At 36.3% G+C, this 204148-nt stretch overlaps 2 protein-coding genes and 1 non-coding gene across 12 annotated transcripts; 1 reads left to right on the top strand and 2 right to left on the bottom strand.

Annotated features, from left to right (window-relative positions):
* Positions 1 to 891: 891 nt before the first annotated feature.
* Positions 892 to 60528, bottom strand: KCNMB4 (potassium calcium-activated channel subfamily M regulatory beta subunit 4). The gene is made up of 3 exons (XM_032420447.1): positions 60032 to 60528; positions 32430 to 32557; positions 892 to 1419 (listed from the first exon to the last, which is right to left on the bottom strand). Exons 1-3 carry the CDS (start codon positions 60365 to 60367, stop codon positions 1251 to 1253), a joined length of 633 nt encoding a protein of 210 aa, XP_032276338.1. The 5' UTR covers positions 60368 to 60528; the 3' UTR covers positions 892 to 1250.
* Positions 60529 to 71143: 10615 nt separating this feature from the next.
* CNOT2 (CCR4-NOT transcription complex subunit 2) lies at positions 71144 to 191963 on the bottom strand. 10 transcript variants are annotated; one of them, XM_032420421.1, is made up of 18 exons: positions 191869 to 191963; positions 145293 to 145435; positions 129240 to 129297; positions 122860 to 122960; positions 118654 to 118776; positions 107399 to 107465; positions 97026 to 97173; positions 96108 to 96290; positions 93710 to 93789; positions 90725 to 90850; positions 88806 to 88930; positions 87723 to 87843; positions 87475 to 87631; positions 84447 to 84508; positions 84309 to 84358; positions 82315 to 82415; positions 80359 to 80503; positions 71144 to 74117 (listed from the first exon to the last, which is right to left on the bottom strand). In XM_032420421.1, the coding sequence occupies exons 5-18, from the start codon at positions 118762 to 118764 to the stop codon at positions 74031 to 74033; spliced, it is 1563 nt and encodes a 520-aa protein (XP_032276312.1). In that variant the 5' UTR covers positions 118765 to 118776; positions 122860 to 122960; positions 129240 to 129297; positions 145293 to 145435; positions 191869 to 191963; the 3' UTR covers positions 71144 to 74030. The 10 variants fall into 10 exon arrangements, with proteins under 10 accessions (XP_032276312.1, XP_032276313.1, XP_032276310.1 ...); XM_032420422.1 differs by lacking the exon at positions 129240 to 129297; XM_032420419.1 differs by lacking the exon at positions 122860 to 122960.
* Positions 135497 to 135629, top strand: LOC116642691. The gene has a single exon (XR_004301377.1). It is a non-coding gene; the product is annotated as a small nucleolar RNA SNORA18 (small nucleolar RNA).
* Positions 191964 to 204148: the final 12185 nt, after the last annotated feature.

A 204148-nucleotide genomic window follows, 5' to 3' on the forward strand; every position in this document is an offset into this window, starting at 1 on the left:
TTCAAATAGAAGCATGTTTGAAGACTAAGAGAAAGAAAGCAAAAAGAAATCAGATTGTCAGTCGTTCCTTCACTAAAAGCGTACATCTCATCTAAACAGAGGTTTGATTCTACCTGGTAAAGACCTGGGTAAGTGTGATATTCATGGAGACCTGTGACTGATATTTGGAATTTGAGTTTATGAACAGATGCACAGCAGTACGGTCTCCTCCATAAACTTCTGAGAAAGGCACAGGAAGCTCAGCGGCGGCAGTGACGTGCGCTGGGGTGTATCTCCAGGTCTGTCCAAGCGAACTGACCTACTGCAGCAACGTTCTTGTTTTAACACTGACAACATCAAGGCAAGAACAAAGAAAATAAAAACAAAATACTTGAACTGATTTTGAACATTTTTTTCTGGCCTAAAAGAAGAAAGGAACAAAAACAACAGCTGGAAAGTGTCCTTCACATCATGTACATTCTACTGCGCAGAGAAAAACCCGTCAAACATAACATAACATGGACATGGGAATAAAGGAGCACAAAGCTCTCAGAGCTAGGACAGATCTGGTTCAGAATCACTTCCCTCTCTTAAGAAATAATCTGGTGACAAATAATAGAGAGGCAAGGCAAGTGTTGGAGGATATGTTTTTCCAATCTTTGAGATCCCTTGATGAAGAGTCACAGCAATGACTGAAGACTGAGTTAACAGTGTACTTTTCATTTTTCAAGCAGAAGTCAAAAGGTAGTCTTTAACAATGGAAAGTGGGGATCATATTGTGACGTTAAGACTTGTGCAGGGGTCCTTATCTCTAAGTACAAGTTTAATCTAGCAGAATCAAATGAAACCCACGAGACCCTTTTTTAAAACCCTGGTGTTCTAAGCATAAAAAAGGAAATAGAAAAAAAAAAACACGGACCACTCTATTTTAATATTTTTAAGTAGCATAAATCATAATGGTTTGTATACTACACTGTACAATTATATACTGTTACTTTCCAAAGAAAATTAACTTCTTATAGGGTTTTCTGAAATGGTTACTCCATAAGGTTAAGAGCTTGACCCCTTAGCCATCGCTACGACACATGGCATACTATCTTTGAGGTTCCGAGTCTTCCAGTTGTGCCTGTTTCTGCTGCCATTGAGGCAGGAGCCTCTCGGAGACCTCGCATAGCCCCTTCCATCTCCTGTGCCAGGAAATGGGCTCTGCAGGGAGATGTGTGCCGTTGGGTGCAGCTTCTGTGCTTTGCTTTCCATGAGCCTTCTCCCCTTTAAGAGAACTTGCGCTTCTTCATGGCTTCTGCTTTGACTGCCAGGCTCTTGGCACAGATGGTCAGGACCACAATGAGAACGCCCACCACAAATGTCACCAGGGGCCAGAGGAAGCAATGCAGGAGGACAATCTCATCATGCGTGCGATGCAGGAGCACATCGTCTGGTCTGCAAGACAGTGGAGAACAGGAAAGAAAGAAAGAGGAGTCAACTGCCTTGGCATGGCATAACTGCAACCTGGAGCCCAACTTGCTTTCTAGCCCAAAGGGGATAATCATCACTGAAAGTGAAGACTTCACTCTGGCTATAAATACTGTATTTTGAGGTTCAAATCGTGACAAAAAGTCATGAATCAAGCAATGGGTGCAAATTCGCATGTTATTTATAAGATAATTTACACGTTGCGAAATGTCAAAAGTGTAGCAATCTTTTACATTATTATTTTCCTCCATTCTAAGTTGTTGAACATATTCCATTTTCTCACTCACCCTTTAATGTCTGCTGGTCAAGTGGCATGAATCAGTTACTCGTGGGCTGATATTCTCAAACCCAAACCAGACCTTAGTATTTAGGTGGAACCCAAATGAGCTTAATTCACTAAAGTAGTCAGTTTAAGTCACTGTTTGAATTTAATCAGAAAGATCTATGGTGTAGCCTTCAGGTCAATTCAGCTCCATTATGTGAAGGTTTTTATTAATGAACAGACAAATGAATGATTAGATTTAATGCATTTTTTTCTATGCTTCTGGGGGGAGGATTAGCCCTCATTTTAAACCACTGACCACTTTCTTGATAAATTTTGCAAAGTCTTAGCAATATATTTCTATCTTATCAATGCAGGGCTCTATTTTCAATTCCAGCACTGGTCTCATTCTCAAGAGGTGAAGATGAGATGCGTTCCCCAAGCCATGATCTCTCATCTTGGGCCATTAGAGAGAGAGCCTGGGAATTCAGCCTTCACACAAGAGGTTTACATTTTGCAAGATATTTCCATTTCATCCCCAGGAAGGTTTGTTCTATTATACTAGAGTGGCAGTGCTTCCTCCAGGCAAGGAAGAAGATGATGTAGAATAATTAGTCCAATTGCCCTCGAGAACATCAGAAGCTTTAGAATACAAGGGCAGTGCATTTAACAAAGAAATGCATTCCCGAGGAGGTCTCACTATTCATCACTGTCATAATGCAAGACTTATTCTTCCAGAAGACTGACAAAGAATGTTGGGTATTTCTCTTCTACCTATAATGCAGCCATCATGCGAACTAACAAAAACAGTTTTGCAGATTAGCTTTGAAATTACAAAATCCTTGCCTTTGTGTGTGCATCATTTCAGATTTTGCACGTATTTTATTGATATTTTATTTCATATTATTTCAATTAAAATTTGTAAAATGAATGCAGAGCTATTGCAACAATTAAGCAAAAAGCATTCCAGCTTGCAGAAGTTAGTCTTTTTTCTGAATTCCTGTAGCAACACATTGTCTTCAAGACTTGTGCTATCATTCGTGATATATATTAATGCGATATCATTTTCTCCTGTAAGGTCCTTGACTTTGTCATTGCGTATTATTCTATACATAGATGATGCTAAATAACCACTTGCTCTTGATGATGGGAAGCTGTCTCTATTGCAGCATGTTATCCACGAAAAATTTCAAGAAACTTCAAGCCTTGATTTTAAGAAAGTAGAGCCTCTGGGTGTTACATGCAAACAATGAATCATGGAACACTACATCAAAAACTAATGATGTAATGTATGGTGACTAACATAACATAATAAAATTAAATAAAAAAAAAAAAGAAAGCAAGTACAGGCCTAGGTCCAAATATAGTCAGGGCACAATACAGCTGAAGTCATATTTTACAGTCTTTGAAATCCCAACCTCCAGCACTGCCACAGTTCTTTCTCCAGCTAGGAGAACTCACAACCGTCAGCCTCTACCCAAGTGTGCAAAGGAAAGTAAAAGCTTTCTTGGTTTCAGATCTCACGTTTAGGTCTTTAATCCATTTTGAGTTTATTTTTGTGTATGGTGTAAGAAACTGGTCCAGTTTCATTCTTTTGCATGTAGTGTCCAGGTTTCCCAGCACCATTTAGTGAAGAGACTTTTTCTCATTGTATATTCTTGCCTCCTTTGTCATAGATTAATTGACCATATAATCATGGGCTTATTTCTGGGTTCTCTATTCTCTTCCATTGACCTGCATGGCTATTTTTGTGCCAGTACCATACTGTTTTGATTGGTATAGCTTTGTAGTATAGTACATCTTGAAATCTAGAATTGTGATACTTTCAGCTTTATTCTGGATTTCTCAAGATTGCTTTGACTACATCAAAATAAAAAGCTTTTGTAAAGTGAAGGAAGCCATCAACAAATCAAAAAAGCAAAATACTGAATGGGAGAAGATATTTTCAAATGACATATCCAATAGGGGATTAATATCCAAAATATATAAAGAACTTATACAACTCAACACCTAAATAAATAAATAAATAAATAACCTAATTAAAAAATGGGCAGAAGATCCAAACAGACATTTTTCTAAAAAAGAAATATACATGGCCAACAGACACATGAACAGATGCTCAATGTTACTAATCAACAGGGAAATGCAATCAAAACCACAGTGAGATATCACCTTATGCCTGTCAGAATAGCTAAAATCAAAGACAAGGAATAACAAGCATTGGCAAGGATGTGGAGAAAAAGGAACCCTTGTTCACTGTTGGTAGGAATGTAAATTGGTGCAGCCATTGCAGAAAATAGTATGGAGGTTACTCAAAAAATTAAAAATAGAAATATCATATGATCCAATATGTGTATTTACCCAATGAAAAAGAAAACACTAATTCAAAAAGATATATACACCTCTATGTTTATTGCAGCATTATTTATAATAGCCAAGATATGGAAGCAACCTAAGTGTCCATCAATAGACAAATGGATAAGGAAGATATGGTATAGATATATACTATTATACAGCCATAAAAAATATGAGATCTTACCACTTGCAACAACGTGGATGGGTTTTATGCTAAGTGAAATAAGTGAGACAAAGACAAATACTATACGATTTCACTTATATGTGGAATCTATAAAACAAAACAAAAGTGTAAACAAAAAGCAAAATCAGGCCTATAAACACAGAAAACAAACTGATGCTTGCCAGAGGGGAAGGGTGGGGGAGGATGAGCAAAATGGGGAAAGGGGAGTAGGAGGAACAGGCTTCCAGTTAGGGAATGATAGGGCACGGGAATGAACGGCACAGCACAGGGAATATGGTCAATGGTATTGTAATAGCGCTCTGGGGACAGACGGGAGCCGCACTTGTGGGGAGTAGAGCATCATGTATAGAGTGTTGAATCACTATGCTGTACACCTGAAACTAATTTAACAGCGTGTGTCAGCTATATTCAAATAAAAAATTTTTAAAAAACGGTAGTATTACTGATTTTTTTTTAAAAGTTGTCTTGGGATGGCCTCCCTTCCTTCCAACCCTCCCCTCTTCTCCCCTTCTTTCTTAAGGGTGAGGGTGCACAATAATGTGAATGTACTTAATACCACAGAACTGGACACTTACAAACGGTTAAAATGGTAAAAAAAAAAAGGGGGGGGACAACTTCTATTTTTAACACTATTTTAATTAATTTGCATGTAATTTCCATAAGTGTTCTGCAGTTAATTTTCTAGTAAAATGCTTCAGTGAGTATCCTCTTTTGTGTTCCTTCTCTAGTGTTGATATTGAATCCTTTACCACAATATCATACAATTGAGTCAGGAAAATAGCCATGGATGAGGGCGGTTGGAACCAGTACACATATTCTCTGAAACATTTAATTAAAAAAGGAAAGAAGTGAAAATGACTGAAAATGCTGGACCCAGGTATTTGTTTTATTTAGAAACTTCTTGGCATTCCACCTGCTTTAAGAGCCCTTGAGGCAAAATTTTATTTTAATATTTCAAATGACAAAACATGATTCACTTGAGATAGCTATGTTGAATTTGCAATAGCTTCAAAAGCATTTTTTGAGGCAGAAATATTATATAAAAATGTTCACATTTCTTTCAAAATAATTAATGTCCGTTTCCAATTCATACAGTTCTAAGATGCCCCACTATATCTTTCAACGGGAAGGAAGGGTAGCAGAATATGCCCCTTTGGCATAAGGATTATTTTGAGCTGAAGGCAACTGAGAAGAAGCAGATATAAGAAAGCTCTTTGGGGCGCCTGGGAGGCTCAGTCAGTTAAGCGGCTGACTCTTGCTTTGGGCTCAGGTCATGATCTCAGGGTCCTAAAATAGAGCCCTGCATTGGGCTCCATGCTCAGCGGGGAGTCTGCTTGTCACCCTCTCTCTGCCCCTCCCCCCACTGGCACTCTCTCTCTCCAATAAATAAATTTTTAAAAAAAGGAAGAAAAGCTCTCTGCCCTCCTATTTGCCTAAAAGTGGAACATAAATTTTTTAAGGTGTCCCTCTTCCTCTCTCTTTCAGGAAGGACAAAAATTAATCATTGGAGACAATTCTGGACCTTTATCAGTCCAGAAATGGCATAAGATAAACTATATAACAAACTTTCCTAACTAGCCCTTACCTTCAGTTAGTTCCCACCATATGTTTACCTTCCTACAAGTTGCTGCCCTAGAAACTCAAAGTCCTTTTCCTTTGTCTTGTCATTTCTCTAGAAATGTATTGCTTTTCCTTAAAGATGCTATGTAAGCTCAGTTCTAACCACCTCTCTGAGTTTCGCATCACTGAGAGCTTCCACATGGACACAAGATGCACTTGCTAATAAACGTCTCTGTTTTTCTCCTGTTAATCTGTCTTGTCAGTCTAATTTACAGAGCCCCAGCCTATGAATTAGCCCCAGCCTAGGAAGGTTTTTCCTCCCCTATAGGATTTCTCTGCACAGGAATGCTTCAGTTCATTATTCAGTTAATAGGATTTACTGAGATTTTCTCTAAATTGATCCTTGTGACACAAAGTCTGGTTCATTCAAATTGGGACTTTAGTGTCTTAATTTAAAGCACTCCCCTACCTCAGTTTCCTCCAATTTGATCAGGCAGCTCTGTGTTTAGAATTCACTTTTCCATAATTCTATAATGGTAGGACTAAAGGGGAACTTCAAAAAAAAAATCACTATTTTCAGCGTGCTTGGATGGCTCAGTTGGTTAAGCATCTGACTCTTGATTTCAGCTCAGGTCTTGATCTCAGGGACATGAGATCAAGCCCTGTGTTGGGCTCCACACTGAGCATGAAGGTTGCTTAAGATTCTCTCTCCCTCTCCCTTTGCCCCTCCCCCCACCACTCTCTAAAAAAATTACTATTTTCAGTATTTGGCAAACTGGATAAATGGCCTGATGAGATCTGAATATGATGTAGTATAATCAGGATGGTGATGAGGATGTAGGCAATATACAAAAAAGAGGGTGATTACTCTATATCTGAGGACTTCAAAAAAGTAAGCAAGGGATTTATTTTGGGATATGTAGAAACACTAATGGAAAGCACTTTTAAATCCTGAGAGGGGGTGGGTACAAGTATCATAGAACAAGAGAAAGTGCTACGAGTACCCTTAGAAATACTTTCCTAAGGGTTGGCCCTACCCTGAGTCGAGCCTTGAAAGTATATTATAGGTATATTATTAAATAGTTAGCATTTATTAAGTCCTTACTACCCTCCAGGTGCTCTGGTAGGGCATTTAATCTCACTTGATCCTTAAAATAACCCTATGATGGAAAGATTTTTAATTGCCATTTTACAATCAAAGAAATACGAGTTTACTCAAGATTACACAACATAAAATAGTAACACAGTGTCTCGAAACCCTATGTATACGACTTTTAAACCTGTACTATTTGCCCCCTCGGCCAGCTTTTCTCAAATCTGAACCACCTCTGGTGTTTGCCAAAATGCAACTTCCTGAATTTCAAGTCCTGGTTGATTGCATCAGAATATGAGGTTGTGGGATCCAGACATCTGCATTTTTGAGAAGCTCCTGGGTGATTCCAATACATAATCAAGTTTAGGAAGCACTGTGTAAAGCTCTAATAGTTAAAAAAAAATTAGAGTGAAACATAAAAAGCTACTTAGCTGGCTATTTCTAAAACTGTCTAATTAAGTCTTATGTCCAGGTTATTTTCTTGGCCTCCACATACGTTTGGGCAGCAGGTGCAGTGCATGAAAGTGTCCTGGGATAAGACAGGAGGAGAGAAGGAGACCTAGTTGTATCAGATAAAAAAAGATAAAGATTTGGTGTATATCATCCTAAATATAAAAAATACATTCCCTTTGACTTTGTCTCACCAAATGAGATTTCTTCCATCTCTCAATACCTGTTCTGTTGGCTGACAGGGAGAGAAAATGGTGACCTCTTTTTTTAAAGGGCTGGAAAATTTTTTAAACTTACCTCAAAGTTCATGTAAAAATCTGAACTGCATAATAAATTACTGGTATCCCGTGACGGTAACTGTAGCAATGAAGAGAAAAGATGACCTACTTCCAAGTACTTTCTCCATGAGATCCTATAGAAAGTAGAAATCTTTTTTTTTTTAAGATTTATTTATTTTAGAGAGAGAGAGCACGCACGCAAGAGTGTGTGCACGAGTGGGGGGAAGGGCAAAGGGGGAGGAAGAGAAGCAGACTCCCCACTGAGCATGGAGCCCCACGCAGGGCTGGATCTCACAACCCTGAGACCATGACCTGAGCCAAAATCAAGAGTCAGCCACTTAACCGGCTGAGCCACCCATGTGCCCCAAAAGTAGAAATCTTTTTAGATTTATTATCACAAGAACTTTTTGCTTATCTGAGCAGAGAACTTTCTTTTTCATATACGCTGCTAGAAAGTTCAAATTTTGGCTTGCCATAACAAGATTATGCAACTTTTTTGTGCCAGCCAGACCCCTCATGCTTTGTCTTATTTTCTGCATGTTTTTAATTTAATTTATCTTGCTAAATTCTATTAATCTTTAGAGCACTCCTTAAACCCTTCTTAGAGTAGGTACATATCAATTACCTACTTTTATATATCAGGTATTCAATAAACCTTGGAAACTTTTTTAGTTGTCAGCTTTATCCATATTTCTATGAGAAAGAATATACTACATCATTACAGGACTTTGCACATGTGTATTTTGTGGAAATCTTAAAGTCTACAAATGCTCCATCATATCTCAATCATAACACAGTTCTGCAGGCATAACGTCAGTCCAACATGCCAGGCCTTTGGTAGAGTAGCATAGTCCAATGACATTAAAAAATGTAATGATTTCATCCTCCAAATCTTTTGAATAGGTCCTCTCTATTCCTGCTCTAAACCTTTTTTATTATTTATAACATGACCTACTTTTAAAAAGAATCTTAAATAGATAACAATAAAAACAAAAGACTTAAGTAAAATAAGACTCTTAAACTGACAGTAAAGAGTAAATACAGTGTAATTAGGATGAGAAAAAAAAAAAAATAGAAGTCCAAGACTAAGAAGAGCTCCTGCCTTAAGCATAAGTGGAACTTACCTCTGAGCGTCCTAGTGCCCAAGGGAAAAAGGACAGATATGAGTTATACAGCTGCCATTATATAAAAAAGAGAAGCATGCCAATTCATCAGAACAAACTTTTTGCTAGGGCTATACTTAATAAATGAGATGGTGTGTACTTTTACATAAAGTAATTTGTGTAACACATTTGAAAGGCTAAGAGCAGCTTTACAAAGCTGGCTAATGAAATCATGTGAGGAGTTTTTATAATACTAATTGAAAGTCTCAGATCTACTGAATCAGACTGAGGTGGGTTTTTTTTTTAAGATTTTTAAGATATATATTCTCAAATATATATATATATTTGAGAGAGAGAGAAAAAACAAGTGGGGGTGGGTGAGGGGGGAGGAGCAGAGGTAAAGGGACAAGCTGACTCCCCGCTGAGCGAGAAGCCCGACCTGGAGCTGGACTCCAGGACCCTGAGATCATGACCTGCGCCAAAATCAAAAGTCGGCTGCTTAACCAACTGAGCCACCGAGGTGCCCCCAGACTGAGGTTTTAAACAGCTTTCCAGGTGATGCCAATAATTACTCACATCTGGGAATTACTGACCTTAATGCTTCTTAAAATATCAAATGTATCAGCTTGGATTTTAATAATAAGTGAAGAGCCAATCGTTCAAGACTGAAATCACTGACAAGCAAGCATTCTATGTTACTCGTTGAAAGGAGAGTCTATGGTCAGGTTAGATTCCTGACACAGAAGTGACAAAATGATATTTTATAATGAAAACCAAAAACCTGACATGTATTCATTCCCAGATAATTTTGTCTACTTGGAGCCAGGTTTCAGACAGCCTGTGAAGGTTTTCTCTGAAGTATCAAATGTATCAACAGATATTTAATTGAAGCACCACACGTAAGATGAGACTACGTCATAGAAGGTTTTCAGGCAGGAACTGCTGACCACTGACTTCTAAACTAGGAAAACTTTGATGTGGGTATCATTAAATGTTTTAATTTTTAGCAAGACTCTGTGCTACGTGCTTTCTAGAAGGGGACTGAATTATGACTTGATCTATTGATTGATGATTTTTTAAAAGATTTCAAAAGATTTTTTTTTTCTACCAAAAGACACTGAAGATTAGCTATTAAAAACACTGAATTTGGTTTTGGCATAAAGCTGTCCTTATTGAGAGTAATTAGCCAATGTGTTTAGTTGCTGTTTGAAGCACTTTTAAAACCCTGGCAAGAGAAAAGTATGCTTGTCTTCTTGTATGACCAAAGGAAGGCACTCGAACAGCTAATCTGAAAGCTGTATCCAGTTATGCTATAAATTACAGTGGGAATGCAGAGACCAGAACATAAAAGAGATCCTTTGCAGTATTCTTTGTGATGATTTGTTCTATCATGAGACCATTTTTGCCCACTCAATTTCAGCAATGATATTGTGATAAGGGCTTTTAAAAGCTTGCGAAGTATTCTATCAACACCATAACTTTGCTTCAAGATGGTTCCCAACTATGGGTGAAAGGCTGCTTACAGATCTATAAATGTTATACCCTTACATTTTCTTAACTATTTTCTCCAATTAGGTGAACTTAGAGTCGTAATATTTAATTGTATAAGAGTTGTTCCTCAAGCTTGCCTATTCTTCCTGGAGGAAATTAAATCAAGGCTCAGACCTACAGTTTCTAGAGAGAAAAATTTGCATTTGGCTTTGGCTTTGACAGCAAATTGGCAGGTGTGTTATTTTGGAGCAATTAAGGGTTGAATTAATTATAAATATGAAGTCCACCCTGATGGTAAGCCCTAAGTAGCCTTGCAAGTGTAGGGCAGTGATTCAGAACATGACCTTGAGTTAGACAAACCTGGGTTTAAATGTGGGATTTACAACTTGCTAACTGCATGATTTTAGGAAAAATACTTCATCCAAAAAGAAAAAAAAAAAAGAATAATACTTAATCCCTTCAGCTCTTAATTTTTTCATCTATAAAGTGGTGATAATAATATCTACCTGACAGGGCGTCCCCGAGGAGTCAATGAGATAACGTATGTGGAGGGTTTAGGCAGACGACTGCTTAATAGTGAGTATTTAATAATTCAGTAAGGGGTGGTAATAATGATTATCATTACAAATTTGGGGCTCACAACTCAGAAGATGATTTTAAAATGTTGGCAGTGACGTATCATTTGTAAATAGCTTCTACCATCTAAGACTGTCTGGCTGGAGTCACAAGAAATCCCTTTGATCAAATTATAATTTCTTTTGGTACAGATGTCTTCATTCCCCCTCAGCTGCCTGTACCCTGTGTAGTCAGCCTTCCAGTCCTATAATGGTAGGCTTAAAGGTGGCAACGTTATGAAACAGAATAGGTTTAATAAGCAAATGATTCCTTTCAATTCTAATATGTGCATCAAGAAAAAAATTCAGTAATAATCAATCTCTTGATTAGCAATACAAATAGAAGTTACCCCCTAAATCTATCCCCCAAGCCATCATTTAACAACATTAAATTACTCTGGTGGTTGGGGTTGGCAAATGTTTGCTGGCTGATTAAGATGTTTGTCTTTAACAGGTGCAGCCCAGACAAGGAATTGTCTCAATCCAGGTATCGTAAAGCAGAGGCTCTGGGAAACCACTGTGGCCCTGAGCTCCCAGAGGAACAACTTCCTTTAGTTTTGGTTACACTGTGCAGTAATTATGTTTTATATATGTCTTTTTCCCAACCTGACTCTAAGAACCCTGAGGTCAGGAATGTATTATGGATAATCCCTGCCTGAGAGGGTATCTCCTGAGTTCTCAGAAAGAAAGAGGGGTTATTGTCAAGACCTGCAAACCAAGAAAATGCTTATGACTTTTTGTCTTAAAAGAAAAAAAAAGGGACTGCCTGGGTGGCTCAGTCAGTTAAGCGTCTGCCTTCAGCTCAGGTCATGATCGCAGGGTCCTGGGATTGAGTCCCACATTGAGCTCCTTGCTCAGCAGGGAGCCTGCTTCTATCACTCCATGCTTGTGCACCTGCTTGCTCCCTCCATCCCTCTCTCCACGCCCCTCACAAATAAAAAAATTAAAAAAAAAAAAGCAAACCAATGAATCCATCTTATTCTGAAGGAGCTTGGTACAAAAAGGTTTTATTAATTATAAATCCTCTGTTTTTCTCCCATTGGAAAAAAAAATGGGAAGAAAATTTTTAAGCTATATAGATATTCTTTGAGATTAGATCTAAGAAACAGCATTAAATTTATATTAAATCCCTTTCCTCCTCTACCAGCCTCTGCAGCCTGCGTCAGTGACAGAGAATGCTGGAGAGCATGATTTTGGTTGGCTGATTTCATCAGAGAAGTGAAGGATTTTGTAAACTAGATGACAGTTTTGGTCCAGCAATTCCTATGAGCTTTTCTTAAGAAAAGTATTACTGTTCTTCAGGGTGGTCTGGTCTGCGGTGTCTCTGAGTTACCAGGTAGGTTATATTTTTCACATAGGGCTACAAGTTTTTTCCGGCCAAACTGCATCTTTTCATAGGAATTAGCTATTTGTTTTTATTTTTGCCTATGGGTCTTTGTGGAGTTTTTTTTGACTCCCCGCTCAGTGGGAGCAATTATCTTTCCGTGAATGTACTCTCCTTCTTTTTGGATGATTATTCACTAGTATCTATTAAAATTTTAGATATGTATGACTTTTGACTCAGCAATTATACTTTGTCCTACTTGAAAATTTCACCTCTACCTCTTGTTTTCATTTTTCAGTTATCCTGCCAATAGATGTGGATGGACTACTATGGGAGCTGTTGTGAATATGTTTACTTGAACATGATCTTCACATGATAAATAACAGAAATCTGTGGTCCCCATGTCTTTGAGTATAAGCCCATATTGTGATCCGACATTTTACGTGAAGGTTCTCTTTATAATAGGAGTTTTCCAAGAAATCTTCACCAGCTAAACAACTGCCATTATCTCAAGGAGAGAGAGAAGAGCCACCTAAAGAACAGAGCAAGGCTGGACTGGGAGTTCTTCAAGGAGATGAGGTTTTAAAGGGCATATAAAAGAGGCGGGAGGGAGGGTGCAGAACCAAGGATGAAGAAACAACAGTGACATGAACCCACAAGCACACAGCCAGGAAGGCAAAATCAGAACAAGGAGGCCGGGGAGAAATGCTGCAGACAACGGAAGGGTGATGAAAGCTGTGTTTAAAGAAAGAATCAGAACAAAAACACAGGCTCCACTCTGAGGACAAATGACACGAGTTTTAACAGAGAGAACCTAGAACTAATCAAATCTCATTTTTCTCCTCTACTCCATGGAGCAAAAATACTACTATATATGATTATGTATTTAAAATATTATTAATTAATTTTATTTTAATAATACATTTATTATTTAATAATTAAATTTAGTATTATTAAAATAAATTCTGACCCAAACCAGGACAGCTGAAACCCAGGACAGCAAGGAGACGGTAAGAGGTGACACTTCTGGGGCTCCTGGTGGCTCAGTCCGTTAAGCATCAGACTCTTGATTTCGGCTCAGGTCAGGATGTTGGGATCCTGAGATGGAGCCCCACGTTGGACTCTGTCCTCAGCAGGGAGTCTGCTTGAGATTCTCTTTCTCCCTCCCCTGTTGCCCCTCCTCCCACTCACTCATGTGTGCTCTCTCTTTCTCTCTAAAAATTAATAAGTAAATCTTTAAAAAAAAGAGAGAGAGAGAGAGATGACACTTCTAAGAAACTTCCTCTGCTGGCTACAGGGAAGCTCCAGGCAAGAGTGTTCCTACTTCAGGAGTGATTTTCCACCTTTCCTTTTCTCAGGAAAGAATATAGCTCTATGAAATTTTCATCACATCATCATTGCTTTCTCAATACAATGAGGTCCCCAGACAGAGACTCACACGTCCAACAGGGAGCTGTGGGTCCCCAGAGAGAACACTGGCTTTGGATTTTCATAAGACAGGCAGTGGGAGTTCTGACTTTCCACTGACTTTGGGCCAGTGACTTATCTCACCAAGCCTCAACTTCCTCATTTGTAAAATGTGAAATAAAACCCTTATTAGAGGTGGCGCCTGGGTGGCTCAGGCGTTAAGCATCTGCCTTCAGCTCAGGTCATGATCCCAGGATCCTGGGATCAAGCCCCCCATCGGGCTCCCTGCTCAGCGGGAAGCCTGCTTCTCCCTCTCCCACTCCCCCTGCTTGTGTTCCCTCTCTTGCTGTGTCTCTCTCTGTCAAATAAATAAATAAAGTCTTTAAAAAAAACAAAAAACAAAAGTGGTTTTTTGGGGACCTACGACTTGCAACTGGCATCTGAAGTAGGGGACAGTTTTGTGGGACTGAGCCCCTGACCTGTGGGATCTGGCACTATCTACCAGTGGATAGCATCAGAATTGAATTACATTATAGGACACCCAGCTGGTATTGTGGAGAATCGCTTAGTGTAGGGGAAAAAAACCCCACACAATCGGTGATGAGAAACGTCAGAAGTGAAAGTGTTCTATATGAGGGATAAAGAAGCACAGCAGGAGACTGAACTGAGTTTTTTCATTACAGCCTCAAATCAAGTCCATACCCAAGTTTCCTAACTTTGGAAACTGAAACGAATTTGTCAACCCACAGAGCATAACAACACAGAGCCAGAATTTTTGGAAAATTTGTGGCATTTTCAAAGCTTAGAGTTGAAGGAAAGCTCACAGACATTCACTGTACAAGTCAGTTACACTTAGACCTATCTATAAATTACTACCTGTATGTTTTCACTGCTGCTATAACAAATTTAGTGGCTTAAATCAATGTAAATTTCTCCTCTTACAGTGCTGGAGGTCGGAAGTCTGAAATCTGATTCACTGGGCTAAAATGAAGGTGTTGGCACGGCTGTTCCTTCTGGATGCTCTAGGGGAGAATCTGTTTCCTTGCCTTTTCCAGCTTCCAGAAGTTTCCCACAGTCTTTGGTTCATGACCCCTTCTCTGCATCACTCGCACCTCTTGCTTCCATAGCCACATCCACTACTGCTCCTGTGACCTCCTACCTCCCTCTTACAGAGACCCTGTGATTACAGTTAGGTGTAACTTTCCATATCAAGATCCTTTACTTAATCCCATCTGCAAAGTCCCTTTTACCATATATGGTAACGTAAGGTAACAAGGTAAGGTGACACAAATCCATGGGGATTAGGATGCAGATACCTCTGGGAGCTAGTACTTAGACAACCACACTACCATAAACGGCTATCCTATATTATAAATAGTTCTTTACTAACACAGGTTTTCTACCCCTTGCCCTAATTAGTCATTGAGAATTAAAGCATCAACAGAAGCATCCAAAACAAAGCATAAGATGATAAAACTCCTGCCTATTATCCCAACCTGAGTTATAAAAAATACCAAGAGGTACAAACTTGCAGTTAGAAAATAAATAAGTCACTGGGATACAAAGCATAGCACAAGAAATATAGTCAATAATATTGTAATAGCAACAAATAGTAACCGTACTTACTGTGGTGAGCATTTCATACTCTATATAATTGTTGAATCACTATGTTAGACACTGAAACTAATATTATATGACAACTACACTTCGATTAAAAATAAAAATAAATGCTAAAAAAATATTTACTTTTTTCATTCTTTGCCCATTTGCCCTTTTATTATGACAAAGGCATTTACATACAAAACACACCTGCCCAAAGATATTAACAGCACTTCTCTTTCCTTCTTCATCCAACCATTTTCCTTCCATTGTGCCTTTGCCTACTTAGAGCTCCACTATTTCCCTCACCACCTGCTGTTCCTAACCACACCACCGATGGAACTTTGAAAATTTTAATACAATACTTCACTGAAATCCTCAGTAAGGAATTGACACCTTATTTTCTAAAGATTTTTATTTATTTGAGAGAGAGAATGAGAGAGAGAGAGCACACGACGGGGGGGGGGGGTCAGAGGGAGAAGCAGACTCCCTGCTGAGCAGGGAGCCCGCTGCAGGACTCGATCCCGAGACCATGACCTGAGCCGAAGGCAGTCGCTTAACCAACTGAGCCACCCAGGGGCCCCGACACCCTACTTTTTATTGGATTTCCTTGTTGTCTTAGTAGCATATCTTTGCTATTTCCTTTTCAATTTTATTCCTTAGCCAGTATCCAAAGATTCTTGATTCTTCTTTATTCAGATCTTTCCGGAAACAATAAGTTACTAGTAATTCTCCGTATTAATTTTAACCACAATCCTAGGCTACATCATAAGTTTGACCTTCCTAAATTTTCTCTCCATTGACCATCCTTCAGAGCTTTTTTTAAATTCTGAATTTAAAAACTGAGGTAGAATTTCCACATGTGGAAATAGAGGTAGTGAGTGTATAGTTTGATCATATCTTCATGTCATTTTAATACCATTGATTTCTGATCCTTGTACTTCTATTTTATAAAAACAGTTTTACAATTTCTATTCAATCCATTTTACTATTTAAAAACTCACACTGTGCCATACAATTATTTTTCTCATATTTGAAGGTCAATAATGTATTATTAAATCAGATTTTATCAAGAAGTGGGGAAGTATAAGGGTGGGCCATTGTGTTCCCAAAGGAAGTTTTTCAGAGCCCATTTTCCATCTCAAAAATACCTATTCCTGGAGAAACATCCTCAGAAAATGGAAATGTTGATTTATGATGTTAATGCTCAAAACACCCTTCTGTTTTTCAATTCCTTATTCAGAGGAACTATTTCTTAAATATCAATGATACACATTGTAACCCAGCATGTATGAGAATACGGTGATACAGAAGGGACTTCCTAAACAAACTAGGGCTGGAAGAGCCTAGAAACAACAGCACTAATTAAACCAGGACATCCCAATATTCCCCTCACTGATCAAAACAAAACAACAGGGCCTCTTATTCACTTTGTGAAGCCAATCCCAAAGTAGAGTGAGAAGCTCTCGTTATAGAAAAGGCTATACACACCAAAAGGATAATCAGTGAGCAAAGTAATTATGTGCTTTTTTTCTCAAAATCCTCAAAAAAAAGGTAGAGGTTCCCCTTCGAAATGAAATTAGATGATACCTAAGGGCTTAAAAAGTTGAGCCAGTGTCTTGTACGTCTGTCTAATACCATGATCGGGAGATCCTAGTGCTCAAACCTACTCCAGTGTTTTGGAAAAAGGAAGTCATGAGTTGCATTTAGCATAGTCACTACCCATAGAAAAAGACTTCTGAAAGATCACTTTAACAACCACATTTTCTATCATTTCCCTAAGCTAAATCATGTTCTCAGCCCTTGCTCCATGCACAGAGGACACTGAAAAACTAGCAGAGGATATAATCACAGATCACACACTTGCAACGTGGGTGTGAGAAACCGTTTCCAGGGAGAAATGACAAACATACTGATGACCCAAAATATGCATATGAGCAGGGATTCCATTGGGTGTTTATAAGGTTGGCAAGAGCTTCAGAGTTTGGTTCTCAAGGAAATAAGGCGGGTAAGGAATCCCCCCAAATGTCAACGTGTCTTCTTACCATCTGAACAATACTGGCACATTGTGTGCAGTTGAAATGTGGCATTTAAAAGGAGGTTGAGAAACATTTTCCCCATGATTTTTGACATAAAATCAAGATGGTGGGGCGTTCCTTAACTAGTAAAATATCAGTAAGGACAGAGCAATGAGGGCTCATTCACCTACCCATGACTCAAATGCAAATACCCTCACAAAGAAGAGTGGTCTCAGTGGGTCTGCCTAATCCATAAAGCCTGGATATTTTTTTCCAATGGTTCTAACACCTAGAAGAGCATCACACTGTGCTAAGCTCAAAGTGAGACCTCAGTAAATGTTAGTGTAATAAGAAGGGAATGAAAATCCAATGCCATGGAGTTTCAGTTAAGCAAATGTGGGGGCGGGGCAGCTGGTAGGAAGCAAGATCTTAGACTTCATAGGAATTCTCTCAAAGGCCCGCATGGATTTGTTTGAGGTCATAAATACCATAAATATATTTGCATAAACAGTCTTGTGTATCTGCTTGTATTTTTACCGACTGTGCCAACTATTTTCAGAAAATTTCTAAGAGAAAGTGATCATGTTTACTATTCTTTTTGTCATTACAAAATTTCTTTTCTTCCTGCTTATTTTAAAATCTATCTCTAGCCCATCCAACCAACCCCCGTGCACATAACTACTGTCACTGGTGGGTCTTTCTCCTTCAACTCACCTGCCCCACTCCCACTCAGATGCTTTACCACGCTTGAGAAGACTTCCTCACTGCTCCTGCCCCACACAGCACTGTCCCAGACCCAGCACACTAGGAAAGAAGCCAGTGCTGAGTGAAGCTATACCAAATAGCCCAAGCGGGTGAAAAGACATTCTATTCTCCCCAAACCTCTGAAAAAGATCCTGTATCCCATTCCACAACTTACTCCTAGGAATCATTAATGTCTGATTCAGTGAAGTCCCATTCCCTGTAATTAGATCCTCAATGAAGAAAAATTCGCCAGTCACCACAATTGATTTTCTTTTATATACCTCTCCCATCAGCATGACTTCATTATTTTGGCAGCTCTAAAGAGAGGATCTGAAAAATGTATCCTGGGTAAACTGCTTATCTTCTTTATTATTGTAAAAGTTCAAAGGAAACAGGGCTATCTCCTATTACAATATTGTCATTCTAGAAGCTTCCCAATTGTTAAGTACTCATTTTATTAACATTATGCACCAAATTGTTGGTTTTTTTAATTAGGTAATTAGCAGAGTAGATATACTTTGTTGCTGCATGTAGGAAGATAGAAATAAGTTAGCATTTCTATTGAGGCTAGCAATGAATCCTTCATCCTAACCGCTAAAATATATAGTAAAGAGTACATGAATAATAGCTTTATATTCATTTTTGTTATAATCTGTTAAGCAGTTATTTCTCTTGGAAAAGTGCACTGAACATACACTGAAATACTTCTATACAGTAAAATGAGCTATATTAATTGCAAAGCTCTTTTCCTAATGGATAAATTGCTATTTGGAAAACAGAAGTTGTATAGAGAAATATGCATAGTAAAGGGATGACTTATGGTACAACAGAATTAAAAAATCCTATCAGTCAATCTTTAAGTTTTTCTTAGATGTGTCAGTAACCTGACTTTACCCTGGTAACGTGTGATGTTCAAAACTCAAGAAAATACATGTAAATAGCCCTCAGATCGTTGGGACTAAACACGATAAACAGTCTGAAAATCACTAAAAATTATAGGCATGGGCATCCCTGGGGAAATCTGTTTTCTTTTCCTCTGTATGAGACTGGTATTAATGTCCCAGATGGGGGCCACTCCTTCAGCCGGGGTCTAGAAGTGATAACGCATGGAGCAAAGCTGCTTATAACTCAAGAGAGACAGGTACTGTAAACAGGAAATAAATTCTCATTGTTAGGAGCTACCCAGGTTTTCAGGTTGTTAGCACAGCACAATTTAGCCTAAGCTGACCAAAACACCCAGATAAAGGCTGGGGACCCTACAATTCGGCTAAGTAAACAGCCATGGTGGTCGAAATTAGTCCTCTCTTAATTTCAAGCACAAAAACAGTTTGCAGATGCACACTTGAGCATCTTCAAAGACCTTCTTGGTACTTAATTCTCTTCCAATTAGCCATTCCACAGCACTTGCAGAACACTGACAATGGGGCAGACCCCAGGGCTGTACTCGTGTGTTGGCTCTCCCTGGCCAGCAGGAGGCCCGAGGGCAGGAGCGTCGTGTCTATTCCCACTACCCAGTGCAACTCCAGCTGCGCACCCCAGGGGCTCCGTAAATGTTTGTTATTTGTTTATTGTGGAAATACAGTTCAAAAAGGAACGAACATTTGTACAAAGTGCTGAGGTAATAAAAGAGGAAGACTAAAGTGTGCCTGGGGAAGTAAAAAAGAAATATCTTTTGAGCAGACATGAAAGGAGAACAGGAGTTTAGAATCTAAGTTTCTTGGGAGAAGAGAGAGCACACACAAAACACAAGTCCTTTGGTCTGGCATTTCATATTATTTTGCCACCAATGGAACATTTAAAGAATGTTATAGTAGCAGTCTCTTTGATCAGATTTCACCGAGTCCCTTATGTTACCCTATCCCAATACGGGCTGGAATCCTGGCCGTATCAGTGGCAGGACAGCCCAGTGTTTCCGAACATGGACTCCGGAAGCTGAGGGCATAGGTTTGAATCTTGCTTCTGCCACTTGGCGGCTGTGTGACTCGGGCAAGCTGTTTAACCTCTCTGTGTTTCATTCCCTCATGCATAAAGTGATGAGTGTGACAATAACACCCTTGCTGGGGTGTTCCACAGACTCAATGAGATTCAATGTATGGAGCACTTAAACAGTTTCTGGAACGGAATAAGTCTATATGAAGGTGCTGGTCATTCCCGGGTAAGGCCAGGGGAAGACCACCAGCTAAACAGTCAGGTGTCTGTCTGTGACCCAGTCCTTTCTGGCATTTTTATCAATAACTCGAATAAGGGGATCGAAGTCATTTTGATTTACAATTTGGATTAACATTTTATGATGAAAGAAGTAACAAATATGATGTGTGCTAGAATCAAGATTCAAAATAATCGGAAGAGAGTGGAAGAATCAGAAAAAGCAACGGTATGTGTTTAAATAGGGATACATTTTAAATCCTTGCATTTAAATCCAGAACGCCATCCTCCCAGTTTAGAAGTGGGAGGGGGGGCTGTTTGGAGAGTAGTATGTATAAAGCAGATTTGGGAGGACTCAGTTTGATTAACTATAAATAAGCTCTGTAGGAATTAACAGTGCGTTGCGGCTGCCCAAATAGTGCTTTGTCAGGCCCCATTAACTGAGTTGTAGTCTCTGGATTGAACGATGGTGGTGGAAATGTTCTGGCCTCCCCGATTCAGGCCGGCTCCAAGCACAGAAGAACATCACAAACATTGACAACAGTGTGGATCGTAGGACCCCTATGGACTGAGGGTCAGGGTCTCGGGTTCAGATCCTTAGCCTGCTCCTCCCTGGCCTGTGACCTTAAAGACCATTTCATCTGCTGTAAAACTCAATACACTCTACCTTCCGACTAACACCACAGCGCTCACCAAGATGAAATTGCTTTTAAAGTGGTAAAGTGTATATAATATGAAAGTGGACATCTCAAGTATACAATTTAGTAGCGTTAATTACATTTGTGATGTCGTGCCACCATCACCATTATCTGTTTCCAAAACTTTTTCATCACCCCAAAAGGACACTCTGGAGCTGTTAGGCAGTAACTCCCATTTCCCTCCTTCCTCAGTCTCTGCCGACCTCTAATCCACTTTCTGTCGCTATGGAGGGGCCTATGCTAGATATTTCCCAAATGAGTCACTGACAACTAAAAATGTTTGGAAACAGAATGGGCTTCTTCAGGGAGAGGTGATGTGTCCATGGTCACCAGAGTTGTTCAAATAGAGAATGGAAAATACTTTGGAAAAAAAAAAAAAATGTTGTGGCAGGGATTCGCTTGTGGAGTGAATGACTAGATGTCTCCCGGGTTGGGATACCCTCTCCCTGTGCTACAGGCTAGATCTGGCCCTATCTTATCTGAGACGAAACTGAGGCACAAGCTCCCCGGTAAGTAGCCCAAGGTCACACACCCGGTCACGGTGTGAGCTATGGTTAGAACTGAAGTCTCCTGACGCACAGCCCTGCCCCGCATTCCGCCCTCTGACGATGCTGCACTCTGTGACCTACTTGTCCTACGGTTCTTGTAGTTTTCCCACAAATTCCCCCAGAGCTTTGTTTGATGGCTGCATCCAGATCTTAAATGAAAAGCGATTTAATAACACCCAATTCTTAGCTTTATTGCCACAGGATAAAAGCTGTTAGGAGATTAATCTACAAGTGTAAAAACACTTTGAATAACCATCAGAAAACAAGCCCTCAGGTTGATATCGTAAGTAAGTAACATACAGCCTACAGCGGTTTGGATGTCAGACTTTGGAAAAACACTGCAGTGAATTCCACACATAGTCCGGGGCATACTTGGAGAAGCCATGGCAGTCACCACTTTTTTTTTAAAAGTACAAATTGTGAGACTAGAGAGAGCTTTCGGTTCTGATGTAATCTCCCTTAATATGTATCAGACACAAATGTATATGGAAAAGATTCAATTTGGTTAAGATTCCAGATTCACTGTTTTATCCTTTAAGACTCAAGATATATCATTGGATTCGATGCCTAAAGAGAAAGCCAATATGTTCTTTTAAAATTTCACTACAGAACAAGTCTCTTCTTTAACGACACATTATAAGAAATATTTTTCAGAGTAAATAGCAACCAAAAGTAAAAAGCTCTATTAAAAATTGCATTTTTATCAAAGATCAAGGCTAGTATTTAGTAATTCATTCAAAACTCAATAAAATTTCCCTATGGAATTTGTTCAGAATATCAGTTCCTATCTTTATATACACAGTTTTTTCCCCCATCTGTATCCCAAGAGGTCTGCCAGCAAAGACAAGGCTTTTTCTTTAGTAATTTGTCCCATAAAAAAACAAAGGAAAACTTAGAAGGCAATGAAACAATTAAATTCACCATATACATATATTAAAAGAAATCTGGTTTTAGGGCTTCATAAGACAACAACAAATGCAAAGACATTGTGAAATTCATCTACAATTGACCAACTGTTCTTTACCATATTGGTTATAAATGTATGCAGAGGTATGTATGTAAGCATGTAAGTGGTGTTTGTCTCACATAACGAGACATCCAGAGGTCGGCAGGCCAGACAAGGGGCAGCCACTCAATGATGGTGCTGGGAGGCTGGCTCTTTCTATCTTTTTGCTCTACTCTTTTCAATATATAGATGTCCTTCCTCATGCATGTCTCCTCAAAGCTGCCCCAGTGGCTTCTGCATTCCTGGTCTCAAGCCACATCTCTCCACTTTTCTGCCAGAACAAGGGGGTGGAAACAGGAAGCAGAGGTACTTACATCAGGAAAGCAGAAGCTTCCCTAGAACCACCCCCAGCAGATGTTGCATCCAATACACTCACCCAGGACAGAGAGCTAAAATCATCTAATTCCATCCTCTTCTTAACCTGCCCCATCATGCATCACGTGCATCTGTAAGTTGGTGGGTTCCACTTCCTTAAAGCCTCATGTCCATCCCCTCCCTTTGTTCCTCCACTAAGTCTGCCTCTGCCCAAGCTCTTTTCAGCCCTTGCCCAGGCTGGTGCAAAAGTCTATCCTCCACACAGCCACCAGACTGGTCTTTCTAGAACACGAACATGACTGTCACTCCTCCACCGCACATAAAGTCTAAAACACTTAGCAAAGCATAAGAGCACAGTACTGTTATCTGATTCAATCTCTTCAGGTTCATCTACACTTTTCCCCTAAAGGCACTTTCCAAGCATATGAAGCTCCTTACATTTCTTCCAGTTGCCCATGATACTACAAATCATAATGCTTTTGAACATGCTATTGTTTTCCCTGAAATCCCTTTCCCTGGCCTTCATTTGTCTGGAAGAGTCTTACTCACTCTAAAATTCAACCCAAACTTTCCCTATATATCTATATCTACATCTATATCTATACCTATATTCTGTATCTATTGCTATCATTATAGAACTTACTATACTGCATTCCAATTATTTATTTACATAAATATATTTCATACTAGTCAAAGAGTCCCTTGAACATAGAGACAAAGTCTTATTGTCTTACTATCTTTGACCACCGCTGCCTGGTACATAGCAGGTGATTAACAAGAGCCTATGGAATAAATGAAAGAATAAGCGACCGAAATGGTGGTGATTTTATGGATGAAATCAAGGACACAGAAAAGGGGAAGACCATGAGAGAAGACTGTTGAGCACTTTGTAGCAGGCAGACCTTTGTGGCCCCTAAAATGAGAAGACAAAGTAAATATTCACATAAGTGAATTTTCCAAATAACTGAAGTTTAACCTTTTAAGTTGAATAAAAACTAACAAAAATGCTAAAATATTATTGGTAAAAATATTTCCAAAAATGTGTTACACATTCCCTTACCTTTTAAGGAGAGTGCACTGAAGCAAATTTAACCTTTTTGGATGACTCAGTGTCATCATTATGAAACTCAATTATTGTTGAGGTAGGAAGACTGTCTGCTCCCCCATTAAATAGCTCCAGACTGTTAACCACTTAGTTCTTTGCTGATTTTCTTTCTCTTTTCACCATTTGGATTTTATCTAGCATCTTAAGCTGTTGTGATTGTGTGTACAAGCCTTTAGAATCAGAGAATCACAAAACTGTAAAATGCAAGAGCTTGAGGGAATCTTAGAGATCATTTAATCTATTAGTCTATCAAATTTTATAGATAAGAAAACTAAGCCCCAAGTGAGTGAGCAGTCCTTTTCTAATCCGTTGCTTTTAATCTTCTATTTTAATGGCTTTCAAATTGTGTTTAAAGGGCACTCTACTCAATTTCAGGTCAGGCCATAATGTTCATCTTCCTCTAAAATGCTATGGGTAAATTAAACTTAAAAAGATCTACTATAGGACAAACATACTTTGAATGAACTTAAAAATTAGGCTGTATCCGTGCAGTATCAGAAGTACAAGATAATCATTTTATTTAACAATAGAATCTCTTCTTTTTAGTTATTTTGGGCTTGTGTTCTATTTTGCTTTACTCATTTATAAAACCCTTACTCCTTATTCATTTGACACCTCACTCAGCCTCGTCACTGAGTAACCAGACTATTCACTGAATAGTTGTTTCTACTCTATGTGTTAGAAATTTGCAGGGCAAGGGAAGAGAAACACATACATTTACTAAGCACTCACCGTTGTGCAGCTATGATCCTTACCAAAAAAAACCCCTTAAGATGGATAATGTTATCCTCACTTTATAGATGAGGAAACCAAGATCAAAAAGTTGCACAATCTACCCAAGGTCACAGAGTTAATAACTGGTAGAGGAGAAATGTAAACACAGTTGCCTGATGCTAGCTACTTCATTGCTGCTCTTATGGAATTCATAATCTATAAAGAAAGAAGGGTACATATTCAACTAACTCTATGATAGGGTGACAAAAGCAACCACAGCAGCATGGAAGCACAGAAAGAGGAAGTAAGTAATTGTACCAGAAAAGGTAAGAGAAGGTTACACACTGACATTTGAGGAAAACCTTATTTATAGCAGTAAAATAATGAAGCAAACATTTTTATAGGAAATACTATGGGTTAAGCCCATGGCATCTCCTTGATAACCTCACAATAACTTTATTATTTCCCCCTTCTACAAAGGAAATTGAGGCACAGATAGGTTAAAGGAACACAGCCAAGGCCACACACACTAGAAAGTGGCTAGTTCCAGGGCGCCTTCCATAACCACTGTGCTATGCTAATTCCTAGAGGTGGAAAAAGATGAAGGTGTCCCCAGGTGAGGGAAGAGGAAAGGGACCAGGGCATAGGCATCAATATGCAAGGGAAACAAAGAGGACTCTGAGGTAACTGGAACAGCTCAACACAAGTGGAAACCTTTAAGTCAGATCATGTCACCACTCCCCTAAAAACCCAGCCCTGGCTGCTCACTGCATTTAAGAGAAACCTGCATATACCCTATCTACTTTCTCTCTAGTGTCAACGCTCGCCATGCACCCCCGCACTCATAGCCTCCCTGCCATGATGACCTTTCAGGTCCTAAAACTCACCAACCTCGCTCTTGCCTCAGAACCTTTACACATGGTGGTGTCTCCTTCTGAAATATTGTTCCCCTCACTTTTTCCTAGCTAATGCTTAAACACCCTCTGGTCTCCACCCAGTCATGATTTACTCACACAGGCCTTTGAAACTCCGCACCTTGTTACAATATCTCGTAGCAGTACCCTCACTTTTCCTTCACAGCATTCACCCCACTTTATAATTATCTATCTGACGGTGTGGCCACAGACTCTAAGCTCCATGAAGGCATGGGGCATGGCTGGCTTTTTCTCCGCCCCCCCCCCCCAAATTGCTCTTTTTTTGTTTCCGCATGACTAGCACATAATTAAATAGCCGAAGTTGGAGCTGGAACTGGAAGGCATGGTCTTTATCCTATGGACAATTAGAAGGCAGAAAAATCTAATCGAGAATTGTGACAAGATTGAATAGAGGTTTAAATAAAACAAAACACAACCGTATAGTGCGGGCGAGGATGAAAGGCCAAGGCTGAAAGGCTAGTCGACGATCATTTCAATAATGAGAAATAGTGAGGGCCTGGACCAAGGGAATGAATTTAAGACTGCAGGTGGCATGGCTGGACTTGTTGGTTGGACAGGTGTGTGTGTGTGTGTGTGTTTTTGTGTGTGTGTACCTACTATGTGCACTCTGTGAACTACTATCCACTTAGGAGGACAAAATATTAAAAAGTAGACCTGCATGAAAACAAACAAAAAAACCACTATGCTCTCCATAAAAGAAAAAGTTCAAAAAATAAAGACCCACCGCTCCTCCCAGCCCTTTGATCCGGAGGGAATTGAGGAATGAGTAACCATTTGCCAAGGACATGTTCTCTTCAAGGCGAAGCCAGTCAGGCAAAGGTGAAGTAGGAGAATTATATGACAAGCCTGGGACTGCAAAGAAGTTTTCAGTCAATGGAATGAGGATCTCAAAGCATACTCAGTAAAAGGGCGTAAGGTGAGTTTCACGGAGAAAGGATAAGCCAGGGAAAGGCTAAGAGAAAACAAAATGGTATAAGCAGGGTAAATGTGATTTACCTATATATAAAAAAAAAAAAAATGTAAGAAGGAAAACCACACATTGGAAGGAGATTGTGAACCCCAACGCTGAGGGAAGCAAAGAGCTGAAAGATTATCTGGGAAGATCACAAATGGAAGTAGCCAGCATCAGCCACCAAGCATGGCTTCCTCCCTGTGGGTGGTAAGAAGGGTGAGCGCTGGGGCCTGGCCTCCCATGGCGGGCATGGCTATTGGTAGCTGCTCTGGCCGCTGCAGATTCTACTCTTCAGTAAAGCTCTCCTACATAAGACTTAAAGAGTGAAAGCTGATATTCCAATAATCCCTGTCTTAGATTTTTAAAATACTGTAACATCCTTTCTTGAAAATGGAAACTTCCTGGTAACTATTCTCCCCAATTTCCTACAGCTGAGTGAAATCTAAAGGTTACTTTAAATATAAAGTTCATCTTATCGAGAGCATCTGGGTGTCTCTACAGTAAGTCTATTTTTATTTCATGTTTAGCAGTAGTAAGACATGTACTGAGAGCTGCCATTTTCACACCTCCAACCAGTGCTCGTTTCCTCTTACATATGTCGTGGTACAGGAGCCAGACTCCAAACTTCTGGTTTCCCAGAGTCGTTTAAAATCATGTTTTGAGTGCTTCTGGGTGGTGACAGACTGCCCCCACTTCTGTCTACACCCCCGACAGTTTGGGAATGGGACAGGGAGACAATGGTAGGGAATGGGTATCGTTCCGAAGGAGGTACGAAGGGCTGACATTCCCTGTTGCTCAAGTGCACACAAGTAGCATGGAATGCAGGGCTAGGTCCTTCAGAGTTCTCACCACTCTGGAGGAACAGTCCTTCTTACTGGGGACTTGAGGAGATTCAGAATTCATGCCCACAGGAGGCAGCTGTGTTTGGGGGAGGCAGCCTTCAGAGATACCTGAGCGGGGAGTGAGGGGAAGTTTGTTAAGATGACCACTAGCTGGTCAGGAAGCCCGTGGGAGGGGGGAGCCCCTGCCTGCTTCCAGCTGCAGGTGTCAGCTCGGAGACCAGCTCCTAGTCCAGGGCAGGAAGCGTAAAGGATCACTCGATTCGTTCGGTAGTGGGTTCAGAATCAAACTGTCTTGACCTCTGGTGCCCCTTCCCTGTTACGGGGCTCCCACCTCACAGAAAGAAGACCACTACTCCTTTTGTTTCATCTGGTCTCATTTTCCTCAGGGTGTGTTCATTTCACTCCGCCTCATTTACTATCTATGCTCAACAAGAGAGCTTCTCTCTTCCTCAGCAGTTTTAGTCTGTAGCGGGCTCATTTCTCTGAACCCATTCCTGCTTTCCTTGAACTACCTCCTCCCCAAACTCTTTTTCCAGATATGGCAAATTTCTTGAAAGGGTAGTCTGCACTTACTAGTGCCTTCACATTCTCCCCTCAGGCTAATATAAAATGACTTCTAACCCCGTTGCTCTAAGATGGCACCTACACCGTTTTCACAAAAACCGCCAACAGACCTCTGATTGCCAAAACCAATGACTTCTCAATAGTCCCTTTTTGATTGCCCTTTTCTCCTTAAAACACTCCCCTTCCAAGACACTATGCTCTTTTGACTCGCCTCTCACCATCTGGCCACTTCCTCCACCTTCCTTCTCCCTGTACCTTCAGTATAGATGATCCCGAAACTGTCAGCATTTCTCCTCTCTATGGATCCCTGGTATGCATTCCCTCTTTGATTCCTCTATCGCTCCCAGACCTGTCTAACACTGGCCCGGACCGCCTGCTCCTGAACTAAAAGTCTGCATTTCTAGGGGAGCTGGGTGGCTCAGTTGGTTGAGCGCCTGACTCGATTTTGGCTCAGGTCTGGATCTCAGGGTCATGAGATCGAGCCCCACATCAGCCTCCAGGCTCAGTGGGGAGTCTGCTTGGGATTCTCTCTCTCCCTGCCCCTCACCACCCAGAATAAATAAAAATCTTTAATAAAAATAAAACTCTGCATTTCTAACTCTTTCAAGCATCTTCTGGATTTCTTATGAGTCCCTCGAATTCAGCACAGTCAGAGCTGGCCTGTCCTTTCTCTCACCCATGCAAATGTGACACCTTCCTCTTCCTCAGCACTTACACTGTCATTAAGTTCTGTTGATTGTAACTCTCACACATCTTCCTGACCTGCCCCTCTATTGGCTGCTTCTACTTCTGCTCTCATCTGGGCCCTCTAAAATCTTCATGAGGACCAGCAGGCAGTTAATAGAAGGAGCTTCAGAAATCAGACTAACTGGATTCCAGTTTTTCTCACTGAATAGCTGTGGACATTGGGTGAGTTATTTAACTCCTTTAAGACTCAGTTTCTTCATATGTTACATGCAGCTGGCACTTAGAACTACTATAAGAAATTTGGTGAGCTAAACACAATGTTATTCACAATGGTTGGCACATGGTAGCCACTCAAAGAAGTTATTTTTTTCACTCAGTACTCTCCTTACTTTCTCCCCATCACTGAGCTAGAGCACTCTGCCCTTAACTCTCCATTGTTCTCCTCCAATACACATTCAACACTCGAAACGGTTACTTTCTTTTTTTTTTTTAGATTATTTATTTGGGAGGGGTTAGAGGGAGAGGGAGAGAGAGGACCCCAAGGAGGCCCCATGCCCAGCATGGAGCCCAACGTGGGGCTGATCCCACCACCCTGAGATCGTGACTGAAGCTAAAATCAAGAGTCAGAAGTTCAACTGACTGAGCCACCCAGGGGCCCTAAACTGGTTACTTTCTAAATCAGAGATCCACTCAAGTCCGTCTTTGGTTAAAAACAAAACAAAACTTGTCACAAATTGTCATTGCCCATATGGCAGACAATCTCCTTAGTACGGCATTTATGACCCTTTAGAAATCTAACCTCAAACTACCTCTCCACCTTACAAATTCACCACTCCTTATCAAATAACCTGAACACCTGATGTATCTTACACTGTCAAGCCTTTGTTTCTTTATTGCAGCCATCCTGTCTTCAAGGTCTTCTCCCCTTTCATTTCTACCTGATGAAGTCATATTTCTATTTGCATAAGCACCTGTTCCTCCCAATAAATTCTAATTCCTTGGAAGCAAAGAACCTTCCTTATTAATCTGGCACATTGCATTCATTTCATTCATTCACCAAGCTTTTATTGGCTGAGAAACAGGCATTGTGCTAAGTCCCAGGGATATAAAGCCAAAGAAAATAGGTCCTACACCATTAACCCCTATATAGTCTCATGAGGAAGATGGGTCCACAAATTATTCCAGTAGAGTGATAAGTGAGAGGATAAAGCAGTGGTTCTCAATCTGGTGGCATATTAGAACCCCCTAAAATCAATTCTTAAAAATGATAATGCCTAGGTTCAACCACCAGAAATTCTAATTTAATAGGTCTGTGGTGCATTTTTTTTTAAGCTCCTACGGCATAGTTATGTGAAGTGAGGGTTGCAGACCTCTGGGATAGAGCTGCATAAACAGAACAGGGAAGACACACCTTGAAGCTGGCACTTCTGACTGTTCCACAACATCTTAGCCCCTTTCTTCTTCCTTCCTTTCTACTCAGGTGTGCACCCTTTCTCCATCCAACTTAGGAGATATTGCCCTATCCCCAACTCAGTGGTATACTTGTGACTGGTTTAGGTGTAGGCAAAAGAACTCATTCTAAACAAGGATACCTAAGGGGAGGTCAGTTATGGGAAGTTGAGAAAAGGTTTCCTAATTCTAACAAAAACATACCAAGAAAGATAATTTTATTTTTTGTAAAGATTTTATTTATTTGAGAGAGAGAGAGAAAACATGAGCGGGGGAGGGGCAGAGAGAGAGAGAGAGAGAGAGAGAGAGAGGCATCCCCACTGAGCAGGAAGCCTGACGTAGGGCTGGATCCCAGGACCCTGAGATCATGACCTGAGCTGAAGATAGACGTTTAACCAACAAAGCCACCCAGGCACCCTGAGAGATAGTTTTCTTTTTGCCTTTGGACACTGCAATGCCTGGCTGTGACATCTGGAACTGCAGCAACTATATTGTAACCATGAGGGGATCTGAGGCAGACCTGAGATCCAGAAAGGGCCTGGCTTCTTGATGACCCTGTTAGGTTACTGCATCAAACAACCCTAATGTTGGTCTACCTGTGCATTTCTTAATGTATGCAATAATAAATTTCCTAATTCCTTATGATACTTTGAGTCAGTTTTCTGTTTACACGCAACAGATGGCATCCTAACTAATATACAACTAAACCAAACTTGGAGATCAAGGAAAACAGTCCAGAAAAGGTGATATCTATGAAGAGTCTTCATCAAGGCAATCAAGAAGCAGGAGAAGCAAATAAAGAGGCATGGATATAAAAGTATAAGATATTATGGAACTGCACATAGTTCAGAGTGGCTATTGCAAAGAGTATGGGCATAAAGATGAAGCTGGAAAGATGGGAGTTTGGAGCAAGAACTCGAGGAGGCTTGTATGCTGTGGCAGGTTAAATATGGCCACAAAACCTCTGCAGCTTCTTCTATTAAGAAGCAAAGTTGAGGGGCACCTGGGTGGCTCAGTTGGTTAAGTGTCTGCTTTCGGCTCAGGTCATGATCCCAGGGTCCTGGGATCGAGCCCCACGTCGGGCTCCCTGCTCCACAGAGAGCCTGCTTCTCCCTCTCCCGCTGCTTGCCGCTCTGCCTACTGTGCTCTCTCTCTTTCTGCCAAATAAATAAATAAAATCTTAAAAAAAAAAAAAAAGAAGCAAAGTTGATTTTCACACCCCATGAATATGGCTGGCTTCATGACTTGCTTTGACCAATGGAATGTACCAAAAGTGATGTTATGTTAATTCCAGAACCAAGGCCTGGCTCTCTTGAGATGCTGCCCTGAGGCTACCATATTGTAAAGAAGGCGATCTAGCGTAATGAAGGATGAGAGGCCAGTGGAAAAGAACTGAGGCACTTTGGCCACACTGGTACCAAGTGCTGAGCATGAGAGGCCATCTTGCCCCACACAGCTATTCCAGCCATCATCTGACTGCATGTAAAACTCAGAGCCAACCCACAGAATTATAAGAAATAATAAATCATTATTGTAGTAAGCCACTAGATTTGGGGCGGTTTGTTATGCAACAATAGCCACCTGATGGTTAAGCCATGCCAAGATGTGCTGACTTTACTCTGAAAACCATGAGGAGTAACCTGATTAAATTCATGTTTAGAAAGATCACCTCGGTGGCAGCATGAACAATGGGCTTGGCCTGGGGGCAGGTTGGAGGTAGAAGGACTGGTTGGAAGAACTGTTGTATTAATAGAGCTGAGAAATCATGTGGATCTGACCTAACACAGTGGCAGAAGGAAGGCAGAGAAGAGTCATTACGGAGGTAAAATCAGCATGATGGCAAATATAAGCTACAGTGCGTAAAGGAGAAACGTGAATTAGGAATTACAGTTCTCTGGACTAGGTAAATGAGTGGATGGTAGTGCCTTCACTAAGAGGGACTAGGGGAGGAAGAGAAGGTTTACTGGAACTGGAATATCTAAGTGGAGAATACGGCAAGGAGTTGTGAATACTCAATAAATGCTTAATGAAGAAATTAGTATGATGAACCTGGGTAGGTACTGTAGTGTTCTAGTCCAGTGAGCTGTGGTTATATGGCATAACCTGAGTTCTCTCTAAGTCAGGGAAGTTTAAATGATGTGAACTCATTTTCTTGATACTTCATCGGAATAGAAAGGAAAAGGAAAGATAAGTTTTGATGCAGTCCAAAATGCTCACAAATCCACATATTGTTCAGTTTATGTGCATCGATCTGTAATTCTCAGGGAGCACTACTAGTATCTGATGTTCCTATCTGAAAGTACTTTCTTAATCTATCCAGAAGGTAGTGCCATGATATAGGTTCTCTTTTTGTCCTCCATATTCTTCACTTGCCTCCCAACCTGTAAAGTCGCTTCCCTAACTCCACGCAAAGAAAGAGTTGAGACTATCCCCATGTCAGATACTTTGTCAAGTGAGCACAATCTATGATTTATTTTGTAATAAGCTACAAAGGCTACAAACAACTTTAATATGCACATGTAAATACTGGCTTACCTTTGAAATTGATTAAAATAGCAAGTAAATGGCTGGGAACCGATCTCATCTTTCCAGTACTGTTGCCAATTCATGACGCTTTCCAAGTTCTTCTGATTTTCTCTTTTACAGGGAGGAATATAGGAGCACTAGCAAAACAGAACACAGAAAATAAACTTATTATTCTACAGAATATTGAAATATGGTCCTTTTTTAATAGAGAGATGGTATTGTGCACATAGTAAATCTAATTCTGACCTACCTAATCTTTAATAGAACCAAACTGAAATCGTTGAATTACATTTCAAATTTCCAATTTGGAACAATTACAGAAAATATCCCAATTAAATGCAGCAAAAAATAATCTTCAGTCATTACAGTATGAGGATAGATTATAAATAAATAGTTACAGTCTAATAGCAAATTAAAATCATGATATACTCTCTTTATTGTGGGCCTGAAAATCAGTAGAGGGAAGCAAAAAAGAAAGTTAATTTTTATCCCCAGTTGCTAACTATAGACCTTGATATTTTCCTCTTCCACCTCTAACTACCAAGCACACAGCTCTCTTCAGATACTGCTCTCAACCATTGAAACTCAAGTTTTCTTTTCTTACATTCTCTTGGACAATAAAATCAGCAGAAAACTTCCTCACAAGTACATAGTCAATGCATTTTGCTAACCGATGTCTTTTCCTGGCTCTGTCACTAGCAAAGTATTTCTCTCTGAAGGGACCTAATTACCCTAAGCAATACAGAATCAGCAGATTTGGAAAATTATTCTTAACTCTAGATGTTAAAATTAACCCTTAGCATTCGAATCCATTTTCTCAGATTCAGTTTTTCTTTTTTTTAAAGTAGTCTCCTCACCCAGCGTGGGGCTCGAACTCATGACCCTGAGATCAACAGTCAGATGCTCCACCAACTGAGCCAGCCAGGCTCCCCTCTGATTCAGTTTTTTATAATGATGATGATCACAATAAAGATGGTGCCAATTTACTGTTACTGAATGTTTACAATACGCCCGGCACTGCAATAAATGTTTAACAGGCTTTAATGTGTTTCTTACAACAACCCTAAAATGATCTCCATTTTACAGATGAGGAAACAGATTTCTGTCAGCTCTACAACTGGATGCTGGTGATTTTATCACATTCGACTCCCAGATGTTCTAGGAAAATTTCCGATGTTAAAGAGTAGGGGAAACAAACAAACAAACCATTAGCTTCATAGTATAATTTTTTTAAAGATTTTATTTATTTATTTGACAGAGAGAGAGCACAAACAGAGGGAGTGGCAGGCAGAGGGAGAGGGAGAAGCAGGCTCCCCGCTAAGAAGGGAGCCCAATGTGGGGCTCGATCCCAGGACCCTGGCACCAACTGAGCCACCCCAGGGGCCCCTTCATAGTATAATTTGATTTGCATTATTTTAGAGCATATAGTTTGTCAACACCTTCCCACTATTTTCTGGTAAAATACAAACTTTTTAGTATGATGCACAGTCCTCTTCAGGATCTGCCCTCCCCTGCCTGGGACTCCGCCATTTAGAAGCACATAGTCCCAGGACATGTGGGTGGCTCAGTCGGTTAAGCGTCTGCCTTCGGCTCAGGTCATGATCCCAGGGTCCGCACTTTGAGTCCCGCATCGGGCTCCTTGGTCATCAGGGAGCCTGCTTGTCCCTCTGCCATTCCCTCTGCTTGTGCTCTCTCTGATCAATCAATCAATCAATCAATAAATAAAACCTTCCAAAAAAAAGAGGAAAAGCAAAAACAAAAAGAAGAAGAAGGAGAAGCACATAGACCCCAGATCTGCCATGTGCTGTCACACCTACTGGCTGGTGTATGCTGCTCTTTCTTCTTTTAATGCCCTTTTTCTTTTACTTCCCTTCTTTCCAGATGCAGCTCTGGTGCATCTGTTTGGGGGAACCTTCTCTTTCTTAGTCCACAGTTAAGCCCCCCTCCGCTGTCCTACCATAGGCATCACGCCCTGAGCACCCGCAGCTGTAATCCCAGGATCGCACTGGTCGGTCTGTTTTACATCACCCTCCTCAATTCACTGGCAAGTTGGAACAGGGCTCTTTTTTCTTTTTTCCCTGCATCTTCACACTTAGGACTATGCCTGGTAATAGTGAAATTTCAAAAATGTTGGTAGAATTAATAACAACACTCTTATATACATTTTTTATTCAAGATGATGAAGCTATTTTCACAGTAGTTAAACATTTCTCTTAACACAAAAATATTTTAAATTTTAGTAAATTTGGTTGTTTTCTATTATACATAACAAATTTACAACATCTTACACAAATCTTATTTTAATGATTGGATCACTATATATTTACCCTCTGCACATACGGTTAATGTTCTATTAATAACAGTATAACATATATAAAGCTAAAAATTTCTGTGAAATTCTGAATTCTGAGATCTTCCAAAGCAGCAGTTGGGTTTAGAAGCAATATAGGCCATTAGATAAGTCTCTAGTCCTACTATTTGTTGGGTGTTTGGACTTGAGTAAATTACTTCCTTTTTCTGGATTTCATTTCTTCTAATCTGTAAACTCTCCAAAATAATTTCTAGCTCTACATTTCTATGATTCTCTTCTTGGAGGCACACCAAGAAAGGACCCAGCAGAAGGCAGGACTACAAACACTTTTGCAATATTTTTCCCAGAAAAGATCCTGCCCACTGGGGAAGTGGCTGGGCAGCCTGACTAAGTCACCATTCCAGCCAGCAAAAAGGACAAGTGTGGTAGGTCCTTTCTTGAGGACCTATACTTCGCCTTAGCTTAGTGTTCATAAGGGGCCTCTGATTTTTTTTTTTTTATTGTTTATGTCCTATAATGTGCTGGACATTTCCTTGCCTTCTATTAAAACATTTTGCTTTCTATACCGTGGTCAATTAGTTTATAAAGTGAGAGTAGGTACCACCTGATTGTGTTCTTCGAAGGATATGTGAAACCTTAAAAATCCATCAGAGCCTTTTTTGCAATGGCTATACTCGACCCAAGAGGTACACTAAACATTTTAGGGAATAACAACTAGCAACCAAATGGAACTAAGGCAGATTTTTAAATTTTGCAAGTTAGTTCAGTTTGAACTCTTTGCTATTTAGTTTTTATCGCGGGGAAATGGGTTTAAAAGAAATATCTCCACCAAATGACAACTCTATGATTTGACCAGGAGAGTCACGTCCACGTGTTTCTGAAAAGGTCAGACAAAAACTTTCACTGAGTGAGTAAAGTCTGTAGTAGTTATGTTGTGGTTTCACGTGGGAAAAAAAGAAATGTTCCTCGCCTTTAGAATACTTTGAGGTAGTGTGGGTGAAGTTTTAGAAGCAAAGTCTTTTTTCACATGAGGAAAAATAGCCTGTGATGAAAATTCAAGTATTTTTTTCATGGACTGCATTCTTTCCCAGAGTATCATAGATTAAATAATGAGCTTATAATACTCTAGTAACTTTTAAATCTCACATCACCTTAAAAGGAAAAAATTTTAAAGGCTAACCGTATGTTCTTAAAAATCATTGTTTATTTTCTTATATCTTGATTCTCCAATTAGTTTGTCTTTAAAATTTCTGTGAAGCCTAAGTTGGATTCTCCCAAGATTCCTTCTCAACTCTAGCAGATCAATTTTAAAATAAGTAATAAATACCAATTCAAAGCAGTATTCTAGGAAAAAAAAAATTTGGGAATTCAGTCAGAGACTCCTTTCCTCTCTAGGCTGTTCAAACCTGATGGGTTTCCAGGCGCTACCATAACTCCACCACGACTATCTCACCTTTGGGGGAGGGGCACAAACGATAATATTCACTGTTTCAGCAGCATCACTATTGTTGTCGTGGTTAACATTTATTGATTATAGGTGAAGCATGTCATGAATCCAAATCTCAATTAATCCAAATCAGCAAATGGTATAATCGCCTATGTTTTACAAATGAGGAAATCGAGGGGCAGAGGTTTAAGAAAACTTTCCCTCGGTTACAGTGGCAAATGGAAAAGTTGAGATTCAGACTGCAGAGGGTTCTTAACCAGTGTACCACCCGGCCCCACATCTCTATCTTTAGGGCTTCCCAGTTTTCTCTCTCTGAAGCTCCCTGCTTTGGGGGTAAGGGAGATGCCCTGACTTCTGCATCCCTCTCTTGGAGAACCAGTGTCATGATACTTTGAGAATGGAGTTGGTGTAGCCCTCCCAGACGAAGGGGCTGAGGCAGTCTGTGGCAAAGTTTTGTTTTCCTGGTACACTCTCCGAGAACTGCATTGTTTTGTTTTGTTTTGTTTTATTATTATGTTAATCACCATACATTACATCGTTAGTTTTTTTTTTTCTTTTTTTTTTTTTAATTTTTTTATTGTTATGTTAATCCCCATACATTACATCATTAGTTTTTGATGTAGTGTTCCATGACTCATTGTTTGCGTATAACACCCAGTGCTCCATGCAGAACGTGCCCTCTTTAATACCCATCACCAGGCTAACCCATCCCCCTGCCCCCTCCCCTCTAGAACCCTCAGTTTGTTTCTCATAGTCCATAGTCTCTCACGGTTCGTCCGAGAACTGCATTGTAAGTCTTCGCTTGTTCCCTCCTGTCTCAATTTGGCTCCAGGGTTGGTTTTTGGTGCCATGGATGTAATTTCACTTAGGTGAATTTATAGACACAATGTCTTTGATCATAGAGGACAATGAGCGTTCCCTTGGAGAAACTTCTTCATACAATTCTGATCTTTTTTGTTTTTCACTTGCAAAGGCAGCATTTCCCAATTTCTAATATCATTATCACCCAAATAACCTTCACTATTGTCTGTGTCACTTGCTGCCTAAACTTGCATGAAATCATTTTCTTTAAAAAGTCAAGAGAAAAAGAGGAATGTGATAAAAATATTTGTTTAACGCTTACCTGGTAGAAAAAATTTTTTTGACTTTTGAATTCACGAACCAAGTTGACAGAATCAAGTGGGCTAAGCCTTCAGTGAGTTTTTAAGGGAAGACACTATCACCATTTGACGTGGAATATTTGATTATGTACTTATTATGACTTATTTTTCCATTATCTTATTTTAGGGTTTATCAAGATTTATAATAGCATTCTTTCCAGCCTATCACAATGGATTTACATTTTAATAGTACCCTCTTGAGTGTGTTCTTTTGTGTCTTGAGGATTGCATTTCAGTCATGTGGGCAGAGTAGGCAGAATTCACTTTCTTCCTTTACTGAGTCATTTAAAAAACAATTGTACAAAACACGTGGTCCATTTAAAATATCAGGGAGCGAGTTCTATGTTAGGCATTATCTAAAAAACGGAAATGGAGAAACTGGTTTTCTTCTCCAGTTTCTTTATTGACTTCATTTGGTTAGGGAGGATAGTATTGAAAGACTTAACACTAGAATCGGTTTAGCTGATTAAATAATTTCCAAAGTAAACTTGGTTAGAAAATGAATTCTTGGGGTGCCTGGCTGGTTCAGTCAGTAGAGCATGCGACTCTTGATTTTGGGGTGGTAAGTTTGAGCCCCACATTGGGTGGAGAGATTATTTAAAAGAATTTTTTTAAACCAGAAAATAAATTATTAACACATTATTTATTGGAACATAGGTCTAATTATATTTTATACTATGATCCCCCATTTTCTGAAATCCTATAAGATATTTGTGTCAGTTATGATTTATAACTTTAATGACATTTTTGACAGTATAAACATATAATTAGGAAAACACAATGGCATAAAAACTGTAACTTCCTTAATGTTTCATATGCCTCAACTTCATTAATTGTATACACACACACCTTATGAATGTAGGTTAATTTAACACATATAAAATTATATGTCAGCTAAAAAAAAATTAAATTCTAGGGCAGGTGGTTCCAGAATGTGTATCCATATCTGAAAGCTAAATGAAAATAATCTTGTGGAAGAACTTGAAGTTCAAACAAATGGCTTAGAAAACATAAAAAGCGAGGCTAACTAAGAACAGGAGGAGCTAAAATAAGCTCTTCAGACAGAATAGGCTGGGCAGTTACAGTGTGGTGTCCAGCCTAGAACAGGGTTCATCAAAGTCTGTTCCGTGGACCACTTGGGTCGCTCATCAAAAAGATCCACCCTCCTGAGGGTCTGATTCAGTAAGACCAGGAATCTGTACTTTTAACAGCTCTCCTTTCCCTTGGAATGACAACTTTTTAGAACTGATAATTTATGCAACAAACCATTCTTGATTGCTGAGTACTGGACAGAGTACAAAGATTAGATATTACTCACCCTTTACTTGTCTCTCCCCTCCCTTCCCAGGAGCACACAATGTAGTAGTAGTAGCTTATTCACAAAGTGCTTTGTGATTACAGAAGAGAAGTGAAGATTTTGGCTTTGGGGGTATGAGAGAAGCTTCACAGAAGAGATGATTTTGATTTGTGTCTTTAAGTTTGAACAGGAATTTGCTTCTCAGAGAATGGCTTGAGAAGGTGACATTCCAAGAAGAAGAAATGGAATGTGCAATGACTTTGTGTATAAATGTTCCAGAAAGACTGAGTCATCTAATGTGCTTGGAGAATAGGGGGCATGGGGGATGGTGTTGAAAAATGCCCAATTATCTGAACTACTACTCACTGAAGAATTGTTCCTCTCTCCTTAAATGCTTCAATGAAAAATTGCTCACTACCTTCTGCATAGTATTTCCACCCACCCACCAATGCTCTTTTAGTTAGAATTTATTGTCATGTGTTGATACTATCTGCATTCTGTAATTTAGTAATATTCATTTAACTTCTGGATTCAAGCAGACTGTTCAGGTTGGTGATTCTATTAAAACTGAGAAAAGTTTCAAATGACATTCCAATTTCAAGAGAAAATAGTTCATTCAACATTAGAGTTAGAAAATAAAAATACAGTGTCTTTACTACAAATAGAGATCGAATCTCAATAGAAAAAGTCAAATCAAAACAAGGAGTTTTAATCTGGAAAAAGCTCGATAGTTATTATTTGTAACAAGCATGACAGTAGTTGTAAAAATTGGTTCCATGGCATATGATCCTAATTTAAAATCTCTGAGGAGGTGGCCAATCCTCATGACCATACAGAACACTGAAATAAAAGTTTCTTAAATGTTCATGCATGCATTCAGATATGCCGCATTGATGGCATTATTCGTGCACTGTATTGTATACTGTACACAAATTTCAGTGTGTGTATGCATATTTAATGAAATATTACAGCCATCATTTCTGCATGCAGGAGACCAACAAGCCCTATCCATGCTAAGTCCCCGAGGACCAGGATTGATAGATGATGGTGATAAAAACTTGATGTTTCCTACTTGTGGTAGAGTGTGCTTTCCAAAGATGGCCACACCAATATTTATCCCATTTCACAAGCTTTTACGATGTGACATTGACACTCTTCTATTCAGGGGTGCAGCTTTATCTTTCCTTCCCTAGAACATGGATGAGCCTGTGATCCTGTATGACTTCCAAGGCTAAATCAGAAAAGGTGACATAGCTTCTGCCTGCAACTCTCTCTTGGGAATGCCTGCCCCTGGAATCCAGACACTTTTCCATGAGGAAGCCAAAACTGCCCATGCAGAGAGATCACACAGAAAGGCCCATGTGGAGAGGAACTGAGAGCCCCCCAGCCAGTAGGCAGCATCAACTACCTGATAGGTGAGTAAGTGAGCCTTCAGATGATTCCAGCCTCCAGCCCTTGAGTATTCCACTGGGACCAGAAAACAAGGAGCAGAGATAAGCTGTCCCCTTTATGCCCTGTCTGAATTTCTGGCCCACAGAATTTGTGAGCATAATAAAAATAATTTAATCCACAGGGATCTTTGACAGTGGCTAACAGATCATAGGGTCCCTAGGACTAAAAATATGAACACCCTTTAAGGTTCTTCTTGAACTATATAGCTGAAAAAACCTGAGGTTTGATGAAATGTAGTCCAGTGAGCCACTCTGACATAAGAGAGGGCTCCTCATCCAATCCCCAGGCCAAAAACTCCTTGAATAAAGAGGAGGCTGGTCATCCTTGGGGACAGACCCCTTGGTAGTATCTGAAGTAGCACCTATGAAAATCTTCTAACCTTTCCCCAGAGAACATGCAGACATTTACCAGAGCAGCTGTGCAAGGGGGAAAGGGCAAACATTTATTTTATTTTTTTAAATTTTAATTCCAATATAGCTAACATACAGTGTTATATTAGTGTCAGGTGTACAATATGGTGATTCAACAATTCTATACGTTACCTGTACTCTTAATTTCCTTCACCTATTTCACCCATCCCCTTACTCACCTCTCCTCTGGCAACCATCATTTGTCCTCTATAGTTAACAGTCTGGGTTTTGGCATGTCTAGAAAGGGCAGACATTTAAAGTATTATTGGACACTGGTTCTGTGCTAACCTTTATCCCTGAGGACCCTAAGTATGACTGTGCTCACAATGTGGGCTCATAGCATCAGGAGAAAATGGAGTGTGGGCCCAAGTTGGTATCATGATGGGTCCAGAGAGTCCATGTGGTTGTTCCTATAGATACTGAAAGTATAGATGCAATACACGTACTTAACATTAGTCCACAATTCCTCCCCTGACCCCCTTACTCATAGACAGAAGCTATTTTGGTGGATGAGTCTGAAACTGCCTGCTCTTTCCCCAAATAGTAAACCAATAAACCAGTATTGCCACCCTAGGAAGTCACAGAGATTACAGGAGTGGGATTCCTATCATGTCGCCATTTAACTTGCCTATTTGGCTCCTGAAGAGGGCAGAAAAGTCTTGGAGAATGGCTATATTGTTAAATGAATTAGTGGTGGCCATTTCAGATAGTCTATTTATTGGAGCAAATAAACTTACCTCTGGAAACTATTCTATGGCAATTGATTTGGCAAATGCTATTCTCTCCATCTTTGTGGACAAACAATATCAGAGACAGCTGTTTTTACCTGACCGAGAGGGTGCAGACTCTCCAGTCTTACTCAGGACTGTCTTACTCAGCACTGCCTCAACTCTCTCTGGCTGTTATGCTGTACTCCGCAGGAAACTTGACCCCCCTCTCTCCCACAGAACATTACAGCGTACATTGATGATAACATGCTGATTATTGCACCTGGAAGCAGGGAGCACAAAGTGCCCTAGATTCTTTGGTAAATCACAGGTGTGCCAGTGAGTGGGAAATTCGGGGGGGGGGCGGGGGCTGCCACCTCACTGAGGCTTCCGGGAGTCTAGTGGTCTAGGGAATTTCTGAATATCCCTTCCAAAGTGAAAGACAGATTGCTGCATCTTTCACTCCTTAAAAATAAGAAAGAGTCACAATGCTTGGTGGACTCCCTTATATTTTGGCGGAAACATATACCCACTTTTGAGATTGCTACTCTGACCCCTTTACTGAGTAACCCATAATGCCACCAACTTTCAGTGGCAGCTAGAGCAGGAGAACCTGCTCCAGCTGCTCCAGGCTCCAGCCCTCTCAATTCACCTTTTTGGCCCAGTGCCTCCAACAGTATATGAGGTCTGTGCCAGATTGGGGGGATACATGGAGCCCACCAAGAGCCCTGATAACATAGAGCAAACCCATGCTTTCTTTGGCAAATATTCTCCTTCTAAGAAACCACTGATTTGTTACTGAGTGTCAGTAGGGTCAGAATGTCTAAACATGGAACATCAAGTTACCATGCTACCCTTTGTACACTGGGCATTTTGACCCACGAAAACACAGGGGTGCCATTTACAGGGCTGAAGAAGGTCATGGTGGGAAATAAGTGTCATAAGCAAACGGCTCACACTGCCAGCGCATTTTCTCTTTTGATACTATCGCCTTTCACAACCTGTCCTAATAAATAGTTGTTAATCTAGGCCTGTGTTTCTAATACTGGGATACACATACCCCCAGGAGTACTCTGTGGTATGCTAGTGGGTACTTGACCAGTTTGGGTGGATGAAAAGAATCTGAGCTCAGTGAGCATCACTTTGAGCAGAGCTTCTGATTGTTTCTCTTGTAAGGAATGATGTTGAAGGTACAGATCTACACTGATTTATGGACACTACCTAACAAAATTGCATTTTGATTAAAGGGATGAGACTGTGTTAAATTCTCAGAAACAGAACTCTGATCAAAACATAAAATCTAAAAGTCGTATTTCCCATGTATCCTTTCTCAGGAAGCTACTTGAGGATGTACTCCACTGAAACAAAGGTATAAACCAAGAAAAAGGAAGGCACTGGATCAAGGAAACAGAGTACTCAATGTGAGGGAGACACAGCAAGCCTAACGTGTAACCAGTTCAATTGGGGGCAGTAGTAGGCTGAAGGAATCCAGAAAGGGCATCCCAGGAGATCTCCTTAAAAAGAAAAAAGTGGAGCTAAATGGAATAACCTTATGAAAAATAGTGTACAAAGTAGTTTTATGATTCTGTGGGAAAATTTTGGAAAAGGAAGAGAAAGGTGCATAGGAAAGTAAGAATATATGAGAAGGGGATGACTATCAGCTCAAGGAAAATAAACATTTAGAGAAATGAACAATAATTTACATAGTTAAAATAAGTTAATGCTCAATATTTGTTTAGCCAAAAATTATGATAGAACCATATTTAAAGGATGAAGGGCAGAAAAATGGGGTGGAATGGGATGGTGTAAGGAAGCTAATTCCTCATATTCCCTCATAGGTGGTCAATAGTATCTTAAACATACACATCAGAGAGTCTACTATTTGGAAACATGGAGATAAATATTAGAGAAAAATAAACTAAAAATATTTACATTAACAATAAAATATTGTCTCTGGGTTGCAAAAGGGATGGAGACAGAAGAATCTCAATAAAGAAGTACCCCCTTCCAATAAAGTTATAGCACTATTTGATTTTTTAAACTATGTTCATAATAATAATAGTAAATATTCATCAAAGGTTTACCATGTGCGAGGCCATTATTCTAGGTGTTTCACACATATTAACTCATTTAATCCTGATAACCCAATGAGATAGATACTATTACAGTTCATTTTACAGATGAAAAAAACTGAGGCAGAGAGGCTAAGTAACTTCCAAGGTCATACTACTATTTTGATTAAAAAATAAAGTAGGGGCACCTGGGTGGCTCAGTTGGTTAAGCGTCTGCCTTCATCTCAGGTCATGATCTTGGGATCCTGAGATCAAGTTGACCACCCCCCCGCTCAGGTTCCCTGCTCAGCAGGGAATCTGCTTCTCCTTCTCCATGGTCCCTCCCCTCTGCTTGTGTGTACTCTCTCTAATTAATAAAATCTTTTTTAAAAAATTAATAAAATAAAGCATAATAGATACACAAGACAAAACCCCCAGGCAAACATGCTTAACAGTTGTACATTCTTCCAGATGTTTTCTACATTTTAACATGAATATGAGTACACTCTTCTCTGTCTTAATCTTTTTCTTTCATTTAACAATATATCTTGTGCTTTCATATCTGCATAGAGAGATCTATCTCATTCTTTTTTAAATTCTACTATATGGATGTGCAAGAATTGTTAATTTGTCCTCTACTGAAAAATATTAAAGGTGTTTCCAGTCTTTTGCAATTCCAAAGGAGCAACAAACTTCCTTTTACAAGCATCTATACATACATATGTGAGAACAGGAAAAATAAAAGTGTGTATGCATTCAAAACTTATGACTGTTGTGTTCCAAAGAGATTGTACAAACTGCATTTCAGCTAGCAGTTTACGAAGAGTGGACTATCCTTATATTCTTAAAAAAATAAAAAGTAATCTGGTATTATTAAACTTTCTGATAGGATATGGGACTTCTTGTTTTAATTTGCATTTTTTTAAAGATTTTTATATACTTGAGAGAGAGAGAGCGCTCACACACAAGAGAGAGCATGAGGGCATGGGAGGGGCTGAGAGAGAGGGAGAAGCAGACTCCCCGATGAGCAAGGAGCCCAACTCGGGGCTCCATCCCAGGACCCTGGGATCATGACCTGAGCCAAAGATAGATGCTTAACCGACTGAGCCACCCAGGTGCCCCAATTTGCATTCTTAAATAGAGGCAATATTTTTTTTGTATTTTAAAAACTATTTGTATTTCTTTTCTGCAAACTGACTATCCATGACCTCTGCCCATTTTGGTCATTTTCTTAAGAGTCCTTACATAGCAAAAAATTCATCTTTATCACATATTGACAATTTCCCTCGTTTTGTCTCTTTTGACTTAATTTGTGGTATGTTTGCGATATAGACACACGTAATTTGTATTAACTCAATCTGTGAAAATTTATGTAATTAGACGCACATCAATGACAGACCCATTATCTATAAAGACAATATAACCACTGAAACAAGACCTCATCACTTTTGTGTTGTCTTGGGCTTACAAAAGAGGGTATGTGACATTGTTCAGAAAAATATTTTAGAAAATATAAATAAACAAAAATAAAAATTTAAACCTCCAGTGCTTCCATCATTGCGATTACCATTGTTATCTAACTTAGGATTTTGTGCAAATATTCTTTTTTTTAACATTTTTTTATTTTGTTATGTTAATCACCATACATTACATCGTTAGTTTTTGATGTAGTGTTCCATGACTCATTGTTTGCGTATAACACCCAGTGCTCCATGCAGTACGTGCCCTCTTTAATACCCATCACCAGGCTAACCCATGTTCCTACCCCCCTTCCCTCTAGAACCCTCAGTTTGTTTCTCAGAGTCCATAGTCTCTCATGGTTCGTCTCCCCCTCTGATCCCCCCCTTCATTTTTCCCTTCCTACTATCTTCTTTTTTTTTTAACATATAATGTATTATTTGTTTCAGAGGTACAGGTCTGTGATTCAACAGTCTTACACAATTCACAGTGCTCACCATAGCACATACCCTCCCCAATGTCTATCACCCAGCCACCCCATCCCTCCCACCCCCCACCACTCCAGCAACCCTCAGTTTGTTTCCTGAGATTAAGAATTCCTCATATCAGTGAGGTCATATGATACATGTCTTTCTCTGACTGACTTATTTTGCTCAGCATAATACCCTCCAGTTCCATCCACGTCATTGCAAATGGCAAGATTTCATTCCTTTTGATGGCTGCATAATATATTCTTAAGTGTAGTTGTCCCATAATTTTCATCTGAACATGTATGCTATCATAGGTGTTTGTTTCAATGTACTCTTAAAATCATAAAAAAATTTCAGAAGTGTTCGCTGTTTCCCGTGTGCTCTGGCATACTTTAAAATAGGATTAAAGGGGAGGAGGGTGGGAGGATGGGGTTACTGGGTGACGGGCATTAAGCAGGGCACGTGATGTAATGAGCACTGGGTGTTACCTACAACTGATGAAATCACAGAACTCTACCTCTGAAACCAATAATCCACTATATGTTAATTAATTTAATTTAAATAAAATAAAATTAAAATTAAAAAATAAGATAGGATTCAAGTTATCTGTTTTCATAGAATTAACCTGGAAACATTTATAATTGGAGTATCTTTGAATATTAGTGAGATTACACACATTTTCCATGTGTCTGCTTAGTTGAAATTCTTCACCAACTGACTGTTCACTCTCTGGCCTTGTGTATTAGTCAGGATTCTCCAGAAAAACAGAACCAACAGTATATATGTAGACACATAAGAGATTTACCATGAGGAATTGGCTCATATAAGGGAAACTGAGAAGTCCCACAGTCGGCTGCTCACCAGATGGAGACCCAGGAAAGCGGGTGCTGTAATTCAGTTCAAGTCTAAAGGCCCCCGGTCAGAGGGACACCAATGACATGTTGCAGCTCAAGCAGAGAGCAAATCTGCCCTTTCTCTGCTTTTTTGTTCTATTTAAGCCTTTGACAGTTCGGATAATGTCCACTGGCATTGGTGAAGATGGATCTTCCTTACTGAGACTACCAATTCAAATGCTCATCTCTTCCAGAAACACCCTCACAGATGCACCTAGAAATCATATTTTACTAGTTCTGTGGGCATTTGTTAGCCCAGGCAAGTTGGCATATAAAATTAATCATCAAGCCTAGTGTGCTACTGAAGAGATGGTCATCTATTGCTAACAGTTCTTCATATGTTGGGTTTTGAATCATTTCTCTACCACAGTGCAAATATTCTCCCCAGTGTGTCATTTTTCTTTAAATTTTAATGTTCTTTTAAAAACATATATAAGCTTTTCTTATTATGTCATTAAAGAAATCAGTGCATTCTTTTATGATTTCTGCCCTTGATGTCATGTTTAGAAAGGCTTGTACAGCCCTAAAAATTATGCAAATATTTACCTATATTTTATCTATTACTTTCCCTGTTTATTTTTATGCATCAAAATTTTTATTCCATCAAAATTATAATTTTATTTTAATTAAATCTGTATCTTATTTTTATCAAACTTTTTTCCCAATAATTTCTGAGTATTTTCCAAATAAATTTTATTTGGAAAATTAGTATTTTAAAATATATATTTTTCCAAATAATAGGGAAGTTTTAACATCATTTACTGAATAAGACACCTCTTTATGAGTTACTTGAAATGCCAAAATTTGCAAAGCAAATCTCCTTTCAGCATTTTTTTCTGATAACAGCTTTATTGAAATATAATTCACATACCATTTCATTCACCCATTTAAAATGTACAATTCAGGGGCGCCTGAGTGGCTCAGTCGGTTAAGCATCTGCCTTTGGCTCGGGTCAGGATCCCAGGGTCCTGGGATTGAGTCCCATGTTGGGCTTCCCACTCAGCAGGGAGTCTGCTTCTTCCTCTCCCTCTACTCCTCCCTCCCAACTCATGCTCTCTTTCTCTCGCTCTTGCTCACTTTCTCTCTCTCAAATAAATACATAAAACCTTTAAAAATTTAAATTTTACAATTAAAAAATGTAAAAAAAATAGAATGTACAATTTAATGGTTTTTAGTAGATTCACAGAAGTATGCAATCACTGCCACAAAAGTTTTAGAACGTTTTCATCATCCCAAGAAGACACCCTGTACACATTTGAACATATTTTTATGTGCTTACTGGCTATTTGTATACCTTCTTTGGAAAAATATCTATTCACATCTTTTGCCTATCTTTCAGTTGGCTTATCTGCCTTTTTTTTTTTAGAAGATTTTATTTATTTATTTGATGGAGAGAGACACAACGATAGAGGGAACACAAGCAGGGGGAGTGGGAGAGGGAGAAGCAGACTTCCCACGGAGCAGGGAGCCCGACGTGTGGCTTGATCCCAGGACCCTGGGATCATGACCTGAGCCGAAGGCAGAAGCTTAACAACTAAGCCACCCAGGCACCCCACCTATCTGCCTTTTTAATTGTTGTTGAGTTGTAAAAGTTCTTTATTTATTCTGGATATTCAATCTTTATCAGATATATGATTTGCAAATGTTTTTCCTCATTCTGTGGCTGTCTTTTCACTTTTTTGATGGTGTCCTCTGAAACACAAGTTTTTAATTGTGTTTAAGTCCAATCATCAATTTTTCCTTTGGTTGCTTGTGCTTTTCATGTCATATTTAAGAAACTTTGCCTAATTCAAAGTCATAAAGATTTACACTTACGTTTTCCTCTAAGAGCTTTATAGTTTAAGCTCTTACATTTAGGTTTATGATCCATTTTAAGTTAATTTTTGTATATGGTGTGAGGTAGGAGTCCAACTTCATTCTTTTGCATGCATACAGTTGTTCCAGCACCACTGGTTGAAAAGACTGTTCTTTCCCTGTTGAATGCTCTTGACAGAACTGCCAAAAATCAATTACCCATAAAGGTGCTCATTTACTCTGGACTCTCAATTCTATTCCATAGATTGGTATGTCTTGTACCACACAGTGTTGATTTCTGTAGCTTTCCAGTAAGTTTTAAAACTGTAATGTGTGAGTCTTCCACCATTGTTCTCTTTTTTCAAGATCATTTTGGCTATCCTCATGTCCTTTAAATTTCCATATGAATTTTAGGATCAGTTTGTCAATTTCTGCAAACAGTCCAACTGATAGGGATATCAATGGTTCTGTAGACCAATTTGGGAAGTGTGCCATCTTTACAATATTAAGTCTTCCAATTCACAAACAAAGAATATCTTTTCATTTATTTAGGTCTTCTTTAATTTCTCTTGATAGTGTTTTGTAGTTTTCAGGGTACAAGTCTTTTGTTAAAAATACTCTTTTGTGAAATACATTCCTAAGTATTTTATTATTTTGATAATAGTGTAAATAGAATTGTGTTTTTAATTTCATTTTTTGATTGTTCATTGTTAGTATATAAAAATACAATTGACTTTTTTTTTTTTTTTTTTTGTGCTTTGTTTTTTTTTTTTTTTTTTTTTATTTAAGTATTTTTTTTTATTGTTATGTTAATCCCCATACATTACATCATTAGTTTTAGATATAGTGTTCCATGATTCATTGTTTGTGCATAACACCCAGTGCTCCATGCAGAACGTGCCCTCCTCAATACCCATCACCAGGCTAACCCATCCTCCCAACCCCCTCCCCTCTAGAACCCTCAGTTTGTTTTTCAGAGTCCATCGTCTCTCATGGTTCTTCTCCGACAATTGACTTTTGTATATTGACCTTGTATTCTGTAACCTTGCTGAATTTATTATGTCTAATAGATGAATTTTTCGTTTGTTTTGTTTTTGGTAGATTCTTTAGGAGTTTCTTTATGCAAAATCAAGTGATTTGTAAATAGAGGTAGTTTTAGTTCTTCCTTTCCAATCCGGCTGTCTTTTTATTTCTTGCTTAACTGTCCTGGGTAGAAGCTCCAACATACAGGAGTGGCAAGAGTAGACATCCTTATTTCTGATCTTAGGGGAAAGTTTTCAGCCTTTCATCATTAAGCATATTAGCTATTAGTAGTTGCTCTTTGAGGAAGTTCTCTCTTATTCCTAGTTTACTGATTTTTTTTTTTAATCATAAGATGATTTTGTGAAATGTTTTTTCTGCATATACTGAGATAATTATGTGATTTTTGTCCTTTATTTTATTAATATGGTGTATTACATTGATTGATCTTAGCACATTGAACCAACATTGCATTCCTGGAATAAATCCCACTTGATCATGGTGTATGATCACAAACTCTTCCAAACAATAGAAGAGGAAACACTTCCCAACTAATTCTATTACCATGATACCAAAATCAGACAAGGACATCACAAGAAAACTACAGACCAATATACCTGATAAATATAGATGTAAAAATCCTCAACAAAATGCTAGCAAACCAAATCTAGGAACATATAAAAATGATTATATACCATGACCAAGTTAGGAGAATGGGGAATGAGTACTAGTGTGTATGGGATTCCTTTGGGGATTGATGACAATATTTTGAAATTAGAAAGTGACAATGATTGCATAATTGTGTGACTATACTAAAAATTGTACCTATTAAAAGGGCAAATATCATTTTATGTAAATTACATGTCATTTTTTTTTTTAAAGAAAGCTGCCTGCCCTCTATTTTCACTTTTCCCCTGTCCTACTGCCCGAAAGGCAGACATGATCAAGTTAGTAAAAAACATGTTAGGGGATGGTAGAGCAACAAGATGGTAGGAACCTGGGTCTTTGGGTAACCTTCCACATCAGACAGGCACAGCCCCATGGATTGCCTACAGGCTCAGACATTTACAAAAAACAAACAAACAAACAAACAAACAAAAACAACAACAAAGCCAGTACCTGCTTTGTTTAGATCACTGTGATTAGGTTCCTGTTAAAGTATCCCATCCAATATCCTAATTAATTCAATTAGGTTGTTTCGATTTTTCAGGACTACACACAATTCTGCAATGAAATTCCTCACATATATATATATATTTCCCTGGACATGTGTTAGAGTTTTTTTTAGAGTAAATACCTTGAAGTGAAATTGCTGGGTTGTTGGGTATGCACAGCTTCAGTTACACTTAATATGTCTAATTATTTTCCTAAGTGGTTGAACCAATTTTCTAGCAATGGGTAAAACTACCATTTTCTTGAATCCTCACCAACACTTGGTCATATTAAGTTTTGCCAAATTGATAAGTGTGAAATGGTGATCCATTACTGTTGTCATTTGGATTTCCATGAGATTAGTGGAATTGAACATCTTTTCACATTTATTGATCATTTGAGTTTTTTTCATGAATCACTTGTACATATCCTTTGCTCATTTTCCCATTGTCTATACCATTGTCTTAATGATTTGTAGACATTTTCATTTTTGCTTATTATTTGTTACTTGTTTGCCATTATTTTCTACTAGAGTTTGGCTTATACTTCCACTTTGTTCATAATAATTTTAGTCATACAGAAATTGTTATTTTAATGTGTTCAAACGTATCAGTTTTTTCCTCTTATGATTTGTTCTTTTAGCCTCATTTCAGAAAATATTTCTTAAACATATGTCATAAAGATATTTTCCCATGCCACCTCCTGAAAGTTTTATAGTTTTCTTTTCATATTTAGTTTTTCTTCCATTTGGAACTGGTTTTTATGAATGTGAATTATGTGTCAAATTTTCCTTTTTATGTAGAGTTAATTGTTCAAGCACCATTTATTCATAATTTCATTCTTTCCCTGATGAACTTCTCATATTTTCTATGTCTTTCAGTAAAACTTAACAATTGTTAGTTTAATTTCACTGAGGATATAATCTTTATTATTTCACTCCTCTAAAATTTGTTGAGGCTTACTTTATGACCCAGGGTATAATCAGTTTTTGTAAATGTTATAGGAGCACTTAAAATAATGTGCACCTTGCTACTACTGGATACACTATTCTATATGTCAGCTGTGTCTGTTGTTAAACATGTTAATCTATTATATATGTATTGATATTATTTTGTCGGACTGTTTATTAGTCACAAACAGAGGTGTGTTAAAATCTCTATCATGATAGACTCGTGTATTTCTCCTTTGAGTTGTTTTATTTTTTTTAAGTATTTTGAGGCTATATTTTTAGGTATATTCCAATATTATTAAATTATGTTGAATTAAAATTTTTTATAATTACAAAATGTCCCTTTTTATCTAGTAACAAATTTTTGCCTCAAAGTCTACTCTATATAATGCAGACCCCAGCTTTTCTTTTCTTTTCTTTCTTTTTGACTGACGTTTACATGCATATTTCCCCATCTTTTAACTTTCAACTGTTCTGTGTCCTTATATTTTATGTATGATTCTTAAAAACAGCATATATTTGAGTTTGTTTGGTTTTTTTTCCAGTCTATAATCTCTGTCTTTTTTTTTTTTTTTTTAAGATTTTATTTGACAGAGAGAGACACAGCGAGAGAGGGAACACAAGCAGGGGCAGTGAGAGAGGGAGAAGTAGGCTTCCTGCCAAGCAGGGATCCCGATGTGGGCTCGATCCCAGGATCCGGGGATCATGACCTGAGCCAAAGGCAGATGCTTAATGACTGAGCCACCCAGGCACCTCTACAATCTCTGTCTTTTAAATGGAAGTTAGTCCACTTATATTTAATATAATCACTTATAAATTGAGGTTTAAATGTGCTATCTTATTTTCTGTTGTTGTTGGTATTCCACCTGTACATTTCTTTTTCTCTTTTTCCTTGCCTTCTTTTGGACCGTTTGCTTTATATCATTTCATTTCCCCCACGTATTTATATACTTTTTACTGTACAAATTCTTGAACTTCAACATAGAACTACTAAGTCAGAAACTGGAGTGGAGTTTCTGATTCAGTGGACCTATGATGAAACTTGAGAATGTGAATTAATAGCAAATTCACAGATGATACTGATGTTACTGGTCCACTGACCACACTTTGAGAACCCTTGGCTTGCAGGATAAAATGGACTAGATATAAGGAGATCAGCAAAAAGATATTGAAATAATCAAAGCAAATGATAATGGTTTTGACTAGGACACTGGCAGTGAAAATTTTTACAAGTATTAATAGCAGAGAATAATGGTACCATTGAAAGAAACAAAAGGTTCCAGAATAGAAGCAGGTAAGAGAGATAAAGATGAATTTTGTTGCTATTTTTATCCTTGAAATAGAGAAAACAGAAAGTAATTATAATCATCAGAATTGAGGATTTAGCTTTCACTAATCAATATTATTTTCTGGTTTTCTGTTCTTTAGAACTTTTTTTTTTTTTTAAATTCTCCTGATAAAAACAATTCTGTAAATGTATTTATTACAAAGGAAACATTGGATTAAACTTATAGGATTTAAGATTTAAGTTTCTAGGATTTAATTTTCTCTAATGAGATGCATCATCAATACATGCTACTGCAATATAGTTAGATTACAACTAGTAAACTGGACATTGGATAAGGTTTCAAAGTCCATTTAGTCAGCTGTATCAACCAGATGAGTGATAAAGAAAAATTAGATGAATGGATATTCCTTCACATGTGCTTCAGTATACAGACAGGCCTTCTAGTGACCCAATCTGCTGGATTCTGCTACCAAACAAAGCAAATGCATGAAATAAATTTATTTAAATTCGTTTATTTACAAAAATAGTCACCAATTAAATAATTTATATAACACATGAATTTCAATTTATACACTGGTTATTTTAAAATAAAAGAAGAAGTTATGGGGCGCCTGGGTGGCTCAGTCGTTAAGCGTCTGCCTTTGGCTCAGGTCATGATCCCAGGGTACTGGGATTGAGCCCCGCATCGGACTCCCTGCTCAGCGGGAAGCCTGCTTCTCCCTCTCCCACTCCCCCTGCTTGTGTTCCCTCTCTTGCTGTGTCTCTCTCTGTCAAATAAATAAATAAAATCTTAAAAAAAAAAAAAAAGAAGTTATGACTACAACTCAAAAGTACACATTTTTATACATTTATGTGTCCTGGAGAGTACCTAAGTCATAGCATGAGGAACAGTGAGAAACATATGTAATATTAAGAACTCTTTTGTTCAGTATTTTACTTGAGTAACTGTAATATAAATGTATATACTATTTATCTAGGAACTCAACTGAATATGAAACTCTGCTAGAGACTGAAAAAAAATTGAACCCAAGGTAAATAAAACATGACATCTTCATTCATAAATGAGTGCCAAAAAATGATTTAAATAAACAAAATGTGTCAACAACCTATAGAAAGCTTTATAACTGAGGTAGTTTGTGATAAAATAAATGCATTTTTCTCAAAATGTAACCAAAATATATTGTAACATAACAAGTCTCTTTTGTAAAAGTAAAAAGACTCTGATTATTGTTTTAGATACATAATTTTGGGGGATCCTAAAAATAATTGAAATCTTCCTAAACAACAAATGGATTTCAGAGATGGATCATGATAAGTAATCTCAGACAGAAAGATCCTAGTAGTCTGCAGATTAGCTTTTTTCTAAAGAGCTATAATATAGGTGGATTTTTAATGTTCTGACCATAGCTTTAAATATCAGATATTATTACTCACCTACTCAAAAACCTTCCTTGGCTTCTGTATTAGATTCCTATTGTTGCTGTAACATAAATTTAGTGGCTTCAACAACACAAATTTATTATCTTAAAATTCTAATGGTCAGAATTCTCAAATGGGTTTCCCTGAACTCAAATCAAGACACCAGCAGGGGCTGTATTCCTTTCTGGATCCTCTAAGGGAGAATCTATTTTCTTGCCTTTTCCTGCTTCCTTGGAAAGGGAGGCTGCCTGCATTCCTGGCTCATGGCACCCTTCTGTATTCAAAGCTAGCAATGGCTGGTTAAGTCTTTCTCATATTGCATCACTCTGACCTCCTCTTTCTGCATTAAAGGCCCGTTATGACTACCCTATGCCCTCCAGGATAATCTCCCTTATTTTAGTATCAACTGATTAGCCACCTTAACTTCATCTGTAACTTTAATTCCCCGTTGCCATGGAACATAAGATATTTGCAGGTTCTGGGGATTAGGATGTGGACATCTTGGTAGGGGGGAGCATTACTCTTCCTATCAGGGTTTCCCAGTGTCACCAAACCCATGCTGGCTATCAATGACATTATTGATCCCAATTTACTCTCCTGCCTTAGCCATAAATCTCCATTCTTTGTACCCGGTGTTCCAACCACATGGTCTATCTGATGATTCCTCCAAACAGCCTATACTCACACAGCTCTACAGCTTTACTCTTGGCATTTTCTCTTCCTTGATGTTCTCTTCATTCCTCCCTACTTTTCCTCCCCAGATGAAAATCCTATTCCTTCTCAAAATTTCATAGCAAATGTTTCATTCCCCATGAAGCTTTTCTCCTAATCTTTCCTCTCTAGACGTTCCTATCATGGTATTTGTACTTCCGTACAGAAGTTAACAATGCATTTCCTTTGATAGTTATTCATGTTCTTTGCTAGAGAATGCTCTTGTTAAGGGCAGAAACACATGGATTAATCCTCACTTGTGTGTCTGTTAGACATATCTAAGACTAACTCCTTGCTTTTCATTCACAGTCCTCCAAAACTACTCTTCTCTGGATTACCATCTAGTAAAATCACCTCCCTTCACCCGGTTGTGCTCCACAAACTGAGGAGTCATCTTTGACCAGGCCATCAGTGAACTTCACCAGTGCTCCCTCCTGATCTAAGTTACCTTCATCATTTGCCTTCCCTACTGTACTCCTTGTTTTCAGTCTTGTCCCCGTATCTCTCACCTTGCACATGCAAGCATGTGCATATGCATGGACACACAAAAACACATACAAATTCTATTCTCAACTCAGCATCCAGAGGGATCATTTACATTGTGTAGAAGTCAAAGTCTGATTATAACTCAGTCCTGCTTAATGTCAGACAGCTTACCATCACACGTAGAATAGAATCCAAAGTCCGTATCATGATCTGTAAGGCGTAACCTCACCTCCCGCTGTTTTCTATCTTGCTTGCTATAGTCCTGTCTCACTGTCATCCTCCCTGTTCCTCCCATTAGCCTGGCAGCCACTTGCCCCAAGGCCTGTGCACCTGCTGTGCCCTCAGCCTGTGAAACACTTTCTCCAGATAGCCACATGATTGACCCTTTTATGTCCTTTATGCCTCTACTCATGCCCTCATGTTCTTTGGGTCTCCATACAAATGTCACTTAATTGACCATCCTATGCAAAAGGGTAGCCCTTCATTTCTTCCACCACTGTCTGTACTCTTATGCTGCTTGAATTATCTTTACACACCTATCATTACATGACATCACATGATAAATCTATTTCTTGTCTGTCACCATCCACCAAAACACAAACTTCAGGAGGGCAGAGACTTTATTTTGATCTCTCTTCTAGTCTCAGAACCTGCAAGCATGCATAGCACAGAGGAGACATTTAACAAAGTTAAATGAATAAACTTTTCTTTGTATGTCCTCCTGTTTCTTGCTCCGTTCTTTGATCACAGATGTTAAGCAAGCATTGGCAGAATGGAATTTTACCTACTTACTAAAAGTTATTTAATATAACCACCAGAGGAAAAACCACAGCAAGCCACTTTTATCATAGAGAAATAAAGATAGTAGAGAAATTGTCACAATTCAGCTTAGCCTTTTATTCCTTAGTTTTCATATGATGGACCTCTCTAGGTCACAAAGTATATCACACTGAATATTTATTTCAAGGATGGAGTTCAGAAATTAACCCCAGCAGACCACCCTGCCTACACAGGATGTGTGGCTAGGGGGTAGGGGGTGGGGGGTGGGGGGGTTGGGACACGCTAGTAAGTATGTGAAGGATACCAAGAAGGTGACTGTAAGCTGCAAGGGTGCAGTTAGGGACATCCAGTTTGGGGGGATACACTCAAAGTCTAAAGTGTTTCTTCTCTTCAGTAAATTTCTCTTTCACAATACTGATTTCTTAGAAACAGACTTTTTTCCTTTGTGTCTAGGTTTTTCAGACCAGATAAAGAAATGAAAAAAAAAAAAAAACTCAGAGAAAAATAAAACATATAGCCTCTAATCACCCACTCTCTTGATGTACATACAAGAGGCAGTTTTAAAAATTCATCTTTTCTTTGCCACCCAATGTATATATTGATGCAAAATCAAATGTCTGGAACTATGTAAGTTCATTCCATTTATATTATACCTAATTTATTTCATTTTAAAGATTTTATTTATTTATGTGAGAGAGAGAGAAAGCAGGAGAGCACAGAGGGAGAGTGAGAGGGAGAAGCAGACTCTCAGCTGAGCAGAGAACCCTGTATGGGGCTCGGTCCCAGGACCTGAGATCATGACCTGAGCATGAGGCAGACACTTAACCGACTAAACCACCCAGGCACCCCTATACTAAACCAATTTTAAATGATCATTTCTACACGAATGTTAAATGATTCTCTTCCTTCAGAATTTCCTTGAGTCCCTCCTTTTATACCAGCTCCCTATACTCAGTAGCATCAGTAACATCTTTTAACCTAAAAACACAAATATTAATCACAATGAATCTTTTTGGTTCTTATTTTACTTTTCTTGCACAATTGATGAGTATGTTTTCTAAGCCAGTGGTTCTTGACTCTGTCTACAGATTAGAATCACTTGCAGAACTTTTTTAAAAACACCAAGACTCAGACTCTCCCAAGACCTGAAGGCGGGACCCAAGCATCAGAATCTTTTTCAAGTTCCCCCAGTGATTCTAATGTGCAGCCATGGTTAAGAACCAAAGCTCTTAGCCCACACAACTGTAAGCCACTCAGAAATAATGCAGTGATGGGAACAGTAGCAAGAGGAAGCTGATCCCACATTTAGATTTCACTATGGTTAAATCCCAGAGCAGGCGATTGCCCTATGTATAACTAGTTGACTTAAATACTATATTACGTGACTGGATAGATACAGTGATTATCCTTGACAATATGGATATGATTCAAAACATAAATAAGCTGAATAGCACTTAAAGATATTTTAAAGAGAATATTAGTCAAAGGTCACATTTATTCACACTATCTTCCTTAGTAGTCTGTGGCTTAAGAAATTATACATTTGCAATATTCTTTCCCTTACCCTGCTTTTTACTATAATTAATCCAGCAAACTCAAGGGAGGGGTGGGGGAAAGTCCTTGTTCTTTTTTTTTTTTTTTTCCTGAGAAGTGATTCCTAAATGGTTTCTTGTGTAGTGGGTCACAAAGAAGAAAAGGTTGAAGGTGATTAGAACACATGGCACTGAAGGGAATCCAGACATTCTACAAAGAGTCTTTGATAAATAGGCAATGTAACGCAAAGAAAAGATGTAGGCACCCAAGAAGCAAGAGAAGAGGACAATGGGTATTGCCTAATTACAAGAGCACTGTGGACACATTCTGCTTTTGTACCAGACTCTGGCACAATATTTTGGTTATGTTGAATTTTTCATCACTAATTGCTTACAAGAATTTCCAAATTGAGCATTTAATTGTCCAAAAGTAGGAAGGTGACTGCAAAAGAACAAACTTAGGCTCTATAAATGCTATAATGTAATCATAATTTGTATAAAGATATATATATATACTGACTGGTTTGGCTGAGGAAACCTTGACTAAATTGACTGGGATGTTGTTCATCACTTTTTGGTAGCATAAATATCTTTCTCCAGCTCTGTCATTTCTTGAATACTTAACTTTATAAAATGTCATTTTGTTCAGATGCTTTTTCAAAACATTTGTTGCCAGGATCTGAACTGGCACTGGAAGAAAACAGGTTATTTGCAACAAAAAGAGAGAGATAAAATTGTAGTATTACATAAAGCATTATGACTGCTTCCAAGTGATTTAAAAATCTATGTCCTAATGATCTCAATTTACTTTTTCTGCCATATCCTTCAAAATTGCCTGGAAATTACAAAGCAGGCTTTTTTGCAGTAAATTCTAACTTCTCAATGTCTTGATTAGATATTAGCCATTTACTGGTATATGTGTATGTAATATATTATTAGTGCCTGAACCACTATCTTAAACTAATTAGCAGTGTTTCACTAATTATAACAATGCCTCCTAAATGATGAACTACCATATAATTTCTAAATCACTACTACTGCTTGGCACCTTCTTTTATATTATTGGTTTAATTCTGAAAAAAATGTGATGTTTCTAAAACCCTAAGATTTCTTTTGAAATTTCTGAGTTTTAGCAGATTAACTTACAACATTTGTTTTTGAGACATGGCTTCTTCAAGACATTGAACATTATACCTTATCTAAATCTGTATTTTTATATTTACTTCTTATATATTATCTTCATTTTTAAGGTAAATGAATATACATTCGTCAGCAGGAGCACATCTTTTTTAAAGAGGAGTCATATTTTTAAAAAGGAATTCCTTTTTTAAAATTTCCCAAATTCGGGGCGCCTGGGTGGCTCAGTCGTTAAGCATCTGCCTTCAGCTCAGGTCATGATCCCAGTGTCCTGGGATCGAGCCCCGCATCGGGCTCCCTGCTCCGCAGGAAGCCTGCTTCTCCCTCTCCCACTGCCCCTGCTTGTGTTCCCTCTCCCGCTGTCTCTGTCAAAAAATAAATAAAATCTTTAAAAAAATAAAAATAAAAATAAAAAAATAAAATTTCCCAAATTCAAGAATTCCTAAACTATTTGTTTAGGAAACAAGACCCGGAGTTTTACTGCAGAGAAGTAGTAAGTTTAAGTTCTCTTAAAATGCTAATATAGAAATGTTTTCTTTTGTATTAATACATCTTGTCACATTTAACAAAGTTTTCCTGTGTACACAAGATTCATTCCCTTTTGGATTGTTTTTCTGGTTGATCTTTGAGCAGAGCCCTCACAAAGAGGGAAAATGACAGTAACTTTAAAGAAGAAACACACCTTTACTCGATAGTTAAGCGACTAGAACAGTAAGAACAGATCAACAGAAGATAAAAAACAAAGAAAAGCCTTCTTGCAGAAGCAGGTGTACTACAAAGCTCAATTAGTTCACAGACTGAGGACACTGCTTTTTATAAGTTTTTTTTCTCCGCTGGGAACAGTTTTCTGAGTCTCCCTCTCTCCGCTCTCCATCCCTCGAGTCCTAACCAGGTTTTTTCTTTTTTGCTTGAGAAAATGAAAAAAGTTGACGGGGAAGGAATATTCGGTACATTTCACGAAGGGGTTTCTATTTTCAGTAAGTTTTACCGTTCTCCAGATGGCTCCCGAAGAGTCCCTAGACACAGAGTCACCAGGCTTCCTCGCGACCCTTTTGAGAATCTATTTCATGAAAACCAGGAACTCTCGGTACCCCCCAGAACAGACCTACCCAGAATTTCGCATGTGATTTCCACGTCGTTTGTGGAAATCACCCTCATCTTTGCATTCCAAGTTAAAAACGTCTGTTTAGAGTTAAAAGGCAAGGAACCCTCTAACATCTTCCAAGGGCCCTTAAAGACCCCCTCGACCTCCCTAAGCGAGTGCTTGACGCGGCCAGTGGGAGCTCAGACCTCGACCGTGCGTCCGAGTAGGTGGATCCCTGCTACCCACTGGCTTTAACGAGAGGAAAAGTTAACTTTCGGCTCCTTTCAGGTCTCCAAAGACCGTATTGCAGGCGCCGGACTGAGCTGGGCCAAGGTCTCAAAATATGAGACCAGACAAGAGAGATGTGTAAAGAAAGCCTCAGGGCACCACAGGTCGCCTCACACAAACCCACCTCAAGGACCGGGCCCCGGGGCTCCCGGCGGTGCCCACTGCGGGTTTGAGTACAGCCTCCAACGCCGGCCCCGTCTCCTCCTAGGAACGAGAGCATACCTCGAGCCCACCCGGCGCGGCGTCTGACACTGAGGCTCCCCCAAACCTCAAGACCTCGGCAGGAGCCAGGCATCGCTCGCGGGGCGTCCTTACCTTGGGGTTGGTCAGGAGCTGGTGCTCGTCGCTGTGCAGCAGCGCTCTGGAGTTGGACTCGGAGTTGTTCACGTAGACCTGGACGCAGGGGTACTGCGAGGTGCCCCTGCAGTCGGCGCCACAGGTGAAGGTGCACTCAAAGACCTCGCCGATCTGCTGCACCGACAGCACCGTGCAGTTGGCCGCCGTGGCTTGCAGATCCTGCAGCGCGGGACTGAGCCAGCAGAAGCCGAAGATAAAGAGCGACACGACGCCGGAGATGATGAGAAACAAGCCGAGCCGGATGCTCTTGTCCTCGGCTTCCGTGTACTCGTAAGCCACCCGGAGCTTCGCCATCGCCCCCCACTCCGGGCGGCTGGCGCGCTCCCCCCGCCCCCTCCCGCCCCCGGCGCCGAGCCCGACTGCCTCGGGCGGGAGGAGCCGCCGCCGCCGCCGCGCGACAGCAGGGGAGTGGGCGGCGAGGGGGAGCGCGCGAGAACAAAGGGGCCGAGGCCGGCGACGCCCCCGGCGGCGGCAGCGCCCCCCGCCCCACCCCCACCCCCCTCCAGCCCCGCCGCCAGCCGGGCCCCGGAGGCTCGCGGTGCGACCGCTGCTTCAGAACCTCCTGCACCCTCGGGCGCGAGGAGCGCACGGGCGGCTCCTGCCTCCAGCGCCCCCTGCCAGCCTCCGCCCCCGCGCTCTCCCCGCCTCCCCCACCCCGCCTCCTCTCGCCCGGTGTCTCCCCGTCTCCATCGCCCGCCAGCCGCTCCTCCGCGGGCTCTCCGGGCAGCTGCCCAGAGGGCAGGCGCGGCTGGGCTGGGCCGAGCCCGGGGGCTCCCCCGTGCGGGAGGAGGCTCCACCCGGCCCCACCCGCCGCCAACCGGGGCCTTCCCGCCCCTCCCGCCCCGGGGACGTCTCCCGTGGGCGAGGGGCGGGCGAGCACCAGCGAGAGCGGCGACTGGCGCTTGAGATCCTCCTTAAATCCCCCTTGGAGAAACGTCTGAGATGAAAGCTTAGGATCGGTAGAGCTTAACCCGAGTGAAAGTTAAAACAAAAACAGAAAACAGGCAGAGGGCGTAGTGCAAGTGGAGCGGCGGGAATCTTGAACTCCAAACCGGGATTGGTCAGCCAGCCGGGAGAGCGAGCCAGCGGCGGCCAGGCAGCGGGCGCTCGGGGGAAACGGGCCGCCGGGCCAGGCGGGTGGGGAGGAAGTTCCCGGGCGAGCGGCGTGCGCTGGGCGCGCCCGGGGGAGACCCCGCCACGCGTTCTCAGGCCTGGGCGGGCGCGCGGACCGGCACGCGGCGGGGCGGGAGGCGTGACCCACCGCGCGGCCCCCTTCCCCCCGCCGCCCTTCCACGCCCAGCGAGCGAGGTAACGGTCCGGCCGCGGGGTCCTAGCCCTCCCAACCGCCTCGGCGCGGGCCCGCGCTCCCCGGCCCCCGGCCCGTCCCGAGGGCGCCGGGATAGGAGTGAAACAGGCTGATTCAGGCGGAGTTTGCTGTGGAGACATCGCGCGTGGGGCAGGAGCCTGCGACTGGCGAGACCAAGGAAACTCGCTGCCTGGGTGCTGGCTGGACCTATCGGAAACTTAGGTCTCCCGCAGCCGGGTGGACCCCAACTCGATTTGCCCCAAGGCTGGGACCGAATGAATAGGGACCGAAGGAAACAGGTGGAGAGGTTTGCAGCCCTGGAAAGAGACACCACTTTCCTGATCAGGATGGTCCCCCTGGCTCCCGGACTCCCGAGAACAGAATCATTTCTGTTCTCTTTCCTTCCTTAGGAACCTTGCCACCCTTGGCCCACCCCGGAATTTGTAGATGAGCTTTCCAGGAGCGCTTTGCAAGGCGACAGCGGCGTGCAGACCCGCTTTGGGACAGGTACCGTTTCTAGAGCTGCGTCCTGCTCTCTTAATTCTTCCAGTTGCTTCCTCCACCCCCGCCTCCTCTGTGCATACACCTTCAGCCTCTGTTCTTTTCATGACCTTTTTTTTTTTAAGTTTATCTTTTTCCAAGCCACACTTCTAATATCAAAGTTGAGAACTATTTCGACCTACATTTTGAAGAATCAGAATGTTCACTTCTTTGCAAAATATGTAAACATATCTTTTTCTTGACTTGCAAGTCCCAAATGGATATACTCATTTAAGAGTATTTATGAATATGTAAACACAATGTCATGGAATTCTTGACTTCTCTTTATTGGATTTCAAATGTTACTTAACTGGTACTGAGTATCTTTCAACTGCAGTTCTGATATTTTACTTTGAAGTACTCCATTCCTTTATGTGGTAGGTAACAGTATTTCCAAGCACGCGGCAAAGCAAGTTTAATTACAGGAAGACCCTAAGTGTTTTTCTGAAAAAATTAAGATACAGGGTTTGGAAAACTTCCAAATCAGGGAGACACTTTGTACTTTAATACTTCTCAAGCTTTGAGGGAGTAGATTTCCTTCTTTCTTTACCTAAGAATTATTTTTCCCCTTTCTGTTGGCATAAAGACAATTGTTAGTGATTACGTTACCTAAAAGGGAAATGAGTTTAATAGTTGAAACAGCTTAACCTGAGATCACAGGTCTTCAGCCTGAATCTTTTTCCTACTGCAGATTATAATCATCTTCCTTTTCAAGAAGGCTCAAGCCAGCCTAAGATCTGAGGCAGTGGTGAGCAGATAACAAGACCCAATTATTCCTCCTTGGTGTGCTGAGCAACTTAATCTTGAGGCAGAACTAACTCCTATGTTAGTGCTCAAAAAACACAGGGTTGGGATGCCTAAAGATAATTTAATAAATATGATTAATGATTCCAGAGCTCCAAGAGTTCTGTGAACGAACCCTCTGCCTCAAAACTGAAGCAAGATGGTCTTCAAGTTTCAGAAAAGTCTGTCTTAATTTAACCTAAATTCTTAAGGGCTTTTAAATCCATTTTTCCCTGGAGTTCTGCATTTAGTCACTCTCCTTCCTTATAATTAAAATATTTGAAGAAACTGTTACCATCTAGCCTTCTGTTCTTTAAATATTTACTTTTCTCCCTTATTTCCTATTTTTAAATTAGCTTTGCTTCTCTTCTGAACCCTTTCATTATCTTCATGTCTTTTTTATTGAAAGTCAAACCTATCAAAAGACTTCCCACATTAAATAAATTTCTGTTTTATCCTTAATGGAACACTGTGTTTGTTATTAGTTTCATTTACTTGAGGTGGAGCTGCCATATCCCATTTCTAACATTTAGTAAGCCCCTCAGTTTCTGAAAACCAGTCACCATGGACTCTCTAAGTTAGGATAGTGGTAGGAACCTTTGGGAATCTCAGAGATAACTAAGCTCTGAAGTCACTTAGCATCTTGTTTCCTGTGGAGGACAGAGGCAGTACAGAAATAAAAGCTAGTTCTTTCTTTGCATGTTTGCCACCAATTAGAATTAAGATTAAAAATGTGATACACAGAACCAGACCAACGTATTTGGTGTACATCATTATCTGCAGCAATGTTTTCAGGAGAATCATTGCCAAGCCCTGATATTCTTTTTAAAAGAAAAATAAAACCTATCTAAGCAAGAACATTAAAACCATTGTTACTTATAATTTTTCTCATGATCAATATTCTTCAAGAAGCCCTGTGACTGTTAAAGTTGCAATATACAATTTCATATGTATATATACTTCTATTAAAAGATTCCAAAAAGAATTATCATAAGGAGAGCTTAGGTATCCTAGGAATAGAGAGGAGTTTAGAGCATGTTGGGAAAATGTTTATACACTGTTTTAAAAATTGGCACATTGTGAAGTTTTTCAATAACAAACTGCTACTATACATTTGAATAAAATACATAGGAGAGAAAATTAATATTGTATCACCACCTTTTCTCATTAAAATTCACCTTCTGGATACATTTTAGACATTTGTAACCAGAATAGATAGGAATAAACATGAATGAAAGCATGAATGATCCAACAAAGAAAACTATAGAAAATTTTATCTTTTCATTCAGCTTAGGCAATTGACAATTTTGTTGTCATAGAAAACTGTTTCCACTTTAATCTTGACTTAAAAGTGTTTACAGTTGAACTAAATCATTTCCAGCTTGAGGATATCAAAAAACTAACTTTCTTGCCATGCTTCATGGTGAATGTTACATAGTAGTCTCGGAATTTTAAATTCGAAAAAAATTTCCTGGGTAGCCATTATTTTTGTTTTTTTTTCCTGCATAAACTTTACCTATGCATATAATAGTGAGCATATAATTATTATTGAGAACACTACTTACTACTTTCTATACTTAGCATCTTGTTTCCTGTGGAGGGCAGAGGCAGTACAGAAATAAAAGCTAGTTCTTTCTTTGCATGTTTGCCACCAATTAGAATTAAGATTAAAAATGTGATACACAGAACCAGACCAACGTATTTGGTGTACATCATTATCTGCAGCAATGTTTTCAGGAGAATCATTGCCAAGCCCTGATGTTCTTTTTAAAAGAAAAATAAAACCTATCTAAGCAAGAACATTAAAACCATTATTATTTATAATTTGTTCTCATGATCAGTATTCTTCAAGAAGCCCTGTGACTGTTAAAGTTGCAATATACAATTTCATATGTATATATACTTCTATTAAAAAATATACTTTCTATACTTCTATTAAAACAGTAAGGGCTCTTAAATATCACCTAATTTAACATTAAGCAGGAAAGGAAGCTCTCAAAGACTGCATTTTGTTTGAAATAGTAAAGAATATTAAAAATATTTTTTATTAACATAAAATGTATTATTTGTTTCAAGGGTACAGGTCTGTGATTCATCAGTCTTACACAATTCACATAGCACATAAAAATATTTTTTTAAGTTCAGATTTGTTTGCATATAGCCTCTATGTTTGCAATTGAGAAAGGGAAGCAAAAAGCACAATCACTTCATATTAGTAATTTCATAATATGGTAGTGGAAGTATGGCTGGAGTTCCTAAATTCTTACCACCTGTTATCGTTCATGTTAATGGAAGTGATCTTCTATGGGAGATAATATATACACATAAGTAGTAAAAGGGAAATCAGCTTTGGAATTAGAAAGCAAGAAGCTAAAAGGTTTTAGTCCCAACATTTAATACTAAATAATTTGACATAAATAATTGATGTTCTTACATTGTTTCCTCCTCCTCATATGAAAGGGTTGGACTAGATTTTTTTTTTAAGATTTATTTATTTTAGAGAGAGCCAGAGCATGGAGGGGCAAAGGGAGAGAGGGGCCTGATACAGGGCTTGATCTCATGACCCTGAGCCGAAACCAAAAGTTGGATGTTTAACCGACTGCCACCCAGGCGTCCCTGGACTAGAAGATTCTTGATTCTATGATTTTTATTCCAAGTTGACTTGGTTCTTGCCCTGTTCTTCAGAAACTTAGCTACTACTATCTACCAGTAGTCAAGTCAAAAGTTTTTTTTAATAATTCCAAAATATGGAGAGTACCTCCTAGCCCAGTGGCTAAGACAGTATATATGTCTTTAGAAAAATGGGCTTACATCTATTGAGCACCTAATATAAACCAATGCCCTAATTTAATCTTCCCATGAGATGAAGAGGGAACAATAGATTAAGTAAAGCTACACACATACTGACAGTGCCAAATTTCAAGGCCCATTTTCTGCTATACTGTACCATCTCTAAGAAATTTCTGTAGTTAGTAAAAAAGTATAGGTAATACAAATGTATTTAAAATGTGCATACTTAAATTCAAGTAGAGTTAGGCTTGATCAAAATCCCTACTGTTAAATCTGTGAAGGGGGACGTGGGTAGAGGATGAGGATCTAGTGATTTAACCAGTTCCTCCAGTTTAATTTTACTCTGAATCACTTGTGTTGAAAATAGCTCTTTTTTAGATGCATAGCAAATATAAGTAGTACGGTTTTATGTGGAAGAGAAAGACTAAGTGTAATATTTAGGTTTCAGATAAGCTTGTTAGAAATTCAAGCTAGATTCAAAGTAGAAGTAAACACGGGGAACAACTGGATGTTAAAACAATAGTTCTAGGGTAGAAGAGCCTATCCTCCTCTTAATGGAGGAAATTGCACAATATTTCTAATAGTTTTCTTGCCTTCGCTTGGACATTTCCAGTGATGAAAAATTCATTAACTCCTAAGACTGGACATTTGATCTTTGGATCTTTAAAAAAATTATGAAGTAGTACTTTCTTGTGAATTGAAATCTACCTTGCCATAATGTCCATGTAAAGGTTTTTAATTTGCCCTCTGGTGTTTATGTAGGATAACCTGCTTTACAAAAAATTCCACTTCAGGGGCACCTGGCTGGCTCAGTCGACAGAGCCTATGACTCCTTATCTCAGGGTCCTGAATTCAGGCCCCACGTTGGATGTAGAGCGTACTTAAAAAAACAAAAAAACACAAGTGATTCTACTTCAGATGTGGGAAGAATACTCTCCTATTCCTTCTAGACTAATCTTGTTTCTTCAGTATTCCCTTTTGATAATGGTTTAGAAAACTAAGATCATATTCTTATCCCAAAATGCTAAAAAAAAAAGTAGTAATTCAAAGTTGCTAAGGATACCCAGTTTTAATATTCTCTGAAACAAGAGTCTACACCTTTCTTTTCCATGCTATCCAACGTACATACACTTCTAGGATGATGGATTTTGTTGTTCATTAATTAACGATGTCATTGCCAATGCAGAGAGAAGCTGGGAAAATGATTTTGGCTCAAGGAGACAGAATTTGGATTCCAAACAGTGATGTGCAAGTCAACTAGTTTAATATTCAAATATTAAATCATTTAGAATGAAATGAAAAAAATACATGGAACTTTAGATTAAAAAAGGAAATCTGGAAATGACTTTTTGAGCAGAGTAGTAACATATGACTTGCATTTTAAAAACAGGTATATTTTCATTCAACTTGTTTTATATTTGAAGGATATTAAGAGGGAAAATATTTAACAGCTCACATTTTCTTTTAAGACAGCCCAGTTTTGGGGTGCCTGGCTGGCTTAGTTAGTACAGCATGTAACTCTTGATCTTGGGGTTGTGAGTTTGAGCCCCACATTGGTGTAGAGATTACTTAAAAATAAAATTTTTAAAAAAGACAGCCCAGTTTTCATGCAACTGCTACATATGATAATTAAAACTACATCTTAAAATAAATGTTCAGTATGTAACAGATTTAAAGGTAGCTTTCAAACATTCTGGCTGCCCCAAATCTTTATTTTTATACAAAAGATGAAACTATTTATGGCATTCCCACATGTAATTTCTTCTCATTGAGCTGTATATTTTTGAAGGATAATCAGCATTTACTCTTTAAAATATTTTTTTTTTCCATTATAAATGAGTATCAGTAGGGCTGATCCTAAGAAGAATCAAGCAGAATCAGCTATTTGTTGACATCATACCACCCTTGAAATTTGTACATTTCTTCCAAAATGTTTAAAGGAACCTCATGTGTTATAACAAATTACTTTCAGTATATACTGGAGAATTGGTTGGCTTGGAAGAAAAACATCTTCAAGGTTTTAAAAATTATGTAGTCAAAATATTACTTAGGCAAATAAAAATGCAAATTCCTGGAATACTACTTTTCATCAGGACATGCTTATGAAAATTAAGAGTGAAAAATTCTGTTTTCTTTACCTGGTATTCTCTACTGTTGTTTGAAGGAACTACCACTTTTGGCATAAATAGGGCCAGTTTTATTTCACCTTCCCTAAGAAAATGTCAAAACATATTTATAGTGTGGTAGATGCCTATCAGGCCTTGGAAATGAAAACAAAGATAAATCATATGATGAATGAAAAACTAGTTTTGCTACATAGAAGTAGTCTTAGGGATGCCTGGCTAGCTCAGTCCATATAGCATGTGACTCCTGATCTTGGGTTCGTGAGTTCAAACCCTTCATTAAACATAAAGATTACTTAAAAATAAAAAAATTTTTTTTAAAAGTAATCGTATTAGCTAAACTATTTTGGCATGTGTCAGTTGGTGAGCATAAGCTATGAGACGTGCAATTTGGGTTTTCAACAGAGATAGGAAATTATTACAACAAAGAAGACTTACTGTGAATTTTATGACATTTTCAAGAAGTCGTTTAAGTGATTGAGGGAAAACTGTATGGCAAACATCTGGAAATGATCAGCTTTTTAAACTGAATACTGAATTCTTACGATAAAGAAATAGATCATTAAATTTTTGTCAGGTCATAGTATTTATACAACAGGATGACTGGACTAAAGAAAAACTTTCAGTTGATGGACATAGAATTGATAATGCATATAGTTGCCCTTAGCAGTTTTTGTGCAAACTGAAGCAGAAACCTAATGTCTGGCAAAATGTCCCCTGGAAATAGCAAAGGTTTAAAAGGAAAAAAAAAAAAAAAAAATCCTTGCTTTTTTATACTCAGGAATGGATTTAGCTCTCCTTGTATTCTGCTCTAATAAGTACTACTGTAATAATGTGGTTTCTGCACTAGAACATTGGATGATACAGGAAAAAGTAAATGAATGCCCCCGATACATAGGAATACATTATCCTCATATTAGCTTAGTTGGACTTCACCGGAACTTTAATAAGATTTTATTCTAGTTAGTACTTGCACAGTAGGCAAAGTATAGTTTAAGTGTAAATTGTAGTTCACTAACTTCAGAAATGACCCGTATTTACTAGAGAACAATGACCCGTATTTACTAGAGAACAATGTATTCCTGGTCTCATTTGAGTCATAAAATCTAAATATGAGGCCTGAAATTGACATTTTAACGTGCTTCTCAGGTGATTCTTATGCACATTAAGTTTGAGAATTACCTAACTAGAGGGTTAACTTTGCCTCTGGTGAGCTCTCCACAGCTATCTCAACCCAAACAGAGATTTTTATACATCAAATTAAATTATCCGTTTTCTTTCTACAGAAGAAATCAGATTACTGCTTAATTTTTGTGATCACTACTGTAGCAGAAAACGAGACTGAACACTAATGCAATGTGTAATTTCAGGCTAAACATTTACCTTGAAACTTATCAGAAACGGTCTCTTCCCTCCTTTTAATGTAGCACTAGAATACATAAATAAATCTGGTGAATATACACACATGATTTACTATTTGTTGTGCTTTCTTAGTAAGTTTCATATTCTTACTCCTAAAGTTAAAAAAAGGTTGAATAAAGTTGCCTTTTGTAATTCTTTTTTGATTATTTAAATCTCTCCAAAGATATAGCAGTAATTATAAGTAAACACCTTATCCATGACTCACAGAAGAGTACATTTTAGAAGGGTCAATGTTTTAAGTATTTAGCATTTATACTGAGCATTTATAACTTTCAGCCCTGAGGACATCATATTCCTCAACTTCAGACCAAAAAAGGGTATCAACATCTTAAAAAGCTGAAAAGAGGCCTAGAAGTTATCAAATCCAACTTTTTACTCGAAAAGGCAGTCCTCTCAATAGCCCCTTGATAGTCATCCAGTTTCTGCTTGAACATTTTTGATGGAATCCTTACTTCATTTAACAGTACAGTGGGACTGCACCTGGATATACAGAACCACAATATGTCTCATCCAACTTGCACCTGCTGGTTTGAGACTTGCCCTCTTCATTTAAGTCCTTCCTATATTTGAAGACAGCTTGTCATGTCTCCCCTTAGTTGTCCACTGTCTCTTCTCCAAGGTCTACAATATCAACTCTAAGATGCACATTCCTTCCACGCATGACATCTTTGAAATTGGTATGCATTTTTGTAATTCATGGTTCATCATAGTTTAATCGAGCTCTTTTCTTCCTTAGTGGTACAATTAGGTTGTACCTAATGGTTCACAACTAGATTTGCTAAAATACAGTAATTACCCCACTTTAACACTTTTTCCATGAACAGAAACATTCACGGTCATCCAGTTCAACTCCTTACCTTGTACACAGAACACTGCCCAGTTTCTCCTTAGTTATGTTCTGAGGTTGAATCTAATGCCTTACAAACCAACTCATTCCAAAATCTGAATTACCTCAGTTTTAATACTGCACTGAAATCTTTTTCTCTTTTTGGTCCTAGTTCTGTTCTTCAGACCCGCAAATGAATGACAACTCTTGAATTTGATACCTGAAGACAGATACCATGTTTCTAGAGTTTATTCTCTAATGCTAAAGTTTCCTACTTCCTGGGTTTTTTTTTTTTTTTTTTTTTTGTATATTTAAAATGTAATGTAAAATGGGGATACTAAAACCTACCTTATGACACTATGCTAAAGACAGCATACAATAATGCATGTAAAACACTTAGTATATTGCTTGGCAGCTAGAAGGCATGCCACATCCTTTTCTCCTTCTGCCTTCCCCAGTCACAGCAGTTCCTAAAATACAGCGACTTCCCACCTTGTTCTGAGCACTATACTTTCAATATAGCTGAAAATCACATCAGTATTTTTGGCAACAGTTACAATTTACATTGATCTACATATGAACCACTCTCTTAGACATGTTACATTCCACCATCCTTTATTCTTTTAGCAACCAAAGTGGGAAAGTAATTATCTTGACTCAGTGTATCCTATTTGAGGCAACTCAACACACAAAATTGGGTTAGATTTAGATCCCGATTTTGATGTGCACTGTTTATTTGCTTCATCTCCTAGATCTGTCATGTATTTATGATATGATCTAATTCACTGGCAATGCTACTGGCAAGGAAAGAGCTTTCTGACATGCTGTTAGGACCTAGCTTTTAAAAAGGCACAGAGATAAGTCTGGCTTATTATCCACAGACTGTCTTAATGGAACCAATTAGTAGGTATTCCTAGGTGGTTGTTTTTTCTTAACTACACAAACTATGGTTAAGAGAACATTAAAGATGGACATCCCTTTAATGCACGTGCACATTTAGGTTTTTAGTAACTTTCTGCAAAACTGATGCTAGTAAGCAAATCTAAGTTAAATAAATGTGCCCCTCCTTGCAGGGATGCTCAGATGCCCCATATTTTAAAAGCACTGGGTGTAACAGAATGGAAGATCTGTTTTTGAATGAAGGATTCAGAGGAAGAATCAACTAGAAAGGGTAGAGCGGGAAAAATCTGAAAGTTTCAAAAGTTAATTGAAAATGCTTTAAAAAAGAATTTTGAAAATGAAATTACAGCAAAAAATTGTAAATTATTTCAAAGCCCAATGCTTTAATTTGTACATTTTATTTTCAAATTGAAATATCAATTTATACCATTCAATCAACATGTATTTATCAAGCACCTATGGTGTACCAAGTTCAGTGGCAAAAAGGAAAAGACCAGTTAAGTGGTTGGCTTTATATTATACTGTAAGAATTCAAATAAACTTTTCAGTTCTTAAAAATTTTTTATCTAAGGAAAACTTTGTGCAGTGAAAAAAAAATCCCTGAAAATGGAGTTTTATCATATAAATTATAGTATCACCACAAGAAGCATAGAATATATATTTGAAACTAAAAAGGTGAAAGGATTTTCTTTTGCAACTAAATAGCTTTTTACCCCTAGAGCCAATTATAGTATAATCACAAAGTTATTTAACAATGTACACATCTATGTCACTAGTTATATAGGGAAAATTTAACAGAATTAAACCTAAGAAAGAAAACGTGAAATATTAGTTCAGGTCAACTTCTGTACATGTATAACCACAAGTTATAAAACCAAAGAATATAACAGTGTGTTATATTAAAAAGAGTTTAATATAGTACTTTAAAGATTTCAAATAGACTTTTTAAACTTGGATCTGAAGTCAAGAGCATGGTAATTTCGGATAACAAGTTATAAAAAATTGGTTTACATGCAAGAGTTTTCTCATTTTGATGATTCAGGGTAAAAAGAACTTAGAAACTGGAAAAGTGTGCACTTAAAATTTTCTAAATGGCCATTAAAACAAACAAGAGTCAAGACAACAAACCACTTGATGTGAGCTATCTTGCTTTTCTGAGTCATTCACAAAAGTACCAATCATGATCATGGTGACACTTTATACTGTTACGTTTGTACTCATAAAAATAAAGATCGCCTTCCCTTTTCTTTCTTTTTAACTGTTTCTCATGGTTACGTAGGAAAAGTTATGCTTTACAAAGTCAATTGTGAAAAAATGTAATTTTTTTTTTTTAAAGAAATCTAGGATTTGATTCTGGTTTATGTCAAATATGTGAGACGGTTTTGTGCACAACAGTTAAAACTACAATTATATAAGTGCCATCTTTCCTGCAGAGGAGATGCTTTGGTTTAAATCTGAAAGGTTAAAAAATCCTGATATTTTTATGTCAGTTTCTCCATATCTCAAAATACATAGAAAAAGGTAAATCTTAAGTCATTTCATATTCCTGATACACAAACACAGCAATGTCGTAAATGTTTCATTTTTAAACATGATTTGGTAAATGTCAACAAACTTTCACTCTTCATAGAAAAATAGGTTAAAAATGAAAATTTAGAAAATCGAAACTCACTGCCTTTTTTACTCTCTATCTCTAGTGTTTGTAGCTTGAGTCTTCAACATTTTTAAATACAGTATTTGCGCCTTTAGATGGAAAAAAATCCATCAACTTGTAAATGTGAAATATCCAGGCCAGCAAACTGAAGGTAAAGTCTACCTCACCCCTGCTTTTGGCTTACCTTAATTTACGTATTACTTCTTAAAGATAAATCTCAAAGGTCTATCAAGAAATGTCTCATGAATTTCTCACAAAAGTATCTTGATTGGGTCCCATGAGTGTTCAGGAAGTTTTATTTCTAATGCAGCCATAATTACTTTAAAAAATAGTTTCTGTTTTGACTTAGTTAATAACTAAAAATGCATCTGCATTTTTAACCTACAAGTAAAATGGTGTATGGTTCCATCAAATTACTTGTCAAAAGCTGAAAAAAAAGACTACATTTTAAATTGATTAGTCACACCATTTGTAAACCTTGAGGGTTTCGGGGGGTCTACTTTTCATGTTGAAGAAATAATTTCACAATTTCAAATCAAAGTCAACACTGCAGTGAGGAGAGCTTTTCTACTTTATTACAAAGAGAAGAAGCCTTTATGTGGTCAGAAAATACAAGATTGATCTTTTTTTCTCTTCCTATGAAACGCTGCTGTTCAAACAGCCAGAGTGAATTGTCTCAGTTCACTTCTTTAAGTCCCATCACATTCACTTGGGTATGGATGTCCTTGGCTGCTGAAAATCTGGCCCTTTAGTGCACAGGGCGACAAAGTCCCCTGACCAGCAGTTCCAGAATGTCCCATTTTCATATATTGCATCCATGCACACCTCCTAAAAATGAGGTACAGCAGGGCAAACATTTTCCAAAATAGATGTCATATATATAATATATACACATTCGTACATACATACCTTTATTCATGTGATGTCCAAAAATTTAAAAAAAATGTACACATTTATTACAAAATCGTAACAAAGACTGGACAGTGTTTTGCTCATTCTGGAAAGATGAAGCTCAGTAATAACACAACCCTGGAAACCATCCAGAGATTGTGGCAATATCTTTCTTCTAAACAGTCAGATATTCTTGCATTAAGCTTGGCGAAACTGCCTTTCAAAAACAGAAGGGGAAGTAAAATGAAGGAAGCAGACCTTGCTCATCTTTCCAAATGAAATACGAGAAGGATCTTCACATAAAAATGCACAAACATTTGTTATTTTATTACCAATAGTGCTACAATGAACAATGCAAATTTTGTGGTCTAATTCTGTTGAGTCTTTTGTGGGTTTTCTTTTTTACATTTTAGAAACTAAATGGTAAACTTCTGTCAGTGTACTTGCCTGTCTTTACAGACTCAAGTCTGTCTGCTGGCAAAAAAAGAAAATAAATGAAAAAAAATACAGACCCTGCTCGAACTAGAGAAAAACAAATTACAAATTTAGTTGTTGGGCAGCACATAATTAGTAAGGCAGGACCTCAAATGGTGACCCTTTGCATAAGCCAATTGCCAGATCCTCAAGGAATTAAAACCAGGGTGCCTGAGCCACATCAGTTCTGCAGTTATGTTGAGTATTGTGCTGAGACAGCCATACCCCAAGAAAAGGGAAGTCTTTTTTTAGAAGGCTTGCTGAGCAGGGTTGTAGTTGAAGGTGGATGGCAGGTGAGGCCGTTCTTCTAATTTGTCATATTCCAGATGAAATTCCTATAAAACCAAATTTAAGAATTTAGATGATTTCCTCTCCCTCTGATCTCAGATTTTTGTCAAAATATATTTTACTAGGTGAACAAAATACCTACATGTATGAGAATGAACACAGACACAGATGTACCAACTCTTTTTTTCCCTCTAAAATACAGCTTGAAGAAAAGTAATGTGCTGCAATTTCTGATAAGTGCAAAAATACAGCCTTTGTGTAAAAGTCAGAGACTACTCATGAACATCTATTTTATAACACTGAAACTGCATTTTTTTTTGCTCAAAAGTAGAAGTTTGAGCAGCTATTACTATATCGTCAATAAAAAGCACTGCAAATTGCAGGATATTTAAAATAAAGCCAACCTTCAATGACGTAAAAAAATTCACTTTTTCCTCGAAAAAAATAATTTTCCAATTTGTAATTATTACACCTACTTTTTTTTTTTAAAGCAAACACATCAAGTTATTCTAACCTTACAACTCACACATCTCCCGACTTCCCACTTCAAACCCAAATACTGAAAAGATGTAAATGCCACTCAAAACTAGATAGTGGTTTTCCCTAAGCACATCTGAACGCAAACTATTTAGCTCATTTTAATTAAACTTTCAAAATACATTAACTTCATGAGAGTTTTAAAATTTGAGAATGGTGAAGTGAATTTCTTCATGACACTTCCTAAGATCAAGAGAGATGCAGAAGATAATTTTGTATATTAAAAAAACAAAAAACATAACTTTGCAAATCCAAACAGCAAGAGGTTCTAAAATTACTAATTCTACAATTTGAATTCAATAATAGCACAAACTAAATCAATTCCATTTAAAACATTATGAACCTTAATTTATACTATGTATTAAAGAAAGCCAACAAGTAATTATTAGCACTATGGGTTAACATACCTTACCATACCTATCTTGTTTCAAATTGATTCTAAAAATGGATATTCCCATTATTAAATTAAAATGAAAACCTAGGTCATAATGATTCAATTTTGAGATATAAAACCAAGTATTTAAAATGTAAGGATATTACATTAACTGAAAATCTAGTCTGTGCCAAAACTAGAGATACAGCTAATTTTAATCTTTCTGATTATATCTTTCTGTATGTATCATTATCTTCATCTTGCACCTGAAGAAATGACGTTTACAAGTAACCTGCCCAAATCATACCTTAAGTGGCAGAGCTAGGATTAGGATTCAGACCTATGGAGCACCAAAGCCCGTGACCTTCTAGTGTTAACACGTTATTTTTAATAGTTTTAGTGCAAGATCCAAATAAATTTACTTCATTACACCCCTGACGCAGAAATGTTGAAAAAATTCAGTTCAGTGACAAATGTTCTTAAAGAAGAGACACTGTAATGACTTTAATTTAAAAAGGTTCACTTTATAGGACAGAGTAACTAAGGCACGTAGGTCATTTGCTTTTCATTAAAACTAGCAAACTCCAGAATCACCATCGTCCCCCTTATGCACTGTGTAGGCACCGCTCTCTCCCTTCCTACCCCTAAATTTTAAAAGCAATTTATTGCCTGGCTTAAGAAGCATATCAAAATGAGTGAAGAAAATATCTTCTTGTTATATCACTCTTTAGAAATTAAAATTGGCAATTTAGTTCCAAAGTATGTGTAGTTGCAGGGTAAAAAGTCTATTTGTAACTAACAAATCACAGGCCCCACTAAGTTACATAAATTAAATTTTGTTCAGTTATCCTGTCCTTGTCATTGTACATTGGTGAACTACACAGTATTATTAGAATTTAAACTGGAGTAACTTCATCAGTGCACATATTTTCCCCCTACATATTAAAAGAAAAAGATCAGTTTAAACCTAGGGAGCATAATAAATATTTTAATATAATTTAAAAACTCATATATCAGAGATTCAGAAATTAAAGTCAAATTTTGTCTTCCTTTTTCTTACATCATTGTTTTGGTCTTCTATGTATTTTTATTCTTCTTAAAATATGTAAATCTTACAATATATTCTGGTATCTCTTTGTTCCCTTTGTTGGTACCATCTCTTTTACACATTTGTTATATGTACACACACGTCACACATGCACACCTCTTTATAACCAGTAGGGACAAAAATAGTAGGTCTGTTTTGTAAACCACTACATACTGCCTAGAATATAGTGCCATGCCCCTAGCAGGTATGTAATTAATGGCTGATGAATTAATAAACACAAGTTTTTTTCATTTGTTTTAGGAACAAAACATTACAGTTTTATGATTTAAAAGGCTATAAAATGTTTTAGATACTTTTTAAAAACAACTGTTAAAGTTATTTTTCTATTAATCAAATTAGGCAACATATTCTCAAGAGGTCACTGTAAGCAGAACTGAAATACATGTACTGGATTCAGATAATCAAATGAAATTATTACAAAAGCATTCATGTAATCACTGATCGAATTACACAGAGAAACATACACTGCAGGAATATTTTCTCAAATTCTCAAAAATATCAGCTTTCTCTTACCTAAGATAAATCCTCCAATTTTAGGAAGCTGCCAACTATCTTAAATATACTTATTAGAAATAATTTTTTTACTACTTTGAAGAAAAGTACATATTACTGATTAAAATATAAAGATATACTAATACTAATGTGTACCAGTGAAATTAATGAAAAAAAATCACATTTATATCAGGCTATGATATTATAAAAAATTCTAAGCATTAGAAATACTATTCAGTGTTGGATCCACAAGGTGAAGTCAGGCTGAAAGAATTCTTCAATTTTTAAGTCTTTAGTTTGAGAAAGCTATTGATCATACAGCAGCCTACATCACCTGAAAATTCTGTTGATGAAATTATTTAAAAAATTCTACTCATTAAGAATATATATAATCCAGGGGTGCCTGGGTGGCTCAGTTGGTTAAGCGGCTGCCTTCGGCTCAGGTCATGATCCCAGGGTCCTGGGATCGAGCCCCACGTCGGGCTCCCTGCTCAGTGGAGAGCCTGCTTCTTCCTCTCCCTCTCCCTGCTGTTCTGCCTACTTGTGCTCTCTCTCTCTCTGTCAAATAAATAAAATCTTTAAAAAAAAAAAAAAAAAAGAATATATATAATCTGAATGACCACTATTTTTAAATTAGTGAGATACTGAGTAATTCTAGCTAAATTACAAAAGATAGACCACATAGCCTGCTGACAAGTCAAGATTATTTAAAAGGGGAGAATAAACACAGTGTCAAAATTTTTATGTATACATTATTAACATACAAAAAATACTTTAATGGGCTGGATCCTAGAACTCAGAGTTACGGAATTTTCACGGGTAAAAAATACTTCCGATTTAAATCATCAAATTTCTTATTAACAATTCTTCAAATCTCTGAAAATACTAAGTAATCTGCAAAACAGAAAGAAAGAACCTCATACAAGACATTGTGAGATGGAGACCTGACGACAGTCTAGATCAGGTCAATACTTTTCAAAGACAACATGATAACATCAAGCTATTACTTATAATACTAATTCAGACTGTAGGCTTCTTACAATGAGCTGAAGTTATTTAATAATGCATGTTCTTTACCTGTGAGTAGTAAACCACATCCACTTTACAGGTGGGGACTTTGAGGTTTACTTGGGACATGGCATTTTAAAGGCTTTTCTGTAGTCTGATAAATTGTTAATACATTATAAATGGAACTAAATGTCTTAATTCCTAAACAATTTGAGAAAACACTGAAAACATCTTTAAAACAAACAAAAAACCAGGAGCCATTGTGAAAAGTTTATTCTGTGAATACAACTTAAGTTTTAAAGTTCATGAATCTGTATTTTAATATAACAAGAGTAAGCTATATATAATACTTAATAGAAACAAATAATTCTGCTTGCTTTCATCATTGTGAAAATAATTTTGATGAAAAGTGTCAGTGCCAGTGGCCAGCAATTACCTCAAAAGAGATTTCTTAAACAGTTTAATGATATATCTCAAATTTTATTTTCCAACTTCAGAGCTAAAAATTATAAAGGTAAAGGTTAAGACAAAGCTCAACTGTACAGGAGATCAGATAAAGTTGGGGAAAATTATATATGCACACTACATATTTACACACACACACACACACACACTTTTCTTTAAAATGACATGTATCTGACTGGGGAATTGATTTTTATAGGAAAGTAAAAGGGCCTATTAATGTTTAAGTTGCTTCTGAATATTTTGTGGAGAGAAAGTAGTACTGGAAACCTTTTTCACATAAGAAAATCTGTCCTATATATTGAACTAAAACTTAACTAAAATGATACATCAATCTACTACAAACATCCATCCTTTTTGCATATAGAAGTTTGGAATAACTTACAATGATATTGAGCAAAAAGCTTCAAATTGAATGGAGAAAACTTCAGTTATTACTAACAGACTCTTTTCCCCCTCCAAAGACACATTCTTCTCTCCTGTACAATCAACTGACTGAGAAGTTCTCAAAGTATGGCTCCAGACAAAGATCAGCAAAATCATTGGCATCACTTAGGAAATTGTTAGAAATGCAAATCCTCAGGCCCCATCCATAGACATTATTAAATCAGAAACAATGGAGGTATGGCTCAGCAACTTGTGTTTTTAATAAGTCTGCCAGGTAATTCTGATGCAAGCTCAAGTTTGAGAACCACTGACCTGACCTAACAACAGTTACAATTTTTCCATCTTTGAAGAAGAGTAACAAGCTGTAAGAACACAGATGATAAAAACAGCAACAAACTACAACTACTCCCATGTATCAAATACCCAACATATACGAAGCACTGTACTCAGCGTGTGTGTGTGTGTGTGTGTGTGTGTGTGTGTGTGTAAAATCTCATTTAATCCTCATGACAATCTAGAAGCAAATATGATTTCGATTTAAAAGATAAGGAAGCACGCATGGAAAAGAAACTTGCAAATGGTCAAAGCATAAACAGCTGAAACAGGAGTTAAATTCAAATCTACAATACAAAGGCTTTCTACCACACTATATTTCTTAACAGGTAACATACATAATGTCTCCTGTACTATTTGTAATGAATGTAATTATTTCTACTTAAAAGGTCAGATCATGGATCTACCTTTTAAAATCAAGATATGCATATTAATTATCATTGTTAAAATAACTCAAATACAGTATGGTGGTCTATGGACTCGGTCTGAGAAGTAATGACATTTACCACTGACAAACACCCAAAAGTAATAATAAAAAAAGATTTAACCTCTTCTATGTGTCTTGTCTGGTGTTTTTACTTGGGCACATCTTTTCCTATTTCTTTTTTCAAGTTTTATATGAAATCTTGTGATGTAAAACATTTTTGTGATAAAGATCTGGTAAGCATTTTACATTGTCATGTTAAAATGTTTTAACTTCTTATTTAGTAAAGTTGACTCAAAAGACAAAAAAGCCCAAACCAACAACTAAAGAATCATCCAATGGACTAGTTGTCAAGAAATATTTTTCTTCCGTTTAAATTTATTGAGAATAAACAAAACTAACTCTTTAGTTTTTAATCCTAAGAATCTTCAATGGAAAAGGCATTCAGAGCAATCTTGGAGTTATGAAATCAGATGCTGGTTAGACTCTCTACTAGGGAGCACTAAATGCATACATTCAAGATACTACATAAAACGTGAAATATGCTATGAGACTAATGAAAATTTTGCACATCAGACAGTTAAATAGGTGTTTTTGTGAGGAGAAGTTGCAAAACAAAACATAACAACCAACTTTTTCCACAGTCCTCTTCCCTCCAATATTCAGCATACTAGTCATAGGAACAATCAAGGTTAATGCTTACAATTTTCTTTCTTTGTATCACTTGCAAATAAAAATCAAGTATCTTTCCTGCAATGAGTGCAAGTGTTTTAAAAAGCCTATTATCTGTTTATATAACAGTTTTAGGAAAATCTCCTACTTGCTTAAAGTAATAAGAATACATGACTGGGATTGCAAGAAGGTGATCTTTATTTTACAACTGAGTAGACACAAAAATGTTTCAAATGTTACCAAGGCTTGTGAAAAATTACAAAATTTCTTACCAAGTTCATTTTCCTAACTATGGGTGAAATGAGTTGTTTCCAGATACTCTCCTAAAGTTTAAATCAAGCCAAGGAGGTGAGGACAAAAAAACTTATTTAGCAAGTATCTGGCACATTATTGGAATGGATGTATTGGTACATATAAACAGATAAAAGAGGATACTTCTTTTTAAAATCTAGATTTATACATTTACATATTTGCACATGGAAAAAAATATACCTTAGCTACTTTCCTCCAGTTAAGACAGTCAAAGAAGTAATATGTTCCCCTCTCATATGTATTGGTTTTCATTGTTGGCTCCATGCCTGGTGCCCTGGTAATCCATACTCGTTCTTCTTTGTGGTATCTCCAATCACGGTTAAAACTTCAATTTTTAAGAGAAAAAGACAATTAATTTTTCCTGTGGCTCACACATCAAACATTTTCTACATTTTGTAAAATTCTTCTCAGAAAATACATAAATATGGATGCTTCTTTACCCTGACTTTGTTATTAAACACAACCTGAGTGAAATAAATATAGGAAAAGAATCCCTTAATTTGTCCAGAAACCACACTCGTTAATTAATATACACATCTTTATTTAACTGAAGAGACTTTTTATGCAAACATAGTAATAGATCTTAAAAGCTCTATGAGCAATGTAATAAAAACTTAGGCAGACCAAATAAAGATACATTGTGTTCCAGAAACTTCACTCCTTTTTCGTTCTTCTTAACATTCAATAGAAATTGAGATATCTATTAAAACGAACAAAAAACCCAACTATTTGTATTATTTTATAAGGAACAAAATACAGTCTTTTTATCTATTTAAATTCACACAGTTTTATAACTATGTTGAAAATAGAATATCCATATTAAAAATTCTTAATGAACGTATTACTTTTTTTAATTCAAATCTCATTGATCCTAAATTTTCAAAAGCCAAAAGGATATCCATTAGAATTCATGCAAGAATCAATGAGGATTTACTATCACTTGTAAACTGGAGAAGTAACATCCAAAGGAGGTAAAAGTACCAGAAAAAACATGTCTGGTAGAACAAACCTCCATGTAAACAAATACCTTCCTACTAATACAGTGAGATAATTTTTAGACATAAATAAGATGTGAGACAGAACTGCCAATAATGGATAGATGAATAACTAAATGAATTTATTTACTTATGAATAAATTAAAAGGAACAGGTAACAATTGCTATGTTACAAAGAATGAGGGCACATGGGAGAAAACAAATTCTCAATAGAGAAATAAAAAAACAATTTATTATCAACACAGTGAATTTTACATTTTTATGTATCTGATCCAAGGCCATTTATAGAAATGTTATAAAGAATATTATAAAATACTTAAATCTGTAAAAACTAGGTCTCTCAATCATAATATCCTAATTTTCTTTTTGTAAGCTCTACGCCCAACGTGGGGCTTGAACTCACGACCCCAAGATCAAGAGTCACATGCTCTACCAACTGAGCCAGACAGGAGCCCCATAACATCATAAATTTTTAATAACAATTTACTCTAGTAAACATGATTATTAGAATAGTCTATTGGTAACAAAATATATTACCAATTGGATATATGAGAAATGACACAAAATTTTTATTCTTAGAGCATCAGGTAAAAACAGAAATGCTCAGGAAAAAACATCCAATGGACCAACTTCTTAACACTAATTTATTTAAGTTGGCCAACAGGCTTCTGATAACGAATGTGGACTTCATCAACACTTCAAAACACACAAGATGTATGCAGTGCCTTGCCCATATAATACTTAATAGATGTGCATTAATGATGAAATTCACTATCATTAACATACGTGGTTCCACAAGAAGATGAGCCACAGTTATGAACCATATCTTATACTTCACATATTTATAAAAATTAGATTCACCAAATTCATGAGTCAATTCTGTCTTCTTACAAATTTAGGATTATTTAAATCTGAAATAATTCTTTTTATGTATACAGTGACCACTAACCATGATAACATAAACTTTCAATCTAAATTAACTTTATTTTACTAAATGTAAAAACAAACAACTTATTTCTTGATGGAAATATTTCCACTTTAAGAACAAAAGAGAAACCACAGCTATCATGTAAAAGAAAACCTTTCAGAATAAACAAGATCCACTATAATACAAAAGTGTTTAAAAATACTTTGAACATACAGCTCTACTGCAGCTAAAAGTTGTAATACGTCTCCTCCATTCATGTAATAGAGATAGAAGAGCAGGTCTTCTCCATATCGGCCAAGTTTTATTGCAGCCAGCTGGAAAAGAGAAATCAATGATTCTGAAGTGTAAAATAAGTTTGAAAACCCTAACATAATGCTACCACTGAAGTAAAAATAAAAAGATAAACAGAAACTCTTTTCTTTGTAGCAGATAACCGTTATTACATGATTTCGCAGGTAGTTATGATTTTAAGGGAGAGTTTTACCATTTAAATAACTGAAGTCACTTAACAATTATTTCTGGTACATCTATTTTATGTACTAATAGGATAAAAAGCTATATAAAAACTTCTAACCAAAACCAAATGCTGTTTTACTTGAGGGCTTATTAATACCCAACATGGTAATAATAGTTGAACCAGTGTTCAGAGATGCAGGACTTATATTCAAGAACCGGTTCCATTATTTACAAATATGACCATGTCGAAGTTATTTAATGCCTATGAACTTCCATATAAGATGCAGAAATGAGACCTACAAGGTTACTAAGAACGTAAATGAAATTGATAAAGTGTCTGTATATGAATGTACCTTAAAGAATGCCTGATACATAGGAAACTTGTAAGAAATGTTAGCTGAATCTACATCGAACAGTGATTCACAAATCAGTTGGTTATATATTTTTAGCAAATCACAGACGGTAAATACAAAAATCATAAAAGGATAGCTCTTTATTTTGTTTAAATGGATGACTAAAAGATGATTGCCTTACATGCTTCCATAAAGCAGAAACATTAACTACCAACCAAACTATAAAACACTGAGTTTAATAGTCTTGAAATCTTGTATTAGGATAAACCTTTATTTAAAAGCTCATCAAAATGAAAACACTTTTATCTCTTCACCCAATTCTGTACTGAAATGTCTATTTAACTGTTACACAATCTCGGAATATAATTTTTCTCTCCATTCATATTATCCCCATTCAAGCAGCAGTTTTGAAGGTAACAAATTCTCCTAAATCAGTATTTCTTAAATTGTCCTAAGAAAAGGTTCTGGAACCCTTAGGTAATTGGAGCAAAAAAGCTCTATCTACGGTGGAGGTGGCAGAAAATCACACAGTCCACAAACAGAAAAAATTAGTTCTATCTCATACATCTTGTCTTCCATTTACTCAAGTATTAAAAGACATATTGAGACATATCTCTATACTTGTCTGTCCACAAAATCAACATCCACTTGACCATGCAACTGCATCCATCATTTTAATCTATGTTTTATATATTTATGAAATTATTTTATATTTATATATAAATATATAAGACATTAGATACATATGTATAACATAATTTTTAATAAATGATATCCTTCCTCAAGGCCAAAATCTAGGGACACAATTTCTAACAGAAATGAACACCTAATTAGTTCTTTCTCCTAAACGAAGTATTTACCATTTTCTTTTTTAGAGTAAAACAAAAGATTAAAACTGTAATCTGTTAATAGTTACTTTACAACTAGAATTTTGGGTAATTTAAACATTTTAAAAAGCCAAATGTCATAGTTTTTAAATACGTATTTATATACTGTTCCATTGAAAACACTATCTACGGCATTTGTAAAAAAAAATATTTTATTGATAAGGGCATAAAATGAGAATATCAGAAGGAAATTTATCATATTTTCCCAACACAGTTTATTCTCATCAATCATAGTTATGCTGTTATTAATAACTCCTAGAAAAATTTTAACCAGCCCTACCATTGTTTTGTTTTTAAAACATATTCTTTAAATATAACCCAGGATCTCATCAAAACATTAAGATAAACAAAAATAGAAATAAAATTGTTTTATGTAACTGATGGACACATGAAAGCATACCCCTGAAACCACTAATTATTTCAAAAAATTTTACACCATCTGAACTGAAAAACAGTGCCTGAAAAATAGATACATTCATGCTGACTGAGGAGAATAATAAACTACACTCACCTTATCCCTAATGTGAATGTTCGTTAAGTACTCAGATGGAACATGGAAGTCTGGATAATAAAATGAAAAAAGCCTTATTAACTGATTCTCAGTTAAAAAATATTTTTAAACGGTCTGAACACAAATAAATTCTCCTACCTATGTCTTGAGGTCGACAAGGTGAAGATGCCCAGGGTGACGCAAATTTGGGGTAGAGATTTCTGAATATGAGGGGAAAAAAAAAAAACAAACACTCTCAAGTCCGAAGTATAAAAAAAGATTTCAATTTTTATTTCAGGAAATCAGGAAAAACAATGACTTCGAAAGTAAAATGAGCACCTTTACTTCTAATTTCTTTTCATGTGCTTACTATGACTTACACAGCAGAAAAATGAAACAAGGTTAACTAGGTGTATATATATGTGTGTATATACCAAGTATATATATTAAGTTATAAATATATATTCACATATATGTAACTTCAACTCAGAATGCTTTAAATTCATTAATAGCATGCCCCCAAGTAAAATTACTTTCCCATTTATATGGCCAGAAAAAAATCAGTAATTATTAAAAGCAAATACTGAGTGCCTATTATATGCCTGGCACTGTTCTAGGTGTTTTGGCTACATTAGCGAACAGAACAAAGGTAACGGACAACATGAAACTTATTTTTTTTTTTTTTTAAAGATTTTATTTATTTATTTGACAGAGAGAGACACAGCGGAAGAGGGAACACAAGCAGAAGGAGTGGGAGAGGGAGAAGCAGGTTTCCCGCGGAGGAGGGAGCCCGATGCGGGGCTCGATCCCAGGACCCTGGGATCATGACCTGAGCCGAAGGCAGACGCGTAACGACTGAGCCACTCAGGCGCCCCTGAAACTTATTTTCTGATTGAGGATGACAGATTAGAAGGAGGCAGACAAAAATAATTTGCATAATAAATAATATTCCATGTTCATGGAGGGGTAGAGATGGGAGATTAGTTGCATTAAATAAAGTAGTCAGGTTAGGTCTCATTTAGAAGATCAGATTTGAACAAAGATTTGAAAAACATGAGGGAGTGAGCCATATTAACTATCTGGCAAAACACTATTCTAGTCAGAGGGAATTGCTAGAGTAACTAAGGCTGGGATATGACTGATATGTCTGAGGTACAGCAAGAAGGCCAGTGAAGCTGGAACAGAGTGAACAAAGGGAAAAGCCATGGGGGGGGGGGGGAACGAGAACATGCCTGTAGAGATAAACAGGCCTATAAAGATTTTAGTTTAGTTTTTTTTTTTAAGATTTATTTATTTATTTGTCAGAGAGAGAGAGAGAGAGAGAGCGAGCGTGCAAGCACGAACAGGGGGAGCAGGCTCCCTGCTCAGCAGGGAGCCTGATGAGGGACTCGATCCCAGCACCCTGGGATCACAACCTGAGCCAAAGGCAGACGCTTAACTGACTGAGCCACCCAGACATCCCAAGATTTTAGGTTTTTAATCGTAATGAAACCACAAACCCTCATTGAGCACTGCACAAAAGATTAACCTATTCAGAAAGGATGGTCCTGGCTCCTATATAAAGAAGAGACTGTGAGGGACACCGAGAGAATCAGGGACACCCAGTGATTGGCTAATGGAATAATCTAGGCAATGATTCAAACCAGAGTGGCAGCAGTTAAAAGCAGTAAGAAGCATGCAGCAACAAATCTACTACGTCAAACATTGCTGACAGGTCAAGGAGGATAAGTTCCTACAAGCAACCACTGAATTTAATAACATAGAGATCATTTGATGACCTCGATGAGAGTAGTTTTAGTGAAGTGGTGAGGCAAAATCCTAACTGAAATGGATTTAACGGAGAATGGGAGAAGACAAGTGGGAGATGTAAAGATGGCTTTTTTGAAGAGTTTTGCTCTCCAAGAAATAAGAATAAAGAAATAAGGGCAGTTAACTCATTGAAGTTAGATAAGGAGAAGGCATTTTATTAACTTTATAAAGGAAGTAATAAAATATTTGTATGCTGATGGAAATGACCCAACAAAAGTGCAAAAATTGTTAGAGCCATGTCCTTGAGTTTTCAAGAGACATTTTAAGTAGAAAGCATGGATCAACTATAGCAACAGGGTGGAAGACAAGAATAAGGTGGGTACAGATAGTAGTAGATAGACAGATTTGGTGGTAGGACTATGCTGACATTCTCTTCTGATTATTTCCATCTTTCTTAGCAAACTAGAAATAAAAACGCAAGGTCTTAATTCTACACCTGAAACTAGTATTAAACTGTTAACTAACTGGAATTTAAATAAAAACTTGGGGGGGAGAAAAAAGCAGCAAGGTCTTCATCTGAGAGTAAGGACAAGGAAAAAGGTAATGAGGTGTTTCAAGAGACTGTGTGAAATAGCTGCATAGGAGAATAAAAGAATGAATGGACAAGGCAAGCCAGTTATGAGTGGCAGAATTAAGGGCCCACTTCTGAAGTTCCTGGCCATGAATGTGAAATGAGACCAGGCAGTGAAGCTGTGTGGTTTTCTCTAGCCGGGTTCAGTAGCAGAGGTCAAGAATGGAAGTCAGAGTATAACCAGGGTTGTAGTTTCTGCCATGCAATCATGACAAAGAGCAAAAGAGGGGCAAAGTAGCCAAGAGTATATATAAATAAACAATTATGAGTGACCACAGAATTTAACTGGATAAGAAGGAAGTGAGTTCTTCTCAAGGGAAGAGAAGGATGCTGAAGAACAGTGAAAAGATAGAAGAATCAATGGATTGAAGATCCCAAGGAGTCAAATGATTATAGGAGCCAGAACTAGAGGGAGAAAGATGGAAAACAGGAAGTGGCATGGGAGCACAGATAAAATTATAGAGAAACTGAAGTTATTGATAATGGCAAAGTCAAAAGGATGATTAAATATGTAAGTAGCTGAGACATGGTGGAGAGTAAGATTTTTGGAGGTGAAAAACTCAACAGCCCAAGATTTCAGGAATCGGGAAGGATTATACATGTGTATTCTGAAACTGCCAAAGAGGAATGATATTGTCAAGTGACAGTGATCCAGGAGCTAACATGAGAGGATATGACCCAAAGAGTCAAGACATAACAGCAACAATGAGTGGCTGTAGGTGATACAATCTGATTACATGAATTAAAAACTAGAAATCTGCAAGTAGGTATTATACACAAATGTGGAAAAAAAGAAAAAAAACTTACTCAGGAGAGTTCAGATTGAGGCCTAATGTTGTTAAGTCACTTCCTAATGCAAGATGTACCATTCCTGGGTCCGTCTCTGCTGCCCTGATAAATGTTAACAGGCCAATCATTCCAAATTGGTCCGTCACCATCCCTTGAGGAATGTTAGTAACCCGACCTGGATAAGAAGAACACAGTAATTTTATCTTTAAGGAAAAAGCAAAGAAATGAATTCTATAATATCTCTGACATATTTTATAGAGTCCCACCATCAGGTAACACCTGGATCCCTTTTTTCTGCTGGTTATTATTTTGTGTTGTTGAACTTTTATCTCCAGGGAATTTGGGTCCATCTGTACTTGAAGCTGTCTTGCCAGATGTATTCAAATTCTAACATGAAAAAAATAAATGTGACATTAAAATTTGTTAAGTGTAAAAATTTCAAGTTCACATATTAGTTACCATTCTATTCATTCTTTATTATATTTAAACTGGTAGTAAATTATTACCTGTTTTTCAAGTTCTACATGAAATTTTTTGTTTCCACAACTGTCCCATGGTTTAAGAATAAATCCTGTATTTTACACATTTGAGTATTTAAAGGACAAGAAATATATGGAAAATATTCTTATTTATCTCAGATCTTCGGTCATAGAAAAAACATATCTCAGAACTTTATGCTTCAAGTTTCACTCTTCAGTACTTTATTTTTTTTATTTTTATTTTTTTTTTAAAGTACTTTAATTTAGAAGAGAAAATAATATAGTATGTTGCCTATAATATCAGCATAAAAACCTCGAGGATAAATTAGAATAAACTTTTAAAATTCATATTTAATTCTTACCCAATAATCTTCTTTATCAATTATTTTAACAATATATACAAACTCCCATCACACAAAAAAAGCTATTTTCAGTGAAATGTGGAAGAAATAAACACATTTGTTAAGTCAGAAAGAGGAAGCTGAGTTGGCTGAATCAACACAGGAATAAAAATGTGTATAAAGATTCTTCAAGGAGAAAACTTACTCAAGAAAAACACAGCTCCTTAGAAGGCTATAATATCAAACTTCATGGGATCCAGCTGACAGGGACTACAATAAAAGTCTAAATTAACTCTGAGAAGTTCAACAGAAATTTGCAAACCTATATGAAATAGGAAAAAAATAGGCTATCTTCTAAGTTATAAAGGTTTTCCACATTCTTCAGAAGTTAGATTATTACAGATATTCAAGATAAACAATTTTGTAATAGTTTAGTAAGTCCTTAATACAGTCTATAAAACTGTTAATACAAGAGAAATCTGAAGGGAAAAAACTACATCATTCACATACGTAATTCTCAATTACTTACAGATTTACTGTCATCATTACTTGATGTTGGATCTTTATAGCTGGAACCAGGTAATGCTGGAAAATCTTCGTTGTGTATTGAGAAGTCCTGGGATTGCTCATTTGCTGGTTTTGTTACCATTCCAACTATGTAATAAAAATAATCCAGAGAATTGCAATTCATATTTATGGTATTTTTCTACAAATTATAAAAAATTAACTTTCCTCATGATAATGTACCAAAAGGATTTTTTTAAATTACACTATGAAAGCACACTTCAAAAAATTAGTATTCAGGATAACAATGAAGAACTAAACTTTTATATACTGATTAATAATTCAATATACAAAATAATACAAGGGAAGTTAAGTGGTAATCCTATAATTCTAAATCTAATGTCATTTATAGATGCTTAAAAACATAATTTGGTATTGGTAATAGTTATCAAAATTTTTGGTTTAAAGCTTGATTTAAATATTTGACTATTATAAACACCAGTTAATTGTCAAATACAAATGAACAAAATAAATTTTAAAAGAACATGTCAGTATTCTACTTGAAAGTGACTTACAGAGTGAGCAAATTGCAATCAATTATAAAACAACTCCATATTATTTCAGATTTTCTTGGACTCCATGTAATAGATGTAAAACATGCAAGAACTGGGAAGTAATCCTCCCACTATACTTGGCATTAGTCAGGCCCTTATTGGAGAACAATATCCAGTTTGGGGCTCCACAATTCAAGAACGATATGGAGAAACTAGAGTTGGTCCAAGGAGAGCAACGGGAATGATTAAAGGGATGAAAAAATGGACCTATGAGGAAAGGTTAAAAACATTAGAGTCTGAACTGAGAATCAAGTAGCTAGGTACTCAACTTCCAGGGCAGATCATTCTTTTGTTATTTTTGGAAGACTAATTTGGAAGCTTTAGAATATTAACAATATATTTTTCCCTTCTTCACATATTGTTTTCTGTATTAATATTCTGAAAGGCAAAGAAATCCTTCTTGGATGAAAACAGGAAAAAACAGTTATCTTCGAAAAGTTATGAACTGATCCCTCTACACTGTTTCTACTACTGTTATCTACCAGATTCTCCCAAAAGGGAACAACTATGTGCAATGGATGAAAAGAATATGGCTGCATTGCTGTTATATATAATTTTCATGTCTAAATTGTTATTGCACACATTTCATGCCCCCCCCTTCACTTAGCCAAATCCATTAGAGACAGTGACAAAAGGTTTTAATTGTGACCAAGAGTCTACATAAACTATCCATGACCCATTAGCCAGTGGTTTTCGACAGAAGGCAATTTTTTCTCCCATGGGACATTTGTCACTGTCTGGAGACACCTATGATTGTCACAATGATGGGGAGGGGGGTATTGTTGGCACCAAGTAGGCAGAAGCCAGGGATATTGCTAAACATTCTATAATGCACAAAACAGCCCCCTATTTACAAGGAACTATCTGACCCAAATGTCAGCAGTGCGGAGGTTAAGAAACTGGCTTAGAAAAAATCTTCCAACGTGTGGTCAGTCATTATTAATCACTAAGAATGTAGAACTGTGTGATTTAAAAAGTGTGTGATGAATTAAGAGAAAAGACAGACCACAAATAATCATTAAGGTGTACTAAGACAAATGCCACAAGAAAATAACCTCTGAATACCAATGAGGATTTCCTTTTGGGGTTTTGGTACAAACTGTTTTCCCCTTTAACTTTGCTACCATGGTATTCTGGGAGGAAAACGCACTTTGCATATAACAGCTCTGAGAAAACTATACTACTCTGATTAGAAAACATATATGTGTATGTACACACACACACGCACATGCATATAAATGGGTATGTATGTGTGTGTGTGTGTGTGTGCACGCGCGCACGTGTGTGCAATGGAAAGTTTCCATTTGCCATCATTAAAAAGCTTAATTACCATAAGGAGCTCTTCCAGCCAAGGGGTTTATTAATGGAGTTGGGTTACCACTTCCTTCCCTTCTGTTTCGGTCTGCTAATGCTGGAAAATCTGAAAGGTCCAATCCTGTCACATTTTCGCTTCCATCTAAATAATGAGAAAGAACATTAGTTATTGATTCTACAAACATTTTATTTCAAATAAGCTCTATGCCCAATATGGGGCTTGAACTCACGACCCAGAGACCAAGAGTCACATGCTCTACTGACTGAGCCAGCCAGGCACCCAGATTCTACAAACATTTTAAGGAGAGTATCAAAGACCAACCATAAAATAATTTGAAATGACAGTACCTTCTTCCTAAATAATGTACAGCACTGTACTAGGTATGTGTAGTTGTACAATAAACACGTGAACTGATTTCACGCAAAAGAATTTCATGAGTAATTCAGCAAAGCAGTATGTAGCTAGCATAATAAAAATCTCAAATCCTAGAGACCTATGTATGACAGACAATAAGGAGTAAGGTAGTACATTATGTCCCCTGTGAAGGGTGGCACTCTAAAGTTATAGCTTGTTAGCTAACAAGAGAGAGATTGTTGTGATAGTTGTGATGTAACGGCTCTTTTCATTATATCCAGAAGCGGAGGTAGTATCTGGATGCTTGAGCTTTAGTTATACACAGGTATGGTAATGACAGTGCCTCTTGCAAATGACCAGAATCATATCTGAAACACAGGCAGTGGAAGCAGAAACTCTAAGGACTTCTGTCCTGTGACCTACTTGTCCCATTACACAAATGTGTGTGAGCGTGTGTGTGTTTTGCAGTTAGGGAGTATAAGCAGGGTGGTATAGACAGGGTATAAGCAGGATTCCCACATCTGGCAAGAGTCTGGGACGCATGGGAATGTGATGCAAAGTCCAGAAGTTTATATTACTTATTACATAGTAGGCGCTCAATAAATATGTATTAAATGAATAAAATTAATTATTGTTCATTTTAAATGAAACAAATCAGCTCGCTTCCATTTAAAAATTAAAATTTAACCCAACATTTCTACTTTACCTATTTTATTTCTTAAAGATTTCATTTTTTAGTAATCTCTACACCCAACGTGGGGCTCAAACTCACAACTCGAAGATCAAGAGTCACATGCTCTACCAATGGAGCCAGCCAGGCGCCCCTCTACTTTGCCTATTTTAATTATCTCCTTCATTTCTTCTCAATTTTTATTATTCTATTCTTACAATCTTATATTCTTAATTTTTAAGAATTTAATTTTCTACCTTAGTTTTAGCCTGCATTATAGCTTTTCTTTAATCTTTGTTTTGTCTAATGTTTTAATGTTTTATACCATTTTCAATTTATTTGGCCTTTCTGTTAAGTTTTAATTTTTCTCTAAGTTCCATAATCAGAAGAATCTCAGAAACTAATTATCTCAAGATTACTTTGTTGATAGAAAAACAATACACTCTATTAACATTCCAAGTCAGGTTACAATTTAAAATTATGAAAACTAAAAGATAAAATCATGCCCATTATTTCTAAACCAATTGTAGTTTATGACCTTTTAATTTTAAAAAGATACTACTACATAAAAAGACAACAGAAATTTATAGTGTTTCAAGTTATAAAAGTAATCTTTCTTGAGTTATTTAATTATAGTTATATAGTTATAAATTAACTATAAGCTCTGAATATATATTAACTTTTAACACACATCTTCAGGTCCTGTAAGATGGAATTTAAAATGGCCATGTTATCTGAGAATAATTGTAACCTAAAAATTAGTTAATAAACCCCCAAGTTATATTTTTAGGTAAAGACTTGGAAACAATTTCCCTAAAATTAGTTAAAATTTAGTTAAAACTGAATTTTAAAAATAATTAAAAAATTTATGGAAGTGTATGAAACCATAATTCAGAATATAAGATGGCATTGTCAGACACATTGTTACTTTATGGTCCATTTAGGGAAAAAAAGTAACTTGCCAATTAAACTATGATACATAGCCTGAATTCAGAGATAATATGAAAAAAGTGTGCATTTCAGAAACAATGGGAATATGGTACTTATAGCATTTTAACACCCTCAACATAAAACTATAATTTTTAAATGCTAAAATTTGGAATTTTAAAGTAATTTGATCAATCTATGCTGCTAAACATATAATAACACTTAAAAATTAAAAGCTCATGGTCACAAATGACATTTCATTACTAAATCCTGTCTCCTGCTTCCACATATGCTCCATTTCACTGATCATTCTTTCCATTTCCTTTATATATAGTTCTCTCTGAATGATCATATTCATTTTTGCTCCTATGGCCATACAACATCTTTTATTTTTCTCAGGAAAGGGTCTGGAGGCAAGGGTGGAAGAGGGTGAAACCTGAAGCAGAAAAGAAACAAAGCCTCTTGTTCTCTTCTCTCTGAAGCAGTTGATAAAAGAAATAAACCAACAGACTGCAGGAATTCAAAATCAGAACTCTATGTAATTAAAATTTACACATAAAACTGGATAAAAAAATCCAAGGGTTAAATGCCAAATTAGTATTATTAAAATTATTAAGAAAAAATTGTTAAGTGCTCCAATATAATTTTAAAGGTTTCTTCAATCTGGGTCTCTATAGCCAGAATACCATACCACTCAACCTAATTTAGACTGTAGTGACGGGACTGAGGCTAGGAAAAGCTCTTGAAGCAAAAGAGATTCTGAGGCATAAGTATAGACTAAGTTAATGTTTAGGCTTTCTCTAGGTGTTAAGGAAATAGTCCTAAAGTTATAACACTATGCTATTACCATGTCAAGTGAAAAAATATATTTATATATCTCTCAACTGTTCACTGAATTAAACCCTAATTCCTGTCAAATTCTCACTAATTAAATTCTACCAATTTAACACAAAAATCCTATAATATTTTAAGACCTGTATGTTGAATTGCTTTATATTTCAAGATCTATCATATTTTTTTATAGGGTACTACCTCCAGAATAAGCTTACCTGTTCCATTAAAAATGTTACTTGATAAGGAGTTATTCATTCCAAATGCCTGATTCCTGTTCATTCCAAATCCAGACATACTGGGTACATAGAAAATAATTTTAGATATACAGTAAGAACACTAACTTTCAGATGAAGAAAAACAAAAGTGTATACTTTTGATCTCCTCATATAAAACAACAGTATGTTTAAAAACAAATACTAATTTTATTTTTCTGAGTTTAACATTTATTTAAAAACTCCCCTGAAGTCCTTCCATGAATAACTGAGAACCAAAATATCTTAAACAGATGATTTAAAAAACAAAAAGCAAAGAATTTACACATAAGCCTTGAGGAAAACAGAGATTAATGGCACTATTTTAGGTACTTGGAGAACCAACTTACTGGATACACTGGCAGAAGTAACTAATCTTAAAAACATGCAGTTTAGGGCATAACTAGTGTTCCTGAATACTTGTTTTCCTTCCACTACTGGGAAAGTGTGCCATTATCACTTTCCATATAAGATCTTCTTTCATACAGAGTCTTCCCCATCTAGAATCAACTCCTCATGGACAGGGCCTATGTCATGGTCATCTCAGCAACCTCTGCCTTTAGCGTTCAGGAGGATAAAACAGGCACTCAATAAATGTTTCGTTTACCTGAATCAAATGGTGATTTTCTTTAACTGAATTTAGTGTTCTAAAAAAACACGTCATTCTAATCTAAATATAGTTTATCTTTCAGCTACTTAAAAGAAAAAGCAAATCTCTCCATAGTACCCTCCATTCTAAATTAATGCACAACTGGTACTTGGTGAACAGTTACAAATGCCTCCCTTTTCTGCACAAGGCTAAACATGAGAGAACAGAAACAAGTCTGAACTTAAAGCAAAGCCAGAAGTAATTAAGAATGTCAGAAAGAGCTGTTAATGCAAATTTTACAGTGAAAGTATGCATCTTTAACATCAAATAATCTGATAAAAGACTGTATCAGTGTTTATGAGTAGGGTTAAACTGTTTGAAGATGACAGGGTTTTTTTGGGGTTTTTTTTGCCTAACTTTGTAAAACTAACTATGGCCAAACAATATTTTCACAAAATATTATGAGCTGGTGAGACAACAAAACTCTAGAGAAGAGTAAGAAAGCCATTAGAAATACTTATTTAATAGCATGTTAGAATTGTTGATATAGGTACCTTCAAACACTGAATAAGTACTAAGGGATAAAAACATTCTATAACAAATACAACTTATCAGTACTAATAAGCAGGGCTATAGAGACCCATGTTTCATTGACAATTTATAAACAATGTATTTTTTAGAAACAATTAAAATGTGAAAAAATATGGAAAGGCAAAATTTAAATATATATTCAATGAACAGCACTATAAGAAAAGATGTGACAAAGTCCAAGAAGTATATGATTAGGAAGCTATCAAGTAGATAAGAATTTTGATGACTCTTTATAAATAATATTTATTTTTAAAATTAAGAGCAGTAAAATTATTAACAGAAATACTCATAAATCTAAATGTAAGAACTAGAACTTATGGGATGAAGATCAAACAGGAAATGTGCTAATAACCTATTTTTAATCCAGATTTTTGCAAGTAGTAGATAAAAGAAAGTGAATTAAATGGGTAAGATGACAGCAAATAGATCAAGATCCTTTTTCCTCATACAGTTCCCCATTTTTAAAAAATTGGCGAAATTAAACACGACTTTTTCAAGATACAAAGCCTTATACTGTAGTCATCATTCTCATATAAATTATCTGAACAGCTTCAAAATCCTAATAAAATAGACAACTGGTCTTCATATTGTCATTATCACTTGCACAGTAAACATATGCAAATAGACAGTGCAAAAAGGAGTGAAAAAGCACAACAGCTCATCTGCTTGTTTTAAATCCCAGAACGTTGACACTATTTTTGAATATTGTAGATGTAGTGTTAAAAAGTCTTTGGTCAAGAAGTCTCCAAAGCACAAAACTGAATTTCAGTTGAAATGGTACTAAACCAAAGCATAAGTGAAGCAAGGCAGTAATAGTCAAACATATCCCTGGTACTGTTCATAAGTCTGGAACTCTTACACATAAGTGGCCAGCCTCATTTAACAGACGAAGCACATATCCACAAAAATCTGCCTGGTGGCAACTTAACAATTCTTTTCTAACAACAACAAAAACCTTTAATGTGCTTTCCAAAATCAAACTGATTTTCAAAAGAACATGTCTTTAAGTCTGGGGAGATTAAAGCTGTAACACGTAACAGAAAGAGAATCTTTGGTCATAAAAATATGATGAAACAAACTTATGACAGAAGCCAAGACTCAAGAACAGAACGCTGAATATGAAAAGGCAAATTTGAAAATACCCAGAAAGACAATTATACACAGTATCAATAAACATCTTACCTGTTCACAGTAAAAGGCTGTCGAGAAGGCTGCTGCTTTGGCATACATATTATGCTTGGCGAGCTTCTGTTGGGGCTACCTAACCCTGAACTGCTCATGCTATTTGTCCTGCTAGGAATTCCAATGCCCTGACCAACCTGGGAGTGGTTCATCATATTCCTAGGATTCATAGGCAAAATACCCCTGAAAAAGAAGTCCATTATACTAAATAAGCTCTCTACAATCACTCATTAAAATTCTCTGTAAATAATCAATTGGCCTAACCCCAGAACCTCAAATATACTTTCAAATTACACTGCTAATTTTCATTAATTTAATTCTTTTGTCTGGTCATTCTAGCTCTTTGAAAAGTCAAACAAACCAACAAGAAATTGGGTAAATTATAGCAGAACTAATATAAGGTGGTATTTAAGATGAGAAAACTACTGGTGTGACTAGGATATAAAATAATACAAATGTATTTCACACATATATTTAAAGTAAGCTCATTCCAAATGTATGTCATTCTACTTCTTCATACTAATATGCATCATCTATGTAATCAATCTTGTTTTATTTTACTCACTAGAGCAATGAATGTGTGTTTAGGGAGCAATAATCATAATTATCTGAGGAATGATTTTAAATTGCACATCCTCTTTTGAGGAAGAGTTGGCTTCTGAAAAAGCTCCCCAGGTGGTGATTAACCCTTGATACCCACCCAGCTGACAACCAGTATGTCAGATGCATGATAAAAACATCTTACACTATACTTATCAATTTGCAATGAAATAAAATGAGCATAGGGTATTAACTTTCTTTTCCTCAGTGAAAGGCACTGAAGCAGAAAAATGAAATAATTAGTTATTAAAAAACTAAAACGCTTGCTTACTCTACAAAGATACATCTTGAGAAATATTCTGGTCCATCAATAAATACCTGCTTGGAGATGGAGGCGTGTGAAGTGACATTGTTGGTACCCCTGTTGTTGGCGTGACGTGGCTCGGTAACTGAGTGCCTTGTGATAAGCTGCGATTTAACTGAGGGGTATTGTTGCTCATCCCCCTCATTGGAAGGCCTAGTGCACCTATTAAAAAAATTCAGAAGAAGGAAATTCATTGCCATCAGGAATGAAATTGTTATCCATCTTCTGGAGTTGGCAATTTAAAACATTTTTAAATGACCTAACATGTAATATAATATGCAAATTTTAAATGGATATATTCAATTCACTCCAAATGGACTCTGATTTTAACAAAAATGTTCTAATCTGAAATTTAATATTATGAATGGACATTGCGTTCATATTTCTATCCTCTGTTCATATTTCTATTTTATAATAAACTATGTCTGCCAATGGTTTTAACAAATTAGATGATTTATGTTTCAATGAAAACATTTTGTACAAATATGGCTTTAAGAAATTTGCAATCTTGTGTTTTTATGTTTTAAATCATAACTGAGGTAAACAGACATTTAACCCCACTTTGCTGAAGCAGCTTTAATTTTTATATGATGCTTTTAAAATGCATTTAAGAAATTTCTACTATTTATACATACATATTTCTCAACATTACAATTTTTACAAACCCAACATAAAATGTCAGCAACTGTTAAAAAACTCAAGCTGATATAACTGTAAGAGACAAGAATTTAAAACATTTAAGTTTTCAAAGTACAGTGACCTTCTATATATCTAGTACTCCTGGGGATAGATGCAAAAGGGTGGATGTGTTCCAACAGGTATATTTTACAGACTACTTAAGTTTCACCACTCAGATACAAACCATAAAAAAAAAAAATTGGGATAAACATTTCAAAAATGTATGACATATTTCCTAACTTCTATTAATATGAAATATAAATTAATTTCTTAATGATTCAGAAATATCATGGATATCGAATATTCTATATGTTTAGATATCCCCCTAGTCCTTTCATCCCTCAGAGTAAGGATGTCCAGCTGTCACCAGTTATCATATCTGCCTATGGATGCCTCCATTTCCTGACCCACACTTTTTGGTGCTGTTTCTAGTCAGCTGTGAAATAGCCTATCAGTCAACTAAACTTATTCTGAACTGGAAGTTAAATAAAAGTGATAAAGATATAGAGCTAATGAATACATAGATTACTTAAGTGCTAGGGATTTAAAGTGACTTTTTTCTTCCGTTTTTGGTCTAATTCCAGAAGCAAGAATTTCAAGGACATGAATATTTTGAAACTATGACCTCCAAAAAATTGGAGTATATATATATATGTTCTGAATGTTTTACTTCAAGTACCTTTGCAACATTTCCCTTTGGCATAACAATGTCATACCTAAGGACAGCAGTGGACCACAAAGATTCCACTGGAATCTGCCAGCCACAGTACTCAGCTTATAGCCTAACTTTGCTTCTCAACTGAATGAAGCCGAGAAATCCAACTCAATGTAGCTACTATATTGTGTACTATGTGTACTCTGTTTCAGTCAGGTTCCACGAGGACCAGAGGTTAGTTCTACATTTCTCTCACTGACATGAAGGGAACGAACTGGCCTAGATCATATGCTGGTTTAGTTCACTGTATGTATGTCTGGTCCCTACACATTTTGTGACCGTGAATATACCACTGGCTGCAAATGCTTTCTCTGAATTGGGACAAAATAAGGAAAAATAAGATTAAAAATTAGCCATATAAGATTTCTTCAGAATAAATCAGTCTTTTCTTTCTCTTAAGCTACTCTAGTTTTCTTGAAGGCCCTCTAGATGCTCCCAGAGTGAACCACCAAAGTGATACTTTTCATATCAAGCATTCAATAAACATTTAGTGAGTGCCTACTATGTGCCAAGCACTGTGCTAGCTGCTGGGGATACAGCAGTGAACAAGACAGAAAAGGCTCCTACCCCCTCAGGGAGTTTCCATCCTTCTCCCCGAAGAATGCTGTCCTAAAGTCAGCTAGAGCTGCGAATTAACCACAGGAATGTGCTTCACACAATTACTGACCACCAAGAAATATACAACTTTAGAGCCAGAAGGGACCTTAAAGATCACCTAGTCCAATGTTCGCACTTTACAGATGAGGAATCTGAGCCTCAGATGAATTAACTGACTTCTCCAAGGTGACACAAAGAACCAAGACTAGAATTTAGATCTCTTAACTCCTAGTGTTCTTCACGGCAGCCCTATGGGAGCCCAATATAACGCTAAGCGAACACCCCTTGTGAGTGTCTACCAATTCGTAACACCTCTTTACCTATTTTATGTTTTCTCTTGCTTTTTTTTTTTTTTTAATATTTACTTCTCTTCAAATTTTACTAAATCTCCATCTCTTGGTCTCTTCTCTCCATTTTCTTTCTCCCTCTCTTGTCTATACCTGTTCAAGTTTTCTTTCTTCTAATTTTACTTTCCCCTTCCTTTTCACACTCTCTTATACCTTTATCATTATAAATAAACATACACTTCACAAAAATCTAGTACCCTCTGTTTTCTAATAATCAATATGCCTTACAAAACTCACTGAGATCTGTTTACTTTAATCCTTCATATATATATTTTTCTATGCTGTATTATGAAAATCTATAACTTCAGAAATATCTTAGAAACTGGAGATTATTTGAACACTAGCAAAAAACTTTTGGAGATGAAAGTAAGAATGGGTATGGTTATTTATTTAGTCAATTAGGGATTGGAAGGCACATGAGTTAATTTATAGTGCTGAGAATGGAAGAAGACGTATGAAATAAACTCAAAGATTAGTGTTTATTTTTCCTTCAACACTCTTGATTTCATAAAACAGCTAATATATTCAGTCTGAGTTGCATTTTGTTGAACTAGGTAGTTATGAAAAAAAAGGAGAGAGGAGTACATCAATTTCAAATGGGATCATCAAGCTTTGAATACCTTAATAATCAAGCTATTTCACATTCAATTAAAAACTGAATTCTTTTAAAACATAAAGAGTATCACTGATAGGAACATACAAAGATTTATTTTTAGGAAACAAAATACACTAAATCATTAAATTTGAGTTACTTGAGTCAAACAATTATAACTGGGTAAGGTCAAAGAGAGAACTTTACTCTTTTAGTAATATATTTAGAAACAATCACAGAAAATCTCCAAAATATTATACCAAGAAGAAGACATGCAAGCCAAAAGAAAAAAAAAAAACAGGAAAAAAAAACCTCATAAAAAAATTTGGCATAAAATAACTACAACAGGTAAAAAATATTGTAAATGAGGAAAAATGAACAAAAAAGCTAAAAAGTAGCTAAAAAGGTTATAGTTCTGAATCAAATTTTTCTTTCAATTTGACAAATGGCTAATAAAGAATAATATAATATTAGGAGAAATACATGAACATACTCCAAGTAGATTCCTACCTCTAATTTGGCAGGGTGCTAAACATAGAATGAACTGAATTAACTGATCATTTTTCAGAAATCCAAAGGAACATGATCTAAGAAATGTTTCCATGAATTATTTCCACTGCACAAACTGATTAACAGCACATCCCTTAAATATCTTATGCCTCCTTTATTCAATCTTTTGCTAAAAACAAACAATATTAATAATACAAGTTATAAGAAAAAAATCCAATCATAGCAACCAACTCCTTGAATACTCACACTTAAATGAAGTCTCCTGAAATCTTTATTAAGGAAAGGGTAGAACATCCCTAATTGCTGCAAAGGGGCTTAAAGCATCCCCACCTTCCATTTAATTCCAAAGCAACTAGCTCTTCCTAGGAACTCACTGTCCTACCCACACTGACAAAGAATAACCACCTTCTAACCTCCAACCTGTCCTCACATCTTCTTACCTCCAATCTGCCCCGCACTTAGGCGCTTAATCTTCTATATAACATTATGTTGTTAAGTATTTTCCTTCATTAAAATCAAAGGATTTTAGAGATAGAAAAGTCTCCAGAGATCTTCCAGCTAAGTTACAGATAAAGAACATCAGGAATGAAGTTACTTGCCAAAAATCACAATGAGGAATAAAAATAACAATCCAATTTCTTAACCTTTTTTTCAACCAATCACTTTCTACTTCTTATAGTAGTTGCTAACTTTTACATCACCTGTGGAACTCTAATGTCTGGGTCCCATGCCCAGAAATTGTCACTCAGTCTGAATGCTGGCAATTCATGGCTAGTGAGATTTAAAAAACTCTCCAGGTGTTTTTAGGGGTACAGCCAGAGTTGAGAACCATTGCCCATTAGTATTATATCCAATCACAGTTTAGCCTTTTCAAATTCTCTGTCAGGACTGAAAAGATTCTTCTAATCTCTGTTTTTTTAGTCCCCAGCTTTACTGAGATATAACTGACACATAACTCTTCCTAATTAATATTTTTCGCCCCAATATAAACTCTTTTTACAAACCACATATTTTACTTACAATCTTCCTTCTTTTCCCGGTCCTCTCTCCAAATCTGTCCCTGCACTTTTATTCATCTCTCTCTCCCCACCCAGAATACATTCCCTTCTCTCATCCTACAGAAGTACAGAAGAATATCTTTTTTTAAAAAGGTCATGATGCGGGTGTTTATACGCAGCATATGTACAGTGTGCTTTGATGTATATGGGAGAGACCACTAACTCAGATGTGAAAGTAAAATGGATTTGGAATCAGAAAATGTTTCCTGGAGGAGACAGTAAATGAATTAAGTAACGAAAGAGACCTAGTCAGGTATTTGGTGGTGGTGATGAGGAGTCAGGAAGGTAAAGAGTTTCACACAGTTTACTCTGAAAACAGCGAGATGTATAAAAATGAGGACAAGTGATATGCCTGGAGGAGGAGTAGGTTTGCTTTTGGGTATTAAGGACATATGAGACAAGAAAGAAACATGGATGGAGCTAACTGGCTTCAATATCCTCAACTAGGAAAAGCTGATGTTATGTTAGAACTAGCAGAGAGCAATTGCCAACGTTTTGCTGGATCTTTACAGCAGCGGGCACTCTACCTATGGAACATCCACATGAAGCTCCTAAGTATACTTTGTACTCCTTTGCAACCTAAGTTCCCATTACAGATTCATGGCACCCATTTATAACGTAATGCAGGTCTCAAACCTTAGAAATCCTGGGTCTCTCTCTTTTACATCCTGTATCACCAAATCATATTAGCTCTACCTCCAAAATATCCCAAATCTGACCACTTCTTAACACCTCCACCCTCAGTCCAAGTCATCTTATTTTCTTGCCTGGACTACTGCAGCAGTAGCCTGGTCTCTCTCTTTCTTATCATTTGTCCCTCCCCACCCAGTCCATTTGCTACAGAGCAAAGTGATCTTTTAAAAATGAAACTGTATCTTAAAATCCTTCCCATTAAACTTAGAATAAATCCAAATTCTTTAACAAATCGTTACAAGACTCCATGATCTGACACCTGGTACTCCACTAATCTTCTACTTTCTTTGTTCACTACACTAGCCCTCTCACTCTTCCTTTAACACATTAAGTTCTTTCTTATGTTCTCATGAGTAAGTACTTTTGCATTTGCTCTAAAAAGCTCTCCCTCAGATCTTTCCAAAGATTTCCATTCCTCAACATTGAAGTTTCCATTCAAATATCACCTCCTCAGAGATAGACTCTTTGCTCCATGTGAAATAGTAATCCCATCTACTCATCCCTTAATCTGACTTAATTTTTATAATGCTTACTAGAATTATATTATTTACTTAGTTGTCTGCATGATTATTCTTTCTTCATTAAAATGTAAGCTCCATGAAAACAAGATCTTTGCTATTTGCCATTCTCTTAGCTCTTGGAATAATATTTCACTCATGGTAGAGGTAGCTAACTAAATATCACCATAATACCCTGGTTAGTAGACCCTTGAAATCTGTGGATTTAAACATTTGTTGTTTCTACTATGTGCTAATGGCCCTCTAGGGTAATGACATTCAGTAAGTAATACATAGCTTCCAGGTTTCAAAGAAACTTCTGTTCTCATGTTAACATAGTTACACTTACTAGGTAACATAATCTTGGCTAGACTACTTACTGCCTGTGAAAGAAACCTTGGGCAAATCCCCTAACCTCTCTTGGGGTAAATGTGAAGATTAAATGAGTTGATTCATATAAAATATTTAAAATAGCATCTGACACACGTAACAATTATTAGCTTTTGGGGAGTGAGTGGGTGGGGACATGCCTATGCAAAAAAAAAAAAAAAAGTCAAGTAAGTAAGTCCTAAAGGTGAAGGTGAACATTACAGTCTAATGAAGTAATGGTTTTCACCAGAAAAATCATTGTTTTCTGTGGGAAAACTGTATGCTATAGTTCTGTTCTTGACCTTGGAAAGTGGTAAAGATCTTGAGATAGATCCCACAGAATTGTAGAGACTGTACTTCTTGAATGAAACCAATGTAACAGCCTAATAAGTTTCCCTTGCCTTGATAAACTAGACCACTCCCAAATCTACCCCATGCTGTGGGTGTTGCTCCCACTACTAGAACCATCTTATCCATAGTCTCTTCAAGGCCAATGACAGACATGACTTCATCTGTAAATCCTTTCCTGATCATTCTCCCAAGATAGGTGATTACTCCCATCTCTGAAATATCCAGAAAACTCTGTACTTCTTCCTCTGCTCTGTAGGAAAATAACTTGTGTACTTATCTACTACATTCTATGTAGGAACCGTATCTTGCTCACCATGCATTCAATAAACATTTCTGAGTGCCTGTCATGTACAGAATACTAAAGATACAAAGGCAAATGAAGACATGCAATAAATAAATGTGGCAACATCACAGCATATGTATACTGTACAGGGATGGCAGAAAAGAGCCTCTACCACACATCTGCACTATGCAGCATAATGCCATTATATGGTGGGCACTCAGTAAGTATCTATTAAACTCAATTCCTATCTCCTTTTTGAAGCTTTTCCTTACCACTGTAGCTTACTGTGCTTTTCTCTCCTAAACCCTAAGTCTGTCCATACCATTCAAATGATACCTTTTTACCTATGTATCAATACTGCAGGCTGTTATTTAACATTTTATATATAAATGTCTTGACCTCCCCAACTATACCATGTGCTTCTTGAGAGCAAGAACTCCCAAAATACTAATTCAAGTACCTGTTACATGTTCCTATAATTTCTTGAAGCTACTAAAATGTCACTGGCCTAACCATACTATCAGAAGCATCACTTCTGAATCACCCCACCTGTGCTCTGGTTCTCCACAAAACAAGTAGCCTTCACCTCAGTGTTCTTAAAACAGGAGGCCAAAGGAATGATGCTGAAAGCATGAGAATATGCCACTGCTCTCAAGCCAGGAGTCCAGATCCCAGAAAGACAAGTTTATTTCTTTTCCCAGCTAGATGCCTGGGTCCTCTGAGAATTCAGATACAAGTATGTATCATGGATTCATCCGGACAGCTAGTTAACCTATGTGCCTATAAGATAGGCATATAAGAAGCACTCAGTAAATAGTAGTTTCCTTTTTCTCCAATTCTCTAAGGCTCTAAATGCTATTGGTAAGAAAGTAAAAGTCACTCCAACTTTATTATCACTTAATTTCAATGCACTGAATATCCAGGAGAGATTAATTCCTGGTTCCCTGTTAATTCCGATCTAGCAGACAGCCTTGGGGAGCCGAGGGGGTCTTTAAACCTTATAAGGTATACCTAAAATCTTATGCACACTTGCAAAGAAGACAAGTAGAAAACATCATGCAACTTGAATATAAGATTTCGTTCAATGGCTTCTCTAGTTATCATTTGGTGCACTGTATTCACATGAACTTCTAGATGAAAAGTTAGTTACATATTTGGATACAATCAGACTATATTGGGACCTGTAATCATACAAGCCCCTAGAGTCCAGCATTTTCTAGGTACCCTTATATGCTACACAATTACTTCCACCCAAATCTGGCAAAATGTAGGTTTCAGCAGCCCTGTATCCATTCCAAGAGGAATGTCCTCCCTTGTTTAATCTCAGTGAGATTACCCTCAGTTTTGGAGGGTACTCTTCCTTCTCCACCTCTAACCTCTGTAATCATCAAGAGCACAAAACAGATGGTAGACCTCCATTTTAATGGTACAAATTCCTGCTGAACTTTGCCAATCTGAATACAGAGTTAATAGTAGTATTCAATACACTCATGAAGCAAAAGAACAGTTAGTTATATCAAGCCTAATGCACAATTACAATCTGTTGCCATAACATCACTAACCTATCCCACCTGCTATTCCTTCTAGCTCTCTATCCTTTATGACGGTTAGCTCCTCAAGTTTTATCATTCTGACGAATTTATACCACTGAAACCTGGACCCTCAAGTCCCACAGGGTAGCTGGTGTTCTCTCTGATGGCTATATGGCCCTAAGGTCTGTCCTAACAGATAGAGACCGGCAATCCAGCCTCTGTCTTTTTTCACTAGTTGTAGTTTTCTAGATCTGTATCCTGGAAAGCAACACCTATACCCTGACTTGAGACATTTCAGTTCCAGTTGACCTAAGGTTCAATTTTTCTGTAGACTAATACCTACACTGTCAGTTAAAAGACTGAGCCATGCATTGAAAATGCTGACTCACTACTGCTACAGGAATACAGCCATTTAATATACTAAATTCCAACAGGAAATATCTGTCATATGTGATTTCTTTTTAAGCTGAGTATCTTAAAATACTTTTTCTAATGAAAATAACTTTTCTCATTTGTTAATCTTTGTATATCCCTAATAATCAGCATAATCATTTTACTCAAATTAAGAAGGTAATAAATATCTGATATCAATAAAATAACTATTTCAAACTTAACCCATTCCATATCTTAGCCCAATTACAGTTTCACATTTGCAGGTTAAAAAATTACATCAGATTTTAGAAGTCCGTGTAGCCAATTATATTGTAAAATAGTTGCCATTCTCCTCCATAAAATAACCTTAGCTTCTCAAATATAATTTTTCTCCATTCCATATCTATTTTCTGCGGTGATAAATTGTGGGCTTTAAAAAGAAAACAAAGTTCTTTGCAGTTACTCTATAGAAATAAAGGGTAGCTTTAAAATAACTAGGTATTTTCATGATAAGGGTTGCCAGAAAGGTGAAAGTAGTAGGTTTCATACTAAAACACAGGCTAAATGAAGCAAATAACCAGCTAATGATATCCCCTCAACAATTAGAATGAACATTTGTGAATAAATAAGCAACACCTCTTTAATGCAATAAAAAGGTTTTTTAAAAATGTTTTCCACCAAACTAGAGGGAAACTGCTAATATCTGTAAGCAATTAATAATTTTATTTACTAATTCTATATTAACAAAATTGCATGCCACAGCAAAAGAGGAAGGAAGAAAAAAGTAGATGGAAGCTATATTTGTCTAACAAAATAAGTTCCTTCCCCCTACTAAACTTCAAAATAAATTTGAAGAATAAAGTGGTCTGACAAACTATTCTGATACCTATCAAAACTTTGCTTTTTTATTATACCAGAAAAGGGTTCCAAACCAAATAACTGATTTTTATTTGAAGCTGGTTAAGATACTCAGTTGTCAGATTGTTTTCACCAGTTACTCTATGTCCTGTAATCTTTGATGGGAATTTATATCCCTTTTAACACTCCCCTTTTGTTAACAGAGATAGATCAGCAGTCTCTGACATTAACAGAGATAATAAAATCTTATTAATATTTAACAGTTTGGAAAATTAATGGAAAAAATAGGAAGATTTTATAACTTAGTTTATAAAAATTTTATGTGATAATAATAGCAAACATTTATTGAGCGCTTACTATGCGCCAGGCACTGTGCTAAGCGCTATAAAAGCATTACAGTACTTAAAAAGAAATAAAATCTTGTATGTGGAAAAAGTCTTGAACTGTGAGTCAAAAACTATATCCAGATGAGCTAAAGTAAAAGAAGAAATATTTGCTAAACAAAGAGCATTTCACAGACTGTTAAGTAATGGTTCTTCATTAATAAAAAGGCCAAAACCCACAAACAAAACCACCCATTCAACTGACCAAACAAAAAAAGTTTAACTTCCTCTAATTGAAAACATAAAGGATATCTAATTTTTTTGTTTGGCAAATTCTTCTTCAAAAATACTGTACTGCAAAGAACATAGATACAAAAGATGTAAAATTAACTTTCAATCTATCCTATATCCAAATAATAATAAATTTTGAATTAGAAAAGGTCTGAAATAATGAGGTTTTCCTATGTATGCAAAATAAGAAAACTGAAAATTAAAAATCTTTCCTTTTAAATCCTAGAATTGACCCACAAGGGCAGCATTGGTTGTTCTTTATTTCGTAGCTATTTTTTTTTCCTTAAATAAAGCATCCCAGAATAAATACAAAATTCTTACTTTGTTGCCCGTATAAACTTGCCCCAAACTGAGACAGCTGACCTGATGTAGATGGTGATGCCAGCATCTAGAAACAAATTAATTATATTAGAGCATAAAGAAAGTACACAAAGCAATGCATTTACACTTTATGAATCTGTACAACATATAATATGTGAGAGCCAAACCACATTTCCCATTCTTCAGAAAAACATAAAGCAAACATTACATAATAAATGCCATTGTTTCTTAAGAAAATGTCACAACTGGATGAAATCAAAATGTACAAATAAAACTAATTTCTGATTACAAGGTGTTTTTTTTTTTTCAAGCTCTAAATGAAACTACAGCAGCATCATTACTTCACTTAAAAAACAAAATTTTAAGTAGGCTAACAAAAACATGAAGACAGTATCTCAAAAAGTCAGCCTCTATAAATTTATAAGTCAAATTATTTGATCCTTAGATAATATATTAAGCTAAATTCTAAATTCAGTTTATTAAAAGTTGAAAATAAAATTACCTAAATAGACAAGTTCTGTATTTTGTAAGAATATTTCCTAACATTTATATATGCAAATAGTTTATGTATAAAAAGGGTAGAGGGCGCCTGGGTGGCTCAGTTGGTTAAGCGACTGCCTTCGGCTCAGGTCATGATCCTGGAGTCCCTGGATCAAGTCCCGCATCGGGCTCCCTGCTCGGCAGGGAGTCTGCTTCTCCCTCTGGCCCTAACCCCTCTCATGTGCTCTCTCTCATTCTCTCTCTCAAATAAATAAATAAAATCTTTAAAAAAAATAAAATAAAATAATAAAAAGGGTAGAAAAATCTAACAAACATACAATCATATAATAAATGGAGAGATGACACAAAACCAAAGGAAAAGTCAAAATTACTTACAAAAATATACAGACATGGTATATAATGTATACTATTAGTGAGTGATGTGACTTTCATGGCACTTGTTAACAGTGCCCTTCAATTTATTGCATCAGCATCTTTTTTTCCTAGTAGAATAGACATTTTTTGAGGGCATGTTATATTCATGGAACAGTTATTTATATTCATTTTTTATTTCCTCATAGAGACTGGCACTGCATGTGGCAGTTCTATACACAAACTAGATACTTAAACTGAGTAAATAAAAACGTGTACACGTAAGTGCATGTTCGAGTATTCGCTTATATTAAGCAACCACCAAAATAATTTAACTAAATAAGACTTGAGCCATGTCATCAAAAGGGTTATAATCTAGTTGAAGAGAATGAATTATGCACCTAATTATACTCTCAGGCACAATGTGGTAAATCGTCTGAAGTATCACAAGAGGAAAATAATTTTAAACAAGGGTGAGGTAACAGAAATATTTTATAGAGCAGTAACATCTGATGAGGGATCTTCCAGGCTGAGAATATGCAGTCAGTGTTAAGTATGATAGAAGTTAGTGACATAATTAGAATACAAACAAAATAAAAAACATTAGTGATTTCATTAGAGGTAATTAGTGAAAGGAGATGAGGCATACAGCCCTATGCACATCTGGGCATATACAGAAGAATGGGAAATAAAAGAGTATTGCTGGGGCCAGATGTAAAGGGCAGATGACTACCAACTATGGCAATAAAGAGAAAAAAATAATACTAAGGGAAGAAGCGACCTGAGCAGGCTGTGCTTTTGGGGGAGAATTCCAACTGGATGGAAATGGTAAGATACTGAACCAGAACAGCAGAGGTGGGACTACAAAAGAGAGGCCTTCTGGGGGTAGAAGCAACATTATTTCATGACTTGCTGAAATGGCTGAAGTTTAGGGAGAAGGAGGAGGGTGAAGAATCACCAGACAGGGAACTATCGGAGGCCACTTTGGTTTCAGTGAAGAACTGGGCTGACACTGACCAGGAGGAAAACCAGGAGAAATATTTAAACAAGAGAGTTTTTACAATACATATTTCATGCTATTTTCATGTCAAACTTCTGAGTTGTTCTAATTACTTAAAAATTCACAAAAACTTTTATATAACAGTATAAACTAATGATACACATCACTCTTCTGAGGTAGGGCTGAGTAACACACTACTCTAAAACCAGCAGTATTTATTTATTTATTTTTTACGATTTTATTTATTTATTTGACAGAGAGAGAGACAGTGAGAGAGGGAACACAAGCAGGGGGAGTGGGAGAGGGAGAAGCAGGCTTCCCGCTGAGTAGGGAGCCCGATGTGGGGCTCGATCCCGGGACCCTGGGATCATGACCTGAGCCGAAGGCAGACGCTTAACGACTGAGTCACCCAGGCGCCCCAACCAGCAGTATTTAAATAAAGTAACAAACTTTCTAAAAAATCATCAAACCTTATAAATATTCCTTCTCAAATCCAGAGGGGACACAATCTAAACAATTAAACTGAAAGAATATGCATTTTATGCCTGATCAAGTTCTTTTGTTAGGTACAATCATCATTACTGTTAACCACATAACTGGAAATATTTCAAGCACCTTAAAGGCTCATTTCCAAATTGCAAAAACAAGATAAAGAAAATGTGTAATATATAATAAAGCTTTAGCTGGTGACAGAAGGTAGAAGGTTTATATATAATACTGAGAATCATGATATTCTGTTATCATTGTTACGTCACAAATGAAAGTAAAAGAGTAGTTTCCAAAAGCTTCAAATATAAGAGACTGGCAAATATGACTGCATGTCTTAGAATTATCCTCAATGTGAACACTTTAGAATGGACCACTTAAAATTTTACTTTTCCCAGAAATTTATGTTTACTGAATATATAACTCCAAAGAACAGACATTTTTAGTCCACTTTCTCACAAAGGTTATATATATCCACAAGGAGTTACAGGTGTGCCAAAATATCAACCCTCTCAGCACTAGGAAGCTAAGAGAGGGAGGCACAACATGAAGGTAGAGAGGGCATGGCTCCCTGGGCGAAGTACTGGAGATCAAGAGCAGAAGGGTGACCCATTTACCAGTGTGACATAATAACTATTATCATTTTCTCTATGTGTGAGGGTACATGAAGAAGGTTAGTAAACAATACTTTACAGGAATATGAAAGTAGTTTGTTAAACCTAAGAGTTTATAGCCTTCAAAGCATCCATGTAAAATAAGCATTAATCAGTCATGCAAACAGATGTTAAAATGACTGCCTCAAAACATGTCAAAAATGCAAATATATCATTTCTTATAAAACCAGTCCCCAATGGTATGTATTTTTAAACACTGAAAGCATGCTTCATGAAATATGTCAGTGCTAAAAATGTATTTAACACACAATGAAGGAACGTGAATGGGATATAAATGCTATTTCTGAGGGCAAAGAAAATGCACAAGATATGTACCATGGCACAACAGTAACTACAATTAACAGACAACAGAAAACTTATATATATATAAATGCTGAAAGTTAATAATATAAAGATAAATTTCTTAGAGAAATGTAAAAGCTTTAGATCAAGAAACACATTACAGTAGGGAGTATAACGTAAGCCCAGCTTTGGAGTCAGAAAAAAAAAATCTAGGTTTGAATCCTGGTTCTGACACTTACCTACGGGAGAGCCGGGCCTCTGTTTCTTTCCTGTAAGATGGAAATAACACTACCTACCTCACAGAGTTGAAGTGAAGATTAAATGAGATAAGATAGGGCACACAGTATGTGCTCACTAAATGGTAGCAGCTGTTGCTAATAATCTATTTTCCTCCCAATGCAGGACTCCCTTTAACAGCAGTCAGAGGGTCATTCAACCTTTAGGGAATTTACTGCATAATACCCTACATTTATATTAATTTTTGTCTAAGAAGCTAAAGAAGTAAGTTCATCATCACAAATTTCAGGTAAACTAAGTAGAGCTTGTGTTAGTAGATGGGGGAAATGGCAGGAAAGTATTAAATGTTACACAACTGGTAGAATGCTGAAACCAACAAAAAGGTTACTATGTTCCCAGTCTAAAACCATCATTACAATTATACTCTTTCTCATTTCTCAGTCTATGATATAAACTGCAGTCAAACAACAACAAAAACCAGGAAGCAACTAGAAGAAATAGTAATGTGATTCAAGTTATTTCCGTGACCCAACAAAAAGCCCATTTATCCTTGGTTTATTATATAGAATGTTAAGAAAATCAGTAAGTTAGAAACTGTATTTAAAAAATTATTTCCACTGTTACTAGATACAACTCTGAAATCTATGACCAAAAAAAGTTTAAAAATTTTTTGTTTTAAAAATATATATATTTGAAAACTTAATAAGCAAATCTGGGTCCTGCCCTCAATCCATAACAACACAAAGGTGTTAATTATTCTGTGCTTTCCAATAGTGACCAATTCTCAATTTTTCCCTCCAATAAATGTACCTTCAATCACAAAACAATTTTGGAAACATTAAAATCAGTTTATTTATTTATTTATTTTTTTTTTAAAGATTTTATTTATTTATTTGACAGAGAGAGACATAGCGAGAGCAGGAACACAAGCAGGGGGAGTGGGAGAGGGAGAAGCAGGCTTCCTGCCGAGCAGGGAGCCCGATGTGGGACTCGATCCCAGGATCCTGGGATCATGACCTGAGCCGAAGGCAGACGCTTAACGACTGAGCCACCCAGGCGCCCAACATTAAAATCAGTTTAGTCAAGAAAGTATTTTCTCAGTAACAAATGACTTCAAAACGCAAGAAAGTTTGGTTAAATAAAAATTCCCTGACCACAAAAGCAATTAAAAAATGAAATAAGTTTTTAAATATCCTTTAAAAAATTCATTGTATGATATTAATTAAAGGTGTGGTAATAACATAATTCCCAACATTCTGTTATTAATCCAGGACAAAAAATAACAAAGTATAACTTTGACTATATCATATCTACAAACAGAAAAAAAAAAAAAAAAAAAAAAAAAACCCACAAAGGAGAAGTTCTAAACCTAGGACGGAATCTGAAGAACATTTTAGAATTAAAAACAGGATGGTTTAAAAAATGAAACCACTTGTCACAATGAAATCTAACAGACACAAAAAGAAAGACTATAAGAAGACAATACATTTTTGAAAAGACCGAAAGAAGAAAGGAGAAAAGAAGGGAGGGAACAGTCAGAAAAACAAAAGAGTCAGTAAGTCATAGGACCTTGTACCTTATGAATCAGATAAAAATAAATTATGGGTTTACTAGGTATTACCCAATAATTCTGATTAAAACATTAAGTTTTAAAAAGAACATTTTTAGAAAGTGTAATACATGCTGAAACAGTCAATGTAATTAATTCCTATTGGGCATTTAACATTCAAATTCAAAGTATGGCAATGAACATCTTTATATTATATTATCTAAATTTTAGGTTAGAGCCAAATATATAGGGAGGCATATGACTGACTGAAGAAATGTTCACATTTTTAAAAGGCTTTCAATATCCGTTTCTAAACTGTTTTCAAAGTCTGCATTAATTATAGTTCCCCAGCAAGTACTTCAATGCTCCCTCAGACAGTGGCTATTCTTCCATGAAAAAAAGTACCTCCTTACTAGTATAACAGAAATAAAGTTTCATTTTCAAACTATGAATTCTTATTATTATTGAGATGAAACATTTTGTGATTCTTTTTGTACATATATCACAATTTGATAGATCTTGTGAGTATATCATTTTAACGCCCCTGTATAAATAGGCTTTTGTCTTTAAAATACTGAGCTTGAAGATTATGTGAATGTCAATGAATTTCAGAGGTTTGATTTGACATTTAATTCCAGTTTCTTTAGAGCATAGTCTGATTTATTTACATTTAACTCTATCAGGTCATAAAAATTTCCACATTTATATACATTCATATTTTCTTTTTTTTTTTTAAAGATTTTATTTATTTATTTGACAAAGAGAGAGAGCACAAACAGGGGGAGTGGCAGGCAGATGGAGAAGAAGGGAGCCTGATGAGGGACTCGATCCCAGGACCCTGGTATCATGACCTGAGTTGAAGGCAGACGCTTAACGACTGAGCCACCCAGGTGCCCCCATATTTTCTATTTTTAAAGGTGATTTTTGAGTTTTTTAGGTAAATAATATCATCTGCAAATAATCTTAACTGTTATATTTCAGTATCAACTCCTTTCCCTCCCTTTCTTTAACAGACTCCCTGACAGCTTACTATCTCCTGCGTATTATTATATATAGGTTCTAAGAACTTATCAGTAAACTAGATAGGTAAAGTCCTTGCCCTTGTTAAACTTAATTCTAATGGAGTAGAGAGGATAATAAACAATTGATGAATATGTACTTTTAGGTAAAGAAGCGTTATGACTGTGAAAATGCAAGAAAGAATTTAGAAGGATACAGTGGAAGTAGTACTGATGGTATATACAAGGCTACTTAGGAAAAGAGAGGCGGCTTCTCAGGGAAGGTATTTTAGCAGATACGTGGATACAGTGAGAGAGAGAACCCTGTGAAGATCTGAAAAACAAAACAGAAACAGTACCAAGGTCTTCAGGTAGAAAGGAATGTGATTGCAATGAGCTGGAGTCAGCCAAGCATGACTCCAAAATGTAGTTAAACACTAATCACGACAATGACAACAATAATGGTGAAAGAAGGTATCCTTATTTTATAACAGATTTTCATGGAATACTGGTTATTAATTGGCCTGAAAGAAATCCTAGTAGTCATAATTGTTGTAGACTAACAAGTACAAAAGCTAGGTATGAGTTCAGAATGGTTGCTGTTTGTCAAACCAAGGAAATGGTCTACTCTTACCAGTTTTAAGAGTTTTTTTAAACAAAAGGAAATGCTTAAGAATCATCAAGTGAGTGCACAGACTCCTAGGACTAGAAAATGTTAACAATTAAAATACAAATATATTTAAATAACAAATCTAAGCTGCTTATATTATATAGTCCCCAAAGCGCTATTAACATCTTTAATTTTCTATCATGTCCCCCAAAAGAAAATAATTATGATAAAAAGAAAATCAAGTCCGTATCTGCCTATGATTTATTTAATCTTCGAAAACATTTAAATAACATATCTGTAGTATTTATTAAAACTAACTGTATACTTCAAATAGCAAATTCAGCATTCTACAGAAAGATACATACATATACAGGCATCTCTTGATATAAAAGGCCTTGGAAAGTAAGACGTAGTCCTAAAGAACTACTTAACAATTTAATTAGTACAGTCACATAAAGAACAGCTTCCCAAATACTTCTACAACCATGCATATGGTAAAGAGTTACATTTCATACTTTATGGATAGGGTAAATCAGGATTTGGTTTATAAGTGGCTTAAAGACTGACTCAATCACTGGCCAGTTTTTCTTTATCATAAATTGTAATTTGAAATTATTTTCTCACTGTTCCAGAGAGAAAAAAATTACAAAATTATCACAGTCATTTATGTTTAAAAACTTTCTCTTCAATTGTTTTTATAATAAAATAATTGTTATTTGCAGATGATATACATAACTACGTAAAAAAAACTCAACAGAATCAAATGGAATAATTTATTATTGTTCATATTAGTAGCAAAATTTACTTAATATTTACTATCTGGTCTTCTAAAAGTTTTGCATACAGTGATTTATTCAATCCTTATAACCACCCATGAGTCATGTACTATTATTCCTATTTTATAGATGAAAAAAACTGAAACACACTGAGTAACTTGCCCAAGGACAACTAGCTAGTAAATCATGTGAATGAGATATAAAACCAAATAGCAGGACCTGCAGAGCCCATGCTCCTGTTCCCATTCAACAAAAACTAGTTAAGAGTTTTGTTAGGTAGTTGGTTACAAAATAAACACACACACAAACTAGTCTATATATCAATAAAAAACCAATCAGAAAAATGTAACAAATATGGCAACCATAAAACCCTACTTATTAAAAAAGCATAAAGAACAACAGAAATAAGAGACATAGACTTCTGAAAAAAGGTAATCATCAGTATAAATGTGCAATAGTCGAAAATATTTTTATAAAGGATGTGAAAGACCTTACCTGACTAAGATGTGAAAATTGTCTATAAAGTTACAGCAATTCAACTATGTTGTAGTTCTGCCATAGAATCAGTATGAGAAATAGAACAAAAGAGTTTAGAAACAGGCCCAAGAATACATCAGACATTAAAATATATTAAGGGAGGATTTCAATTAGCCTTAAATGAATGCTCTAACTCACGGGTGAGCAAATTACTGCCCATAGGCCAAATCTAGCACATTGCTTTGTATTTGTAGAGTACATGAACTAAGAATGTTTTTTTACTTTTTAAATGGTTCTATAAATACCCACATAATACACTTTACTTAGCCTCTTGGCCCAAAAGCCTAAAATATTATTATCTGGTCCTTTATGGAAAAGTTTTCTAATCTGTGATCTAAATTATAACTGGTGTTGGGACAACTAGATACTGGACCACCTCACTGAGAGGGTGGGGGAAGAGTACAAGGGTGGAGATCCAGGCACCGTAATATTCACACCTTAAACCAAAATACTTTTTTTTTGAGAGAGAGAGAGAGAGAGAGCGTGAGGGGGGGGGGGGGCAGTGCAGAGGGAGAGAGAAAACCTTAAGCAGGCTCCACACCCAATACATAGCCCCACGCAGGGCTCAATTTCACGACCCTGAGATCATGACCTAAGCCAAAACCAAGAGTCAGATGTTTAACCAACTGAATGAACCACCCAGGCACCCCAACCAAAATACATTTCTAAGGCAGCTAAGTTATATGTGAAGAATGAAGCACAAAAATGCTAGAAAAAAGTAGATGGAAAAAGTCTAAGTATGATCTCAAAAACAGAAGCCACAAAAATAAGATTGATGAGTCAAATTCAGTAAGAATGATAAATATTTTTAAAGAACCACTCACTAAACTGTAAGCAAAAAAAACTGGGAAAATATTTGTAACAAAGCACAAGAGACCATTAATTTATGGAAAACACTAACAAATAAACAAGACTTACCATCTCAATAGAGAAATAGAAAACGGCACAAAAATAGGTAATCCACAAAGGAAGAAATACAAATGGCCAGTAACTACATGGAAAAGATATGTTACTGAGTGTGTGTAAATTTAACAATGTCTTAATATATTTTTTAAAGGGGGGGGCAGAGGGAAAGGGAGAGTGAGAATCTCAAGCAGGTTCCACGCCCAGCATGGAACCCCATGCAGGGCTCGATCTCCTGACCCCGAGATCACAATCTGAGCCAAAATCAAGTTAGATGCTTAACCCACTGACCATCCAGGGACCCTTGTCTTAACGTATTTTAAAACAGTAAGCTTCTTTTGTTAAGAAAAGACTTAAAGACTTAAAGGTAATAGCTGATGAGAGTAAAAACTGGTACAAACTTTCTAGCGGAAAATATGTGGACATGTCCCAGAGATTTGCATAATAACATTTTTAAAATAAAAATATTTAAAGTATTAAGTCAAAATTTTAGCAGTAAATTATTTCTGACCAGCAAAATTATGGGTAATTTTTCTTCTCCCTTCTCATGCATGTTTTCTAATATCCGCAGTAATGCCCCTCTACTATTTTGTTATGAAAAAGGTGTCAGCAATAGCAGAGATTTATAAGTAGCTATTATATTATTATTTCCAGTTTAAAGAAGAAAAGGCTAAGGCTTGGAGAAGTTCTTGCTAACAGGCAGAACCAAGGTCCAAACACACAAGGGTAAGGCTTTAGAGCCTAAATTCTTAATCTCTATGTCTTATTACCTTCTTAATTTAAAAAGTTTTATAAAGCAAATCATTGTGTTATTTGTGACAAACAACTAAACAGAAATGGTAACCAACATATGTTAAGTGTATCATTCTGACTAAAAACCTCTGATATATAGTATTTCTGCTCTCTAGAAGACAGACCTCTTATCTTTGTCATTCTCTGTGCACACTTTATTCCAGATTTCAGTTTGAAAGCTTCGTATCTTCCTAATCAGAATGAGTGCTTTTCATCAATAAGTAATATCCCACTACCATTTTTTCCACCAAACTTGCACTATACAATCACAGTAATACACACATGGATTAGTTTTTGCAAGCAACACTACCAGAAGATATCCCAAATTCTTTAACTACAAGATCAACACATAAACATAGAAACTTACATAAAAACAAATTCAATTATAATTTACATCCAAGAGCAAATAGCTAAATGGTCAGTAAAGTAACAGAAAATTAATGAGATGACATTATTCAATGAGCTATTAAACTGCACACTAATTATAAAGAAAGTCACCACATATTTTGAAGAGTCCTAATAACACAATGGATACATTGTTGCCAATATGACACAATTTTCAAATAAATATAAAGGGTAGTAACACCTCAATAGGAGGGAAAAAAAATTCACCCAAATCCTAAATCTAAATTAAGCCAATTTGTGAAATTCTAAGACACAGGAAGTGATTTACTAATGATCAATTTTAATGAAAAATGAGAGCATTTGTTACATATCTTAGAATGTTCTAAATGCTTTAAACATCAATAAGAATCTCATTAGGTTAATAACTAGAATAGATTGTTATATAGGTAGGGACACTAGGAATAGCAAGTTTATAAAAAGGGTTGAAAGGAGAAAAAAGGTGGGTGGGTACAAAGTACAAAAATGCAACTGGTTTGACTACTACAGTAGTGTATAATTTAAAGAGGCTTACCAGAATTTGAAAATAACAATTAATTTATTTAAAAATATTTTATCAATTTGCTAATTATGACTTGGCTGTGTTAAATCTTTTCATTCCAAATGGGATTACTGAATTACTAGCCCTCCAAAGTACTTAATCCACACCTTTATAATAGATCATCTTCCATGTTTTGAATATAGTTCTTCAAAAATGTTTCTATACTTGCATTCCTACAGCTGAATAGAGGAGATGCTCTTACTAACTAAAGCTTAGGATTACAGCCTGAAGATTCCATAGCAAAGGTAAAGTTTCATTTAATTTTGCCATTATATCTTTAAATCTTGCAAATCTGCTTTCTACTCTATATGCATATTTTAATATAAAAATAACAAGTTAAAAAAAACAACTGATGATCTAGACGTAAGACCATGTTTACCTCTTGTCTTTGAGTACTTCCACAGTATTACCATATCCCAACTTCAGAATCACAGGACATTTTATCTCCCATTAAAATGTAAGCTCATCATTTTTGTATCCCCAGGCCCTAGCATTGTGCCTAAAACATAGTCACTCGACCAAACATGGTATTCTGCAATTCATATACTGCTTTTCAGGAACCAGAAAGAAACAGACATACACTGCTGAGTAAACACAATATAACTGATTAACTTACATCCTTTTCTGACCGATGTGGAAACATAGAAGACTGGCTGTAGTACATGTTTTCGTCATGGTAGTCACTGTCGACCCCCTCTACAAACTTCTTTCTTGAAGCACCAAACATGCTGTTTGTCACCTAAACAAAAATATTGCTTTTATCAAGAGTAATATTTTGGAAAATGTCAAGCTTTACCAAACTCCTAAGTGGAAAACAGAAAATGACGAAAACAATGCTAAGATAAAGAAACAGATCAACTAAAGGCTAATGGGGCATGTGAAAAAGTCATAAATCTAACTGTAAGAATATAGCATTAAATTTTTGCTTCCAGGCTCTAAAAGCAAGAGAAACTTAATAAAGCCTATCATGCAATAATTCTACTTACTTTAAAGAAATAAATATCACTTATTCTTGAGAATTTGCAACCCCAAATATAATTTTCCCATAGCAAGATTTTTTAAAAATTAACTTTGGGTTTAATTATTCAAAATCTTCACACGTATCTTCAATATTAGTATCTTTGTCATCACGGTCTACTTTGTAAATGATCTGTTTTTCAGAGCATATCATCTTCACTTACAATCTATGTTTATTGAGATACACCACTTTTTGAGTCAGCTTATAATGGCAAACTAGAAACTTTATCTCAAGTCACAAGTACCCACTCATAACAGTGATGTTTCATTTATCATCCTGGTGTAAATTTATGATTTCTGTTATGTAACCTGCTTATTACTCTTTTGTTTTTTAAGTCTTTCCCACATCCAACACTAGTAATTTTGAGCCCACACCAATACAAATAATTACTAACTCTATGTTAATTTTTTTTTTTTTTTAAGGCAATGCTAGAAAATGGTCTTCACGCTTCTTTTATTTAGGTAATCTCTCCACCCAATGTGAGGCTCGAACTCACGACCCCAAGATCAAGAGTCACATGCTCTACCAACTGAGCCAGGCAGGCACCCCCGTGCTAATTTCTTTCCCTAAGGATGACCTCTTTATAAAGTTTCCAAAACTATCAACTGACTACGTTATTTATGGTCAATGTGTCTCCCAACAATGGTACTTTGTAGTCCAAAGTAAAGTGAAATGTCATGATGGAAGACACCTGTAAAAGACTTGAATACATGGTGACTACATCTTATCACAAAAATTTTGGTGAAAAACATCAAATTTGACATCTGTCTTGTATACTCATTATGAATAAGGGTATTTTCTTCAATTATAAATAATAAACGAACAGCTTTTATTTCTCATTTCAAAATAAGACAGTGTAGTTACTACTGTTTATCAGCAGACATGGTGAACTGATAAGCTGCAAGTCTTTTTTTTTTTTTTTTTTAAAGATTTTATTTATTTATTTGACAGAGAGAGAGAGACAGCTAGAGAGGGAACACAAGCAAGGGGAGAGGCACAGGGAGAGGCAGGAAAGCCTGATGCGGGGCTCGATCTCAGGACCCTGGGATCATGACCCGAGCCGAAGGCAGACGCCCAACGACTGAGCCACCCAGGCGCCCCTAAGCTACAGTCTCTAATGACCAAATTTGACATGCTTTGGGGCTATTAATCTCCTTAGGTGTGAAATACAGAAAGTTATTTTTAAAGGTTTTATTATTTTGTTAGAATATACTGAATCTTTTTTAGTAGGAGACTCCCTGGTAAATCTCATAAAAGCTCTTCAGAATCAGGGAGTAGAATCCCACATGCCTATCCACCAACCCCCTAAGTAGTCCTTAACAGGAAAAAGAAGTGTTTTTTAGGGAGTTTTATTACAGAAAAGTAACAGTGGAAAAAACTTTAGTCTGCAAATTAAGACTCTTTACAGATGACATTTTAAAAGTTTTTTTTGAAAAAGTTAAGGATACATTTAGTTCTCTTTAAAGGACCATTACTACTGAATTCTAAGTAAGGATAAGCATGGGGAAATGGCATGATACCTAGAGAATTCAGTAAAATTTCAGAATATCAGGGTTACCTCTCATCAAATCATATACACATAAATCAACTCAATGGATACATAGCAAAATCTTCGTTTGACAATTTTTGTATAACATTTATCATCAAAACCAATTATAGACTCCTAAAATTCCAAAATTGAAATTAACTATATAGAATAAAAAACTTCATTTACTGTTTGAAAGCAAAACTAAACATATGAAATGTCTCAGACAAAGGAAACAGAAATGTTTCTCATTTATTAACACAGATTTTCCCACACTCACTGCTGTGTGTGTGTGTGTGTGTGTGAGAGAGAGACAGCGAGCGAGCAAGAGAGCAAGAGAGACAGGGAGGGAGGGAGAGAAGGAGAAAACACAAATATACAGAATTTCATTTTTGTTTTGTGTGCTTCAACACAGAAATTACTATCAGTGAAAATACTAAATATTCTTACATGACTTCAGTAAAAAAAGAAAGGTAAGAATGTAAACACTCTCCTCTCCAAATGCAACACCAGTCCAGGAATGGCTACTAAGATGAAACAAAGAATTATCTGATCCAAGGCAAAAACAGGAAAAAAGGAAAGGAAAGGAAAGGGAAAAGGAAAGAAAAAGACAGAACAACATTGTAAGTTTCTTATAAAAGCTAGTTTATTTTATTTTTAAGGGCCTGTGCTTTATTCCACATAGAATGACGCAATGGGGTAAGAAAAGTATTTTAAATAGCCATGAACGATGAAACTAAGAAGATAACAATCAAGCAGAGAAGGGAACTAACTAGGCAAAGACCTGTAGGAAGAGCATTCAACAGACAGGGAACATCAAGATCCTCAGTGGTGTGACTCAAGCAGTAGGAACTTACAGGAGAATGGGAGAAAATGAAGTCAGAGATACTGGTGGTCCCAAATCATGCTGTGCCTTGCAGGCCCTAAGGAACTTTGGATTTTATTCTATGTGAGACAGAAGTCAAAAGGGCTTGGGGATAGCTTCAGTAACATAATTTGGCATATGTATATATATTTAATGATTGCAGTTATTCTGTAAGGAAATGGGCAAAAGAGGAAGCAAGAGTGAAGAAGGGAAGCAGGCAGTGAGAAAAGACCGTAGCTTAGACTACAGTGGTAGTGGCAGAAGTGGTGAGACACGGTTAGAAAAAGGATCTATTTTGAGAGAGACCTGACACTAATGGATGGATGAATGGATGATACCAAAGGGTAAGGTGTTCACGTTATCTCCTGGAAAAGAATAAGTAAGAATCAAAGGAATCTAGAAATCAATTTTTATCAATTTCAAAGAGGATATGTCAACACTATATTGAAATTACTGGTAATGCCAAATATAGTAAAGTCAATTTGGTAAATGAAAATTTAAAAAAATAATTTAAAATAAAATCATACTACATTTTACATTATATATACCATAGAATCTTTGGTATATACAATTTGTCAGCTTTTTTCAAGCAAATATATCAAGGGCTTACACCTACTTTGTTAACTGACCACCTTCTCTCTTGACTTTCAAACCAGATGTTACAAAAACTAAGTAAAAAGTGAGATGTTACCAAGAAAGAATATGATATGACATATGTAAACACCAAAAGCAGTTTCTTAAGCCTTTTTTGAACACAGATCTAAAACATTTAATAGACATTTTATCCTCTGATTCCACAAACTCTAATCAGAAAGTATATACATAGGTTAGCTTACACTACTCCTTTCTATCAGCCTAAGCCCCCCAAACCCCACCCCCCCCAACCCCCCAAAAAGCCGGGCTCAAAATGAAGTAGTAGAGAGAGGGGGATTAAAGTGATAGGCAGAATGGAAGCACCGAGTTGGCTGGATTTTCCCAGTATATGTCATAATTTAATTTGGACTAGTTATGAATTCCTAAGGTATGACACTCTCAACATTTAAATACAGTATTTCAAACTCAAATGCAGTAAATCAGAATAATCACAAAAAAAGAGTTTGCAGAACCCCAAACTTAAGATGATCTAAACCAGTAATTTCAAAGACTAGTAAAGTGGCCCCAGGTCAGATGGATGACAATTAAAGAACAGGAGTAAGAAGCAAGGCCTGGAGCTTTATAAAAAGTCAGTAAAACAAAACTAGGACACTTTATAAATGAAAACTTGAAAATATATATGTGTATATATGTGTATATACATATACAGAAAAAAACACATAGGAAAGGGTGAAAAATAGAATCAGATCATATCCAAGGCAGAATGATATTTAATCTTACACATTATTTCCTTCACCAAGGCCTCTGGAGAGGAACTTACTCTGAAATCATTTATTGTCTATAATGCTGGCAAATGCTGGCCCAGGCATGGAATCCTATTCCCAGGGACAGAAACACATCCATGGCAGAGTGGTCCTTTTCCTGATAGCAAACAAATGCAGGTTGATTTCAAAATCTATCTCCAGGCTTAACTCAAGGTTCTAGCAGCAAATTTTAAAGTACTCCTAAACATTTCTACCTGAGAAGTACAATTAATAAACTAAATCAGTTAATATTTAAAACTGATTTTCTAAGTTACTTTCTCTTGCTTTGTTCTATACATCCAAGTTCTATCCTTTCTTCAAAGTGGCTTTCACATCTGTTTTTGCCATTCTTCCTACCATCACCTTAGTTTAAGCTCTGAACTAGTTTGTTTTAGCCTCCTGACTGATCTGCTTTCACATTTCAACGAACATGCTGAGGGAATATTATATGAATTATGCCAAAAACTATGGTAACGTGGGGCGCCTGGGTGGCTCAGTCAGTTAAGCATCTGCCTTTGGCTCAGGTCATGGTCGCTGGGTCCTGGGATAGAGCCCCGCACTGGGGTGGGGGGGGTCCCCTGCTCAGCAGGGAGCCTGCTTCTCCTCCCTCTACCCCCCCATGCTCTCTCTCTCTCTCAAATAAATAAATAAAATCTTTTTAAAAAAAATTATGGTAGTGAACACAAAAGCTGAATAAGTAACAGCTCCAAGTCTTGAACAAGCTCATACTCTAGCTAGGAAACATATCTGTAAATAAACAATTACAATATGAAAACCTGCACAGGTACTTTGGGAACACAAATGAAGGAATATCTGTGTCTGAGGGAAACTGACTATAAGATTTTATTGTAAAAGAACTAATGTTTGAACAAAGACTTGATTAAAAAAGATTTAAAAATTTTTAAAGTTCAAGTGTGTGGGGTGGGAGGTGGAAGCAAACTTGTGGCATAAGAGACAGCATGCACAAGTGCTCAGAAGTGAGAGAAAGCCCAAGAAACAAGACTTTCAATATAACTAAAAAAGAGGAAGTCTGGAAGAATGGTGATAGGTGGTAAGGAAAAGTAGGCCTGGACTTCAACGCCAGGTTAAGAGGGAAACAGCATAGGCAGGAAAACCAGGCACAAAAATCTAGGTGATGAACTAAGTCAGACTTCCCTTAACCTTAACAGTTTATTATGGTGCCATACTAATAACCACTACACTGACTCATTCTCTTGTTCTCATCTCTTGTTAATTTCTCCTATCTAGAGCATACAGACCAAGATTCCTGAGATCATGACTTTAACGTAACTGTGTAGCAGTAATTATCTCAAAACCCCAAACAAAACTTATGCCTCAGCTTAATTTGAGTTATTCACAGTTGTTCCTATTCATGTTAATCTCTGCAAAATGCCATCTGTAACGTCTATGTTCTTCAACAATTGAAACTCAAGCTGACTAGACTAACTTTAAATACTGACATTATCCATATCTTTCCTAGCACAAGCATCTCCAATATCCTCCAAACAGATCTTTATTAACCCATTCTTATTCTCCTCAAATCTACTCTCCCACATTAGCCAAAGTGAACTTTTAAAATAAAAATGTAATTGTTGTAGCCCTAACTGATTGAAATGCCTCAACAGCTTCCTAAAACAATTTTAAGGCTTATGAGGTCCTAGGTAAACTCTCTAACCTTAACTCTCTCCACAGGTCCCCTGCCACCACTAAACTGCTGCCACACCAACACAAGATCTTTCCCACCTCAGGGCCTTTGTATATGCTGATATCTCTATTTAGAATGTTCTTTCTCCCACTGGAAACTTTCACACTAAGTTAGGGTTCCTGATTTACAGTCACTGAAAATACTTTACTGAAACTACAATCATACAATAATAAAAAATAACTTTCATTGACCACTTACTATGTGCCAGGCAATATACTCTAAATGCTTTAAAATGTATTGATTTATGTAATCGATTCTCAAGTATTTACTTGTGTAGTCCTCATTTTTAGATGAGAAATGGAGAAGTTGGATAACATGCCCAAGGTCATATATCTGATGTGCCCAAGGTTCCGTTATCTGGTAAGTGACAGAGACGGGATATGAATCCAGGCAATCTGCTAGAGCTCCCCCCCTTTGTAACCACTATAGTACACTGACTCTCACACATACAACTAATAGTTTAATGTGTGTATTCTCCCCAAACTGTAAGCTTCATGATGGGAAAAGGAGTAAGGGGCAAAAAGGGAAGGGGACTTATTTTGCAGTGAACAACGTAAATAGAGGATGTTACAATCAAGTATTTGTGCATGTCAAAAAGATCTCTTTAGCAGAAAAATGAGAATGAACTGACTAGAAGTACATGAAACAAAAGCCACTCACTACCAAACTGATCGTACCTATTTTAGACAAAGTTCCATCAATTTTAGGATAAAATTATGCTTAAAAGAACACTATTACACCAATTAAAATTACTGTTTCCATATTCCAAATCAACTAATATTTTTAAGTACTTTCTAAATACAGTGAACATAATTTAATCCTTCAAGGAATTAATAAAATCTCTAAATTTCATTATAAACCACTAAAATAGACATTGTAGCGTTGAATGTGTAGAATACATCTATTAAACGGGTTCAAGTAAGAACAAATCCCTAATGGCAACTTCTTGTGGATTCTAGTAGCCAGGAGTTTTACTGCTAACACGCTGATACATGTGCCCCACCATAAAGTCAACTATTTCACAACTTTAAAGTATGAAGACTTTTCGATAGTCGTGAATTTTTTTTCATCTCTGGCAACAGAATTTGCTCCTACCTTGTATTATAAAGGATAAAATGCACCAAATATAAGTCATATGGTGCCTTGGAGGGGAGGTGAACAGACTGTTCCTTTCTTTACAGTTTCCCTAATGAAGATTTTACTAATTCACTCTGATTGCTGAATAAAGAATTTGACTTCTTCCTTTTGTGTCCCTCCCAATTCCACATTCACTCTCAACAAACACTTCACATACATATGCACACAAGTTCTCTGTTGTCTACAAAGTAAACAGACACTCATAAAAAAATCACAATTACCATTAATATTTACCAGCTTTATCAAGATGTAGTCAATCAACATTTGAAACCAATCATGAGAAGCCATAGTATCTGAAGATAATCTGGTATTTTTATTATTACCCATACAGAGAAAAGTGACAGGTCAAATCTCACTGAGATACTGCCCAAACTCTGTGAAACCAGAAGAACATTCCTATATCAAATATTATATATGACAACCTAGAAATATTTATAACCGAAGGAATTTTTGTTTTAGGAGTATTTTTCAGTAACGGGATTCTGAGCTACCAATCCCGTTTCACATCTATTATAAATAATTTTATTTCATTCCTAAAAAAACAATAAAAAAAAGAAATGGGCTTAAGTAAAGGAGAAAAGGATACATACACTGGAAAAAAATAAAAATCTAGCTTCTGAAAAAACAAAGAACTCAATATCTGAATATCTTTAGAAAAAGAACAATTGATCTTTCTCTTCTCATATAAGAAACGTATTTCTTGGGGCGCCTGGGTGGCTCAGTCGTTGAGCATCTGCCTTCGTCTCAGGTCATGATCCCAGGTCCTGGGATCAAGCCCCGCATTGGGCTCGCTGCTCGGCGGGAAGCCTGCTTCTCCCTCTGCCTCTGCCCCTGCTTGTGTTCCCTCTCTCGCTGTCTTTCTCTGTCAAATAAATAAATAAAATCTTTAAAAAAAAAAAAAAAAAAAGAAACGTATTTCTTATGAAGTCCTACCAGTTCCAGAATACTGTGGCTTGATATTTACAATATGACAAATACATAATGAATAGTTTAAGAATCTGCTTACGATGGATCTAAGAAAAATGAAGGTTTAAATAAATTTTAGAGGCAGAATTTCTAAACTCATCAAGTTGAACCAACAGCATAGAAATAAATAAAAGCAATTCACTTCACTTTTAGCAAATGCAGAATGCCCAACAAATGAACAATTAAAAGCCTTAATGAATACTGAAAAGGCAGTTAAAAGGTAGACGCACAGGGAACATATGACTCTGGCTGGAAAAGTGACTCAGCAAAAAACTGGGGGCCTATATGAACGTATCCATAATCATTATTTTGGAGAGCAGGTAAATATTCTGGCACAGCGTCCTTTCCAGGGGTTACAGAGCTATTTTGTAAGAGGTCTTATCCAACAATGACAACAACAACAAAAACAAAACCAGGGTAGCACATATCCAAGAAAAAAATGGAGAGTTCAAGCAAAGAGACAGAAAATAACAGATCACTCTTCCTAATCCAAAACCATCTACTAAAATCTATTGTCTGAAGCTGCTTTACTCAGATGATATTCCCCAAAATCATGTACACCATTTCTTAAAGTGCACCCCAAAAATCTACAAATGCTCTAAAAAGTGTTACTAAGTCTATAAATGCCCCTATCTGTTTGACTTTGATCTAGGGAGAATATGTTGTGTATGCTTCAACTTGAAGAAACAGATTTTGTGATTTTCCAGAATCTTAAAATCACCTGTATCAATATGCCTTATAACAGATTCAAAACTGAACCACCAATATGTAAGCTTTAAAAAGTACATCATCCTAAAACAAAACTCTAATAAATGTGCTAATCCACAAAAGAAAGCACACGATCGTATACCAACTAAAGAACCAACTGTAATTGGTATGCCTTATGAGCAATAAGTTATTAGAGTTGAGAAATCACATTAACAGGTCCTAAAATTAAACAGTACTTCATCCTTAAATATTCAGATATAAATCTATCATGTACAAGTGAAAGGATACACAACAGAAAATCTTTATGTTTAGGATACGAAACAAATCCTGTAAGCGTAAGGCAAACTTTTGAATGAGAATGAATATAATATCTTAAACCAATTTTAAACCTTAAGAGGAAGGATCAGTCTATTTTTTTTTTTAAAGATTTTATTTATTTATTTGAGAGAGAGAGAATGAGAGACAGAGAACATGAGAGGGAAGAGGGTCAGAGGGAGAAGCAGACCCCCCGCTGAGCAGGGAGCCCGATGTGGGACTCAATCCCGGGACTTCAGGATCATGACCTGAGCCGAAGGCAGTCACTTAAACAACTGAGCCACCCAGGCGCCCAGGAAGGATCAGTCTAATAAAGAGGAAGGGAGGAAGGGAAATCCAGAAGAAACTGGATGTATGGTCCGCTTTGTCAAGGGACTATGTATTTCTACAAGGTTCCTAGTAAATTTAAAACAAAAACAACAAAACAAAACAAGAAACTCCAGAATTTAAAGGAAGAAAAGGGGGGATAAATTGCTGAGGATTCTATACTTTGAGGACCTAAAGTGCCAAACAGTCAGTGTCCCAAACTCTCTGAGTGTGACACACTTTCTCTGAAGAAATGTTAGCAATCATAGGCCATATTAAGTCTCCTTTCCCTGGATATAATTTTGAAGGTCTTGTTATGTGCAAAAGAATGTAGAAATCACTTGAATAAGAATTATACAGGATCAATCTGGGAGAATGAAAGAAACAATTTTTGAAGGCTTTCTGAGAAGCAAGAGCCCAAAAGGGCAGTATTAGTAAGCAAAGTAGTGTGGACCTAGGGCTACATTGCTAGAAAATTATTTCTAATAACCATACATTAAGGGGAAAAAATCTATAATGTTAGATCATGATTTCCAGTACAATGCAGAGAAAGAGAAAATGCCCCGAGTGTTAGAATTTCACACACACACAATCTGGTGACCTTATTCATTCAACAAATCTTAGCTGAACTTTTGTAGCAGACATTATGCCTTCACTGCTCCTACACTCATTTTTGTTAATCTCAAACCCCAAGATGGTAGAAATGTTCCAGTCTTCCTGTCTAGACCTCAGAGAAAAAGACACTTGAAGTTTCTATTCCTGCAGGTATTAAAAGTACAGCCACTTGCCTAAAATCTAGAGAAACAGAAGAACAGCATGTCTAAAGCTAGTGGAAGGAAACTAAAACTTGCCCCATTCTGAGACCAAGTTACACGTAGCAAAATTATAAGTCTATGAATTTACACCTTCCCCAACTTTGTTTCTTAGCTTCTTTTCTGAAAACAAACTTTCTGGTCCTGCCATACTGTGGAAAAATATGAAGTTGCTAAAAAAAATCTAATAACCTTCCTTTGTATTATACTAATGGTTTATTCAGTTTAAGGTTTTCTGTTTCATATCTTAACAAAAAAGTAAAATTATTTCTTAGGACACTAGACTCTTCTATTTAATAATTTCTGATGGTTTTATGAGAAAACTGATTTACAAAACATCGTATTTTTAAGCTAACAAAATGACTCACTGGTAAATGGCCCAACATCCACCTTCAAAATACTGACGACAGTACCATTTTTCCCCCAGACTTTCCCATCACATACTTACCTGTGCAACTTCTTTCAACATTTGCTACTCTGGGGATTGGAAAGCTCAGAGCTGGAGGCTGAAGTGAAGAAGGAAAGGTTGGAGGGTGAGCCATGACACCAGCCCCACACTAGGAGCTCCCCTGAGATACTACAGCAGGGTTGACACCATAGCTCTGAAGTTCAAACTCCAGCAAACGATAAGAAAGGAGTCCAACCAGAACATGATATACGATGGGATTCTTCTGCTCTTTGAAAAATAAGGAAATCATGCTATAAAGATCTGAACGTCCAGTTTCAACATTATGACTCCCTGTTCACATCTTCATTATTCCCAACCCCAGAATCATCTCTCAGACTGATTGAAAGTATAAGTCAAAAAAAGGACAGGGGGCAAAGCTTTCTACAAACATGCACACTTTTGCAGAAAATGAAAGGATAGGGCTTACCTGGCGATCACGAAACCATCTAAGACAGTATGTTAAAATACTTTGCCTATCCACTCCTTGTATACTTTTTCTTGTTCTCCTAAGCACTCAACATTAAATCTTAGACTCTCATATATATTAACACCATCAACCAGCAGAATGACAGCTAGACTACATGGAGGCATTAAATTTCTAAAAGTGGACCAGTGAACTTTTTGAAAACCAGGGATACTTTTTGGTATAAATATATTCCTTGGGAGGAAATTACTGAGAACATTCCATCCTATAACAGCAGAATACACATTCTTTTCAAGTGCACATGGAACATTCTCCAGAATAGATCATATACATTAGGCCACAAAACGAGTCTCAATAAATTCAAAAAAATAGAATTTGTAAAACGTGTTCCACTCTGATAAAAACAAATAAGGACCCCTCAATTAAAATAACTTGAAACAAACTAAATAATAAAGAGAAAAATGTAAAGACTTTTAAAGAAATCAATCTAAATATAGGACTTAAAAGAAATGTGATTTATTCACTTTTATAAAAATGTGTGAATCTTTGTTTTATAATATAAGTAAATTACTGATTCAGAGAAAACTAGATTCTATTATGAATACTAGGGCTAATAAAAATAGATGCTTATGTTATTTAAAGATAACATCTATTCAATAACAAATATTACTGAAGGTGGCAAATACTCTGAAATTGTAAACTAAATATAGAGGAGTATCAGAAAAATTGTATTATATGAAGCAGTTAAAAATGAAAAGTATTCCTTCAGCAAGGGAACACAGGATCTTTAAAATACCTTTAAACACCTTGCCATATAAATTAATTCAATAAACATTCAGTAGGCATCTACTATGTGCTAGATACCACTTTTCTACTCTTACATACTTTATCCACTTGATGCACAGAAATAAAGGAACATTAACAAATAAAAGGTAACAGAGAAACACATTTACAATGGCTTCCAAAGCATTAGTTAAGTTACCCTTACCTCTAAGTCTCCTATCATTTCCCTTTCTCTTATTGTCTTCCTGCCACACTACTTTCCCATTCCTATCTCCAGGCCTTTGCACTTCTATCCTTCAGGAATGCTCTTCCCCTAGATATGTATCTATATGGCTTCTTACCCCACCCAACTTCAGGTACTCAGTCATCTTAGTGAGGACTCCTCTGTTTATTGAAAATTACACTACCCTTTTCCCCAACCCCTTAGTCTCTCTCTACCTCCTTTCTTATTTTAATTTTCTCCACAACATTATCAACATATAATTTATAGTATATTTTATTTATTTTGTTTAATGTCTTCCTATGCTCTAAAACGTCAGCTCCATAAGAACAGAAATTTTTGTCTTTTACTTGTCTCCTTAGCATCTGGAACACTCACTGCCTTACAGAGCAGACCCATAACATGAATGAGTCCTCATCTTACTGCCATTACCTGAGTGTTATTTGACACTAATTGACCAATGATTTGCTTACAGCACAGGTTAAAAATTTTATGACACAACATTTATTTTTAAAACTAATGGAATTATGTTGAAAATTAATGTTAAACTTTACATTTCTGAAACATATATGAATAAAATTGTTTTATGCCTTTTCCCATTGAAATTAGACAACCACTTCCAAAATACCTAATAGACTGCCAGAAACCTCCAGTGGTTCGAGTGCTATGAGAAGCACCAGATAAGAACTGTGATATTAAAAAAACTTTTTTTCCATTTCCTTAATTTTTTTTTCTCAAGTTAGACTGCCTTTTTTAAAAAGCTGTTTTGAGAGCATTTCAGACTTACGGTTTAATATTAAGAGACAAGACATGTCTCTTTTGTATCACAAAATCCCACTAGAAGAATTATACTACTTAGAGCCACTGGGTTGCACTGTAGTCCATGGGAATATGCACTCCTTGGAGTTAGCCAAACAGTGCACTGCCTGGACAGTCTAATACAGTGCGCCTACTACAAATTAAGCACTAATAAGTACTGAATGTTTACCGAACGATAAATGCTGCTCAAAGCACTGTGTATGTATGTGTATATATGTATGTATACCTGTTACACAGGTACATATACACATATGCACATAAATATAAAACCTCACTTATCACAACAAAGCCTCTATAAGATGATTAATTTTACCTCAAATTGAGGCATGGAAGGGTAGAGTCTAGGCTCTAGATAGATCAAAGATGTTTCCCTATCACAGTTATCATGGAGAATACCCAGCCCTTATGTCTCCAGTAAGATACCAAGGTTTGTTCTCCAGAAAAAAACCCAAGTGGATAGGCTCTAAATCTTCTTACTCAGCCAAAGTGCAGGTGAAGAGTGAGGCATGGACCTGAAAACTGAAGGATGAAGACTTATATTTGTAACTGTAAGTTCAATCCTCCTTTCTTTCCTTAACCAGCTTACAGAATGCTACCAATGAAAATGTAAGAACCCCCCCCCTCTCTCCCTTGAAACTATGTATTTTCTGTGGAAAATTGAAATTGCTCAAGAGAAATTGCTCAAGAGAAATGTACACTATCAAAATGAGGTACTTACCCAACAAAAAGACTAATTTAACTACATGGTAATAAGCTCTGTCCACAAACACTGTCACCATGTTTTAAAAACTTGTTATGTGGAAATAATTTTGTGCGAAAATAGTAAAAATGTGGAAATGTGGAAAAAACTATGTGCAAAAATAGTACCAAGTTCCCATATGCCCCACACTTTCCCCTAGTGGCAACATGTTATATGACCATAGTACAAGTACCAAAACTAAGAAATTAGCTATTAACTAAACAACTTCATATAGATTTCACCAGTTTTTCCACCAATGTCTTCTTTTTTTTATTCCAGGATCCACATTACATTTAGTTTTATGTTTCCGCGGTTTTCTCCAACCTTGGACTTCACCTGTTTTTCCTTGAATTTCACAACACTGATGTCATTAGTTATACTGATGTAACTACACCACAGAATGTCCTGCAATGTGAGTGGGTCTTATGTTTTCTCATGACTAGATAGAGGTTATGTACTTTTAAAGCCACCTCACTGAAGAGGTAGTATGTCCTTCTCAAGTGCATCCTACATGAAGGACATATACAGGAGTGCATATGATGATAATATATCTTATTACAGGTGCTATTAACCTTGATCTTGATTAAGCTAGTACATCCACCAGTTTTCTCAACTATAAATTCCTATTTTCCCATTAAAACAATGAATGTTTTGAAATAAGTTCTTTGAGAATATCCAAATATCTGACCTTAAATTTCTGCCTACTAATTACAGCAGTCATCCATGGATATTGCTTGCAGCATCTACGATGCTCTAATGGTGATGTGCTATTTTCATCCTTCTATACTGTATTTGTTAACTGAAATGCTTCTACAAGGAAACCAATCATCTTTTAAAGATCTCACTCTTAAATATGAAGAGTGTCAAAGACTTTACCTAACTGGTCCAAAGTAATATAGGCAGAAAGTGGAGTATAATATCTCAAAATTGTTACTCTAACAATCACATTCTTTCAGCTTCATTACATTGCCTTTACCCCCCACTAAAGAAGAGTAGGTTTAAAATTTCATATACCTCAAGCAGTCTCTCTTGACATTTCTGGCCCCCAAAAAGAAAGATCTTCAATTTCTTTTTTTTCTTGAAAAAGCATCTTCCTATTTTTTTATTAGCATATGTACTATGGTGTCTTTAATTTACTGAGCCAGGTTAAACATCAAAGAGATGATTTACTATTCTATGCTACAGAACACATATTTTACTAGGAATACTAGTACAATTATTACTTCAGCTGAGAAGATACATGGCTACTGTATTTACAGGTCTATTAGATTCTAGGAAATCTTGAGGAAGGGAATTCAAGGGAAATCATGTAATTATTTGCTTTAGGTTAAAGGGAATCACAGCTATGAAGACTCCATATATGAAATGTAATATATTTGTTGACCTGTACTCTTTTATGTGTCTTTCCAAATGACCTTAAGTGCTGAGAAGGGGTCTAATAATATTTCTGTGTATTACACACCACATAGTGTCTTACACAACAGAAAGTATTCAAGCCTTAACTGAATATTGACACAAAAGCTTGTTCTCTTTATCAGAAATGATTTCTCATCTATCTTCTCAGCCAAAATGTAATTTTAAAAAAATGAAATCTTATGATTTGTACTTCTAACCAAGATGGAGTAGTAGGAACAACCTCCCCTCCTGCCTCACCTGAAACAACTTTAAAAAAAAGACAAAATACATGAAGCAATGGTTTTCAAACTTAGGACATAAGGCAGTTCAAGACAGTAACCCCTGAGAGAGAAAGAATTGATGAGAGCCCTACAAGTGCCCTGGCTTACACACTAGAGGAGTTTCTGGGCTGCAGTGCAGGGAGAGGGAGCCCTGGTAGAACTCAGAAATCTCTGCGAATTGAGGAAGTGTAGCTCAGAACTAGGTAGGCCAAGGCAGCTAGAGTAAAAAGTCTAGAGTACCATACAGAAGAGAGCTGCAAAGAAAAAGAGTTATAGAGATCTGAACAAGGTTCCTCTTGAGTTTTCAGCTAAGTATTGATCCACATATGCACAAAGCAAACTACCAGAGGCTGGCAAAAGAGACAGTGGAAACAATCTCCAGGACTCACACAGGGCAGTTCCCACAAGTCAGAGTATTAAAATATAGTTCACTACGTAGGGTAGTCAGAAGAGTATAGACTCAGTAGTTGGGAAAAACTAGGCCTAGGTTAAAGGCTACTGGGGTTCTGTGTAAAAAACACTTGAAAGAAAAAAAAAGAAGTCTCAAAGGGCTCAAACAGCTTTTAAGTAACTAAATTTTGTCCCCAAGGAAACTCAAGGATATTAACCAAAAAACAAATACATAGCACTGAAAAGGTAAAATTTCCAAGGACTGGCATCCAAACAAAAATTACTAGGCATACAAAGAAGCAGTAAAATAAAACATATAATGGGGAAGAAAAAAACCCAACAATCAACATAAACAAACCAGAAAGGACACAGATGATAGAACAGGCAGTAACACTAAAACAGTTATTATAACTACATTTCGTCTGTAAAAGTTAGAATAACTGCCAAGATAAAGAAAAAATAAGTGAACTTGAAAACAGCAATAAAAACTATCCAAAATAAAACATAGAGGAAAGAAAAGAATTTAAAACATCAGTAAGCTGTGGGACAACCTCAAGTGAATCCCCAAAGAAGAACAGGGATAGAATAAATATTTAAAGAAATAATGGATAAAAAAATTCCCAAATTTGATAGAAACTCTGAGCACAAATTCAAGAGACTCAATAAATCTCAAACACAAGAGTCATGAAGAAAACTATACCAAGATACATCATTATCAAGATGTGTAAAACCAGGGGTGCTTGAGTGGCTCAGCAGGTTAAACGTCTGCCTTCAGCTCAGGTCAAGATCTCAGGGTCTTGGGATCAAGCCCTGCGTAGGGCTCCCTGCTCAGCAGGGAGTCTGCTTCTCTTTCCCCTCTTTGCCCCTCTCTGCCACTCCTGCTCTTGCTCTCAAATAAATAAAATCTTAAAGAAAAAAAAAAAAAAGATGTGTAAAACCGATGATAAAAAAAAATCTTAATAGTAGCCAGAGAGAAAAAGTTACATTATGTAAAGATAAGAATGACAGATTTTTGTCAGAAATTATCTAAGTTGGAAGACAGTAAAGCAAAACCTTTAAAACACTAAAAACAAAAAACCCTGTCAATCTTGAATTCCACACCAAGCAAAAAAACATCTTTCAAAAATGAAGATGAAATAAAGACTTTTTCAGACATATATAAAAGAATTCATCACCATCAGAAATGCAACACAAAAATGTTTTTTAGTTAAGGTCTATCCTGATGGGTCTTTATCCTGTAGACCCACATTCTGGGAAATGATTCATGGAGTAAATATGTGGTTTGCTTTAAGCATATAACTATTTTGTTAGATCTGTAGGAAAGAACTACTTGACAGAGATACTATACAAGATCTAATATTCGTTTTTTTTAATCTTAGGAATTGGTCTATCCCAAAGATTTGTACTATTGTTCTAGGGTGTGAAATAGTTTAGGAGTGAATACAATTGGAACTGACTCATATATATAAGGTGTCTGAAATTAACAACCAGGCAGATCCAGCTACTCTGACCCTAAAAGTGGCCCTAAAATAAACTGCTTGATGAAACTGGGTCCCAAAGATTACAGGTTGGAGATTTTTGAAGTATGTCATCAGTATGTCCATATTCAAGTAGAAATCAAAGAAGCCCAACTAAAAGAACTGTGGACAAATGGACATGACAATTGTGAGTTAAACATAAGTTCTTTTTAAAAGGCCTATATTGAAGATTATGACTCAAACTTTGGGGGAACCAAGGTAATAGGCTGTGCTGTGGAAGGAACCACAAAATGTGAAATTCCTTAAATAAAAATTTAATGACTTTAAATAATTCTGCCTAGATTACACATAATAAAAAACTTAAAAAGCTCTTCAAGTAGAAAAAAAATGACACTATGAAGGGAAGGAAGGGAAAGGAAAGGGAAGTGAAGGAGGCAGGAAAGAAAGGGAGGGGAATAAAAACAGAGGTTAAAGAAGAGAAGAAAAGGAAGGGAAGAGAAGGGATGGAAAAAACGGTCAAATTTTTTCAATTATGGAGATGATAAAAAGCAGAAATAACACTAGTCACCCCCCCCGCAACCCGGAAATTACAACGAACAATAAGAATATATAACAGAAGCAGGAAATGCTTCCCTAAGAAGTGAAATTTCAGCTGAGACCTACAAAAACGATCAAGATACAGGTTTCTGGTACAAAGGTATACTATAAACAAAAAACAAAATGTTCCACTCAAAACCAACTAAAAAATGCTCCATGAAATACTGATTCAGCCAATCAACAAATATCTACTGAGCATATGCCAGGCATTATTCTCAAATTCAGATACAGTGTGAACAAAATATCACTGAAAACTAACTCAGTGATTACATTTTTATTTTTAAATGAATTGTTGAGCCTGGGAGGTTGGAAAGGAGGGAGAGAAGGAAATTCAGCACCCCCAAAGTAAAAGCTGGTGTACAGAGAAGCCACAAGTTTATATGCCCAAAGGGGAATTTGTCTAAGGTAGAAAAGCTGTTAAAAGACCTTCTCATAAACCAGCACCTTTTAAAAGGGTACATCATAATTGTTAATAACCCCTTAGTAAAGAAGGCACTTGAATGTCATGGTTTTGATGTTAGGCAGAAAGAGGTACAGGAAAGCTCTTCTGAGAATCTATAGCCATAAACCAGCCTGAATTCATAATACCTATGTGGGCCGCAACCTAAGCTAACGTTTTATTTTTAATTGGTCCTGGATTGGTAGTCCCTTAGGCATCAGCAAAAGCAAATGCAAATCAACTACCCTTGGGAAAAATATCCTTCCACCTAGTCTTCAACAAATTCCCACAGAGTTCTAAGAAACATAAAATGGTAATTTAACACACACACGGAAACAAGGTACCATAAGGGACAATCAGCAGAAACAAAAGACATGAGAATGATTTGTAGCAACTTCCAATTGTTTGATTTATCACACATTAAACATAAGAATGTATAAAATAATTAAAGAAATAGAAGAGGATATGATGGAATACAGATCTAAAGAAAGAAATAAATAATGTTAATATGTGAATAATAACGGGTAAATATGTAGGTAAAGAAGATAACAGACACCAAGATTAACAAATATGATCTAATGAAGAGAAATACAGCCAATACACCCGCCAATTGGTCAATATGCATTCTGTTCAAGCTAGTAAACAAGCGGTGTCCTACTAATCATATTCTCTAGCTACAGTGGAATTATATGAGAAATCAGCAACAGAAAGATAACTAGAAAAATCTCAAAGGTTTGAAAAATTATAAACACTTAGGATTAAAGAACATCACAATAAACCCTAGGAAGTAAAATAAAGACTGATGAACAAATATAAAATGATGAATATGAAACAAAAAATAAAATGAAAATAACTAAAGCTAAAAATTCCTAGTAAAACTGACAAATCTCTAGCAAGACTGACAAATAAGGAGAAAAGGGACACAGACAACAACCTTAAAAACAAAAAGAGTGCTACAGAGGAAAAAAATATTTCTTTATCCTGATAAAGTATATGTATAAAAAAGATACTGCATCAAATATCATATTTACTGGTGACAACTTAAAGCTTTTAGGACAAGTAACAAAGATTTCTACTATTAACACTTCTATTCGACAATGTATGAGAAGTATTAGTGAGTTCAGAAAAGAAATTCAAGTTGTAAAAATTATAAAGGAAGTATCAAAACTGTAATTTCCAGATGTTTATTTATATGAAAACCCCCAAAGAACTTACAGATAAATTATAAGATTTTAAAAATTTAGCAACATTGATACAATAATCAATTTAAAAAGTTGCCTGTATGTCAATATAACAGTAACACCTATAAAATATAATTTTTAAAATACCATTTACCAAAAAAACAATAAAACTGTATGCATAAATCTGGGTCTATTATTAAAAATATAACAAAACTTTACTGAGAGAAAATACAGAAGACCTGAATATATGAATTCAGGAAAGGAAGACTATCATAAACATATCAATTCTTCCCCCAAATAAAAATGAAGTCAATGAAATTCCACTTATAAACTCAATACTTTTTATATATGTGGTAAATTTGTCATTGAACAAAAGGCCAAGAAAGTCAAGACACTCAGGAAGACTAAGGTAAAAAGAAAGACGGACATGAGGATTTAACACAAGGGTATAGTAATTAAAATTCAGTAATGGAGCAAGTGTAGGCAAACACATCAAAGTAATAGAGATTTTAAAAACAGACCCATGAATATAAAGTAACGTGATTTATAATAGAGCAGTCCTATTAATTAGCTGAGGAAGGCAGAAAAAATCATTACATGACACTAATATAATCATCTATATGCCGAGGAATGGAAATTGGACTCCTAACACTGTATACAAAAATCAATTTCAGATAGATGAAATTTAAATATGAAAGATAAAATAAAAAATCTTTTCAAAGATATAGAATATTTTCACTTACTTGATTTCAATAGAGAAATGTTTCACACAACCTCCATAAATTCTTTAAAAAATTAAAACTTTGACATCAAATGTCAGATCAATATGAACACTGATGAAGGAACTCAAATTAGTAAAAACACTCCTAAAAATATTCCTGAAAGACCTTTTGTGAATTTAATTTTCCTGAATTTTGAGAGTACGGCTTGGTTCAAAAAACTTTTCTAACTTCATAAAGTTCCCTCTTCTGTTGTTTTCATGTAATGTTTAAAAATACAATGACTTGTTTTCTGAAATTATCTGGCTCTGTTCTCCTCTATCATTTTTATCTGGAAGTTCTCTTTCCTCCAACTCCATTGCCTCTATCCTGCTCAATTGTGATTCCATTCCCAGAAACTTCTCAGCAGGGTTTCTGTAGGCCTGATAGGGAGGACTGGTAGGCCCGTCTTGAGAGTTCATAGAGCAAGGCTGCTCAAGCTACTTTAGGCCACAGGTCCTCTACAAAGATCTAATATAGTGGGCAAAATTTCTCCCAGTTTCAAACTGGATAATCACATTTAAGCACTTTCAAATTGGTTGTTCACCACCTTTGAGGTACTTCTATTCTCAGGCCAGACATCCTAATGCTTCTTTCTACTTTCTTATACACTGAAAGTGGTATATGTAGGTTTTTTGGTTAGTTCTCATCTGTTTATATTTGGGGATTCGTGGAGATACCTCATGACCAAGTTTTGTTACAAATGTTTTCATGGGTTGGGTTTTGCTACCTGGTTGTTGTATTTTTATGTGGAAATTCAGAAAGATTTAAAAAACTAAGCTGCCACCACTGATGCAATCATCCCAGAATCTAAGCAGGGCCTAAGAGTACATTTTAAAAAATAACTTTGCTTACGTCTATATTTTTTCTGATTCACAGAAATATCTGCACTAATGTTTTAACTTTGTTTAATGATGAACACATTCGATATTTATGATTGAGGCAAACTACTTAAATGAAAATATTTTTCTGAAAGAGTATTTCACAGTATTTCATGTGTAAAACCTATGGCCTAAATTCCCAAAAGGAGTACCACAGTGAATACAGGAATGCTGCCAGATATTTTAAATCTTGAGGAAACACAGCATTATCTGTCAGATACCATGCTAACTACTACTATAAGTGGCTTAGAACAGACCTTTCAGTTACTTCTTTTGGCCTAGGGGCACTGTGAAAAAGTTAACCAAGACACTAAGCACATCATATACCATGTATCTTGGTGAAACTTGCTTTTTGGAAAAAAATCATCTCATTCGATGATTTCAGAAGATGAGGAAAAGAAGTATCAGAAAATATAATGCAATCAACGAAAGCCTATCCTGTAGTAATGAGCCAACCAATGAGTACCGTGGGAATTCATTTAACTTTATGTTCTTGGTTGGCCAGAGGAAGAAAAAAAGAGGCGCCAAAAATAACAAATAAATGCCAATTTATTAAGAAAATATTGGGCGCCTGGGTGGCTCAGTTGGTTAAGCGACTGCCTTCGGCTCAGGTCATGATCCTGGAGTCCCTGGATCGAGTCCCGCATCGGGCTCCCTGCTCGGCAGGGTGTCTGCTTCTCCCTCTGACCCTACCCCCTCTCATGTGCTCTCTCTCTCTCATTCTCTCTGTCTCAAATAAATAAATAAAATCTTTAAAGAAAAAAAAAAAGAAAAGAAAATATTGAGGTCATGGAGTCAAAAGGACTTCTGTTGTTGATAACGAGATTGTGACATAAGCAGAAGCATCACATTCAAAAGTATAATTGTAAGAGCAACCTCATTGTGTAACTGCAAGTGAACAGTCATCCATTTTGAGTTTTTTCTATCCCCTTGCTTCATCTCTGGCTACAGACAATAGGTTACAGCCATTTGTAGGAGTTTCAAGAGAAGAGAAGAGTAAGTTGTGAGCCAGTTCATTGGTTTCAGACATATTTTTGAACTAATTCCTTCCTCAGCTAACCTCTTCATCTTAACCCAATGCCAAAGAGCAACAATGATGAAAGCCTCCATCTTTCTGCTCTGGGTATCAGATCTACTCTGACAACTCTTGAATTGCTAAGTACCCATTTTTAAAAAATTCTTGTTCATTTTATTAAGTATTCTTTATATTATGTATCTTTAACACCTTTAACCTATTACAGATTCTAAGATGCTTTGATGTTGGTGCTGTTTTCAGTCATACCAGAAGGTAACCATTCATTAATGGTTATAAGCTATTATATTACAACTATGACTCTAAGCTACCATGGTGTAAGATGTATCCGGACAGCAGAAAGACATAAATTTTCAATAAATTGTAACTTAGAATTAAAAAAACTGGCATTTCATTCCTTATTTACATTACATTTTTACTGCAGTACAAAAGATAAAAATGTAATTTGTATATAGTACTGTCTAACTGTCTTGCAAACCGAATGGAAACACATCTACTGATGCATTTGTATGTGTTAAGATAATTAGGCAACTTGTTTTTTAAATGCTTTATATTATGCAAAAATACTTGGGTGAATAGTCAGATAGGTACTGAGTTTTTTAGCAATATCTGGGAAATCGTTCTGGGTGGGCTGGAAATTCATTGTTTTTTTTTTCCTATATGAAATAACGAAATATACAGTACCACTTTCCCCAAAATCACCACACAACACATAAAGGAAAGATGCACCTCTATATACTGAAACACACACATATAACAAAACTACAAAAATAAAAAGAATGAAACACAAAATTCAAGCTAGTGATTACTTCTGGGAAGGAGGCAGAGGAAGAATGATGGCACATGGAAACTTCCCCATTAAGTACAATATGCAAGCTGCAGAAAAATGCATATTTGTTAAAAACAAAGACAACAAATTACATTTGCACCTATATAGTCACTTAAAAAGATCTGAAAAGATACACTAACAGTTACAGTAAACTTTCACATTCTATTTTATATTTCGGTTATTCTTCAAAGCTTTTGCAATGCGCCTCTATAACTTCTGTGATTTAAAAAATTAATAAAAAGGAAATAAAGTATTTAATGGCAGGGGGAAGGAGGAGGAAATGGCAATACAATCACTGCCATAGTAATGTGACATGTTATATTCCACAAAGTTAATGCAGCATTTTAGACTGTGAGGTATTTCTTCAGGAACATATGGACTGGGATGCATTAGATCCACATAGGTAACACTGAACCAACATGACATGATCAATGACCTCATATTATAAAAAGTTCCATTTGGAATAACATCTAAAAATCTTGGAAGTATCAGTAGTATGTTACCCAGCACACACTACACTTCTTCCTTTCACTAATTTCCTTATTTTAATTTTATTGAAACAACATGCATTAAACACCTATTATACACCCAAAATCATGGTAGGTATTGGCAGTACTAAAATAAAAAAGACATGGCTCCAGTTTTCAAGAAGCTTATAACCTACAGTAACACTGCAATGACAGAAAGTTCTACATCTGCATTGTCTGATATGGTAGCCATTAACAGCAGGCAGCTGTTAGGCATGTGAAATATGGCTAATGCAACTGAGAAACTAAGTTTTTAAATTTTAAGTTAAATGAATTTAAATTTAAATAGCCACTATGGCTAGTGCATACAGTATTAGACAGCACAGGTCTACAGAAAGACAAGGACAAATAAACAGATAACTACAATGTATTATAATCAGCACTAAACTAGAAGTAGTACAAAGGCGATGAGAGCAAGGAAAAGGAGCACTGAACTCATCAGAGAAGGATTTCTGGGAGTACTGATACCTAATTCTTGAATCATGTAAACAAAGTTGAGGCATTACATGAAGAGGAACTAAAACAAAGGCTTAAAAGTGTAAAAGTGTATGGGAGGGGGATTAAAATCAGCTTTATATTCCTAATTGAAAAAAATTCATACTAGGGAGTCAGAGGAGAAACACTGGAACTTGTGGAAATACTGTATAGGTTTAGGAGCTTGATTTTATTATATAAAAGAGGGAAAGCCACTGATGAGTTAAATTAGTAATTAACGTAATTAACATGGTTAGATCTGTACATACTTATAGCTGAAGTAAATTAGTGTAAATTAAAGGAAGATAAGAAAATACTAGCAAAAAACATTCCCTGGAAAAAGCTTGACAATCCTTCCAAAAAAAGAATGAGCTATGAATCACTTAAATAATTAAATTCTCAGCTGACCTAATATAGCAGTCTAAGCAAATAAAACTCAACTACTCTATTCAAACTCCAAAAACTTAACTGGGCCTAAATTTATAGAAAGAAATGAAACAAAGTAAATACCAGTATAAAAATCAATACTTCAACCAACACCCATTTGGAAAGTCAGAAGTTTTTAGCACAAAGGTGAGGGAATGCATATTCTTAAACTAAGTTCCTAAGGCTTCAATCAGGTCTATAAGGAAATGAAAATTAGAGAAATATTATCCTTCTTGTTAAACTCTGGAATATTAGCCTATTATTAGGATGTCTAAATATCACTGTAAGACATCAAGTACCCTTCAAAAACATAAGCCCTCAAAGCTAAATTGAGTGCAAACATCGGTACAAAGAAATCCTACTTTACCCATGAAAAACAACAAAATTCCTCAAAATGGAATTTTTAAAAATCTAAACCCTTTCATCTCAGCATATACAAACTTTTAGTGCTACCCATGAAAATACAAGTGATTTATTTAATATTCCTTTGAATTTCCCATATGCTTTTAATATATGCATCAACATCAGATGGGAAATTATATTTCTATACATGTACTTTTCAGGAGATGTTTCAAAAATAAAATAATTTTACAATGGAAATTTAAACAGTTGTTTCCAAGGATATTTCAACATGCATTAAGTATCACTAAGTAACAACAAAAGAAAAAGGGGAAAATATTTTCAGCCAGAAAAACACTAACCAAGAATTTTTTCAGGTAAGTTAAAGAACCTGGATTAGTTATAAATAATATAACTGGAACAACAGAGTATTTTTAGAGTAGAATGAGCAGGAATTAGGAAATCTCTTCATGTGTAAAATATAATTTCATTTTATTATTTTCTTAAATATAAATTTTGGAATTCTGTATTAAGATGATTCCATGAAGTAAATTAACCACACTGTGTAATCATACAAAAAGTTCTATACTTACACTTTACAAACTTGATTATGAGTACTGAAAAGCCACATAGCCTAGAATCACAATATTCTTAAAATAAATATTATTTAATTAAATAAATAATTTTTAAAACCTATCAAAAGATGCAACAGCCCAAGCAGTGTGACCAATTAAAATCTTATGAGTCAAGGTAGTTGGAAGTGGTTGTGAGGAAGGAAGAGCTATAGCAAGTATGAAAATTAGCAAAGGCCATGTTGGTCAAGTCTATGAGAACTCTGAATAGAAAGATTACAGGGAGAACTGATTCTGCATAGCCACAGCTGTGGCTTATTAAAATCATAACACTGGCAAGAAACTTCAGACATGAAGTTAAGTGAAAGGAAGGATAATTTGACACTATTTTTATTAGGCACAGTGCCCAAACCAGAACCTAAATCTCATAATCAAAGGCTCTTTGCTATTAACACCATGAAAACCCATTCACAACTTTTTCCACTATTTACCTTTACAATTTGAGGGAAGAAAAGATTAACCAGGCTAAAATAAGTAATTAGCAGATAAATGGTTAGGAATCTGTTATTCCTAGCTGTTATCACACTAGTTGCCTTCAATAGTCTAGAGGGAATGAAACTAGTAGGTGACAGGGTCTGAGGGAAGTTGAGTATGTATCCGTGCAGAAAGCCTAAAGCTTATTCCTACTTGAGCTTTGAACTATTCTGTATTCTGAATCGCTGTGTAATTTGGTGATAAGTTATTATCAAATAAAGGAGATTCTCTTTGAAAAAATTAAATTTAAAAAATGTTTTTTAAATCACTGCTTCATACCACTATCTTTCACCTTCTTTTAAAACCTAAGAAAGAAAGAGGAGTGTTACACTTCAACCATCCTTTCAGCATCCTTACATGCTACATAGGGAATGGATATTATTAACCAACTTAATAAATGACAAAACAAGAATCTAGCATTATAAGGCTAGCAAGCTAATGAGAAATTCAATAGAATTTGGGTCTCTCAGCGCCCTGGGATTTGCACTTCTATTTCTTTTATATTCTAACCAATTGTATCTACATTTCTGTGATGCCCTATTACCCTGAATATAGCCTAAGAGTTCAGGTTTAGTCTTCCAGATAATTCATATAAAAGTAATCAGCACTTTGTTTTACCGTATACTAGCTTGGAACCCAGCATGGAGTCATAAATTGTGTATCAGATAATCTAAGTTTTGACATATACATGAAGCACCAGAAAAATGTTTTGACATTAAAAGAATATACATTTATCGTAGCATGATTTATTTTGAAAAATGTTCCCAACTATTTCAACTGTCAAAGCCAACACATGTATTTTAAATTATAAGCCAAATTTTTCAAATTGAAGTGTATCTAATCTGCTGGTGTCTGTTAAATAGAACACATTAAACAGTTCAATGCAGCTATATGAACAACAGAGAAAAAGGAAAAAAAAAAAAACTGATCTTACCTGGTAGTTTCTTTTCTCAGATAATGTATGTCCATCAGTCCTCACCATAGAGTCGTGTCCTTTCCTCACAGTACTGGAGGCAATCAAATACAACTGTCACTCAAGGGTCGTGTCACAGGAAGGACCGCCCACCAGTTCTCCCTCTAGAGTGGAATTATCCAAAAGCCGTCAAAATTACTAACATGTAAATATATGAACAGTAGCAAAAATATCCAATATGATACATAGAAAACAAAAACAAAAAGTAATTTTTATATATCATAACTGATCTTCCTCTTAACCATCTAAGGAGGGCTACAGTGGCAGATACTTTGAGAAATTATTAAATATAAAAAACTCTTCCCCCTCCTACTTCTACTCTCCCCCATTAAAACTGTCCACCAGACCTCACACACTAGGAAGACACTTCACGGTGAATAAAAAAATGGACAGAAAAATTCAGCCCTCAACGGACGTATTTTTTGTTTTAAATATTCTCCTCTTAGTCTCAGAAATATCCAATTAATTTAGATTCAGTCATGTAATTTCAAATCATTCTCCTCCAAGTGCTTGTTTATACAGCTGTTATTCATTCAGTTTATGAGGTTTATTCCTATGCCATAAGACTGGAATACATCATATATTCTCAGGATGGTAAGTAGATGTGAACTTAATTCAATTTTCTATTAAAATTTACTCCAAGGAAGAGGAGCAACACATGCCTTCTGGATGCCTTTGTCCTTCAATCTGCCAATTTTGTACATGCTCTAATAGAATTTATTTTTTCACATTAAAGCAGAAAAATAATGGAGCTCATTTCTTAACCTGGACAGATAAATAAATCCAAAATGATGAGGCACTGTGCACTTCAGGTACAAAAAAAAAAAATCACTGAAGCAGAGGTGATAGTCCCTAGAGATGCTAATTCATAAATATAAACTGAAAACAAAAGACCAAAAATGGTATCTACAAGGAATTTGTAAACACTCTTTTCAAGACCAATGTCCCTCATCTAAGTTTTAGTAGAATGTTTACCCTAGTGAAGTAGTAAGTATTATTCAACTAATAATAGTTGCTAATCACTAGAAATTATATTCAAATTTACAGCAATTATTTAACATCATGCGAAATTTACTCTGGGAGAGGATAATAAAAACCTCTAATTTAAATTCATAATAAGTATGTATCTATTTTATTAAAACCAACCAACACACACACACATACACATGGACTACCTCTAAATGTTTTCAAGGAAAATAAATCATTGAAAATTAATATTATTACATTTAAATTTTAAAAAGAATCCACATAATGAAAACCTGTACTGAAAACCTATATTCCATCTCTGGTTTTATATTTGATCACAAACACAAATTTAGTGGGTGCTATATTTTTACTTAATTTTGACCATCTTACAGTGTATGTTTGGCTGAAATACTTTAAGATGCCTGGCTCTAAGCCAAAAATGTTAATTATTCATTACCAATTTATATGTACCACTGATATTAAGTATGTCTCTCTCAAAAATAACAGAGAAAGACTTTTTAAATCATAAGTATACTTAGTGCCATAAATGTAAGCTTTATCATCTCTCAAGGAATTAGGTTATTCATAAAATAAAATTATCAAGTGAACTGATGTCCAAGAATAGTTAAGTGACACACATTCAGCTCCAACTTAAATTTTAATGACTGTTACAAAATGAGAGCAAAACTATTTTATTATGCATCCCATAAAAAACATTAGCCCCATTTTAATGTTAATGTTTTATAAAATTAATAATTTAAAACACCACTTGCCTTAACTATTAATCTACTCATGGAAACTCTGAATTCAGTGGATAATAATGTAGAGTTTCAGTTTTTTCTTATAGAGTAAAAATGTTTCCCTTATTAAATTAGTTATGCTTAAATTAAAATGCATGCTTTACCTTCACATTATGCTAGTTTCATCAAAAGATGTTAGAAATCTAAAATCAGGCAAGGTAATTTTCAATGTAATTTAATGTATGTTAGCATAAACTATATAGGTTATAAAAAGACAATTAGGACTTTATATGCTAAATAATACCTTAATTAAAAGTAAAAGTTATTATTTAATCTGTAAGCTTACCAGCTAAAAGAAAAGTATTAACTTTGGAACACTATGAATTTTAGTACAAAGGAAAAACTTGTTTTTGTTCATTTGTTTCTCCCTCTTGGGATAACTTCAAGTATTTCATGGCTTAGGGTTTCAGTCAGCAGCCACTATATGCTCTAAGGATTAGATGAATCAATATTCTATATTGATCAATAACTAAGACTCATCATCTCCTTTTGATAAACAAAGGGAAAAATGAATGAAGGTACTTTGTTTTCTTCTAGGTAACATAAACAGCTAACATTTGTCACCATTATCTTGTATTAAATAAAAATGTTCAGTAATAGATGGCGTTGATACTCACTAGGAATAAAAGGATGCACAATAGATGAAAGAGAATGTAAGTATATATGTAAGAGTATGTGAAAAGGAACAAGTATGAGAAAACATGCCCTCTAGCTGCCTACATTCACTGAACTTTATACATTGGTTTTCCTACAAAGTCCTAAATATTCAAAAGTCAGAAAAGACAAGTATTTATAAAACTACAGTGAAATTTTCTATAAAGCAGACGCCTTCCAAGATGGAAAAACAGAGACTATATTTATCCTCCTGTGTTAAGTAACTAGAAAATTAAATAAAATATATAAAACAGTGATTTTCAGACAACGGATATCATCTCAGGATCTGTGTCCTGAGACAGAACAGAAAAAAGAACAAATGAAGTAATAAACCCTACTGCTTGTGGAAGTATGAGGCTAAAACACAGGAGGGAGAAGGCAGAACCCAATCAAAGCCTAATGGTTTCAATGAGTTAAAGGAAAAGAATCCAGAGCTAGGGGAGACACCAAGATAGCTAGAATTTGCAGAGCAAATGAAGAGAAGGAAGCTGCAGAGAAAGAGCTTTAAAGATCTGAAGACAACCAGATTGCCCTCAAGGTTTTAGCTGAGTAATTACCTGCGTACACATGTGAAAAAACTATTGAGTCTGGAGAAAAAGCCTCTGAAAAAGTAGTCAGAATTCATGTTCCCATCAACTGGAGTAGGACAGTTTTAAGACATGAAGTACTGAATAGAGTTCAGAAGCTAATAAATGCATGAACAATGAAACCAAATAAGCTTTAGACTAAGGATGCTCTGGACCAGCAGTAACAAAGTTAAAACAAGCCTCAAGAGGATGAAGCTACTTCTCTCTCTTTTTTTTTTTTAAGATTTATTTATCTGAGATAGAGGGAGAGAGTGAGCACAAGGGGGGGGGGGGGGGGCAGAAGAAGAGGGAGAAACAGACTCCCCGCTGAGCAGAGAACCTGATGCAGGACTCGATCCCAGGACCCTGGGATCATGACCTGAGCTGAAGGCAGACGCTTAACTGAGCCACCCAGGTGCCCCGGATGAAGCAACTTCTAAGTGCCATAACTGTAACCCAAAACAAAAGCCAACAATACTTAAAATAATACAACACCCTCCCAGCATTAAATAATATAAAATTAAATGTCTGGCATCCAATCAAAAATTACTAGTCATGATAGAAGCAGGAAATACACCCCTAAACAAGGTGAATTATAATAAGCGGAAAGACCAGCAATGATACAGGCGATAGAATTAGTAGACAAAGAGATTAAAACAGATACTGTAAATATATCCCATACATTCAAGAAGATAAAGAAAACTATGAATATGGTAACAGAAATGCAAGGGCATGGAAAAGACCTAAGTTAGCAACACAGAGGAATTTATGGTGACCGAAAGTTCTGTATCTTGCTTGTGGTGGTGGTTATAGGACTCTACATGTTTGCTAAAATACCACCAGAATGATAAAGACATACCAAAAAAAGTAAGAGCTTGCAAAAAGTGGTGAAATCTAAGTTTGACTTGTAATCTAGTTATACTGTGTCAATTTCTGGTTTCGATAATGCACTATATAGTTATGTAAGATGACATCATTGGAGGAAGATAGGTGATGGGCATATGGAACTTCTCTGTGCTATTTTTGCATCTTCTTATGAGTTTATAATTACTTGAAAGTTAAAAAGATTTTTTTAAAAGGCTCAAACTGATCTTCTAGAAATAAAAATTCAATATCTGTAATTAAACATGCACTGGATAAGATTAACAGCAGTCTTTTCTAAACTTTAAAGAAAAGTTTAATGAACTGAAAACACAGCTAGCAATAAAAAAAAAAAAAAATCCAAAATTAAACACAGTGAGAATAAAAGGAACTGTGGGACAATGAAATGAGGGACAATAGCAAGTGAGACAGTGAACTACTGGGCAATATTAAGTAGCCTAATATTAACGTAACTAGTGCCCCAGAACGAAAGAGCAGGAAGGATAGAAAACAATGGCCATATTTTTCCTAAATCTGATGAAAACTATACTCATAAAGAACTTCAACAACCTCCAGAGAGAACACCACCACCAAAACCCTCATAATTTTAAAGTCAAGTTGCTGAAAAACAGTTAAAGAGAAGTCTTAAAGCAGACAGAAGAGAGAAAGAAAGTATATACACAGAGAAAAACAACACAGAAATGACAGCAGACTTCTCATCAGAAACAACGCAAAGCAGGGGAGAGTGGATCAACATTTTTAAACTACAGAAAGAAAAATATCTATCAACTAAGAATTCTAAATCCAGGGGTGTCTAGGTGGCTCAGTAGGTTAAGCATCTACCTTCAGCCTTCATCTGCCTTAACCATCCTGGGATCCCAAGGTCCTGGGATCGAGCCGCGTGTCGGGATCCCTGCTCAGCAGGGAATCTGCTTCTCCCCCTGGCTTGTGCTCTCTCTCAAATTAACAGACTCTTTAAAAAAAAAAAAAAAAAAGAATTCTAAATCCAGCTAAAATACTTTAAAAAATGAAGACAAATACAGCCACTTTGGAAGGGTTTGGCAGTTTCTTATAAAGTTAAACATAAGACTTACCACACAACCCAGCAACTGTGCCCCTGGATATTTACCAAACTGAACTAAAAACTTAACGTTCATATGAAAACCTGTTCATGAATGTTTGTACCAATGGAGATGTCCTTTCAACAGATGAACAAAATGGTATATCTATACAATAAAATTCCACTCAACAATAAAAAAGAACAAGCTATTAATTCATGCAACACAAATTTTAAATGTATTTTGCTAAAAAAAAGGCTGTATATTACTTTTTCAATTCATATGACATTCTGGAAAGGCAAAACTACAGGGACAGAAAATGTATCAGTGGTTGGCAGCAGATTGGAAAGGGGTGGGAGAAGCGACTGACTACAAAGGCAGACACACAGGGAAACTTCTAAATAGAAGGAACTATTCCATATAGTACTGACGTGGTAGATAGTTAACGCTATCCAAGTGTTAAAATCCACAGAACTTCACAACATAAAGAATGAACTTGAATGTGTGCAAATTTTAAAAATCAACCAGGAGGTTAGAAATGCAGACCTCAAAAAAGATTAATGGTATCATAAATATATGATACAGCCACACTGAAGGGTACGGTATGGGAAATGTGTTAACCTAAGTAACTTTAGAGAATGATGTTTTGACCACTAACTGTAAGAGGGAAAAAGAAAACTCTACATAGTGTATTCTAGTTGGTAAAGTGATTCATCATACAGTTAATAATTTTGAAACTGCTATGCATGTACACTGGAGATAAACAGGAAGTAAAATAGTGGTTGGTGGGAACCAGATTTCTCACTATCAGAATAAACTATGCAGCACTGGATTAGAGTCAGAAACATCTCTATTGGTATCAGTCTGTTCTCAATTATAAAACACTTTAAATAAAGTAATTGTTCAGAACATTACAGAATAGATCATCTCGCTGGTATATGTCACTTGAAAATAGATTAAAAACTGATAAAATGCTAGGTGATTAACAAGTATGTCAAAATTATATTTTAAAAGATAAGCTTGATAAAAGGGTTTTTAAAAGATTTTTTAACAATGTAAACAAAACTTATTTTTTTAAAAGGCTCCAAATTTTATTGAATATTTGCAACTAAGTTATTTATGTCTAATCTTTTTAACAGACTGGTCATAGAATTAAATGTCAGGAATGCACAATACTCTGTGTAACACATGTATCACTAATGTCTACTCATGTGCAAAAATTTCTCTCAAACTCAAGATACTTTTAGAATAAATTATTGAATACACCAGTATAAATGGAAAAGGATAAAAATTTTACACCTCCCTTCTCTGTGCTCTAAACCCTTAAAATAGATTTAGTCATGCTATCAGCTTAAAATCTGACAAGAAAATATAAATCAAATCTTAATATGAGAAAAAAAACAAACAAGTAGGCTATTCATTCTAGGTGTTTCCCTAAATCAGAGCCCAATAAAAATAAAGCATGTAATATCTAGAATAAATGATAACTGAACCCCAATTTTTCTTTCTGAAAAAAATTTCTCAAAACAAGAAATCAGTGATCATGAGTAAAATCCCTAGAATATACTTGAAGACTGAAAATAGTTATTAGCTTTATTCTCTGTGTTCCATTAAATTTTAGATGTGACATCATCACATAAAAATGTGTACCTTGAATGGAGCAAGAAACAGAAAATCTGAATTCTAGGATTAGCTTATCAATTTCTCCTCTCTGGCTGCAGTTTCCTAAGGAGTTCGGGAACTGTATCTAAAACATCTGTAACTTGGCAGTCTTAACCAACTCAACTTTTAAACTACAATGTGAATTTGGTCAGGTTAAGACGGTTGAACCAGTTGGACAGGCTTTATTATTTTTTTTTAAAGGGGACACTATATTCCAAGTTGACAATTAAAACAGACTACCAGATGGGACCAATTTCACTGGAGTTCAATAAAAGCTGAAGTAAGCGCACTTAGCCATTATCTTGAAAATATTAGGGTTTCTCAAATTCCAGAATTACGTAAAGAAACTTCTTGTAAATAGGAAGACTGTAGTTATGTTATGAATTTATTTTCTGAACTAATTTTTGGTTCACTCACATGGATAAATGTTTTTAATATTCTGAGTTGATGATTTGTGGTACATACAAGAAACGTGGACAGATGAAACAGAAATAAGTAAAACTCAAGAATTGCAGTTTCATACCAAACTAAGTCTGGGAAAATTGCCACATTAAAAATAGTTTATCTGAATGTTTTAATAATACAGGTTTCATGGGTTTATAATTATCACGTAAAATGAAAAGTTGCCTATATTTACAAAGAAAAATAAAAGTAAACTGACAGTATTCTCTTGAAATCAATTTACTCTCTGGTTGTCATAATTTCATATTTTGTAACTTAATTTGGTGTGTCTTCTATTTTCTGTAGTGGTAGCCTTCCTGATGCACTACTTCTAAAATTCTGTGTAGGAGGACACCTGGGTGGCTCAGATGGTTAAGCGTCTGCCTTCGGCTCAGGTCACGATCCCAGCGTCCTAGGATCGAGTCCCGCATCGGGCTCCCTGCTAGGCGGGGAGCCTGCTTCTCCCTCTGCCGCTGCCTCTCTCTATCTCTCTCTCTGACTCTCATGAATAAAAAAAATACATAAATAAAATAAAATAAAATAAAATTCTGTGTAGGTCTCTTACATATATGCCAAGGAGGATTCTGGCCACCAGATACATAGAATTTACTATGAGTAGAAAAATCAGTAAATCATCTAAAACATCCAGCATCTCAAAACAGAAATTTTCTACTACCAAGTCTTAAAAGTCCCAAATAAAATGAAATACAATAAAGACAGTCCCATTGAATTTAAATGACAAAAGTTCTTAATTTTTGAACCACAAGCTTGGGAATCAAAAGCTCCCAATTTATTTTAGGCTTAAATGAAATTAAAGTTCAAACTTAAGACAATCAAGGGCCTTCTAATCTTCCTGCTACCTGAAAACTTACATATGTTTACACAAGTTGTTTAACCTCTGAGTGATTTCATTTCTTCACAGGAAGATAAGATCTACACAATCTAGCTCATGACTATGATCAAATTTGTAAACCAGATTTATGATACATAAAACTTCATTTAAGTAACTGCTGTTTGAATTAACTGACCAATCAAATGTGTAAATGGCCAAATTATTAGTACTTACTAATTTTCTGCCAGTTTAGAGCTAAAGAAAGTATTAAAATTAATGAATGTTTTAAATCTTTCATTACAATTAGCTAAAAATCCACAAAGGTTTCCAAGGATTGAAGTAGCTATTGCCAAAGCAGTGCCTTTAAAATAAGACCCAAGTCATATCAGCTTCACAATCTACTGTGTTGAATTAACAGAACTATAGTGGTGTCCATTCCAAAGGAACTTGCTAAAGTTACAATCTATAATTAAAACTCCTTAAAATATATAACAAGTCCCTTGTTACTCTGCCTCGTAGAATGGTTGTAAGGTCATTAAGTATTGTTATTTCATATCAGCAATTAAAAATGCCAAATGTGAACTAGAAATCTGAAAACTGCAACTCTACTATATGAAAAATTTGTATAGGTAATACTTATTTTTTCTCATAATAATTTATACAAGCTGTTGATTCTAGTGATAACATGATTATCAAAACTGACTAGTTCATATCCACTGCTCAGACCTCCCAAACTCATAGTAACTGATTAGGCTTACCAAATTATCTCTGAAAAAAATGATAATGAAGTGATAAAGGAAAACCATGCGGCTTCTTATAAAAAGTAATTAAAAAGTTGCTCTTCAGGGGCACTTGGGTGGTGAAGTCGGTTGAACAGCCAGCTCTTGATTTCAGCTCAGGTCATGATCTCAGCATCCTAGGATACAGCCCCACGTTGGGCTTGTCACTCAGCTCCGAGTCGGCTTGAGATTCTCTCTCCCTCTGCCCTCTGCCCCTCCGCCCCTGAGCATGCACACGTGCAGTCTCTCTAATATTATTTTTTAAAAAGTTGTTCTTGAATAGATCTAACAAATCAATTATATATTTTTAACTCTCAAAACTATTTTTCCAGTTTTCGTAACAGAGAAGTAAAGCTTAAGTAAAAGAGCAGAAAATAATTGTAACTGCCCATTTACAGAACAGTCGGTGAACACTAACTACATGAACACTTCCCAAACCTCTCAAAGTTTAGTTTTTATACAAGAGGCAAATTGTACACAGTTTTTTGTTTGACGGGCAAGGGAATGGCCAAGGTACTCTGCAGAGACCTGGTACATGACTATCTAGGGCACTAACAGAGAGGAAGAGAAATGGGCATATTTATAGAGAAAGAAATAGGCTAAAGGATTTATACTGTTTTTTACCACAGGATGCAAATAAAATCACCTAGAGATTTTTTAAAAAAATACTGATGTCTCCCCTTGCCCCTACTTTCATTAATTGGACAAGGATGGAACCTGGTCATTAGGTGCTTTTTGAAGTACTCCAGATGATTCTAATGTACAGCCAGGGTTAAGGCTATTAGGGGTAAGACTGTACAGCAAAGTGAAATTCAAAAGTTTTCATCTCAGTTTAAGTACTGACCAAAAACAAACACTATAAATTAAAGGTAGTTTAAGAGCATTGTTCATTTCCTTTGCATGCCAATGTGCCCTTTCCTTGCCTCTTATTCCTACCTCTGAGAAATAATGGTAAGCCTTAAACATTAATTTTTTAAATGTTTTTAAAAGATTTCTTTGGCTGAAATACACTCATTATTAAGTTCAGAAGTGGCTAATACAGGAAAGTATATGCAAACATTACAATAAAACTTGTTAGAAGAAATTTCTAACACAGTATAGGTTTCCCTCCTCACTATCTGAAAGTTTGCATTATGCCACTTCTCTTTTACAAAAGACCTATAGCAGTATCTGCTTTTGCTAACTGAAAGAAATCCAAAGAGGATTTTCATTCCTAGGAAAAGGTAATTGTTTCTTTGCTTTATGTTGTCTCGCTTAGGTAAGGTTTCGTAGGAATGCTCTACTTTCAGATAGCATGGGAAACCGGTACCGAGGCTTTATTTTTATTTGTTTTTTTAGATTTTATCTATTTATTTGAGAGACAGAGAGAGCACAAGTGGGGGGAGGGGCAAAGGAACAAGAGGAACTGCTGAGCAGGAGGCTGGACTCGGAGCTCCATCCCAAGACCCTGAGATCATGACCTGAGCCGAAGTCAGACGCTTAACCAACTGAGCCACCCAGGCACCCCTGTACTTAGGTTTTAAAAATATGTCCACAATCTTAACATTCCTTCCTAGAAATGTAATATTACCTATCACTTGCCAAGTATTAGGCACTGCGCACTAAATACCTTATCTGTGTAATTTCCTTCAATCCTCAGAATAATTCAGTAAGGTAAACATTACCATCCCTTTTGTACAGATGAGAAAACAAACAGAATAAGATCAAGAACTAGTAGTAAGTTGGGCGCCTGGGTGGCTCAGTCGTTAAGCGTCTGCCTTCGGCTCAGGTCATGATCCCAGGGTCCTGGGATCGAGTCCCACATCGGGCTCCCTGCTCGGCGGGAAGCCTGCTTCTCCCTCTCCCACTCCCCCTGCTTGTGTTCCTGCTCTCGCTATCTCTCTCTCTGTCAAATAAATAAGTAAAATCTTTAAAAAAAAAAAAAAAAAAAAAGAACTAGTAGTAAGTTAACTAGAAGTAACAAGGCCAGAATTTGAGTTCATACCCACTTGACTTGAATCCAAGTCTTAACCACTATGCTTTACTACTTCTCATATGTATTTTTTCATGGAAAATTATTCTGCATGAAACCATTTCAAGAAATTCTAGCTGTCAAATAATACTTCTCCTCAAAAGTCTCATTCTCCTGCTACAATGAAGAAATTAGCAATGGGGAGGAAAAGTAACAGACATTACTCAGCTGGAAATCCAAAGTTCAGAAAGACCATGATCACGAAGTACCCATAATACCATTTCAGACACAACTTCAGAAGCTAAGCAGAGAAAAAACAGGCACTAACAGCTAAACTCTTTTGTTTAATTTTAAGGCTGGCAGATTATTCTCGTCAACCGAGGTCTTGCTGTCTGTCTCAGCCATAGAAATGAATAAATTCAACGTATCTTTTATCTTTACACAATTCTTCATGAAGAATTCATAAATTCCTTTAGAAATCCACTTTCTACATCTCTATCACCACCACCATAGTTCAAGCCACAATTATTTCTTGCCTAACTGGTCTCCCTCTATTGTTTCCTCTAAGAACCATCTACCAACCAATATGGTCTAGGTATCAGCACATTTTGCTATCTAGGAGTCAGATGAGACAAAACAAGCAAAGGAAATGGAGGCGCAGCAGTGAGGGAGATGAAAACCAAGGAGGGTATGTAAATATGTTCAAAGTCTACTGGGAAAAGTGGTCCAAGGAAGAGCATAACAAATTGTTTCAAACACTGTTGATTAAATGTGTGTGTGTGTGTGTATACATATATATATATATATATATATACATATATAGATGGAAATTAACCTTTGGATTTAACAGCATGAAAGTCAATGGGTAATCCTCACAAGAATAATTTTGTTGGAATGGTGGAAATAAAAGCACTGAATGGATTGGATTCATAAAAGAATAGAAAGAAAAAAAACTGGAAACAAAATCTAGACATCCTTTTCAAGGAATTTTGCCATAAAAGTGAGGAGGAAATGGAAAATAGCTGAAGGAAAATGTGGAGGCGAGAGAATCCTTTTATATGATAGGAAAACTTACAGTATAAAGGACAAAGCTGATGACACAAGATAGAGGGAGTAGTAGAATGAAGAGCAGGTATGGAGGGAATCTGTAAGAGATACTGGCCTTAGGCAAAAGCACATATCATGAGCATCATCAGAGTGAAGATAGTAAATGGGTACAGATTCAGGTATGTGGACAGAGCTTTCACTAAGTACAGCATTTCTCATCTGGTTGCTTCTGTTTTCCATTTTCTTTTTTTTTTTTTTTTAAGATTTTATTTATTTATTTGACAGAGAGAGGCACAGCGAGAGAGGGAACACAAGCAGGGGGAGTGTGAGAGGGAGAAGCAGGCTCCCCGTCGAGCAGGGAGCCCGATGCGGGGCTTGATCCCAGGACCCTGAGATCATGACCTGAGCCGAAGGCAGACGCTTAACAACTGAGCCACCCAGGCGCCCCCCATTTTCTTAATATGAGAAATAAATGAGAAATTAAGTCATCAACTCAGAGTGAGGATATAAAAAGTATTAGATATTTAAGGAGGGAGAAAAAGTGTGAAGAGTTCTAAGTGTTCTAAGAAAGTAGGAGAGTGAAGAGATCAGAGGAAATACTGCCACATAGAACTGCCAAGGAGCCCACTTACAGTTGGTATTCATCATTTTGCTCTTCTCCAGCCACATGCAGCAGGGAGCGCAGAATTGGTAGTTGGCAGAAGTTGACTTAACCAAAGCTAGTGAGTACAATGAAGCATGAGAAAGAAAGGAGATTAAGGGGATAGGGCAAAAGAGTAATCATAATGATCGGTAAGAAAAGAAGTGAGGATATATCTTACCATTTGCCTACATTCTAGCCATACTGGCTTTCTTTGTGACTCTCAAACACACCAATTCAGTTCTCATCTTAGGGCCTTTACTTTTGTTGCTCCTTTTCAATGATCTTCCCGCAAATTTTCACATGCCAGTTTCTTGACACTCACATCTCTGCTTAACTGTATCTTTCATAAGAGAGTCCTTCCCTGAACATTCACTATCTGAATTTTGTTCTCATGTGTTTACTATGTCCACCCCTTTAGAATATAAGCTCCTTAAACAGAGAAACCCTATTTTGCTTACCATTTAAATACCTAAAATGGTGTCACATAATAGATACACTTTATTGAATGAGCCACAAAAATATGCCAAATCCTGGGGCACCTGGGTGGCTCAGTCGTTAAGCGTCTGCCTTCAGCTCGGGTCATGATCCCAGAGTCCTGGGATCGAGCCCCACGTCGGGCTCCCTGCTCCGCGGGAAGCCTGCTTCTCCCTCTCCCACTCCCCTGCTTGTATTCCCTCTCTCGCTGTCTCTCTCTGTCAAATAAATAAATAAAAATCTTTAAAAAAAAAAAAATATGCCAAATCCTTTACTAAGTTTAATATCTAATGGTATTAAAAACACCATTTTCCTTAAAAGGACTGCAGTAAAAGCATCTTGTCTGATAAGAACAAGATCAGTAATCACAGGTTAATTTTAAAGTTGGCTGCCACAAATATCACCCCAAAAAATACATACTTTGCAAATATAATGCACATTTATTCCCCTTGATATTTTAACGCAGGACTAGGCCTTTTCTTTAAGTTTAGGATTACTAATTAAGTTATCACATGATCTTTTTGTATAAACCACATCTATAATGCATGTCTTAAGATTTCCAGTTTTGGGGCTCCTGGGTGGCTCAGTCGTTAAGCGTCTGCCTTCAGCTCAGGTCATGATCCCAGGGTCCTGGGATCGAGCCCCACATCGGGCTCTCTGCTCAGTGGGAAGCCTGCTTCTCCCTCTCCCACTCCCCTCTGCTTGTGTTCCCTCTCTCTTCAAATAAATAAAATCTTAAAAAAAAAAAAATTCCAGTTTTAATCTAGTTTGAAGTTGAACAAGATCTTAGAGATACTTAAGTAACAATCTTTCTGAATTTTTATAAATATTTTCTATTTTTGTTGGTAATTGTCTCACTATATAGCACTACTAGTTGACTGCATTAACAGTCCTTCTCGCTTGTGAATGCTACAGTTGTTCACATGTTCAACCTTTTCCATGTGTGTTGGGTAAAAATACTGATTAGGCTAAGCCAATATGATAATGCTACCCACTTCTCAGTAAATGATTTATGGAAGGGTATTTGAACCAATTCTGGCCATTGAAACATCTGAAGGGAAATCTAATGGTAGGATGTTAAGAAAGGGGGAGAAAACAGTCTTTCCCCCTGAATGTTGTCACATCAGAATACCCCACCTAGAACTACTTACTGAAGTTATCTTGTAACCATGATGAGAGTTAGCTTAGCTCAAGGAGAGTAAGATATTCTAACTGGAAACAGAAAGAAAGAAATTGGCCCTGGTGTTAATCATGTAGCTGCTGCATTAACCAATAAAAAACTAACATTCCTCCAAATATCTGAAAAAATTAATTTTCTTTACTGCTTTAGTTGAACCAAAAGCTTCCTAAACCTTTAGGCTTATCTAAACCTAATCCATTAGTAATTTTTAAAGCACTTTTTGTAAAGTCTTTCCAAAGCATCCACCTTGTTTTTTATTAAAACAATTCTTTCTACACTTCTATTTCAGTAGCTTAGGTCATATTTAGACTACAAATTATATTAACACAGCCATAAAAACTGATTCTTAGGCATATAACTAACCTGACAGGAGATAGATACAAGAGTAAGCTAGAGTAGTTCACTAGCTGTTAAGTACTCAGAATACTATGGACTATAGGAATTTGAAGCAATGGTTTAAAAGAGCATGCCAGTTAAGTGGAAGTTTGTTAAGGACATCAGTCACAAACACATTTCTGTATATAATAGATTCAATATATAACAAATAAATATTGTATTTGAGGGGAAAATAGCTTAAAAACCCTATAAAAACTTAGGACATATGTTTCCAGGAGAGAAACTAAAATTAGAGAAAACCTAGAGCCAAAGAACTAAGAATATGAGCCTATTTAGTCTCAACTCCAGCCAAGCAGCACAGAAATAAAAGAACACAGAATCTATAAAGAACCTTTACCCCAGTATGTATTGTTTTACTGCTAATGAATTGAGAATACTGATAAAATTCTGCAATTCAAAATTTTCAGGCAATAAAGACAAAATATATTATTTGTTTTATTTGCTTGAGAGCCAAGTTCATTTTATCATGTGTCATATTAAGGATAACTATAGCAGTTTGCCATTTATAAGGGATATTTGTGTCCCCATTTAAGAAATAACTAGATACATTATTTCAAATAGAAATCTATCACTTTGAAACAATTATTCAGTATTAAAACAAAGATCCTTGATACTAATAATAATCATACTCTTCTAACTTCCTTCCAAAAATAATTACTGAGCTCTACCATATGCTAGGTAGTAAACAAATAGTAATAGTATAAGAGAACTCAATGAAAAACAGGAATAAGAGACACAAAACTAGAGAATTTATTTCTGTAATAAAAACTCCACTTGTAAATATCCTGGGGTCAGAAACCATGTTTCCAAATTATTCTCCACTGAGTTATAATGCAATGAGTAACACAAAGTTACAAATGTCAGTAATAGTCACATCTTAATGATAACATTCCTTCACTAAGAAATGTATTTAATATATATTAAACATAATTTAAAGTTTACCTAACATAATAAACAATAACTTAAATGTCTTGGTGGCCTGATAGGAGCAGAAGTTCTTAAGCTGGATTCTACAAATCCTCAGTCTGTTGATGAAATGCAGAGGGTGCGTGAACTTGAATAAGAAAGAAATTACATCTTTATTGTACTAACCTCTGATTAGAATTTAGTATTTCCTTAATTAAAAATGTAAGCAACAAACTATAGCAGTATTAGTTATACCTGTGACTTTTTTAGACTTTGTTACCATTAGAAACCAGATATTTTCCTATCACTTTAAGTTGCTTCAAATCTCAAATATTCATTTATGCATTACTAGATTAAAAATTGTACACCACTAGACTTTGATATGTGCATTACTGAATCTATTTGATATTAAAAACATTCTAATGCATAATTAGATTCCTCATAGGCATATACATTTAATTTTGCATGATTAAGATACTACTTCAGGAAGGGGTCCACATGCATCACCAGAGAGCAAACCCGTTCAAGGCCCAAAAAGGGGTAAGAATGCCTAGATTAGAATATCAGAACATAGATTAGATTGTTTGCAGAGGGTAATGCCAAAGAATTTAAGGACTGAAAAAAGCCTCAGGACCATATTTAATTAAAATTCAGAGAGAGAAATTGTGGGACTTAAGTGCCTTCTTCAAGGTCACACACCCAGCTATTTAGTGACAGGGCCAGAAAAACCAGAATCTAGGTTTTCTGATTCACAAACTAAGACTAAATAAACTTTGATGTGATTGGGATATAAAAGAGCAAGACAGGGCAAAGACAACTCTGCAAATACATGCCAAAAAGTTATTAGAAAAGAAATGAATTACACAGGAAGAAGAGCTAATTTGAAAAAGAAAATGATTGGCTGAGGTGTTAAAGTGTTTTAAAATACATTCTAGGGGCTTCTGGCCAGCTCAGTCAGAACAGCATGCAACTCTTGATCTTGGGGTTCTAAGTTTGAGCCCCACGTTGGGTGTAGAAATGACTTAAAAATAAAATCTTAAATAAAAATAAAAACAAATTCCACAGCATGACATGCCAACACAAATGTTGAAAAAAAACAGAAAACAAATAGGTGAGACCCCTTTTGCATACTGAAGGCAAAGAAATGTTCTGAACATCTGAATATTCTAAACATTATTAACATATACTGTCTCTCCCACTTTTCCTAAACAGGAACTTCTCAGTCTGTTTTCCCACTTTATAGAGAAATGGGTAGAGTGAAAATTTTACTCCCTTCCTGATCTATCAGAATTACAACAGCATACGCACAATAGTAAATATCAAATAACAGCTGGAATCAGTGTCAGAGAAAAGAAAGCAGAAACTGACAAACGAGGGAGTCTCTGAGCGCCTAAAGAAGGTAGTTGCTACTGCTCATCTCTAGCTAAATGCTACAAAATGTCAACCCAGAATTCTAGATGGAACAAAAGTAGCCTTCAAAAATGAAAATGAAATAATACATTTTCAGCTGAAAGAAAACTAAGATAATTCATCATAAGCAGACCTGCTCTGAAGAAAGGAATTTTATTTAGACAGAGAAACAATGCCAGAATTTCATGAACAACAAAAATGGCAAATATGTGGATATGTATAATAGATGAGGAGTTGGCAAACTCTTTCTGTAAAGGGCCAGCCAGAGAATAAATATTTTAGGCATTGCAGGCCAAACGGTCTCTGTTGTAACTAATCAATTCCGAATTGTAGAGCAAGAAAAACCATAGACAATACATAAACTAATAGGTGTGGCTGTATTCCAATAAAATTTACACAAGCAGGTGGCAAGCTGGATTCGGCCTGCAGTAACATTTGCCAATCCCTGCGACAGACTATGCTTTTCTTCTTCAATTCTTTAAAGTATGCGAAATAATCGAAAGCAAAATTTACATCACTGTCTAAAGAGGTATTTGAACCATGTGGATGTAATGCAACAACTACAACACAGAGGGTGAAGAAAGGAAACTACATGGTGACAAGATTTCTAAATTCTATTTCAAATAGTAAAATATAAATTTTAAGTGCAGGTTAACTATATAGCTGATTAACATATATTCAACACCTAACCCCTGGTACCTCTGAATATAACCTTATTTGACATAAAGCCTTTGTAGATGCAATCAAATTAAAAAGAGGTCACACTAGATTTGGGTGGGCCCAAATCTGATGACTGGTATTTCTGCAAAAGGGAGGGAGACATAGAGACATACAGAGAGCAAAAACCCCTCAGTGAAGATGAGGCAGAAATTGGAGTGATACAGTTATAAGCTAAAGAATACCAATGACTGGTGACAACCACCAGAAGCTAGAAGAGGCAACGAAGGATTCTTTCCTAAAGCCTTCAAAAGGAACATGACCCTGCTCATGCCTCCATTTCAAACTTCTAGCCTCCAAAATGAAGACACAATATGAATTCTATCTACTGGAAAAAAACTGAATTCACAGTTAAACCTCCAGGCCCAAACAGTTTCACCACTGACTTCTACCAAACATTTAAAGAATACCAATTCAAGACAACATTTTCCAGAAAAGAGAACATGATGGATTACTTCCAAAGTCATTTTTATGAGACCAGCATTATATACTGATCCCAAAACCAAAGAGAATTCAGGAAAAGAAAAACCTTAAAAACCAATATTCCTCCTGAACACAGATGCAAAAATTCCCTACACAAAATATTAGCAAATTAAATTCAACAAAATATCCAAATATTAATAAAGAATGAAAAAATAAAGCTTATTCTGGGAATATACTTGCTCTCCTTTCTTCTCTCAGTTTCTTTAAATAATATGAAATCATATGAAGAAATAATATATTGTTGGGTTTATAAAATATATGCCTGTAATATGTATAACAACAGCACAAAAAAAGAAGAAAAGAAAATAAAGCTATATAGAAATAATATTTCTACATTTCACTGGAATTAAATTAGTGTTAAGTCTGAAATAGACCCTGATACGGTAAGATGCATATGGTAAACTCTAGTGCAACAACTAAGAAAATACAAAAGAATGTAGTGAAAATATCGTTAAAGGAATTAAAAGGTACACTGGGGCGGAGGGGGATACTTGATGCAAAAGAACGCAGTAAGGGGAAATTAAAAAAGCATGAAAACATACAAGAAAACAAAGCAAAATGGCAGACACAGGTTACACTACATCAATAATAATATTAAATGTAAGTAAACAATCCAACAAAGGCAGTGTCAGACTGTAACATCAGAACAAAAAAATTACATGCTGTCTACAGAAGACACACTTTACATTTAAAAATGCAAATAAATGGAGGGTCACCTGGGTGACTCAGTCGGTTAAGCATCTGACTCTTGGTTTCAGCTCAAGTCATGATCTCCCCATTGAGAGATCAAGCCCCATGTTTGGACTTCCTACTCAGCAGGGAGTCAGCTTCCCCTCTGCTCCTGCCCCCCTGCTCACCTGCGTGTGTGTGCACTCTCTCTCTCAAATAAATAATTCTTCAAAAAAATTAAAAAATAAAAATGCAAATAAATTGAAAGTAAAAGGGTGGGAAAGATATATCATGAAATGCTTCTACAGCCAATATCAAAGAAATGGTTGCCTATGTTCTTCTAGGACTTCTGTGGTTTCAGATCTCATATTAAGGCCTTTAATACTTTGAGTTTATTTTTGTATATGGTGTAAGAAAGTGTTCAGTTTCTTTCTTTTGCAGACAGCTGTCCAGTTTCCCTAACACATGTGCTGAAGAAACTTATCTTTTCCCCATTGCATATTCTTGCCTCCTCTGTTGTAGATCAATTGACAATATATGTCTGGGTTTATTTCTGGGCTATTCTGTTCCATTGATCTATGTTGTCTATTTTGTGCCAGTATCATACTGTTTTGATTACTACACGTTTGTAGTTTGTCTTGAAATCTGGGATTATGATACCTTCAGCTTTGTTGTTCTTTCTCAAGATTGCTTTAGCTATGTGCATCTTTTTTGGTTCCATACAAAAGAATTATTTGTTCTAGTTCTGTGAAAAATGTTAGCATTTTTAGAGATTGCATTAAATCTATAGATTGCTTTGAGTTGTACAAACATTTTAACAATATCAATTCATCTGATCCATGAGCATGAAATATCTTTCCATTTGTTTGTGTCATCTTCAATTTCTTTCACCAATGTTTTTATAGTTTTCAGAATACAAGTCATCTTTAAGTTTATTCACAGATATTTCATTATTTTTGATGCAACTGTAAATAGGATTGTTTTCATAATTTTTCTTTTTGCTACTTCATTCCCAGTATATAGAATTTCAACAGATTTCTGTATATTAATTTTGTGTCCTGCAACTTTACTGAAATCATTTATCAGTTCTAGCAGTTTTCTGGTGGAGTTTTTAAGGTTTTCCATTTACAATATCATGTCATCTGCAGATAGTTATGGTTTTACTTCTTTCTTACCAATTTAGATGCCTTTTTCTTGTCTGACTGCTGTGGCTAGGACTTTCAGTACTATGTTGAATAAAAGTGGTGAGAGTGAACATCATCTCTATTTCACTTATTTTTGCTCTGATCTTTACAATTTCCTTCCTTCTACTGGCTTTGGGCTTTGTTCTTTTTACAGCTCCCTTAAGTGTAAGATTAGGTTGTTTGAGATTTTTCTAGTTTCTTCAGGTAGGCCTCTATTACTATAATCTTCCCTTAGTATAGCTTTTGCTGCATCCCAAAGAGTTTGGGCCACTTTGTTTTCATTTTCATTTGTCTCCATTTATTTTTTGACCTCCTATTTGATTTTTTGGTTGACTCTTTCATTCTTAACATGTTACTTAGCTTCCATGTATTTGCATTCTTTCCAGATTTTTTTGTGTGATTGATTTCTAGTTCCATACCACTGTGGCTGGAAAAGATGCATGTTGATTTCAATCTTATTTAACTCATTGAGACATGTTTTGTGGCCTAACATGATCTATTCTGGAGAATGTTTCCTGTGTACTTGAATGTTTTGGATGGAATGCACTGAATATATCTGTTAGGTCCATCTGGTCTAAGGTGTCACTCAAAGCCACCGTTTTCTTGTTGACTTTCTCTCTGAAATATCTATTCACTGATGTAACTACGGTGTTAAAAGTCCCCTACTATTATTGTATTACTAGCAATTTCTTCCCTTATGTCTCTTAATACTTGCTTTATGTATTTAGGTGCTCCCATGTTAGGTGCACAGATATTTATAACTGTTATATCCTCCTATTCAACCATCCTTTTATCATTAAGTAGTGGCCTTTTTTGTCTCTTGTTACAACCTTTGCTTTATAGTCTATTTTGTCTGATTTAAGTATTGCCACCCCAGCTTTCCTTTCACTTCCATTTGCACAGTAAATGATTTTCCATCACTTTACTTTCAATCTGCCTGTGCCTTTAGGTCTGAACTGAGCCTCCTGTAGGCAGCATATGGATGGGTCTTGCTTTTTTAACCACTCAGTCATCCAATGTCTTTTGATTGGAACATTTAGTCCTTTTATATTTAAAGTAATTATTGATAGATACGTACTTACTGCAACGTTGTTACTTGTTTTACAATTGTTTTGTAGCTCTTCTCTGTTCCTTTCTTCTTCTCTTGTTCTCTTTCCTTGTGATTAAAAACTTTTTTCTAGATCTCTCTCCTCAGGCAAGGAAAATAAAAGCTGAATTATACTATTGGGACTATACCAAAATAAAAAGCTTTCACACAGCAAAGGAAATCAACAAAACAAAAAGGCAACCCACCAAATGGGAGAAGATATTTGCAAATAATATATCTGGTAAGGGGGTTAATATCCAAAATATGTAAGGAACTTACACAACACCAAAAAACCACAAATAATCTGATTAAAAAATGGAGAAAGAACCTCAATAATCAGTTTTTCCAAAGACATACAGATGGCTAACAGATACATGAAAAGAAGCTCAACATCACCACTCAGAGAATGCAAATCAAAGTAACAATGAGATATCACCTCGCACTTCTCATAATGGTTAAAAGCAAAAACAAAGTAACAACTGTTGGAGAAGATGTGAAAAAGAAATCTCGAGCTCTGTTGGTGGAAATGCAAGTGCAGCCACTGTGGAAAACAATATAAACATTCCTCCGAGTATTAAAAAATTGAATTACCATATGATCCAGTAATTTCACTACTGAGTATTTACCCAAAGAAAACAAAAACACTAATTCAAAAGGATATACGCACCCCTATGTTTATTGCAGCATTATTTATAATAGTCAAGACAGGGAAGCAACCCAAGTGTCCACTGACAGATGAGGACATAAAGATGTAGTATATATACACAACGAAATATAACTCATCTATAAAAAAGAGCATCTTGTGATACAACAACATGGATGGATCTAGAGGGTGTAATGCTAAGTGAAAGAAGTTAGAGAAAGAAAAACACCATATGATTTCACTTGTGGAATTTAAGAAACAAAACAAATGAACAAAGAAAAAAGAGACAAACAAAAAACAGACTCTTAAATACAGAGAACAAACCAGTGGAGGAACGGGTGAAATAGATAAAAGGGATTAAGAGTACAAATAACTTGATGAGCATTGAATAATGTGTAAGAAAAATGAAAGTTATGTATTTGTGCCTTCAAAAATTTTTAAACTCCTTTTCTATCATTATAGGCCAAGAAAATTTGCAGGGCTTTAAGGGATTTTAAAAAGACTTCTAGCTCATTCTCTTACCACATCTGAGTCTGCAAGAAATGATTCCACAAAAATGACTCTTCATTAAGCTATCATGGAAAAAAATTTTCTAGAGTTCCCCGATTAACCAATCTAGGACAACATCGTCACCATCAACAAATTCTTACTCTTATGTATCTGAAAGACAGAGACCCTTTCTTAGTCCAGTGAAAGGAAATATTAATACATTTTACATCTCTAAAGTTACTTTAACTGTATTCATCAACTATTGCCCAAAACTCAGAGACATAACAAAAGTATTAGTTCCTTGCTTTGGCCATTTGTGGGTTGTGAGACTAACCTCAGCTAGGCTGGCATCAAGGTGCTGGGCTGAACTAGGGCTACCCCATTTTCTCTCATTCTTTTCAAATCAGTGGTTTCCTGATGGTCTGGTGGGGGAAAGCAAGAGCACAAAGAACAAGCCCACCTCCACTAATGCATTGAAAGTCTATGCTCACTCTGTGGGTGAACTGTTTTTGTTTTTTGTTTTTAGTTTAAATAAAAGACTTTTTTTTTTGAGAGAGAGAGAGAAAGAACGCATACACGCACAGGGTTGCGGCAAGGGCAGAGGGAGAGAAAGAAACTCAAGCAGACTCCCCGCTGTGTATGGAGCCTGATACAGGGCTCGATCTCACAAACCTGAGATCATGACCTGAACCAAAATCAAGAGTTGGACGCTTAACAAGCTGAGCCACCCAGGCATCCTGAGACTTATTTTAAATGAAAAAATAAAAAAAGCCTATGCTCGCTTGCAATCCACTAACATTCCTTTGGCCAAAGCAAATCACATGTCCAAACCCAACATCAATGGAGCCAAAAAGTAAACTCCACCTCTCATGGTAGGAACCACAGTCACAAGGCAAAAGGTGTGGAATGGAAGATAAGTGGAAAAATAATGTGATCTATCAACCTACTCTTTTCTTTTTTTAAACTAAAGCAGCAGTCCGTAACCCTCTTAGGAAACTTAGAAGACCCTACAGAATCTGATAACCTTCTGGACTTGAATGTTGGCTTTTCCACTGACTAGCTGCAAAAATTCTGGGAGATGATATTCATCTTTTTCAGGCCCCAGTTCCTGAATCTGTAGAAGGGGAGAGTAAATAACTTTTTATGACTGTTGGGATAACTAAATGAAAGAGTACACATATAAAGCTTCGCATAATGTGCTACCCATAGTAAAATGTGCTCAGTAAATACTAGCTTTCAATATTGGGTCATTCAATAGACATTAAAAAAAATCTATTATGAAACAGCAATCACATGAATTCTGGAGGAGCTCAACTAATATCATATAAAATAGACTTAAAAATACTTTTAGAGATAAAAAGAAAATTTTCCTATCATAAATGGGTCAGTCATCAAGAAAATATAATTATAAACATAAGAGCCTAACGGAAACCCAGAATAGATGAAGCAAAAACTGAAAGAACAAAAGAGAAGTAGTCAATTCAACAACAGTAGGTAGGAGACTTTAATACCCCACTTTCAATAACAGATGAAGCAAGATCAACAAGCCAATAAGAGACCTGAATACTAATATAAAAACTAGATCTAACAAATACATCTAAAACACCTAGCAACAGCAAATATACGTGTTCCTCTCAAGTACTAATGGAACATTCTCCAGGATAACCATATGCCAAATAGAAAACAAATCTCAATAGATTTAAAAAGACTGAAATTATGCATACAAAATATGTTCTCCAACCAAAATGTAATGACATTAGAAATAACAAAATGAATCTGGGGAAATTTACAAACGTGGAAATTAAGCAATACTTCTAAATAAACAGTGGGTATAGAATCACAAGGGAAAACTAGAAAATATTTTGGGAAGAATGAAAACAAAAATAAGAGATACCAAAATTTATGGAGTGCAGTGAAAGCAATAAAGGAAAATTTATAGTTGTGATGTAAAACATCTACACTTAAAAAGATGTTAAATCAATAACAACCTACTTTAACAAACTTTTTTAAAAAAATTTTATTTATTTATTTGAGAGAGATAGAGAGAGAAACAGAGAGAGAGAGAGAGAGAGCATAAGCAGGGAGGCAAGGGAGAAGCAGGCTCCCCACTGAGCAGGGATCCCAATGCAGGGCTCAATCCCAGGACTCTGAGATCATGACCTAAGCCGAAGCTTAACCAACTGAGCCACCCAGGCACCCCAACTTTAACAAATTTTTAGAAAATAAACTAAACCAAAAGCAAACAAAAGAAAGAAAATAATACAGATGGGTTCAGAAATAAGTGAAATACAGAAAAGACAAAAGAGAAAAATTGAAAAGAACCGAAGTTGATTTTCTAAAAAGATAAACAAAATTGACAAACTTTGAGCTAAACTGACCAAGAAAATGACTCAAAATACTAAAATCAGGAATGAAAAAGGCACAATACAAATCTTACAGATAGAGAAAGGATAGTAAAGGAATAATACGAACTGTGTGCTAACAAATAACTAGATGAAATGGCCATATTCCTAGAAAGTCACAAACAACTAAAACTGTCTCAAAAAATAAACAATCCAAACAGACCTATAACAACTGAAGAGACTGAATTGGTAATTTTAAAACTTCCCACAGAAAAAGAAAATAATAATAATAAAATAAAATAAATAAAACTTCCCATAGAGAAAACCCCAGGCGCAGGTGGCTTCATTGGTAAATTCTATACCAAACATTTAAAGAAAAACTAATAATGCTTCACAAAATCTTCCAAAGCATAAAATAAAAACACCTGGAAGACTTCCCAATTCATCCTATAAGGCTATTATTTATCCTGGTAACACCAAAGACATCACAAGAAATGAAAACTACGCATTAATATCTCTTATGAAAAAGACACACAAAAAAACACACTAACAGAATACTAGGAAATCAAAACCAGCGATACATAAAAGGAATTATACACCATGACCAAGTAGGATTTATCCTAGGAATTCAAGACTTGTCAACATCCAAACATCAAACGATGCAATACACTGTATTATTAGAAGACAAAAATCACATGATCATCTAATAGATGCAGAAAAATTATTTGAAAAAAATCCAACAGCCTTTCATGATAGTAACAGCAACAAACTAAAAATAGAAAGGAACTTCCGCAAACTGATGAAGGGTATCTAGGAAAAAACTACAATAAGGCTGTCTACTCTTGCTACTTCTATTCAACATTGTACTTACTGAAAGTTCTAGCCGGCATAACTGGGCAAGACAGTGAAATAAAAAGCACCCAGGTCAAAAAGGAAGTAGAACTACCACTATTTGCAGATGTTATGATCTTGTACATAAAAAATGCTTTAAAAAGTTACTTAAAAAAAAAAATTATACTTTATGCCAGTTTAATAATAGTTTAAATTCTAATAACAGATTTTATAATAGTTTAATAAAAGAGTTCAGCAAAGTTGCAGGGTACAAATGTGCAAAAAACAATTGCATTTCTATATATAACTAACAACAGACAAAAAGTGAAATTAAGAAAACAACTCGGGGCATCTGGCTAGTTCAGTTAGTGGAGGATGCTACTCTTGATCTTGGGGTCGTGAGTTCAAGCCCCATGCTGGGCCTGGAGCTTACTTAAAAAAAAAAAAAAGGAAAGGGAAAGGGAAAATGAAAGGAAAGAAGAGAAAAAGGAAACAATTCCACTTATGAAGCATCAAAGAGAATAAAATACTTAGCTACAAATTTAACCAAAAAACTATGAAATTAATATTCTGAAAACTATAAAACACCGCTAAAATTAAAAGATGAACTGTATAAATGGGAAGACACTCAGTGTTCACAGAACTAAAGGCAGGCAGTACTCCCCAAACTGATCTACTGATTCAACAAAAATCCCTATCAAAGTTCCACCTGCCTTCTCTGAATAGACAGACTAATCCTAAAATTCACATGGAAATATAAGGGACTCAGACTAATAAAAATAATCTTGATAAAGAACAGCAAAGTTGGAGGATTCACACTTACTGGTTTGAAAATTTCACACTGTAATCAAGACATATCGGCCTAACAATAAATACACAGATCAACAAAAGAGAATCGAGGGTCTAGGAAAAAAAAAAAACTTTGAAAAACAAAGGAGTGTATCTTCACAACCTTAGGTTAGGCAGTGCCTTCTTCCACACGACAGCAAAAGCATAAGCAACGACAAAATAATCAACTGAATTTCATCAAAATTAAAAATATTTGAAAATTGCATATCCAGGGGCCTCTGGGTGGCTCAGTCAGTTAAGCGTTTACCTTCAGCTCAGGTCATGATCCCAGGGGCCCTGGGATCAAGCCCCACATTGGGCTCCCTGCTCAGCGGGGAGCCTGCTTCTCCTTTTCCCACTGCCCTTTCCCCGTCCTAGCTCGTGCTCTCTTGCTCTCTCTCAAATAAATAAATAAAATTAAAGAAAAAAAATCGCATATCCAATTAGGAATTTGTACCTAGAATATACAAAGAAATCTTACAACTCAATAATAACAAGACAAACTAAATATAGATACAGGACCTGGATCTGACTAGATATTTCTCCAAAGAAGATATACAAGTGACTAAATATGTACACTCAAAAAAGTTAATGTCATTAATCATCAGGATAATATAAATGAAAACCACAAACAGAACATAAACAGTAGAATGGCTATAATAAAGAAGATAGTAACAAGAGTTGACCAGGATCTGGAGAAATTAAAATTCTCATATTCTATGCTTGTGGAGATGTAAAATGGTAGGGCTGCTCTGTACAACAGTGGGCAATTCAAGAGGTTAAATATTATTACTATAAGACCAAACAATTCCACTATGTATGTATCCAAGGGAAATGTAAACATATGGCCACAGAAACACTTGTATAGAAATGTTCTCAGCAACATATTCAAAATAGCCAAAGAGTAGAAACAACCCAAATGTCCATCAACTGATAAATGCATAAGTAAAATGTGGTATATTCACACAGTGGAATATTCTTCAACAATAAAAGGAATAAAATACAGATAAATGCTTCCACTTGTACAATCTTTGAAAACATTATGCCAAGTGAAAGATGCCAGTCATGAAAGAGCACGTACTCCATTTACATAAAATGTGCAGGACAGGCAAATGTATACATAGAGAGAAAGTATATTTATGGTTGCTTAAGGGTGGGTGAGGATGGGGGTTGGAAGGAAATGGAGAGGGCCTGCTAAAGGGTGTAAGATTTCTTTCTGGGGTGATAAAAATGTTCTAAAATAGACTGTGGTAATGGTTGTGAGACTTTGTGAATACACTAAGAACCACTGAATTTCACATCTTAAGCAGGTGAGTTAATGCATGGTACGTGAATGATAACTCAATAAAACTGCTCTAATAAGGAGTGTCAATCAATACAATCTACCATATTAATAGGCGAAAAAACCAAGTGATATCAACTGACTGAAAAATTATTTGGCAAAATTCAACATTCATTCATCATGAAAACTTTCTGTGAACCAGGAATAGAACAGAATTTCCTTAATTTGACAAACTTACATCTATCATTATACTTAATGGTAAAAGACTGAATTCTTTCATATTTTAAGACTGAAAATCAGAGAAGGATGACCCAGGCAGTGCAATAATGCAAGAAAACAGAAACAAAAGGCATAGATTGTAAAGACAAATAAATCTTCCCTATTTGAAGATGATATGGATTGTCTGAGTAAGATATGCAGAACAATCTACAAAAAAAGTTCCCACTATGTGAGCTTTGCAAGGTCACAAACAAGTTCAACATGTGAAAAAACATCCTATTTCTATATGCTAGTAACAGCTAGTATAGCTCCAAATAATTCCTCCAAAATGTGGTATTTAAATATAAATGAGATACATATTTATAAATCTAACAAAATATGTGCAGAATCTGTATACTAAAAACAAAATCACTGACAAGTAAAATCAAAGAACTAAATAAATGGGGAGATATAGATACCAGGTCTAAGGATTGGAAAACCCAATATAATTAAGATGTCAACTTTCCCCAAACTTATTAATACAATGCCAATCAAAATCCCAATAGGATTTTTTTTTTTTATAATGAGAAACATTCCCACTAGTCATTAGGGAAATCCAAATTAAAATCACAATGATATCAAACTCGTTATAATGGCTATATTTACAAAAACACAGCAGCAAGTATTGGAGAGAAGTGGAAAAACCAGATCCCTCATACCTTGCAGGTGGGAGGGATCTACACCCAACGTGGGACTCAACCTCACAACCCCAAGATCAAAAGTCACAAGCTCTTCCAACTGAGCTAGCCAGGCACCCGTCCTTATTCTAAATTTGCTACATATACCAAAACAAGCACAAAGCCTACTACTGTTCCCCCATTTTAATTTTTTCTTTCCAAAGGTCAAATTTAATTTGATACAAGCATTATCAGAAGTCACTTAAACCACAGCAATGTTCACGGTCCAAATACAAACTTTAATAACCTTTTATAGCTACTTAGGTGAGTTAAAAACTATCTTCTGATCACAAGCACACATTACTGATTTAATCTGCTATAAAACACATTAATTCAATTCTGCTCCAAAGCCAAATAAAAATATTAATGCATTCAGCAAATATACAAACATTCATATAGTACTTAAATACCAGGCAATAGCTTGAATGGGGGATTAAAAAGAAAAAAGCATTAATTTCAAAAGCCCACAAACAGTGAGGCATGTCCTAGATACCTACTAGGCATTAAATTAAAATTTGCTGAATGAATAAATGGCATGTAGAAAACAACTACTACAAAACCTGACTCAAATACATATTAATTTCCTGGTTGCTTTCTCCCCATTAGCATTTTACTCTTTGAAATAATTATCTGCCAATAATGAAGAGTTAGAATTACTGCTATTTTTTTATCTTTGTATTTCACTAAGCCTTTCAACCTGTGAAAAAAGTTTATGAATTACCTTTAATTATAATTTTAATTAGCAAAAACCTACAATTTTGTGACTTAAAAGTAAACTAATCAAGACCTAAAAGCAATCGATTTCACTAGATGGAACTTTTAATAAACATAAATATGTTTCTTCAAACCATTAATGAATACTAATAAAAAGTATAAAACCACAACTTTATGGGTAGGCACAATTTTGTTAGTAGATAAAAAGCAGACACTAAACACCTCTGTCCAAAAATCACCATTAAATTACATTACTATTTTTACAAAGTGTATTTTACAAATACATGTGCTTTACATATGACACTTACATGCAATTTCTTTTAACACTTCAACTATAGTTACCTTCATCTTAGAAAAGAGGAAACTAAGCTTCAGAAAAGTTAAGTAACTTGCCTGTAACATATAGAGTGGCGAAACAAGGATTCATGCCAAGGTCATTTAGCTCTAAACCCTGAATATCTTTCACTATTAAATCATCCCATTACATAATGTAACACAAATTTAAGTCTAGTGACACGCGTACACAATCTAGAAGAGGTTTTAGCATCCTTATGATAGAAAAAGAAATGCAGCAGAATTGTGGAGGGAGGGATATTACTGTGCTAAATATGCATTCATTCAACATGTTTTAGGCACCTGTTAGAATAGCGCAACAAAATACTAACCAAAAGAAATGAATGACTGATACATAAAACAACACTAACGAATTAAAAATGTCACGTTGAGCAAAAGATGTCAGACACAAAAGAATGCATACTGTATAATTCCACTTGTTCAAACCTCTAAAAAAAAAAAAAAACCTCTAATCTATAGTGACAGAAAGCAGATTGGTGGTTGCCTGTGGCCACAAATGAGGACTGCCTGAACGGTAAGCTTTGGATGTGATGAAAACGTTTTTATTTGGGTTGTGGTGATGGTTATGGGTGTATAAATTCGCCAAAACTCATTGTAAGGGACACTTAAATGGGTGCCTTGTATTATATGTATGTTTCCTTTACAAAGTTGACTTAAAAATAAGAACGGTAATAAAGCACTTAAAAAAAAAGGTACTCGTTCCTATAGATACCAAACTGAACGTGGGTCCTGCCCTGAGAAAGAATAATAGAAGATATATGTATTTTTTTAAAACGTCCTAGAATACTTAAGTAACATATTAAATTCCTTTTAAGGGGCACCTGGATGGCTCAGTCATTAAGCGTCTGCCTTCGGCTCAGGTCATGATCCTAGGGTCCTGGGATCGAGCCCCCACATCAGGCTCCCTGCTCAGCGGGAAGCCTGCTTCTCCCTCTCCCACTCACCCTGCTTGTGTTACCTCTCTCGCTGTCTCTCTCTGTCAAATAAATGAAATCTTTAAAAAAATAATAATAAAAAAATAACTTACTTAAAAAAAAACTTAGTATAATAAATATTTGACAGAAAGTAGTAGTAGTAATAGAAGCATTAGCTTGTTTTCTTAATTGCCCTGTCCTCTCACAAGACTTAATTCAGCCATCTAAAGTTTCCTTACTAAGTTGTAGTCTTTCTGCAAGGAAAATTAAAATCATACATGAACTTTCAAATGTTATACGTATATTTTTAATCTGACTGCGTAACATCTTGCTTCCCAACCTAAGAGCTAGTTCTATAGATGTAAGGATTTTTCTTAAGTAAACAAAACAGCCTCTCTTATAATTCAGAGCCATGGATAAATTTGGAACTTCTGGCATTGTAAAGAAAACAGTGCAGATTTTCAAACCGGGCTCCAAGAGTGGGCCATGAAATCAATACAGTGTATTAAAACTCACATGTTTAAAAACATGTTTTATAAGAGAAGGTATCTGAATATATTTTGCACTAAGGGAACTGTTTTCTGAGCCTCTGTGTCCCCCAGTCACACACATATGCATGGACACTCACCCTGGATCCACAGTATAAATCCTGGTTTGGGGGGGTGGGGAGTGAAAGCCTCTGGAAGTATGCTAGGGCAAGAATGACCGTTTAATGAAACAGCCATAAACTTTGAAGTCAAAGACCTAAGTTCATATCTTGGTTCTGCCACTCATTAGCTATTATGACTTTGAAGAACTACAAACTACCCTACAGAACATTTATTTATTAACTGTAAAATGGAAACAATTCAACCAAATGCATAACAATTGTGCAGAGTACATATGAGATCATTTTACTCAGAGTTAAAGCCAAAGTCCTTTTGATGGCTTACAAAATCTTTCCTGACATGCCTCTGGTCCTCTACCTTCTCTGCACCTACCTACCATTCTCCTCCTTTCCCACCACGCTCCAGTCACATAGACTTCCTTGCAATTTTTCAATCGTAAGACATCAAATCATAAGACATCCTTTCTCAGGGCATTTGCACTTGGTTGTTGTCCCTTCCTGGAACCTCTTTCTCCTGGCTATGCAGAGGACTGCTCCCTCACCACAGGCTCACTCAATCACCTTCTAGGAGAGGACTTCCATGACCAGCCAATTAAAATCTGCATCCCATACATATTTCATACTCTCCTGGTCTCTTTTTTTCCATACCCGTACCACCCTCTGCCATACCATGTCTTATTTTTTAATTTTGTACACTATATTCTCTCAGAACAGTGCCTGGGGCACACAATAGGAGTTAAATATTTGCCAAATGAGTAAATAAATAACATACAGAAAATATCTAATACACTTTGTCTAACCCCTCCCCAATCAAACCACTTGCTTTTTTCAAATTCACATATGGATATCAAATTGAAGCCCTCTAAACAACATAAGCTTAAGAAAATAGTAAAATTACAACCTTATTTTGGCATTTAACATAACATCTTAGCTACATTTTTACTGCTGACATAACAAATTAGGCAAAAATCTCTTAAACTTTTACATTATTAGTTTGTTCAGTTTAAACCACTTTTGTGGTGAATTTTGATATCGAACTTCTGTATGTTAACATCACTTCATATTTGTGTGGTATTAAATATGATTTGCTTTTCCCCCAGGATATATAAAATGATGCTTGGAAGAGGACCAGAGATGGGATTATAACACTTTATTATTTTAGACTTATTTTTATTCTTAGTATTATTATTGAGAATGAAAAATATGAACAGAAAACATGTTAAACACAAATTATACAATTAAAAAGATCCACTCTCTGAAAAACAAAAAAATACAAATTTTTAAAATTCCAAGTTTATACCTTCAAATTTTAGGACAATTTTTTTTTTTTTTTTACACAACCATACTCAATGTCATTAACAATAAAGTGAAAAAGACAATTCACACATAGCTGGTGGGAATGTAAATTGGTAAAGCCTTGCTGTAAGAAAAAAAGTAAGCACTAAAAGCTTTGGAAAATAACCTTTCATACATTCAACAATTATTTGTCAGGCCCTACATAACGTTTCAAATACACATTAGTGAACAAAGCTGATTCAATCCTTACTCACAAGAGACAAAATTGTTAAAATAATGATTATATGATAAATGTTATAGGAAAAAAGCCTATTTATGAAAGGGCAGCTGAGGAATGCTATAGGCTGTGCTGACTGTTATACATAGACTGTCACTCACTCCTAACAATCCAATGAGGTTAAGTATCAATATTAAGCCCCTTTCACAGGAGAAGACACTGGAGCTTGAAAAGTAATTTGACTAAAAACACAGCAATTACTTAATAAGCACTGCAGCTACCTCCAATACTTTAAAATAATAATTATACTTATAGAAGCATTTTTTTAAGTAGGCGCCACACTGGGCATGGAGCCCAACAAGGGGCTTGAACTCATGACCCTGAGATCAAGACCTGAGCTGAGATCAAGAGTCAGACGCTTAACTGACTGAGCCACCCAGGTGCCCCTAGAAACATTTTCTAAAGAAATATTCAAATGCGCAAATAAGAATTCAGGTTCAAAAATGTTCATCCAAGTGCCATTTATAAAAATGAAAAATCAAAATAAAATTAGATGTTCAATAATAAAGAATTAGGTCAGTTATGCTCTGGCCATTAGGAATCATGGTTTGGATAAATATTGAATGACACTGGAAAATGCTTATGATCTAAGGGTGTTTGTTTTTAAAGATACAGGTTGCAAATCAGTAAGTATAGCCCAGTTTCTCTATTACAAAAATGGGAACAGTGATTGTCTCTGGATGTTCTCCCTTTCTTTTTATACTTTCCAGCATTTTTTGAATATTCCACATTACCCTGTGTTACTTTAGTAATCAAGGAGAAATACAAGAGACGACAGTGTTTTACACACACACATACACACACAAATATCTGCCCAGATTAACAGTTCTCTACTGTGCAAGACTGTCAACTAATTTTTATTGTCTTCTTTTTCTCATCTTTATTTTCCACTTTTCTATAAGAATTTGCTATTATCACTTTTTACCACAGACTCCTTTAGCATGACCTCACATTTTATTTGCTTCGTATAAAAATTTAAAAGTAGCAAATACTATTATTTCCTCAGTATACCATAATAATGTTCAAGATTCAAGAATCCAAAGTTGTAAAATAGGTAAGTTATAAGGAAACTATTTGTATTACAATTCTTCTCTTTTAAAAAAGTTCAACTTCTCAATACATTAATTTGAATAATTTTAGAAATCAAAAAAATTTAACTGTTCTTTGAGCCAATTAATAAGCCAGAAACAAAGATAAACAGTTTCTGAAACAGTGTTAAAACTGAGTCTAATTTTGTAAAATCAAAACTCGGGGCGCCTGGGTGGCTCAGTGGCTTAAGCAGCTGCCTTCGGCTCAAGTCATGATCTCAGGGTCCTGGGATCTAGTCCCGCGTCGGGCTCCCTACTCAGGGGGAGTCTGCTTCTCCCTCTCCCTCTGCCTCTCCCCCCCACAGCCTGTGCGCTCTCTCTCTCTCTCTCAAATAAATAAAATCTTGGGAGCCTGGGTGGCTCAGTTCGTTGGACAACTGCCTTCGGCTCGGGTCATGATCCTGGAGTCCCAGGATCAAGTCCCGCAACGGGCTCCCTGCTTGGCGGGGAGTCTGCTTCTCCCTCTGGTCCTCCCCCCTCTCATGCTCTATCTCATTCTCTCTCTCAAATAAATAAAATCTAAAATAAATAAATAAATAAACAAAATCTTAAAAAAAAAAAAACAACCCTACATTATCTTTGCCATGTCTTAAAATTTCAGCACTCTATTTGCCCAAGGCTGGCATATACAATTAAAAATAAAAGCCCTTTAACCATACAATTTAGAATGCAAACTATTCTGAAAGATGAATTCTCTAGCTACTCCTAGTCAATTCCAATTTTACAAGAGTGACAGTAAAAGCAATGCCCTTCCCTTCAATGAACAACAATCATTTTCCAAATTTCATTACTCTGTGATTTACTTTCCTTACTCTGCTACTGCAACTACTTAGTACTGCTTTCCTTATATGGTATTTAATGCTTCAAAGGACTCACTACCCAAGAGATCTTACAGATTTAAGGTAAGAAGGAAAAAAAAAGCAGTAAAAGTTATTCATACACATTACATAAACAAAGAATATACAACAGTTTCAAACTACTGCACTGATACTCTCAAAGCTCTAATTGTAAATTACAAATGAATTTCACTTGTAGGGAAAACAGGCATGATGTTCACAAAAATATGTTTGACTAACAATAATAAAGAGAAAGCACACAAATATAGTTACAAACAATGGGAATAACCCAAACAACATTTACCATTTTTTTTTTTTAAGATTTTTTATTTATTTATTTGAGAGAGAGAGAATAAGAGAGAGCAAGCACATGAGAGGGGGGAGGGTCAGAGGGAGAAGCAGACTCCCTGCCGAGCAGGGAGCCCGATGTGGGACTCGATCCAGGGACTCCAGGATCATGACCTGAGCCGAAGGCAGTCGCTTAACCAACTGAGCCACCTAGGCGCCCAACATTTACCATCTTTGATCCTTAATGAAGAGGAAATGAAGATGAGGTAGACTTCCTGCCATATTTACTTACAGAAAGAATCGGGACTTCAACATGCAAAAGCATCCAAGTATTAACTGGCCTACTATGAGGAACACTCTCCACACTCCCTCCTCCCAAAAGTCCAATAAGCCAGATACTTAATTACATAAAAATAAAGGGAAAAACCACATGGACACAACAGTACTACAAGGTAAAATAAAGTGAATGAATGAATGACACAACTTAAAACTACTAGTTGTATTACAACCATTAATAATCAGGAATCATTACCATAACACTTTCACATTGCTTTACAATTAACCAAATGCTCTTGCTTTCATTATCTCAATTCTCATCAGCAACATTAAAAGATATAAATGACTAAAAAGCTGAAGCTCTTCAATACTAATTGATTTGCCCAAACACATAGCTAATAAATTCATGGAACCCAGACTAGAACCCATTTTCTGAATCCAAGTGTGGTAGTCTTTCCAAAACAATGTATTATCTCTGTTAAAGATGAGCATATACTCAAAGGTAAATGACTTGAGTTTCTCAACTTTGAAAAAATAAAAGATAACTTCTATGCTAATTATTCCCTCTAACTTCCTCCAGTATTCTGGAATATTTACTCTTCATAAAGGAAAAGAGATACAAACCAACACTGCTATAAACCTATTGTCAGATGTTCTACATGATCCTAAGAAGGTATTTTATTCCTTTTAAGGACATAGAAACTGAGGCAAAGAAAAGAAACTTGCTATAGATAGCTCAACATAATTCAGGTTGTAAGTGGTAGACACCTAAAACTAAGGCTCTCTCCATTAGATTTACCCATTTATCAAAGGAATTACTAAATGCCTATTATATGCCATACACCATGCCAAGAGCTTCAGATAGAGCAATGTTAAGATGTATTTATGTTACTCAAAATACCACACAAAATACTTAACACAATGTCATCTAAACAAAATTTCTGGTAGGAAAAACATGTGTAAACTCTTAAAACTGTGGCTAATTCTCTTTTGCTTCAGAATCTCATCTTTAAGTAGCAATCCCACTACAAAAACAAAACAAAACAAAAACCCCCCAAGAGACTTTATTCCTTACATTAAATCTATTTATCCACATTTTTCAAATGAAAAAAACTGAAGTCTAAGGAGGATAAGTCAGAGAGCTAATTAAAAGTGGTAGAATGGTCATTCCCATTCAGACTGGCTAGTACCAGAGAATTTAATGACATCATATAAAATTGCAGTACAATTTAACTCTCTTTAATAGGAATCATAATCAGTTCCATCTTACTCAACCAAAAATGAACTAAATAGACCATTAGGTAACTTGGGCAGCTCCAAGTCATAATGGTAAATTCATAAACTTTTGCTATGAAAATTGGTATATAATGCATACTATCAAAGTAATAATTTGCTCAAACTGCATTCTTAGGGAATCAATTCTTTCTGTTTAAAAACATACATTTGGTTTTTTTTTTTTGCATTTTGGAATAATGCTAACAACCTAAAATGAGTACGTAACTGTTATATAGTATTTTGAATAACATACACACATATCTAAGCATTGTAAAATAAGCACTTGTAGTAACATAACACAGGTTTCTCCACCATCCAAAGGTAAAGTATTCCTATGAAACCTTGCAGTAAAGAGAAGCAATTACCATTAATTTGTATGGAAATTTTTTTGAGGATTCTCAGAGCCCCTCAAAACTTTTCTCAGGCTTTGCTGCTATCTTAGGACACGTCTTGCTAACAAATGCACAAAATAAATCAAGATAAAGCACAGCTGCCCCCAGCCAGACACAGTTCAAAGCCATGGCAGCTTGATGCTGAGTGTGGTTCCAGGGAAAGGGCCCCTCTTGCTGCTCAGAATGTGCGCTGAGAGACTCACTGTAAAACAAACACTAAACACTACTTTCATTTTCCACCTTTTCTCATAAAGCAAAAATCCTCTTCTTTCGGTTAGGGAAAACAGATACTAATGTAGGTATTTCATAAAAGCGAAGTGGCATAATGGGAACTTCTGAAAAGGAGGGGATACCTGTATAGGTATCATTTCCTATGAATAAATCTATCACTAACTCATATTTTTGGGGTTATTCTAATTTATCCAAGTAACGCTAAATCTTATGCCTGCAAATAATGTCAAATAACAACATTTAAATTTTGCCTGCCCTAAGACATATGTAACAAGTCTCATCCATCAGTGTAAAACTTCTAACTACCGGATTGGCTTATATGCATAACAAGTTCTCTGGAAGAGAGAAACTTAAGAGTTTCAGTCATATACTTCTTAATAAATAAAAAATCCTGCCAGTCTGAAAATACTCAATTTTTTAATGAAGAAAATATATTCCTTCAAGAATTTCACACCATCATGCTTGTGATTTTAATTATAATTTGTGGAATCCAAAAATCCCCCCCAGCACAAATCTGATTATCACTAGCATTGCTAAAAAAATTGATTAATTATCCCTCATCATGTAAGAAAGTGTCCCACACAATGGCAAGTTCATTCCTTCAGCCAACTTCTCATTAAGGTCCCAGAACTCCATTAAGAACTATAGCAGATTACTTTGCAATTCTCCAAATCCTACATATTCTCCCAGGCTCAGGCTCAGTGGATCTGCAATGCTGATCGTGTGCCCTCCCCCACCTAGTGAACTCCAAATCACCCTTCAGAACCCAATTCAAACATCCCCTCCTTGAAAACAACTCATTAACTCCCTCAAACAAGGTTGCTCTACTCTAACATGTTATCTACAGCATGCACCACAAAAAACGAACTTCAAGAATTATTCAGTCGCACCTATAACAGTGCATGGCAGTGTACTGAACCGTACAAAGAAATCTGATTAGAACATGAAAATCATTACTAATTAATTTCTAAGGAAAATCTACTATGAACAACTTTGCAAAACTAAAAACTCTTAAAGCATCTGACTATTCTCTGCTAATACAAAAAGTTTAAAATTTACTCTCCTTTATAATTTTCCAATAATACAAGCAGACTCCCAATTCCACCTCATCATGGCCTCTTAGTAAAAAATAATCCCTCCTCCCTATAGCTTTCTATAAAAGTTATGGTAAATTGCTGGGTCCACCACAGTACTTTCAACAGTTGAAAGACAAGGACTGTCTTAATCATCTTTTTCCCTTTAGAGTTTACCCCTATTTATGCTGAAAGCACTAAGTAACTGTTGATGAAATTTCTTGTTATCATGTGCAAAACCTGACCCCATCTCAGGGCCCTCTGTTCTTTCTGTCTGGGAAACAAACCATTCACCCAAATTTTTGCATGGCTTTCTCTTTTTTTCAGTTTCTGCTCAAATGCTACCTCCAAAAAAGGCCTTCCTTCACACCCTACTTAAAATGGTTTCCTTCTTTCATCCCTAATCAATTGCTATACCCTTATCCCTCTTTATTCTCTTCATCACAATTACTATCTGGAATTATTTGTTTATTTTCTGTCTCCCTCTCCAAGATGTAAGCTCCATGAAGGCAGAGACTTGTCTTGTTCACCATCATATACACCTAGCACTACAGCAATGTCTAGAAAAGAATAAACACTCAAATTATTAAAGAATTTATGTGAAAGTACTTACAATGCTAACATTCAATCACTTGAGCCTGAAATTTAAACAATTTCTACCCAAATGTTACTCAAAAACAAGTAAATTCTATGAATTCTGCATCTGCAAAGAGACGAAAAAGTCTTGACTTTCTAAAACCACAGAATTTTAGGGTGGAAGTGACCTTGGAGATCAAGTCCAGTGGTTTTCAAACTATGCTCTGAAACACCTAAAGAGCAGGCAGAGGTCAGATTCCCTGAAGCACTGGACTACAACTGCTTTACACATATACATCTATTTTAGGATGTGTGAATACACACACACACATACAGAATACAAAAGTACATTTTACATCAAATTTAAACACTTTGGATACTGCTCTCTGCTGCCAGGTTAAATAGTTCTGCCATGGATCTCAAAGTCTGGCTTGACAGGTCTATGAATACATCTTATAATTTCTGGTAAGTGGGCAGAGATTAGAAAGGTTATAGCTTTACTTTTTTTCTAATCTAAGGCCAGACATGCTCAAATTATAAAAACTACACCCCTAAAGCACTATTTTGTGCACTAGTAAATCAAGGCAAAGCTCAAGGCATATTTGCTCAGCACATGCTGTCCTTCCAAAATAACTGTGCAATAAGTTTATAGAATGTGAAATCAATGTGCTATAATATTACTACCTATTCTTATTATAACACAATATTATTTAAAGTTCTGGCATTTCTTGATAAATATGTTTACAATATTTAAAAACGTGAACTGTCATATTTTGCCAAAGTCAAGCTTGAAACAAAAAATTTCCTGCTACCTCTCTTTCAAAAGTCTATGTTTATTACCCTGAATCTGCAAGATGACCAATTAAAAACAAAAACCTTCCACTTACACCTACTTAATCTGATAAATGAGGATAGAGTAGCATTAGCGTAGCATTAAACTGAGAAATATATTAGATGCTAAGTCCAGTCTAAGAATAAAATGGTCTTTATAATTCCCAATTACTAATTTTATTTTTCTATTTTTTTAAAGATTTATTTATGTATTTACTTGTCAGAGAGAGGGTGAGCGTGCATGCATGCGCAGAGGCGAGCACAAGCAAGGGGGAGCGGCAGGGAGAGGGAGAAGCATGCTCCTCGCTGAGCAAGGAGCCCAATGCAGGACTTGATCCCAGGACCTGAACTGAAGGCAGACGCTTAACCGACCGAGCCACCCAGGTGTCCCACCAATTACTAACTTTAATAATAATCAAAGGAGCTTGATTGTTCTATGTTAAAGTTAAAATATAAACTTATTTAAAAAGTAACCATCAAAATGACAACCATGTAAAGATGAGATAATGGGGGCACCTGGCTGGCTCAACTGAAAGAGCACACAACTCTTGATCTCAGGGTTTTGAGTCTGAGCCCCATGTTGGGTGTAGAGATTATTTTAAATAAATAAATAAACACACTTAAGGGGCGCCTGGGTGGCTCAGTTGGTTAAGCGACTGCCTTCGGCTCAGGTCATGATCCTGGAGTCCCAGGATCGAGTCCCGCATCGGGCTCCCTGCTCAGCAGGGAGTCTGCTTCTCCCTCTGACCCTCCCCCTCTCATGCTCTCTCTCTCTCTCTCATTCTCTCTCTCAAATAAATAAATAAAATCTTTAAAAAAATAAAAAATAAAAAATAAACACACTTAAAATTGATAATAATGCATATGAAAGTGCTTTGCAAGCTGTAAACCGTCTTTTAAAATATTAAGTAGTAAAATTAAGCCAAAAGGAATCAGGTCTTTTGAATGACATTAATTATTGAATACTGTTATGATACCACTCTCTAAAAACTCTTACAACAACAGAAAACTAAATACAAAATTTGTATGAAGGATAAGCATAATTTACAATGTAAAAAAGAACACAAAAACACATTCCTGCCAAATATGACACAAAACCAAATGTTCCTCTCCCAAACACATTGCATTACATAATCAATCATTACATTTTGTCAAGATGCTGATACAAAATGGAGTTATGTTTCAACATCCAAACATATAAATGGTAAAATGGCATATCGATATGTTTAAAAATTCGATATGTTTAAACGTATCGTTATGTTTAAAAAAAAGGCAAGTCTACATTGTTACCTAAATTGCCAGGACACATAATTTTCACTTGCTTATTTTATCATTCCTTGGCTAAGTAAAAAATTACCAAGTGTAGCTCTCATCTACTTTCACAGACAGAAAGACATTTCAATTCAGTAAGAGCAGAGAAAGGATTGGTGTCCTGAGTATTGGATCAAATTATCTTTTAAAAAAAATACCCCCTTTCTATATCTTCAGTTTTCAATCATTAAAAAGTCTCTGGCAAATACATAAGCAAATGAAACATAAGAAAAGATTTCTAAAAACTTAAATGAAATGTTAGCATCTTCAATAAATACAATTCAGGGAATGTCATTTACTCTGATTTCTACCTCTCAAAAAATGGACACAAAACTGGTGTACAATCTCTAATTCAAACCCTTAAAAGCCAGATGTTTCTCAGAATTGGAATTTTTCAGGTTTTAAGAAGATAAAATAGTGCAGGGCGCCTGGGTGGCTCAGTCATTAAGCGTCTGCCTTCAGCTCAGGTCATGATCCCGGGTTCTGGGATCGATCCCCACATCGGGCTCCCTGCTCAGCAGGAAGTCTGTTTCTCCCTCTCCCACTCCCCCTGCTTGTGTTCCTGCTTTCTCTCTCTCTCTGTCAAATAAATATATAAAATCTTTAAAAAAAAAAAAAAAAAGATAGTGTATATATCATTTATAACCTAGTGACTCCCAGAGTGGCCTAGGCACCACCAATAATCAAATACATTAATATTTCTGCAGCAGAATGTTGGAAAATTAGATAGACCAATAAAGACTATGGTTAGGTTTACCAATTTCAGTTGGAATTAGCAACTATGCTTGCAAAAAAAAAAAAAAAAATCAGTTTCAGGGCTTTTTAGGTTTTAAACTACCAATAAAGATATATTAAGTCATTTTACCTAATTTTCATAAGAAGAATGGTATAACTGGAGTACTCCTAGGCACTCAACCATTAGTTAAAAGGTGAAGAAGAAAAAAAAAATCTAACTTCAAAAGCCCAAATCTAATAGGAGCTCGTGATTAAGCAATGGCAAATATATATTACTGTGTAAATAAAAATACAGATCTTCCTCAACTTATGATGGGTTATATCCTGATAAACCTGCTGTAAATTGAAAATATCATTATGTTGAAAATGCATTTAATATTCCTAACCTACTGAACATCATAGCTTAGTCTAGCCTAAGTTAAATGTGCTCAGAACACTTACATTAGCCTACAGCTGGACAAAATGGCACAAAGCCAATAATAAAGTATTGAAAATCTCATGTAATTTATTGAATATTATACCGAAAGTGAAAAACAGAATGGTTATATAAGGACAGAATGGTTTTAGAGGTGTATTGGTTGTTTACCCTTGTGACAGCATGGCTGACTGGGAGCTGTGAGTACCTGCTTCTGCCCAGTATCATGAGAGTATGGTACTGCATATTGCTAGCCCAGGGAGGGAAAAAAATCAAAATTTGAAGTACAGTTTCTACTGAAGGAGTATCACTTTTGAACCATCATAATGTCAAAAAATCATAAAATTAACCATCATAAGTCTGGGACTGCCTGTACCAAATATCTCCTTCAACCAGTGACCTTAGCCATACAAAATACAGCAAGAAATACGGACTTAAACACTCTGCCAGAGGCACTTTATTACTAATATCCTTCCCTTTCCTATACTTACTCTACATATATTTCTCTAAGAAGCTGGTTATCTAGCTTCCCTTAGGTAATTAATTAGATGCAAAACCATAAGAAAAAATTCAAGGGAGCAAAAGAATACAAGGTGGACCTTCTTCCCACCCCCTTTTCCAGTCTGTTGTTTCAGGTCTAGGGACTGGGAAACAGCACTCTGAAAGCATGGAGTCAAAAGACAATATGGCACCAGTCCAGTTTACCGCGTATTTATTGATAACCTACTGAGTACTATGCACTATAGAAGGTACTAGAAATGTAACCATAAAAAAAACAAAGTCCTACCTTTTAGGTAGGAAGGGACTTACAGTCCACTGGAGGTTATGGTAGATAGGGATGGACAGTAAATTACAATGCAGCGTGTTAGAAGTTTGAAGACTAAAAGCAGTACAACAGAAGGATTTGGGGACTCAGGAAAGGTTTCATTTAAAAAGTGACACCAGAGCAGAGTTTTGAAGAATAAGAAGTTTGTCAAACAACAGAGAAGTGGTAGTAAAAGTACTCCCACCTACCCACACAAAAACATATGAAAGCAAAAAAAAAAAAAAGGAAAACTTTCAGGGTAGCAAATATGTCCAAAATATCTAGCTATATCTAAACAGACTTAGACTCCAAGTGAGCATATAGAAAATATTATAGTGTATCCAGAAAAGGGAAATTTTTTTCTCCTACATAACTTATTTTATATTTCCATATTATATAAGCTATGAGATGTTACCAAAAAACAAACACTATAAACCATTTTATTATTTCATAATGGAACATACCTCCAAGTGATATGCCAAGAACAAGCTGTCAGAAAAACGTAATAGGGAATTCTTTTTCCAGGTCATCCCTAAAGTACAGACAAAGTAAATAAATGAACAAGCCATATCAGTATGGCCTGTCATAGAGAGGAGTTTTAAGAATTTAAAATAAAAGATGCCAAACAGAAAAACTAAAGCAACAAGAAAAAATATACATAGTATTTAAATTGAAGATGGAAAGGTTCAATGAACAAAACCAAGGTAAAGGTTACAATTTTAAAACCTGAAAACTCCAGGTGCCTGGGTGGCTCAGTTGGTTAAGTGACTGCCCTGGGCTCACGTCATGATCCTGGAGTCTCGGGATCGAGTCCCACATCGGGCTCCCTGCTCAGCGGGGAGTCTGCTTCTCCCTCTGACACTCCCCCCTCTCGTGCTCTCTCAAATAAATAAATAAAATCTTTAAAAATAAATAAAAAATAAAACCTGAAAATTCTAATGTCCATTCTGTTTCTTTTGAAAGAGACTTTCTGTAACAGATATCAATTTTATAGCTCTTTCAAAATATCTAGTGAAAGTCACAACGTTAACTATCACAGGTAGAAATTATCCTTAGTAAGGCAGAATGATCACCTGTATTATCAACCTGAATGATTCCTATCACAGCACTAGATCCCTTGATATCAACATTGTATGTAATTATATTCAAAAATTACAGTGCAACTCAAATTAACTCTGTCTGTAAAACTGCCCTACCTGGTACCCTGGTTTCTTTTGCTTCTTTGTATTACAAAATCCACCAGAGGTCTAGGTAACAAACAAAATCTTATTTAGTAGTATCTTTTCCTAAGACTGTATCACTATTTGCATAAGCTGTCCTCACTGCCTATTCAAGTGAGCATATGGAAAGTTTGCTTTTAAATATGTAATAATAGAACAAATTTTGTACAGTTAAAAATTTCAACATAATTTAAAAATACTATTTATCAGTGCTTTTAAGGAGCAAAAAACAAACTTATTTTTACTACTCTATTAATGTCTACTCATTATTTCATAGATATAGATGTGAAGCATGCCTCTCTACTTTTCTATAGTATCAGAAAATCTTATGAAGCAAATTTGTCACTGAACAGGGCAAAATTATAACTTCCCATGGGTTGTGAAAAATTCTCTAAGAGTCTTTTAAGATACAAATACCTTCAATAACATTATCTACCAAAGAGATAAGAACCAAAACAACTAGGTTAGAGGCACTTCTAATGAAATCTACTCATTAGTCTGAAGTACTTATTTTCTTATGAACAAAGAGAAATTTCAGGTTATAACTAAGTTAAAGTATCTCTGAAAAATCAAAAAGTAAATTAAACATCCAAATTATTAATAAAAATATAGGTAATTATTTCTCTTGAGGAGGAATATCATTCTGAGTTTTATCTTCAAGATCAAGTACCTCTCAAACGAAGGGGATATAAATACACTCTTACATTTTGCCCTAATTTTTCCACCACATAAATTTACTTTAAAACGGAAGTATTACAGAAACTGAGAATTTTTTACATTTGTTGCTTGGTTAAGCATACAGGCAATTCTCATTCCCCAAGAGTATCAGATTAGGTTACAGATATCTTTACACAGTATACTTAGAATAAAAGGGTTCTGCTTAGGATAATTTATTTTTATTGATGCAACATTAATTAGGATGCAAAAAGTATGAAAGTTTCTCAAATCCTGTCTAAATTACGAAGTATGCACAGAAGTCACTGCAATTCACTGCCCTTAGAAAAAAAAATGAGAAAAGTACCTTTTTAAAATTAAATGAGACTCTTACAAAGTCAAGAAAGTGGAACAGTTTTGTCTTTTGTTACATATATAGTTATTTTTCCTTTAGATTTATTATCACAAAAGAGGAGTTCAACATACAAAGCTTACTAAAGATCCTGGTCCATTAAGCAGTATTTCAATGAAAGTATCTGAATGAAGACATCTAATCATTTCAATGTAGACATTTTAACCATTTCAGTCCACTGTGATTCTGAATCAACCCTTTAAATCTGGGATGAAGTTATCTTCCAAAATTGTCAAAGATAGTGTTCACTGACGTTTAAGAAATAACTGCTGTCAAATATACTAAGTATTCCCAAACAATTCAACTTAAACCCAATAAGGTAAATAGATATTTTGAAATTTCTCCCCAACACCCCATACTTTATTCCCACTTATGTTATTTCAAAAGGCAAATCAAAAGTTACACTTAACGATTCTAGAGGTCTAGAAATTCCTAATACCAAGCATGACAGGAAATGTGTTCAACTTTGAACTCGAATAAATTCAAGTACAGCCTCCCTCGTGAACAGATTTTAACTCAGTACTTTCTACCATTTCTCCAAGAACGTAAAGGTTGATATCAATGTACTTAATTATTAGAACAGGTCCAGAAGATTAAGAAAGGAGTTAAGATTCTTTGACCAAAAGTTCTATAAAAATGAAACAGAATGTGCTGCATTCGGTCTTCTGGATGTTGAAAAGTGAAGGCCTCTCCTAGGATTCAAAGGAAGTTGATGTTTAGGTTCCTTCCGAGAGGGTGGTACCCGTATGTAAGACTTTTGTGGTGGTTAATACCACATCCAAAGGGGCTGGGATAAATGCAAATTGTAAAACCTTGGAAGTGCTTTTAGAAAAAAAACTAGAATCCTCATTCGCTGAGGACTAACAGTTAACAAGAGTCAGAGGCTTTCTCTCCTAGATGGACAACAGCCTCAACTAAAAACTAGGAGGGCCTCCTTCAACCCCACTCATTTCTTCCGTAAAACTTTTAAGTTAGACCCAAGACAGCACAAGGTGGAGAGGCCCCGGCGGAAGTAGAAACCTAGGACTAGCAACTTCACAAACAGAAGCGTCTCGGGTTCCTCCGCCGCCCCAGGACTATCCCGTCTCAGTCTCTATCACTCCACGCAAGCTTCACCCTCCGGGTGCGGTGGCAGAGAAAGCATTACAGTTGCACTCCTCCTCATTCCACCAACCATACCCTTTGGTATCCTAGGGCCTGGGGGCTCCTGAGGCCCGTTAGCCAGTCCCGTGTCCCCCCCCACCCCATCTATTACATACACATACACACATACACACACACACACACACACACACACACAAGTTGCAGGTGATGTGGGTGTACTAAGAAAATGTGAACAGCCAGAGACCGCGGCAGCTGCTGGGAACGCGGCAGCCCCGTCTAAAGCGGACCCGGGCTCCTCGGCCACCGCTGCTGCCGCCTTCTCTTCCCCAGGAAGCAGCGCGGCGGCGGCGGCGGCTCCTCCGCGCTGGCGGGAGCCCGGCGGAGCGGAGTCTAGAGGAAGCCTCAGCTCCCGCCGAAGGGACCAGGCCTAGGATCCAGGGTTGCCGCTGCAGCCACCCAAGTACAGCGACGCTTTACGTCCCGTCCACCACCCTCCCCATACACACCCCCTCCCTCCTCCACCGCCGCCACCCCCCCTCCCCGCCCGCTCCGCTCTCCCTCTCTCGATTGGAGCCGAGACAAAAGCAACGGGAAGCGGCGGGCCAGGACGCTGCCCGCGGACCCCGGGCGCGGCCGGACCGGCCCCGAGGCATTCCCCAGCCTTGAGGGGGCCCCGAATCCGCCGCCCCCGCCGCGCGCCCCGCTGCCAGACTTCCGAAAAATTGCCAAAAACTCACCGCATGAATTTTCTTGTCCCGCGGATCCAAGATGGCGACGTATCCACCGCGGAGGCTGCTGGGAGCAAGACCTTTACCCTCTGACCCCCGCCGTGACCCCCGTCGTTCCGGCTTCACTCAAGGCGGCGGCGGAAGGTGGGAGCGGCGATTGCGGACGGGACAGGGTTGGGGGTGGGTAGACCGCTTCCCGCGCGTTCAAGAAGGGGTGGGGAGAGGCGCTTCACTCCCTCACCTTTTTCGCCGCGGCTTCCAGCATGTCTCCCACCGACTCACCGGGAGGCGCGTAGCCTCTTCGCAGCCGTTATAACGAGCAGGGCCTCTGCGGCTGCTACAGTTCCCCTGGGGCTGGGTTGCTCTGCACTGAGCACGGGCCCTGGGTCCGTCGCGGGCCGCGGGGTCCAGGGGCGGGGAATGGTGAGGTGGCGTCGGCCCGCCCTCCCTGGGGACGCGGAGCGTGTTTGTGTTTGTGTTCGTGTCGGACACCACGCCCCTCCCACGTCCGCCTGGAAGGGCCCCCACACCCACCCCACCCCCGACTCCCACCACCTGAAGCAAAACTGATCGCTGTCCCCTTTTCCTCCCTCAGCCCCCGCAACCTCCGGTGCTTGTGCACGCACTTCCAGGGACTGGCAGCACGTCACCATCACCTCCTGAGAAGTGAGTTCCCCTCTGCTGAAACCGTTGGTATTTTCTACTCACCACCCTTCCCTTTTTTTTTTTTTTTTTAAATTTGGTGGGAGGGAGCTTATTGGGGAGCAGGTTTTTAAAAGCACTATTGAATGAGCTTGCGCTAGCCGAGTTAAATTTATAGCACTTTCTCTCGCTCCTACTCCCCAGTCCCCACCTAAGCTTCAGTGACCAGCTGGGCTGTAAGCAAGACCCATTGAAATTATGGTGGCTTTGGTGGAAACTTCAGGAGAGTGAAGTCTCTGTTTTTCAGAAAAACAGTTGTCACTCAGAATTAAATTTATGTTCTTTGAAATAATCTGTCTATATTCCTTTGTATATCGATAAACGCTTTCCTTTTTGTTACTTTTCGACAGTTTTGGACTTAAGAGTCTCTGCATGTGTGTTTTGGAATTGTGTAGTTTCATAAAGTGAATTGTTATTTTTTTCTATTTGAATGATAGAACTTATGAATGTAAAGTATAAGCCATTTGGAGTAAATAAAATTTCTACTTCCTTGGTGGTTTCTTTTATATAATGACTTTTTCCTTCCAAATAAAACTCATTGTAATCCAATTTAAAATTTATGATTGAAGGGCAGAGGGCATCTGTCAGTCTTAAGTGGCAAGAAAAATAAGCATATTATAAAATGAAAGGTGACTTTGTTATGTTTACGAAATGCAAGGTATTTTTACATATTAGTAAATGCTGTGTGAATTAATTTAAGCTCTGAATGGTGCTGATGTAGCCAGTAGAAAATATTTTGCCTGATTATTCATTTCATTAAACATTCTGCTTCACTGTTTTTTACTTCAGGAAATTTACTTCAGGAAAATTCAAGGAGGAACAACATCTCTTTATGTCCTTTCCTCCCCTACCCCTAACAGTTCCTTCCATTCTCTTCTACTCTGTAAGATGGTGTGTTAGAAGACTGAATATGCCTCTAAGTATTTGTAATCCAGCTTCATCCTGTTCTCACCCTTCTCATTGCTTCCTTTCTATTTCTGTCATGTACCAAGCTCTTTCCGGGCTGTAGCAGAGACTGTTAGTTGTCCCTAAAATTTCTCCATTTTTTTAATACTAATAGACATGGACACATGGCTGTCCAGAATAAAGACTATTTTCCAGCCTCTCTGTAGCCATGTGGTAGTTCTGGCCAATGTGATATAAACAGATATGTCATGTGGCACCCCTTTAATACCATCCTTAGAATACAATCAGTGCACACCTTCAGTCCTTTGTTTCTTTTCCTCTTAATATCCTGCATCCTGGAATATGGATGTGATAGCCTGGAACTCTGTCAGTTTGGGCTCTAGGCAAAATCTTAAGCTGGTGGAAACCTGGGTCCTTGAGCCCCTTGTGGAGCACCATACCAGCCCTACACTCTATGTTCAAATTTTGATGTGAGGGAAAAATAAACTTCTATCTTATTGAAGCCACTCTTTAGGGTCTCTTGTTCTCAATTGAATTTAATCTTAACTGGTACTCCATCTCAGGACCTTTGCCCTTGCTATTTTTTTTTCTGCCTGGGATATGCTTTCTCTATGTCTGTATGGCTAACTCATTCTCATCCTTCAGGTCTTAACTCAGAAATCATCTCTGACGGGCCTTCCCTGGCCACCATATTTAAAGTAGCTCCTTTTCCCATTTATTCTGTTTTTTAATAGCATTTGTAATTTATCACTGTCTTTATTGTTTATTATATGACTCCTTTCATCCTACTAAAAATTTAAGTTACATGAGAGCAGGGACTACGTTTGTTTTGCTCACTGCATTATTCTCCACACATAGTAGACATTAGGTAAGTCATGTTAAATGAATGAGACAGTGAATAAATAAAGCAATGAATGGATGAAGTAGATTCTTATCTAAGATTAGGTAATCTTTTTTTTTTCTTTTTAAATATCTTGAAAGGTTTCCTTCACATAATGTGTAAAATCCAAGCTAGGAAGCAGCTAGGAAAAATAGTGCTAAACTAATGGAATATGTTAGCTTCCAATCCTGGATAATAAAGATGTATACCTTTTTTGGGGAAATTGATAAGACTATTACACGAAAAACCACTTAAGTGGTTTGGCATACTTGGCAAATCAGAAGTCAATATCACATCTGGGGCAGAAATTTCCACTCTGTAGTGGTCTGATTTATTATGTAACTTACTGGATCTCAGATTCTTCATCTAAAATGTAGGTAAGAGGAGTGCCTGGCTTGGTTGGGCATCCCGTTCTTAATTTCGGCTCAGGTAATGATCTCAGGATTGTGAGATTGAGCCCTGTGTCAGGATCCATGCTCAGTGGGGAATCTGCTTGAATTTCTCTCCCTCTGCCCCTCCTCCCACTCGCACACACTCTATCTTTCTCTAGAATAAATAAATCAATCTTAAAAAAATAAAAATGTAGATACAAATCTTAAGCTTTGAATGGTAATATAAAAGTTTAATAGTCCGACTTATGAGTGACATGTGTTATACATTACTTTGGTCATCAGGTGTTATTTTAACAAGTGATTATGTCTTGATAATACTGGCAAGGATTTAGAGAAACAGTGCTTCTTAAATGTCTGAGAATATAAATCCACACTTCAAGAGTGCAGTTCGACAGTATGTATCAGAAGCCTGGAGCATGTGCATTTGACCCTGTAATTCCTCTTCTAGAAATGTATCATAAGGAAATGAGAATATATGTAACAATTTTCTTTGCAAGAGTATTCATTATTGCATTGTTTATGAGGGTATTGGTTAAATAAGTTAAGCTACATACATATAATGGAACAGTATTCAGCCATTAAAAATGATGTGGAGGAGGGGCACCAGGCTGGCTCAGTCCAGAGAGCATATCACTCTTGATCTCAGGGTCGTGAGTTCGAACCCCACATTGGATATAGAGATTACTTAAATAAAATCTCAAAAAAATGTGGAGGAAATTTTATTGACATGCTATATTAAGTGTGAAGAGAAAATTTTAAATGTAGAGTTAACCCTTGAATAATTCAGCGGATGGGGCACCTAACCTCCCTCCCCTACGTAGTCAAAAACTAATAGTGTGCTATTGACTAGAAACCTTAGTGATGATATAAACAGTTAACACATATTTTGTATGTTATATGCTTTAGGTATTGTATTATAACAAAGCAAGCTAGGGAAAAATATTAAGAAAATCATAAGGAAAATACATTTACGGTACTGTACTGTATTTGTATAAGTGGACCCATGTAGTTCAAACCTGTGTTCTTCAAGGGTCAACTGTAATTCCAGTTTTGTGAAAATTTGTAAGTCTCCCAAAGATCTAACATGATATGCACAAAGGGTTATTCAGCCTTGCATAAGTATTTTTATTTACAGCTAATTTTATTTCATTATTTCTATTTAATAGTTTTTTAATTTCCATAGAATAAAAATTGTGTATAATACTAATTAAAAGGCTACTTCTCTTTTTATAGAAACAAGTGGATAATTTGGGGCAATAGTACGACATACTCATTTGCCAAGCCTAATGTCTTTTATTCTTTCTTCTGCCCTATGCCCCACAAATAATTACCAATTCTTGTGTATATTACCTTCTAATTAAAACATAGTAATAGCAGCAACAGATGTAGCAGACACTTAAGATTCATAACATGCCAGGCACTCTTGTAAGCATTTTACCTATATTACCTCCTGAAATCCTTGCAACTACTTTATGTGCTAGAAACTGCTAAAATCTGTAGTACAGACTAAATTCTGTGTTAGATCAGAAAAAAAAAAAGAGGGGGTGCCTGGGTGGCTCAGATGGTTAAGCATCTGACTTCAGCTCAGGTCATGATCCCAGGGTCCTGGGATCGAGTCCCTCATCGGGCTCCCTGCTCAGTGGGGAGCCTGCTTCTCCCTCTCTCTCTCTCTTATGAATAAATAAATAAAATCTTTAAAAAAAAAAAAGAGAGAAAAAAAAAGAGGACTGATGTATCAGGGATAATTTCACCAAGTGGCTGTTTAAATTCCATGTTGAATGACTGGTTAGATGTGGATGAAAGGAAGGGACGTTTTCAGTGAGGGGAATAACATGAGCAAAGGCAGATTGTATTTCCTAGGGCCGCCATACAAAGTACCACAGACTGGGTGTCTTTTTTTTTTTTTTAAGATTTTATTTATTTATTTGACAGAGACACAGCGGGAGAGGGAACACAAGCAGAGGGAGTGGGAGAGGGAGAAGCAGGCCTCCCGCAGAGCAGGGAGCCCAATGTGGGGCTCGATCCCAGGACCCCGGGATCATGACCTGAGCCAAAGGCAGACGCTTAACGACTGAGCCACCCAGGCGCCCCTCACAGACTGGGTGTATTAAACAACAAATTCATTTCCTCACATTTGTGGAGGCTAGAAGTCTGAGACACAGTTGCTTTCTCCCCAAGGGCCTCTGTCCTTGGCTTGTAGGTGGCTCTGTTCATAAGCTTACATGGTATTCTCCCTGTATGTGAGTTTGTTTCCAGCTTTCCCCTTCTTAAAAGAACACCAGTCATATTGGCTTAGGGCATACTCATATGACTTCATTTAACATTAATTATCTTTTTAAAGCTCCTGTCTTCAAATACAATCACATTCTGAGGTAGTGCAAATTAGTACCTCATAAATTTTGGGGGAACACAACACAATTCGGGCCAGCTCAGAAGCAGAAATGAGCATGGGCCAGGAACTAGAACCAGACTAAGATAAGCAGAAGGAGGCTAGTGGAATTTATGTAGAATAAGGTGGCAGATTTTGGAGTGTTTTAAAATGCAGAATGTAGAAATGTTGATAGTTGGCTTTTAATAAGTCACTGCTAATCAATCCATTCCCAAGGTTTAGTTAGCACCACAAAGGAAAAAAATAAATAAATGAGGGCCCCTGGGTGGTGCAGTCGGTTGGGCATCTGACTCTTGGTTTCAGCTCAGGTCGTGATCTCAGGGTCATAGGATCGTGGAATCCAGTCCCACGCTGGGCTCCATGCTCAATGCAGAGTCTGCTTAGTTTCTCTCTCTGCCCCTCCCCACTGTGTTTACAAGCAGGTGCGTTGGGGCGCCTGGGTGGCTCAGTCGTTAAGCGTCTGCCTTCGGCTCAGGTCATGATCCCGGGGTCCTGGGATCGAGCCCCGCATCGGGCTCTCTGCTCAGCGGGAGGCCTGCTTCTCCCTCTCCACTCCCCCTGCCTTGTTCCTTCTCTCGCTGTGTCTCTCTGTCAAATAAATAAAATCTTTAAAAAAAAAAAAAAAAAAAACAAGCAGGTGCGTGCGCTCTCTCTCCCTCTCTCTCAAATTTTTTTTTTAAGTCAAATAGAATCATTTGTAGTATATCTTTTATCATACCCACTTTTATCACCTAACACCACCACTGTCATCTTGCAAAGATAATTACTTTAAATGATCTGTGAATCAAAAAAAATATCTATGAATCATCTCTAAATTAACATGATGTAGGGGTGCCTGGGTGGCTCAGTCAGTTAAGCATCTGCCTTTGGCTCAGGTCATGATTGATCCCAGGGTCCTGGAGTCTAACCTCGAGTTGGGCTCCCTCTTCAGCAGGGAGCCTGCTTTTCTGTCTCCCTCTGCCCGCTGTTCCCCCTGCTTGTGCTCTCCCACTTTCTCTCCCTCTCTGTCAAATAAAGAAAATCTTTTAAAAAATGTGATGTAATTTTTTCCCATTCAAATCACTTTTATACAATAAAAGTTTTTTCCCCACATCATGCAAAAGAATCAACAAAATACTTTTTATTTTGCTTACTCCACTACACCAACTGTTGAATGTTTAAATGCTGTTTTTTTAATAATGCCAATTACTCTGTATGAATTATAAAGTATCTTTCACTTAAAGTAAAATAACTCCCCCAAAAGTTTCAAGATTCAATGAATATATAATAGTAAATCAATTTAAAACACATGTAATCAGCCAGTACATTTTTTCTGGCAATGAAAAATTAACTGAAATCTGTTTAAAAGAGAAACAGGGATTAAGTACTGAAATGATAGTGGGAGTGAAATTAATGTATATATACACAATAGGTTGATGAAAGAATTATCTGTGCTTTTTAAATAGTGATGCATTTAGTGAGTCATTCAAATGCTGAATGTTAACCTGTTTTGTAACTGAGGAACTTAAAGTGAAAATACATTCAGTATAAAAGAAAATGAAGATTATGAAGACACTGAAACAATAAAGATTATGAAATATATAGATCCCAGGAAAACCTTGGTCCTGGTAGAAGCAATCTGAACTGCTCCCTTCCCCCACTTCAACTGATTCCATCCTATTCAGTCCTCTTGCTATCAGGAACTGTTTTATGTTTAACCTAAAATTTTTACATTGCTTTTTTGTTTTTGGATTTTATTTTTATCCCTTGAAACTTCCCACATTGCAAATTGTTCATGGATGAAATATAGAGCTTAGCAGATTTCTTTTTCTACAAAACTATGGTATAAACTTGCTCAATTTTCCATCTGATCGCTAATAAATGTTATACCACGGAATTTGTAAAAGAAATCCCTTAAGGACTAAATGTGTAGAGCATGCTGCAAAGTACAAGAAGTAAACAAAAAATGAGTATGTAAACCTACATCTGGACCACCACAGTACTGAGTCCTGACAAAATCATAACACGGGAAAAATTTTTTTAGAGAGGTGTGGTTCAGGGGCATCTGGCCCTCTCAGTCAGCGGAGCATGTGACACTTGATCTCCAGGTTGTAAGTTCAAGCCCCATGTTGGGTGTAGAGATTACTCAAAAAATTAAATAAAAAAAAAAAAAAAACAGTTCAGTCCTGAAAGGGTTAAGTAGAAACCTTAATATATTATTGTTTCTAACCATCCGTCACACATTACAGCGCTTGAAAACAAAAGTCTGGCACAAAAAATTATACACATTCAGTGTACATCAGAAACCGTAGTTTTTGAAATCAAAAGTAAGTAACCTGGTTAATAATTGAGAAACATATTGTTTCATAAAGGAACTCTTTGTCAGTTACCTGGTTAAACATGAATAGTTAATTTAGTTCTCAAAAACTGCATTGGAAATTTTCTGTGAGTACCCATGATACCAGTTACATTTAAAGATTTATTTATTTTAGAGAGAGAGAGAGAACGAGCAGGAGGGGCAGGGGGAGAGGGAGAGAGAATCTTAAACAGACTGCCTGCTGAGCGCAGACCCCAATGCCAGGCCTCATATCACGACCCTGAGATCATGACCTGAGCCAAAACCCAAAAGTCAGTTGCTCAACTGACTGGGCCACCCCAGGTGCCCCAAACCAGTTTCATTTAAACAAAATGGTTGTCACAAGTCTGTTCAGTAAGAGAAACAAATATTTCACTAATTAATACATACACCAGGATGCCTTACGTTGCCAAGGTTTAGGAAAACTCAGCAACAAGTTAAATATACTTGTGTTCAACTCTGAAACCTTTCAAAATATGCAGGGAATAAAGCCTTTAGCTCACCTTCCCAGTCTGTGACAAATTCAGTAGAACTAATGAAAACTGTCATTGGATCATCAACTCGGCTTCTATGCATATTTTTAAAATTGCATAAAATAATAAGAGCATAAGATCTAAAAATCTAAAAAGAAAAAAATAGAACAGGGGTGCCTGAGTGACTCAGTTAAGAATCTGCCTTTGGCTCAGGTCATGATCTCAGGGTCCTGGGATCGAACCCCATGTCGGGCTCCTCACTCAGCGAGGAGTCTGCTTCTCTCTCTGCCCCTCCCCCTCGCTCGTGTGTTCTCCCTCTCTCAAATAAATAAATAAAATCTTTCAATAAAAAAAATTAGAACATACTGTACTTGAAGCATTCACCATTCTAAAATGAGTCATTGTGAGGGGTGCCTGGGTGGCTCAGTTAAGCGTCTGACTCTTGGTTAAGCATCGGACTCTTGGTTTCCACTCAGGTCATGGTCTCAGGGTCATGAGATAGAGCCCCACGTGGGGCTCTGCGCTCAGTGCAGAGTCTCTTTGTCCTTCTCCCATCCCCTCTGTCCCTATCCCGTGTGTGCACACATGCACATGCATGCTCTCTCTCTCAAATCTTTAAAATGAGTCATTGTGATGATGAATGACCAGCATCTCTAATAATGCCATAATTTGGGGAGGGGGATATGTTCCATTGTATGTATTCTTTTTAAGATCACTTTTTAAGAGACTCTACTGTTTAGTTATAAAAACATTTTATTCTAGGGGCGCCTGGGTGGCTCAGTCGTTAAGCGTCTGCCTTCGGCTCAGGTCATGATCCCAGGGTCCTGGGATCGAGCCCCACATCGGACTCCCTGCTCTGCGGGGAGCCTGCTTCTCCCTCACCCTCTGCTTGCCTCTCTGCCTACTTGTGCTCTCCCTCTCTCTCTCTTTGTCAAATAAATAAAGAAAATCTTAAAAAAAAAAAACATTTTATTCTACTTGAGAATCAAACTTAAGCATTTTGTGAAACCTCCTTATGATGTCTCCAGTGACTATCTCAAACACAAAAAAATTTATCTTCAACCTGTTACCTATACATTTCATGGAATATTTGACACTTAAAAATACCAAAATGACAATGAAATTAAAGGAATTTGGACAGTCCCTTAGGGTTTATTATATAAGAATTTCTCCTATAATTGTGTTTCCAAAGTTTTGCATTATTTTCATGGCACTTTCTGAACTCCATAGATTTTCTGTATCCTTGTAGAATTGTTTTCCAGATATAAACATAAAAGGATGCTTTTGCTATGACCAGTTTTGAGGATAATAGAATAAATGCTTTCTCATCTGAATATATTGTTCTGTTCTGACATGGTATCCGTTTATTATTCATTATTCAAATGTGATTGGATCTCAGTTATGTGCCACACATGTGTTTTATTGTCATGTAATTCTCAAACTATGTGATATAGGTATAATAGTATAATTTCCTCCATTTTCTTGTATGCCACATGTATATAGCAGATCTCCAATTTAAATATGTGACCATATTTTGCCGTTCAAATATCCTTATCCTTATATTGAATTACTATTTTTATTCATCACCTTTGGAATGGATCACAGCAATGTTAAAGCTGCTTAGTATTTTGACCCAAACATTAAAGATGTTATTACCCTCCCATGCTTTTGTGGATCACTGTCTGTAAAAATAGCCTAAAAGGAAAACCAAATAAATAAGATAACCAGTGAGAAGAATATAAGATTTTAGAAACTAGAAAGTAGCTGCAACAAACCAATCAGCACAAGAAAACCTCAAACAGCAATTAGAGATAAAATAGGAGGTCAGTATTGGCCTGATAATAATTATAGCTACCACTTAATTTGGCATCTACTAAACTGAAACCATCATAATTACATTATTTCACTAAGCTGCATAACATGAGATAGGTAGTATTCACACTGCACAGATGAGGAAATGGAGGCTCTAAGAAAGGTTGCCTTCAATTATACAGATTATTTCCACCTTCACAGGCTTCACAGCCTGTTCTCTCTTTTTAAAAAAATGTAGTTTATAATATTGTGTATTTTATATTATATATATGTGTGTATATATATAAAATATATAATAAATATATATAAATAAATAATATAATAAATAAAAATATATATATTTTGGTGGGGAAAGAGCCCATAGATTTCATAAGATTCTCTAAGTGCTCCCTAGTGAAAAAGTCTTAAGAACCACTAAAATTCACTGTTGGGTAGGGACCTAGGCGACTCAGTCATTTGAGCCTCCGACTCTTGATTGCAGCTCTGACTCTTGATCTCTTGAGATCAAGACCCGCATTGGGCTCCACACTGAGCCAGATAGATAGATAGATAGATAGATAGATAATAGATAAATAGATGATTGATAGATACATAGATGATAGATAGATAGATAGATAGATAGATAGATAGATAGATGATAGATAGATGATAGATAGATAGATAAAACCACTTCTAAACTAAAGTCGGACTTTAAAAAAAACCTGACTGGGTTCAGCGCATTTATTATGAGAAAAAACTCTTAAGATATCTTGGCTGAATCAGTTAAATGAATAAATATGGAGAACCTACACAGATAATTAAAATTCTGGTTCAACTAACAATTATTGAGTTCCTATTATGCACCAGCCATACAGATTATATAGTACAGTTGCTCAATCTTGAATAATATAGGAACACCATATAAGAATTTTTGTGTATTCCCAATATGATAAATTATTTTTATTATAAAATTATCCCAATATGTGCTATGTGAACATAGAAAACTTGGTGTAAATCTGTGCTGATAGCTCTTTTTTAACTATTAAACCAGAAATAATAGAAATTAAGCTAAAATATTTGAAATTAATAACATTAATTTTAATGTAACAAAGAAAAAAACAATATTGCTTTGCTGAGCCTAAATCATCATTGGACATCATTAGAAATTAATACAGCACACATTTGTTTTAATTTGGAATATCTGTATTACTATATGATAATTCAAGTTTCCCACCAGTTTTCTCTGTTAAAATTTTTTTTAAAAATCTTTGTTCCAGAACCAAGCAGTCTCAATATTTGACCTTTACCTGGCATGTATGCATCATTCATTTGTTTGTTTTTATTCTTTATTATATCCCAGAGCAATTTAAGTTTTATAGCTTGGCTCTAACTCAGTTATAAACACAGAAACCTGGCATTCAAATCATGTGAAAGTATGTATTTATATAATGGTCTTCCCTGTGATCCAAAGTATAGTTATATTTTGAAGTTATTTTTGAAATGAGATTTCAAAACTAAAGGTTTTTGATGAGAAATCACAAATATTCAAAAATACATTACTGAATCACTGGAAATTTGAGAAGCAAAGGTGAAGAGCTTGGGGTTTTAGAATAGTTCAGAGCTGGAATTTTATCCAACTATACAGCTACTCTATATGAAGTAGCTAGAACTTATAATCAGTTAATTAAGGTGTTTTTAAAAGACTGCTTGGGAGGGGGGGTGCCTGGCTCGGTCAGTTGGTAGAGCATGCGACTCTTGATCTCCAGGTTGTGAGTTTGCCCATGTTGGTCGGAGAGATTACTTAAAAATAAATAAAATAAAAGACTGCCTACAATAGAGGCGTACACCGTATGTCATAAAACACTTGTATTTCATCAGTGTAAGTAAGTTTAGTTCCTATTAGCTTCTAGATTTTAAAAGTTGTGCTATCTGCTAAACCTTTGACTGGTGGTAGTGGTGATCTTGGAAAAATATTATCTCCATACCTTCTATTTTCCTTTTAATGAAACAGCCTACAATTAGCAAATCAGTCTTCATAAGCATAACCCACATAAGTGGACATAGAACAGTTAAATGGCAAAACCCAGAGAAACAGCCAATTATTCACTTACAAGTTCAGCAGCTGCTACTGAGGAGATATTTGTTAGTGTCGCATAAAAAGAAATCATAACACATAAGACTTCTAAATAGGAGGGAAGACCTTTTCTGGTAGCCTCATCCCAAAAGCTAGTTTTTCCTGCTAAAAGCCAAGGAATCTTTTTTCTCTTTTTCTTTCCTTCTTTCTTTCTTTCTTTTTCTTTCTTTCTTTCTTTCTTTTTCTCTTTCTTTCTTTTCTTTTCTTTCTTTCCTTTTTTCTTTTCTTTTCTTTCTTTCTTTCTTTCTTTCTTTCTTTCTTTCTTTCTTTCTTTCTTTCTTTCTTTC

Source organism: Phoca vitulina, unplaced genomic scaffold (genome assembly GCF_004348235.1).
Source record: "Phoca vitulina isolate PV1807 unplaced genomic scaffold, GSC_HSeal_1.0 scaffold23, whole genome shotgun sequence".
NCBI lineage: Eukaryota > Metazoa > Chordata > Mammalia > Carnivora > Phocidae > Phoca > Phoca vitulina.

Excerpts from the sequence above, each read along its gene's own strand:
- CNOT2 (XM_032420414.1), bottom strand. Across the intron at positions 118,777-145,292 it reads CTGAGAAAAGAAACTACCAG|GTGACAAACAGCATGTTTGG; the intron begins GTAAGATCAGTT and ends ATTTTTGTTTAG. Across the intron at positions 87,844-88,805 it reads GTAATGATGACAGTAAATCT|AATTTGAATACATCTGGCAA; the intron begins GTAAGTAATTGA and ends TTTTCATGTTAG.
- KCNMB4 (XM_032420447.1), bottom strand. The coding sequence starts at position 60,367 with ATGGCGAAGCTCCGGGTGGCTTACGAGTACACGGAAGCCGAGGACAAG. Across the intron at positions 32,558-60,031 it reads AGCTCCTGACCAACCCCAAG|TGCTCCTATATTCCTCCCTG; the intron begins GTAAGGACGCCC and ends CTGTTTTGCTAG. Across the intron at positions 1,420-32,429 it reads TATTTTAATCAATTTCAAAG|ACCAGACGATGTGCTCCTGC; the intron begins GTAAGCCAGTAT and ends ACTGTCTTGCAG.